Genomic DNA, 269,266 nt, shown 5'->3' on the forward strand with positions numbered 1-269,266 from the left:
CACTGGTGAAGCTTAACAGGTTAATTTTATGTACAGTCACAAAAATCAGTACACATATTGGTCTCATCGAGCCGGACAATTTTCTAATTTACAGTAATTAGCTCTGTGCAACAGGAAGTCAGATATTTTGGTTTGAATGTGGATTTCTTTGCAAAATCAGCCTCTGAATTTTTACCCACTCCTCTTAAGTGGTTTATTTTATTCCCACCAAACTTTTTCAACACGATGAAAATACATTAAAGATGCTAAATTGTAAACAGATAATATCTCAAACGGTTTTTCTATGGCGAGGGATTAAAGTAATGTCAAAAAAGGAAACACTAAAAACCTCCTATCTTCTAAAAATGTAATTATACACCATTTATTTCTATATAAAATTATACAAATATCAGAACTAAACCCATTTTATTCTTTTTTTTTTTTCAATTTAATAATTGTTTATTTATTTTGTTACATATATATAATGTATATATATATATTTTGTTACATTTACAGCAGCGATGAGGGCCCAAGCCGGTGACACCGCCACCCCGGTGGCTTTAGTGTAACTAAAGGCACCAGGGTGGCGGTGCCACCGGCTTGGGCCCGCAATCGCTGCTCGCAGCTATATTATTACAAATTATATCTGCACAAAATGACGCAAATTCATGCACAAGTGAACTTGAACTAAGTTACGTGCCATTCATTCAGAACTACTCATGTTGTGGACGCGCTCTTCCTGGAGCAACGCGACACAGCAACTAAACCCAAATAATTCACAATGTTTTATTACAATATTGTTCTCTTTATAATGTTATGTAGTCGTGCACTGCCGTTTGAGCTGCGCGCGCTGAAGCTGACGCTTTACTACAGAGTTAATTCTTAACCAAATGCATCCTATATGAGATAAATCAGATATAGATAGGCATACACAAAATAAACAGTATTACAACTTACATTTGCACAAAACAAAAGGCTGCGAATGCACACGCAAACTTATAGTCATGATGAAGGTGTAAAATGGTCCCAAACATAACTCCAGCGCGCTCGATTTACATGTTTCGCGGTTGAGCAGCACGCACGCGCATGAAGACCTGCTTAATCGACGATCGATAACTTGTATCGATTAAATGTATTATCGACAATTAATCGATCGTCGATTAATCGTTGACATCCCTAGAACAGATGTTTTCAGAGGTGGACAAAGTACACAACTTCCTTACTTGAGTGAAAGTACAGATACTACTGGTCAAATATTACTCTGTTACGAGTAAATGTGGTAAAGACCGATTTTTACTTAAGCAAAAATACAGAAGTACTTGTTTTTAAAAGTACTTAAGTATCAAAAGTAAATGTCAATGCATTGTTTTATTATTGTTGCATTGTTGTGTGTAATACTTACAATAACTTATGCCTCTGAATCTATGCCTGCCTACCCTCATATCAATATCATGTATTTCTAGAACACAGTTCCAGTAGTGGGATTGAATGTGAGATTGAATAAGTGCACTCAATAATGTCCACAATGGTTTCGGACACCCAAATGGCTGTTCCCTCAAATAGTGCCAGATTTAAAGTTTTTGGGCTTTTAGTATGAATATGTTAGCCTTACTGTTCTCTATAAGCTAGTGTAGTAGTAGTAGCCTTTATTGTCACATAGTCACAAGTACCAGTGAAATTAGCCATCAACCTGTCCATACAACCATACATACAATATGACAAGGGGGTAGACAGAACAGGAAGACAGAGGATTGAGGAAAAAAAATACAGCATAACATGAGGAGAGGTGAGGAGAAAAAAAAGGCAACCCCCAGACTATGCTCCTGTAAGGAGTACAGTTTGGGAACAGTAAAAAACACCTCAGCAACATTTGCACATAATCAGTACACAACATGAACACACAAGACTTGCAACAGGGGAGGGGAGTGGGGAATGGAGGTAACCCAGCACAGGCAAGCAGCCATCCGGTTCCTGCAGCCATTCTCGGCGCTGGTCACAGACCCGCCTGTCAGACTGGTGGTACAAAGCGTCGAAGGCGAGGGATGGGGGAGGGGGGGTGATTGCATATCTGTATATGTGTAAGAGTTCGTGTATGTGTAGGCCTGGAGAGTCGCTACGCCTGGCATCCTAATCTAGGTGCCTCAGTCCGCAGGATGTCTTAGCGATACACAGCAGTTGCCATGGAGTCAACCTTGATCAGGTCCCAGACAGAGTCAACAATCAGCAGGTGTCAGTGGGGAGTGGGGGAAGGAACGCAAGAGCGTCTCGCTGCAGTGCTCTTCTGGAGGAGTTGTTGTTGCAGCAGTGGCCTCGGCCAAGGCCAGTGCTGGTAGAGGGGGGCCGAAAGCAGATAAGATTGTGGTTGTTTGGTCTTGGGACGAGTAGCCGCATTCCAATTTACACAGCTCCTGGTCCATCTTGGTCTCCGAAACGATCCATTTTCCTTTGCAAAGCTGTGAGCTTCTCCATGATGTTATCCATATAGTGGTTCATAGTCACAGTCTGAGTGCTGACAGCTCTGCCCACTGCTTCAATCATGACGGGCAGCCTTGTGAGGCTTTGGACAGCTGTCACCGTCTTCTTTATTCCTCGATAAACCAGGGCAATGCCTAATCCAAACAGCAGAAAACCTGTTATCATGGTTCCGAATAGGTAGATATCTTCAATGTCCTCCACGGAAAGAGCCGCCAGACACACGACCCGCCACTTCCCCCACGCGTCCATCGTGTAGCCAGCTGCGAACGTTCCGGCAGGTCAGTCAGGTTCCCCCGAACCCAAGCTTCTCGTCGAGAAGATGGTGTCAATTGCGTTGAGAGACCAGTTGATCAAATCCATAATTTCTTAGTTTGGAGAGCAGTGCGGAGAGAGTCTCTCAAAGTACATACAAGACAGTAGACGAGACGAGAGCAGCAAGCAGGGGAGATAAGGGATAGGAGGGGAAGAAAATGCGAGCACCTTCGTTGAGAGCCAAAGAGAAGTGTGCACCAAAACAATGACAAAATTCGCATTTAGAAGAACAAACCCAACGTTGAAAATGAAAATCATCTTGATGTCGGAATCCAACGCCAGATTGACATTAATCTCCAACGTTGGACAGACGTTGTATTGTGGTTGAAAACAAGGATATATTCCCATTGGTTTGTAAGGTTTTCATGTTTAATGCGAACTTTAGACATAATGATTTTTATACTGTACAAACTGTGTTATCCCCAAACTCTAATGTAACAGTTATGGGTAGGTCATCTACGGACATCTAATGTTACGGACATATTATTATGGTACAGTTCAGCCTATTATTGATTTTTATTTCCACTTCCCTTTTATCCAAAGAGACGGAACTATTTGCACTGTATTTATCAATGGGAAATACATCATGCTAAAATAATTTGTCATAGGCTAGGGAGAACGGGGTAATGTGAGACATCGGGCAGTGTGAGACACCCCCTGTATCTATAGGCAACAGAACACAATTGTGGTCATATGAACATTATGTTTTCAAGCGCCTCTCATTTCCCCTTGGCCATGAAGGAGAGGACCTCATGGTGCTGTAGTAAGCATGTTTTTTTCACAAACATTTTATTTTTGCATGTAAAAGTAAATTTTCTTGCTGTCAACTTAATCAACTGTTGTGCCAAATCAAATTGATTAAGGTAGAAAAACTTATATCATACATGTTGATGAACTACCAATATATAAAACCATGTGATGCTAGCTGAAGATAAGCCTGAATTGCTGAAAGAGATCGTTTTTTTCTGAAATGTGGCGGTGGGGTAAAGTGAGACAAATGCTGTGGGGTACATGAGGCACAAGTTAAGTTTAGTCTTAAACATATTTTAACGTAATATTACATGACATATTTTTATTTTTAATGACATAAACATTGTTGAAAAGCCATCATGCCAAGGCAATACAACAGGAAAACAACCTGGGGCAAAACACCCCTCGAGGAGATGGAGAGTGCAGCCGCTGAGGTCAAGGAAGGAAAGAAGTCTATAAGAGCAGCTGTAAGGGAGATAAATATTGACAAGTCAAGCCTCCTAAGATTCATAAAGAAAAAAGAGGAAGTAAAATCAGTAGCCTGGGGTGCAGTAGCTGAGGCAAAGAGGTGGAGCACCTTCTCCCTCTCACCTTGTCCAAATGGAGCGTTTGTCCCCTCCTTGACAAAACCCCCAAGGTCCGTTTTAGGACCGAGGTCGCTCCGACAGGAGCTCAGCACTCTCCCTGGGAGCCTGCTAGAGAGTAAAGTCAGCATGGGAATCTTGTTCATCTGCAACCTCACGGACACTGTCCGTTTTTGTTTTTGGAGGAGGACCTTCCTCCACCGCTTTTTCTCCAGGGGTGTCTCCCATGGAGCCCATGGAGTTGCTTCGCCGTTTACCCAGACCGACCGTTGGACAAGCATACGTTTTACCTCGGGATCAACCGAGAAGCCCCGGACGGTGAAACGCGATGCGCAGGCTCCCTACACACGGGTCTCGCTCCACTCGGGCCTGGGCTCGAGACGACACGGCCACTTACAGGGCGCGTGAGGAACCATCTGCCGGGGGCAGGGGCGGGAGGCATCTGGATTAACTGGGGCCGTAACTGGGAAGGGTGCTTTCAAAGCGGGGGGAGGCACAGGGCAAAGTTCGGCTCTTAAGGCGTGCCAGGGGAGCCCCAACTACACCCCCCCCAACCGTCCAAGCCTCCCGACGCGCCCGCGGCCACCGCCACCTTTGCGGACATCCGTTTCAGATGGGCCATCTGAGTCTCCCGAGGTCGACGCGGCCCTCGTTTACCGGAGGGAGACGCGTCTCGTGTCGACGCGCAAATTGGGGAGGAGCAAGCTGCCCCTCGACCAGGCAGGGGCCGCCCCCAGGCACGTCCGAACCTACAATCAACCGGGCACCCCGACTTGGCGGCCCGAAGGAGAGGGTGCGCTCCTCTGGGCCCCAGGCAACCCGGAGGCGCCTGTTTTTCATTACCTTGTCCGATAAGAGTGCCGTCTCCCTCCTCTACAACACTCCGAGTGTCTGTGTTTGGACCGTCGTTGCTCCAGCAGGAGCGCCAGCAGGTGTACGGATCTGACTGTGACCGGAGATGACCCACCCTCCCTGGGGCCGGCCCGGGAGATCTGCGAGCATGGAGCTCTTCTTCAAATACAAGATATTTTTGGACATTTTTACGAGGAGGAATATCCTCCAGTGTGTCTTTAACCCCTAGCTCACCCAGGATGGTGCACGTTCACCGGTATGCACGCCCTGGCACCGAGGGACTGGGTGTCCAAACCAGACCCTATTTAATTTCTCTGGGCTGGGTCAGGCTGTTTCCCCACCCGGTCTGACCACCACGATTCTCTAGTCCGTGTTCCTTGTCCGAGTGGAGCATTGTCCCTCCTCCTCAAAGACCCAAAGGTCCGTTTTAGGACCGATTTTGCTCCAGACGGAGCTCCAGCGGTGGCGGACAAATCCGAATCTGGCCCAGGACGGGCCACCCTCCCTGGGCTGACCAGGGGAGGTCTGACTGCATTGAGCTTCCAAATGTATCACAATATTTTGGACATAGTTCTTTTTTTTAATTACCTTCTTATGATGTTATATTAGCCAGACAGACATTTCTGAAAATATTTCTGGCCCAAGAGTACTTGATCTTGAACTTTCTATAGATACTTATAGACTCATAGAAAGAGTCTTTGAGGATATAAAGTTACACTTTGAGGACCCTTTTAACAGAAAAAAGATCAATAGGTCAGATATGGACATCTATATGGCCTCTGAAGCATCAGAAGGAGTCTATAAGTATGTATAGAAAGTTCAAGATTAAGTACTCTTGGGCCAGGTCAAATATCTGTCTGGCTAATATAACATCATAAGAAGTCAATCTGTATGAATATAACTTAATGTTCAAGGATTCTTTGGCCAGAAATATGTTCAGTAGGTCAAAAGGGGACCTCTGTATAGCTGATTTATCATCAGAAGTAGAGTATAAGTTTATATTGTTAAAACCTTTTGATCATCCTTTGACCAGAAATAAGTTCAAAAGGTCAGATATAGATATCTATATGGCTTATGTAGCATTAGAAGGAGTCTGTGAGTATGTATAAAAAGTTCAAGATAAAGTACTCTTGGGCCAGAAATAAGCTCAGCATGTCAAATATCTGTCTGATTAATTTAACATCATAAGAAGTTAATTTGTATATATATAGTAATTTAATGTTAAAGGACTCTTTGGCCAGAAATATGTTCAGTAGGTCAAAAAGGGACCTCTCTATGGTTGATTTAACAGCAGACGGAGTCTATAAATTTACATAGTTTTTAAACCTTTGAGGACCCTTTGACCAGAAACAAGTTCAATAGGTCCGATAAACCCAGACTAAGGGCTTATGAAACATCAGAATGAGTATTTATTGAAAGTTCTGGATCAAGTACTCTTTTCCAGTCTTAGTTGTTGTATACGAAGCGAAAGAAAACATGTTATCTCTTTAATGCACATCGGAATGGCTTAATTCTTGTATGCGTTGCAGTGCAACAAGCGCATAGCATATATGCCATTCATTAATGCACGTTTCATTGTGTGTGCAATGCAATGCAACTACACAAATGTTATCTTTTTAATGCACATCGGAATGAGTTAGTTCTTGAAGGGATTGGACTGCAACAAATGCATAGCTTATTTGTTATTCTCAATGCAAAACGTTTGATCGCGTGTGCAATGCAATGCAAGTTAGATCGTGTATGATATGATACATAGCATATATTTTATTCATCAAGTGTATAATGCAATGCAACAGCAAAAATGTTATTTATGCACATCGGAATGAGTTAGTTCTTGTAGGCATTGCACAAGTGCATATAGCTTATACACTCTAAAAACTGCTGGGTTAAAAAATAACCCAACCTTAACCACACCGCTGGGTCTCTATTGGACAGAACACGCGCTGGGTTGGTTTGACCCAAGTGCTGGGTTTTACCATTTAACCCATATTTCTGGGTCATTCATTTGACCCAACCAGTGGGTGAAATTAACCCTCTTGCTGGGTTAAGTCTTACTCATGTGCTGGGTTATTTCTTGTCTCATTGCCTTAATAAAATTAGAAACAAATATTTGTTATATTATGAATGTAAAATAATTATTATCTCTGTAATACAATAAACCAGAGAGGCCACTGTATGATTTCAATCAACAATGCAGACTGTATCAAAGCAGCTTCACAGTGATACTGTAACGTGAATATAATACAACAAAGTTTGTTTCTAGAAGAAAATTGCGTCATTGTCCACCTTAAGGCAAATTAATAATATTGAATATTAAATGTCCACAACTAAGCAAGCCAAAAGCCAAGGCAACAGTGGCAAGGAACCAAAACTCCATCAATGACAGAATGGAGAAAAAAACCTTGGGAGAACCCAGTCTCAGTCGCTCAGTTCTCCTCTGGCCAACGAGCGAACAGTGTATGATTATGATCCAGGCAGCATTACAGGTCAGAGGTCAGATTGAATAAGAACATTCAGAATATTTATCCAGTTCCATCTGGTTGGAAGTCGGAGTCATCACACCGGTATGGAAACGAGTTTGTTGAGGATCAGTCGTGTCGATGAGGCCTTCACAGGGCTGATGAGGCTGGCCCTTCAGGGATGCGTCATGGATGGGTCCAGGCGCAGGTCCAACTTCTGATCTGCATACGGCCTGGATCCGGCTGACTTCAGTAAACTTTAGAATGAACAGAAAGACAAACATTAGCATACATGCCATCAGGCCCGGAGTGGGTAATCGGGAGAATCGGGAGAATTCCCGGTGGGCCGCTTCACTTTTGGGCCGGTCGAGGAATTTTTTTTTTTTTTTTTTTTTGTCACATTTCAATGTCACGTTAGTTACATGGGCTACACACGTTTCGCATTCTGACACCGCAGCGCGCAGCCTCTGCATGGGTTGTACCATGTGAGGGAGTTCTCCCCTCCCCTCCGATAGAGTTGGTTGGGTTAGTCCGTCTTTTCCAAAACGTTTTCTCAGGTAGGCTACCGCGGCACCACCGGCGCCTACCGAAAGCTGGGCCGGCCCTACCGTAACGGTACACGTCAGGGAGGATGGATGGGAGGAAGAGGCCAGGAGGTATGGAAGCTTTGTTTCCGCCACAGAATAAAACATTTTAAAAGATAATTGCGACTTTTTATCTCACAATTGCGAGTTTACATCTCGCAATTCTGACTTTATTTCTCAGAATTGCGATATATAAAGTCAAAATTGCGTGAAATAAAGTTGCAATTGCGTGTTATAAAGTCAGAATTGCGAGATATAAATTCAGAATTGTATGAAATAAAGTCGCAATTGCTTCTTATAAAGTCAGAACTGCGTGAAATAAAGTAGCAATTGCTTATAAAACCAGAACTGCAAGATATATAGTCAGAATTGTGTGATATAGCCTAAAGTCGCAATTGTGTGTAATAAAGTCAGAATTGCGAGATATAAAGTCAGAATTGTGTGAAATAAAGTCGCAATTGCTTCTTATAAAGTCAGAATTGCAAGATATAAAGTCAGAACTGCGTGAAATAAAGTCGCAATTGCTTCTTATAAAGTCAGAATTGCAAGATATAAAGTCAGAACTGCGTGAAATAAAGTTGCAGTTGCTTATAAAGTCAGTACTGCAAGATATAGAGTCAGAATTGTGATATAAAGTCGCGTTATAAAGTCAGAATTGCGAAATATAATGTCAGAATTGTGTGAAATAAAGTCGCAATTGCTTCTTATAAAGTCTAAGTGAATTATTATTTAACCTTTACATTATTTGTTAACCCATGGTATTAATACAAACTACACAATAGTAAGAGCTGAACTGTTGCTTCATTTATCCAATTTAGAAAAAGTGCTAATTTGGAATTCCACCATGGAAAGAGTGGGCCGGTCTTGGGCCTGAAACTCCCGGGCTGAAAAGTGGCCCCACTCCGGCCCTGCATGCCATTCTTCTTATTAAATAATGAGTACATCAGGTGTTATAGGAAAGTGTCCCTGGTTCCGGCTGACCTATGCAGCCTAATAATCATTTAACTGATTTGAATAATAGAAATGTATAATGTTCTATATGAATGCCAGGTAAAAGAGATGAGTTTTAGTCTAGATTTAAACTGACAGAGTGTGTCTGCTTCCCGGACAATCACTTAGAGTGTTGTAATAAAACTGACATGCAAGCTAAGCTTTTTTTGTGGAAGTATCAATTTATTATTGAATATGCAATTAAAATTATTGCAAACATTACCAAATGACCAAATGTGAAAAACAAACAAAATGTGTATTCAGTATTTGCAAACTGAATTATAGCAATAGTAATAAAAGTATAGTAAGAGTAATTTGGACAAATATGATCAACATTAAGGCATTAAAATAAAACATTATTTTATTAAAAGTAAAATATTACTGTAATGTTGATAGTGTCTTTAACATTAAAACTCACAAACCCACAAAGCTGCTCGTTAATCTCCTGACTGGCAGCGCTGATGATCGCCTCGTTTAGATGTTAACTTACACACAATAAAATGAAAGATGACATGCATGGTGGTAGGGTAGGCTATCATGTAAGTTTACATTTTTTAAGTTTTAAATATTGACGATCATTCGTAAACGGGTATACTTTTCTTCTCAAAACTGGCGCCTGTCCATTTATTTCTCCTGTCCTCAGTCGCTGTTTATAAAGATTGCAAGTCATACATTTACATTCACTAGCTAGCCTACATAAGAGACTCATTTCCCGCTGATTTTACGTGCGAGCCCTGTGAGGGAAACTGCGCATATGGATTTCATACAAAACGCTTTTCTCACTTTTAAATATGCAACGTCCACAATGAATAGGCCTACGATAATTACATGATGAATTTAGAATTTAAACTGCATATTTCAAAAAGGCTGCTGATATAGCTGGTTTAATTTCAACTAAGGATTTAACGATGTGGCATTTGATTTTGTCAAAAATTCTAACCGGCTAGCTGTGGCTAATTAATGTTTCACAGAATAAATACGTTACCCCTCACACTTCCATATCAAAGACTGTATGTTGAACAGTGAAATTAGCTTGCTGCTACCACCACAACTTATTAAAAATATAGGTAAACATTCATATTAACTTACCATAAAACAGCTGCCTGCTCAGAGTGGCGTGCTCCTCGAGTCAGAAGTGAAGAATCCAGAAAGTTCCGCAAAGAATGAAAAAAGTAACCAGTTGCTGGGTCAAAATAACCCAACCAGCGGTTTATTTGTGAATGACCCCCTTACAACTCATTTGACCCAGCATGAGCAACCCAATAATGTGTTTACAGTACCCCAAACAACCCAACTTTTTGACCCAGCACAACCAACCCAACAATTTGTTTACAGAAACAACCCAGCATTTTTTTGAGTGCATGTTATTCTTCAATTGCACAACGTTAGATCGTGTGTGCAATGCAATACAACAACACTCGTGTTATCTTTTTAATGCACAACAGAATGAGTTCTGGCATGCATTGTAATACATTTGATTTGCTTATATGTTATTCTTCAAAGCTTGTGTGAGCAATGCAGTGCCACACTTGTTATTTCTTTGTTGCACAATGGAATGGGGTAGTTATTCTATGCATTGTAATGCAACAACTTATGCAATAATTTCCCTTCAAAACACAAATGAACTATGCATTGCAATGAGTGCAATGCAATGTGAGAAGCCAAGAACAAGGAACACAAGCTTTGCAAAAAAAAAAAAAGGGTCTTTATTTGAACCCAAGAAAAAAAATAACTTTACAAACTCATAAATTTCTTACAACAAAAATAAAATAAACAGACAGAAAATGAGATAAAACAAAAACTCAGTTAAACAAAAAACCAAACAAACAAACTAAAACTACTGACCTGGGGGCTGTTCCATAAACCAAGATTAGAGTATAAGCCAGGCTTATTTCGGTTAGTCAGGCTTATTTTTGGTAGATTCGGTTTCATAAAGCAAACTTAAAATAGTTCAAACTCAGTTACCCTGGCAACTTATGCTGGGAAACTAGCCTGGTCCAGGGCAGGCTAACTGTCAGGCTAAGCCTCAGTTGTTACACAGATCCTCTAACACTGACCAATAGGAACACAATGATATTACCACTGACACTCTCTCATACCATTATTGGACTTTATTAACCACTATTAGTCCAAAAATAAATACACAGTATACAGAAAATCAACTTAAATAAGGCTACAATGATAAATTAGACAATATAGACCTATATATATATATATATATATATATATATATATATATATATATATATATATATATATAATTTTTTTTTTTTTTTTTTTTTTTACTGGCTGAATGTTTTGTGCCCAAGATTTAATTAGAATGTTTTAAAGATTTATGAATACATTTCTCGCTGGTTTTGTAGTATACAAATAGAGTATAAATTTTAACTGGTAAGATGAATCTGAGCTTAGTAATTGGCAGTATATTAGCCTACATTTGATTTACCCCATTACAATAGTTATTACCCCTTTACAGTTATTGCTATCATAAAAATACACACAGGTTTAAAATTCTAAATAAGGCACATCTAATGGCCAAATAACAAATATTTTAGTATATATATAATGTACTTTATTATGTCTTTCAATTCAAACACATTTAACACAATTATACAAATTGACAGTTCCTTTAAAGACATCATATTTTCCCCCAATAAATATTCCTTATTTTTCCTTCTACTTTTTTTCTTTTGTGATAATACCCACCAACACATAGCCTAAAAAACACATGATTAGAACAATAACCAAAAAGTACATAGACACTTTTACATATGATTTAAGGGGGAAAAGACAAAAAACAATAAATAAATAGTAATAAAAATTTACCATTAACATATTTATATCAAACTCTTATAATGTCACATAATTCCTAATAGTTATTCAAGTAATATTATTTGAATATCAAATATTCAATATTAAATAAGTAAATAAATCAACTAACAAATAACTAGAAATAAAAGGGAGGGAGGGTTATATAAAAATGTAGTTAATGTAGGCTAATATATATTCCTTTATTTTATGGAATATTCTTTGATTTTAGAGTTGCACATATCTTTTCAAAATGTATACATTTGCTCTTAATTTAATGTAATCCTCTCCATAATGTACTTTAGAAACTAAATATACTCATTTAAAACTGGGGATTCTTGCTTTCTCCAAAAAAATATTGCATCAAAAGCTGTAATTCTCAGCATTCTAAATAAGTATACATCATCTTTATTAAGTAGCATTGGTCCTATACCCAAAACTATATTTTGTATCTTTATATATTTAGTTTCTTAAAAAAAATCTTCCCTGAATTATAGGCTACTTCACTGAAGTACTTCTGTTCGCTAGAAGTTCACTGCAACTTATCCAACATCCTAAAGATAAATTATTATAATTAGAAGATATTTCTAGTGTTATAAAATATAATTTTCCAAGCAAAATGTATATTTTAGTCAGAATTATTGCGCTCCTATTTGGCGCGCATGCGCGCAGCAGCGCTCATTCAGTATGAAGATTAGCAGCGAAATGGATACATTTGCATGACTTTCGAACATTTACAGATGGAGAATATAACTGTAAAATGTCAGTTTTGAACTAGGGGGGGGGGGGGGGGACATGTCACAAACGCATAAAACAGCACAAAATATACGCTGTTTGATGGTGGATCGATTTGATCCACGATCGACCTCTAGGGCTGCTTAAGAAACGCGTGCACACGCAATTATCTAGACTAGATAAACCTGGATCAAATTAGTGAGATTGCGTGAGCTTCAATTACCTTTTATGGAACCACTTTAGCCCCAACTCATTTGTTAGGCTCATTCAAGTCAGGTTTTGGAGTTTAATACCCGCTTTTCTAAGCGGCTTTTATGGAACAGCCCCCTGCTCAATTGAACAAAACAACAGTTTATAAAGGAAAGGATGGGCCCATTACAAATTAAGAGGGGAAACCATTCAACTTTACATTCAACATTAATATAACCTTAAATAAATCAAAATCAAATCAAACAGAGATATATAGTAAATAAAGATAAGGAAAGCAAAATGTAATCAAATATCATAAATGTACAACTAAATAAATCAATTGATAAAGACATTAACGTTTCTTCCTCCCCCGGGCAATTCCCTGCAAATGGTATGTCCGGGCGGAACCAAATAATACATAAATTCTCTGTTCCTACCCGGACTCTAATCCTCGTCACGCCAGGATGCGGCTGCAGCGGACCAAAAAAGCCCAAGAGGCGAAACCAGAGCCCGTCTACGGAGAGCCTGCCCACTCCCTATTAAGTCCTATTGTACCGAACTTTGGTTGTAGTACCACCAGAGTTCCACTGGGGCGATCGCCATGAGTGCAAAATGAATGGGAGTCTATGGAGCTAGACGGCTAAATTTGTCTCTTTCACCCGATTGCCGTTGAGAAATCTCAGATCTGATTGTAGATTTTGCAAGTTCAACATGGGTTTTAGGTCGAAAGTTGAATGAACGAGTACTTATGTCGTTTTGATTTCTTACAGGTTGAGTTGTTGTTGCCCATAACACGCTAGCATTCTGCTAATGACGTCAGCATTCTGACGTCATTGACATTTTGAAAGACTTTTTAAAGCAAATAAGTGACTCTAAAAAATCTAACACCCAGCAATGTGTAATTTCTTTGCATCTCCTTTCGAATACAACATTCAAATTACTAGACAAAAAATTATATCCTGAGAAAAGTGGATTTTGATGGTATACCGCCATTGACCTCCATTCATTCTGCACTCGTCCTGTGAGCGCCCTCATGTGGAGCCAGAGTGCAACTGCAACCAGTTCAGAAGCCGGAAGTGTAGTGAGAGTGAAACTTCTCGCCATATTAGACATTCTCTGGCAAAACTCAATAGAACGCTCCATAGCAACAGTTGCCCCCATGACGTGACGGCGCGGCCGCCATTATGGACTGAAAACTGAAGGAAAACGCCGAAAAATAATGGGAGTCAATGGCACTGAAAAACTTAACATAACAAAAACTTGACATAACTTAATTTTTTCTGGCCGTCATATCTAAATATGAAAACAATTTAAAATACATTAATGAGGATGACCGACGTTAAATGACAGAAAATATACGTCTATGTGTTGGTTATGCATGGCCTAATTACCCTTAGGAAAATAGTATTTTGGGACAAAATATTACTATAGAAGTACTATAAGACTACTATAGAAATACTATAGCGGCTCTAGGATATTATAGAGGTATTACAGAACATAACAGAACATAACATACTTCTGTGATGTTCTGTAATACCTCTATAATATTTTAAAGCTGCTATAGTATTTATATAGTAGTCTTATCGTACTTCTGTAGTATGTCCCAAATTACTTTAGTATTCCTATAAGATTACTAAAATGTTTTGTCCCAAAATACTATAAGATTCCTATAGTACTTTTTCGTAAGGGTATGTCCCCCACCGAATCGGCTTCATTAGCCTACCACTTACTGATTGCAAAGATACAATTATAAAATTACTGCAAAACTTTAATCTATCAATATTTATGTTCTGTTATGCATTTTCCTTGTTATATGACTAACAGAAATTCATGAAATAATATAGGCTATAGGCAGACACACAGTAATTAGATATAAGTAATAAGATATTTTTTCAAATGTTGATTTTGAAATTAGTGAACATCACCATATAGCCTAATAAAATTATAAATTAACATTTCTAAAGACAGTTAATATTTTACATAGAATATCACAAAAATATTAACAACTTGTTTTTTCAACATCTTCAGTGAAAGTGCACACAGTGAACGTTTTAATGGCAAGAACAAAAACATTCTGTGAATGTCCTATTACAGGCGGAAAGGTACAAAAAAGATGTGCAATCTAGTGCACACATGAACTATAAACACCTACTAAAATGGATTTTGCCATTGACTGGGGCTAACGATTTCAGCAGCTTTCAGTCCATAATGGCGGACGCGCCTCCGCAGCGCCATCTACAGACTGTTACCCATAACACAACAGAGTTTCGCCTCTTGGGCTTCTATATGGGGTGAGATTTCGGTCACAATTCTGCGCGCGCAAGATCACATTTTGAGCGTGCAAAAGGGCATTTCGCACGCGCGTGAACTGAGTTTTGCGAAGAAATGTTCGTCTCGCAGATAAGAAAATATTGCGAGCGAACGAAAATCAATTTTGCATTTAAAATAAGTATTTGGATGTGCGCGGACGTTCTCTTTCGCGTGTGCAAAGTTTAACTTTCTTGCTCCTTTCATACCAGCCGTGAGCGCTCTCTAAGCGCAGACAGCTCGCTTGCTCAACACAACCCAGTGTTACAATATGGCATAATTCCAGCCAATCAGAGATGAGACTGCTAAATTCTGATTGGCTGGCTTGAAAACCATTCACAAGACTCCCTGCATCACCGACTGCGGAAGAGAACTAGTGTAGTTGAGTTTATTATTTATGAAAAATATTCAAAAACTTCACTGTAATTCACTGTATTGTTGGCAAATTCAGTTCACACATCACTGCTGTCCTGATGGTTATACTACAAGACTTACTTTGTATAAATATAGTTTTGCGTATTTTTTACGATTATTATTTATGAAAAATATTCAAAAACTTCACTGTAATTCACTGTATTGTTGGCAAATTCAGTTCACACATCACTGCTGTCCTGATGGTTATACAACAACGCTTATTTTGGGAAAAATATAGATTTTAAATTGTATATACTATTGTAAATGTAGAAGTTTTATGATTTTTATGAAAAATATTCAATAACTTCACTGTAATTTACTGTATTGTTGCCAAATTCAGTTCACACATCACTGCTGTCCTGAAGGTTATACAACAACACTTATTTTGGTAAAATATATATTTTAAATTCAAATTGTATATACAATTGTACTGTAGGCCTAAATGTATAATTTTTTATGATTTTTATGAAAAATATTCAATAACTTTACTGTAATTCACTGTATTGTTGCCAAATTCAGTTCACACATCACTGCTGTCCTGATGGTTATACTACAACACTTATTTTGGAAAAAAAGTTGTATATACAATTGTAAATTTATGATTTTTTTAATGATTTTTATGAAAATATTCAATAACTTTGGACATCAGTGATGTGTGAACTTAATTTGGCAACAATACAGTGAATTAAAGTTATGTTATTGAATATTTTTCATAAAAATCATAATAATTATACATTTACAATTGTATATACAAATTAAAATATATATTTTTCCCTAAAATAAGTGTTGTAGTATAACCATCAGGACAGCAGCGATGTGTGAACTGAATTTGGCAACAATACAGTAAATTAGAATATTTTTCATATCATAAATGTACAATTGTATATAAAACTTAAAATATATTTTCCCCAAAATAAGTGTTGTAGTATAACCATCAGGACAGCAGTGATGTGTGAACTGAATTTGGCAACAATACAGTGAATTACAGTTATGTTATTGAATATTTTTCATAAAAATTATACATTTACAATTGTATATATAATTTAAAATATATATTTTTCCCAAAATAAGTGTTGTAGTATAACCATCAGGACAGCAGTGATGTGTGAACTGAATTTGGCAACAATACAGTGAATTACAGTTATGTTATTGAATATTTTTCATAAAAATCATAAAACTTCTACATTTACAATAGTATATACAATTTAAAATCTATATTTTTCCCAAAATAAGCGTTGTTGTATAACCATCAGGACAGCAGTGATGTGTGAACTGAATTTGCCAACAATACAGTGAATTACAGTGAAGTTTTTGAATATTTTTCATAAATAATAATCGTAAAAAATACGCAAAACTATATTTATACAAAGTAAGTCTTGTAGTATAACCATCAGGACAGCAGTGATGTGTGAACTGAATTTGCCAACAATACAGTGAATTACAGTGAAGTTTTTGAATATTTTTCATAAATAATAAACTCAACTACACTAGTTCTCTTCCGCAGTCGGTGATGCAGGGAGTCTTGTGAATGGTTTTCAAGCCAGCCAATCAGAATTTAGCAGTCTCATCTCTGATTGGCTGGAATTATGCCATATTGTAACACTGGGTTGTGTTGAGCAAGCGAGCTGTCTGCGCTTAGAGAGCGCTCACGGCTGGTATGAAAGGAGCAAGAAAGTTAAACTTTGCACACGCGAAAGAGAACGTCCGCGCACATCCAAATTCTTATTTTAAATGCAAAATTGATTTTCGTTCGCTCGCAATATTTTCTTATCTGCGAGACGAACATTTCTCCGCAAAACTCAGTTCACGCGCGTGCGAAATGCCCTTTTGCACGCTCAAAATGTGATCTTGCGCGCGCAGAATTGTGACCGAAATCTCACCCCATACTTCTATACTCTTAGAGCGGACCATGTCTGAAGTTCATCACGTAAAATTAAACTCAAAATATAAACAAATATAAGTAACATATACAACGTAACTAATTTGCGTGCACTTCAAATCAGTAACAATGTATATAAAATGTGCTGTAAATGTAAACATATGAAAACCTAACAATAAATAATTAATATTGTTTGTTTCGTGTGGTTATTATGATCCATCATTATACTGAAACAAATGAATATGAATGACAAAAAAGTTTAAATAAAGATTATTCCTAAATACATCGTGAGCTTCTATCTCCACTTTTGGTCGAAATTGAGTTTTTGACATAATCTGATCCATTAGGTGTTTATTAATGCCTGTGTGGTGTTATTTTTGTAAAAAAAAAAAAATTTGTTAGTAGTTATTAATAAAATAAAAAGGTTCCATCTCACAAAACATAAACCGAGTTGGGATTATAAGGTTCTATCTCCAGTAGATTCAATATCCAATCAAAACCCTGAATGAACACGGACGGACCAATCAAAACCCACCTCTTAGCTCTGTAGCCTGGACACAGAGCTAAGGCTGGACATTAGCCTGGACATTTGAAGCCGGCGAAAGATGGCATTTCCATCTTTCTATCTTTTTTTATAACGAATCAATCGTTCTTTCTTTCTCTCTATCTATCTATCTATCTATCTATCTATCTATCTATCTATCTATCTATCTATCTATATATCTATCTATCTATCTATCTATCTATATATCTATCTATCTTCAAACTGTTTCTATCTGTCTTCAAACTTTATCTATCTATATATCTATCCTTAATAACTAATCAATCTTTCTTTCTTTTTTACTAATCTCTTTCTTTCTTTCTTTCTTTCTTTCTTTCTTTCTTATCTTTATTTCTAGAACTAATCTATTTTTCTTTCTACTAATCTATATTTCTTTCTTTCTTTCTTTCTTTCTTTCTTTCTAACTAATCCTTCTTTCTTTCTAACTAATCTATCTTTCTTTCTAACTAATCCATCTTTCTTTCTTTCTTTCTTTCTTTCTTTCTAATATATCTTTCTTTCTAACTAATCCATCTTTCTTTATTTCTTTCTTTCTTTCTTTCTTTCTTTCTAACTAATCCATCTTTCTTTCTTTCTTTCTTTCTTTTTTCTTTCTAACCAATCCATCTTTCTTTCTTTCTAACTAATCCATCTTTCTTTCTTTCTTTCTTTCTTTCTAACTAATCCATCTTTCTTTCTTTCTTTCTTTCTTTTTTCTTTCTAACTAATCCATCTTTCTTTCTTTCTAACTAATCCATCTTTCTTTCTTTCTTTCTTTCTTTCTTACTAATCCATCTTTCTATCTTTCTAACTAATCTATCTTTCTTTCTTTCTTTCTAATATATCTTTCTTTCTAACTAATCCATCTTTCTTTCTTTCTTTCTTTCTTTCTTTCTTTCTAACTAATCCATCTTTCTTTCTTTCTTTCTAATCTTTCTTTCTTTCTTTCTTTCTTTCTTTCTAACTAATCCATCTATCTTTCTTTCTTTCTAATCTATCTTTCTTTCTTTCTTTCTAACTAATCTATCTTTCTTTCTAACTAATCCATCTTTCTTTCTTTCTTTCTTACTAATCCATCTTTCTATCTTTCTAACTAATCTATCTTTCTTTCTTTCTTTCTAATATATCTTTCTTTTTAACTAATCCATCTTTCTTTCTTTCTTTCTTTCTTTCTTTCTAACTAATCCATCTTTCTTTCTTTCTAATCTATCTTTCTTTCTTTCTTTCTTTCTTTCTTTCTTTCTTTCTTTCTTTCTTTCTTTCTAACCAGGGGCGGAGCTACGTGGTGGCCAAGGGGGGCCACGGCCACCACTGGTCAAGGCTCGGCCCCCCTGCCGGCCCCCCCAAACTCACGGCCCCACCCCCAGTCTGAGGAGGGGGAAAATAAATTTAATTTAAAGAAAAAAACCCTCCTGAGTTTAAATAAATACTCAGAAATAAATACTCGACCCCCGCCGAGTGAACAGGAGGGCGCGAGGGGCGGATTCGCTTTCTGTACGTAAGAAAGCTCATCTGCCGCCAGAGCCGGGATTCGAACACGGGTCTCTGGCGCTAAAAAGCTTAGATTTCACCACTGAGCCACAGGGGAAGATACATAATTATATCGTTAGAGTGAGTATAGAAGAGAGCGTCATACTTTGTGTCGGCGTTTATTTGTAGGTGTGCATGCTTTGTTTATAACAGACTAAAACACTCTATTTCCACCTTTCGCCGATGAGTGACGCAGATTTGAAAACTCACTCAGCAAACAAACAAAAAGACAATTATGAAAAATAAATTGAATATTGCACTTAAAATGCCATGGTTTACATAAATAAATTATCGCCTAAAAATGACAATTCATATTGTGTCTTTCTGTCATTTGCACTAAAAAATCCCCGTCTCATGTTAAGGTCCCTACCTATGGTCCCTACGCAGAGGAAACACTGAATTTCGATCTCACCGGTGTGAGTAGAACGTGATCAACTGCTAAATTCAAACTGTGCTTTTTTTCCCAACTAACGTGATCATTATAAAGGCGATTCAATGCTTTAGCTAACAAATTTGTGAATATTTTGTATATTTACATCAGTATGTATTGAGTGGTTGTGGTCGTGTGACGACACGTCACCATGGAAACAAAGTGATACGATCTATAACGGTCGCCTTGAAAAGCTTACGCTTGGGAGCAGCTGATTTTTTTTTTAACTTAACTAAGTGTGTGAAAAGGTTAAATATGTAAATGAATGTTAGGTGGATTATTAAATTATGAAAAGTTCAAAACTGCTATTGTGGCTTCAATCTGGCAAGAAAAGTTTGGATCAGGAGGAGAATGTTTCAAATACAAGAACTGAAGAGGATGAGAGTGAACCAAGCACTAGTGCTGCTAACAACACAACAGCGGCAACTTTGAAAGCGCCGGTGAAGGCAGCAGCAGCAAACGCTACAAAACAGTGAGAAATTATGATGAGATTTTATACATTTTTAAAAAAATTACCTGTGTAACAGTGCACACAGTGCAGTGTTGATGTTAAAACTGTGTTGTTACAATGTTTAAAGTGGCTGACAACAATACATATTCTTATTATAAATAAAACTGCCTGTTTTTTTTAGCTGTGCATAACTGTAGCTGAATAGTTAGGCCTACTACGCTACTGTATTTTAATATTGATCATTATGGTGGTACTTGGAGAGCCAAATATTTTCTGAGGTGGTAGTCTACTTGGTGTAAAAAGTTTGAGAACCACTGATCTAAGCACCCATCCCAATAACATGGATTATCAATAAGACATTATTAGTGTCCATAAGGAAGTTCAATCCATTGTTTATGGCCTGACGAGCCGCGGGAAAACCGCTACTCTGAGTGAGTTTTAAAATAGTAGTTTTTGACAATCAAGTGCCACCCCAAATAAAAGACTGGCCCAAGCTGGCCCCCCCAGAAATAATGTCCTGGCTACGCCCCTGTTTCTAACTAATCTATCTTTCTTTCTAACTAATCCATCTTTCTTTCTTTCTCTTTCTTACTAATCATCTTTCTATCTTTCTAACTAATCTATCTTTCTTTCTTTCTTTCTTTCTTTCTAATATATCTTTCTTTCTAACTAATCCATCTTTCTTTCTTTCTTTCTTTCTTTCTTTCTTTCTTTCTAACTAATCCATCTTTCTTTCTTTCTTTCTTTCTAACTAATCCATCTTTCTTTCTTTCTTTCTTTCTTTCTAACTAATCTATCTTTCTTTCTAACTAATCCATCTTTCTTTCTTTCTCTTTCTTACTAATCATCTTTCTAACTAATCTATCTTTCTTTCTTTCTTTCTAATATATCTTTCTTTCTAACTAATCCATCTTTCTTTCTTTCTAATCTATCTTTCTTTCTTTCTTTCTTTCTAACTAATCCATCTTTCTTTCTTTCTCTTTCTTACTAATCATCTTTCTAACTAATCCATCTTTCTTTCTTTCTTTCTTTCTTTCTTTCTTTCTAACTAATCCATCTTTCTTTCTTTCTAACTAATCCATCTTTCTTTCTTTCTAATCTCTTTCTTTCTTTCTTTCTTTCTTTCTTTCTTTCTAACTAATCCATCTTTCTTTCTTTCTTTCTTTCTTTCTTTCTTTCTTTCTTTCTTTCTTTCTTTCTAACTTATCCATCTTTCTTTCTTTCTTTCTTTCTACCTCCATCTTTCTTTCTTTCTCTTTCTTTCTTTCTTTCTTTCTTTCTTTCTAACTAATCTATCTTTCTTTCTAACTAATCTATCTTTATTTCTAACTAATCCATCTTTCTTTCTTTCTTTCTTTCTTTCTTTCTTTCTTTCTTTCTAACTAATCCATCTTTCTTTCTTTCTTTCTTTCTAACTAATCCCTCTTTTTTATCTTTCTAACTAATCTATCTTTCTTTCTAAATAATCCATCTTTCATTTTTTAAAATGTTTCAGAGCACAGAGGAGGTGGGGTAGAAAGGGATGAAAACATAATTTTCATGATGTTACACAATATTTTGTATGTTTTAATCTACTAAATGAACCGTTTTTAATGTATGTAAGATGCTTCCTAAATGTTTTTACAGTACAGAGGAGTGGGGTGTAGTATGTGAAGAAAACATTTTTTGTTTAGCTGTAATTTTTCCATGTCCATGTTCTTTGAAAATAAAAATATATTTTTTTTCTTACAAACTTGCTTGGCTTTGATGTATACTATACTATTATATATTATATTATATACTACAAGCTGTGTGCTTGTATTATAAATATATAAATTGATTAAAATCAATGGTTATATACATTTATTCTTTGAAATGTGGGGTTTTATTTGTAAAAGTGGAGATAGAACCTTATAATTCCAAACAGAATCAGAGCTCTCAGAATTATAAGGTTCTATCTCCATTTGGGCCATCTTAAAAAATCCCATTTCCAAATGTGCCAGGATTTTGATATTCTATCCTCAAAGTACCTGTAGGGTGATGGTCTTGTTGAGCTATAATAGTAGATTATACTACATAACAGTTTTGCCAGCTGGGATGTAAAAACTTTGATGCTCAATATCTCAGAACTACCCTAAACGGAGATAGAACCTTATAATTCTAAGCTCACGACATGTCCTTCGTGTAAATGTGTGCGTGTGCGTGTACGTGTATTGATACAACCATATTACCGCTCTTGTGCGGAGTACTGCGGCCGTCACACAATGCAATGCAAATGCAAACATATTATCTTTTTAATGCACATCGGAATGAGTTAGTTCTTGTAGGCATTGCACTGCAACAGGTGCATAGCTTATATGTTTATATTTTATTCTTCAATGTCAAGTCAAGTCATCTTCATTTAAATAGCGCTTTTAACAATGTAGATTGTTTCAAAGCAGCTTTACAGAGATAAACGTATAATTTAAGGTAAGATTGTTTTGGCTTTATAGCGGTTCTTTAATAAAGTTATTTTCCAGCTAAAGTTAGTTTTGATTGATTCTCTTCCCGTCGCAACGATCATTTGTTCATCTGTAAATTAGGGGCTGCTAAGACGACACCATTCTCTCTACACAAACTTTAAGCGAACCTGTGAGAAACGCTGATGGCGTTCACATGCGCATTAAGAATTGGTTCTATAGTTATGTGCGTTTGAATATATGTACGCAGGTTTGGAATTCCCTACAAACCAAGCCTAAACAAAGTACTGGTGTTTCCTTATAATTTTGATACAGAATTTTATTTTATTTTATCAATTCGGGGTAGATACGCGAATTGAGTTTCCTGACGACGCTTTATCTGTAGAGTGGTAGAGGGATCCTCCATAGGGAGAGACTAGTTGGCACTTCAGCACTGCGTTGTCATCGGTCCAGGCGAAGGTCCTTCATCAGATCTGGATACGGCCTGGATCCGGCAGGCTGCGGGAAAACCTCGGGACAAACAAAGACACTAAAATTAGCGTAGAAGCCATTCTTCTCATGATGTAACGAGTACATCAGGATTTATGGGAAGTGTTCCCGGTTCCAGCTGACCTAATCTATGCAGCCTAACACTGAATTATAGAAGTCAAGTCAAGTCAAGTCATCTTCATTTATATAGCGCTTTTAACAATGTAGATTGTCTCAAAGCAGGTTTACAGAGATAAGCGTATAATTTAAGGCAACAGAGATTGTTTCGGCTGTACAGCAGAGTTAAGTTATTTCCATCTAAAGTTAGTTTTAATTGATTTGCTTCCGTCGCAATGATCATTTGTTATTAAATTAGGGGCCGCTAAGACGACACCATTCTCTCTACACAGACTTTAAATGCGAACCTGTGAGAAACGCTGATGGCGTTCACATGCGCATTTAGAATGGGTTCTATAGTTATGTGCGTTTGAATATACGCAGGTTTGGAATTTTAGAAGTCTATAATGTATTATGTGAATGCTAGGTCAAAGAGATGTATCTTTAATCTAGCTTTGAACTGACAGAGTGTGTCTGCTTCCCGGACAATGGTAGGAAGACTAAATAGTAGAAGGATCTACCGCCAGCAGTCGATTTTGATATTCTAGGTATTATCAACTGGCCGGAATTTTGAGATCGCAATAGACGTGACGGACTATAATGCGTTAAGAGCTCGCTCAAGTACTGCGGAGCTAAACCATTTAGTGCTTTGTAAGTGATCAGCAATATTTTAAAATTGATGCGATGTTTAATAGGGAGCCAGTGCAGTGTTGACAGAACCGGGCTAATATGGTCATACTTCCTGGTTCTGGTAAGAACTCGAGCTGCTGTGTTTTGAACCAGCTGTAGTTTGTTTATTAAGCGTGCAGGGCAACCACCCAGTAGAGCATTACAATAATCTAGCCTTGAGGTCATGAACGCATGAACTAATTGTTCCGCATTTGTCAATGAGAGCATATGGCGTAATTTAGATATATTTTTAAGATGGAAAAATACGGTTTTACAGATACTAGACACGTGACTTTCAAATGAAAGATTGTGCTTTCGTTAGTGCACAACGTTAGTTATTGTATGCATTGTGAAGCAACAGCAACGATTTCCCTTCATTACACAAATGAACACGTTAGTTGTAGTATACAAAGCAATACGAAAGCACATATGTGTTTTCATTGCACAGAGCAATAACAAATGATGTTTTATTAACAAAGTTCGGGAGGAGCACGTTCAGATAAGTAACACAAGTGGAGAGCACTCAGCAATCAATGGTAAGAGGTATATATACATTCAGCAGTCTCACCTCAATCCATTGACAGTTTAGCAGCATCCCCCCACCACCCCTTCTCCACACTTCTAGTCCTAACCACTTACATACGGGGGGAGTACTCTGGGCTCAGGCCCTCTCCCCAGACAGCACTTTAAACTTTACCCCCTCTAATTGTATGTAAGTGTGAACTCATGAAATAAGAGTAGCTATATGAAGTAGCTTATCTCAAAAATGATTTATGACCCTTGGTTTATGGTTTTATGACAGGATATGTCCAAATATGGGAGTTTCATGATGCCATGTGAAATTTGACCCTGTGTGGTTCGTTGTGTTTATGGATGTGTGTTTATGACTGCAATCTGCTTGGTGTGACAAGGAAGTGAATGTTTTTTTCAGGGGTGTTTTTATTATTGGTGGATAATGTCCACAGATTGGTGAAATTATGAACATGAAGCAATCTGTCATGGATTTGTTTTTCAGATTTCACTGCATTGTCCATGTCTGTGGGAGAGAAAAAAAACGGGTGAATGAAATTAAGAAATAGCATTGACAAATTCAAAACATGTCAAATAACAGATATATTAAAATTAGATGACATTTATTTAAGTCTAACTATTTCTAAAGTAAGTTGTGATAAAGTGAGGTATGTAACTTTCAATTCAAAGAACCAAACAATGGATTTTGTGTTCAAGATAATTTTATTCACTGTTTTGTCTCACACATGTCATGTGTCAAATGGAAGGTGCGCATTCCAGTGCGACTCATGTTTGTTGGTCTTAGCCTTTTGTGCCTGTAGATAAGAAAAGGTGAATGTAAATTATACAAATAATGATTTGTTTGTTAATGGTGAATCTCTCTTGTCTTACCTTCTTCCTGGAACTTCCTAATAGGAGGGGCTTGCGAACAGGAAGGCTGACTTATACCTTCCCAAAGGAGGAGGAGTTCAAGTATTGAGAATATTGAATATTATTACATTGAATGCATGTCTTTTAAGATTCTCGTTGGTTTTCATGATGAAAATGGAGCTTGATAAAGAAGACGCTAATATCCATGTGTGAATGTTGATGTTAAATATGATCTCATAAATAAGCTATGTAGATTGTAATTGAGATAGCCTTGCCATTGGTATGTTTGAATTTGAGGGGAGGAGCCTCAACTATAAAGAGTCTAATTGTTTGGACAAGAAGGAGAGAGAACAAAGGGTGACTGTTGGGCCAGTAGCCAACGTGTTTGTTTCTCATGTAAATATTATTTTGTTAAGGTTTTTTTTTCTTTTACTTTTGTTTGTATTTTGTTTGTCCTGTATTGAAACTTTGGTGAATGGAACCTTGTTACACTGTTTGAAGCATGCCCTGACAAGAAAATTAAAGCACCTTGAAGAGATTTCAGAGTTTTACTTTTTTTTGCTGCCTGCGTAGCCACAGCTAAGACCATCCTTACCACATAAGTTTTAACCTTTTAAACACCACATTATATGAGTTAAGAATACAAATGTCTGTCTGATAGTCTCTCAGGAGTGTATAACTGGATCGCGGTTAAGCAAAAACAAATAAACATATAGAAAGAAACACTGAGATAATGTCGAGGTAACACAAAAACAGATACAAAAACTCGATACATTACAATATCATTCTACAAATAGTGGTTTTGCTGTAACACGATAGACTTTTCAGTACATGTTGGCGTTGTGTAACACATATATGGATATAATACCCAGTGTTCGAATTTATTAAATCAAGCAAATTCATGTGAATACTGTTGTATATGAACAAAGAGAAGACGAGAAGACCTTGAGTTCTCTAACATTACATAGAAAACAGATATCCAGGGGAAAGTGTAAAGAAAACACTACACAAGACATTAAAATCACACCCGGCATTACAATAAGAATGCTCCTATTAAGAATGAAACCGTGGTAAACAGTTTAAAAACAGTCTGTTTTAGAAAAATAAGAACAAAATCAAAGAAACGTATAACTCAATCTCCATACTGCTACAACTAATTGCTGTTTTTGTTTTTTGGCCTGGCTTCATAGTCAAAACTTTGTGGTTTATATGTGTACTCACAGTGATGTGACCATACCAGAGCCGGTATCACTGGTAATATCAAACTAATGTGACAGTGACATTCTGTAGATTATCAATTCACAACAATTGAGCTGTGAGCTGATGCTAGTCAATATTTATAATTGCGAAAAATTAAGATATGTTAAACAATTTTGGTATTCTGCTGATGAGGGACAAAGACTGTTTTTCTTAAAGAAACACAAATTGTGAAGACAAACATGACAAGTTGTCTATCTGCGACACCTTGACTAGTGCGTAACTTAATTGATAGGTTTGTTTAAAGTGTAACAGTCGTATATGTGATAGAAAAACCATCAGGCCCCACTTTTCACACTGGGCCTGTTATGTGTCTTGTGAGCGCTTCGTAGACAGACCTAAAAGAATATCGCAGTTTAAAATTTAATTTTTTAAAAAATTTTCTTATGCTATATTTGTTCATTAATTCCATATATGGTCATGTTGAACAGTGCTCAAAGAGCAGTCTTCATCTAAAAACTGTACAAAGAAACAAGATGTAAACGGTGTCATCTGCTTGGGTGGGTAAAAAAATAATTTACAATCATGGTTACAAACTTTTACAATAGATCGGAAGAGAGGTTTTCTGCAATATGTAATCATTACAGCCAAATGTCTCTTTTCTTATACACCATACACACTTTTGTAGGAAATTATGCACTCGTAATTGAGGGCATAAAGCTTATGCTTGGATTTTATCCATAGCCTCTACAAGGGACAGGTGACGTTAGTCCTCCAGTGTGATTGCATTACAATAATGTGGTACAGGCACACTAACAAATCTGACAGAATCTATTTACATATTGTAAATGTTTACTCCAACCAATGGGTGGATCTGGGGTGTCTGTATTGTTGTTGTTTGTTTAATTAATTCTTTTTTCCCTTCTTTTTTCTTTTTCTTTTTTTGCATAAAGAACTATTTCTTTAGCTGATTAGCTCCTGGATGTTAAACACCACGAGGGAAATTATTTGAAATGTAGGTTTGTCAAAAGAAAAAATGATAATTTATCATGGTTTATTTGTATTTTAAAACACTGCTTTTCTTAAAAACATTGTGTCAGTATGGCGTTTATTTAGTCTCAAAACTCGCGCACATAAAATCTAGGCGCATGCACAGGATACGAGGGCAAAGAACAGCATCCGCGCGCAAAATGCATCCTCGCGCCGGCGCGTGTCTGCACCGCGAGCGCTCAGAAAGTATCCGCGCGCGTTTCTGAGCCCTCGCGCGGGCGCATGACTGCACCGCGAGCGCTCAGAAAGCAACCGCGCGCGTTTCTGCTCCGCGCGCACAAATACTGTCTCGCGAGCACGGGGCTGTGACGGGGGCTAAGGAATCAAGTAATAATTTGTTTAAAGATGGCAGATGTAACAATTCTTATAAGTAGTGTAAGCATTGTTTCCAACGTTGATGTGTGCAAATTTGATGAAGATATCGACTTAAACTCTTAAAAGAAAACGTAAACAAATCACCCGTCTCCTTGACAACCTCACGTCTCCCTGACAACCAGCATAGTTGATACCGTAACGTTGCTCTTTTGATAACGAAACCCTGCTATTAAAATAGGCTTTACTTTTTGTCTAACGTTACACGACACGAGCTATAACGTTCCTATACATTGTGCACTTACCGTCAGAAGACGATCAGCCGTGGGTGGGCTTTTGTCACCTTATTTATTTACATATAGTCCAGTCATTTTAAGCCAAAATAGGGGTCAACCTTGAACAAATTGCAACAGAAGCAAACTCAACTGATTTTGTATCCTCAATATGTCCTGAGTAAGGAAAAAAAGTCCCGAAGAATCCCATTAGGGGAAAGTTTCGAATTTTTTTAAAATTAATTCAGGTACAATTACCAAACATATCTCAAGGTCTTTTGAATAAAGGGTGGCAGCCTTTCATTATCAACTGTTGTTGTGGACTGTATACTGGAGAAGTATTTTGTTCTCCATTTGAGTGTGATGTTTTTATGTTCGTAAATAAATAAGGTGACAAAGCCCACCCACGGCTGATCGTCTTCTGACGGTAAGTGCACAATGTATAGGAACGTTATAGCTTGTGTCGTGTAACGTTAGACAAAAAGTAAAGCCTATTTTAGGGCAATTCTTAGACTATGGGCACTTTTATGTCCTTTGATCATATTTTATAAAAAAAACATTTAATTTTGAAAAATTAACACTTTCATAGTTAAATTTACAATGAAAGTACTTTAGGAACGTTTTACCGGTAGTCTACGATGATATTTTCACCTTTTTAAACATCATTATACATGCAAATATTGCTGTTTTGTGCTTTTTTCCACACCCAGACTTCTGACCTTCAATAATGAAAAAGAAGTGTAAAAAAATGAGTTATCTTTTTTTTTTTTATATGACTGATTTGAATAAAGTATCAGTAAAAGAATCAAAACATAATTGAGGTATTTAAGGTCAGACAACTATTAATGTGATTTTATATACAAAATATAGTTGTCCCACAGTATTGCCGTAATTTCCACCACAACGCTGTAATGTCCCTTTAAAAAGTTTTTTTGAAAGATTGTTTGGGTAGTTTCTATGGAGATGAACAATGACATCACAGTACATGTCTGACATGGAGGAGATTTTAAATTTCTTCAGCAACTTGGAGAAGAAAACTCAAGGTAAATGTTGCTTAAAATGAAAATATTTGGTAACACTTTATATTACGACCCGCAAACAACTGCATAAGTAAACCGAAATTACGGTGTACGTTTCTGTAATTATAGTGTACTTCCGTGTAGGTATAAGGGAACAATATGTTAAGTTTTGGGTAATAAAGGGGTAACAAGCAGATATACAACCTGCAAAGAACTTCGTAAGTAAACCGAAATTACGGTGTACGTTTCTGTAATTATAGTGTACCTCCGTGTAGGTATAAGGGAACAATATGTTAAGTTTTGGGTAATAAAGGGGTACAACCAGATATACAAGCAAAGTATTTATAATGTAATTATTTTAAAACTAACAGGTACCTATTCTGTTAATATATTCCAGGCAAAAATTGTACGTCTGTTGTATATAAAAGTTTTTATCACATTTCTGGAAAAATATGTCTTTGTGCAATGTAGTTACAGGGTAATTTTGACATCTGTGGGTTGTAAATTAAACTTTTTGGCAATGCTATTTATTGGCTTTTCTTACTAAACTACTTAACGTTAAGCCAAAAAAAATTGTTTTTGCTATGATTTTAATTTAAAACGTACCATGTAGTACTTAGTACTTACCTTATCACATTGTATTGCAATAACACTTAAATGTCAGGGCAAATATGTGTAATTAAAAGTTTTTTTGTTTAGTTTTTTTAATAAGAGTACCTTTCTCTGTAATTACTGTGCAAATAGTGTTGTTTCGTATTGTTACATAGTAAGTAGTGTTTGTAACCCATTTCAACTGTGTAGTTACAGGGTAAGTGTAACTCCTACGGGCTGTAAATTAAAGTGGCGCTTGTTACCCCCTTGTTCTGTGTATTTACAGGGTAAGTGTAACTCCTGCGGGCTGTAAATTAAAGTGGCGCTTGTTACCCCCTTGTTCTGTGTAGTTACAGGGTAAGTGCAGTAAATATACAATAAAGGATCCAATTTAATTTCTGACTTTTATTTTACAAAATAATGTCAAAACATTTTTTCATCTTAATAAAACATTGTCTTTTATACAGTATACTCAAACAACAAAGTAACACATTATACCCCCCCCCCCCCCCCTTTATTTGCGTCCCTTGCTTTTCTTCTTCTTTCTTTTCTTGCTCTTCTTTTTCTTAACTTCCACAGGGGACTCTGAAGTTGAGGAGTTGATGGAGTCCCATTGGTCTTGCTGCACTGCAAAAATATGAATATACAGTATATACATGCTCTTAGCAAGCTACACCTTCAATTTTACGTTGTCGAACAATCCTCCACTCTAAACATTTTGTGCCACCTGATATTAAGTAGTAACTGTAATTTTGAAGAAAACACATTTGGGTGAAGTTTGAGTCAGATCATGGGGGGGATCAATATCACAACCCCCCCATGATCTGCCTCAAACTTCACCAAAATGTGTTTTCTTCAAAATTACAGTTACTACAGTAATATCAGGTGGCACAAAATGTTTTAGAGTGGAGGATTGTTCGACAACTTAAAATTGAAGGTGTAGCTTGCTATAAGAGCATGTATATATATTCATATTTTTGCAGTGCAGCAAGACCAATGGGACTCCATCAACTCCTCAACTTCAGAGTCCCCTGTGGAAGCTAAGAAAAAGAAGAGCAAGAAAAGAAAGAAGAAGAAAAGCAAGAGAAGCAAATAAAGGGGGGGTATAATGTGTTACTTTGTTGTTTGAGTATACTGTAGAAAAGACAATGTTTTATTAAGATGAAAAAGTGTTTTGAAATGTTTTTGTAAAATAAAAGTCAGAAATTAAATTGGATCCTTTATTGTATATTTACTGCACTTACCCTGTAACTACACAGAACAAAGGGGTAACAAGCGCCACTTTAATTTACAGCCCGCAGGAGTTACACTTACCCTGTAAATACACAGAACAAGGGGGTAACAAGCGCCACTTTAATTTACAGCCCGCAAGAGTTACACTTACCCTGTAAATTCACAGTTGAAACGGGTAACAAACACTACTTACTATGTAACAATACGAAACAACACTATTTGCACAGTAATTACAGAGAAAGGTAGGCTACTCTTATAAAAAAAACTAAAAAAAAACTTTTAATTACACAGTATATTTGCCCTGACATTTAAGTGGCATTGCAATACAATGTGATAAGGTAAGTACTAAGTACTACATGGTACGTTCTAAATTAAAGTCATAGCAGAATTTTTTTTTTTTTGGGCTAAATGTTAAGTAGTTTAGTAAGAAAAGCCAATAAATAGCATTGCCAATGTTTTTCGAAATCAGCTGTTTATAAAATTGTTTCAGATTAAATTTTTATCATACTGTGCTTACATACAGCCATATATATATATATATATATATATATATATATATATATATATATATATAATTTACAACCCACAGATGTCAAAATTACCCTGTAACTACATTGCACAAGAACATATTTTTCCAGAAATGTGATAAAAACTTTTATATACAACAGACGTACAATTTTTGCCTGGAATATATTAACAGAATAGGTACCTGTTAGTTTTAAAATAATTACATTATAAATACTTTGCTTGTATATCTGGTTGTACCCCTTTATTACCCAAAACTTAACATATTGTTCCCTTATACCTACACGGCGGTATAATTACAGAAACGTACACCGTAATTTCGGTTTACTTACGAAGTTCTTTGCAGGTTGTATATCTGCTTGTTACCCCTTTATTACCCAAAACTTAACATATTGTTCCCTTATACCTACACGGAAGTACACTATAATTACAGAAACGTACACCGTAATTTCGGTTTACTTACGCAGTTGTTTGCGGGTCGTAATATAAAGTGTTACCAAATATTTTTATTGTATGTCATTTCCAAACACGGCGTAACAATAAATGAGTTTGTAAATAAATAGATTTTTTAACACAAATAGATGTATTTTGCATGCATGCAATGCTAACTACCAATTCATAGCTAATATGTAATACTAGCTTGGATTTTTTTACAAAATACTGTAGGATTATCATTTCCACCACTGTCATTTCCACCACATTACCGTCATTTCCACCCCATTACCTTCTTGGGTGGAAATGACAAAGGTGAGGTGGAAATGACATTTATGCTTACAAGGTGGAATTCATAGATTGAGTGGCTACATGTGAATATTTTATTTATTGAAATGTACAACGCTAATGTATTTATTCAAATATATATTTGTTTAAATGCCTTTTCATCTATTTTTAAGATGCTGCGGAAGTCAACTGGATGAAGGTCTCACTATTTGTGGTTAAAGTTGTTTACAGTAAGACTGTAACTGTTCATCTGGTTATGGAACCAAACAGACTAATGACTAATGATTTTTTAAATGGGTTTCAAATAAATGTTTTCTGTTTTTCTACATGGATGTCCATTCATTGTCATTTCCACAACACCCAGTCATTTCCACCACCTCATAACTTTTTAAAAAATATGTACAAAATTCTAATCACTCATTAAAAATTTCTGCATAGTTTATGGGATAATGTTCCACTTAATGTAATAACACAAGTAGTTATTTTTCTGAAATGTATCTAACCAATGCAATATTATATTTCAGGTTGTGGTGGATGTAAGCTTTGTGTTTGGGCCTCATGACAATTAATTTACTTAATCCACAAATCTATGGTAATTGCAGTATAAATTGGTAAAACTATGTGTGAAAGTGGTCTTACACTGTTAAGAAATTATGTATATCATAATAATTTTAAATAATAATCAAATATTTGCATGTGATGGAAATGACATTTGTTCAGTGTGGATCGGAAAATATGTCAAAAAACACACCAATTTGTCTTATAATGTAAGTGCGTTCTCTTATGGATCATTAAACTAGACTAGTTATATTTAACTGTTAGACTGTGACAATTTTGATTTGAAAACTTTTTTTTACCTCAAGTTCACAAGGCCAAAAGTGCCCGTAGTTGAAGAACCACCCTTTAATAGCAGGATTTCGTTATCAAAAGAGCAACGTTACGGTATCAACTATGCTGGTTGTCAGGGAGACATGAGGTTGTCATGGAGACGGGTGATTTGTTTACAGTCATGCGCCCGCGCGAGGGCTCAGAAACGCGCGCGGATACTTTCTGAGCGCTCGCGGTGCAGACACGCGCCGGCGCGAGGATGCATTTTGCGCGCGGATGCTGTTCTTTGCCCTCGTATCCTGTGCATGCGCCTAGATTTTATGTGCGCGAGTTTTGAGACTAAATAAACGCCATATGTCAGATGTAATCGGTGGTATTATTCTCTTGTTTCATCGGGTATTAACTCGGGTAATAACTATTTATCCGGTTGATATTTTGTAGAAATAAGAAGAGTACATTTCTAACACAAAAAGAACCAGTTAATGGCTTTGTGTCAGATCACACCAGGTATGAGGATATGATTGGTTTTAACTTTTTATTCTAACATTAAAGCTAGATTATCATTTGAAAAGTGTAATATAAAACATACAGTCTTTGCTTTTGGGGGATATTTGGAAAACTACCTTACATATGCTGTGTTTTCACCGACTGACGTGAGCCGTTGACCATCCTTAATGCCGTCGTTGTGCGGGGAACTGTTTGGAGTATTGCTGCAGCTCCTTCTTAAAACATTGCATCAGACAAATTTATCATATTTTCACTTTGAACCTTTGTAGACATAAGAAATGTAAATTTTATAAAAGAAAAAGTACCCATGAATGACATTGTGTCAGAACACAGCAAATATGAAGAAATGCTTTTAAAATTTTGTTCAAACTTTAAAGCAAGATTATCCTTTGAAAAAGTGTAATACAAATTGTATACAGTATTTGATTTTGGGAGTGAGTGTCTTTTAGCTTAATCTTTGGTTTTAAAGGAAATAAAATATTCTCGGGATCCCCACTGACCCCTGAAGTTATGACTTCTGAAGACCTTAAGACGAGTACAATTAAATATCCACTCAAGACAAACTTTACCTATGCGTCATGGACTACAGAGGCACATGTCGTTTCTGAAAATGTGTGCTGATTTTTGACTGTAAAATTCTAAAACAATGTGTGCTCTTCAAGTGTAAGGTGTCATCTTTTCAGAAAAAAGATGTCTTTCAATAAATTACAGTTATTGGCCATTAGTGTGAGTGTGGTGAGTTTGTAAATAGAATTTAAATAGACCAAAATAAAAGAAACATGAATAAATGTACTTTTTTTATTTAGAAAAAATCTTTAAAAAAAATCACAAACAAAAGAAACTAACACTTTAAATTGGAAAATTTAATTATATTGCATATATACAAGTCTTTTTTGTGACACTGGGTCGCACGGTTTTCATTTAGGATACTTTTTTCACACACACACACACACACACATATATATACAAATACATACATAATGTTACATACGCACGCCCCCACATGCTAAGATACGTGAAAGAGTATTCGGCCATCAAAATCATCCCACATGAATACACACTGCTGGTGTGTGTCGGTGGACAAAATACTGGTTGAATATCTTTGAATAGATAAGATCTAAGACGCCTAAGCACAGTTTTTGCTTTACAATTGTTAAGTTTTGAACAGATGCTGTTATGCAAAATAATACCTCGGGTTAAATTTATGCAGAATCATTTCTGGGTCATTCTATGCAAATGTCCATTTTCTGTCCCTAGCCTTTACAGAAATATCACACTTGAAAAACACATTAGGGTTACAATTTTTTTACATTTAAAAATAAAACAATAGGTTATTTGAACAATTACATCATCTTGAGCCATCTATGTGGCAATATTTGATTTTTGATATTTGAAAGTAGTGGTCCCCTGGAGTTGTGTCACTGGTGTTACTGTTCAACAAAAATCTAATATTTTGAGATAAAAATCATACTGATGACATCACTCGACTTCCTTCTTCCAAATTCATGAATATCTATGAAGAAATGCCCATGGCCTCTTTTCAATTATCAACAGCTTTCTCATTTATCTCATGATTTAATATGAAGCTTTAGTTGAACTCACTGGTATGACCTACTTTACTGTTAGGGAGTTATAAAAAAATAATAAAAAATAAATGATTGACGAGAGAGAGAATATAGGGCACTATATGTCACTTTGAGTGATTTATTGCCCTTAAGCCCCGCCCCCTTTTTGACCGTGGGAAATTCCCACGCTTGCCCCGCCCCTTCTACCCCATACCTCCCACCTCCGGACAGATCACGTGACCGTGGGAATTTCCCCACGGTACCCTTCCCTACAAAACATCCCCACCCCGCCCCACTTCTGAACAGGTCACGTGACCGTGGGAAAATTTTCCCACGATCCACATTAAAACGTTAAAACAACGTATTAAAATTATATCAAGCAAATAGTTCTATTTTCTAATACATTTGAACAAAAGTTGTACATTCACAATTACATAGTGTTTAAAGGTGTATAAAACGTTGTAAAATGTTAAAACATTAATGAAAAAGTTTAAATTGCATTATCTTAAAGCTATCAAAATGTATTAGTATTAAGACATTAAACAAATATTAAAACACATCAAACGCATAAACACACACGTACAATTAAAAACTGACTTACGTTTTTACAATTTCACTTGTTGAAAGAAGAACAAAGTTTTATCCAACTTTGTGTAAAGTAATATCCTGGGAGCTCAATGAAACACGTCCGAACACGGGGGAAAGGAGTCAAGACTGACAATAGCTACCGCTGCACAGGAGCCAGACCTAGGCTCCGCCCCTAGACTCCTCCCACACTAAGACACTCCCACGTCAGGTGGTGAAGAGGCGTGGGAAAAGACGACAAACAGTTCCCACGCTTCACTAAAGACTGACACACACACACACACACACACACACACACACACACACACACACACACACACACACGTTCACACACACACACACACTTACGGAGAAGTAAAAAAGTTAAGAGTTTTTTCCCCATTAAAAAGATACATTTAGTATTTTATATAAAGCATCTTTAAAAAAAGTGTTTCAAACACAATCACAATATTAAAAACTGACTTACGTATTTATATTTCCGTTTTGTTGTTGTTGAAAGGAGAACAAAAGTTTTTTATCCGTCTCCAAAGGCTTAGAGCTTTTAACTCCAAAATCCGAAAAAAGCGAATAGTTCTATTTTCTAACATACATTTAAAGAAAAAGCTGTACTTTCACAATTACATTGTGTTTAAAGGTGTATAAAACATTGTTTAAAGTTTAAATTATATTTTCTTGAAGATATCAAAATGTGTTAGTATTAAAACATCTAAAACAACATTTTATGTTAAAACATAAACCGTGGGAAATTTTCCCAAGATCCACATTAAAACATCTAAAACAACATGTATTAAAATTATACCGAGCAAATAGTTCTATTTTCTAATACATTTGAAGAAAAGTTGTACAATCACAATTACAAGAAAAAGCTGTACTTTCACAATTACATAGGTTTAAAGGTGTATAAAACATTGTTTAAAGTTTAAATTATATTTTCTTAAAGATATCAAAATGTGTTAGTATTAAAACACCTAAAACAACATTTTAAAGATGTTAAAAGTTTAAATTATATTTTCGTAAAGATATCAAAATGTGTTAGTATTAAAACATCTAAAACAACATTTTAAAGATGTTAAAACATTAATGAAAAAAGTTTAAATTATATTTTCTTAAAGATATCAAAATGTGTTAGTATTAAAACATCTAAAACAACATTTTATGTTAAAACATAAATGTTAAAACATTGAAAAAGCAATATTCAGCTCCGGACCGTGGGAATTTCCCATGGTCCCCTTCCCTACAAACATCCCCACCCCATCCCCACTTCTGTATTGTTTAACAGATAACATTATGACAATGTATATTAAAACTTTTTTAAGAAATGTACAATAAAGACAACTTTGTTGAAAGAAGAACAAAAGTTTTTTATCCGTCTCCAAAGGCTTAGAGCTTTTAACTCCAAAATCCGAAAAAACGAATAGTTCTATTTTCTAACATACATTTAAAGAAAAAGCTGTACTTTCACAATTACATTGTGTTTAAAGGTGTATAAAACATTGTTTAAAGTTTAAATTATATTTTCGTAAAGATATCAAAATGTGTTAGCATTAAAACGTCTAAAACAACATTTTAAACATGTTAAACATTAATGAAATAAGTTAAAATTGCATTTTTCTCTAAAAGAGTTATTAAAAATGAGTTAAGATGTTAAAAATCAATAATTTACAGAAAAGTAAGTGCATCCATCCATACAGTATTTGTAAAACTGTTACATAAAACACAAACTAGTTTAAAAAGTGTCTCAAACACATAATATTAAAACCACACCATGTTAAAAATCACAGTATCTAAAAATACTAATCCTTACGTTTTTGTAAATCCGTTTGTTGAAAGAGAGCCAAAAGGTATATCCGATGGTATTTACCACATCAAATGTATATCCAGAAGGTATATCCAAGACCAAAGGTTTATCCAACAACAAGGATATATCCATGACCAGAGGTATATCCAAATATATATCCAAAAGGTATATCCAAGCCCAGAGGTTTATCCAACATTAAGGGTATATCCGGAACCATAGGTTTAGAGATTTTATTTACAAAAGTTACAAAGTCTCGTGAGGAGTTCAGCAAAAAGCGTCCACACGGTTACATCCCAAAAGTTAGACTGACCTCTGTGACATCTGCCCTGTAGCCACAGGTAGACCACTCCCACCCTAGACCCCTCCCACCCCTAGAGACCTCCCACCCCTAGACCCCTCCCACACCTAGACCCCCTCCTACATCAAGATCCCTCCCAAGCCAACTATGTTTTGCTTTAATTAAAAAAGAGTTTTGTTTTCCGCAATCATTTAAAAACTTTTTAAAAACAATGTATGTATAAAGTTAAAATACAACGGTTTAGTATTCGTACGTTTACAACGTTATCTGAAAAAGCTAGAATTAATAGCTAGATTTTAGTTAAAAATACATAGGTGTAGGCTAGTATTTAAAACGCTAGGCATATCAGAAAAATGTAGACAATAATGTCTTCTTACGTATACAGATTTTAAACCCTGTTAAAAACAAAAAAGTCAACGTTAAATAATTTAAAACAAGTTATAGAATGTCTTTCACGAACAACTTTTAAAGATGCCAGAAAAATGGTAAATTATGTTTCAAACGTGAACAACATATCAAACAACAACAGTTAAAAAATAATACATAAAGTGAATAGTTTTAAGCAAAACTTTTTAACATTACAATTCGCTATAAACTTTTGTATAGATCTTAGCTAAAATAGATCTTTCACTGTCTCGCAAAGCATCCTTGCGCTCCGAAAGCACAACACGAATGAGAAATCGGTCTGTGAAGCGAGTCTCCGCCCACCTAAAAACTTTGCCAATGCAAATACACATGTGTAGAGGTATAGCTACAGATTTAAATCTTGGTAAAAAAGGCTTAATCAAAACAACATTTTAAATTTTTGTACATTTAATTTAATTTAGTTATTAATCCGGTATTAGATCTTTCTAGCCTAATATTGTTTGATGTGTTATGCCTAGATAACGAAACATAGTCCATACATGTTGTGTTCGAGAAAAGTAATATTGATGTAATCTTTGTGAGATCATACCCACAAACACAGAACTTTGTGTTGGATGCTCGACTTTACTAAAAGAAAATATTATGGAAGTCATTTTCAAACTGTAATTATACCATATTTTATGTATTAATAGTATGGATCCATTGGGGTTTAATGTTTTAATGTTTGTTTGTTTGTTATTAACTAATACCTTTTTTAACTAAAACACTTCAACATCCTCCACAAATTAAAGAAACATATGAGGTAAGGCTAGTCTCAGACCCCAGATAAACAGATAATGGAATGTTCACAAGTAGGAGTTATTCTCCTACTTCGTATGTGTGTAAATAGTTGCGCTTATGGACTAACTTTAAAAAATCATCTTTATACACGAATCACGTGTGTCCAAACATTTGTGTAAGATTCAAAAGACCAAATCACTAGGGGAGACAACAAACACACCCCATCGTGAAAAGTGACCGTTCAGCACAGTGACCGAACTTAAATGACATATACATTAACGGGCCGGAATGTGACACAGACTCCGCCCACTAACACGCCTCTCAAAGGTGAGAGGTCTGTTGCGATTTAAAGGTGTGCGTAAAAAATGACGCCGATGGTGACATCACGTGGGAATTCCCTCCCTCAGTGTGACAGAGTTTAAAAAGGAACTCAAACACTACTAGAGATACTTCTGATTTTGCATACCAGACAACCTGCAATGGCTACTGCGGCACCGAAAACACCTGAGAGAAGGATTACTGATGCTATGGAGGATTTGACTTTAGCACCACGAAAAAAACGGGAAACCCATGGGCCATGTTTAACGCGATTTCTTCACGAGCCTGCAGATTCTGTGAAATATACTTTTCACTTGTCTGAAGGACGTGCGTGTACATATGATTATGACAAAATCAACAGAGAAGTCAGATTTTTTAACGTGGATAACAATGAGAGATTCACCATGAATTCAACGGATGATCCAGCATTAAAATTCACTGAAAGAGATTGGTTTTTATTCTACTCAAAAGTATGGCCAGATTTACAGGAAGGTAAGGACACGCCCCTTTTTATTGGTGAGTGGGCAGGATTAACAATGGGTACTAGATACCGAATTCTGGCTGACCAGGTAAATAAACATTCGGACGACTATGTTTATATTCTGTGTAGCGACTTTGGAACGTACCCAGAATTCACCTGGCCGATATCTGAAAAAGATCATTTAAAATTATATGATCTGAAATTCATGTTCCAATGGAAGGATCTACCTGTGATGGCTGAGATTTTTTCCAAGATCAATCAGTTTTTCCAGTGGACCAGCGCGTATGAGCGTTACAGCAACATTAAAGTGAAGCTCTTCCATCCCGAGTGGGAGGTCCCGTGTAGGCGGGGCTCCCAGATAACTCCTCCCACGATCTACAAACATTAAGAAACTACTCTCTGGACTAGCCGATTCATTCAAACGTATCGTGACTCAAGGAGGTGACTCTTCTTCATCATCATTCCAACCCCTGGGAGCTACGACGGATACGTACCAAAAGGATTACCGGATGCAGCAAATGGATTACCTATTATGACAAATGGATTACCTCAGAAAAGCGTCGATTGGCTAAATAAATTCTGTACTGAACTTGGATATCACAAACTGGTGTTCCTTACAAGGTATGGAGTTGGAAACACCTGCCACAGTGGCCGAGACCCCAGACACGTCTGTCGATGAGACGGTCGGATGCCATGGAACTCACAGGTCACCGGATTATCAAGTCTATTTTGCGTGTCATTCTAGAAATTTATTTTTTGTGTGGATAATAGACTATATAATTTGTCAATGTAACCTGCTTTTTTTAAAAATACACGTATAAATTTGCCTTTTGTTTGGACAATATATAATATGTCCTTGAGTGTTTTGTAAAATGATTAAAAATGTTTGTAAAATGATTTTATATTTTAGGTGAATGCATCATGGAGAAGAATTTGAAATGTCTGTGAAATTAAATTTTGTTTGTTTGTGATATAATTCATATTATACATGTTTTTAACTTTCTACTTCTTACATTCTAATAAAAGAAAAACATTTTTGTTGTTTGGAAATGTTTTGTAACTTTTATGTAGTGAAAAATGTTTGTGACTTTTATATTGTGAAATAAAAATGTTTCTGACTTTTATATTCTAAAATAAAATAATGTACAACTTTGTAACATGATTGATTCTTATTGATTGAAATCTCATAGCGCCTACATGGCAGAACTAATAAAGATATTTGACTATCCTTCGGATTCTGGTGCTTATAAAGATAGATTAAAACAGACTGTGTTACAGGAATATGGCGTAAGATTATCTGATCTGTCTGTATACATGCATTCTCTAAAGAGAACGTCAATATTAAATATATTCTAACTATTATTGATATTTTTCTTGAAATGTGGCTGTACGAGGTGTTACGAAATAAATCCACGCCTGAAGTAGCTAAGAACTTTTTAATATAGCCTACCTGTAAAGTTACAAACAGATAGGGTTCAGAGTTTTTAATAAACACATATCTTCCTAGTGTTGCACATACATGGCAATATGTCTATCTTTTTCAAAACATAGTCTCAAAATCATAATTATTGTATTTTCGTTGTGTGAATCAGATTTAAGAACGCACAACGACTCAGACTACACTTGTATGGTTTTATTTTACCATAGGAAATCGTCACCCTATAAACCCTATAACATTTTGAACAGAATTTTACATTTTACTTTTGTCGGGTACTTGTGATTTTTTTATGTGAATTGTAACAGAAGACATTTATCTGAGACAATCAGAGCATTTTGTTTTGTTCAATGTAAATAATAATAATAAAAACATATTCAGAGTAGTGATCATCGTCATTTATTAAAGAAGACAGTTGTAATTTCATTGTGTTAAAATACATCAGTCTTATAGCATTTCATTCATTATGTAAAATGTTAAAACACCATTGAAATAAGTTAACACTAGAACTGCCGGAATTCCATAACAACTAGAACGACCATAGACCAATTTTGAGCCTGCATCACACCGACTCCACATGACTGTGACGTATGCCAACAAAGTACCGCGAGAGCTGCACTGCTATGGTTTCAGGGTTGAACCAGAGAATGTCTAATAGGAAGAGAATTGGCACTCTCTGCTTACTTCCGGTTTCTGGACTGGCTGCAGTTCCGTTAGAATTCCACCGGAGGTGATCACGGGCGAGATGCATGCTGGTTAGTAAACAACCATGATGTATTGTTCTCTTTTAAAAGGTTTGATTTTAATAAAACACTGATATTATGTTTTATGTGTATACGTTATGTGGTAATATTCCCAAACTATCTCAGTGCGATCTCTATGGGTTATGCAATGTAATTTTTATAAAAAAAACAAAAAAAAAACTGATAAACATGTATTTGGAATGGAATTAAATAAGTAGGCTACTTTCGGTGTCTTGTTCATTATATTTATTTTCATATAAAAGCAACAGAACTTAAATACCACCCAGTTTATTAGCAACACTGGGGATATTTTGTAGTATATTTATACCGACTTCATCAGTCTCTGAAACCTCTTCACAAAGAATGGTCTTCTCAGTTGCCATAGTTGCAACTCTTGCGTCACCATATAAAGTACACACACACACACACACACACACACACACACACACACAAACGTTGACTTGGTGACAGAATGTCTACAAAGGTGTTATCGCATCACTACCACACACACACATATGCTAACAAAAGATAAGAGGTTGATGATAGATTAAAGGTAGATAGCTAATCGAAAAGTGTAAAATAAGATGTACGCTACCGACATTCTTATTACTACTTCAGTTCATTTTACACTATTCCAAATTATATCTGTATCATTTAGATCGGTCTTTTTAATATAGGGGTGCACGGTTGACAACCTAACGTTGATGTTAGTTAACACGTTTGTTACTTACTTCAGCACATGTTTGGATGACAAAATTTTGTGTACTAGTTGCTATATCAACATCATAGCCTTTAGAAAAATACCAGCATTTTTTTTTTCGGAAGATACCCATAGACACTTTATTAAACCATAGCAAAGGTAAATTTCTTACTTAAGCTAATTTTCATCTCTATTTTTGTGTTTATTTAAAATAAGACAAATCTGAACATGTTTAGACCCCGTTTACACGATGGGAAAACGCAGATATTTCCCTGCGTTTTGGCCTGTCATTTACACGAAAACGCCGTTTTTATCCCAGAAAACGATTATTTCTAAAAACTCCGGCCAAAGTGGAGGTTTCTGAAAACGCCGGTTATGTGTTACTGTGTCAACCGGGAGAAACGGGGTTTTAGGTTCTCAAACGTCACATTATGTGCCAGAAAATGCTTTCGTCATGTGAGCGCCCTATGTTTAGAGTTTGTTTGCCAACTATTTGATCATGGATGCTGTTAAAGTGGTACTCATTTTTACTTTTGTGCAAACGCTTTTGGCCTGTGTGCATTTGCTTCGCTGTCTGTCCACACGAACAAACCTCGCGCCATGTCTGTTGTTTTGAAAGGAACAGGAAGTCACTCGAGCTATTCGTTGTTGTCGATTTTGAGGATTCTGATTGGCTTGCATGGCTTTATCCTTCTCCCTACACTGCCACCCATTGTATTTATGCGGGTTGATGTAAACGACAACTTTTTTGAAAACGATGTTGTGTGCACGATGTTATTTTTGAAAACGGAGGGGGAGAAATATTCGTTTCTCTAAATACCCGGCTATGTGTAAATGTGGCCTTAATCTCCTAGATGTTATTTAACAGTTGAGATAGTTATTTAATGCTTCGGTAACTACCAGAAGACACTAGCAGGGTTTAAATCCCAGTTGTGCAGTCGTTTTTATTAATTTTATTGAGAAAACGTGAGAAGAGGTGAATAAAGACTGAAAGTCAATGTAGCCTACAGGAATTAATAAATATTTAGTGTTTTAACTATGTGGTATAGCAGTGTTTTCATGTGTTTGTAGTCAAAACTCAAAAATGAATTTATATTTAATTATTAAAAATTGTCGTTATTTTATATGAAAACGTTTTTAATTGAATTTTATTTAGAAAATATTTAGTTTGTTTTGTATATTTTTATTAGATCAGATAAGATTTTAAGCTGTCATATGTTATGTTACAACTACCCCCCACATGTTACAATGTGGCATGAAATCTACTAAATAAACTTATGTGTTGGTACAAAGTTATATTTAAAAGTTTAGAGCAGTGAGTTTTTAAGGATTTTAAACACACACACACACACACACACACACACACACACACACTTGGCGGCACTGTGTCTGCATTGGTGTTAGCATTCACATATCTTATTTTTCTCTTTTGACGGATTTGTGTGAATTAGATTATTACAGATCTTAGTAAACGAGATGAGATCAGATCCGTCATACGTATTTCTAGTCATACAATCACCTTTCAGAATCTCTACCACCTACAGAGATAGACGCCCTTTGAAAATGTGGCGGGTAAAAATGTGTTTTAAAATGGCTGTACAGTCTTTAAAATGATGCTGTCTAAATCATTTACGGAACTCTATGCGAACGAGACAGACCGTCGAAACACGAATTGTAAGTTAGCCTGCATTATGTCTGGAAATCAACGCGAAGCAGAAGTTTCATCGGATCAGTGCTATGATGAAGATTTATCACAAATTTTAAACGATCTTTGTAAGTATTTTCAACAAAAGGTTTATTACATTTTTATGGAATGAATTTGTCATCTGTGCCTAATAACGTTATATATCTTTGTTCGGTGACCAGATGACAGCTCATTTCCCGATGGTGTTTTACCCAGTGAATTTTTTCAAGGTGAGTGTTTTATTTTTTCAGTATCATCTTTCATAACTTTTTAAAAAAAGGAAAAAAAAAAAACTTACACTCTTTACAATAATTCAACAGGTAATCCGGAGGTCACAGCGACTCACAGCACTATCAATGCTGTGGAGTTATCTACATTGGTTGATGTTCCCGGTGTACCGGTCTACGAGGACATCAGCCCATCTTCCACACCTGAACAGTATGTCTGCGAACAATCAGATCAGGAACCAACGTGCAGCTACGGGCCGATAACTCCCACAGAGCGTCTAAATTTCCGTGTATCTGGTAGAGGTGTGAAACGACTACGAGATGTTTACGGAGAATATGATTCGATTAATGGTAGCCAATTACACTATCCTGACGATGGTATGCTATATTTAGACTATTTATTTTTGTCTTATCATAATATTTTTATTCTTTGGATTTTTAAATAATAAATGTTATTTTCCAGAACAAAACATTCCTGTACAGCGTACATCCGTGCCTGATTACCATGAGGTGATCGAGAGTGCTTACAATAGACCATGTTTGGATTCACATTGCCAGTATTCCACCCCCAGTGTGAACTCATCGGAATATACCGGTAAGTCACTATACACTTTATTGTATTTTATGTATTAAACAATTCGTATAATAAATGATCTGTATGTTTGATCCTAGAACAAAATTATGCCGAAAGAGAATTGGAAATATTCCTGGATTCCCAAGCAGCCGTGTTGTGTCAAGTCAACGATTCTGTGTCAGAATCGTCAAACTCCGATGAGGATAACTCTGTACGGAACAGCCCCCCGTTATTCGGCGAACGAGATCTTCACAGACTGAGTTATGATACATTACGTAGTGTCAATAGAAATGTTTTGGGTATTTTAGCTAGCGTAACACAGCCATTAACCTACCAACAGATGGAGGAGATTACATCAGAGTCGCAGAGAGACATCGTAACGATTCTTTATAGATTGTTAGATCAGCAAAATCAACACACGAATGAGTTAAGGAACACTGCTGAATTTTTTGGGATCTGCCATGGGCAATTATTGGACGAAAACAGACAAACACGCAATGAATTGTTAACCGTTCGTCAGGAGATTGAACAGGTGAGAAACGATCAACAAATGTTAACAATTGCATTGTCATTAATTTCTGAACGACTAAACGTTGTTCAACGAGTGTTGAGAGAATTATACGATCCTTTTATGAGAAGGTAAAATTTGATTGTTATTTTTAAAACAAACTCATTTGATTGATGTTATTTCCCTATTATTTTTGTACATGTTACGTGTACGTGTAACTGTATTTCTACTACATTTTACTGTGTGTAGACATTATTGGTAGACAAATATTAGACCACTTGTGACGATGTACATTTTAAATAAAACAACCCGAACATGTATTCTAAAAGACTATACCCTTTTAGTGGAAAAAGTATCATTAAAATGTTATTTACATTCGCTAACAACTGTTCAGTTATTTTCACTTCTACGAGCTTGCTGGGTTTTTACGTGTTCCTAACTGTTGCCACTTATCTCCCATCATGGGAACATATACAGTCATTACATTACAGCAATATGTTTAAGGCCCAGCATATGTTCTGTTTATTGATCGGTATATCATGTGTGCTAACTGTGTATGTTACATACCATTTGTTCTTCTGCCGGATTATTGTTAATAAACTTTGTGTTGAAATATATTTGTCTACCTTCCAGTTTGTCAGTTATAACAAAAAGAAAAGTTGGTTCTTTTAAGAATTCCTGGTAACATTTATTATAAGGTGACAAATTTATACGTTACTACATTTACTTAATAGTAATAACAGTAAATTACGTTACAAGTAACTAACCATAAGTCAAACCCTAACCGTAACTATATAACAGTTACAATTAATATTAAGCAATACAAGATTATATTGCTTTAGGCATAACACATCAAACAATATTAGGCTAGAAAGATCTAATACCGGATTAATAACTAAATTAAATTAAATGTACAAAAATTTAAAATGTTGTTTTGATTAAGCCTTTTTTACCAAGATTTAAATCTGTAGCTATACCTCTACACATGTGTATTTGCATTGGCAAAGTTTTTAGGTGGGCGGAGACTCGCTTCACAGACCGATTTCTCATTCGTGTTGTGCTTTCGGAGCGCAAGGATGCTTTGCGAGACAGTGAAAGATCTATTTTAGCTAAGATCTATACAAAAGTTTATAGCGAATTGTAATGTTAAAAAGTTTTGCTTAAAACTATTCACTTTATGTATTATTTTTTAACTGTTGTTGTTTGATATGTTGTTCACGTTTGAAACATAATTTACCATTTTTCTGGCATCTTTAAAAGTTGTTCGTGAAAGACATTCTATAACTTGTTTTAAATTATTTAACGTTGACTTTTTTGTTTTTAACAGGGTTTAAAATCTGTATACGTAAGAAGACATTATTGTCTACATTTTTCTGATAGGCCTAGCGTTTTAAATACTAGCCTACACCTATGTATTTTTAACTAAAATCTAGCTATTAATTCTAGCTTTTTCAGATAACGTTGTAAACGTACGAATACTAAACCGTTGTATTTTAACTTTATACATACATTGTTTTTAAAAAGTTTTTAAATGATTGCGGAAAACAAAACTCTTTTTTAATTAAAGCAAAACATAGTTGGCTTGGGAGGGATCTTGATGTAGGAGGGGGTCTAGGTGTGGGAGGGGTCTAGGGGTGGGAGGTCTCTAGGGGTGGGTGGTCTCTAGGGGTGGGAGGGGTCTAGGGTGGGAGTGGTCTACCTGTGGCTACAGGGCAGATGTCACAGAGGTCAGTCTAACTTTTGGGATGTAACCGTGTGGACGCTTTTTGCTGAACTCCTCACGAGACTTTGTAACTTTTGTAAATAAAATCTCTAAACCTATGGTTCCGGATATACCCTTAATGTTGGATAAACCTCTGGGCTTAAATATACCTTTTGGATATATATTTGGATATACCTCTGGTCATGGATATATCCTTGTTGTTGGATAAACCTTTGGTCTTGGATATACCTTCTGGATATACATTTGATGTGGTAAATACCATCGGATATACCTTTTGGCTCTCTTTCAACAAACGGATTTACAAAAACGTAAGGATTAGTATTTTTAGATACTGTGATTTTTAACATGGTGTGGTTTTAATATTATGTGTTTGAGACACTTTTTAAACTAGTTTGTGTTTTATGTAACAGTTTTACAAATACTGTATGGATGGATGCACTTACTTTTCTGTAAATTATTGATTTTTAACATCTTAACTCATTTTTAATAACTCTTTTAGAGAAAAATGCAATTTTAACTTATTCCATTAATGTTTAACATCTTTAAAATGTTGTTTTAGACGTTTTAATGCTAACACATTTTGATATCTTTACGAAAATATAATTTAAACTTTAAACAATGTTTTATACACCTTTAAACACAATGTAATTGTGAAAGTACAGCTTTTTCTTTAATTGTGTGTTAGAAAATAGAACTATTCGTTTTTTCGGGTTTTGGAGTTAAAAGCTCTAAGCCTTTGGAGACGGATAAAAAACTTTTGTTCTTCTTTCAACAAAGTTGTCTTTATTGTACATTTCTTAAAAAAGTTTTAATATACATTGTCATAATGTTATCTGTTAAACAATACAGAAGTGGGGAGGGGTGGGGATGTTTGTAGGGAAGGGGACCATGGGAAATTCCCACGGTCCGGAGCTGAATATTGCTTTTTCAATGTTTTAACATTTATGTTTTAACATAAAATGTTGTTTTAGATGTTTTAATACTAACACATTTTGATATCTTTAAGAAAATATAATTTAAACTTTTTTCATTAATGTTTTAACATCTTTAAAATGTTGTTTTAGATGTTTTAATACTAACACATTTTGATATCTTTACGAAAATATAATTTAAACTTTTAACATCTTTAAAATGTTGTTTTAGGTGTTTTAATACTAACACATTTTGATATCTTTAAGAAAATATAATTTAAACTTTAAACAATGTTTTATACACCTTTAAACCTATGTAATTGTGAAAGTACAGCTTTTTCTTGTAATTGTGATTGTACAACTTTTCTTCAAATGTATTAGAAAATAGAACTATTTGCTCGGTATAATTTTAATACATGTTGTTTTAGATGTTTTAATGTGGATCTTGGGAAAATTTCCCACGGTTTATGTTTTAACATAAAATGTTGTTTTAGATGTTTTAATACTAACACATTTTGATATCTTCAAGAAAATATAATTTAAACTTTAAACAATGTTTTATACACCTTTAAACACAATGTAATTGTGAAAGTACAGCTTTTTCTTTAAATGTATGTTAGAAAATAGAACTATTCGCTTTTTTCGGATTTTGGAGTTAAAAGCTCTAAGCCTTTGGAGACGGATAAAAAACTTTTGTTCTCCTTTCAACAACAACAAAACGGAAATATAAATACGTAAGTCAGTTTTTAATATTGTGATTGTGTTTGAAACACTTTTTTTAAAGATGCTTTATATAAAATACTAAATGTATCTTTTTAATGGGGAAAAAACTCTTAACTTTTTTACTTCTCCGTAAGTGTGTGTGTGTGTGTGTGAACGTGTGTGTGTGTGTGTGTGTGTGTGTGTGTGTCAGTCTTTAGTGAAGCGTGGGAACTGTTTGTCGTCTTTTCCCACGCCTCTTCACCACCTGACGTGGGAGTGTCTTAGTGTGGGAGGAGTCTAGGGGCGGAGCCTAGGTCTGGCTCCTGTGCAGCGGTAGCTATTGTCAGTCTTGACTCCTTTCCCCCGTGTTCGGACGTGTTTCATTGAGCTCCCAGGATATTACTTTACACAAAGTTGGATAAAACTTTGTTCTTCTTTCAACAAGTGAAATTGTAAAAACGTAAGTCAGTTTTTAATTGTACGTGTGTGTTTATGCGTTTGATGTGTTTTAATATTTGTTTAATGTCTTAATACTAATACATTTTGATAGCTTTAAGATAATGCAATTTAAACTTTTTCATTAATGTTTTAACATTTTACAACGTTTTATACACCTTTAAACACTATGTAATTGTGAATGTACAACTTTTGTTCAAATGTATTAGAAAATAGAACTATTTGCTTGATATAATTTTAATACGTTGTTTTAACGTTTTAATGTGGATCGTGGGAAAATTTTCCCACGGTCACGTGACCTGTTCAGAAGTGGGGCGGGGTGGGGATGTTTTGTAGGGAAGGGTACCGTGGGGAAATTCCCACGGTCACGTGATCTGTCCGGAGGTATGGGGTAGAAGGGGGCGGGGCAAGCGTGGGAATTTCCCACGGTCAAAAAGGGGGCGGGGCTTAAGGGCAATAAATCACTCAAAGTGACATATAGTGCCCTATATTCTCTCTCTGACGAGATGGGGTATTTTTCATGAAAATTGTCACTGGTGTCTCTTTTCTTATGGGGGAACCCCCGTGACACTCGTGACTCCCATTTATAGATAAACTTTATTCAAAGCTCCCATTTAGATTGTTTGCCAATGTAACAATTTAGTCTACTTAATTACGGTTGAAGAATAATGATCTTTGTCATTGGTGATTCATTGTGTCATTGGTGTCACTGTCTTTTTCTGTCACGTTAAATAAAATGTCACATGATAATAATTTTACATCCATTTAATTCTGATGCACTCAAAGTTAAGATAGGATTGCATCATTACTTGATTTTAAAGGGCACCTATTATGCCCCTTTTTAGAAGATGTAATATTGGTCTTGGGTGTCCCCAGAATGCATTTGTGAAGTTTCAGCACAAAATACGCCACAGTTAATTTATTATAACCATTTGAAAATGTCATTTTTGGGGCCTGTTTTAAAAAGAGCTGTTTTGTGTGTACCACTTTAAGTGTAAATGAGCTGCATATCCCCGCCCTGCTGCTGGACCTAGATGATGAAGAGACTCCGGCACAGAATAAACACGAATGAGAATGGACTAAACGTCTCGGAATGGTTATTTGATACATTTCTGTACTTACAAAGTTTTAATCGCGTCCCTTTTGCCATTATGGATGTGCAACACACACACACACACACACACACACACACGAACTGTGATAATGTTCGCGCAATTTTTTGAAACTACACACACACACACACACTACTGTGAAGTACAAACGAATTTTTTTTTTTTTATTTCTTAAGGGGAGGGAGATAGACGTTAATATAGCCTACTGTCTATGGAGATAGAGCAGACCTTAATTTATTTACATTTGTAAAGGCTGCAAAAAAATACCTACGTGACATAAAACTGTCTGACGTTGTTTGAGACATCCTATGACGACGACAATAAATAGCTTTAGACGCATTTGTTGTTGAACTTGCTGACATCGATTGAAATAACTATTTGCTCAAAAATCATAAAATACACTTACTTTTTCTGGAGGTGACGTTGGATTGCGAACTGAAACGATCCACACTCTAGGATTAACTTTGACCCTCGTTCACTAAACAGTCAGTCAGAAAATGAATCTCGTATTTAGGAAGTTTAAGTGGTGCCTTTTCTTCATAAATAAAATCCATCCGCTGCGTTTTCAGTGGCTCTGATGTCAGTGAAGACTAGTATGTCCATTCTTACATCCCACAACACACTTCTTAGGAGACATTACCGGCTGTTGTTGAAAACAATGGAGGATGCAGATCACCGAGGGCGGGGTCTATGCCAAAACCAGATGTCAATCAAATCACGTCGGTGGGGCTTAGCTCATTTCTACGTCACAATGAGGAAAATCTAGAACAGGGTGTTCTGAGACAGTGCTTATGATTTATTGAGATAGTAAAAAAACTACTGGGTGGATTTTTATCATTCTAGGGTGGTTTTGCTCACACACTGCCAACACACATTTATGTTCAAACACCATGTAAAAGTGAATTTTGCATAATAGGTGCCCTTTAACTGTTTTTTCAAATATTTTCATTGTTATAGCAAACACATTGTAGCGCAGATGAACTAACATCATTCAAGCATACTTTTAACAACCCTGATTAAAATAAATAAAACATAATCTCATTATTTGTTGGACTATTATTATTTTCTGTAGCCCTGACTACATGTGATGAAAAAAATAGAAATAATATTTCATAAAAACCTTTAATATTGCCAAAGAAGTAAGGTAACACATGCGTCAAAATGGTAGGCCTACATGCTGTCTTTAAATAAATACACAAAATATAAAAAATCATTAAGCTGTCATTTTTGTGTATTCATAAAGTCAAAGGGTGTTCTATAATGTGTTCTAAGTTTAAATGTTAGAAAAAGAAATCTGATCTTCAAAAGGTGTCAGAATTGAGGTGTCATTTTTGGGTTTCATCTTTCTTTCACACGTTCTCCTAGAACAACAGGCTGGGGGACAGCTCCCCCAGGAAGAGGACGATTTAGCTTATCAGAACAATCACTGGATAATATAAAATGTAACTTCCTGGCTCTTTTGTTTTGATCCCTGACTTTTCCTGAAGACACAGGTATAAACATCTAACTAGAAAAATGCATTTCCGGAGGAACTGCAAAGTGTGCTTGCTCGGGTGCAGTGCACTAACGTTAGGTAGTGGATAGATGCGAGATGCGAGAAAAAATGCGAGTATGTGAGAAAATACATGTAAATTGTATGTATGTATTTTTCACGTTTATTGCGTTATTTGCTTTTTAAAAAAGATAATAAAAACACTTGCTTGTCATATTTATTTACTTTTTACATTTATATGTGAAAATAAAAGAGAACAAAACACTACACAACACATTTTTTTTATTCAAATATAGATATAACGGTATATATAAATAAATAACCAGGCATCTGGTCTTATAAATTATTGTTTTCTAACTCACGTGCACCGTTGCCATGGTGACATTTTTGTTTATTTTTCATTCGCGCTCTATCGCCTTATCGTGTTGGATTGTGGGAAATAGTAGTGTCTCAGCAAGTGTACATGTACACTCGAATTCCGAGAGGATTGTGGGTAAAAGTAGTGAAGAATGGAGGGAATGATGTCGTTCACTCAGAATTCGGACACCACTACAAAATGGCGGACACCCTAAATAGTGCACTATATAGTGGATAGGGAGCGATTTCAGACACAGCTCTTGTCATCATGGAGAGCGCGGTTCACGGTTGCATAGCAACGACAGACGCCACAGGAGAACAAGTGCTTGTGGAAAGGAGACAGCGGCTCGCTCGCGCTTTCCACTTGTTTTTACACATCTAATGTGCGTTCCATTCGACAGGGTCCATATGCAGTGTTCACTGCTCCCCTACTCCATGAGCACGGTATATGAGTTGAAGTGGACTTCACTGACAATACCCGCTCATTTGAAACGCCCTGCAAATGTCATCAAAGAAAGTCAACGACGGAGTCGCGCAGATTATGAAATAACATAAATATATATAGGACTACATTCATATTTTAATTTTTATTATTATATTATATATTTACAATTATATTGCACTATTTTACAACTACCTAAAATAAAATCACTTTACTTCACAAACTAGCTAAGCTGGCTGCATTCACTGAGGTAAATTATAATCATCAAAAATAGTATATGTAATATTCACAACAATAACCGTTAAAATACTGTCATTTGTATAACAATGGCGAAATGTATGAATACTTACACACATACGTAAACTACTCCATCGTTAGTTATGACCGTTCTGACTGGTGATGACGTGGTGCGCGAAATGACAGTTGCGTGATCATCGCTCTCCACTTCCTGTGAAGTGATGTATCGATGTTCCCTTATTCCCTATGCCGTGCGCAGTGCCCTTCGAACTGAACATCTAGTTCGCTCCCTTTGGATTAGAATCTCACTTAAGATGGCGGAATACCCTGTGAAGTCCACTTCGCAGTCCACAACGCACCTCTAGAGCGACGTTGTTGATTGTTTGAGCATGTGACTGCGCGTTTCTCCTTGTTTTCTATTGTTATGCGCAGCATATTTCCCGTGCGCACAAACACAGCCACAGACAATGAATTGTTTGTTTGGTTAGCGAAGAAGAGCATGATGTATTTTGTATAAAGTGTTGTTTTGTTTTTTTGTTATTAACTGCTTTGAGAACTGGAAATGCACAATTCATGCATACAAATCTGTATATATTAATAAATACAGATGATGATTAAATTAGACCAATGCAAAAAACGAAATTCATGCCTGCATTTATTAAGACAAACCTGGTAAAAACGAATGCACTGACTTGGCAGCTCTGTGAAATGTAATACAACAGTGCCACCTACTGTCTAAATGCATTAACATTAAAAGTGTGAGGTGAACTCTTGCATAGACATAGGTAAATGGGTTTGTCTATTAGCCTGAAATAAAAAAAATTTAAAAAAAAATTCAGATCTTGTGCTTCCTCACATTGGAGTCCCGAGTTCATGTATAAAGTTTGGTTTCGATACGTGACAGAGTTCCTGAGATATGGACGACTTCCTGTTTGGTGACTACGCCGCTGATTTCGTTTGGCTGTGACGGGCAAACGCTTCCGAAAATCAAAAATCCTTCTAGTAACTTTTGTGAGGCTTGGTCCAAGGATCATGGACGTCTAGTTTTGTGAAGTTCGGACCAAATTTGTGACCTGTGAAACTTTAGTTTAGCTTTCTGTTCAATCCAGTGTGGCGGACAAACGACATGGACTCGTGATGTCATCTTCGCGAGCAACTTACACCGGTACTGACCGGACGTTTTAAAGTTGGAACGGTGTCTCTGTCTCAAAGGGCCTAGGCGCAGGAGCTGGCCAAATAGCTGGGGGGGGGGGGGGGGGGGTGCCAAATAATGTAAAATTTTGTAATTATTATTATTTTTTTATCTTGTACATCCTCACATTGGAGTATCGAGTTTATGTACAAAGTTTGGTTTCGATACGTGACAGCGTTCCTGAGATATGAACTACTTCCTGTTTTGGCGACTACGCCGCTGATTTCGTTTGGCTGTGACGGGCAAACGCTTCCGAAAATCAAAAATCCTTCTAGTAACTTTTGTGAGGCTTGGTCCAAGGATCATGTACGTCTAGTTTCGTGAAGTTCGGACCAAATTTGTGACCTGTGAAACTTTATTTTCGTTTTCTGTTCAATCCACTATGGCGGACAAACGACATGGACTCGTGATGTCATCTTCGCGAGCAACTTACACCGGTACTGACCGAACGTTTTAAAGTTGGAACGGTGTCTCTGTCTCAAAGGGCCTAGGCGCAGGAGCTGGCCAAAATTTTTCTCCCGGGAATAATAATAATAATAATAACTAGAAAAATGCATTTCCGGAGGAACTGCAAAGTGTGCTTGCTCGGGTGCAGTGCACTAACGTTAGCAGGTAGTGGATAGATGTGAGATGCGAGAAAAAATGTGAGAATGCGAGAAAAAAGATGTCAAACTGTCTTTTATTTTCTAATTTAATTCCTCAATCAGTGCTGGACCGGCATTTTTATGTCTTCCGCTGAGCCCTGGCCGTGGTGTGCGAGTGATAGAGCGCGGCAGCAACGAACCATCAGCTTGCAGCGTAACAACATTGAATGCTCGGCCGAACAGCTGATCATAGCTGTACAGGGCGCCTTATTATTTTCCATCTCCATAAATATATCTAGTAGTAAAGCTAATGCAAGGGCTAGAAATCTATTAATCTTTTGCTGATACTTGCTTAGCTGTGTCTGAAACCGCTCACTCGTTCACTAATCCCTACATAGTGAATGGCAGTTGAGTGCACTAGATCAGCAAAGAATTCGGACGCTGACATAATTATCACGCGCCAGAGAGCTCGGACAATTTGTTATAAACATTACCTACCCATCTTTAATATTTCCTTTTTTTGGCTGTATGAATTGTATGTAACAATTGTATGTATGTATTTTTCACGTTTATTGCGTTATTTGAATAAAAAAAAAAGATAATAAAAACACTTGCTTGTCATATTTATTTACTTTTTACATTTATATGTGAAAATAAAAGAGAACAAAACACTACACAACACATTTGATTTTTCAAATATAGATATAACGGTATATATAAATAAATAACCAGGCGTCTGGTCTTATAAATGATTGTTTTCTAACTCACGTGCACCGTTGCCATGGTGACATTTTTGTTTATTTTTCATTCGCCCTCTATCGCCTTATCGTGTTGGATTGTGGGAAATAGTGTCTCAACAAGTGTACATCGTATGTACACTCGAATTCCGAGAGGATTGTGGATAAAAGTAGTGAAGAATGGAGGGAATGATGTCGTTCACTCAGAATTCGGACACCACTACAAAATGGCCGACACCCTAAATAGTGCACTATATAGTGGATAGGGAGCGATTTCAGACACAGCTCTTGTCATCATGGAGAGCGCAGTTCATGGTTGCATAGCAACGACAGACGCCACAGGAGAACAAGTGCTTGTGGAAAGGAGACAGCGGCTCGCTCGCGCTTTCCACTTGTTTTTACACATCTAATGTGCGTTCCATTCGACAGGGTCCATATGCAGTGTTCACTGCTCCCCTACTCCATGAGCACGGTATATGAGTTGAAGTGGACTTCACTGACAATAACTGCTCATTTGAAACGCCCAGCAAATGTCATCAAAGAAAGTCAACGACGGAGTCGCGCAGATTATGATATAACAAATATATATAGGACTACGTTCATATTTTAATTTTTATTATTATATTATATATTTACAATTATATTGCACTATTTTACAACTACCTAAAATAAAATCCCTTTACTTCACAAACTAGCTAAGCTGGCTGCATTCACTGAGGTAAATTATAATCATCAAAAATAGTATATGTAATATTCACAACAATAACCGTTAAAAATACTGTCATTTGTATAACAATGGCGAAATGTATTACTTGCACACATACATAAACTCCTCCATCGTTAGTTATGACCGTTCTGACTGGTGATGACATGGTGCGCGAAATGACAGTTGGGTGTGTGATCATCGCTCTCCACTTCCTGTGAATTGATGTATCGATGTTCCCTTATTCCCTATGCCGTGCCCTTCGAACTGAACATGTTCGCTCCCTTCGGATTAGACTCTAACTTAAGATGGCGGAATACCCTGTGAAGTCCACTTCGCAGTCCACAACGCACCTCTAGAGCGACGTTGTTGATTGTTTGAGCATGTGACTGTGCGTTTCTCCTTGTTTTCTATTGTTATGCGCAGCATATTTCCCGTGCGCACAAACACAGCCACAGACAATGAATTGTTTGTTTGGTTATCGAAGAAGAGCATGATGTATTTTGTATAAAGTTTTTTTATTTTTTTTTTATTAACTGCTTTGAGGATTGGAAATGCACAATTCATGCATACAAATCTGTATTAATAAATGAAGATGATTAAAATAGACCAATGCAAAAAACGAAATTCATGCCTGCATTTATTAAGACAAACCTGGTAAAAACGAATGCACTGACTTGGCTGCTCTGTGAAATGTAATACAACAGTGCCACCTACTGTCTAAATGCATTAACATTAAAAGGTGAAACTCTTGCATAGACATAGGTAAATGGGTTTGTCTATTAGCCTGAAATAAAAATAAAAAATAAAAAAAATTCAGATCTTGTGCTTCCTCACATTGGAGTCCCGAGTTCATGTATAAAGTTTGGTTTCGATACGTGACAGAGTTCCTGAGATATGGACAACTGCCTGTTTGGCGACTACGCCGCCGATTTCGTTTGGCTGTGACGGGCAAACGCTTCCGAAAATCAAAAATCCTTCTAGTAACTTTTGTGAGGCTTGGTCCAAGGATCATGTACGTCCAGTTTCGTGAAGTTCGGACCAAATTTGTGACCTGTGAAACTTTAGTTTAGCTTTCTGTTCAATCCAATATTGCGGACAAACGACATGGACTCGTGATGTCATCTTCACGAGCAACTTACACCGGTACTGACCGGACGTTTTAAAGTTGGAACGGTGTCTCTGTCTCAAAGGGCCTAGGCGCAGGAGCTGACCAAATAGCTGGGGGGGGGGGTTGCCAAATTATGCAAAATTTTGGATTTTTAAAAAAAAAAAATTATCTTGTACATCCTCACATTGGAGTCTTGAGTTAATGTACAAAGTTTGGTTTCGATACGTGACAGAGTTCCTGAAATATGAACTACTTCCTGTTTTGGCGACTACGCCGCCGTTTTCGTTTGGCTGTGACGGGCAAACGCTTCCGAAAATCAAAAATCCTTCTAGTAACTTTTGTGAGGCTTGGTCCAAGGATCATGTACGTCCAGTTTCGTGAAGTTCGGACTAAATTTGTGACCTGTGAAAATTTAGTTTCGCTTTCTGTTCAATCCAGTGTGGCGGACAAACGATATGGACTCGTGATGTCATCTTCGCGAGCAACTTAATCCGGTACTGACCGTACGTTTTAAAGTTGGAACGGTGTCTCTGTCTCAAAGGGCCTAGGCGCAGGAGCTGGCCAAAATTTTTCTCCCGGGAATAATAAGAAGAAGAAGAAGAAGAAAACTTAAGAAGAACAGTAAGTGTGCTGCTTTCAGCAAGCACACTTAACTAGAAAAATGCATTTCCGGAGGAACTGCAAAGTGTGCTTGCTCGGGTGCAGTGCACTAACGCTAGCAGGTAGTGGATAGATGCGAGATGCGAGATGCGAGAAAAAATGTGAGAATGCGAGAAAAAAGATGTCAAACTGTCTTTTATTTTCGAATTTAATTCCTCAATCAGCGCTGGACCGGCATTTTCTGTCTTCCGCTGAGCCCTGGCCGTAGACAGATCATATGTTTTACCCTGTCAATGCAGTGGTCTGCGTTGCGCTGATCTTATTCACACTATCGAGTGTAGGTGCAGCATTCTAACATTGAGTCATAATGAGCTGTTTGTGAAGAAATTATCCGCTTCCAAATTATGTCATTTTAATCACGAAATTGAAACATTAAAAAACAATTTGCTCTTTATGGTGTGCGCGTGATAGAGCGCGGCAGCAACGAACCATCAGCTTGCAGCGTAACAACATTGAATGCTCGGCCGAAAAGCTGATCATAGCTGCCTTATTATTTTTCATCTCCATAAATATATCTAGTAGTAAAGCTAATGCAAGGGCTAGAAATCTATTAATCTTTTGCTGATACTTCCTTAGCTGTGTCTGAAACCGCTCACTCGTTCACTAATCCCTACATAGTGAATGGCAGTTGAGTGCACTAGATCAGCAAAGAATTTGGACGCTGACATAATTATCACGCGCCAGAGAGCTCGGACAATTTGTTATAAACATTACCTACCCATCTTTAATATTTCCTTTTTTTGGCTGTATGAATTGTATGTAACAATTGTATGTATGTATTTTTCATGTTTATTGCGTTATTTGATTAAAAAAAAGATAATAAAAACACTTGCTTGTCATATTTATTTACTTTTTACATTTATATGTGAAAATAAAAGAGAACAAAACACTACACAACACATTTGTTTATTCAAATATAGATATAACGGTATATATAAATAAATAACCAGGCGTCTGGTCTTATAAATGATTGTTTTCTAACTCGCTTGCACTGTTGCCATGGTGACATTTTTGTTTATTTTTCATTCGCGCTCTATAGCCTTATCGTGTTGGATTGTGGGAAATAGTGTCTCAGCAAGTGTACATCGTATGTACACTCGAATTCAGAGAGGATTGTGGGTAAAAGTAGTGAAGAATGGAGGGAATGATGTCGTTCACTCAGAATTCGGACACCACTACAAAATGGCCGACACCCTAAATAGTGCACTATATAGTGGATAGGGAGCGATTTCAGACACAGCTCTTGTCATCATGGAGAGCGCAGTTCATGCTTGCATAGCAACGACAGACGCCACAGGAGAACAAGCGCTTGTGGAAAGGAGACAGCGGCGCGCTCGCGCTTTCCACTTGTTTTTACACATCTAATGTGCGTTCCATTCGACAGGGTCCATATGCAGTGTTCACTGCTCCCCTACTCCCTAGACTTGTAGTCAAGACCGCCTAAACCGAGACCAAGACACTACCAAGACCAGAGGGTATCGAGACCAAGACAAGACCAAGACCAAGACCAAGACAGACCAAGTCAAGACCAAGACCAAGTCGAGACCAAGACCGAGACCAAGTCGAGACCGGAGGAAAAAAAAAAAAAACAGACTAGTGTTGAAGCTAAGCAATAACTAAGAATTCAAGAACAGCAGCATACTAGGGTTCAGCCGCAGTTTACATTCAATACATATTAGACGGTATTACTTCAACTACACAGGCAGAACTATACAGAGACAGACCATGTCATTTGTGTGACTGTGAGCTCACTGTAAATGTTTTTGCAGACTGGGTGAGATCAACTGTGTAGCAATTGCATGACGGCTGTTACTGCACTATTAGAGGATTGAGACTCCCTTAACTTTTGTGTACTGTTGAGGACTGACATGACTGGTACTGACTGGTTCATCTGACAAAACATCAAACACCTCCAACACCATCTTGCTCCTCCAACAACTGTCTAAAGAATGAGAAATATGTAACCAATTGAAATTATACTTAATGTGTAGATGAAATTGTAACATCAAATTAAAGATACACAGTTATAAACTTGGATTAGGCCTAATGTTTAGTCAACACAACGGAGATATTCAGATGATATTTAAAAGACCATTTATTTAGTCTAACACCACCATCTTAAATACAATACTGTAATCAAACACACACACACACACACACACACACACACACACACACAGATATCAAAGACACAAATTCATCTAAGCAAATGCCTGCCTATCTCTGCCGATTTCGGAGTCTCCAAATTAATCCATTCTGCAACTTTTAAATACATAATAAAATGTTTAAAAACGAAATTATAGGCTTAAGTGCAGGATCCAAAAGTTGGTCGTTTTGTCGCTATGGTTACACACACACACACACACACACACACACACACACACACACACACACACACACACCGTTGGCGGTGCGCTCAAAGTCATCTGTCAGTTGTGCAGTTACCCAAAATCTCCTGAATGAAGTTAAAAGCCATCATGTCACTGATATGTGTTTTTTAAATCAAGTGATCAAAGTGCTCGTTGCCGCTGCGATCAGTGGCGCGGATAAAGTGTTTTCTCGCGCACACGTCGCACTGTCTTCACTCGGACGCGCGCTTCAATCCGTTCCGTTGCGGATAATAATGTTGCATTATCGAACGTTGTGTCGTCGTGGATATTGTAGTATTGTATTGCTAAATCCCCCGACCACTATGTCGGTCTGAGACAGCGAGACCTAGACAAGACCGAGAGGTCCGAGACCAAGACAAGACCAAGACCAAAGACCGTCAAGGCCGTGACAAGACCGAGACCACGTAAAAGTGGTCTCGAGACCAAGACCGGTCTCGAGACATACATCACTACTACTCCCTGAGCACAGTATATCAGTTGAAGTGGACTTCACTGACAATAACCGTTCATTTTAGTCAGGGGGGCAATTCTGAAAAGGGCTTCCGTTAAGACTTTTGCGGACATGTTTTGGTACAAGCTGTCACACTATTTTTTTAGTTAGAAGACACCCATAGGTAAGATATTAGGGTGGTTGTCAAGCTGATTTTTTTTTTTTTTTTGTGACTTCTACAAGCAATTTCAGGCCAATTTTTTGGTTTCCTGCTCAACACGACATGCCAACAGTAAATGTTGAATATCTCCACAACCACAAGGACCATATTCATAAAAATGGTATCAAATGAAAGCCAACACTCATGGGAAGTGTCAGAATGAACATTTATTGTACAGTGTAAGAGACAACAGAACTAGAACATGAAAAAAACAATCTCCGCCTAAAGAGAACCAGTTTTCAAAGTGAATATCAGCTTGGAAACATAACCTAGTATCCCAAAACCTCTATCAATCAGTACCCATATCTATGGGAATGAGTCAAGCCAAGTTTAAAGCTTGTAGGGAGAGACAGTGCAATGCTGCACAAGTTATAATACTTTAATGTCTAAGCGGAAATTTAGAACTGTAGATGATGGTCTATGGTGCTATATGACTTAATTACGTGTATCAGGTTGTAACACAAATTATATTTAATTCACATATCACTATAGTTATTAATTCCATCCCAACAAAACTGCTCTCTCACTTCTTTAGGGTTAGTGGTTAGTAACTAGTTAGTAGTAATAACTATGTAATAGTCGTATGGCAAAGGTATGTTTTTCCTCATCAAAGCAGTGGCTCTCAGGTTGGCAGAGGTTGGCTCTCAGGTTGTCAGTCTCATCCCTTTGAGACTGAATGGATTGAATAAGCAAGGTCAAGCTAAGCGCAATGCAAATAATGGTGTGTGTCTATTATATTGCAAAAATATTGCACAATATTATACTACAATAATCTCTAGAAAGAGCACAAAGACACCACTTCCTGAAAAATCACTTCAATCAAAGGGCTTTATCTTGGCTGTATTTTCCATGTTTGTCTTGACAAATGAAACATTTTTCCCAATCAATATCTCTTCCTATTTTTTTTTTCTTTGGACGCTAGGCTTACAGCTCCCTCTGGATCCATGTTATCTCATCTGAAGGCAAAGAAATTTTTCACTACACTAGTCTGATTGGTTTCTGAGTGGATCACTACAATGTCCTCTGACATAAACTGAGGGCTTTGCTATCTAACAAACGTATTAACACTTTTAGCTATAGAAGACTGTAAAATAGGCTGCTGTGCAGCAAATAAATTAAAAACATAATATTTCCATTACACATCTGCACAAAACTTAATTTACATATTAGTAAGTAAGCTAGTAATTATGAAAGTAAATTAGCCTAGCTATACACTCACCTAAAGGATTATTAGGAACACCTGTTCAATTTCTCATTAATGCAATTATCTAATCAACCAATCACATGGCAGTTGCTTCAATGCATTTAGGGGTGTGGTCCTGGTCAAGAAAATCTCCTGAACTCCAAACTGAATGTCAGAATGGGAAAGAAAGGTGATTTAAGGAATTTTGAGCGTGGCATGGTTGTTGGTGCCAGACGGGCCGGTCTGAGTATTTCACAATCTGCTCAGTTACTGGGATTTTCACGCACAACCATTTCTAGGGTTTACAAAGAATGGTGTGAAAAGGGAAAAACATCCAGTATGCGGCAGTCCTGTGGGCGAAAATGCCTTGTTGATGCTAGAGGTCAGAGGAGAATGGGCCGACTGATTCAAGCTGATAGAAGAGCAACTTTGACTGAAATAACCACTCATTACAACCGAGGTATGCAGCAAAGCATTTGTGAAGCCACAACACGCACAACCTTGAGGCGGATGGGCTACAACAGCAGAAGACCCCACCGGGTACCACTCATCTCCACTACAAATAGGAAAAAGAGGCTACAATTTGCACGAGCTCACCAAAATTGGACAGTTGAAGACTGGAAAAATGTTGCCTGGTCTGATGAGTCTCGATTTCTGTTGAGACATTCAGACGGTAGAGTCAGAATTTGGCGTAAACAGAATGAGAACATGGATCCATCATGCCTTGTTACCACTGTGCAGGCTGGTGGTGGTGGTGTAATGGTGTGGGAGATGTTTTCTTGGCACACTTTAGGCCCCTTAGTGCCAATTGGGCATTGTTTAAATGCCACAGCCTACCTGAGCATTGTTTCTGACCATGTCCATCCCTTTATGACCACCATGTACCCATCCTCTGATGGCTACTTCCAGCAGGATAATGCACCATGTCACAAAGCTCGAATCATTTCAAATTGGTTTCTTGAACATGACAATGAGTTCACTGTACTAAAATGGCCCCCACAGTCACCAGATCTCAACCCAATAGAGCATCTTTGGGATGTGGTGGAACGGGAGCTTCGTGCCCTGGATGTGCATCCCACAAATCTCCATCAACTGCAAGATGCTACCCTATCAATATGGGCCAACATTTCTAAAGAATGCTTTCAGCACCTTGTTGAATCAATGCCACATAGAATTACGGCAGTTCTGAAGGCGAAAGGGGGTCAAACACAGTATTAGTATGGTGTTCCTAATAATCCTTTAGGTGAGTGTATGTCTGCTAAGTATATAGCTAGTTGGAAAACAGTTTAGCTTACCTGTTTCTGGCAACATTTGATGGTAGAATGGTAGAATCTTGAGGTAAATGTTTGTGTAGACAAATAGATCAAGTTAATCTGTTGTGTGATTGTGTGATTCACTCCTTTATAAAGTTTTGTTCACACTGTACTGTTGACACCTGCTGTGATCATCTTCTCTGGATCTGCTGCCTCAATCTGCTGCCAAATCACAGCTGTGCTGACACAACAGTGCCCCTTGTGGTGTGATACTCTTGTGGTATTTATTGATTATTATTTTTTAACGATCATGCTTGCACATAAATTGGATTATATTGCACATTTGCCCAAAATTACAATAGGTAACATGGAAGAAAATAGAAGCACTTTGGGAAAAAAATCAGCTTTTACCACTTTTAAGAATATAGTGTTAAAATGAACAAAAAAAATTTTCTAAGCTGACAACACATGTTGAGGGGCTAAATATTAATACTGGATAGGTTGTATACTTGTTCCAAAAAGTGTCCAACAAAGTTTTAATATCAGTTTTGGCCCCCTGACTATTTGAAACGCCCAGCAAATGTCATCAAAGAAAGTCAACGACGGAGTCGCACAGATTATGATATAACAAATATATATAGGACTACATTCATATTTTAATTTTTATTATTATATTATATATTTACAATTATATTGCACTATTTTACAACTTCCTAAAATAAAATCACTTTACTTCACAAGCTGGCTGCATTCACTGAGGTAAATTATAATCATCAAAAATAGTATATGTAATATTCACAACAATAACCGTTAAAAATACTGTCATTTGTATAACAATGGCGAAATGTATGAATACTTACACACATACGTAAACTACTCCATCGTTAGTTATGACCGTTCTGACTGGTGATGACGAGGTGCGCAAAATGACAGTTGGGTGTGTGATCATCGCTCTCCACTTCCTGTGAAGTGATGTATCGATGTTCCCTTATTCCCTAGGCCGTGCCCTTCGAACTGAACATGTTCGCTCCCTTCGGATTAGACTCTAACTTAAGATGGCGGAATACCCTGTGAAGTCCACTTCGCAGTCCACAACGCACCTCTAGAGCGAGGTTGTTGATTGTTTGAGCATGTGACTGCGCGTTTCTCCTTGTTTTCTATTGTTATGCGCAGCATATTTCCCGTACGCACAAACATAGCCACAGACAATGAATTGTTTGTTCTGTTATCGAAGAAGAGCATGATGTATTTTGTATAAAGTTTTATTTTTATTTTTTATTAACTGCTTTGAGGATTGGAAATGCACAATTCATGCATACAAATCTGTATATATTAATAAATACAGATGATGATTAAAATAGACCAATGCAAAAAACGAAATTCATGCCTGCATTTATTACAGTTTTTTACGATTGTTTACACACTAAAATAAAAATTTCCACACAATTTGCAAAATTCTACTCCAAGGAGCAAAACACCTCCACAGATTTGCACAACATTACACACAATGTCTGCTTCACCCTTTTTGCAAAACATTACACACAGTGATTTGTAAAACTCTACACACATTTTCACACCTTAGACACAGTTAAGGATTGTGAGGTTACTTCCTTGTCATTACAAAGCCCCGGATTGCCAATGACAACACTAATGAACGAATTGGATAAACACAACCACCAGGTGTGGAAGCACACATGTGCTAATTTGAAAACGCAGAATTCAGGTGTGCTATAAAAGGCAGCAGGTGAGTTCACCTGTCTTCAACAAAGATGGAAGGAGCTAGAAGTAAAAGAAGAAGAGTGAGAATGAGAGGGGCAGCTCAAAGAGGAGATGAAGGAGGTAGAGGAGAAGGAGGTAGAGGAAGAGGCCCAGGTAGAGGAAGAGGAGAAGAAGGAGATAGAGGAAGAGGAGAAGAAGGAGATAGAGGAAGAGGAGAAGGAGGTAGAGGAAGAGGCCCAGGTAGAGGAAGAGGAGAAGAAGGAGATAGAGGAAGAGGAGAAGAAGGAGATAGAGGAAGAGGCCTAGGTAGAGGAAGAGGAGAAGGAGGTAGAGGAAGAGGCCTAGGTAGAGGAAGAGGTAGGGAAGGACTTATGCCAGTGAAGACCCTGTGATGTGGATGAAATCTTATGGCCTGATCCAGCCAGATGGAGAGACGGATAGTTACAGTATTCTTGTTGCTTTTACAGTAGTTTTTCTTCAGAGTCAAAGTGTATGTACTTCATGTAGTAATTTTTATTTGTCTACAGATTTTATTTGTTTCATTGATTTCATTGTTGGTTGATTACTGTAACTGATTATGGTAAGAAATACTGTGTAAGTATTGAAATAAATACTTGAAATATTCAGTCTGCAGCATCAGTGTTGTGCAGTGCTTTGTATAGTTTATAGCCTATTTGTGTACATCTTTTTTGTCGATTTTTGTCATCTAAATTATCCCTTACATAACAATGTCTGGCCAAAAATCTAGCACATGCTATTTCCTAAAATTAGTTTTTTTACAAATGTGTTTTATATTTATCACAGCTGTGTGTAACTGGCTGCAATAGTGTCTGATCATTGAGGACTGTTGGTTAAATGAAAACTAATAGCATTTTCACAAATATGTGTATATGTTTTGACTGAAGTGTGTATGTTTTGACTGAAGTGTGTCATTTTGCAAACAATCTAGGAATTATGCAAATTGAGTGTGGTGTTTGGATAATTGTGATTCTGTTTTGAAAAAAAGAACCCGGTTTTCAAAATTGCGTGTAAACAATTGAAAAAAACTGTAAGACAAACCTGGTAAAAACGAATGCAGTCTATACACTGAATTGGCTGCTCTGTGAAATGTAATACAACAGTGCCACCTACTGTCTAAATGCATTAACATTAAAAGGTGAAACTCTTGCATAGACATAGGTAAATGGGTTTGTCTATTAGCCTGAAATAAAAAAATAATAAAAAAAATTCAGATCTTGTGCTTCCTCACATTGGAGTCCCGAGTTCATGTATAAAGTTTGGTTTCGATACGTGACAGAGTTCCTGAGATATGGACGACTTCCTGTTTGGCGACTACGCCGCTGATTTCGTTTGGCTGTGACGGGCAAACGCTTCCGAAAATCAAAAATCCTTCTAGTAACTTTTGTGAGGCTTGGTCCAAGGATCATGTACGTCCAGTTTTGTGAAGTTCGGACCAAATTTGTGACCTGTGAAACTTTAGTTTAGCTTTCTGTTCAATCCAATATTGCGGACAAACGACATGGACTCGTGATGTCATCTTCACGAGCAACTTACACCGGTACTGACCAGACGTTTTAAAGTTGGAACGGTGTCTCTGTCTCAAAGGGCCTAGGCACAGGAGCAGACCAAATAGCTGGGGGGGGTTTTTGCCAAATTATGTAAAATTTTGGATTTTTAAAAAAAAAAAATTATCTTGTACATCCTCACATTGGAGTCTTGAGTTAATGTACAAAGTTTGGTTTCGATACGTGATAGAGTTCCTGAAATATGAACTACTTCCTGTTTTGGCGACTACGCCGCTGATTTCGTTTGGCTGTGACGGGCAAACGCTTCCGAAAATCAAAAATCCTTCTAGTAACTTTTGTGAGGCTTGGTCCAAGGATCATGTACGTCTAGTTTCGTGAAGTTCGGACTAAATTTGTGACCTGTGAAAATTTAGTTTCGCTTTCTGTTCAATCCAGTGTGGCGGACAAACGACATGGACTCGTGAAGTCATCTTCGCGAGCAACTTAAACCGGTACTGACCGTACGTTTTAAAGTTGGAACGGTGTCTCTGTCTCAAAGGGCCTAGGCGCAGGAGCTGGCCAAAATTTTTCTCCCGGGAATAATAATAATAACTAGAAAAATGCATTTCCGGAGGAACTGCAAAGTGTGCTTGCTCGGGTGCAGTGCACTAACGTTAGGTAGTGGATAGATGCGAGATGCGAGAAAAAATGCGAGTATGCGAGAAAATACATGTAAATTGTATGTATGTATTTTTCACGTTTATTGCGTTATTTGCTTTTTAAAAAAGATAATAAAAACACTTGCTTGTCATATTTATTTACTTTTTACATTTATATGTGAAAATAAAAGAGAACAAAACACTACACAACACATTTTTTTTATTCAAATATAGATATAACGGTATATATAAATAAATAACCAGGCATCTGGTCTTATAAATGATTGTATTCTAACTCACGTGCACCGTTGCCATGGTGACATTTTTGTTTATTTTTCATTCGCGCTCTATCGCCTTATCGTGTTGGATTGTGGGAAATAGTAGTGTCTCAGCAAGTGTACATGTACACTCGAATTCAGAGAGGATTGTGGGTAAAAGTAGTGAAGAATGGAGGGAATGATGTCGTTCACTCAGAATTCGGACACCACTACAAAATGGCGGACACCCTAAATAGTGCACTATATAGTGGATAGGGAGCGATTTCAGACACAGCTCTTGTCATCATGGAGAGCGCGGTTCACGGTTGCATAGCAACGACAGACGCCACAGGAGAACAAGCGCTTGTGGAAAGGAGACAGCGGCTCGCTCGCGCTTTCCACTTGTTTTTACACATCTAATGTGCGTTCCATTCGACAGGGTCCATATGCAGTGTTCACTGCTCCCCTACTCCATGAGCACGGTATATGAGTTGAAGTGGACTTCACTGACAATACCCGCTCATTTGAAACGCCCTGCAAATGTCATCAAAGAAAGTCAACGACGGAGTCGCGCAGATTATAAAATAACATAAATATATATAGGACTACATTCATATTTTAATTTTTATTATTATATTATATATTTACAATTATATTGCACTATTTTACAACTACCTAAAATAAAATCACTTTACTTCACAAACTAGCTAAGCTGGCTGCATTCACTGAGGTAAATTATAATCATCAAAAATAGTATATGTAATATTCACAACAATAACCGTTAAAATACTGTCATTTGTATAACAATGGCGAAATGTATGAATACTTACACACATACGTAAACTACTCCATCGTTAGTTATGACCGTTCTGACTGGTGATGACGTGGTGCGCGAAATGACAGTTGCGTGATCATCGCTCTCCACTTCCTGTGAAGTGATGTATCGATGTTCCCTTATTCCCTATGCCGTGCCCTTCGAACTGAACATGTTCGCTCCCTTCGGATTAGACTCTAACTTAAGATGGCGGAATACCCTGTGAAGTCCACTTCGCAGTCCACAACGCACCTCTAGAGCGAAGTTGTTGATTGTTTGAGCATGTGACTGCGCGTTTCTCCTTGTTTTCTATTGTTATGCGCAGCATATTTCCCGTGCGCACAAACACAGCCACAGACAATGAATTGTTTGTTCTGTTAGCGAAGAAGAGCATGATGTATTTTGTATAAAGTGTTGTTTTGTTTTTTTGTTATTAACTGCTTTGAGAACTGGAAATGCACAATTCATGCATACAAATCTGTATATATTAATAAATACAGATGATGATTAAATTAGACCAATGCAAAAAACGAAATTCATGCCTGCATTTATTAAGACAAACCTAGTAAAAACAAATACAGTCTATACACTGACTTGGCAGCTCTGTGAAATGTAATACAACAGTGCCACCTACTGTCTAAATGCATTAACATTAAAAGTGTGAGGAAACTCTTGCATAGACATAGGTAAATGGGTTTGTCTATTAGCCTGAAATAAAAAATTTTTTTTAAAAATTCAGATCTTGTGCATCCTCACATTGGAGTCCCGAGTTCATGTATAAAGTTTGGTTTCGATACGTGACAGAGTTCCTGAGATATGGACGACTTCCTGTTTGGCGACTACGCCGCTGATTTCGTTTGGCTGTGACGGGCAAACGCTTCCGAAAATCAAAAATCCTTCAGTAACTTTTGTGAGGCTTGGTCCAAGGATCATGTACATCCAGTTTCGTGAAGTTCGGACCAAATTTGTGACCTGTGAAACTTTATTTTCGTTTTCTGTTCAATCCACTATGGCGGACAAACGACATGGACTCGTGATGTCATCTTCGCGAGCAACTTACACCGGTACTGACCGAACGTTTTAAAGTTGGAACGGTGTCTCTGTCTCAAAGGGCCTAGGCGCAGGAGCTGGCCAAAATTTTTCTCCCGGGAATAATAATAATAAGAAGAAGAAGAAGAAGAAAACTTAAGAAGAACAATAAGTGTGCGCTTTCAGCAAGCACACTTAATTATACTGATCTTACAGCCTGGTCCCTGTGACGTGTCAGAATGGGCACATTATGGGTCTCCCTTCCTGACAGGAATGCTTCAGATCAGGAGATTTTATGATAGGAGACTGTGGCATCTTTGATTGTAAAACAACAGGTGTCCAGCCTAACTTTTACTGTAAATATTTTCTGTTTCTACATTGCATTGGTGTTTACAGTGTACTTGTTACATCAGATTACTTTCACTGTAGAGCATTATATTGAAATGTAGATATAAGCCTATGAAAGACCAAAGAGCTTTAGATTTAGAACAGCAGTGTTTACATGGTATATCCAAAAATGTACTATGTATGATATGTAAAATGTAAAAAATGTATAATGTAAAATGTATGAAAGAAGTGTTTGTCATTTTATGCAAATGCTTCATTCTGACATGTGTTTATGGCATTTTGAATGCAGTGTTGCATTTTGAAGGAGATGTGAGGCATTTTGCATTTTGTGTGAGCAGTTTTGAGAATTGTGTGTAGAGTTTTGAAAAAAGGAGACTTAGTTTTGAAAACGTGTGTAAGCAATTGGTAAAAACTGTAATTGCTTGATGTTTTCTGAAACAAACTGCAATGCTAATGCATAGCAACTACGCAGAGAGGAAGGGGAGGGCCTGTGCCCCTGCCATGATGGAAACAATCCTCATTTTCAATTTAGCAAACGGAGAGCAAACATCTCTTCTGCTCAGAAATTCAAGGATCTATGATTTTAACCAGAGACAAAAAGACGACCTAATTTTCACAGATGGTAAGTTCACTTCAACACGTTTAAACTTTAAAATACTTGATAATTTAACTACTTATTAAAAAAAATATGAACTATTATTCACTGTTTTATGTTTTATCTATGCAAGTCAGTGTTTTGTGGTGTAATAGATTAAAATATTTATACTTGATAATTTAACATATTGTTTCATATAATCTAAATTGTTTTATTTATGGATGTGACTGTGTAATCTGAAAACAATCTGAAAACAATTCACTCTGACATATTTCTTCTGCGCAGAAAAATTCCACGATCGGCTATTTATACACTCCTGAGAGACTATCAGACAGACATTTGTATTCTTAACTCATATAATGCAGTGTTTAAAAGGTTAAAACTTACTTTAGAAATAGTTGTACTTTGTCTGACCCTGCTGACCCAATGAGCATTTCACTGTCCAATGGTAATGCCTTAACTGCAATCTCTAGTATTGCATTAGTATTGCATTCTTCTCATGGGGATTTAATATTTTTTGACTGTTCAGTCTTTTCAATCTCTTTTTTGGCCTATTTTATCTGTAAAAGAAAACGTGCCTAATAATTCTGCACACCTGAATTAAAGGCGTTTTTCATTTCCAGCCTTCATGAACAATTATATATCACTTATAAATGATTAAATACAAAATTAATAGTAGTTATTACGATTAATGTGTTTTGGAATTGGCAAAATATTCCTGGGAATATAATATGATAAGAAAATCAACGTGCCTAATAATTCTGCACACACTGTAGTCTCAAAGTCTTAATAATTCACAAGATTTAACAAGTTGTTAAATTCGTACTATACTCGTACATATTTGTATACTCATACACAATCCTGCAGCTTTTACTCCTAGTGCTTTCATTGGCTCGGCCTCAATTCCTGTACATATTTATTGCGATATTTGTAAATCAGTTGCGCCCCTTCTTGGAAAGTAGTTGGATGTCCCACACACTGTCAGAAAGTTTACATTAATTGTATTGTATTCATTAAAATTATTACTATTTTTTTTTGTCTGTTTATGTTCCAATGAGACATGATGTCAGTTACACTGCTGATAACTGTCCCGTTTGCATCATTTTCATATGATTATTGCTTGCTATTAAAGACACACGCAATTATTATATCACACGTATGTGTGTTGAAAGTATATGAAGGTGTCCATAATTCTCTATAACCTACAAAATTGCTGTATTTACAGGATAACCAGCATTTGAAATGCTGGACACTCATCCTGACTGGGCACCATCTTTGCTTCTGGGCCACAATGAAGTGAAAGTGATGAACAAAGAGAGGTTTGCACGTCAGTTAAGAAGACACCTCAAACATCAGGTAACTAGCGAGAGGCCAGGAGAGGAAGGGGAGGAGAAAGAACAAGAAGAAAGCATGGAGGAGGTGGCACAAGACGCAGAGGAAGATGTGGGATGTGGTCGCACAAGACGCAGAGGAAGATGTGGAGGAGGTAGCACAAGATGCAGAGGACAAAGCACAAAATCTTGATAACCAGAGTGCAGAGAAATGTGTGAACTGCAAATCTATGCACGCTGAACTTAACCGTCTGCTCGAGGAAAACAGGCATCTGAAGCAAGAACTCGATAAGTGCAAAATGACAGAGCAATTTTTGAAGAATGATCATGGCAAGGTAAAATATTACACTGGACTTCCAACATATGCCATTTTTTTTCAGGTTTTGCTGTGCCATATAATGCCATTTCTGCCTCAGGGAAAAAGAAAGCTGACACCTTTTCAAATGATCCTTCTCACATTGATGCGTCTGAGATTGGATCTGCCGATCCAGCACATCAGCCATCTATTTGGTGTGCACCAAGTAACTGTTAGTGCTGCATTTCACGACACATTAAATGTACTCTACTCACGGTTGTCTCCACTGCGCATTGGCCAGACAGAGAGAGTTTGTGCATCGGTATGCCACACCAGTTTGCGGAGACATTTGGAAATCGTGTTGCTGCCATTGTGGACTGCTTTGAAATTTTTATAGAAAGATCATCCAATCTTCAGGCAAGAGCACAAACATTTTCAAATTACAAACACAGGCATACACTGAAATACCTCATCGGCATTACTCCACAAGGTGTAATTTCTTTCATCTCCAAAGGGTGGGGTGGGCAGACAAGTGACAAACGAATAACAGAGGACAGTGGTTTTCTAGACAAACTACTTCCAGGTGACATGGTACTGGCAGATCGAGGTTTTGACATAAAGGAGAGTGTGGGACTGATGTGTGCTGAAGTGAAAATACCAGCATCAATTGGATGGGTCGTCATCAATTGGATGCAAAAGATGTGTAGGAAACAAGATCCATTGCACATCTCAGAATACACATGGAAAAAGTTATTGGTCAAGTTCGGAACAAATACAAAATATTGTCTTCTAAAATTCCCATAAATATGGTTCTGCCATGTGAGGGTGAGACTGTGGTTTTCTTGGACAAAGTTGTCACAGTCTGCTGTGCTCTTACAAACATGTGTCCAAGTGTTGTGCAGTGATTGCTAAATCAACTGGTTTGTAAAAACGTTTGTTAAAAGTTGTACAAAGCAAGAGGTGTTGTGTATTGTATATTCCTTGATGACTTGTAGGATAGTTGATGAATGATGTTGAATTTGTGGTTCATGTTAGCAGATGATAAAGCCAGGCCACATTGCAGGAATCAAATAAATTATATTTATTTTGTTTTCAATGAACAATTTGCTTTGATATTCTTTACATCTTTTTTAGGGGTGTAACGATATTCGAACCGAACCGAAAAACCGCGATACACCACCAACGATACGAATCGCGATACTCTCATGGCGTACCGAACACGCCCGCCCCGCCCCCATTGGACCTCATGTCTTATGTGTACACACCGAATACAGCGTTGTTGCCTAACCACCATTAACCACATTTAATCGCAATAAGCTCAGTGTTTTGTTACTTTCGATAATAAGCAAGGTGTAATCTTTCAGATTCTGTCTATTTGATCACGAAATTCAAACATTAAATGTCGTTTTGGCGCTTTTTGATGTGGCGTGACAGATCACCATACTAGGCTCCTCATTTAAAGCGGCAGCGCGGAGCGCGAGTAAACGCGAGCATCTCTTCCTCAGTTACATAATAAACATGAATGGACACCTGAAGGTATGTTGAAAGATACAGTATACTTACTGAAAGGCATCATAACTCGTGTAATCGCTAAGTCAGTGTTTCAACAGCGGAAATACGTCAATAAAACACTTAGTTTTTCACATAGCTTTATTTACCTCAGGCAAGTCATTCAGTGTCCACAGCTTGTTGGTTTGCTAAGGAAATGAACCCTTTCACTAAATAAATGCACTATATTAGCCTATATATTATATTTTACTTAACCTGTTACAGCCGCGGCGCTACCATTGGGCCCGGGTGGGCCTGGGCCCACCCATTTTAGGTCCGGGCCCACCCATTTTCTACTATGGTTTTGTACGTTTCTTCATTCGGATCTATTTGCGATCCATTCCATTCTAAACAAACAACGCAGTTTAGCCTACATGCGTCGTCCTTGTTTAATTATATATTAAGATAATAATTAATAAATGCACGCATAATTATCAGTGGACTTGATAAATGTTGCAGATATGTTTTACTATGCATGCACAAACAAATGCCTTTTAACTTATGTGTGCAAAATTCAGAATAAAATTAATGTGCAGCAATTTGTACAAATAGAGAGTCTGTAGGCCTACTATATGTGTTGTAGCCATCAAGCTCATTTAGTTTCATATTTGTTAAAATATTATAATGTTATTTTTTCATCCAAGTTGATTATGAAAAGTGAACCGCAGGAGTAAGATAGGATACGCAATATCGAGAGACATGGAGCGGGTCAGACATGATTTTGACCACTTAATTAAGTTAGAAAGCCCCTTTTTTAAGTGAATTTCGTTTTGTATAAATTGTATCTTAATTTTAATATTTTTTTATCAACCAATTGCCTGTATTTAATGAAGCAAATAGGAGACAATATAAGAGGCGCGCCCGCGCGGTCACTTGCATTGCTCGTGAACAGAAGCGCATCTCATCCTAACTTAACGAAACTCAGCATATGCCTCACAGACATGAAATCTATCTTAAAGCTTGAAATGTCTTTTTAACAATTTAAAACGAAAAGAAAAAGTCTAGGCCTACTCTCTGATTATGCAATCCATGATGTGCATTTCTCCCTGTAGGCGCGTTCACGGAGTTGACGATCGACAACTTCATCTTTACAGCTGTTGCTGCTGTTAATAAACTAAAAATAATAGGCCTATAATTTTATTAAACAATAAATTAAATGAAATTGTAATATTTTTTTTTAAAAGCCTGTTTACGTTTTTCTTTTCTTTTTTACCTGTGCTAATTAGCATTAAATTCAGGTAGGCTATGAGTCGCTGTCCTCAGTGCCGCAGAAAAGCGCTGAAACGGAGATGAAGGGAAACCCTTTTTTTTTTTTTTTTTTTGGCTTATTTTAACTGGCCCATCCAGTTTTCTGGAGGCCCACCTACAATCAAAATCCTGGCGCCGCTAGTGACCTGTTAATGACATCTTGATTATTTAATGTATGTTTAAAATATCTGTCATGAAAATGACAGCAACTGTGTAAATGATTATATTTCAATAATAAATTAGAGTAAAAACATATGTTAATGTAAAAACTGCCTTATGTACAGTTTACATGTTTTCATACAATTTGTTACTTGAGTGTTGATTATTATTATTATATCTAAAAATAAATAGCAACTGAATTTAGGCTAAAAGTCTAGGCTCTGTTGTTAAGCTTTAATGTTATAGTAATGTGAAAGTAAGGTCTCCTATATAGTTTACAGCATTAGCAGATCATTTTTTTTATCCTTGTGAAACGTTTACTTGTAATTTAATTAATTTAAAGACAAGGACACAATTTGTTAATTAAAGCACTGGTTTTTTAAAAAAAACAAAAACAATTTTAGCTTTCTAAACCCCCCACCCCACCTAAATGAACCGAACCGAACCGAACCGAACCGAGACGTCAAAACCGTGGGACGTACCGAACCGTCAGTTTTGTGTATCGTTACACCCCTAATCTTTTTACATGCCTTTTTAAAATGTTTGTGACTAAAGTTTTTATATAACTGCTTAATAAATACATTAAGTGACTTATCTGTTTCTGTACTGATTGTACTGAAAGATACATCAATCTATTTTGAAATAAACTACCAAATACCCTCATTTTTACATGTCAACATTAACTGATGACAAAAAGGCACAGTGGTATTTAACAAGTTACTCCATCTTGTGACATTATAAAGTAATGTACAACAACTATTTTTTTTCTTGCACAACCTATGAAAACTTAACATATGCTGAAAATAGATGTCACGGAATGGTAAACGAGAGTCGAGGATACAAATGCAGAGTTAGTTTATTAGTGACATGCAGGTACGGTACAAACACAAAAAACTCAGGAACTCCAGGAAACAAGAAACACGGACAACGAACCAGCACAAGACTACAAACAAAGGAGGGTAACGAGACAAACAGGTGGGACAAATTAACCAATAATCAGATAACAAGATGGGAGGGGCTAGACAATAGACACGAGCACATGGCCCAAAATAACAAAACACCCATGTGCATAACAAGACAGGACAGGCATGTGACATTACCCCCTCCCTACGGAGCGGCTACCAGACGCTCCATAAGACCAGGGCGGGACGGGAGGGACAGACCAGGGCGGGCTGGGAGAGACAGACCAGGGCGGGACGGGAGGGACAGACCAGGGCGGGACTGGAGGGACAGACCAGGGCGGGACTGGAGGGACAGACCAGGGCGGGACGGGAGGGACAAGGGGAATGGACAGTTCAGAAGGCCAGGGAGACACACAACATTCGGGAGTCCAGGGCAGAGCAGACAGTCCATCGGGCGGCCAGGGCGGAGACGACAGTCCATCGGGCGGCCAGGGCGGAGACGACCCCTCGGGCGGCCAAGGAACAGGCACCGGCTCAGGAACAGACACCACTGGCTCAGACACCACCGGCTCGGGAACAGACACCACCGGTTCGGGAACAGATACCACCGGCCCGGGAACAGACACCACCGGCTCAGACACCACCAGCTCGGGAACAGGCACCGGCTCAGGAACAGACACCACCGGCTCAGACACCACCGGCTCAGACACCACCGGCTCAGACACCACCGGCTCAGACACCACCGGCTCGGGAACAGATACCACCAGCTCAGGAACTGGCACCACTGTAACGCAAAGGAGATGGTCAGATCACCAGCTCTCTCTCTATATGTTTAAATTACTGAAATTACCCTGTGGTAACACCCCCGTCAGCCTGGGACTTAATTAACTTACTGGAATCATCATTCACAAACACCTCTATTGTCTCAAGATTCTTCCTTGCAGGACGCGCAGACCCAACGGCGCCAACAAATGGCGTAAATCATTGACTGCCTATCTGAAAGCCAAGATCTCTTACTGCTGAATCAACAAGAACCTCAGGTTTATGGCTCGGCGAACATCCGTTGACCAATAAGAGCAATCTCGAGAGAACCCCCCAGGGCTTTTCTCGGACATTGATTTACATTTAGACAATAATCTAACACGTCAGAAAACAACCAGACTGTCATGAACTGCTCCGAGACAAGAAGGTAGATCCAAATGCAGCTTTATTGGCTGGGGCAATCCAGAGGCGTAATCCAAAGTACAGGCTAGGGTCATACACAGGCAGGTAGTCAAAACAAAGAAACAAACAAAACAAACAAAACAGGCAGGGACCAGAGGCAAGAGAGTAATCCAGGGACCAGAGGCAAGATATCAAAAACCAAGAAACAAGAAAACCAGGGAAACGCTCAGAAATGCAGTGTAACACTTAACAAGACTTTGCGGTGAATGAATGAATGAACATGGTATAAATAGACAGACTAACAGGATGAGACACAGGTGAATGCAATCAGTGAATGAGGTACAGGTGAATGTGATCAGTGATAAGTGATGAGTCCGGGCAGTGAGTATGGGAAATGTAGTTTGTGAGTGAAACATGATAGTCTGGTGTGGAGTGCCCTCTAGAGGCTTTCAAGGGCACTCCTGCTGGTTATCATTACATAGCCCCTCCCCAAAGAGCGGCTTCCAGACGCTCCAAAACTGTCCAGGTGGGAGGTGGCCCGGAGGCGGATCCGGGGGCGGGATGGAGGGCCAGGTCCGTGGAGCGGAAGAGGACCTTGAGACTGCAGTAATACAGGAGGCCAGGATGGAGCAGGTAGTGCAGGCGACCAGGGCGGAGCAGGCAACCAGGGCGGATCAGGCTGTGCAGGCGACCAGGGCGGATCAGGCTGTGCAGGCGACCAGGGCGGAGCAGGCTGTGCAGGCGACCAGGGCGGAGCAGGCTGTGCAGGCGACCAGGGCGGAGCAGGCTGTGCAGGCGATCCTTCAGGCGGCCAAGGCGGAGATGACCCTTCAGGCGGCCAGGGCGGAGACGACCCTTCAGGCGGCCAGGGCACAGGAACAGACACCGGCTCAGGAACAGGAACAGACACCGGCTCAGGAACAGGAACAGACACCGGCTCAGCGGAGACCATCTTGTCCGGAGACACTGGTTCGGCGGTGGCCATCTTGTCCGAAGACACAGGCGTGGTTTCGGCCATCTTGTCCGAAGACACAGGCGTGGAGTCGGCCATCTTGTCCGAAGACACAGGCGTGGAGTCGGTCATCATGTCCAAAGACACAGGCGTGGAGTCGGCAATCTTGTCCGAAGACACAGGCTTGGAGTCGGCCATCTTGTCCGAAGACACAGGCGTGGAGTCGGCCATCTTGTCCGAAGACACAGGCGTGGAGTCGGCCATCTTGTCCGAAGACACAGGCGTGGAGTCGGCCATCTTGTCCGAAGACACAGGCGTGGAGTCGGCCATCTTGTCCGAAGACACAGGCGTGGGTTCGGCCATCTTGTCCGAAGACACAGGCGTAGAAAGAGGAAGAGGAACAGATTCAGGCTCAGTATCAGGATCAGTTTCAGGCTCAGGAACAGATTCAGTCTCGGCGGGACGAGACTCCTGACGGGCAGACGTGACGTGAACAGTCTCTGGATCGGCAGACGTGACGTGAACAGTCTCTGGATCGGCAGACGTGACGTGAACAGTCTCTGGATCGGCAGACGTGACGTGAACAGTCTCTGGATCGGCAGACATGACGTGAACAGTCTCTGGATCGGCAGACGTGACGTGAACAGTCTCTGGATCGGCAGACGTGACGTGAACAGTCTCTGGATCGGCAGACGTGACGTGAACAGTCTCTGGATCGGCAGACGTGACGTGAAGCGTCTCTGAGCTTGACGGGACCAGCGGCGGCGAGGGCTTTGAGCTGGTTGGGACCAGCGGCGAAGAGGGCTTTGAGCTGGGCGGGACCAGCGGCGAAGAGGGCTTTGAGCTGGGCGGGACCAGCGGCGAAGAGGGCTTTGAGCTGGGCAGGACCAGCGGCGAAGAGGGCTTTGAGCTGGGCAGGACCAGTGGCGAAGAGGGCTTTGTGCTGGACAGCGATGAAGAGGGCTCTGTGCTGGGCAGCGATGAAGAGGGCTCTGTGCTGGACGGGACCAGCGGTGAAGAGGGCTCTGTGCTGGACGGGACCAGCGGTGAAGAGGGCTCTGTGCTGGACGGGACCAGCGGTGAAGAAGGCTCTGTGCTGGACGGGACCAGCGGTGAAGAAGGCTCTGTGCTGGACGGGACCAGCGGTGAAGAAGGCTCTGTGCTGGACGGGACCAGCGGTGAAGAGGGCTCTAGCCTGGCAGGCATGTCGCCTGCTGTCTCAGGCGCGGCGGGCATGACGCTTACTGCCTTGGCTTCGGCAGATCTGGCGTGAAGTGCAGGCTCGGCTGGACTGGCGTGAAGGGCAGACGGTGACATGGCGTGCCACGGAAGGAAGCTCTCCAGACATCTGGAGAGTGCCTCTCTCCAATCCAGACCGGAGAGATCGGGGAGCTCCCTCGGGTCGACCTCCTTAGCCCCCAGCCGGTAACACAACTTAATTGCCTCGTCCCCCAGAGAACAAGAGGCAGCGAGAGGAACAAACCCCCAGGTATACTGGAACAGATCGAGGCTATCCAGGGCCAAGGCTGCGATCTGTCCAGCGAACTCCCGGCTCATGCTGGGAAGATCAGGCGAGATCTGTACTGCTGCATTCCTGGAGGTCATAGCTGCTGGATCTGGGTGTGGCGAAGTCTTCTGTCATGAACTGCTCCGAGACAAGAAGGTAGATCCAAATGCAGCTTTATTGGCTGGGGCAATCCAGAGGCGTAATCCAAAGTACAGGCTAGGGTCATACACAGGCAGGTAGTCAAAACAAAGAAACAAACAAAACAAACAAAACAGGCAGGGACCAGAGGCAAGAGAGTAATCCAGGGACCAGAGGCAAGATATCAAAAACCAAGAAACAAGAAAACCAGGGAAACGCTCAGAAATGCAGTGTAACACTTAACAAGACTTCGCGGTGAATGAATGAATGAACATGGTATAAATAGACAGACTAACAGGATGAGACACAGGTGAATGCAATCAGTGAATGAGGTACAGGTGAATGTGATCAGTGATAAGTGATGAGTCCGGGCAGTGAGTATGGGAAATGTAGTTTGTGAGTGAAACATGATAGTCTGGTGTGGAGTGCCCTCTAGAGGCTTTCAAGGGCACTCCTGCTGGTTATCATTACACAGACTCTGTTCAACCAGATGCGCTAACTGATAATCTCATCAAAACCAGTAAAGCGCACACACATAGCCTCTCACCCCGCGCTCGAGGACAAAAGTTCAACACGCCAGGCAGGAACTCTCGAACTGTGTCAGCACACACACACACACAGAAACACACACAGATCCTACCACGTGTGAATCAAAATCATCTTGTGAAATGTTTAAAATGTATTTTCTTGATGCATGCATGATCCCTTGTCCCAAATATTATGCCTATATAGCTTTATTGATTTGTAATCCATTTGATATGACTATAATCGTGAAAAATCATGTATCTGTGTGTAACTAGGTCATAGAATTGCCATTCGTGGTATCGTTTTGCTCCATAAATCCCAACGGTGTGGAATCTTTAACACAAAATATCAGAGGATGCATTCTTTTATTAATACCAGTGTTATTAATGTTAGGAACGAATTAATCTTTTCAATACTTAGTCGGAAGGGGCGTATCGACCCTCGAAACGTCAGGAGGTGGGCCTGATACGTGTTAAAAACGATTGGCCCACGTACGTGAAGGGGCGTGAGTTCGGCCCCTTCAAAACATCGAGCGTCCCTCCTCTCAGACGCAGTCTGCCAGAGAGAGAAAGAAGACCCCGCCTCCTTCCTTCAAGGAAACCTTCGCTCGCTTTTATTTTCATTTTCTTCCAAGTTTTATTTTCTTAAAACTACTTTACTTCAGTTGATAGTCTTCTTCAACCAACCAACGAAACCAACTTAAAAGCTAAGATCATCTTGCTAAGTTTTCGCTCGCTTCACGTCGCCATAGCAACCAGACGCTGTAGCAACCCGCTCCGGTGACCACGTGATCCAGGCGCTTTGTCTACACCAACTCGACGCACACACACTCAAAAGGCCGAGCTTCAAACAGAGTAACGTAGACCTTAAATTTGCAATCTGAAGTGCTGTTTAAAGTGTCTAAAATTACTGTGCCTATTGGGGTTTTGTTGTGAATGACTGAACTGTTTCTACCTATCTCTAAATTCTTTCACTCACACTTACACACTCTTTCACACACACACCTACACATACACACACACACCCACGTGTTCCTAGACAGAAACACACGACCACGTGCTGCTATAGGCGTGCTCCTACACACACACACACACACACACCTCTCCTTACCACGCTATCATTGTACACACACACAAAGCCATTCTTAAAAATCACTCTTATTCTCTCTTTCTCATCTCTCTCTTTCTCTTATATTCTCCCTTTTCCTTCCTCTGCGTTAACCTTTGATTCTTACGTTTATTTTGTTGTATTCCTTATTGCGATCGTATATTGTTTTTGTTTATGCATATTTACTCCTGTGTGATTTAAGATAGTATCTGTAACCGTTAGCTCGTTTAAATAAACTTTGTTAAATCATTTGAATTAAGTTTGCCTGTTTTGTTTCAATTCTGAGTCCCTGAGTAGTGCAGATCTTTACCTCTTAAGCTCTACGGTCGATTTTACCATTGAAAGAAATCTCAAATTGTCTAAAACACGAAGATAATTATTTTCTTTGTGGCCACAGGAAAGTGTTATCTATCGGTGTTAAAGACGCTAGATTTCTGTTCAGAAATTGTACATTCTGTGTGCTGGACGTACAGTTTGTACAATAAATGAACATTCTTCAACTTCTACCTTCTATTGAACATAGTCTACCCGTCTATATCAATGAGTACTACAAGTAATTGTGTAATCACTGATATAAGCCGAGGTTTTTGACCTACTCCCTATTTGGGAATCATTTAATTCATGTAAGCAACATATGCATATTCACATTAACGCTAATTTGAGCTAATTAATTCCCTAACATAAGTCATTGTTGTTACACCACCGACTCAGGCACTGGAACTGGCACCACCGACTCAGGCACTGGAACTGGCACCACCGACTCAGGCACTGGAACTGGCACCACCGACTCAGGCACTGGAACTGGCACCACCGACTCAGGCACTGGAACTGGCACCACCGACTCAGGCACTGGAACTGGCACCACCGACTCAGGCACTGGAACTGGCACCACCGACTCAGGCACTGGAACTGGCACCACCGACTCAGGCACTGGAACTGGCACCACCGGAACTGGCACCACCGGCTCAGGCACTGGAACTGGCACCACCGGCTCAGGCTCAGGAACAGACGCCACCGGCTCAGGCTCAGGAACAGGCGCCACCGGCTCAGGCTCAGGAACAGACGCCACCGGCTCGGGAACAGACACAGGCTCGACGGCGGCCATCTTGTCAGGGGACACAGGCTCGGCAGGCGTGACGTGAACAGGCTTGGCGGCGGCCATCTTGTCCGAAGACACAGGCTCGGCAGGCGTGACGTGAACAGGCTCGGCGGCGGCCATCTTGTCAGGGGACACAGGCTCGGCAGGCGTGACGTGAACAGGCTCGGCGGCGGCCTTCTTGTCCGAAGACACAGGCTCGGCAGGCGTGACGTGAACAGGCTCGGCGGCGGCCATCTTGTCCGAAGACACAGGCTCGGCAGGCGTGACGTGAACAAGCTCGGCGGCGGCCATCTTGTCCGAAGACACAGGCTCGGCAGGCGTGACGTGAACAGGCTCGGCGGCGGCCATCTTGTCCGAAGACACAGGCTCGGCAGGCATGACGTGAACAGGCTCGGACTGGGCAGACGCGACGTGAACAGTCTCTGTCTGGGCAGACGCGACGTGAACAGTCTCTGTCTGGGCAGACGCGACGTGAACAGTCTCTGTCTGGGCAGACGCGACGTGAACAGTCTCTGTCTGGGCAGACGCGACGTGAACAGTCTCTGTCTGGGCAGACGCGACGTGAACAGTCTCTGTCTGGGCAGACGTGACGTGAACAGTCTCTGTCTGGGCAGACGTGACGTGAACAGTCTCTGTCTGGGCAGACGTGACGTGGACAGTCTCTGGATCGGCAGATGTGACGTGAACAGTTCTGGGAAACTCTAGGATCTTGTATAGTTTTTCGAAGTAATCCAACAGAGTCTCAGCTGCTCTGTCTATCTCAGACTGCACAGGGACCTCCGAGACTGGGACCACTGGAACTGGGACCACCGGAACTGGGACCACCGGAACTGGCATGGAGGTAGTCTTCCTTCTCCTCCGTTTCGGGACCACCGGAACTGGGACCACTGGACTCGGGACCACCGGAACTGGGACCACCGAACTCGGGACCACCGGAACTGGGACCACCGGAACAGGCACGGAGGAAGTCTTCCTACCTCTCCTCCGTTTCGGGACCAGCGACGAAGGCTTTCCCTTCCACTGACTGCCATCTGCCGTGATACTCTCCTCCTCCAAAGTCCTTTGAGCGCATCTGGAAAAGTATTCCAGCAAGGAAATAGAGACTCCTTCTCCCTCTCCCTGAGGAAAAATTTCACTCCGCTGTATCCACATACTTGGCTGGTTCGTTCTGTCACGGAATGGTAAACGAGAGACGAGGATACAAATGCAGAGTTAGTTTATTAGTGACATGCAGGTACGGTACAAACACAAAAAACTCAGGAACTCCAGGAAACAAGAAACACGGACAACGAACCAGCACAAGACTACAAACACAAGGAGGCTAAATAGGGGAACAAACAAAGGAGGGTAACGAGACAAACAGGTGGGACAAATTAACCAATAATCAGATAACAACATGGGAGGGGCTAGACAATAGACATGAGCACATGGCCCAAAATAACAAAACACCCATGTGCATAACAAGACAGGACAGGCATGTGACAATAGAAAGCTAACATTAACTATGAGAGCTGCTACTCAGATCAAATAGCTAGAACATTATGTACAATGGTAATAAACGTAGCCTAGGCTGCTTACACCAAACTTACCAACACCAAAACTTAACAGCAACTATTCGGAATTGTAGCAATTTATGCCAAAAATCAATGGAAAGCTGACAACCTGCACACTTCTTACCTCATATCTGGATCAGTTTTCACAAATATCACACACAACCTTTACAATATTTTTTAAGAAATTTACCAGAAAATAAACAAATTGTTATGTCTTCCCCTTAATCTAGGGATAAATAGGGAACGACGAACAAAAAAAATTGGAGAGACTTTGAGGATCTCCAACTCTCCAGTCCCAGATTCACAGGAAAAACAAACAAATCTCAATTTCAAATGGCGTGTCTGCCTTTTATTTGTATAACTTCAGCAGGAGTTATAAAATAATAATATAAAGTAAAGAAACACATTACAAATAAATCCAAACAAAAATGTTACCTCGGGAGGAGGGCCCAAGTCAAAAGAAAACAAAAACAATGCCGCTATCTAAAAAGGGGATAACATTAACTTACCTATACAAAACAGAAATCAAAACAAAACAACATATCTTCCCTCACTCCCTAACTAATCAATAAACAGGAGAAAAGTTAAGGGTATCCTCCGCCCTACATTACCCATAAACTCTTAACTGATCATAAATTGCATAAGTCAAAGAATCACGTTATCTCACACATTGTGACCACACACCAAAGAGCGCAACCCGCTCGTCTGGGCTTGGAGAGCGGAACAACCTCAAACGCCGTGCTGTCTCTCTCTTTCCTCAGCACTCTCTGCTGTTTTATTTTAGACTCCTCAGGACACGCACCAATCAGTGCGCGGGCAGCACTCACAGGTAAACGAGCACAGGTGGTAGCTAGAGATGCACCGATTGATCGGCTGGTGACCGGAATTGGCCGATTTTCACGTGATCGGCCGTGACCGGCGACCGGCCGGTCAGTCTGACAAATGCCGATTTTATGCCGGTCAAATGCACTCGGGCGCCGCATGATTAACATCGCGCAACATCAGCATCACACGTGCACACGGAACACACATGTAGAAAACCTCGTGAATTATGTCCGTTCAGACCGCAAGCGCGTATTTTTTTCCGGCGTGCATGTTAATCAATGAGTGCATTCACAACGGGAGCAGGAGCAGAGCGTGAGCGTCAAGCAGGAGCGTCGCGAGCAGTGAATCGCGTGTTTCGGCGCCGAGTCTATTTGCTGCACTGCTCACGCTCAATTAAAGGGAAAGCACACTTTTGATGGACAAAATAGCCTAAATAGGGTTTCACAAAAAAGTGCCCAAAATGCACAGAATTTGCGTGTTTTAACAAGAACTGGAGTAGGCTATGTCAGAAAAGAAAACGAAGACTAATATTTATAGAAAATGTACCCATTTAAACTTTATTTTATTATTCAGTTTGTAAGTAGGGTGACCACCCGTCCCGCGTAGCGCGTGCGCGTACAGCGTTTGAAGCCCAATTCATGCGTCCCGCAAATTGAGACCGTGTCACGCATAATCAATGCTTGCTCATCCGTAAAACCCCAAGTTGACCTCTAGGTTGAAAAATCCTCGAGCCCCAGGCAGCCAAACGAACATTACTTGACAGTTCAGCACGCTACTGCTGCCACACCCTCCCCTCAGTTGAACTGCTGACTAGGTTGTTGTCATGAAAGCGCACCCACGCGCATAACAGACACACTGGGAAGGAACTTTTAGATGCGCGTGCGCTTTCAATTCCAACTCGAAAAATGGAGAAAGAGAGACAGTCTGAGGCACCGCCATCAATTAAAAAGAGAAGGTGTGCGTACAATAAAGTCTGGGAAAACGAATATTTGTGGCTGAAATGTGTTGAGGGGGATAGCGAGAGGGCGTTTTGCGACCTTTGCAAAACGTCCTTCTCAATCGGACATGGAGGGGAATACGATGTCAAACGACACAGACTCACGGAGACTCACAAGAAACGTGTCCAACAGAAAGAGACATCCAAATCTATGGATGCTTTCCTCCGACCTAAAAACGACTTTCTAGCTGACAAAGTGACTGCTGCAGAGGTGACGAGTGTGTATCACACAGTCCAACACGCTACATCATATCGAGCAGGAGATTGTGGCACAAAGCTAGCCCCAACGATTTATCCGGACTCGGACATTGCCAAGAGGATGGCCTGTGGTCGGACGAAGGCAGAAGCCATTGTCACAGATGTGCTTGCCCCTGCCTCCGTCGAAGATTGCTTGAAAGTCCTCAGAAGACCACTGAATGAGCAACGAGAGGCAACAACCAAAGGTAAAGTTAAAGTTATGTTCATGCCATGGATGTAACATTGTTGTGTATTAAACAACCGCTATAAAGCCAGAACAATCTCTGTTACAGTAAATTATACGCTTATCTCTGTAAAGCTGCTTTGAAACAATCTAAATTGTTAAAAGCGCTATATAAATGAAGATGACTTGACTTGACTTGTGTGTTAGCTATTTGTCTAACGTTAGTTAGCTAATCATCTTCTTCTACTACTGGTATGTTAAAAGTCAACTTTTCCTTCAGTTCACTGAAATTGCATCAGTAGCTAACGTTAGCTAACATAATGCTGCTCATCCGTGCCTTCGTGAAACCAGGCTCTGTGTATCCTTACATGATTGTGAGCAACATTTCACTATTCGATATCTCTTAAACTAAACAAACAAAAGCAACTATAATTTTTGAAAATGTATAAATATTTCTATAGATAATATTTATATAAAATCAATAATGATCAAAACAGTAAAGCAGTATCTTGTATTTTTTATAATAATCTGTTTTTAGAGAATCTCTTTTAAGTTCATCCCATCTGTGTGTGTGTCTCCACAGCCCACACGCCATTCTTCTCAGTGGCTTCAGATGCCTCCAATCATGGGACCACCAAGCTCTTCCCACTGTCAGTGCGTTACTGGACGCCAGACTTGGGAGTACAGACGAAGGTCCTTGATTTCTATGATGATAGTGATGAAACATCTGCTGCGATCCACAACCAGATAGTCACCAAGCTGGAGGAAAATGGACTGGGACTAGACATGATATCTGCGTATTCAGCTGACAATGCTAGTCTGAATTACGGGAGATACAACTCTCCAGAAACTGAAAGAGAACAACAATTGCATTTTGAAGGCAAACTGTGTGGCCCACATCATTCACAACAGTGCAAAATACGCAGGAGATCGGCTAAATATCGACATCGAAAATGTCGTCAACAAGACCTTTAGCCACTTCTCCTCATCTGCCAAACGCATTGAGGAACTTAAGTCAATTTACACCTTTGTGGAGATAGAGTACCAGTCCCTGCTTAGACATGTGCCCACAAGATGGCTGAGCTTGTGGCCTGCAGTGAAGAGGCTTCACGACTGCTGGGCTCCTATCAAGACCTACTTTCTCTCATTGGGAGAGGACCAGTGCCCAAAGTCACTATGGCGGCTGTTCAAGGATGACCAGGATGGTGAGGGCAACCCCCTTGATCTACAGGTAATTAATTTTAATTGCACTCAACTTTTTTTTTTCATCTAAATATTATTACATAAAACAGGGATTAGAAAAATGATGATAATGCAAACAGTGCCAGCACACAGGATCATTGACTCTCCTTACTTCTTTTAGGTTTACCTGTCCTTCCTCAGCAATGCGCTGAAGATTTTCCACGACACTGTGCTGGTGCTGGAGCGAGAAGATGGGACTATCTGTGAGCTCTACGATATGATGTTCACCCTAAAAACCAAGCTACAGCAACGACAGAGTGATGGTTTCTTTGGGGCCCAGACGGGTGTCCTCCTCCAGCAGTTTCCAGACAGACAGGCAGCTGTGCTCAGAGAGGACATGTGCAACTTCTACCAGTCCTCTCTCACCTACCTGGAGCAGCGCTATGACTTCTCAGACTCCAACTACCAGAAGAAAGTGGCTAGCCTGGCACTAAAGAAGAGCCCATTCAACTTCTCTGATCTCTGTGAAGCTGTAGAGGTCCTGCAGCTAAGCAAGAAGTTGGACATGGATGCGCTATATGATGAGTATTGTGTCGTTCTCCCACACCAACAGGCCATCGTGCAGTCTGGAGCTCCAGTCGTGGAGAAGTGGGCCACCTTACTCAAACACACACACACCAAACATGACAGCATTAGCTTCTTTCCTCTTGAGTGTACCAATCACCAATGCTTCAGTGGAGAGGGTCTTTTCACTGATGACAGGATGCTGGACGGACACAAGGAACAGATGTTCGGTAAACCTCATCAAGTCAGAAGTCCAGGTGAAGAGCAACTTCACATTCAGTTGCAAGGACTTCTACACTTATGTAGTGAAAGAGAAGGTTCTCCTCAATGCTGTACGCTCCAACAAGAAATACAAGTTCAAGAAGAAACCTGAAGGTAAGAAACCTAGTTAAGACCCCATTTGTCTAAGATGAAGTTTGATTGATTGTAAACATTGGTGGACTGTCTACAGGGGTGCAAATGTGTTACTTTTAGGAAACAGTAGACTTTTAGGTCAAAATATGTCATTGTTTTGCATAGGATTGTATCTTGGCACCTTTTTGTATAGTTGTCACCTTGTGATGGTGATGGGTTTGCACTCCTCTGTCTATACTGGAAAACCATTTGGAAGCTTATCATAAAAATGAATGTTGCTTTAATTCTGTCTCTTATCTTTCTTCCTTATTTGATTCAGATGCTGGTGAAAAGGTTTGAGTCCTAAAGGTGTCCCCAGAACACTGAATAGTTATTTTTTTCCTGCACCTGCCTTTACTAACACATGCAAGTTCACCATCCTTCCTCCACCTTCTCGTTCCATGAACCTCTGGAGTTGTGAGTTAAGACTTTTTTTTAAAAAAACTGTTCCTGTGGTGTTGAGCAACTACAATTCCTGTTGATCCTATAATTTTATATTATAATTGATTTAAAGTGAATAAATTGTAATGAAAAATAAATCAAATTAAATAGCTAAAGTAAATCGTAAGTGGAAGTGCATCTGTCAATTCATTGAATGTTCAAAATATAATGAATCTTTATTTAGAAAAAAAATACACATTGGTTGGCCTATTCATGAGCATACATCAGCAATTACACATGTTTAGGGGAATAGGGCATTATTATTATACCATGTAAGGTCAAGGTGGTATGTGCTAGAAATGGGTAAACCACTATCAGTGAGTCTGCCCGTCGGGTGGGGGCACCGCCGCGCCAGGCAGTGTCCCACATTGTCCCTCAGAAACATACCCCTTGTCCCCCCTTGGGCTTATTAGCAGGTGGTCACCCTATTTGTAAGTGATTGCAATAGGCCTGTGTGTGTGTGTGTGCTTGCCTTTGAGAAATATCTTTATACTGCAAGGCTATATTTATTTTATTTTTTATTTATATATTATTTTATTGCCATTCCCTGTTTTCATAAAGATGTTTAGTTTGCTAAATACATATATAAAAAAATTATTGGATATTGAATGTGAAAAGGAAATGGTTCTTCCATAACACTGCACTTTAGATGTGTGTGAACTATGCAAATTGTAAAATGTTCTATTACAGAAAAGATATAAAATAAATATTTGTGTGTGCTGTAAAGTGGTTAGAAAAAATGAAATCGGAATCGGCTAAAATCGGTATCGGCAGGTCAAACTTAATGAAAAATCGGAAATCGGAATCGGCCCAGAAAATTGTAATCGGTGCATCTCTAGTGGTAGCCATTAATCCTATTAATCAGACACACAATAAGAGAGAGAGAGAGAGAGAGAGAGAGAGAGAGAGAGAGAGAGAGAGAGAGAGAGAGAGAGAGAGACTTTTAACCCCTTTTTTATTTATAGCAATTAAGGGTTTTAAAACAACTTACAAAAATGGATACATTTCCAAAACAATTTTACAAAAACACCAACATTTTACCAATTAAAAACTAAACTTCCGTTCTCACTCACTGTCACCAGTGCCTCTCTCACACCCCATCTCCATTCAAACAAAGCAACATTATCAGTATATTTGTAATATGTATACTCAATGGTCACTCGAGATTCTATTAAAGACCTGAACATAGCAACCATATCAACCTCTGTTCCTGTATTTTTACACTGGTGGGATTTCAGAATGGCTAACTTAACTTGGCCAATTAAAAAATTGGCAAGAACACATTGTTGTTGCCATACCCTTCTATGTTTATATCCCAGTATAAACAAGGTATTGCTGTATGAAAAACCTAATTTTGTAATCAACTTTTCTAGTATTACAAATACAGGACCAAGTCTTGGACATTCAAAAAACATATGAAAAACAGTATCATGAGCATTACAGAAGGGACATAATAAAACAATCTTATTAAATTTTGAAACCAAGCTATTTGAGGCTATAGCACAATGAAGTACTCTCCACTGGAGATCTCCACATCGCTTCGAAATAGGAGGTTTATACAATAATCTCCATGCTGGATGTACTTCTTCACAAATAGACATCTTATCCCTCCATTTAGTATCAGTTTTTCCTTGCAAATGCCCAACATGCACAGATTTGACACAAATATAATAAAGACTTTTCTTTGCCACATCATGAAATAACAAATCCCCATATCCCTTCAACAATGTATTCTGGTTTATATTACCCCCAACTCTCCCATCTTTAGGGGTCACCTTCAGCTCAGGGAAGTTCTGAGGTGTAAAACCATTAATGACCATTAAGGACATTAATGCAGGGGGAAAAGCATCCCTAATGCACTTGATTATCCTATCCATATTTCTCAGAGATTTAATTTTAACCTGTGCAGCAAGTGATAACACAGTTCGCCACTGACATTGTGTCAAATCAATTAAATCCATAACTTTACTGACCCCAGCATTTAAAAACTGTGGAACAAAACAAGACAAATTAGATGGTAGTTTTATAAGGGGATTAAAAAACAAGGGTTCTGAAACCCCATAGTGCACATCTTCTGTTCTTGTAAAGTTTAAATATTTCCACGATTTAATTACTGACATGTAAAAGTTAGGAAAGAAACAACGTGCCTTTTCCTCAAAGGGCTTTTCCATTAAAAACAACTGTTTATCAAGGCCTATCCCACCTAAATCTGTTAATATAGACAACCCAAATGAAACCCATCATAAAGGAGCAGAACAATACATAATCCTCTGTAATGTTTGTAATCTCATTCCTAATATTTTTGACTCTATATGTATTAGTCCTTGACCTCCCTCAGCCACAGGAAGGTAAAGTATACCAGGAATAAGCCAATGGTGACCGTTCCAAAAAAAAAATCCACAAAAGCTTTTTTTTTCGAGAGAGAGAGAGAGAGAGAGAGAGAGAGAGAGAGACACATATGCACTGGCAAATAACACTCTTGGTATACAATAAACAAATGAATACGTCCTTGGACGTAACAAAATACAAAAGCACCTGAAAATCATCAGAATAAATAAAGGCACAAGTAAATATTTAAATGTTTAGATGCCTTTGGTCTGAAACGAGAAACTTTAAACTGGGTATGTAGGAGCCATATTTATAATTTTGTGCAATACCAAGTTAGAGATTTAAAAATTAAAAATGATGAGGTTAAAAATGATATTCTATTGTGACCGGTGCAAAGGGGCAATTTCCTTCCCCAACCTACCACCCTGAGGAGCAAACCACACCCACCAATAAAGTTCAGAGGCTTGTCAAGTGAATTTAAAACAAAGAATTTATTAAAGTCTCAATAGTTAAAATGTCTCTTGAAGCAGGGCAACCGTCTTCTGCTACGGTATGTCTCTGGAAGCAGCACAACTGCCTTCCTCCACGACGTGCCTCTAAGGCTGGCTTTTAGTCCAAAGTTCCTCCACGCTCCCCCACTTAGAGGATGCTGCCACCCAGCTGGATTAGTTCCTCCCTCAGCAGATAACTGGCAGTACCGTGCCACCGGCCTGCTCCCTGATCCTCAGCTGGCTGTTCGGTCCACCACGGCCTCGTCAACGAAGCCTGGGGGAAATCCACAGCAAACGTAGAATACTCTTTGAAACAGAAGAAAACACCGCAACACACCAAGGTTCAAGTGAGGTCACACCACAATCTTCACACCAATAATCAGCAGGCGGTCAACTCAGAACAGTGACAGACAGGCGGCGCCGGCAGCACTGAGATGGATTATCCCGTTATTTCCATGCCAGGGAGACGATGAACTGGGTGGTAGGTTTACAGTTGCATGGCTGGAGCGGAGAGCTGGGATCCTTAAGCTGCAATGCAGACTGATGATAACGAGACACAGTATAGAATAGTACAGTAAGGCTGGTGGGTCGTTGGCTACAGCACTAGCAGGACAGCAGTATGCACATCCAGTATGGGAGTCGATAGAACAGTATAATGAGGCTGATAAGACGTTGGCTACAGCAATAGCAAGACAGCAGTATGCACATCCAGTATGGGAGTCGATAGAACAGTATAATGAGGCTAATAAGACGTTGGCTACAGCAATAGCAAGACAGCAGTATGCACATCCAATATGGAAGTCGGTAGAATAGTACAGTGAGGCTGGTGGATCGTTAGCTACGACACTAGCAAGACAGCAGTAATGCACATCCAGTATGGAAGTCGATAGAATAGTACAGTGAGGCTGGGGGATCGTTGGCTACAGCACTAGCAAGACAGCAGTATGCACATCCAGTATCTAAGTCGATAGAACAGTATAAGGCTGGTAAGTCATCGGCTACAGCACTAGCAAGACCGCAGTATGCACATCCAGTATGGAAGTCGATAGAATAGTACAGTGAGGCGGGGGGATCGTTGACTACGGCACTAGCAAGACAGCAGTATGCACATCCAGTATGGAAGTCGATAGAACAGTATAATAAGGCTGATAAGTCATTGGCTACGGCACTAGCAAGACAACAGTATGCACATCCAGTATGGAAGTCGATAGAACAGTATAATAAGGCTGGTAAGTCGTTGGCTACAACACTAGCAAGACAGCAGTGTGCACATCCAGTATGGAAGTTGATAGAATAGTACAGTGGCTGGGGGATCGTTGGCTACAGCACTAGCAAGACAGCAATATGCACATCCAGTATGGAAGTCGATAGAACAGTATAATAAGGCTGATAAGTCGTTGACTACAGCACTAGCAAGACAGCAGTATGCACATCCAGTATGGAAGTTGATAGAATAGTACAGTGGGGCTGGTGGATCGTTGGCTATAACACAAACGGTCAGTCCAAACTGGACGTATAGTCATTAACGAAACTTTGCTCACAATAACGAGGAGGGAGAAACGGAGGACAAGCAAGCCTATACTGGCAGCATATTTTCAGCGTCCTACAACTCAATCCAATCGCTTTATGTAGGAATGTTTACTTAACTTATCGTAGCCCAGCCGATCTCTCTCTTGCCTCGTCAGATTCGATAATCCACAGCCCCAGGCAGTCCGGCTTCCAAGTCACTCGTGCTCGTTGTCCTCTCTTTATTACGAACTCCACCGTTGCGTCTCCAGCGTGTCCAGCCAGCACTACCCCTTGGTCGAAAATCCAGAGCTCGCCGTAAATCCGTCTCACCCCACACTCCCTTTCGTAAAGACTAAGTCACAAGCTTAACAACACATTGTCGAGTCTTGTTAGCCAATCACCAAACCCCACTTTCCTCCTGTACACCTGTCCATAGTCAGTGATCACGTGCCAATCCCGGCTTTGTTTTGATCCGTCTTTTAATGCCTCCTCCTCATGGGAAACAAACCTCGGAAATTTTAGTTCCGCCCCACAACATGTGGTCACCTGGTGACATCCTCCCCCACTTAAATGTTCTCGTCCCGAGGACCGTGTTTAGGTGGCCCAGCTACCGTACCTCTCTGGAGGTCTCCCTTGGTTGACTCGCCGGGCCTGCCTGGGTTCAGGCTCAAGGTCAGGGTTATTCCCTCCTTCTGCTGGCCCCATGGTAACTGGAGCCCAAGCCCATGCCATCAGTGGTTCTGGTGCGGATGCCGGCTGTCCTTGTGTCCTGAGGGTTACTTCAGGGTAGTTGGGGCATGGCCATAACAAATTACGATGTAATACTCGGTCTTGTCCCAATCTCCCCTCAGGTCTCACCTTATAGACTGGCAGGTCTGGCCTAGAGCGGCTCACCACCACATATGGCGTTTGCTCCCAGTGATCGCTGAGCTTTCCTTTCCCTTGTCGACGGTTGTCTAAGACCAACACTCGCTCCCCAGGCAGCAAAGGTGCATCTCGGGCCATCCGATCATACTGATGTTTGTTCCGCGCTGCTGCAGCCCCTAAATGTTCAGAAACTTTGTGATAAGCATACTCAAGTTTTTGATTATGTTGACTCACCCATTCAGTCAGACTCCGGACTCCTTCAGACCCGGCTGTGCCCAGGAGTAGATCAATGGGAAGGCGCACATGCCGTCCAAACATCAAGTAGGCGGGGCGTAACTGGTGGAACTATGGACGCTGTTGTTATATGCCTGAATCAACGAGGGGAGGTACTCTACCCACCTACTCTGCTGGTCCACTTCCAAAGTCCCCAACAAGCTCAGCAAGGTCTGATTGAATCTTTCACACCCCCCATTCCCCTGGGGGTGGTATGGTGTGGTATGTGTTTTTATGCACCCATAGACTTGACACAACTCCCGGATCACAGCTGACTCAAAATTTGGCCCCTGGTCAGAATGCAACACTTCAGGGCAACCAAATGACTGGATCACATTGTTCCAGAGTGCCCTCGCAGTGGTCAGGGCAGTCTGATCCACCGTAGGAATGTCCCATGCATACTTAGTAAAGAGGTCTGTTACAACCAAGATGTTCTGATACCTGTCCGTTGGTCATCCCAGTGTCAGAAAGTCTGTAGCTAGGATGTGGAGAGGAGCTTTGGGCACCACTGGGACCAAGGGGGCCCTATCATTGGGTCTGGTTTTTCAGAGGATACAGCGAGCACATCTCTGGATAAATTGATGCACCGAGGCCTCCATCCGTGGCCAATAGAATGAACGGCGAAGCAAGGACAGAGTCCGCTCTTGGCCCTGATGGCCCATCTGCGAATGGTAGGCTTCTAGCAAGGACTGAATCTGGGTCTGGGTCATATGTTCATGAACACTGAGACCTACCACTCCTTCTCGCAGGCTCAAGCGCGTCCACTGCCCCAATAATTTCCTCACCATCTGTGTCTGACCTCTTCTTTCCGGTGCTGCCGGCAGCACCCTCTTCTCGAGGTACCGACAGACAGTGGCCAAGACCTGATCTTCTTTCTGACGGTCCTGCCAACGGCCCGGGTTCCAGCCCCAAATGGTAGGGACAGGGCCTTCAGCTGTTCCGGGAGCCTCCACAATCCCAACCAGCAACCCACCTTCCTCTGGAACTGTATAGGCTGTAATACTGGAAGAGTCTTCGCCTACAGAAGGGAGTCTAGAGAGTACATCTGCATTAACATGTTGCCTACCGGGTCGATATTTGATGTCATAATCAAAGTTGGCCAGCTGAGCTGCCCATCTCTGTTCCACCGCCCCCAGTTTAGCAGTGCGCAAGTGAACCAGGGGATTATTGTCAGTCACTACAGTCACCTTTGCCCCCCACAAATAGTCTTTAAACTTCTCAGTCAGCGCCCACTTCAGAGCCAAAAGCTCAAGCTTAAAAGAGCTGTAATTCGAGTCGTTACGCTCAGCTGGATGCAGGCTCCGACTAGCATAGGCAATCACCCGCTCTGCTCCTCCTTGGTGTTGAGCCAGCACTGCCCCCAGTCCACAATTGCTAGCATCAGTGTAGACGATGAAGGGTTTTGTGAAGTCTGCATATGCTAAGATAGGTGCCTGAAGTAGCTCCTGTTTGAGCCTCTGGAATGCCATAGTGCACTCGGGGCTCCACACTATGCGGGGCGACCCTCGACCCCTAGGACGACCAGTGCCCACTAGCAGTTCGTTAAGAGGTTTTGCAATTTTGAAGTCTTTAATAAAGTGCCTGTAATACCCCGCAAACCCCAAGAAGGACCACACCTGTCGGACAGTGGTTGGTGGCTGCCACTCCTGCACAGCTGCGACCTTCTCTGGGTCGGGGGACACACCCTCACAGCTCACACAGTGGCCAAGGTACTTGACCTCTTTCCGAAAGAGTTGACACTTCTCTGGCCGCAACTTCAGCCCATACTGTTCCATGGCACGGAATACCTCCTCTAAATGAGTCAGGTGGGTGGTAAAATCTGCAGAGAAGACGATAACATCATCCAAGTACACAAGGGTAGACTCAGCTAGCTGGCCCCCCAAACATCACTGCATAAGCCTCTGGAAGGTGGCCGGGGCGTTACACAAACCAAAAGGCATTCTATCCCATTCGAAGAGGCCAAAAGGGGTTGTAAATGCGGTCTTCTCTCGATCACCTTCCTCCACTTGCACTTGCCAGTAGCCGCTGGCAAGATCCAAGGTGGAATACCATGCTGCCAGGGTCAGGCTAGTAACAGAGTCCTCTATTCTAGGGAGCGGAAAAGCATCCTTCCTAGTCACACTGTTTAGCTTTCTGTAGTCTACGCAGAATCTCCATGCCCCAGTTTTTTTCTGCACTAAGACAATGGGAGCCGACCAGGGACTACTGCTCTCACGAATAATGCCCCCCTCCAACATACCTTGCAACAAGGTGCGGATCTCCTGATATCGCGTAGGAGGTACAGGCCGGTAACGTTCACGGACAGGGGCTGCGTCGCCAGTGGGGATCTGTAGTCCTCTTCATGAGCAGAGAAGATATGTTGCCACTGGGTCAAAAACTGCTGCAGCTTTACTTTCTGTTCCACCTCCAACGCTTCCCCCTGCAAGGATTCACAGCACAGATGTTCAGGTACGTCAACCGCCCGCCCATCTACCCTTAGTCCGGCCTGTAGGACCCCAACCTCAACCACCCCAGGACTCACTAAGGTGCAGTGGATGTCTCTACCTTCCCTCACCTGTTCGGCCCCTACAGTGGTAACCTGGGCAAGCCCTTGATGTCGATGGATAGTCACCGGGTATGGCTGCACGTTTCGCACCCTCACTGGGACACGGCCCCGGTGCGCTATGGCCAGGGTGCGGGCTACCTCAATATTTGGACTCCCACCATGCGGCTCCACGACCACCCAGCTGTCCAGTCCATACGTCCGGGCTGGTAATCTGGCCCAAATCAGTGCCTCACTGCAACCAGGGATGGTGATGGCATAACGGCATGCTGCCCGAGCGGTGTCTACACGTTCGTTGTGGGCCATGGCAGTCGAGATCCGACGGCAGTCAGCTAAGACCGGCTCCCAGTCCTTATCTTCCAGAGTTCTTGTGTAACGGGTCCCAGTGGGGCAGCTAGCTGAGAACAAATTCCTCCAAAACACTGAGAGAACATTCATACCCAACAAAGCTCGATGAGCTCCCAAGCAGTGGTCTTTGACAATGACAATTCCTTTTTCAGGCACCTGAATGCCTCGTATCTGTAGGTCAGTAACTAAATAGCCCACATACAGTATGTCAAGCCCATTTACCCCCCGTAAGGTCAGCCAAGGGATCTCACCCCCCTGTACCTGTGGTTGGTCGAACAGTTCCTTACAAAGGCTTTCAGAAAACAGGGTAACTTGTGATCCGGTATCAACCAAACACCGGACCGTTTGATTGTTTACACGGATCTCTACTGTAGGGCATTGCCCAACTAGGGCACTCTTCGGGTAAAACAAGGGATTGTCTAATGGCTCCCCGGACACTTGCCCCACAGTGGCCGGGCGATCTAAAAATCCACTTGGGAAGCGCGTCGAGAGGTGCAATGGCGGCTGATATGTCCCGCAAGTCCACAGCGATTACAAATGAATTGGCCCTGTCCGTCCCACTGGAACCTGGAATTAGATGGTCGGCCCGGCTGCGGTCTACCCCTCCAGGCTCCATCGGAGTGGGACCTCTCACGAGGCAAAGGAGGACCAAGGTGACGGGTATCTCGAAGTTCTGCCAGGAGGGTTCTTGACAGCTCGCTCATCTGCTCCTTTACGTCCTTCATAATTTCCTCCCGTAGCTCTCTCTTCCACTCAGCCACTGGAACTGGGTTTAGGGCCGTGGAACTCGCAGCCATGCAGTCAGCGACCGGCCCACCAGTTTCCAGCTGGTCTATCTCCAGTGCCAAAGCCTCCTTCCGCACGGCTTCAAAAGTCAAAGTTGGACCCCGCCGTAACTGTAGCTTCAGGGTCTGTCGGATGGGGCCGTCTCGCAACCCCATAATAAACTGATCACGTGCCAAGTGGTCGTCCTCCGCCAAACCTGAATCGTCACGGCTCCTCAGCCGAGTAAACAGCTCCCTGACCTGTAGCGAGAAAGAACGGAATGACTGTTTAGGCAACTGTCGGCAATTAAAGAATTGTGCCCTCAAGACTGCCACTGGTGTGTTATCGCCATACAACTCTTGAAGGAGGCCAAAAATCTTCCCAGCCGTGTTACGCTCACCTACAGCGACTGCTAGCACCTCTCTCTTCGCTTCTCCCTCTAGGGATCCCAGCGTGAATTGAACTTCTTGTTGTTCACTCAGTCCCTGTAGGCCCGCAAGATACTTGGTCTGCGACATCCACTCTCCAAACGCCAACTCCGAGCCCCGACCCCCAAACCTAGGTGCCCACGGGGCGCCCATGAAGACAGGCATCGCTGCAGGTCGGCGCGCCTCTTCATCCACCATACTGGAGGGGTGGTTGCTCCACTCAGGGCAGTGATCCTGCCGACTACGCCAAATGTGACCGGTGCAAAGGGGCAATTTCCCTCCCCAACCTACCACCCCACGGAGCAAACTACACCCACCAATAAAGTTCAGAGGCTTGTCAAGTGAATTTAAAACAAAGAATTTATTAAAGTCTCAATAGTTAAAATGTCTCTTGAAGCAGGGCAACCGTCTTCTGCTACGGTATGTCTCTGGAAGCAGCACAACTGCCTTCCTCCACGACGTGCCTCTAAGGCTGGCTTTTAGTCCAAAGTTCCTCCACGCTCCCCCACTTAGAGGATGCTGCCACCCAGCTGGATTAGTTCCTCCCTCAGCAGATAACTGGCAGTACCGTGCCACCGGCCTGCTCCCTGATCCTCAGCTGGCTGTTCGGTCCACCATGGCCCCGTCAACGAAGCCTGGGGGAAATCCACAGCAAACGTAGAATACTCTTTGAAACAGAAGAAAACACCGCAACACACCAAGGTTCAAGTGAGGTCACACCACAATCTTCACACCAATAATCAGCAGGCGGTCAACTCAGAACAGTGACAGACAGGCGGTGCCGGCAGCACTGAGATGGATTATCCCGTTATTTCCATGCCAGGGAGACGATGAACTGGGTGGTAGGTTTACAGTTGCATGGTTGGAGCGGAGAGCTGGGATCCTTAAGCTGCAATGCAGACTGATGATAGCGAGACACAGTATAGAATAGTACAGTAAGGCTGGTGGGTCGTTGGCTACAGCACTAGCAGGACAGCAGTATGCACATCCAGTATGGGAGTCGATAGAACAGTATAATGAGGCTGATAAGACGTTGGCTACAGCAATAGCAAGACAGCAGTATGCACATCCAGTATGGGAGTCGATAGAACAGTATAATGAGGCTGATAAGACGTTGGCTACAGCACTAGCAGGACAGCAGTATGCACATCCAGTATGGAAGTCGATAGAATAGTACAGTGAGGCTGGGGGATCATTGGCTACAGCAATAGCAAGACAGAAGTATGCACATCCAGTATGGGAGTCGATAGAACAGTATAATGAGGCTGATAAGACGTTGGCTACAGCAATAGCAAGACAGCAGTATGCACATCCAATATGGAAGTCGGTAAAATAGTACAGTGAGGCTGGTGGATCGTTAGCTACGACACTAGCAAGACAGCAGTAATGCACATCCAGTATGGAAGTCGATAGAATAGTACAGTGAGGCTGGGGGATCGTTGGCTACAGCACTAGCAAGACAGCAGTATGCACATCCAGTATGGAAGTTGATAGAACAGTATAATAAGGCTGGTAAGTCGTTGGCTACAGCACTAGCAAGACAGCAGTATGCACATCCAGTATGGAAGTCGATAGAATAATACAGTGAGGCTGGGGAGTCATTGGCTACAGCACTAGCAAGACAACCGTATGCACATCCAGTATGGAAGTCGATAGAATAGTACAGTGAGGCTGGTGAGTCATTGGCTACAGCACTAGCAAGACAACCGTATGCACATCCAATATGGAAGTTGATAGAATAGTACAGTGAGGCTGGGGGATCGTTGGCTACAGCACTAGCAAGACAGCAGTATGTACATCCAGTATGGAAGTCGATAGAACAGTATAATAAGGCTGGTAAGTCGTTGGCTACAGCACTAGCAGGACAGCAGTATGCACATCCAGTATGGAAGTCGATAGAATAGTACAGTGAGGCTGGGGGATCGTTGACTACGGCACTAGCAAGACAGCAGTGTGCACATCCAGTATGGAAGTTGATAGAATAGTACAGTGGCTGGGGGATCGTTGGCTACGGCACTAGCAAGACAGCAGTATGCACATCCAGTATGGAAGTCGATAGAACAGTATAATAAGGCTGGTAAGTCATTGGCTACAGCACCAGTAAGACAGCAGTATGCACATCCAGTATGGAAGTCGATAGAATAGTACAGTGAGGCTGGTGAGTCATTGGCTACAGCACTAGCAAGACAACCGTATGCACATTCAGTATGGAAGTCGATAGAACAGTATAATAAGGCTGGTAAGTCGTTGGCTACAGCACTAGCAAGACAGCAGTATGCACATCCAGTATGGAAGTCGATAGAATAGTACAGTGAGGCTGGGGGATCGTTGACTACGGCACTAGCAAGACAGCAGTGTGCACATCCAGTATGGAAGTTGATAGAATAGTACAGTGGCTGGGGGATCGTTGGCTACGGCACTAGCAAGACAGCAGTATGCACATCCAGTATGGAAGTCGATAGAACAGTATAATAAGGCTGGTAAGTCGTTGGCTACAACACTAGCAAGACAGCAGTGTGCACATCCAGTATGGAAGTTGATAGAATAGTGCAGTGGCTGGGGGATCGTTGGCTACGGCACTACACTGCAAAAAATGCTTTCTTAGTATTTTTGTCTTGTTTCCAGTCCAAATATCTACAAATTCTAAAATAAAGAAGCATTTACTAGAGAAGTAAAATGACTCTTGCTTGCAAACGGTCAGTCCAAACTGGACGTATAGTCATTAACAAAACTTTGCTCACAATAACGAGGAGGGAGAAACGGAGGACAAGCAAGCCTATACTGGCAGCATATTTTCAGCGTCCTACAACTCAATCCAATCGCTTTATGTAGGAATGTTTACTTAACTTATCGTAGCCCAGCCGATCTCTCTCTTGCCTCGTCAGATTCGATAATCCACAGCCCCAGGCAGTCCGGCTTCCAAGTCACTCATGCTCGTTGTCCTCTCTTTATTACGAACTCCACCGTTGCGTCTCTAGCGTGTCCAGCCAGCACTACCCCTTGGTCGAAAATCCAGAGCTCGCCGTAAATCCGTCTCACCCCACACTCCCTTTCGTAAAGACTGTAAGTCACAAGCTTAAAAACACATTGTCGAGTCTTGTTAGCCAATCACTAAACCCCACTTTCCTCCTGTACACCTGTCCATAGTCAGCGATCACGTGCCAATCCCGGCTTTGTTTTGATCCGTCTTTTAATGCCTCCTCCTCATGGGAAACAAACCTCGGAAATTTTAGTTCCGCCCCACAACATGTGGTCACCTGGTGACACTATTGGTATCACAACTGATAAATAACGAGGGCTACTTATTTACATATACTGAATTCTTAAAGACATTTGGAATTCCAATATCTCCACAAGAATATAGCATTGTTTTTGATGCAATTCCAGTAGGTTTTTTGAGACTTTTGGGAGGCAGTAATGAACATCATAAGCAATCCCTGTTTAAAAAACAGGTATTGTTAAATGGCGTTTTTCTATTAAAGACAGTAAATGTAATAATACATTTTTTAGATGCCTGATTCATTGCCCTGCAACACCTCAAAATAAATACTTTTGGAATGAACATTTTGAAAACTTGAATTGGAGATTGATTTGGACTTATAATAACAAATATTGTTATATATTGTAATAATAAAGTTTATGAAATATATATAAAGGTATAAGAATGACCTTTCTGAATCTTGTGTATTTTGTAAAAAGGATACTGAAACTATTTAGCATCTTTTCTTTGAATGTATGTATGTGAATTTTTTTGGATTGATGTGGAATATTTATTTAATGTGCTAAGTGGAATCAAAATTCATATAGAGAAAAGGGATGTTTTTTTTATTATTATGACAAAAAAGATATAGACAAGAATCACGTTTTTATGTTAAATCTCATTATATTACTTGGTAAGTTTTATATACACAAATGTAAATGGTCTGAAAGGATTCCTAACATTCACCATTTTAAGGCTGACATGAAGATTTACTTTGAAACACTGCAAGGACTCTCAAACCGCAAAGCAACCAAAACTATGGTAATTTATAAAAAAAATTAAATTCCTCTTCTTTATTCTAATTATACATGTATACCTCCTCTCCGACATGTTTTATTTGATTTTTTTCTCTTTTCTTACTTTCCTTAAAATGGGAACTGACTGTTTAGCCTCTTTGATATAAATGTTACCTGTAATGTTCCTTGTATTTTATGATGCTATGGACTCATTTGGAACCTTATATGTGAAATATGTGTATGTTGTATTATACAACATAATTCTGGAAATAATAATAAAAAAAAAATGTGTATTAGAATTCTTGGCATACAGGTTAGAGTGTGGAGAGCAACAGTTTTCTTCAATCCCATGTTATGGTATTGATGCTCACAGCCAGGGATGTCGTTAGGCCTATTTTAGGGGGCTGAAGCTACCCCCAAATGTTCCTAAGCCCCCCTAAATGATAATAAAAACAACAATAACAATTCGATTTATCAATAACCGTATCCTCATTCATATTTAGACGCAACAAATATATCCAGCTACAAAAAATAGCCGATAAGTCGGAAGTTGGACAGAAGTAGGCTACAAAGAGTACAGAGCTGCCAACTCTCACGCATTCACCGTGACACACGCAATTGACACTTTTCACACGCTCTCACGCCACACATCCATTTTCTCACGCACAGAAAAATCGCGAAGCAAAGAGGACACGGAGACCGACAGACTAGACAGAGCAGGCTACTAATGATATAAAAAATCTCAACTCTCAGATTCTGTCGCTTTTATTACGAAATTCAAACAATATACCGTTTTGGCGTTTGTAAATGTTACGTGACAAATCCCTAGCGCACGTGAACCGATCATCTCTACTAGCTAATAGTAAAAAAACACGAACACTGTTGAAAGATACAGTAGTAGGCTACAACTTACCGAAATGTATATTCCTCATACATAATATCGATCAATCAGTGTTTTTTTTTTTGTTTTGTTTTTTTTTATCAGCGTGAAGAGGTCAATAACATAGCTGGAGAACAATTATGTCACATTTACCTCAGGAAAGCCCTTTAATGAACATAATATAGGCTAGCACGTAGTTGGCAAGGAAAAAAAGAGCTATAGAGAGTAGCTAAATATGTGTTCTATATTACATATTTATTATATTTTTACTTATATCATTAAATAAAGTTGTTGTTATTATAATAAAAAAAATGCATTATATTTAATTTGAGTTATTTTTAACCTTAAATAATACTACCAGCTGATAGGGCTGTCTGTATGTTTACAGCATTAGGTGAGTTGTTTTTTTTTTCTTGAGAAAAACATCTTGAGTACCTAATATTTATCCAAATGAGTCAATATTAAATCAAATTACAATAACTGAATTGAATTGAAATAATAAAAAAGCGTAGTTTACCAGAAATTGTACCATGCACCATAAAATTTACATATAATTTTACACTTATGCTATACTAAAGCCTGAAATGGGCACTTTTTGTGACAGCAACCCTATCATTTTTGATCAAAGATGTGGCTTAACTTCAGAATTTGAACTGTATTCTTATGATTGCTCTGAACATTTCTGACCTTGTTCAACAAACATTAAATTACTTATTCATAAACTTAAAAAAATAATTAATAAAAACACAGGCGACCAGGGCGGAGCAGACAGCCCCTCTGGCGGCCAGGGCGGAGACGACAGTCCCTCTGGCGACCAGGGCGGAGCAGACAGTCCATCGGGCGGCCAGGGCGGAGACGACCCCTCGGGCGGCCAGGGCGGAGACGACCCCTCGGGCGGCCATGGCGGAGACGACCCATCGGGCGGCCATGGCGGAGACGACCCTTCGGGTGGCTATGGCACCGGAACAGACACCGGCTCAGGAACTGGAACAGACGACACTGGCTCAGGAACTGGAACAGATGACACCGGCTCAGGAACTGGAACAGACGACACCGGCTCAGGAACTGCAACAGACGACACCGGCTCAGAAACAGACACCACCGGCTCAGGAACAGGAACAGACACCACCGGCTCAGGAACAGACACCACCGGCTCAGGAACAGGAACAGACACCACCGGCTCAGGAACAGACACCACCGGCTCCACCGGCTCAGGAACAGACACCACCGGCTCAGGAACAGACACCACCGGCTCAGGAACAGACACCACCGGCTCCACCGGCTCAGGAACAGACACCACCGGCTCAGGAACAGACACCACTGGCTCAGGAACAGACACCGGCTCGGCGGTGACCATCTTGTCCGAAGTCACAGGTTCGGCGGCGGCCATCCTGTCCGAAGACACAGGCTCGGCAGACGTGACGTGAACAGGCTCGGGGCGGCCATCTTGTCCAAAGACACAGGCTCGGCAGGCGTGACGTGAACAGGCTCGGCGGCGGCCATCTTGTCCGAAGACACAGGCTCGGCAGACGTGACGTGAACAGGCTCAGCTGCGGCCATCTTGTCCGAAGACCCAGGCTCGGCAGACATGATGTAAACCGTCTCGGCGGCCATCTTGTCCGAAGACACAGGCTTGGCAGACGTGACGTGAACAGGTTCGGCGGCGGCCATCTTGTCCAAAGACACAGGCTCGGCAGGCGTGACGTGAACAGGCTCGGCGGCGGCCATCTTGTCCGAAGACACAGGCTCGGCAGATGTGACGTGAACAGTCTCTGTAGCGGCCATCTTGTCCGAAGACACAAGCTCGGCAGACGTGACGTGAACAGGCTCAGCGGCGGCCATCTTGTCCGAAGACACAGGCTCGGCAGACGTGATGTACACCGTCTCGGCCATTTTGTCCGAAGACACAGGCTCGGCAGACATGCCGTGAACAATCTTGGGACTTTCTAGGATCTTAAATAGCGTAGCAAAATAATTCAACAGGCTTTCAGCCGCTATGGCAACAGCAGGCTGCTCGGGCACGGCCTCCGGGATGACAGCGGGCTGCACAGGGATGACCTCTGGTTCCTTGGGGAGGCTGGAGGTCTTCCTCCTCCTCCGCCTCCGGAACACCGGACTCGAGACCACCGAACCCGGGACCACCGGAACTGGGACCACCGGAACAGGGACCACCGGAACAGCGACCACCGGAACAGGGACCACCGGAACTGGGACCACCGGAACTGGGACCACCGGAACAGTCACGGAGGAGGTCTTCCTTCTCCTCCTCTGTTTCTGATGGCAATGTGCAGGTTCTGAGCTGGGCGGAATCAGCGGCGGATGGGGCTCTGGGCTGGACCTCACCAACCCAGAGTCGAAGAGGGGCCAGAGTGGAGAGTGGTGTCGGAATTCCTCCCGACCACCTCCTCTATTGCAGCCTCCACGAGTCCCACGAAATATGACTAGGCGGGTTCCCTCAAAAAAAATCTTTCTCTCCCGCTCGGCGGCTGGGGAAGAAACATCGGAAGACATACCGCTGGTAGTGATGTTACGTCTGACTCCGAAGCTTGCTTCAAACTCGAACGGTCCTTCGGAGCTTGTATCATTACGTCACTAGTCACGTGAAAATGACTTCTGAAGCAAACACACTGGTTCACTCCTGTAGTGAACCACCTGACTGCTTTGACTGCCCAATCCAGTGTTGACAAGTTTGAAACCTGGCGGCTGTATTTCTTATAAAAGTGAAGGTAAAAAAACCTATAGAAACCATTACAGAAATTCTATTGGATTTAATGGTTTTCATGGGAATTTTATTGGTTGTAATGGGAATTATAGTGGTCTCTGTGGGTCTACTGATATGTGTTGGGTTGTATTGGTGGGGGCATTAAATCCTAATGGAATATGTCCCTAACACACTACAAAAAAGAATTATGTAGTCGTTTAAATGGTAAAAGCCAATGGTTCCTATTTTAATATAAACCATTAGAATTTCTGTGATGGTTTCCAACTTTTTTTTAAGCTGGTCTGATCTTCTGTCCTTGTCTAAAGAAATAATTACACACACACATCATGCTTAATGTTTTATTATCAAGGTGAACACATGAAATTCTTCAGTATCTGTAAAATTCACCTACATAAATGAGTTCTCTTTCATCATCTCGTGTTCGAGATCCACCTATGGGAAGGGCATCCGTACCTGACCTCTGCAGAAGCATACAATTGCACCAAATCTGGCTAGACAGACAGAAGCGTGCAGCCAATGCCAGGTGAGGCCACACCCCCTCACCTACAGGCATATAACATCTGGGCGCGCTGCTATTCCTCAGTTGATATTCGCTTCTCGCGATCTCTGCATCTCACAGCTCGGTTGATTTACACTGCTCACCTCGTGTCTTCAGGAGGACATATCGGCCAGATCAGCCTCCGCCGGACGTGTCAGTTGTTTTATTTCAACTGCTGCTGCTTTGCATTCGGAGCCGCCCACGCTCTCGCTATTTTCACTGTTTCTCCTCACGGCTGCCCGCCACGGATTTCTCTGATTTCTTCGCTGGTATGTCACTGTCCAAGCCTGCAGCCTCTCCAGGGGATAGCCTTCCACGGGCCTGCCCGGCCGCGTGTGGTGCCCTTATCGCAGCTAAAGATCTTCATCAGCTTTGCGTTGTCTGTTTGGGTTCTAAGCACGCTCGAGAAGCCCTGGAGAACCCGGAGAATTGCAATTTCTGCCTCATGCTGCCTAGGAAGCTGCTTAAACGCCGTTTTAAGGTGGCAGTGACACAGTGCTCCGAGCTCAGCCCTTTTGACTTGGACGGGGGACACGGTGATGACGACGCGCTACTGGGGGCCTCCCGGGGCGCGACGTCTCTCGTCTGGGCTGACCAGCCCAATCCCGCCTTCCCCGAAGAGGACATCTTCGGGGACAACCTCGCTCTCGCCCTCGAACCGGCCGGTTCTGGCGAAGAGGAGGATGCGGCCATTCTTGGGGTTTCAGAGGACGAGGAGGCCATCCCGCCCTCTGGTGTTCCCCAGGCTACCGCCCACGCGGCTTTGCCTCAAGCCATCCTCCTGGAAGTGTGTGAGCGAGCGGCCGCTCGTCTCAACATTTAATGGCCGGCGCCTCAGAGCACCACCGACCAGGAGAGGGATATATATGATGGGAAAGTGCTGGGACCCCCTCCCGGCCCGAGGAAACAACTCTTCCTCATCCTCCCTGCATGTGCTAAGCACATGAGAAATTATTGGAGCGACCCGCTCGACTTCCGACACGGTCTCACGGGACTCGAGGTTAAGGACATGGCAGCACACGGTATGGGCGAACCTCCCGCCGTTGAGCCTTCCATCGCCAGGCACCTTAACCCCGCTCAGGGCGGGCTGCTCGCTCCCCCTAAGCCGATCTTGCCTAACAAGATGGACCATTTTGCTGCCTCCGTTCACCAGGCAGCTTATAAGTCCTCAGCCATGGCTGTCAGGGCCCTTAATGTTTCTTCGCTTCTCTCCGCCTACCAGGCGGAGATCCTCGAGGAATTAGGGCAACAGTTGGAAAAGGGAAATCCTTCTGAGACCCTCTGGAAGGAGATCCTTACGGTGAACGACCTCGTCCTCCGTAACGCTCGGCAGGCTTGTGGGCGCTCCATGGCGCTTTCCGTGGTGGGAGAGCGCGCGCTCTGGCTGAACCTGTCGGGACTCCCTGACAGCGAGAAGCGGCGCATCGCACTGATGCAACAACGGTGTGACGACAAGAAGAAGGAGGATGAGGCTTTCAAGCTTTGCCTTCCCAGGAAGGCGGCTCCACGCCAGGCGCCCCCTGTGTGTTTGCCTAACCCACCGGCCACAGGACGGCAGTTTCATCAGGGCAAGGAAAAGCCCTGCAACAAACCACCGCCACGGCAACATAACCCAGCTACAAACAAGCACTGGGGTAAGCCCGCTCCCGCCGCGGCCGCGGCCGGGAGACCTGCGAATCCCAACCCCACCGACTCGAAACGCGAGCCCTTCGGACTCCCCTCCTTTTCTAGGACCCCGGTCCAAAAGACTCAGAGGGTCCCGCGGATGGGTCAGCTCACCGCCTGTCGAGACTGCCCAGCTCGTGTGTTCAAGAAATGTGTGTTTTCCCCCCACGTTCAGGGGGCCCTTGGTGAGGGAAAGTTTAAGCTCAGTGATACCAAACTGGCCACATTCTGTTCCCCTCACTCTCTCAATAAAGGCTTCGGCCCCAGTGTTTGCCCAACACAAAACACACAAAAAAATCCGAATCGAATGAATTCGTTTCGGAGAGAAAACCTCTCTCCGCAGAGAGAGGAAATCCCTCCGAACCCCTGCATGTCGCCTCCAGTGTGCCCACTAGATGGCGCCATTGCATCACAAATAAACCTGTTGGTCTCACACAGCTCCGCTCTGGCCCGAGCGGGAGCACTCGCGAGTCACGAAGCGGCTTGGCGAACCGTTTCGGCTCCCGAGTGGGTGATGCGTACAGTAATGCAGGGTTACAGATTGCAATTCGCAGTAAAACCCATTCTACACGGAAGAGAATGCCTCACACATTCTGAAAGGGGAGATTTCATCTCTCCTGAACAAGGGAGCGATTCAGGTGGTACCCCCCAATCTGATGAACCAGGGTTTTTATTCCCGTTATTTTCTGGTCCTGAAAAAAGGCGGCTCTCTCTGCCCTATCTTGGACCTTCGAGTGTTGAACAAACATTTGAGGAAATACAATTTCAGAATGTTGACGCAAGGTGCACTCGCCCGTGCCATAAAACAGAACGACTGGTTCACATCAGTCGATCTGAAAGATGCCTTCTTTCACGTAAGCATCAATCCTCCGCACAGGAAGTTTCTTCGTTTCGCCTACCAGGGCATATGTTACGAATTCACAGTTCTTCCGTTTGGACTCAGTTTGAGTCCCCGGTTTTTCTGTCTGTGCGCGGAGGCGGGCTTAGCACCCCTGAGAATATCAGGTCTGAGAATCCTGACTTACATAGACGATTGGCTCATCATAGCCGAATCAAAGGAGAAGGTGTTGCAGGACACCGGCCGTGTGCTCGCGCTCATCTCGTCACTCGGGTTCCAAGTGAATGTGAGCAAGAGCAATTTCACGCCCAGTCAGAATGTCATTTTTCTGGGCTTGGAGTTGAACTCGGTCTCCATGCGAGCGCGTCTCTCTCAAGAGCGCGTTCGCTCTCTGATGAACTGTCTGTCGCAGTTCAGAGAAGGGGCGAAAGTACAATATCGTACGTGTCTCAGGTTGCAAGGTCTCATGGCTTCATCCACCCAGGTTGTGCCGTTGGGACTCCTGAGTTAGAAATGGGTTTTGTCACTACATTTCAGCCCGATTCGCGACCTTTGCCGCTCGGTAACAGTGACACGCGCCTGCTCGGCAGCCTTGCGCCACTGGGAGAGCTTTTACGCACGGGGAACCCCTCTGGGGGCGGTTACGATGCGGAAAGTTGTGACGACAGATGCGTCCTTAACAGGCTGGGGTGCCACCCAGGAGGGCAGAACGGTGAACGGTCTGTGGCCAAACAGACTACGTTCGGTGCACATAAACTATTTAGAGCTTTTAACCATTTGGAAAGCTCTGAATCTTTTTCTGCCCCGCCTGCAGGGACATCACGTTCTAGTACGGTGCGACAATACCACAGCTGTGGCTTATATCAACCATCAGGGCGGCATGCGCTCATTGAAACTTCACACCCTAGCTTACAAGCTTTTAGTGTGGAGCAGACGGGTTTTCCTGTCGTTACGCGCAACTCATGTTCCGGGCATTCTGAACAGAGGCGCGGATCTGCTATCAAGGGGAAACCCAATCTACGGGGATTGGCGTCTTCACCCGCAGATAGTGGAAATGCTATGGATGAGATTCGGACGTGCGAGCATAGATCTATTCGCCTCGCGCGAAAACTACCATTGTCCTATGTTCTTCTCTCTAGGGGACATGGACGCGCCCCTCGGGGTAGACGCACTGGCCCACCCATGGCCCAGAGTGCTCCTGTATGCTTTTCCTCCCCTGTGCCTAATAATTCCTACATTGGCCAGGGTGAGAGAGCGGGGCCTGTCTCTCATTCTGATAGCATCCAGGTGGCCCAAAGCACCATGGCTGGCGGAGATAATTCCTCTGTTATACGCCGAGCCGTGGTGCCTTCCCGCTCGCACGGACCTATTGTCCCAAGCCAACGGGGAGATTTACCACCCCCACCCGGACAGGGTGGCTCTATGGGCCTGGCCCGTGAGAGGACGAACCTGAACGCACTTGGGCTTTCGCAGCGTGTGGTCGCCACTATTCAGAATGCCAGGGCCGTTTCTACGCGGTCCTTATATGGCTGTAAGTGGCAAGTGTTCGAAGGGTGGTGCGATGGGCGCGGTCTCACATCTTATCAGTGCTCAGTTCCTGATATTTTGTGTTTCCTTCAAGACCTCATGGAAAAAGGGAGGTCTTTTTCCACCATTAAGGTCTACTTGGCTGCGATTTCAGCCTGTCATGTGGGTTTTGAGGACTCTACTGTTGGGCAGCACCCTCTAATCCGCAGATTTATGAAGGGTGCCCGCTCTTTGCTAGTCATCAGGAGAACTGTTCCGGAGTGGGACCTCTCCATGGTGCTGGAAGCGCTGTCTCAACATCCTTTTGAGCCTCTGGGGAGTATTTCCCTTAAGCTACTGTCCTTCAAGACAGCTTTGCTCTTGGCCTTGGCATCTGCTAAACGTGTCAGTGAGCTACATGCACTCTCGGTTCACCCCTCGTGCACTAAGTTCTCCCTCAGTGGAGATAAGGTTTCCCTTAAGCCTAACCCGGCCTTCATGCCGAAGTGCTTCCCTGCGTTCACTTCAGAGGTGTTGGAGCTGTCCGCTTTTCACCCTCCACCTTTTACCTCTCTAGAGGATCAGAGGCTGAATGCTCTGTGTCCAGTCCGTGCTTTACAGGCATATATGACCAGGACCAGCGCTTTCCGGAAGAGCGACCAGCTCTTTGTTTCATGGGCCCCCCTGCACAGAGGGAGTCCCATATCGAAGCAGCGCCTCTCACATTGGGTTGTGGACGCTATAACTATGGCTTATGAAGCAAAGGGAGTGCAGCCCCCAAGGGGCATCAGAGCTCATTCCACAAGGGGCTTAGCCGCCTCTTGGGCTTTGTTTAGGGGAGTGTCACTGCAGGACATTTGCTCCGCTACCAGTTGGGCTTCTCCTCATACCTTTGTGCGTTACTACCGGCTGGATGTCACCAGAACTTCGGTAGCACATTCGGTTTTAGGAGTGGGGTCTTCTTAGCTCCTCCCTGTAACCCTGTTGGGTAAGACCAATAAGAATGAATGGGCCGGCTGGTCATGTTCATTCCTGTCACCAAACATTTACTTCCCTTCTTGGGTATAGTTTATGTGTCTTGGTGGGTTGGGGTTACTATCATGTATGTGTCTCATGCATGTTTCATGTCCTGCTTGTCCACAGAACAGTTAGGTGTGGCGTCACCTTTGCAGGTTCATGATTAATGGACGTGTCAGGCACCGCCTCCCCGAGGTGACCGTCCTTCTCTGGCTTTCGGAACCTCACTGTGAGTGTATTGGGCAATTGGGGAGCTGTCCATGTCTCTCCCATAGGTGGATCTCGAACACGAGATGATGAAAGAGAACAATAGGTTAGTATCGTAACCCCGGTTCTCTGAAACATCGAGTGGAGAGATCCACCAGCTTTGCCCCGCTTGCCGCACGAGAAGCGAATATACTTACTGAGGAATAGCAGCGCGCCCAGATGTTATATGCCTGTAGGTGAGGGGGTGTGGCCTCACCTGGCATTGGCTGCGCGCTTCTGTCTGTCTAGCCAGACTTGGTGCAATTGGATGCTTCTGCAGAGGTCAGGTACGGATGCCCTTCCCATAGGTGGATCTCTGCACTCGATGTTTCAGAGAACCGGGGTTACGATAGTAACCTATTGTTTCACAGCACTAGCTGTTTCAGCTTTAATCGCCTCGGTAAAAACACATAATAAACGGGGCGTTACTTGCATTTTATGGTTGTCAGCTTTGTTGCATTACATTTACTTCACCAGGAGATGGTGCTGCAATTTCAATCTGAATGAAGCTTCGAGTAATGAACCATTTTCGACACAATTGTATCAGAAAGCAATAATGCTTCGAAACGCTTCATTTGGCCATCACTAACCGCTGGATCTTTGTAGACGGAGTCCTTCTGTCATGATCCACACACACAGGAAAGGTAAGATCCAATAGCAGTTCTTTATTAATTAAAGGGTAATCCAATCTCATAAACAGTCCAGGCAGGGGTGAAAACCAAAGTAGCAATCCAGCAAGAACAATACAAACAGACAAGAACAGAACTCTGAAGTGGCATGATACATACAACAAGGACTCCGTGACACATACTAAAACAGACAGGGTTATATACACAGGGAAATGACAATGCTAATGGGGAATTGGCTGAGTGCAATAATTAGTGACAAGGGACAGCTGAGTGCAATGAAGAGACAAGGATCGTGGGGAATGTAGTTCAAAATGTGACAGACACCATGGGGAAGGAGGACATCTAGTGGACACCTGGAGAACACAACCTGACACCGCGACAGTTATCCTCATTAACAAACTTTAGACTTAGAATTATCCAAACAAAATGTCCATTATCTCTTTCTTGTGCCACCCCAAATGCATGTGACTTTTTGATTGAGTGATTGTGAAGAGGCAAAAAAAACAATGCAAGAAGTGCTCAAAATATGAAGTGCAGGCATTGTTCAGAGTAGCATAATATAAGCCCGATAAGCGAGGATTTAAAGGAAAAAGGAGATTTTTTTTTAAGAGGTTAAGTGCTCACGAAAGAGATGGGTTTTCAGCTGTCTTTTGAATGTTGCCAGGGATTCTGTGTTCCGGATGAGGGCGGGAGAGCATTCCACCAGCATGGAACCGTGAATGAGAATGTTCTGGAAAGTGATTTTGTAGCTCTCTGTGATGGAACCACGAGACGTCGCTTGTTGACCAATCGTAGGCTTCTGGTGGGGATGTAGACTCGTAGGAGTGAGTGAAAGTAGGAGGGAGCTGAGCCTGTGATAGATCTGTAAGCAAGCGTCAATGCCTTGAACTTGATGCGAGCAGCGAGAGGTAGCCAGTGCAGAGAGATAAGAGGAGTGACGTGAGCCCTCCTGGGCTCGTTGAAGACAAGACGAGCTGCAGCATTCTGAATCATTTGTAGAGGTTTATTTGCACATAATGGCCCTCATTTATCATTCTTGCGTCGAAACGGGCGTATATATTGGCGTAAGATTATGCTTACACTCCTCTCATCGCCTGATTTATGAAGCTGTGCGTACCTTTGAAATACAGGTGTACGCAATACCTGCCCTTGATAAATGCCGCGGCTGAAAACGATCGTCATTAGAATAACACGCCCCTATATATTCAAGTCTCCGCTCCCCCCACGCCCTCATTTTACGCCATGGACACACGGAAGACGGCAAAGAAGAGAAACTTCTTTGAGAAAGAGAAAGCGAAACCAGGGAAGTGGAAAGAAACAAAATTGATTTCTAGATTTTTATTATTAATGACGCTTATTGTTATTTAGAAGAAGAATGTCGTTATTATTATTTGTATTATTATTATTATTATTTAAAAGAAGAAGAATGTCATTTTTATTATTTTGTCAGTCTGAATTATTTTTTTGGTCATTGAAAGCCTTTCATTACTAAACCCAGCACATCTGCCGGGCCTAACCCTGGCCTAACCATCGTTTCAAAGAATAGTACAACGGCGAGCGCGTCGAGTATAAACGCCTCGTCCGTTTGGGGAGGTGCGCGCCCAGGCGAAAGTATAAACAAGGCTTGAAACGTCAGGTAAAGCGCACAGGCTCGCAACTTAAGGAATACATATGCCTACAAATCAAATGCTTTGGTAAAATCACACAAATTAAACATTGAAGTCCATGTTGCACAAAAATAAACACTGAAGTTTATAATTACTATGTTGTTGTTTTTTTACAGTGGGTCATAATATATCATATCTTTTAGTTTGTCAGTGCGTTTTGTGGTGTTAGGAATTGTTTTTCTGCGCATTCCCGCACTCAAAACGTGCGTACACCACCTCCTGAGCTGGCGTAGGATTTGAGCGTGCCGTACGCCAACGTCCATATTGATAAATCTCAAAGTCACCGTGGTTTTGGTTGTACGCCAGGTGTACGCTGGAAATTTGGTGTACGCACTTTTGATAAATGAGGGCCAATGGAAGTCCAGCCAGAAGAGCATTGCACTAGTCAAGCCTAGAGATGACCAGGGCCTGGGTGGGAAGTTGTGTTGCATGCTCAGTTAGGAACAGTGTTGGGTAAGTTACTCAAAAAAAGTAATCCACTACAAATTACTAATTACTGCTCTAAAATTGTAATTTGATTACATTACTGATTACTGCATGTAAAAAGTAATCAGATTACTAATTACTTTACTTTCAAGTTACTTTGAAAACCTATTAAATCTACAAGAAAACACAACAAAGTGAAACTCAGTTCTTTCAGTAATTTAATATTGACTGAAAAATATTACAGAAATATGAAAACAGCAACTTGACTTAAAGATCCAATTCATTTCTATAACTTAACATTCTTAACATAAATTTGCCTAACAATGAAAACTGTAGTCTTTTTAAATGTGTCTACAGTATGTCTTAACTACAACATTCCTTGCTGTGTGCAACATGCACTGTATGTGTGTGCTAGCTTGTACTAACTGTGTTTGTGTGCATTAAAGACAGGAACAAATACTTTAAATTGATAACACTTGAAAACAGTATTTATAAAATAATTAAAAAAATTGCATATTTGAATGCTGAAATGTTGTTGTTTTTCAACTACAAAGTGAAAGTTTAGTCTACACTACAGGGTACTAATATGCAATTATGCATGCAGCAAGTTTCTTTCTTGAAACTGTTACTTGTGACATATTTGCAAATCTCAGAGCATAACTTTTCTGTTATGGTTTTTGCTAAGTCTTACTTTTGTCATTAGGTTTAAATTAGATTTGTTGACGCATGTCCATTAAGTAAAAAAATGGGTTTGCTATAGGCTACACATTAGCCAAAAAAGACTTAAAAATGTAGGGAACAAGTAAAAACAGTCATCAAAAAGCACATTATGAGCAATATGAAAACAGCAACTTGACTTAAAGAGATCCAATTAATTTCTATAACTTAACATTCTTAACATAAACTTGCCTAACAATGAAAACTGTAGACTTTTTAAATGTGTCTACAGTATGTCTTAACTACAACATTCCTTGCTGTGTGCAACATGCACTGTATGTGTGTGCTAGCTTGTTCTAACTGTGTTTGTGTGCATTAAAGACAGGAACAAATACTTTAAATTGATAACACTTGAAAACAGTATTTGTAAAAAAAAAAACAGAAAAAAAACCCATTGCATACTTGAATGCTGAAATGTAGTTGTTTTTCAACTACAAAGTGAAAATTTCTTCTACACTACAGGGTACTAATTCATTTATTTTACTTGTCAGTAAAATAGCGGTTGTATCTCATCAAAAGAAGTTTCTCAAATCGCTTGCTAGAAAGTCTGTTTCTCTTTGGGGTCAGCACAAGACTCCCTAAACTGAAAAGTCTTTCAACAGGAGCACTCGATGGTGTTGCAGTGTTGTACTTGAGTGAGATGACTTTAATGTTTGGGAATTTGTTGAGAATGTCCAGCTCTAATCCTGAAGACTTCAAATACTCCATGACTTGTGTCTCTGAAGAATAACACACATCCTCATCTTCAAACACAAAAAAATCATTGTCATTGGAGTTAGAAGTTTTCTGCTCCACAGGATTTGCAATGTGGCCATCAGAGTGCTGAGCTTGACATTCCGCAGTCAGCAGTGACTTCACATGGTTTCTTCTCTCCTCATCTTTAATCCACCGTATCTTGAACCGGGGTAAAGTGGCAGCCGCCAAAAGAGCATTTTTACTGTCCAAGACAGAACTGAATCGCACTTGTATGGCCTGTAAGAAAAAGTATATGTATTTACAATTACATTTCATTTAATTCCTTCTTTATAGCCTACTGTTTCAACATCTGAATTAAATTTATACAAGTCAAGTCAAATATTTAATGACTAAACACATTAGGTTACACCAGGGTGCGATTTGCCCCTCCCAATAATTGGTCACACAATGATGCCAGAAATATGTTATTCTTTGCTTTTTATAATAAGCTGCGCATGGTTAACATTTATCATGCAAGTAATCTTTATAAATAAAAAAAATACCCCAAACTTTATGGATAAAAACATACCAAATATACACTGTCATATATTATTTATAAGCATCATGTTTAATCTGTGCTGTTTTGGGCGGAGACAGAACGCGGAGGTTTAACGTGTCATCGAAAGAAAGATTATGATCACGCAATATCATCTGACAGCGAGCCATACATTTCAGAATTTAGAGAGGGGCATTTTTCTACAAAAATCACACCCTGTGTGACACTAACAAAAGTATCATTAAGATTTAGAATTAGTAAAAAACTATAACTTAAATGTACAGCATCCACTTTTTAGAGTAGGCTATAGACTTACCTTTACAATCGCATCTGGCAGACCAGATGTCATCGCAGAAAGCCCACTCTGAAGTGCCAAGGTTTTGGACATGAGAACTTCTAGTGTTGGTAAGATGGTGCCATAATAGCAGTGATCTTCACCTTGTAAGATATCCAAGGCAGTGGCGAGGGGCTTCAGTATTGCGCAATATTCCTTAAGGAAATGATACTCCTTTTCTGTGATGCATTTAATCCCCATTTGGTTGCAAAGGGTGTTTAAATCTGTAAGTGCGATCTGAGATATTCGTGATAGTGCATCATGGAATGAATTCCATCTCGTTGCGGTGGGGACAACAAGTTTTCTTTTTATAACATCTTCAACCAGCTCAGAGGCCACTGTTGAGCGGCTGGCTTTAGTCCACAAACCTGAGCATTTGCCGATGACACTTCTGTATATAGTTTTGGATTCACTTTTGGTTGTTAGCCATTTTTCTACATCATTACGCGACACCAAATTAAGCGTGTGGGAAGCACAGCTCAGGTGAGGGGGAAGAGTAAACTCAGAGGAGAGAGCCTGGCCGACATCTGTGAATGTCACTTCATCATCATCCAATTCGTCTTCAGAATCAGATTCTGTATCCTCAGCAGGCTTATACATTCTGAAAGCTTTAAGGAAATTTGACCCATTGTCCGTTACAGTCGCTGTGATTTTAAACGACAGTCCAAATGCTGAATGCACTTGCTCTATTTCACTTGCAATCACATCGTATGTGTGCCTTCCTTTTATTCTTTTACAGGCTAAGGCAGCTTTTTCACGGCTGAAATTCACAGGATTGATCCAATGGGCTGTCATTCCAAGGAAGCTTTTATTATTACAAGTCCATATGTCTGAGGTTGTGGAGACATATTCCGAACGCTCAAATGTTTTTTTAAGTTCATACTCCATATCCGCATAGCATTTATCTAGATACCTTGCAAATGTCTTTCGGTCCTGCAAGGGTACAGACCTGTCCGTCACGGGTATCATCGTAAGCAAGTCTCTAAATGACTGCGATTCCACAGTCGACAAGGGCAGCATTTCCTCCACCACATACGCTGCTACAGCTCTCTTCGCCTGTCCAGAAGTTACCTTCCCTCCCGATCTTGAACAAAAATCCAGTCTGGCTTGTTTAGAAGAGGTTGCACCGCTCTCGTCTCGGGCGTGGGTAACGTTAACGTTATCCTCCTTGGCGACGAGTTTTGTCGTAGAATGCACTCTGTTCAAGTGCTTCAACAAATTGCTTGTCGAGTTAATAGCGGTAGAAAGTTCTTTAGAAATTGCGCACAGTTTGCATTTAACGGTTATATTTTTGTTTTTACGATCACAAAACTCAAAATAATGTTTATATTTCCACTTGAAGAAACAACCACCACACTTGTCGTCTCCGTCCATTTTAACAGCACGAGTTCTCCGGTAATTCATTAAAGCGCATGCTCAATAACTGACGCAGCCGCCCCAAAACGTGATTAGAAATGCATTTTAATTTATTTTCTTTAATATGTTTTTCTTACCAATACATTTGTAACGCAAGTAACTTAATTTTATTGACATCAGTAACTGTAATCAAATTACATTTATTTTAAATGTAATGAGTTACATTACTGCGTTGTCACGAAAAGTAATTAGAATACAGTAACGCGTTACAAAGTAACGCGTTATACCCAACTCTGGTTAGGAAAGGCCTGACCTTCCTGATGTTGTGCAGTACAAACCTGCATGATGAAGCTGTCTTTGAAATGTGGTCTGTGAAGAATGATTGTTCTGTTTTATAGTTCAGTTTAGGGCATAAGCTTTTCTAAAGCACGTCTTATAATACGTTTATTATGGTTCTATTTTAAGAATATATTAATTGTTTTTATGTGGCTCATTTTAGGGCATAACCACTAAAATGTTATAAAGCATTAGCCATAATTTTCTTTTATAAATAGTCATATTTCTTTTTTATAAATATATTAGTGGCTCAGTTTGGGGCGTAAAGTGTTCAGTGCAGTACAAAGTACTTTGCAAAGAGGCAGTTTGTATGTTCATGGGATGGATCTTTTAAAGTTTCAGTAAATTAAATTAAATTACATTAGAAACTTTGTTCTTTTTGTTTTGCAAATGATTTCTCAAAAATACATTTTTGGAATGAGGAAAATACTGTCAGTAAACTGGATGAATGTTAATAAATATTTCTAAAGCTGAACTCCTTTCGAACTCAATTTGAATCAAAACTCCTGCCATGAAAGCCTTTCTTTTTGCAGTTTTAAAGGTCCCGTTGCGTGCGATTCCATGTTTCAAACTTTAGTTAGTGTGTAATGTTGCTGTTAGAGCATAAATAATATCTGTAAAATTATAAAGCTCAAAGTTCAATGCCAAGCGAGATATTTTATTTAACAGAAGTTGACTACAAAAAACGGCTCGATTGGACTACATCCCTCTACTTCCTTCTTTAATGATGTCACCAGAACCGTTTCTTGACTAACCTCCGCCCACAGGAATGCTCCCTCAACTCTACTGGCTACTTGCACACTTCTTATAACTTAGGCTACTGTGTTTACTCAGCTCTTACGGTGATTTTCTGAAGTAAAACTGACGCTTCATCTTTTGTGTGATGTACAATAAACTTTATTAAACTCATCAGTACATGTTTGATCATCATTCAGACAGCAGACTTGTAGGCTATTAATAAATAATGGATACATAGCCTACAAGCAGATGACAAATACGTTATAATAACCGTAATTTAACTACTAAACCATACCTGTTTCATCTCTATACAGCACTCTGACTCTGTAGGCATTATTGTCCGACTCGAAATGAAAGCCGTTACTGAGAGTTTCTGATATTATCATCATTCCGTGAGATGAATTTTTCCTGAGAGACTGTGCGCGAGCTCATGAAGCTCCGCCCCCAGGGTCGTCCAGCAGCAGCTCATTTGCATTTAATGGGCACACACTAAAACAGCTCGTTTTTCTGAGCCCCAAAAAATGTCAATTTAAACATGCTGTAAAAAATGATCTGTTGGGTATTTTGAGCTCAAACTTCACATACACACTCTGGGGACATCAGAGACTTATTTTACATCTTGTGAAAAGGGGCATAAAACGGGACCTTTAATTTCTTGCAATTTCCCTTTCGTCCTGATGCTCTACATTGTATCTTGTGTTATTAATCTTTTTAAAATCCAAAATGCCTTTCTCTAATTGCCACTGTGCATCCTTCAGACCACCATGGTACATCTTTTAATTCTTTCTTTCCATTGTCATTAAAGAAATCTATATTGCTACAAAAAAATTATTCCTTATAGTATTTTATTATATACTTCAACACTTCCTTCCAAATTTATATTATTGACTTTTTCTTTACACAACATATAAAATCACATTTTGCACACCAATTAACGTATTATTATTTTTTTTTTTTTATTTGACACAAGTTATGTTATATACCATATAGACCATAAACTAGTATTATTATGAGAACCCGAAACAGCAAACAGGACTTGCCGTCATCTTGGAAGTGACGTCAAATGACGCGCCTCGCTGTGGTCGGGTTTGATCTGGAGTTGATCGACCGACCTGTGCCGAGTTCGCATGTTGGATGTCCGAATTCTAGCGGCGTTCCAGGCGTTATTCGTAAGTAGGATATGGGAAACATCCAGATTCCCAGTTGTCTGTAACATTAGCTGCATCGCTCTACCTACGTCATCGTCACGTCTCTGGTGTTGCGTGGGCTAGCTTAGCTTTAGCAGCGTTAGCTGTAACTTATAACGGTGACGGCGGAGAGTGAGGATTTCTGAAACACGAACGGAGATCGACATTCATGAGAGGCGTTTATTAATAGTGAGGTGAGTGAATGTTTTCTTATGTAAAATGAGTGCGCGTTGTGTTGATCGCTTATGGCGTGAATTATGAATGTGTGAATGCGATTGAGTGAACGACAGATAAACACATCAGCAGGGAGAAACAGACAGATCATATCCTCGATGCTCTTTAGTCCTGCTGTAATCTTCTATATGTTTATATGTTTATATATATATATATATATATATATATATATATATATATATATATATATATATATATTCTCATGGCATCTGCCTCTTAACACACACACACACACACACACACATATATATATATATATGTATATATATATATATATATATACAGTCGTGGTCAAAATTGATGGCACCCCTGATAAATATGATCAAAAATGGCTGTAAAAAATAAATCTGCATTGTTTATCCTTTTGATCTTTCATTCAAAAAATTCACAAAAATCTAACCTTTCATTGAAGTAAAAGAATTGAAAGTGGGGGTAAATCACATTATAAAATAAATGTTTTTCTCCAAAACACGCTGGCCATAATTGTTGGCACCCTGTTATTAAACACTTTTTGCAACCTCCTTTTGCCAAGATAACAGATCTGAGTCTTCTCCTATAATGCCTGATGAGTTTGGAGAACACCTGACAAGAGATCAGAGACCATTCCTCCATACAGAATCTCTCCAGATCCTTCAGATTCACAAGTTCATGTTGGTGCTTCTTCTCTTCAGTTCACTCCACTCATCAGGTCAGGGAACTGGGACGGTCATGGCAGAAGCTTCATTTTGTGCTCAGTTACCCATTTTTGTGTTGATTTTGATGTTTGTTTTGGACCGTTGTCCTGATGGAAGATCCAACCATGCACGGCCCATTATAAGATTTCTAGCAGAGGCCGTCAGGTTTAGATTTTTTATCTGTTGATATTTGCTAGAATCCATAATACCATGTATCTGAACAAGATGTCCAGGACCTCCAGCAAATAAATAGGCCCACAACATATAAGATCCAGCAGTGTATTTAACCGTAGGCATGGGGCACTCTTCATCCCTGTGTGCACCAAACACATCTGCTGAGTTTGCTGCCAAAAAGCCCTTTTTTTGTTTTATCTGACCACAGAATCCGGTCCCTTTTGAAGTTCCAGTCGTGTCTGACAACTGAATATGCTGGAGTTTGTTTTTGGAGGAGCAAGGAGGATTTTTCTTGAAACCCTCCCAAACAACATGTGGGGATGTAGGGGTTGTTTGATAAATTTTTTTAGGCTTTCTGACCCCCAAGACTCAACTAATCTCTGCAATTCTCCATCTATGATCCTTGAAGAGTCTTTGGCCACTCAAACTTTCCTCCTCACTGTCCATTAAGACAATATAGACACACGTCCTCTTCCTGGCAGATTCGTAACATCTTTAGTTGATTATAACTTCTTAATTATTAATCTTAATTATTGCCCTGATGGTCAAAATGGGGATTTTCAATTCTTTAGATATTTTCTTACAGCCACTTTCTATTTTGTGAAGCTCAACAATCTTTTGCTGCACATCAGAACTATATTCTTTGGTTTTACTCATTGAGATGGATGATTAAGGGAATTTGGCCTTTGTGTTTCCTCATATTTAAACTCCTGTGAAACGAAGTCATAGCTAGACAATTTCATGTTCCTAGTCACCCTGGTGTGCTTAAAAAGGTAAATATTAATGGGAATATACTTCAGAGATATTTTTCTCATAAAAAATTCTAGGGGTGCCAACAATTATGGCCAGCGTGTTTTGGAGAAAAACATTTATTTTATAATGTGATTTACCCCCAATTTCAATTCTTTTACTTCAATGAAAGGTTAGATTTTTGTGAATTTTTTGAATGAAAGATCAAAAGGATAAACGATGCAGATTTATTTTTTATAGCCATTTTTGATCATATTTATCAGGGGTGCCATCAATTTTGACCACGACTGTATGATATTGATATTGTCTTTGATATTGTCCTCATGCTGTTTTATCAAATATGCATTATATGTATGATCTTTAAAAGTGCATTATATATATATTTCTGTCATTGTTACTAGTGGTCGACCGATATATCGCCGAGGCCGATATATCGGCCGATATTTGGAATTTTTTAGATATCGGCATCGGCCGATAAATCTTTCCGTTTGGCCGATATATTTCAAAACAGTTTGTGACTGTGCATTAGCGCTTTTTTCCACTGACGCGAACAGAGCGAGCGTGAATGAACTGAATACACTCGCTCTGCTCCGCCCAGCACCGTAAGACAAGCCACTCAGAAGTGAAGCAGACATCTGACAGACACAGTAAATGACCATTCGCATTCGCTTTCTAACCTGACGCTACATTGTGTTACACACAAAAACACTCCGGCGTGCAGCAGAGTCTATTCAAACAGTACCGTGATATGTCAGATCCGCAGCCCAGCGGTAGCTCCAGTGGGGGTCACAGATGTGATATAAACAAATTCAAACAAAACTGAAAAACATTTTACCTCACAAACAGTCAAAAATCCTGTGACTGGCTGTTCCTCAGATACGCGCGTTGTTCTCGGGTTACATTTAAACTAGACGCTGTTTTCCAACGGACTCGCGTGCACGGAAAAGCTGGGTCGCGTGCATTACAGATCAGTTGGTCGCGTGAGGTGGATGAGAGGAGAACACTATGTAATAATATTACGTCTGAAAATAAATCCTTGAAAATGTTATTCACTATCTACTGTATTTATTTATCCATGATTGGCGTAATATCGTGTGTAGTATACATTTTCATATGTTCATGTATGTCATGCAAATACATGTGACGGCTTGCAACGTTTTAAAGAAACAAACAAGCAAAACTAAACACATAAATCATTATTATTTAAATATACTTGAAGTAAAACAACCTTAAAAAAAGGTTGAACTATTTAAACTATTTTAAAGTAAATAGTGTAAATAAACTATGTGAGATTTATATTTTGTATTGTACATAAAATGTATGTAATTTCACATACTATTGTCATTAATTTATGAATATTGTTTAGATTGGTTCATTAATGATAAATGTTATTTGTAACCTGCAGTAAGCAGCAGTAATTATTTATGTGACTGAAAAAATGACTGTAAATATTAAAGCAGACAAGAAGTTGCACTAAAACTTTATTTATTGAAGAGTTACCTTACCTTTTTGTTTACATTTTAATTTCTTAGTAAATATTTTTTATTGCAAAAAGAATTTTGCATAAATAGTATGTACAATAAATGTTCATTTAGTTTCACCAATATTCTTTATGTCTCTCATTTACTGTATTCACATGTATTATATCGGCCTCATATCGGCCAATCGGCCAGATTGCTTTCTCAATATCGGCATCGGCATCGGCCATTAAAAATCCCATATCGGTCGACCACTAATTGTTACCATTATAAGAGCATTTTTTTCTAATCATCTTTTGTCAATTTCTTAACTTAAAATAGAATATTTGTTTTTAAATGTAAATTTTAACAATAAATTCAGTTACAATAAGGCCTATTCATAAGACAATAAGACAATCAATCAGACTGTTACCAATCAAATGAAATCAGCGTCAATAAATCCATCTTTGCACTGCAGAAGAGCCACAGAAGCGCCACCTGAAGTGGTATTTACACTCTTAACTTGTGAGTCATTCATTGAATCGTTCAAAACGCAGATTCATTCAAGAATCACCATTGCTTGGGAGATGTGCAACAGTTCAGGGGCCTCATTTATAAAACTGTGCATAGGAACCTTACTAAAAGTGTACGTACGCACAAAAGCCAAAAATGGCGTACGCAAAAAAATATTCAGACTTATAAAACCGTGCGTACGCCAGTACCTGCGCAGAATTCACTTTATAAATCCCAGTCAGCGGAAGATTGTGCGTACATGCGTCTCCACCCGAAATAACCATATATGGAGCTTACAACGCCTAGTTTTACTATGCAGATCCTCATCTACATATCATTTGCATATGATTATTCATCCACGTGATAACTTAAACGTTATCACGTGGATGAATAATCATATGCAAATGATATAATATAAACGGTACAAGAAACATTACATTAATACAAATCAAGTAGTTGCCTATCCTTACCTTGTTTTTGAATAGCCTACATAAATCAAATAGTGTAAGATACATTTCAGAGAAAGTCTTTTCCACTTGTCGAATTGTATTTTTAATTGATTTATATTTTTAATGAAAACAGATAGGCCTTGGGCATTATTTTTCACGAAACTATTTTCTCAGACAATCTGGTATTATCATGATAAGCAATTATCTCTGTGGTTAAAACATTAAAACACAGCACGCCACAGGAAAAGTGTTCAAAAACAAGCGCATCCACAACAAATATTTCTATTGATTGAATATAAAAAAATGTTGTAACTTTTCAGTATGATTTCATGTTTAAGTGTTTAACTCTATAATTTGAATAGCATTTTTAATCTAAATGTTTATATCAGAAGTAAAACATAGTTTAAATCATTATTTTATTTATTTAAACTGCGTCAGTTTCACTAAACGGCCCAACGCGCTCGCTGGCGCGGATATTTGCTTCAAGTGACAGGCTTGGTGAGTGAAATTATATTTGTATTATCTTTCTGTATTATGTTTAATTTTAATTCTAAATTCTAAAAGTGACCAAAAAGACATTTAACTCCAACTCACCATCGGTGTCGCCAAACTGCTCCGTCTCCAAAATGTGCGTACGCATGGGTCAGAGTTTGCGTGTAGGTGCGCATATTTTCACGTCAAGTTTTTCTTTATAAATCCCACCTTTTGCGCAGGAACTGGCGTACGCATGTTTTCAGCCCCGTTTTGTGCGTACGCAAGCTTTATAAATGAGGCCCCTGGTGTGACTTTTTTAAAACTATTTTTACAAAATAGAGCATATATCAACTTGTTCATTGGATTTCAAGATCAGAATCATATTTGCAATAGGGATCGACCGATATGGATTTTTTAGTGCCGATACCGATTTTTTTTCATCAGCCTTAGCCGATGACCGATACGGGCTGCTGATTTTCTTGGGCCGATATTTGGAGCCGATACTGCTTTTGCTCACTCAGTTTACATCATAAAAATGACACAATGATGATAACAAATGTTACAAGTCTCAATTTAAAAAAGGAACATTTATTGAACTTAAAAAAAACAATATTTGACATATTAAAAACATGTGAGGTAGAACAAGTAAAAAAAAAAAAGTTCTGTGCTGAAAATACTGAAAATAAATATTTAAGCGTAATTCAAATTCTGAAAATAAATATTGGATTAATTTATTTCTAGCCCTTTACGATACATATATTTATGGAGATGAGAAATAAAAACCCGCCCTGTCCAGCTATGATCAGCTGTGCGGCCAAGCTTTCGATGTTGTCATGGAAAGGTCAGTTGTAGGGCTGCACGATTAATCGAAAAAAAAATCACGATCTCGATTCAAACATAAATGCGATCTCCACTGATGGGCAGTAACGCGTTAGAAGTAACGCGTTACTGTAATCCGATTACTTTTTTCAAGTAACGAGTAAAGTAAGGGATTACAATTGCAAAAGCAGTAATTAGATTACTGTTACTTTCCTGTAAGCAGGCTGCGTTACTGCGTTACACTGCGAGACTGTCTCGCGACATGAGCCGTGACTCATGAGTGACAAATGACATGAGCGCCGCGAAGTCAGTGGTAAACACTATGGAAAGCGTTCGCGTTCAAAAGTCTTTACACGAAACGCGTGAATTTTGACGCGTCAACACGCACCGTTTGTCCGTGTTCAGACGTCATGTTTATTCATGAATGATGTCGTAATGGTAAACTTGTATGAACGTGCAAACACGTTATATTTGTTCATGAGGGATAATGCATTGGTACGTTGTGAGTGATGTCAGTCTTATGTCATGATTTGTCATGCCTTTTTAAGTTGTTCGTTTAACGTTATTTCCCAAGGTAGAAAAGACAACAGCTCTTAGAATAGGTCTTTTATTTTAGCAAACTGCCAAAAAACCTTTTCAGCATGTGTGCAGCTGAACCAAGAAAAGCTTAAGATTGCATGGAGCTGATAAGCATGAATGGCAGAAGAAAAAGACTGCAATTAAAAAACAAAACAAGAGAAAATTATTTTAATGCAAGCAATAAAAAACTGCACACATCAGCTGTGGAATAAAAGAAAAGAAATGCATGATCAACTAGATTAAGGCAAACTCCTGTCTTAATGTAAACCCCATCCACCACCCCCAAAGGTTTCACAAAGTTATTCTTGCCACTGTAACTTATGGCTTCCTAAAGACAGGTTTATGGGTAAATAAATTAATAATAATTAAAAAAATATACCAGGGCTCAACATTTAAGCCTTTGTATTTGTCCTTCGGTCGGTCATGAGTAAAAACATTTGTTAGAACAGGACATTTTTTGTGTGTGTGTTGTAAATATAATTTATTCCGAATCAGTATTCTCATCAGTTCAGTCAGCTTTAACATATATAAATCGGCATATTTATGATATTTTAACCTTTATAAAGGGCATTTTTCCCTAATCGTTTGCTTCATCTTTCATTTAAAATTCTTAAATTTGATCAATAAATTACAATAGAATAATAACATGCTAAAGGTCTGTTACCAATCAAATAAACTGCATTAAATAATGTAATGAGATTATTTTAAATATTTTTTGAATATACAAATAAGAAATATTATTTGTGCATAGAAATAATATTTAGAAACCGCCAGTAGGAGGTGGCAGGTGACCATATTAATGAGTGAGTCATTGATGCAATGTGCATAAAGTTAAAATACTGAAACTAATAAAACAAGTTTTAAAAAAGAATGTTACATTTGATTAAATTTTAGATAATGGAATATGCAGAAAGAATAGAATTAAGCAGAAAGGTCTATGGCTTTATAGCTTATTCATTTCGTGCATCATGTTTTTGAAAAGTAACTAGTAAAGTAACTAGTAAAGTAACTAATTACTTTTGAAAATAAGTAATCAGTAAAGTAACTGGATTACTTTCTTGGAGAAGTAATCAGTAATCAGTAACTAATTACTTTTTCCAAGTAACTTGACCAACACTGGCGATCTCATTTCTTAATGATGGCGATTCACTTCCGTGTATTTCCCTGCATTTAGATCTCTGCAGAAAAAGCAGCCAATTACAATTCCCTTGTTGTACAGCCTACCGAAGTTAATGAAAAGTGTATGCTAATAATAATATTCAAGTTGTACCGGCAAAAGTGCGTGTTCAGTGCTGTTCGCGAGTGTCACGAGTCACCACAGCAATCAACTAACCGCTTACGTTTCTGTGGTAATCTAATAGTTACAGCTCCTGCACTGGGATATAAGCAGCTGCAGCTTGTTTAAGGTAATGGCGAAAACCATTTTATAACAGCAGCGGAAATGTAAAAGTAGGCTATATAAACTTTAATATATCCTTTTATTGAAAAGGGTGCTTTGCTGTCCTTTTACTTACACTTTTGCGCAGAGACAATTCCGCACAGATTTCAGTTGATGATTCTGTTTAAAGTTATTAATAACAAATCATGAATGAAAGAGCAGAATGTGCTTTATATCGAAAATAAATATTAAAAGCGCGATAAGTCGCGAAAGAGAACTGAATTATACTGACAGGATGCTGTGCGCGCTCCGAGCGCAACACGGACAAGCAGTCTTTGTCTCCGGTTGCGCGCCTAAACGGCCAAATAAACACAGAAATATTTCAAAATGCCAAGTCGAGTATCCCCGTAAACACAGTAGATGTAAGTACTATGTACATTCTGTGCCAATTGGAGCAAAAAGCACAAGTTCTATTTAGTTATTTTTATTTAGGCTATTATTGTATATGTTAATGTTCTCTTATGTTCAACAACATAAAGCTTTAAAATTATTCACTTTAAGGTGTCTAAAATAAAGAAAAGAGACTATTTTTTTTTACTCCTGCACTTTATTATACTGAATGTCCTTTGTTTTTTTTTTTTTGTTTTTTTTTTTTGTACTTGAGTGCAATACATTTTGGTTGAAAAAATGAGAATCGTGTAAGAGAATCGTGATCTCAATTCCCATGGAGAAAAATGTGTTTCACATTTTAGCAAGAATCGTGCAGCCCAGTTGTTTTTTGTCACATGACCTGCGTGCGCTTGCGGCATTCTGAAAAGTTTAGATGTTTTCATCTCACCACAGCATAGGAGCGCCTGGACAAACGAGCGCGCTGCATTTATGAGCAAACGTCCAAACCTCCGCCAGGTGGTCGCTGAATAAAACTCCCACAAATATCACGGAACAATGTCAGCATTATTTAATCCTATAACCAGTGTTCGTAACAGCTGCCGTATGCATATGGCTAGCCTCACAACTTAGCTATTTGCAGCTCCCTAAATACAATGACAAGCAGTTTTATAGATGAGGCATTCGGCATTTGTGTTTTCCATCTGGACCCACAAACTTGCTTAGTTGCACGCACATATAGAGCAACGTGTTTCCACTTTCAAAGTGTATGGCAATATTTCAGCTAAGACAAACAGTTAAAAGATGCTTTGAAAGTTTAAAACTTGCCGTTGTCTTGAAGAGGCTTCCAGCACTGTGTGGGAGGGGCAGTGCATGGGCTGCACGTGAACTGCAGCGTCTCCAGCAACAGAGCCTCCTGCGGACGCCTGTCTGTAAATAATGCCAGGAAAAAACTATCGGCGAACGCAGCCGATGCCGATACACGTCAAACCCGCAAATATCGGCCCGATTTATCGGCCGACCGCTATAACGGTCGATCACTAATTTACAATCATGCCAATGATTGACAAGACGATAGCGGAAGATTTGGTTTTAAAGCGAAATGTAAAAGTACCTATTTAAGCGAGTTTATCATTGCACTAGGGATGTCATGATACCAGAAATCTAGTACCAATACCACCAAAAGTACTCAATACCAAAGTCAATACCATGGTTAAAAAAAAACAATAAAAAAGCAACAAAACAATAATGTTTAAACATTACCTCATAAAAACACAAAGTATTTGTGTTTTTATGATGTGTTGCAGTAGTCAATAATAAAACAAGAATGAATAAACACATTAGAAGCAGTAGCATAAATAAATACAATAGAATAAAGATACAAATTAAACAATGCAGTAGGCTATATTTTTTCAGGTAATTCTAACAGTAGTATTCAAGTAAAAATACCACAGAAATTGATTAGCCTAATCAAATAGAAAACAACCATAGTCTTATCAGGGCTGGGCGATATATCGCATGAGATTGTTATGCGCATCTCGTCAGTAAAGCCGGTTCCTTGATTAGTAGTAAATCGCCATCACCTGCTTTCAGATGGAGCGGCATTTACAACACAGTGCCATAGTTAACTGACAAGCTGAGCCATATCGCATTAATTATAGAGGACGTATCGCACAGCTAGTTCGTTCCAATGAACTGCCGTAGCCAAGGCGACATCTAGTGTATATATCTATGCACCAGTCTGCGCACACGTCACACAGCAGGAAGCGCGCGCACCCTCAGCGATGGGGAATTGTTTTAATTTGGACTCTGTGCATGCTCTTTGAGATAGTGACCATAGACCTGCATTATATGACTGGCAGACAAGAACGGTTTGACCTAAAAATATCAAAATTGAAACTACTGCGGAAAAAAAGACCTACATCTTGGGTGCCCTTGAGGTAAGCTAAAACATACCAAAATTTAATTTCAAAGTGAACTATACCTTAAAGGCTGTGGTTGTGGATTGTGGGATAAATACTCCAGCTTCGAGATCTGACCACTGGGTTGCAGTGATATTAATTTCTTAATTTATGTCAGGAGTGCAAAATAATCAAACTGTATAAACACGAAAATAATTTCTCTCTCGTTTGCTCCGGTGTATTTGTGTTCACATACATGCACTACACAGCGTCCGTTAGGGCTTTCAGTCCAACGGTGCACATATTTGGAGAAATATTGATTTATTCTTACGTTTGCAAAATATTTTGTCATACATTTCTACATTCCATTTATATTTATTTCTCGCTGAAGTATGCGATCTGAAAGGGCTAGTTCACCCAAAAATGAAAATTCTGTCAGTAATCACATTCCCTCATGTTGTTCAACCCCGTACGACTTTCGTTCATCTTCAGAACACTAATTAAGATATCTTTGATTAAATCTGAGAGCTGGCTCACTCCTCCATAGGCTTCTTTATTGAAACTTGTCGGCCCAGAAAGTTGGTAAAGACAATGTTTAAAATAATCCAAGTGACTACAGTGGCTCAACCATAAGTTTATCAAGCAACAAGAATACTTTTTATGCGCAAAAATAAAAATAAAATAACGACTTTAGTCAACTCTTGATGTTCTTCTGTTTGGGCCTCTGACGTGAGTTCACGTAGTGTAACAGCGCAGCCAGCATCACACACGACCAGTCGGCCAATAGTGAGCCTACGTTCTGACGTACAACCCAGAAGCGCTGTTACACTACGTCAACTCACTCAGAGGCCCATTTTATTTTAATGTGCTTTTTAAAATGCTTTAAAATATAAATGTAACAAAGTTCAAAACGTAGGGATGAAGGGCGAACCAGTGAACGGTAAACGGAAGTTTTAAAATAAATAAAACGAAAGTAAACGGCACACTCTAAAAAACACTGGGTTAAAAACAACCCAATTTGGGTTGTTTTTAAACCAAAGGGCTGGGTAAATATAGGATGGATCACATGTTGGGTTAATTTTACCCAGCATAATGGGTTGATTCATTTGTACTTTTGTACTAGCGTTTTTTCTCTTTATTTTTTTATTTTTTTTATTTTTTTTCTCATACAGTAAATAATGTTTACGGATTCACTTGAATCCTCTAAACTAAACCTCCACACTAAAACTCCACACAACCACTGGTTTGTTTGATAATTCGTAGACCAGAGCAAGAGAGCGAAAGCAGTTTGCCATCAAAGCGCGGCTTTTGGAAGTCACCAAAGAAGTGTGTTTTTGGTTGCCAGGGCAAGACAACCCTGCACAGATTCCCAAAGAACCCAGCGTTAAAGGAGAACTCCGGTCAATTTTAACATTGAGCTCATTTTTTTGTACATTTGGAGTAGGGATGGGCATTCGATTAAATTTTCTTAGTCGATCGTCGGGAGAATTAACGATCGACTATCGATTAATCATTAATATTTTTATATTGAAATTCATTATTTCTTTAACTTTTTATAAATTAAAAATGCAATGAAAATACAAAAATACAGTTTGATTGTCCTCGATGAGATCTTTATTACAAGAAGATCAACTTGTGGCAGTGAAACTGGACGTTCGGTAGCCTAGACTTGAAGATATGCCCTGCGGTGCTCTAAAACAGCGGAACCTGCAGCTGCGAGCCGGCGTTCTACCCATGGCCACTTCATCCGTTTTCTGTGATCGGATAGCTATCCGATCGTGAAAAGACCAAATGTAAATGCCCTCCGAAACGCATTCGAGACGGATTTAAACCCGATCGCTCAAACCACTTCAGGAGGAGATCTGAGACGCATTCCAGACGAAACTGGACAAGTGTAAATGCATCTGGTTGTTGAAACCACATGTGTAAATTTGACTTATCCCAAAAATGCTAAGAAATAAACGTGTGAGAGCGTGTTATAGGCTATATGTCATGTTATAGCCAGATATGACGACGCTACTTCAACACGCATCACCACAGATGAGCATCTATTCATCAAGCCAACGTGCAAACTATCGCAAATCAAAGTGAAAGTCATTCATCAACACACAATCATCTTCATTAAAGAACCGAAATGATCTTACCAGGGCTGTTGCCGCAATATCTTGTTGCGGTCTTTGATTTAGAAATTTTCGCTGATGATGATCAATAAAAATGCAGCTCATATCAGTTGCTTTCGGTGACGTGCAACAATTTAAATATGCATGTAGCGCGGGAATTCAAGATCGGACTTATATCCGTTTTGCTTTTGCAAAATCACATTTATGTGACCAGGTGTAAATGGAATCGTTTTGATAAATCAGATAGCTATCCGATCTGAGAAAACGCATGAAGTTCCCATAGAACTTCTGCACCAGTCTACTGATTTCTGTTGAGAAAGATAAGCATGTTGACATGATCTGAGATCAGATGCGACCGCAACCTGGTGACAGCCAGTCCAGCCGCCGAAAACACCCGCTCTGAGGGGACTGACGTTGCCGGGATGCACAGGTACCTCCGCGCTAAAATTAATTCCATTGCTTCAAGACTCACACTACGCAACGCAACCTGCATTAGTTTAATCGATAACAAATAAACGTGATCGACGAAATTCTTAACGATCAATTATCGATCGTCGATTAATTATGCCCATCCCTAATTTGGAGTGCTGTCAATACAGAGAACAACTACAAAAATCGGTGTTGCCTACACAGAGTTATTCTATTTTTAAAATTTGCACCCTGTTGACTTCAATAGGGCAAGTACTAAACCTGCTTTTAGGCTCTTAACATCCTTGATGTGTCATTACAAGTGCACAGAAAATGTGAGTGATTCCTTCAGAGTGAACACGAGTGAATCTGACTGCAGTAGATGTAAAAGATATGTATAAAAATGATGTTATTTAAGCCAGCGCAAATACCTGTTTACATCCTGTTTTTCGGTTGAAGTCCAAAGTAGTCGATCGCCGAGTTCACGCGCATAGGTTTAGTTACCTATGATCACGCGCGTGAACTCGGCAATCGACTACTTTGGACTTCAACCGAAAAACAGGATGTAAACAGGTATTTGCGCTGGCTTAAATAACATCATTTTTATACATATCTTTTACATCTACTGCAGTCAGATTCACTCGTGTTCACTCAGAAGGAATCACTCACATTTTCTGTGCACTTGTAATGACACATCAAGGATGTTAAGAGCCTAAAAGCAGGTTTAGTACTTGCCCCATTGAAGTCAACAGGGTGCAAATTTTAAAAATAGAATAACTCGGTGTAGGCAACACCGATTTTTGTAGTTGTTCTCTGTATTGACAGCACTCCAAATGTACAATAAAATGAGCTCAATGTTAAAATTGACCGGAGTTCTCCTTTAAGGGACCAGTGGATGGAGTTTGTTTTTTCAGAGCATCATCAACAGAGTTGTGTAAGACTGTTTGTTCCCTGCATTTCGATGATGATTGTTTTATAAACAAAGCCCAGATCGACGGATTTGCAGATCGTCTAATGCTTAAGGATCGAGCAGTCACAATGATAAAGGTTCGCGGTCGGTCGTGCGTTGGAACCGCGTGGTGAGTAGGGTTGGGTATCGTTTCATTTTTAGCGATTCCGATTCCGATTCTGCTTATCGAATCCGGTTCTTATCGATTCTTGTTTCCGATTCCAATATTTTTTGGAGGGAGAAAAAAAAGGGCAAATACTTGAAGAAAAAATATTTCTACCTTTTATTCTTGCCAATTTTAAGCAATAACCAATAAAATGGCTAAAGTGAAAGGAGTCTCTTCATATAAAGGTGTTGATTAGCCTACATTATTACTCCAGCAGTGTGGCAAAAAATCGACTGTTTTTTTTTTCTTTCATTTAATTATTTATTGAGTTAGACTTGAGAGATTCGGTCAAAAACGGCGAATCATTCATTCACTAAACAAGTATTTATGAGACACTGAATTAATAGTGTTTGAATTAATTATTCAAACTATTTAAAAAAAAAATTGACTAAACATGTTATTCTGAGTAGTTGTCTGATGTATGTAATCGTGATCTCCATTTTAAACAAAACAAAAATGATTTTAAGCCACATAGATTCCTGAATTAGGGACCGTTCACATATGGAAAAGCACGGCCGCGCCGCTTTCTCCTTCTTTCCACAAGCGCTTGCGCTCCTGTGGCGTCTGTCGTTGCTATGCAACCCAACCATTCACTAGCTACTAGATATATTTATGGAGATGAGAAATAAAAACCCGCCCTGTTCAGATATGATCAGCTGTTCAGCCGAGCGTTTGATGTTACAGAAAGGTCGGTTGGTTTTTGTCACTTGACCTGCGCACCGCTTGCGCCATTCTGAAAAGTTGAGATTTTCATCTCGATGAGGCATAGGTGCGCGCGCCTGCAAAAACGAGTGCCACGCACCGTATGCTCGTCGCGCCCATGGCCCATGACGCTTCTATTATGAACGTGCTTGCCGGGCGCCTACATTTGAAATAACGGATAGTCAGGAATCGATAAGAGGAATCGAAATGCGTGCGTCTTATCGAATACCCGGTTTTTGGGAATTTGTTACCGGTTCTAAAATGGAAGCGGTTCTCGATACCCAACCCTAGTGGTGAGTAAAACTGCTTCAAATGTCTCTGTGTGTTGTTGTTAGCTTGGCGCATTAGCACAGCTTTAGGTTCGCCCACAAGGCCCGCCTCCAGCCGCTCGTTTTTTTCCGGAAAGACTCGGTACAGCCTATCTTTCTTTTATAAATATAATAAAACTAAAGACTTTTTGGAGATATGAAGGATGCAATACTACTCTATAGGTACTCAAGATTAACGAGCATTTCACCCCCCCTTTAAGCATTTCCCAACCCAAGCCGTCAAACCTACATCATCAGAGAAGGAACGCCATTCTAGACCGGAAGTAACTTTTCAGACTTTGATTAAAGATTACGACGGCAAACAATTTTTTTCTGTGTATTAACTTGCACGGATAAATTTTTCACCACAATCCAATCCAATCCAATCCAATCCAATTTTATTTATATAGCACAATTTAAATAAACACATGGTTTCCAAAGTGCTGCACACAAAGATACAAATACAATAATAATAAATAACAAACTGAAGCATAATAATACAATGGACTCAATAGATAAAGTAACAAAATTTAAAATTAAACAACAAATAAATATAAAATCCTTAAGATAAAATAAATCAATGAAGTCAACTTCCTACTAGGTGTTAAAAGCCAAAGAAAAGAGGTGGGTCTTTAGGTGGGATTTAAAAACAGACAGAGAGGAGGCCTGTCTGATGTGCTGAGGCAGACTGTTCCACAGTTTTGGAGCTGCAACTGCGAAGGCACGATCCCCTCTGAGCTTCCGCTTTGTTTTAGGCTCTCTCAGGAGCAGCTGATCTGCTGACCTGAGAGACCGGGAAGGAGTATAACATTGTACAAGCTCAGAGAGGTATAGCGGGGCAAGACCATTGCAGGATTTAAAAACAAAAAGAAGAATTTTGAAGTTAATTCTAAAATGAATGGGCAACCAGTGGAGTGAGGCTAAAATGGGGGTAATGTGCTCATGTTTTCTTGTGCCAGTTAAAAGTCGAGCTGCAGCGTTCTGTACCATCTGTAGCCGAGAGATGGTCGACGCACTGACCCCCACATACAGTGCGTTACAGTAATCCAGCCGAGTGGTTATGAAAGCGTGGACTACTGTTTCAAAATGCTGTCTGGAAAGAATTGGTCTTATTTTGGCCAGCTGCCTCAGGTGAAAGAAACTTGATTTCACGACAGACCTGATCTGGCTCTCAAGTTTAAAATCGGGGTCCATCTTCACCCCCAGGTTTGTAATTGTGGGTTTCATGTACTGTGTTAGGGGACCAAGATCTGGCAGGGGGGTTCCAGTGGATCCATTAAAAACCATCACCTCTGTTTTATCATGATTAAAATTTAAAAAGTTAAAAGACATCCAGGCCTTGATGTCATCCAGACATTTCAGTAATGCAGTAACAGAGCTGGTGTCATTTTTCTTAAGAGGTACATAAATTTGGCTGTCGTCCGCATAACAGTGGAATAGAATCCCATGCTTCCTAATTATGGAGCCAAGCGGGAGTAGGTAAAGAGAGAAGAGGAGAGGGCCAAGCACTGAGCCCTGTGGGACCCCACATGAGAGGGGAGCAGAGGATGACACAAAACGTTCTATCGGCCAGGTACGACCTGAACCAATCCAATGCCACACCTCTAATACCCACCCACTGGTCCAGGCGAGAAATTAGGATATCGTGGTCCACTGTGTCGAAGGCAGCAGTTAAATCTAAAAGCACGAGAATCACAGAATCACCAGAGTCTGTAGCTAACAAGATATCATTAAAAACTCTTAAAAGTGCTGTTTCAGTGCTATGCAGGGATTTAAAACCAGATTGGAAAATCTCGAGAATATTTTGGTGTTCCAAAAAGGCCATTAATTGACCGTAAACTACTTTCTCAATGATTTTTGAAAAAAAAGGGAGTTTAGAGATGGGTCTGTAATTGGAAAAAACAGCAGGATCTAGCCCTTGTTTTTTAATCAGTGGCTGCACCACTGCATGTTTAAAATTCAAAGGGACCACACCTGAGAACAGACTACTGTTAATGACTGAGGTAACATAAGGACCTACAGTAGGGAAGATCTCCTTAAAAAATCGCGCAGGGACAGCATCATTTGGAGAACCTGAGGGCTTCATATGACCAACAATCTCCTGTACGAACGACAGCGTCACAGGCTCAAACTGGTTAAAAATAGCAGAGCAGGTGACAGAGATTGAAGGGTCATACGCAGAGGGGGAAATTAAAGCCCTAGTAGAACAAACCTTATTGATAAAAAAATGAAGAAAATTTTCACAAACAACAGGGGAGGACTCCATACTGACAGATTGTGGGTCATTCAGGACAGAGTCGATAGTCTTGAACAAGATGCGAGGCTTGTGGCAGTTTGACACGATGATTTCCGACAAATATTTTCTTTTAGCAGCTTTCACAGTAATTTGATAGCGTCGCCAACAGTCCCTAAGCATTTCAAAAAACACCTGCAGTTTGTCCCTCTTCCACCGGCGTTCAGCTCTGCGACACTCACGTCTAATAGCCCGGGTTGCGTCATTCAACCAGGGCTCAGATCTGATTTTTGGCTGCCTGGTTTTTAATGGAGCCACAGTGTCTATTACATGCTTACAGGTGGAGTGAAACCATGAACTGAGCTCCTCAGTAGAGGAGACAGTCTCAGTAAAGACGCAGCTAAGATTGAAGGCAGTGGAGAACTGAGCGGCAGTGGAAGGGTTAATAATACGACAGCGCCGAATAGCAGCAGCAGATCTAACTGTAGTATTACAGGCAAGAGCAACCTCGAACAAAACGGCCATATGATCAGAGAAAGTTGCATCACATATCTCAAGATTAAGAACAGGCAGACCATAAGATAAAACAAGATCAAGTGTGTGTCCGCGTTCTTGTGTAGGTCCGGACACAGACTGTACAAGATTAAAAGAATCAATAAGGTTTAAAAAATCCGTTGCCATTGGCTTATCAGGACAACATACATGAACATTAAAATCACTGACAATAAGGACACGGTCATATTTAGGCATAATTTCAGCCAAAAAAACAGAAAACTCATTTATGAAGTCCTTGTTGTACTTCGGAGGTCGATAGACCACGGCACACAGTACGATGTGAGGGTGACCCAGCACAAATAAAGTGAGTTCAAAGCTGGTAAAAGAGGATGACGGAGATTGCAGCTTACACTTATAAGAACTCTTAAAAAGAGTGGCTGTACCTCCTCCTCGACCCGACATCCGAGGTGAGTTAAAATAACAGCAATCATGTGGTAATAGTTCAATGAAGGCGCTGGACTCACCAACAGTCATCCACGTCTCAGTCACAAAGAGAAAATCCAATTCTCTGGAAGTGAAGAGATCCTTTAGAATAAAAGTCTTGTTCGCTAGTGATCTAGCGTTCACCAGACCGAGTCTGGCAGGAACCGGTGGATCTGCGGTATCAGCTGTCCGGGGCGTCCGACATATAGGCCGCAGATTGCAGTGATTCACCCCGCGCCAGCGGGGGTCGAGGAGAGCAGGGACCGCGGGCCTGAAACCCATCATCCGGGCCAACGACAGGTATCAGCCAGGGGTCGTCAGGTTCCAGTAAGCGCCGGGAAATAAGGCCGCCACGCACGCCTCCAAACTCGGTCCAAGGAGCAGAAGAAAGGTCCACCACAGAAGCCTTCAGCCTCACCAGCCGACCGCTACGTCTACCCCGACGACGGGTGCACTTACGCCGAGGAAGTGGGTGCGGGAGGCGGCATAGGTGAGCAGGGATTCCCGCCAGGAACGGGGGTAAATTCCCACGTCCAGAATGATCCGACTTTACTAAAACTTCGGCGTAAAGTCGTGGATCCAGCAGTGTTTGGCGATTGTACACCAGCAGAGAGTTGACATTCAGAGCAACAAGTGATACATACAGCACAAACACACAGAGCGCAAGCAGAGACAGACGGCAGGCCACACACACTGGCGCCATCTTAGTCTAGATTCAAAAAACTCAATGAGAGTTTTCTCAACACAAGACTAGTAATATGCGCTAACAAAGTAAATAGGGTCAATTTTGATTTCAGTTGGACTTTAATTTAGATTTATACATCATCTGAAAGCTGAATAAATAAACTTTCCATTGATGTATGGTTTGTTATGATAGGACAATATTTGGTCGAGATCAACTATTTGGAAATCTGGAATCTGAGGGTGCAAAAAAATCTTAACATTGAGAAAATCTCCTTTAAAGTCCCTATAAAGTCAAAATTAAGTATGTGTTCTGAGTTTGTCACACCACAGAAAAATGTGTTATTAGCCACCCAGCCAAATTTGAATAATAAAAAAAGCCGGCAAGTACATAAAATAAGCGATCAAAATCTTGAAAAAATGGGCAGTAGTCTCTGCTCTCAAACGCTGGGGGCGTGTCCGCTGGCTGCGCTGAAACCACGCCCACTCAACTGTCACCGCTACAGCCGGAATGGATGCTCCTAGCAGCTTAATTGGTTTTACAAAGCCATACATGTTTTTAATTGTAAATATTTTTGATAATTGTAATTATCGCGGATGTATCGCCTGCGACAATAATTAATGCGATATGGCTCAGCTTGTCAGTTAACTACGGCTCTGTGAAGTAAATGCCGATATATCGCCCAGCCCTAGTACTGACAGTAACTCACGAGCGGCAAACTGATGTGAATGTGCTGTATTTATATTGTTAGGGGCGGGGCCAGCCTCAGGGGCTCCAGTGCGTCAAGTAGGGGCGTGTCCAAGAGCTCAGCGGCTCCAGTGCGTCATCAAGTAGGGGTGGGGCCAGGAGCTCAGGGGCTCCAGTGTGCCCCGCCCAAAAAATCCGGAACACAGCAATGGTGAAAAACTGTTTAACGGTCTAACTCCACAATTCAGTACTTCACAGTTCATAGTCTTTGTAATATGTTTTAGCAATACATTTCTAACATTTATAATGTGTTTAGTTTTTTTTTAGAATTGCCTTTACAGGGACTTTAAAGTTTTCATTTTATGTTGGCGATTGTGCTGCATTCACTCACAAAAAGAAATGTTTTATATATTTACAGTAGGACATTAACAACATTTTTTCATGGAACATGATCTTTACTTAAGATCCTAATGATTTTTTGGCATTTTGGCAAAAGAACATCGATCATTTTGCATACTATGTATTGTTGCCACAAATATACGTGTGACTCGTGACTGGTTTTGTGATCCAGGGTCACAATTGTTATGCAAGGCATCAGGGATTTCCATCATGCGAAAAGACAGACGCTAATGAAGGTGACTCACATCGCGATGCCCCTGTATGTTGCTTTGCATAAAATTAAACAATATACAGAACAATATCTAACTTTTATAGATCAAATAAAATGTACACAAACCTGTATTTTACCAAAGACATGCAACAATTTGACAGAGCTGCACTGCTCTCTCCTGAAGAGGTCGCCAAAAGCCCGCGATAAATAACTCAACCACTGGGATGTTACGTTTGACCCAGGATCTGGGTTACACAAAAACTACCCAAACACTGAAAAAAATAACCCAAAAAAATCTACCCAAAAGCTCAACCCAGGATTTGGGTAGAAAAATAACCCAAGATTTTTTTTTTTTTGAAAATAAAAGTCATTTATCTGTGCATGTCAGAAATCAATAGGCACAGTAGGACAAATCGCCAAAACTATTTCTAAATGTCAAATAATGTTCATTGTCTATTATTTTATTTGCACCTTTTATGTCTTTCAAAAAACGCTTGTCGCTAACTAGCCACCAGGGTGGTTCCCTCAGGAACGCTTTCCCGGTAGGAACTCTGAAGTGATGTAAGACATGCTTGTTGTTGTGGCTTTTATTTTGACGGCGCTGAGAACGCCAGCCTGAGCTCACAGCGCTCGCATTCTTTAGTTTAGTTTCTCGTTCATTAGTTTACGATCTGATCTGTCTAACACGTTATTTGATAGAACTGCAGAACAAAGAAAGTAGACAGTATATGGAAATCGGATAAATTCAGGAGAGATGTCACTCCTGTAACATTTGATTTTTGAAAACAAAAATTTAAATAAAATGGATATTTACATTCACTTAAAGGGTACATAACATGCACAGTTTCACCTAATCTCATGTTAATCTTGAGTACCTATAGAGTAGTAGTGCATCCTTAATATATCCAAAAAGTGTTTAGTTTTATTATATTTATAATAGAAAAATACAGCTTTCCGATTCTCTCCGGAAAAAGCCGAAGTCCTGGAGGCGGAGCTATAGAGTCCAGCGGTAGTGCTTGATTTCCAGCAAAAGACATAAATCTGATCCAGTTGTACTTACATGAATGGGGTCTTTTATCACTGGGACCGCTCCACGTTTTAATAGCAAACGATTTGCAAATCCAGCGTCGACCTGAGCCTTGTTAATAAAACATTCGTCACTGAAATGACCAGAACACACAACCGCACTTGGTACACTCCGTTGCTGCCCCGGAAAAACAAACGGCATCCACTGTTCCTGTAACACTGTGTTCTTTAGAAAGCTGGACACGGTAAGCTATCCCTCACATCCAAAAACACACTTTTTTGGAGACATTCTTGAACAAATCCTATGCAGCGCTGCCGATGATTTCCTGTTGAAGCGCGTTGATGTGCGCGGTCTCGAAAGTAAAGTGACGCACATTCATTGCGTTTTACCGTGATGAGAGTTCCGTGTCTTTATTAAACTCAACACAAAATTATTTATCTGTCATCCACCCTCGATTAATTGGAATAGAATGTTTTTATTACTTATCCGCGCACTTCGCGCAGCAGCAGCACTATAGGGTTTGAGAATGGACACATGCGGTAACCGCAACAGAACCGTCACGGTGGAAAAAGTGTATCTGACCATGACTGTCTGTCCGAGTTTTGTCGAGAGCCGGAGGCGGCACGGAAATTGACGGAGGCGGCCGCCTCATAATTCTCTATGCAGGAAAAACCCTGCCATCTGAAGGTTTTTTGTCAGTGCTGAGACAAATCAGGGTATAACATCCCTAGCTGTGAATAGTGTAGGATATTTGTAATTTGTAGTGATTACAATTTAGCTCAAAGGAATTATTAATTAATTTATAGGGAATTCAAAAGAGTCACTTATTACAACCGAGCAAATGACTCGTTCGCGGTTCATTTGAACTGGCTGTAATTATCAACTCTGCAAAGGATATAAATATCTGAACTATAGTGAAACACTATATAGTTAGCAAGGTAACTTAGATCAGAAGTTTAAGACATTAAATTTGTAAGCACAATAACACAAGTAATATTTCTCTTTAAAATACAAACAAGACTTTATTGATTATTCTAACACATACAACTAATATCTAACACAGACACACACATTCATACGCGTTGCAGAAAGAAAGAGTAAGGAAAGATTAAGTTTTAAGAGTGAGTTTAAGAGTGAGATGATGTAATCCCAAGTTTCTATGCACTTATAAAACACAACCTGAATGAACCATCAATCATTAGTTTAACCCTTTTAGCATTTCCTAGGTTATTAAATCAGTATCAAATACACCAGTTCAGTTTAAGAGTCTGGAGGCAGTACTTGCTTGTCTTTGCTTTTGGGGATTCCCTTTTTGTTGCGTGTAAAGGGTTTTCCCGGTCCGTTCGATGGCTGGTCTCCGCGTGCCTGATGTCTGGGTCACGTGGTCAGTCACGTGGCGTGCTGGCGGAATGAAAGTCTTTGTTTGAAGCTGGCTTTGCAGAAGAAACGTGGCTCGAAATCTTGTCGCAAAACTTAACTTAGAACCGAGACTCACAACGGAAAAGAAAGGAAACTAAGAAAAGAAAGGAAATTGAGAAGAGTAGATGATGGCTTGAATGAAGCTGTTTAACCCATGTTCTTCAGATCTTGATTTGGGTTATTTCGTCTGCGCGTTTTACATGGTTACTTGTCTGTCTTAGATCTTCATCTCCCGCTGCATTTTTGGTTCTGCACTAAAACTCTAAACTTTGTTCTGGTGTTATGATTTTAAACTCAAATGTCCGCCCAGCCTCCTGGATCAGTTCTAACCAATTAGACACTGTCTTTATTTAGGAGGTGGCGTTCTCTTCACTTCTTATCATAAATCAAGCTTATCTGTGCTCTCCTTACTCTCTAAGCTCTAGCAAAGAGTACAGAGGCCACAGCTAAGACATTATTACTATTATAAGAATCCGAAACATTTTCCACAGATTTCAATCAAGCCATCCTTTGAATTAAGAACATACGATCATATTGATATGAAACACAACACATTTTCATTCAAACATCTAACAATTATAACAATTACATGAATTGTATGGCATCTAAGCATGTCAGATACACCCATCTATTGTAGGAACAATATAGAATCATGTCGTTGCATGATGCTTGATCTATAAGTCCATTGAAAATTGTTCTTGAATGATTTTATGTATGTTATAGGTAAAATCTCAGTTCTGTGGTTTGAAACGATTTTACACCCTGAGGTCTATCAGAGGTCCTTAAGGAGGAGGGGTCTGGAATGTTGTGGGCTCGAGCAGCTCCTTATGTTATCTTGATCGGGCTGAATTGTGCTATCTCTGAGCCAATCATTCTTTTCCAAGCTATCTCACATTGACCAGTTCTTCCTTTAGTTGGGCTCATCTTCTTTGAAGCTTGCATGGCCATAAAGTTCTTAGCTGGGGGTTTTCGTTGGTCAGCGGAGACTGGCTGGCTGGAGCCTTCTTTTATGGCTCTGGGGTTGGTGATTTGGTGTCTGGAATGTTCAGTTCTGTGAGAAATTATGTTTGAACAATTCACCTGGAAGATTCATTTGTGTTTGTTTCGCACTCAATCCTACAATAGTAAAACTGAAATGTAAAATGATTTACTCCAGTTTTAGTGCCCAGGATTTAGCATGTTTTTCACAGTGAGTTGTGTGTGAAATGTTCATGTCTTTGATGGCGTTACAGTAAAGGTGTTTGTGTGTTGTTGTTTCAGCTCTGTGTCATGTCTGTGAAGAACCCCTCAGACCTGCTCAATGAAAACACGTACATCCCACCTTCACTGACCCTTGACGTCTGCTTATCTTATGAAAGAAAGTTGGGCCTGAAAGATACTCCAGGTTCAACCTCTTTCTCTCCAAAGAGTCGACATAACTACGCCAGCACAACCTCCATCCAGCTCCTCAAAGGCATTATGGGAGGACTAGAGAACGATGATGCGTCCATTCAGCACCAGGAAGATGAATGGAGCAGAAATCAGGAAAATGAACATAGTCTTCCAGTCTCTGAGAGCAACACCAAGTGGATGAAGGAAGATCAGAACCAAATATGCAAGTTAGCAGAGCAGCAGCAGCAAGACCAGAATCTCAACCTGGTTGAAAACAAGAATGAATCCACAGATAGAAACCCAAACCAGAACTCACAGCGGCGAAATGAAGAGAAGAACAAGACCCTGAAAGCGCTGTGCTCTGACCTGCAAGACTGGGCGGCTGATGAACCTCTTCTCATTTACTCTTCTGCCGCCATGATGGAAAACAATCAGGAACACCAACAGCAGACGAGAGACAAGGAAGCTGAAAGAGAGGAAGAGGATGTCTTGAATCCCAGTGTATGCGTGAACACTGACGCTGAGCTGCAGAAGAGAGCCGGCGAGGGTGGCGGCAGGAACGCTGGTCTGCTGTTGAGCCGGACCGGCGTGACCAGTGACGAGGACTCCAGCTGCATGTCTCTGTCCCAGGGCAGCACTGCGAGCAGCACCCCCGACGGAGAGCCAGGTACAGCACACACACCAGCAGATGATCCCAGAGAAACACCCTACACCAGTGGTTCCCAACCTTTTTTTGTCTGAGACCCCCTTTTTCCCAAGAAAATATTTCAGGGCCCCCTTCACATTTAATGATGATATCACTAGGGGTGTGACGGTTAGTATATAACTGTGAGACCGATGGTTATAGTTCAGTGGTCTTCACTATATTTTTCATGCGAGCCGCACTGATAGGACAAAGTCAGTAGGAGAGCCATTTTACCGCAAAGTATAAAAAGTTACATCCAGTCATAAATACCATGTCTGCCTATCAATCTGTCACCCCTGAACAATACAATATGCAATGCAATAAATACAAAAGGGTGAAAAAAAACATTATGATTTATCAGTCAAATTTGTAACTGAGACAAGATGATTTCCTTTAGTGAAAAAACCAAAAAAAAACAAAAAGGGGTTTCCAGAAAATATTCATCCCAGAATGACCTTAAGTTATTTTTTTCTACATTAGCCCATCTTGTAGGCCTATCTAACCAACCAAGAGCACATGCAGCGTTAAGAGATGGAAAGACCGCCATATAACTGGCATCTCTGCAGAGACTGGATATTTACATGCACAACTTTTGTTTCAGTCGGACTGAATTCATTCCGATTGATGAATCTGAATGTATTGTAGTTTACATGAACGCTAAACATCGTGATGTGATACATGATCGGGTTGATGTGCGTGTTTATAAGTAAAAAGATTCAAATCGGAATATGAACATATGAACCGTTGTGCCGTGCTGTTTGTATTTATCACGCAGTAAAAATGCCCAAAACCAGTCACCTGTATGATAATCTGAAACAAGGACTGGTGAGCCGTTGTCCTGCTTCACTTCACAGATGCTGAGTGAAAGGAGAATTATAGAATGACAGGACACTCATTTATGTGACACTTTATTTATCAGGAGAACAGCTTGTTCGGCGCGTCATATACGTCGTCCTTTCAGTTTCGGTTTTCAGTCGATCAAGTTTTTTCACGTTCTCTCGATAAACCATCCCTTTCAATCCGATCGAAATTATTTGTAATAGAGCTGACACTTTTAGTTTTTAAAGGGTTATGTTAAAGCCCTACTTGTTATTAATGGTTTTATGAAATATCTCTAGTGAATGCATTATCATATCAACGTATTATATTTACCGCCATGCGAGCCACAAATTAAAGCTTGGCGAGCCGCATGAGGCTCGCGAGCCGCGCAATGAGTAACACTGTTATAGTTGAACACCGTCATTAGAACTCTATAACCGCCAAAACCGTGTTATTAAAATATTTTTTACAAACATTTTTTTATCATAGAGAATGTTTAAATACTAGCCTAATTAAAAACAATTGTTAACAGTCTGTGTTATTAATGCTCTACGTCGTTTCCAACTGTATTTAATTCTTTGCCAAGTACCCCCTGACCAACCGCCAATCATTTGAGATAGAAATAAAAGCTATGACTATGATATATTGATGTGCCATCATTATGAGATTTATTAAACAGATTAAAAACATTTGCAATAATAAACATTAGCAATAAACATTTGCAATAATAAATTAATTGTAAATCGTCAGACCAGATTAAAAACATTTGCAATAAACATTAGCAATAAACATTTGCAATAATAAATTAATTGTAAATCGTCAGACATGATTTTTACCACTTCATTAATTTTTGCTTTGTATAAAGCCTTTCTTTAAAACGAATTTCATTTTGTAGAAATTGTATCTTAATTTTAATAAATGTTTCATCATGTATTTAATAAATAAAAAGCAAATATCAGACAATATAATAACCGTGACATGGAGGCGCCGGTGCGCCGCGTTCACTTGCATAACTAGAGCGCATCTCATCGTAAATGAATGAAACTCACCGTAGGCCTATGCCTCATACATTAGCTTAAATATCTTTGCTGCATCCTTTCTAGAACAGACAAGGGCTTTCTTGCGGCTCGCATCAGCAGAGCATTGCATCGTCCATAGACAATCAGCGGATGGCGGGCGGGTGCGGCTTTGAAATTTGGTCAAAAAACGTTGGTGAGTTTTGTGATGCGGTTGCGGATGAAATAATACCCCATCCGCGTATCTCTATCGATAACAACATTGAACACTACACAAATGTGATTTTTTTAATTTTTTTTATTTAGGCGATCAAGTAGCTAATCAGTGTCTGCTCGTTTAATCAAACTAAGTTGTCCTATAACAGACGAACGTCGCAACCCCCCCCGACGACGGTTATGTTAGGAGCCGTCACATTTGACTCACGTAATAACCGTCATCACCAATTCTGAAACCGGCACACCCCTAGATATCACTCTTGTAAGCTTGCAGCAAGAATGACAAAAAAATTAGTTTTCAAACAAACGGTATGTTTATTACTATCTACCTTATTCTGCTCTAAACAATGGGCGCTGCCATAACGACGACTCCGGTTCCATACTTCCGGTTCGTAGCGCTTGACCTGTACTAGTAGCGAGAGAAGTTCAGTTTTAACGCTAACCACTCTAACTGTTTACTTTATTGAATGCATCTGATACGGAATCGGACATGGGCATTCTCTCCTTCTTATCTTATGCTCGAAACACTCAGTTTCTAAAAAGTTTGAAATCTTCTTTGAATTGTTAAAACAAATAACAACAGCACATGAGGAGCTTGAACTCATTCTCTCGCTGCTAGTACAGGTCAAGCGCTATGAACGGAAGTAGGCAACCGGAGTCGTCGTCATGGCAGCGCGCATTGTTTAGACTGAGCAGAATAAGGTGGATAAACAGATATATTTATGCAAAAATAATAGTCTATATTAAAAATACAATAACAAAAACATCAGTAGGCCATTTGTAATTATTTATTTACTCCTAAGTAGCCTATAAATTGGCCCTATTTTAAATGAAATAACAAAAATATCAGTATTCACATAGGAAAAAAAAGAATGAATAGGCTATTTCAAAATGAATGCTGTCTGGGACCTCAATACTTGAATGTTATAATATACTGCATGTTATTTTTGAGGCTTGAGATATCAGTGTGAGGATTGCTGCTGGCAGTGAGTAATAATTTGGTCAATACGTGGAAAGATCTTTGACAGGGCAAGATGCATATCATCCTCAAGGGTCAGCCTGGCCCTGTATTTGGTTTTAAGGGCTGTCATGGTTGAAAACCCAGCTTCACAAAGGTAGGTGGTGCTGAAGGGAACCTGTGACAGACTGGGTGTTCTTCTGCAGTTTCAGACCAGAATGACTCCAATGGGACCTCACTGAAACCTCAGGCTGGCATCAGAGGATATTTCTATAAGCTCTTCCAGAAGTCTTGATGTCAGAGTAGCTGGAAGCTTTGCTTCAATGTTCTCAGTGAAGGGGTTTCTGACACACAGAGACTTGCTCCTCAGTTAGAGCTGGGAAATAACTATAAGATTTCTCCAGGACCTTTGATGGCAAGGTGCAAACATAAACACTGTGGTGCAGCATGAACGAGTTGAGGTTTTCAAAAGGAAACTACACATGTGGAAAACCCATGTCTCCTCCGGAATCAGTGACATGTTCGAGCACACCCATGCATTTATTGCAGACAGATATTTGAAGACACTCAACGTCAAATAACAGTGCTCTGTTAAGCCTGTTCATTTCACCGAATATGTCTGAAAGGTAGCTGAGTTGAGCGAGCCATTTGTCATCGCCCAAAAATTAATTTCTTCACCGCTTTATTACCACGAAGTCGCGCAGAAAGCTGATCCCGCACGTCTTCTGACATTGTTGCGATGCGACGTTTGACTGTATTATTTGATAATGGTTTGTTAATATGAGTATTGTTATGAAATATCATTATAATAATTTGTTGCTATAGCCTATCTGAACATTATACTTTTAATGCTAATCTTTTAGAGATGAACTGATTGATCAGCTGGTGACCGGAATTGGCCGATTTTCACATGATTTTCAGTCTGACATATGCCAATTTTATGCCAGTCAAATGCACTAGGGCGCCGCATCATTAACATCGCGCAACATCAGCATCACACGTGCACACAGAACGCACATGTAGGAAACCTTGTGAATTACGGCCGTTTGAGACCGCAAGCGCGAGCACCGCGAATTGTTTTTGGCGTGCATGTTCAATGAGTGCATTCACACCGCGAGCAGGGAGCAGCGCGTGAGCGTCAAGCAGGTGCGTCACGTGAGCAGCAGTGAAGCGGAGGGTTTCGGCGCAGAGTCTATTTTTGCTGCGCGTCTCATGCTCAAAGTGAAAGCACACTTTTGATGGACAAAATAAATATGATTTCACACTAAAAGTACCTAAAATGCACATAATTTGCATGTATAGTGTGTTTTAACAAGAACTAGAGTAGGCTATGTCAGAAATCAGAAAGACTCAAAGATATTTATAGAAAATGTAGCCATTTAAACTTGTTTTTATTAATCAGTTTGGGTAAAAATGGTGTTTTATAAAAAAAATATATAGAGAAAATAAACATTTGTGTGTGCTGTAAAGTTTGTAAGGGTGATTAGGGGATTTAAAGTCTTCTAATTTCGTTCATGCCTCAGTGTTTCTCCTGCTTTCCTCCTCAGTCTTGTTGGGAATGTTGAGGCTGTTTCATCCGATTTAATACTAATTAAATAATCAAGTGATTTGTGTTTTGTAACAGAAAGGTTTCTGTCAAACTGAAACGCTTCCCACTGGTTGTCGCAACGCTGTTTAATATAGTGTCCGGGACCGGGAGTAAACGCAACTCCATGCTGGGCCGTGTTAAAACAACTAGTGAAACAACTGAAAACAGCGCTATTTGTTACTGTACTGGCCGAGAAACCGCTTCAGATGATTCAGTGACTAAGCAGTCCGAATGAATCCGAATAGTTTTAGACCGTTATGCAAGCGCGTTTAGAATCGAACCAAAAGAATGATTCATTCACGAATGATTGGTAGCCTATCGCTGGTTCAGTCGACATAAATTCGGGACACATATAATAACTGCTGAAATATTCGCACGTAAAACGTTTCTCAGGTAAAACGGAGCAAGTATCAAACTGAATTAGCCGCACCGCCAGGAAAAGAGGAGGAGGGAGGTTGGTGCCGTCGGGCCGCATGGAGATGATTGGCGGGCCGCCAATTGAATAGCCCTGCCCTACACCATAGTGGGATCCAGCTCCGCTGATCAGATAAAAGACATCCGCTCAAACCACAGGTAGTTCCAGACATTTAACATTTGTAGTGTATACGCTTATCTGACACATCCCAATAACCCTGGGTTTAAAATATTTGCCATTAATGAGGGGCTTTAAAATGACATATTTGGAAAGCTTCAAACTACTGTTCGCATTTGTGTATTATGCACATTCAAATCGACCCAACCGTTAATTCCTCTGGTTGTGCTATAGGATGATGCAAAATGATATATAAAATTTTGTTTTGTATTTTATCTAAAAATGAAAATAAAACTGAAGAAATAAAGTGTAGTCAGCTTAAACTATGTGTTGTTCACTAAACCTCAAACAACACACCAAACAGATTTTTGGGAATCAAGCGTTTGGTTGGTCAGATAACGAGTTTTGCACAGTTGTTGCTATGCTATGCTGCCTGTGACTTACAGTGGTTTTAATGATGGTGATAAAGAATATCTAGCTCTCAACTGTAGGGTTGGGGACCAAAACCCGGTACCGATATGAAACCGGTATTTAACCGGACCAAATCACAATGCAGATTTCGGTGCCTCATTTCGGTGCCACATGCCTCAGCTGTCTGTTGAAATATTTGCCCTCGGGTTCTCCGAAACGAATGCAAGCATCATCACAGCATGTGATTGCTAGTTAACCCTCTGAAGCGTACGATCGTTAACACCGCTGTGATTAGAACGTTCAGATCGAGTGATCATCAACTTCTAAATTCAAATCTGCATTTGCGCGTTGGCCGGTGCGTTAGCTCAGCGCTGTTATATAGCCTATCACAACTATTCTGGGTTTTCAACCACATAAGGTTTATTTTAGGTTTCAGACATTCAAATACACAATTATTAGCAAAACACCATTTATAGTTTGTAAAATACACACTGATGGCTATGGAAGCGGCAATAACAATCCTTTCAATCATAAATTGATGACGTGTTTAGATACACATTGTGTAGGTAACTATAAAATTTACTCTGTTCTTCTCACACTTCACTGGCCACTTACTTTCATATATTTCTGGAGAAGTGTTGTAAATCTGACAGTTACAATTCACTGAACTGCGGTGCCGGTGCGTACTATGGCGCCCATTGTGCTTTATAGATCAACTAACATGAATCATGATCATTATAAAGGTTTCTTAAATGACAAACCACATTCACTTACATGTATTTGAGAATAAAAATATAAGCCAAAGACTGACTGACATGTAACGCAACCAATCACAGTTCGTTGTCATGTTTAGTGTGAAAATGTGAAGTCTACGTCCCTACAATAAGCGGCGTTGTAACGGGGTTTAGATGTTATGGGAAGAAGGAGGCGGGAACCGGCGAACATTCAACATTTTTAATAAATAAATAAACAAATACAAAATAAAAGTAAAAGCCAGCAGCCCCTCACGGACGACTGCTGGCAACACAGAACATCAAATAAAACACAGGCCTGTCCTCTCTCGCTCTTCACTGTCGTCGCTCCTCCTTTATGCTTCCGCTCCTCCGTGAGAGATGCGAGACCGGTGCGTCGCGCACGTGTCGCTCATTATCAATCGCGCCACCGGCCTCGCGCCGTCCTCCCACGGCCCTCGACCTCGTCGTGCTCGCCACATACCCCCATCGCCCCTCGCAGGCCGGGGGGCACCCATGCGACTGCGCCTACTCCCCCCCCCCCCCCCCGGGGGGGGACCGATCACAGCGGCTGCGGTACCTGGGCTGGGGGTATGGACAGACGAGGTGAGGGAAAAGGAGACGGAAGCACGAGGAGCGACAGAGACGAGAGAGGGGAGAGAGGAAAAAAAAAAAAAAAAAAAATTCTTGATCCGGTTCCCGGACACACTGCCGCTCGGTCCTCAACCAGCTGAGAGTCACTCGCGGTGCCATGCGATGGTACTGGACATCCGTTGGGGGGCGGCTCGACGCTCCTCCGCCTCCTGGCGGACGGCGATGGCTCCTCCTGTCGAGGGCAGCCGGCAGCGAGCCTCCCGTCCCCTGCTCCGCCCCCATCATGGCCGACGGCAACAGGCTCCGGCCCACGGCGAACGGGAGCGCAGCCATCCCTCCTCGACCCAGGAGGACGGCAGCGAGCTCTCCGTCCCACCTGATCTTCTTTCGATCCAGCACCATCGCCTCGGGCAGCAATCGGCGGCCGTCGCTCCCTCGTGCTGCCCGACCTCCTCAGCACCGCGATTCCTCCCAGCAGCGAGGGCTCTCCGACAGCGTGTCCCTCCTTCTTCCCGGGTTTCGGCACCAATGTAACGGGGTTTAGATGTTATGGGAAGAAGGAGGCGGGAACCGGCGAACATTCAACATTTTTAATAAATAAATAAACAAATACAAAATAAAAGTAAAAGCCAGCAGCCCCTCACGGACGACTGCTGGCAACACAGAACATCAAATAAAACACAGGCCTGTTCCTCTCTCGCTCTTCACTGTCGTCGCTCCTCCTTTATGCTTCCGCTCCTCCGTGAGAGATGCGAGACCGGTGCGTCGCGCACGTGTCGCTCATTATCAATCGCGCCACCGGCCTCGCGCCGTCCTCCCACGGCCCTCGACCTCGTCGTGCTCGCCACAGGCGTACATCTAATAAATTAATAATTCAAGAACGTTGTGCAAGTTTACTGCAACAATAGAGCCGCGAACTTCACATACTTTTGAAAATCCAGCCTTCAGCTGATCCTGATGAGTGCTCATTGTCTCAGTTGTAAACATGACGGCGTTCTTCTTACTTGAGGGGTTTCGCATTACGGCATTTAAGGGGATGCGTTCTAGAATAACGCTCACCTTGTGCAGGACATGCAGTGAGTCGGGAAAGGTGTCGTATTTGGCCAGAGAAGGCAAAAAATGTGAAAAGAATTGCAGAAATTTAAAGCTGGTTTGTAGCATACCAAGAGTACAGACTACTTTGCTGTTATTAGAATACTATTATTAGTGTAGTGTTAAATTATTGTAGTTGGGTTAGGTGGCTTAGTTTTTATTTGTGAATTTATGATGTAAATTTGTTGTTTTGTATTTAGACTACTTTTATATATATACTTTACAATTTTAATATATTAAATTAAGACTTTTTTATTTAAGTTTTTTTAAATATCATTCACCATTGTTTTGAAGCTCTTTTTTTAAAAGTATCGGTTCAGGCACCGTTTAGGCACCGGTACCATTTTCAAAGTATCGATTCGGCACTGGTATCGCAAAAAAAAGGAAAAAAAAGCTACCCAACCCTACTCAACTGTTTGTTATAGGAACTGTTGCGATCAGTTAAGTTTCATTCAATGTTTTCCCCTTTTACCTGATAACCAATAATATCATGGCGAACATATAAATACTCAAGATTTCACGGATTATAGGATAACAATGGACTAAAATAACAATGAGCATTCTGCTCAAAACATCATATCTACTACAGCAGGCTCATGTTGTGTCTGTATACAGCTGTGCCTCTGTACAGCTGTGCCTCTGTATAGGAAAAAAATACTTCTAATTAACTGTTTAGTCCATAGCGACCATACTGTTTTTTTGTGAGTAAGCTATTGAGAACTATTGAAATCCATATTTGCAAGGCGTTTTACTGCCAGGTGTAAACAGCCATCTGCCTCACCTGACAACTTTTGATCAGATCACTTGAAATGTTAATACCAGGTGTAAACAGGCCCAAAGAAACGTTTCTTTGTTGTAGAGTCCTATTGGGATGGCAGTGCGTTTGAGACAGACACGGACCTGCCCGCTGGCTGGATGCGAGTGCAGGACACATCAGGCACCTACTACTGGCACATACCCACAGGCACCACACAGTGGGAGCCGCCCGGGCCCCTGGAGGAGAGACCCGCTAGCGCCTCGCCTGCGCTCACACCCGCTGACGGGCCACAGGTGCACACACTTATTAATATCACATCAGTATAAGGACTGTTGTAACCCATGTGAATGCTTATGCCTTTAAACATGAACACATTTGTAATTAGATTACATGGAACGGTGTTTCACAACCAAACACATTGAGTGTTGAAGAACTCTGGCAGGTAGGTTCATAATGGTGTTACAGACGTACAAACACCTTATTCTGTTTTTTTAAGTCCATATAATGCTATTTTTATTGCTCAGAAGGAGGATATAGCTTCTGATGAAAGTCTGAAGGAGTTTGAGGGAGCGACTCTACGCTACGCCTCCATCAATCTCAGGTACAAGATCAATCAAACATCACACTGAGCATGACACAGTATCACGGCACAAAAACATTTATATGGCGATGCATTTATGCATTTCTTAGACGCTTATCTAAAGCCACTCACGTTAAGACTCCTGAAGGGGTGCCCAATCCTGTTCCTGGAGGAAGTTCAGCTTCAACCCCTGATCAAGCGCAGCTGAACCAGCAGATTCATATCTTCAGGAACACTTGATATACAGAGATGTTTGCAGGAGCAGGGCTGGTCCTGAACTCAGCAGGATTGGGCTCTAGTGTTTGAGCTACTGGAGTATTGACCCATCTCTGTGTGTCATCATCTTGTTGTGTGCAGTTTTTCTCAGTCTGAGGAGGAAGAGGAACAGTCTTATGTCAGCAGTACCGAGGGGGCGAAGGTAAACACACTGATGACTGAACACATACACATCATCTAGATGTTGGTGTTCTTCATGCTTGTGTGTGTGTGTGTTTGCAGTGTTTTGCTGTGCGATCTCTGGGCTGGGTGGAGATATCAGAGGAGGAAATGGCTCCTGGCAGGAGTAGTGTTGCCGTTAATAACTGCATCCGACAGCTGTCCTACCAGAAACACAATCTCGACGACACGGCTGGCATCTGGGGCGAGGTGGGTGCATATGTCTGGAAATTGTTAAAATTTGAATGGATGAATGATTAAAACAGACATTGGCTATGTTTGGTAGAACTTAGACATGTGACTATCAAATTTTCATATCACAGTAATTGCTGATGCTTTTGTCATGTATTGAATTAAGCTACAAAACTTAAGTGTTGTCTTCCTATGTTTATTAACGTTTTGTTCTTAGGGATGGGACGGTATGAAAATTTCATATCACGATTATAGTGACCAAAATTATCATGATTATCAATATTATCATGTGGTTTTTTTCGGACCCTGCGTCCATTACAATGGATATCACGTCAACCCCTTTTTTTTTTTTTTTTTTTTTTTTTTTTTTTTTTTACTTCTGGAGCTTTTCACCTAGTTTAAAGCCTGCAGTCCATGAGATTGGACGTAATCAAATGGCAGTAAAGCTCTGCATTTAGTAATTATAAAAAAAAACCACTACATTGAAGAGAAGCATGGCAGCACTTCACTCCAAACACAGAAGCAAGCAACATTTTCTATGGTTTTATTTCAATTTTTTGATATGTTTGCCAGTATTTCATAGTTTGTATGTAAAATAGAAAGATTGAACTTATTAAAGTTAAAAATCGATTGTAGAATTGCAAGTTTTAAATCAGGATTTTTTCAAATGTGCTGTCCATTAGAATGTACAGTGGATTCAAAAGCCTATTACTGAAATCACATTCCAGTAACTGAAGTCCAGTAATGCTGATTGAAATTTCTTATATAAAAAATCTATATCACAGTACCGATACATTTTTAAAAACTTTTTCACATGCAGAATATATAGTTCTTGAAGTGCTTGAACATATAGTTGATGGAAATATCTCAGATGTTGACATTATGTGGAGTGATGAGGAAGATGGAGATGTAAGAAAAATATCCGTATTTAAAACTTTATAAAGTAAAATGACTAGCTTCCGGCCAAACGAACATACGGATTTGACTTAAATCTAAAGCGTAACTTGAATATGAATATTTTTCTTACACAAACGCATCGCTTCGCTTCAGAAGGCCTTTATTTACCCCCCAAAGCCACATGGAGCACTTTTATCATGGATAGATGCACTTTTATGGACTTTCAAAGCAGAAACAGCTATTCACTGCCACTATAAAGCCTGGAAGCCAGGACATTTTTTAATATAACTCTGATTGTATTCGTCTGAAAGAAGAATGTCATATACACCTAGGATGGCTTGAGGGTGAGTAAATCATGGGCTAATTTTAATTTTTGGGTACCTTTATAGGTATAGTACACCAAAAAATTATATTTGTCATCACTTACTCATCCTCATGTTGTTCCAAATCTGTATGAGTTTCTTTATTCTGCTGTACACAAAAGAAGATATTTTAAAGAATGTCGGTAACTAGACAGGTGACAGTAGCCATTGACTTTCATAGTATTTTTTCCTAGTATAGCCTATATTTTCCTAATAACTACATATTATATTATATTATTATAATATAATATTATCATTATTAGTAATTATTTTGAATATTATAATAATATTTAGCAGTGTATATAGATCAATATCAATATGTATCAATATAGATATTACAGTACAATACCGTATAATTAACTAGAAAAATGCATTTCCGGGGGAACTGCAAAGTGTGCTTGCTCGGGTGAGGTTCACTAACGTGAGTAGTGGATAAAAAACAAACAAACTAGGTACTAGTTACTAGGTAGTGGATAAGGGTGCGTTGAAGTTTGCTTGATGTGAGAATTTCAACAATAGTACTTTTTTCAAGATTGTGCAAAAAGGTGAAAAGTTATGTGCATTAAGAGACATGTCTGCAATGTAGACTAGTGCCAATGGCATTGTTTATGTGGCTTGGTTGTTGGTTTTAAAATAATTGGTTATGAATATACAGCAGAGAGTGGGAGTGTTTTGGGTGATGAAATAGTATTGAAGAGAAGTTGACAGTCTTCATTTACTGTATCCAATAAGCCAATACAAAACTCACCCAGCTGTTCTGTGGTTGAGTGTTCCCTTTGATTAGGAACAAATTTACTATCTCAAATTAAGGTCTACCGTAATTAGCGATGCTTTGATTGCTGCTGTAAAGATGGTTGTCTGACAACCATGCCGCGGGTCCTTAAAAAGTCTTAATGTCTTAAATAAAGTTTTCCTAATAAAAGGCCTTAAAAAGTCTTAAATTGCCTTAAATTCAGATTCAATAGGTCTTAAATATTTCTGGTCACGTTACCGCTAAAATTTCTCCAGTCTGACGGACCTAATGTCCGTCAACCAGTTAAGCATCGAATCGCGAGAATGATTCAGATTTTATTACATAAACAGTAGGGGTGTAACGATACGCGTATTCGTATTGAACCGTTCGGTGTTCGGTACGCATTTTCAAACCGAACGGTTCGTTGGACCATTTTCCTGCCGACCAAATTTCGTTATTTCAAATGTAGGCGCGTTGTGCGTGGCAAGCGCGCTCATAAAGTCAAGAGATGCTGGCGCAACCACAACATTGCCCAACATCAAATGGCAAACGTAATGCAAGCGGAACGAAACTGCTCGTTATTGTGTGGTTGAAGGACCGTTTATCAGTTTGGACCAGTGCAGCGCGAGCCGATCGTGATCATGCGACACTGTTACTACACAGCGCTAAGAGATCCAGTAAAGAAATCATTTGAATTCGCCACTTAAGTAATAACATCACTGCAGATCTAGTGAGAAACATTCACATTTCTCCGTTATTAACGGATCAAGCAGCGCGTGGAAACCAGGAAGAAACATTGTGCCGTGAATGAACTGCCAGTGTCCACAGATCAGCAACATTCACCATGGATTTACTGTAGTAACACTAACTGCAACCATGGAAGTTTGGCAGGAATAGTAGGCTATAATGCCTTCAAGTAACATTATGTCGGTTTTATTTTGACATTATGAATACAATTGCTGCCCTCAAATGTTAATCTGAACTAAAATAAACCTTTGTTTATAACTACTACAATATTACATTTCATTTTTTCCAAGGAGCTGTTTGGTTTTATATGCTCCTCTAGAATTGCTCAAAGTAAAAAAAAAAAATCAAAGTAAAAAACAATATTTATGATGTTAGTTTTAATAAAAAAAAAGAATAAAAAAAATTAAATCAAGGAAATTTCTCTGGCATTTCTTTCTTTTTGCTGTATCAAAAACGTACCGTACCGTACCGAACCGTGACACAACTGTATCGTATCGAACCGAACCGTGAATTTTGTGAACCGTTACACCCCTAATAAACAGCTATTGATAATGATAATGTAGGCTTTTTTTGGTAACGCTGTTGAGGCTCGCACTGCTTGTCTCTGTGATAGATTTTATAGGAAGAAATCAAAACAAATGAGCATAACGGCAAACACAAAAAAAACTCCCAGAAGAAACATACTGAGGTAAAAATTCAAAATGTTGAGTTTTTTATTTCTAACATGTGATATAGTTAAGTAACATAACATGACGGGAGCAATTTTGCTGAATATTCTCACGATTGCAAATGTTACATTGATTTTAGTTCAATAAACAAGTAGTGAATATTAAATTATTTCAATCACTTAGGTTAAATATTACATATACGCATGTAATATAATGTGTATTTCCATCACAGGTTTGGTCTTAAATTTCATTCAAAGTGGCATTAAAAAGGTCTTAAAAAGTCTTAAATTTAACTTGTTTATATCTGTAGACACCCTGTGTCATCACCTACACAGAAACGCTGATTTTTATAGCCTACCGTCAGTCCTCATATTGTAATTAAATGAAGAACGCTATCAGTTTCACTATTAGCTTACTCTAGCGATGCAATCGCAACAACATGGATAACGCTGTTTGGCCTTGCTTAACTTTATATGACATATGCGCCATATGCTGCCATTTCAGGGCTTGAATTTCGGTGCGGGAATGTGGGGATTGCGCATAATTTAAACCATTCCCGCAAGGTTAGCTTTTATAGTGCGAGAAATTCCCGCACAAATATATTCGCTTCATCTCAGAACATGATTAAAAAATAAATTCACAGATGCGAGAAAAAAAGATGGCAAACTGTCTTTTATTTTCGAATTTAATTCCTCAATCAGCGCTGGACCGGCATTTTCTGTCTTCCGCTGAGCCCTGGCCGTAGACAGATCATATGTTTCACGCTGTCAATGCAGTGGTCTGCGTTGCGCTGATCTTATTCATACTATTGAGTGTAGGTGCAGCATTCTAACATTAGCCCCGTTTACAAGCACACTTTTTAGCTATTCTGATTGAGATCGTTCTGATTGACGGATTCCGGTTGACTGTTTACATGGGATGTTATCTAAACCGATCAGGTGTGTACATGTGCTGACACTTCCAATCGAAATCATTTTGTGACATGCGCACACAGCTTGTCTGCCGGATCTGGAAGCTCATTATTTCCCACGTTTTCAATCCTGTCAAGATGGTGCATCACTTAATCGTCGCGTTAGTTGTACGTTAGGCATTAACCGCATTTCCAATGTCGGGCCAGTGCGAGCCAGGGCTTTAAATGGGCCGTGCCAGGCTAATAGCCTCGGGCCAGTAACGTTCGCACCGTGCCCAAAATCTGCTGCGTTTCCACTCTCGGGCCAAAAGCTCCACAGCGCTTCACTAAAACACGCCCGTAACACGCCTCTCTGGAACAACGTCACACTAACCCATCATTTCACCAATAAAATGGAAGTTTTATCAGAAAGAAATCACTGGAAACAGCGTGATCGCAAAACAAGAGCGACCGTTTGCTGGCATTTTTGTTGTTTAATTGAATATTTAAAACCCAAGAATAGATGTTTTACCACAGGTTTACAATAAAAAGCGATACATTGATCATAATGAATTAATTTGTGTCAAAATTGCACATTAGTCACACAGAAATAAAGTGGTTTACCGTTTATGACGTTTGTGAACGTTCACAAAAGAAAGAGGACACACAATTATTCAGTCGCGTCTGTTTCTGTTTGGTAGCCTAGAGGACATTTAGAAAGAATGATAATTTCTACAAATATGCCACCAGAAATTTGACCTGAGGAGCTTTAGCACTCTCTCCCAGAAGGATAACTTACAGTTATATTTAAAAGGGGATAGTCCAGTATAAAGAGATAAAATAAAGGATTAAGATAACTTATGATTTGTCCGATTTCTTCAAGCGTTCATATTTACCATGTTTACTATGGTAATGGTTAGCGCGCATAGTTTTTTGCATCGGGTATAAATATTCCTACCTTATACGGTGATCAGAATCCACAACAGATCACAAACAGAAGGCGTAATGTTAGCTGACAGAATTATCTGGCGCAAAACCAGGCATGCGCAGAAAGACGTACACTCAAAGTAATCGGATCAGCTCGTTTACATGGTGTAATCTTCCGTTTGATCGGTTCATGAAAAGGTTTATTCCACCCCCTTCAATCCGACTGAAATTTCAATCGGTTTGAGCATTTTTATTCCGATTGAGGTGTTGACATGGAGCATTTTCATTCTGATTGGACTTTGTCGTGGGTTTTTTCCCTAAACCTAACTATCTGGGGCGTCTGCACTCGACACCTGCCTTAATATCCGGGGCGTCTACACTCGACACCTGCCTTAATATCCGGGGCGTCTACACTCGACACCTGCCTTAATATCCGGGGCGTCTACACTTCGACACCTGCCTTAATATCCCTGGCGTCTACACTCGACACCAATACCTTAAACTCTAGCTTTTGCATCTTCAGTCGACAACTGGCCGAGTTTCTAACTAACTTGCTTCCCTAAACTAGCTTCCTGCGCAGGAATAAATTGACAAACAGACCTGCAATTGTCCTTTAAATGCTTTAATCACGGCCGGGAGATCTTCCCGAGCAGTTCTCAGGGAATCTCTCCCAAGAAGCAAGGCCGGAGGATCTCAGACAAATTCCATTGAGAATCCCACCGAAAAACACATATACAACAGTTTTTATAGCAAAGAGGTATGACTTAAATTTCATACTGCATTACATAATTTCCCCACTATTTGATTGGTTCTTCATATGCAAACCCCTCTGTTACTAGGTAAAGAAAACTCTAATCTTGTGATTACTTATCACAAGGTTCTAACGATGACTTAATTCGTTAATCATAAGATTCTAACAGACTGTCTAGTTTTACTTCCCATAACTATGTTATTTTTACCCATAGACACTGACTCAAAGTCACAAGTTTTTCCCCAAAGAGTTTTGACACATTAAAAGCATATGAATGTTATTCCTGCAAGAAAAACAAATGTTAGTTGATTAATTAAAGTTGATTAATTAAAATTTCATTGACAACTTTTAAACTGGTTATAATCGGAATACAATGCTACATGTAAACGGGGCTACTGAGTCATAATGAGCTGTTTGTGAAGAAATTATCCGCTTCCAAATTATGTCATTTTAATCACGAAATTGAAACATTAAAAAACAATTTGCTCTTTATGGTGTGCGAGTGATAGAGCGCGGCAGCAACAAACCAACTGATCAGCTCGCAGCGTAACAACATTGAATGCTTGGCCGAACAGCTGCCTGATCATAGCTGTACAGGGCGCCTTATTATTTTTCATCTCCATAAATATATCTAGTAGTAAAGCTAATGCAAGGGCTAGAAATCTATTAATCTTTTGCTGATACTTCCTTGTCATCATGGAGATTGGAGTTCATGGTTGCATAGCAACGACAGACGCCACGGGACAGCAAGTGCTTGTGGAAAGGAGAGAGCGGCGCGCTCGCGCTTTCCACTTGTTTTTACACATCTAGAGAGACGTTGTTGATTGTTTGAGCATGTGACTGCACGTTTCTCCTTGTTTTCTATTGTTATGCGCAGCATATTTCCCGCGCGCACAAACACAGCCACAGACAATGAATTTTGTTCGGTTAGCGAAGAAGACCGAATGTATGATGCATAGGCTACTAATCATTAGATCCCCCCCATGTGACCCATGTAAGCGGTGGAATTCCCTCCCAGTTTAAAAAACGAAATTCATGCCTGCATTTATTAAGACAAACCTAGTAAAAAACTAATGCAGTCTATACACTGACTTGGCAGCTCTGTGAAATGTAATACAACAGTGCCACCTACTGTCTAAATGCATTAACATTAAAAGTGTGAGGTGAAACTCTTGCATAAGTAAATGGGTTTGTCAATTAGCCTGAAATAAAAAAAAAAGTAAAAAATTCAGATCTTGTACATCCTCACATTGTAGTCTCGAGTTAATGTACAAAGTTTGGTTTCGATACGTGACAGCGTTCCTGAAATATGAACTACTTCCTGTTTTGGTGACTATGCCGCCGATTTCGTTTGGCTGTGACGGGCAAACGCTTCCGAAAATCAAAAATCCTTCTAGTAACTTTTGTGAGGCTTGGTCCAAGGATCATGTACGTCCAGTTTCGTGAAGTTCGGACCAAATTTGTGACCTGTGAAACTTTAGTTTCGCTTTCTGTTCAATCCACTATGGTGGACGAACGACATGGACTCGTGATGTCATCTTCGCGAGCAACTTACACCGGTACTGACCGGACGTTTTAAAGTTGGAACGGTGTCTCTGTCTCAAAGGGCCTAGGCGCAGGAGCTGGCCAAAATTTTTCTCCCGGGAATAATAATAATAATAATAATAAGAAAACTTAAGAAGAACAATAAGTGTTCTTAACTGTCATCGCCAGTGGCCCATGCATATTGACTGTCACTAAAAATCAGTGGTAAAACGTGAGGAAATGCTAGATTTTTTTTTATAGCTGGCAAAGTTAAAGTCTAATGAAATACACGGTAGTGTTGTCACGATACCAAAAGTATTGTTTCAAAACCGATACCAAGTCAAGAATTGCAATTTCGATACTTTTCCGATACTTTTCCTGAAAAGGGAGAAACACTCTCAAATATCATTGCTGTGCTTTATTTTATAACCGGGACAACATTCTAATCATATAACACACTAATAAATGAACATATGAACAGCAGATATAATAAACATTTGAACAAACTATGAAATATCAAACTATAAAAAATAAATTAGAGCAATGACATTTCAAGGTAAAAAAATAATACATTTAGCAGCATTATCTCAGTTATCATAAGAAACATAAGAGTTACCGTTAATAACTTTATCTTGATACTGAACTTTGAATAAAAATATGAACAGCGATTATGTTAAACAATGTTTAATATTGGTAACATATGATAAGCCTCATTGGTGATATATCTGTCATAGGTGGAGATAGTTGTGGAAGGCCTATACTTCATGTTAAACATTAATATATAGCAGCAAAGACAACGTCGGCAGTGTTGACGGCAAAATAGGCTACAGAATATTTCGTTCTGTATTGAGAGGTGCAGTATTTGAAAATCGATAATATTTTTTTTAAATTACATTTATATCTGCATTTATGTCAAAACCTAGAGACTTTCACACATCAAAATGTCATTTATTAATATGTATTCGTGTCAAAATGACATAGAAACATCTTTTCCTATTCTATTTTGCCTGGAAACGCTTCCAACACGCTTGCGTGTCGCATGAAAAATAGGCGTCGGTTCTATTTCTAGCATGCATGCGTTTTCCGCGCGGCTCGGGCGCGCGTGTCACGCAGTGTGCTAGCTCTAACCTGTTAACATGGGAGCCAAAATAAAAACGGACACACCACGCAGCCAGTGTGTCGCCGGCCTTACAAATCTGGAACGCGGTCATTCTTAGAAGTATCGATACTAATAAATTTAGGAATCGTGACGTTTTTAATTTCCGAGAATCGCGATACTTTTGAAGTATCGGTGCACTGTGCAACACTAATACACGGACACCTTATTTTTGTCCTTTCAAAAGTAACTGAATGCCCTGCTACATATATTAGCCTACAGTAATTATAACTGTATTTAAAACGTATAAATGTACATTTATATGTATAATTATGTCATTATAAAATATATATTTGTTTATATACACACTATAAATGCATATATTTGAAAATAAATTTTCCGCTTAAAAAAAAAACAAAAACAAAAAAACGTTCCGTACATAGCCTAGATCTACGCGCCCCCTAAACCCAGATAATAAAGATGGACAGTGACATATAAATTTGCCCAAATTAAGCATACGTTACATACAATTGAGGTATTATCGAAATATCTAAATTTGAATAACGAGTGATTATTTAACAAAAGGCATGTAAAACAATCAGGGTTACATTTTAAACACACACACACACCTCTGAAGCGATAGAAAAGTCCCCGGGACCGCATCATTCGCAAGACGCAAACCTGCATTAGTGTACAAGGCCGAAGTCCACCATTCTCCCGTTGAATGGTTGCTACACACACATAGTTTAGATGTGTCCGTGGTTGATGGCCAACCAACCGCCCGCAGTCAGTCCAGCCCTGGCAGCATCGCGGGGAAAGATGCACTGGAACTTTTGCACCACGAAAACAAACGCCCGTCCCATCATTGCCTCTCTCATCTACTACGCGATATCACAGTTTGACATGTTTGTCATTGGAAAGATCCATGTGGTGTCATGAATAATTAAGAGCAAGTGTCTTCTCATTGGATAAGAAAACTCAGTCACATGAATAATTATGAGACACCGATGAGTCATCAAAGTACTATAGTGCTCTGGACACGAAGAAGATTTTAAACCCGGAAGATGAAAATAGCAGTAAAAAATTAAATTTAACCATTTTCCCCTTACTATTAAATCTAACAGATGCTAACATTGTCTTCAATGGTGTTCAACACGCATACCTCTTTTAAAATCTCAGAAAATGTAGTTTAGGGTTTCATGACCCTTTAATTTTATGTTGGCACATTTTTGTGAAGTACACCTGTTTTGACCTGACGTCTATTGAAAAACAAAAAAAATTACAATTAAAGCCAAACATTTAAAAAAATTTTTTTTTATTTGGTCTCATTTATAGAAGCCCCATGAGCTGGGAAAATGTACTTTTATATTTTTCAGAAACTTTAACATAATTCAGGTCTATCAAAGCATCTACATTACAAAGACATAGATTATCAGGAGGTGTTAATTTGCCTAATTTTGAATGGTATTCCTGGAGCTTTGTTTTGCGCTCTCTTGCTACATGGTTGAATCCAGATATTCTGGTGTCATGGCGTCCCATTGAAGAACGTCTAATACATCCACATTGTCTGTCTAGCCTGGTATATTCCAATATACCCCATAGTATAGTTAAACGCAATTTTGGACCAATAATTTCTTATCTTTTGATGGTATGGCGTAAAGTCCACCGATTTGCTAAAATCCCAAACACTTTCTTTGCTCAGTCCCCTATCTTCAACAATTATTTACTCTTAATAGAGAAGAAACCAATTATCTTCCCCCAGTGGAGCAATAGAGGGGTCTGTGTCCTTAAGGATATCATAGGGGAACAGGGTCTTCGTGCATTCCATGATTTAGAGAGAGCTTATAATTTATCAGGCACTTTTTATTTTTATTTACAATTACGTGCAGCAATGCGCGCTCAGGGTGTTCCTTGGGGTATTGAGTTGGGGAATCATCCCCTTCATGTAATCTTTGATATTAAAGGTAAAATTAGTGGCATTGTTTCAGAGATATACAAGTTTATAACTAAAGCTTCATATAAGCCCTTATCATTTTTCAGACTCTGGAAGACAGATATTAACATCTCCCAGGATCCAGATTGGTGTGTGGTTTGGTCAAACATATCTCTATCATCTAGAAACCCTGATCATCAAATGATACATTACAGATTGATCCATAGGTTTTACTTAACTCCGCGAAGATTACAGCAAATGAAACTCAGAGATAACCCATATTGTGATTTTTGTCCAGATAATATAATTGCTACTTTTTATCATATGGTGTGGCAGTGTCCATCGATTAAGTTTCCCTCAGGACTTTTGTAAAAGCCAAAATATGACCACACCTCAGATTTGGTCCTCTTAAAAGGCTGAAAAATCTCCCGAGCACGGTCACTGCCTTCCGCCATTTCTTCTCGAATAATAAACAACAACAACATTGCGCCTGCGTCTGCGTCACACTGTTGCTGGCTGGACAGGATTTACAGTGAGTTATTAAAATCGCGATGATCAAACACGGTTTTAATGATAATTAAATTTTAAACGATAATACTAACCGTCAGTACATTTTATAGTGAAACCGGTAATCGTCCCATCCCTTTTCTTATTAAGCCGGGTTCACACTATGCAATTTTGGCCGTCTGAGACAAATTTTGCAAATCCTAAAAGATTCCTCTGATCATAGGCTAAAATCTGAAGTCTTTGATCGTTAGTTTGACGTGTTCACGACAGCCGATTAATGACCGCTGCGATAAATATTAGCTCCATGTTGTACATGCACTTCATTCAGTTTTGTTATTATTATCTAGAATATTGTATTGCTTTTTATGATCTTTATAATATGAAGGAAGAATTCAGGACGTGCTTGATACTCTCAATTATGATATATTTATTTGATATACGCAATGACCAATATCCTGCGCTGTGTTCTATGATGTTATGTGGATTTCTGTGTGGATATCATAATAATGGAGAAAGGATGGATGGGTGGTAATGGAAAAGGGTTGAGAGGTGTGGGTGTGGGTGTGCGTGTGTGTTCCCTTCTTAATTTTTTTTTTTTTTTTTTTCTTTCTCTCGTTGTTGTTATTAATTGTTCAATACCTTGAGCGAATCTTGTTAAGGGTTGGAGGGTGGGCTTGGGATGGGTAGGATATGGAGAGGGAAAGAGAAACAGAGATACAGACAACAGAATAAGCAATACTTTAATTGTGCTCTGTTTTATTTTCAGTGATGATGTAATCAGCCTAAGGTTTTCTCTTTATCTCGTGAAGGTGTTTCCTCTCCATTGTGTGAATAATGATTGTAAGAAAATAAATAAATAATTGATCAAAAAAAAACATAATTCAGGTCTGAGATGAAAGTGTTCAAAAAGAACTGATGCTCACACTAAAACCAGTTCAATATTTGAAAATCAACAAACAACAAATAAAACGAGCAGCTCTATGCACTTTTTTAAGCAAGATTATATTCTGTGGCATTTCCTTCCTTATAAAGACCGTCATCAATAGCAACGCATTATAACACAGCGCACATCCATGTATCGCAATGGACGCGCTCTCTCGTTTTATTCAAATACAACTTGCCGTCTTGCGTCTCCGTTTTTGGACGATTGTTTTGTACGCTGTACAAAATGGATTTATAAACAGTTAAGATTTAAAACAATTAATCTCAATTCAATATGTCCCCAAAATTATGTGGTAAAAAAAATCGGTGTAATAAGTGTACAATGATATACATTATTATCCCTTAAATGTCCCTCTTAATAGTCTTGTTTGAACTTGTTCGTTCGTCTTTGGCTCAAAGCCACTTGCTGCGAACTTTTCTTTGCGGAAGCTTCACGTTTATTTCAAGAGAGTGAGATAAAACATTTCAACTCAAAAAAACATTTTGTGCCCAATTATTTCCCAGACGTAGTTTTGGTATTGAGGTCAAAGTTAACTTGCCCTGCGTTCGCTATGAACAGATTTGAAGTTTCGCCCATATTGTAGTGACCATCCTCGATTAAGTTTCCCTCAGGACTTTTGTAAAAGCCAAAATATGACCACACCTCAGATTTGGTCCTCTTAAAAGGCTGAAAAATCTCCCGAGCATGGTCACTGCCTTCCGCCATTTCTTCTCGAATAATAAACAACAACAACATTGCGCCTGCGTCTGCGTCACACTGTTGCTGGCTGGACAGGATTTACAGTGAGTTATTAAAATCGCGATGATCAAACACGGTTTTAATGATAATTAAATTTTAAACGATAATACTAACCGTCAGTACATTTTATAGTGAAACCGGTAATCGTCCCATCCCTTTTCTTATTAAGCCGGGTTCACACTATGCAATTTTGGCCGTCTGAGACAAATTTTGCAAATCCTAAAAGATTCCTCTGATCATAGGCTAAAATCTGAAGTCTTTGATCGTTAGTTTGACGTGTTCACGACAGCCGATTAATGACCGCTGCGATAAAATTTGACCTCAGACGAAATTCTGGCAGTGTCAGAAGATTTGACTCTCAGTCCTGCAGTGTGACTTCTCCCACAACGACTATCAAATTGTCTTCGTTTTTCAAGAAAAGCCATGACCAATTAACGTTAGAGATTTCTTTGTAGTAGGGCTAGGCGATATGTAAAACATTTTTTTATCGATAATCGCCTTAAAAATATTGCGATATCAGATTATATCGTCTACCCAAGCCCCGCCCCCAACATGCCCCGCTGGAGACATCACTGCCGACATACACCGCTAACACAAGTCATGTTGAGTTTGGCTGCACTTTATCTAATGATAGCCTGCGATTTAGTTAGTTTAATTTAATGTTTGAAACGTTAAAGGTTTTACTTTGGTCAGTTTGAGCTTAAACAAGCATAAAACATTAGCTTTGCTGTTATGTTAGTGTTGCTAATAATTTAAATCACATCTGTGTTTGAAACGAGTTTCATTTTGCGAGGAGAAATGTTAAATACAACTGAACAGAACACAATTTGGTGATTGTAAGAATGGTGAATGCATGTTGATGTTATAGCAAGGAGTCTTGCCTATTTGTTTTTCTTAAAGCTACACTGTGTGATTTTTACCCCCATCTAGCGGTGAAATTGTATATGACTACCCAATGAATTTTAGTTTCTGTTCCTCTCAATTCCGAGGGCGTTTTTACTCCTACGGTGGCCGTATTATTCCAAGATTAACATGGCTTCCAGTTATCACTTCGTCCATGACAATAATAACAATACGTCTAAAATGAATAAAACTACAGGACAGATGTCAGGAGGTAAACGTCACCCTTGGAATCGGCTATCCCAGCATAATCAGATTAGGCTAACGTTACAATGTGTACAAAGTAAAAGCAATTAAAAATAACTAAAACGTTCAGTGTCCTTTTTTATATATAGCTTAAAAAATTGCGCCTTTAAAACTATTCATCACCTGTGATCCGTCGCAGCACAGATTTATGTTACAAGGTAAACAATACTTTTTCACCATTGACGCGAGGATGAAGTTATACTAGAGGTCGTTCTGGCGTTATGCACAACCATGCTATGGTTAGACAAGCAACTATAAAACTTCGAATTTACACAAATGAATTACAATAGGCTGAATTACCTGTCGAGAAGAAAGCAGGCAACCTCGGCGTCCGTTTTAAAATCTTTTCTCCTCATGAGCTCTTTCCATCTTGGAAAAGTTACTCCAATATTGACTATGGTCTTGCTGATTTGTCTGTCGCGTTGACGTTTTAATTCTCTCTTTCAAATGTGAGTACGCACACACACACACACACACACACACACACACACCACACTATCTTTCAAATCTGCCGGCACTCGCGAGCTCGCGAGTAATCTCCCCCTCGCATTCGTCACGGTGTCACTGAGTGAAAAACGCAAAAGGCGAAGCTTGAATTTACAGGTATGTCCCTCTTTGGCTAATGTAGTTTCAAGATGGAGGGGCAACATGGCGACCGGCATTCGAACCCCTTACCCGTATGTATTTTCAATGGCAGATTATAAACTTAAGAGAATACTTTATTACTTGAAAGAAGTAAATATACATTAATGAGCACATATATTTTTGAAAGAACTAAGTGTTTTTTGCTAAGAATCAACTAAAAAAGTTACACAGTGTAGCTTTAAGGTCCGATGTTTCTTTCTTTTTTTGGGCAATATCGCCTGATTTAATGATGTTTAATTTCCTAATTATAATGTGTAGCGCTGTTTTTAAACTTGTATTCAACTATAATATATTTGTTATTTGTCTAAAATTAGGAATTAAAAACGAATTGTTTCATTCTGCATGAGCAAAAACATTTTGTTTTTTCCCTCCTTTTTGGTTTTAGAGTTCCAAGGTCACTTTAAGCCGCTTACGAAATAAAAAAAATTACTGCTTTACTATTCATTTTGAAACAGAAGTCATTAAATTATATTTGGGTATTTTTGTTTTGTTTTGTTTATTTTTTTTAAATCTAAAGCCAAGTATATTGCTCCCAATATAGCCTACTGTAACGGAGCTGCCAACATTGTAAACTCCGAACACGTGCATGAGATATTCAAAGCAACACAATTTCTTCATCCGTTTGCAATTTAACGAAATTTTAATTTTAATATTTCAAAAAACATGTTTGTGCATTTTGATTAGGCCTATTTATTATGTGCAATATTTAAATTAATATTCAGAAACGGGTAAAGTTACTTATACCATTTGTTTTTCTGATTAAATTTTGTTAGCCTGCAAACCAAAATAAAAAAGGCCTAGGCTACTTTATTTTATATATATTTCAAAATTGGATGTATCTCTGCTATTCTGAATTAACAGGATAGTTATTTTTTCGTCTGCAGAACAAATATGTATAAAAACGAATAGCATACGAATAAAAAAAATTCATATTCATATTCATATAAAGATCAAGAAATCCAGATTTAACAAAATTACGACAGTAAGGATAAATTATGTTTGACAGGGAACGCATCTCAAGGTCGCATACACAGACTCATGTTGCTGTTGGAGAGGTCAGCACCGAACAACAGGCAAATAAAATCTTAAGCTAATTAGTTATTTTCTTGTTTTCTGGGGGGGAAACAATCCAACCATCTCCATTGACTTTGCATTGCGAGAGGCTGCCTCCTTGTCATTTATGACTTAGAACAAAAAACAAAACTATGTCTAAAAGCTGCTATGTGACAAGGCGTACAGCAAACAATCTAAATAACCCAGAAATAAATTTTTATAAGCTGTCGACCTCAAAAAACGGTTGTTTCAGGACATAAAAGTGGATGAATTGAGACAGAGTGCAACTAGTTCTTGAACTACACTGGAACGAAATTATTTATGGACAAAAAATAGAGCCAGATATATAGGGAAGTTGGGGTCCAGTTGATAACGATAACTAAAATAAGTTAGCAAGCTAGTGTGAGTTATGCATTAGCAAGCAACTGTAGCTTGGCACTTGCAAACCTAACAATTACTGCAACTAAGGCAATTAGTAAGAATTAATGAAAATATTAATATGGGTAATTATGTACCCTATTATATTATTAACGTATATAATATATACGTTATTCTTAGTAACTTAACCCTACTACTATAGCTAAGGCACTCGCAAACATAACCGTTACTGCATAGCTTTCTGCTTTATCCACATTCTAAAAGTTGCACACTGTCAAAATGCTACAGATTAGCTTACATAAATATAATATATAAAACATTTGGATATTTGACTTACCCGTGACAAAATGTTTACTGCACACGTAGACATACTGTGTGTCAGGATCCTACAATTTACCCATTCTTCCTGCCTATGCTTCTCGTCTTATTCCCTGTATCCACTTTTGTCTCCTTAAAGGCTGGCTTTTACAGTTCGGAAGCTTATAAAAATTTATTTCTGGCTTTTTTAGCTTGTTTGCTGTATACCTTGTCACACAGCAGCTTTTAGGCATTTTTCTGTCTTTTGTTATAAGTCATAAATGACAAGGAGGCACCCTCTCACAATGCAAAGTCAATGGAGACGGTTGGATTGTTTTCCCCCCGGTGGGCGTGGTCTTCAGATTATGACGCGTTGTGCTCTGCCTCTATATTATAGTAATATTAAAGGGATACTTCACCGTTTTTTCATATTAAACTATGTTATTCCCTTAACTAAGACGAGTTGATACATACCTTTCTCGTCTCAGTGCGTGCACTCAATCGCTCTGGCACGCGTCGACACTTTTATAGCACTTAGCTTAGCCCAGTTCATTCATTAGGATCCAGACAGAGATGAAGCTAGAAGCGACCAAACACCTCCACATTTTCCCCATTTAAATACAGTTACACGAGTAGTTACACCAAGTATGGTGACACAAAATAAAACGTGGCGCTTTTCTAAGCGGGTAAAAAGGATAACTATAATGTATGGTGGAATAGCACTTAGGAGCACTTCGACTCGGCGCAGTAAAAAGTCACGCCTGAAAAATCCTCTCCCCCTCTCCCTCTCACTTCTGTCATTAGAACCAACGTGACTTTTTACTGCACTGAGTCGAAGTGCTCCCAAGTGCTATTCCGCCATACAATGATGTGCGCTGTGTTATAATAATGCGTTGCTATTGACGATGGACATATAATTTAAAGCTGCAGAAATAACTTTTGCATGTGTACATTGTAGCCAGAGTTTCTTCTCTGTGTTTGTCTATGACGAGTCACGCAGGTACTGGGCTACTCCACAGTGGGTGACCCAAACCAGTGTAAAATAGTCCCAATATAAACACTTATTTTAGGTGTACCGTAGTGATTCAGGATAAGACAAAAACACGGTTTGGAAAATGGATTTATGATGCAATCACTCAATATATACATTGTGTAGATTTTAAACACAAAAGAGTTACATACTGCAGCTTTAATAGAGAATTTAGGAATAAAGTCTGGCTTGGGCTTAATTGGTACTTTGGCACCATTTAAGCCTGCATGTGTTCCAAATAAGCCCACATCATCTTTGATTCACAAAATATAAAAATTAATTGATTTTAAAGTAGTAAAACATCAATATATTAATTCAGTGACAGGGAAGTATTAAAAAAAAATCCTTTTGCTAATGTTTGATTAGAACCCTGTGTGTAATGGGTAGGTGTTAGTGGCCAGTGGTCTGGAGCCTTAACTCGGCTTGGCTCCCGAATTATGCCCGGTTATACATAAAGGACTTTAGGACAAAACGAGCTCTATCTCATTTGAATGAATGTGTGTATTTTGTAGGCCTATCTAAATATAGTTGTAAATTAAGGTAGCACTTTCAGAAAATTGATCAAAGTTTGCAATTAGAGGGATTCCACATTGAAACACATACGGTGGGCTTAAATGGTTCCACAGTGAGTAATGATTAAAAAAGACAATGTTTTTCTTTAAAAATGTAAGATATGTTTACAAATACATGCATGGAGCTTAAATATACTGTGGACTATGTATCATAGTAATTTTCATTCTGCCCACATTGAGAAATGTTAAGTTTTTTTCATTCAAGGTTAGCTTGTGTTGGCTATAGTTCGCATGTGTTTTGTGGCACTGTAACCATTTAAGCCCATCTTAAAAAAGGTTAATTTATGAAAATAGTCTTCTCTACAAAACAATTTATGATGTATTTATTTGTAAATGAATGTAAAATGAATCATAAAACATTTATTGTTTGCAGTACCATTATAAACCACCATTATAATAATTATTTTAATTATTATTTTTGTGTATTATAATTTATAATACACAAAACTAACAAGGCACTTTTAAGTTAATAATAATAAAAAAAATACTTACCAAAATGTGTTTTAATCCATTAGTCTCGCTGTAGTGTTATTTTTTTCGTTTTTTTTTTCAGTAGCTTCCTGGATGCTGTAGATAGTTCCATAGATATCATATAATAAAGGATTATATATGGATATATGGATATATATGGATAGTTCTACAAGACGGGCTTTGGTTCTACTAGCGATTTGATTGGAGACCAACAGCCAATCACAATTGACCTTTAATTTTCCGATTGGTTGATTTTGTGGCACACTTGTAACGCTGTTGCGAGTTGAGCGAGCGTGTGTCAAGAGTTGACCGCGCACAGAATTAAGAGGTTGAGAGAGAGAGAGAGGGACTTGACAGGAGCGCAGAGAATAAGTTTGTGAGAGAGCACCTGAGTAAACTGCGTGAGAGGGGTTATTAATGCACGTTAATATGGATAATAGCAAACAAGCATTTATTGAGCACGGAATCGTTTTTTCCTTTGCTCAAACACATTTTTTTTTTTGCGATTGTTAATTTCTGTTCAAAATATAATGTAATGTGCTTGCAAAATATAGTTCTCTGTGCTCAAAACTTACAATTACTCGCTCAGGAATGAGGCACATATATAACGCCATAGACAAGCACACATTATATGCAATGCAATGCAATATAATCCATGTGTGTCGTCGTCATCGTCATGTAGAGCGCAGTTCATGGTTGCATAGCAACGACAGATGCCACGGGAGCGCTAGCTCTTGTGGAAAAAAGGAGAAAGTGATGCGACCGCGCTTTCCACACGTTTTTAGATGCGATATGTGAACGGCCCCTTACTCACCGTCAAGCCATCCTAGGTGTATATGACATTATTTTTTTAGACGAATACAATCAGAGTTATATTAAAAATATTCCTAGCTTTATAATGGCAGTGAATGGCTGTCCATAAAAGTGCATCCATCCATCATAAAAGTGCATCTATCCATCATAAAAGTGCATCTATCCATGATAAAAGTGCATCTATCCATGATAAAAGTGTCCACAGGCTCTGGGGGGGTTAATAAAGGCCTTCTGAAGCGATGTGTTTGTGTAAGAAAAATATCCATGTTTAAAGGGGTCATAAAATGGTACATGCACTTTTACAAGTTGATTGTACTGAAATGTGTGTTGGCAGTGCCTGTACACAACCATCATATAATGATAAAAATCCATCCAGTGTTTTTTTTAATCTCCTTATATGTTTTCCCCTGTCTCAAATCGAGCCGTCTGACCGTGTGACGCCCCTCCCACGATTGTTAATTGACAGCAGTGTTTCAACACAGACCCGCTCTGAGCGAGCTGTCATCATAGTCCGTGCGGACATTGTTGATACGCTGGAGCAGAATGGCGTCTTAAGCGATTGTGGTGTTCTGTTCTTGGGTGTTATAACGAACACAGCAGTCATATTGATGTTCCTAAATCCGAACCGCTGAAGACACAGTGGCTGAGTTTTGTTTTCGAAGGTAATATTCCCCACGATCAACGTCAATGCTTTCATGTTTGCCCGAATCATTTCTCACCAGACTGCTTTATAAACGAGAAGATTGAAAAAGGTATTAGCTTCTGTCTGAGTATGTGTTGTTTATGTGCCTAATGACTGTCATAGTCTCACAGACTGGTTATTTTTTAAACAATCAGTAAAATTTTAGTGCTTCAGCCCTGACAGTTGTACCTAACACTGCATAGATAACGTTACGCATCATGGTCAAGCCTACGTTTACCGAAAAAAAGTCAATCTGTCAATGAACTAACGTATACATCAGTAAACACATAGCATTTGTATCTCACAACTCTACTCTGCCAGTACACACAAAGATAATCAAAGTGACATTACGTTAACCAGCCATTCAGAAACGTCCTGTTCGAGCCTTAATTGTCGAAATTCTTCGGGGCCGTCATCTTGTTCCGGGTCCAACTCTGGTTCAAATTGATACGGTTGCACAGTGTCCTCAGAGACTCCCGCTGCCATTCTTTCTCCAAAATATACCCTCAACTGTTGTCAAGGCAACACTCCACGTGTGTTGTCAAAACGCCCCACAGAACAGAGGGGCGGGGTGAGCAAAGCTCATTATCAATTAAAGACACATGCACTTAAATGGCGTGCTGAAAACAGAGCTGTTTTTGGCCAGGTAAAATTAGTGTTTTCTTACAATACTAATGAGAATTTTTAATTAAAGTATATTACAAACTTTCCATTTAGACCCTATAGAATCATATTAACTTGTACAAAAATGGCATTATATGACCCCTTTAACCCTCTGGGGTCTGAGGTGTTTTCTGGGCCCTGGAGGTGTTCTGACATGCTCTGACATTTGTGCTTATTTCTGTTACTTGTGACATTTTCATGGCTAAAGTCTGATTACACTGCACAGCACAAACTCTGCTACAATAATATATCAGCAGCATGTATGTAAAAGTTTGTAGTTTTGAAATAATGACGTTTATGCGTGGTTTGTGAAAAAAAAAAAAATGTCACTGAAATAAGGCCATAAAACCCATACTGATTATTTCTACACAAGACTTTTGAAAATTGTATCACGTAGCCTAGACTATTTGCTTCAAAACTATGTGAAATCATCCTGCATACTCAGTCAGATAAGACATTATATCGATTTTAAATTTGTAAGACATGTTTTGTGTGAGAAAGCTTTATGCAAGGAGGTGTGAACACATCATGAATATTGATGGATTTCACACCTGAGAAAGACGAAGACTCTCCCATAATGGCCCTATCAGGTGCTAACAGGCCCTATCATTCTGAGCAACCTTGCACAAAGAATGAGGAGATTTAAAAAAGAATGGTTTTTTGATTGTTTGGATTTATTTACAACATAACATAATCCAGAGATACACAACAAAGGACAAAAAAGTACATTATTTAACACATTATCTAAAGACAGAGACTTGAACAGTCACATACCTTTGTGCCATTCATGAAACGGTACATAGTGGTTTAAAATCATTGCGATTTAAAATGTACAAAATACACACACACACACATATATAAATAATGAACACCAGGTTTGTTGTTCCTTGTAGGCATATATATGCAGTGCTGCATAAAATAATAATAACAATAGCCTAGATGGCAGGTGGCCTATACATCGTTAAAAAGGAACATATCAGTAACACTACACTAGAGAAAAATATATAGATTATCATGTTACTTCAATTGTTTCCAATCGTTAAATTAGATTGGAGTAAAAACATGAAGCTTAATGCACAGCGCAACTAACTCAAACTCACAGCGCATGCAGTGAACATTTACTGAAGCAATCGAGCCGCTCCAAACTATGAAACATTATTGTTACCATCTACGTGTGAGCAGATATCCACAAACAAAGTATTTAACAGTAAACACGGGTCTAAACATTATAATAATCACCATATTAGAGTAAACACTCATACTTTATAACTTTATATTTCGACTATTAACGAAAAACATCCTCGTGTTGTACATGTATATACATTTAGCATTGAAAGGTTGCCTCTAGTTCACATTTCAACATGTTTCTGTCTATATATAGATAGCCTACATATACATGTACGACATAGGCTTCACGTTTTTAGTCCAATCTCAATTCTTAACGTACATTTTAGTCTGGAACCAGTTTAACTAGTAGCTACAATGTAAAGTTTATACAACAATAACATACTTACTATTAGGAGTGGAAATGTCTTAGCTTAATCTTCTCATCTTCAAATCGCGTTCTTCTAATTCTTCTGAGGTAAATCCGAGGTAAATCCAAGGTAAACAGCACAGCACAAACACAGTCTCGACGAAAAGCAGAGAAGTACGTTACTGTAGTCTCTGATTCTTTGTTTTGAGGTAATGAGGGCGTTTACAGGCCCGCGTGGACTATTTGCATGTCAATCGCTCGTGGGCACGGGCACATTAGAGGTAATTAGCTCGGACTGGATAAACTGTACATGTCGTTGCTTTCATACGGATTACTTAAACAGAGAACATTTGTTTTTGATATGATTTACATCATTTAAAAATAGAAACAAGCTTTGTAAAGACATGCTTCATGTCACAGTCAGTGACAAGCATTCGCTGAGTTACAGAGCATTTTCTGACGCGTTTCAGAATGATCTTCACATTGAGAGAGATGGGAGAACGCGCATCGTTTATTTTCTTTACGAAAAACACATTTTGTTTTTATTATTAGTGTACACACATAAAAGAAGACATTTAACAGTTTTGAATGATGTATAACACTTGCCTGCAAGGCTCAAAATTGCGACCATTTTGGTCGCATATGCTCCTGAAATTTAATCTGTGCGACCTAAAAATATATTTGGGAGCATTTGTGCGAGTGCAAATAATGGTTGTGGTGCGACCTGTTTTCATTTCTCTAAAAAACGTTTGCAAATTACTTCACAGTGTGTACCTTATGTGCGCTGATACGCGATGGCCGGACCGTCATTCTATCCAACGTTATCTAACCAATCCAGGGGTTTTCCTGCATTGATTTTTTTTTGGCGGCCGCCAAAGCCTTATTTGATCGTTGAGTGAATGACTGCTGCGCTTGACGAGAGAAAGCCCCGGCCGCGCGCGCGCACTCTCACGTCTTCAAACAAAACGAGCGCTGTATTGCTCTTTCTCCCTCGCGCTGCCGTGCATATTAATCAAAATCATTTGACACGATAAAAAAAGGGCGGAAGACCGAAGTTTCACGTGGAGCATTCAGAGATTTTTTTTTCTCCTGAATTACCGTTGAGTGTGAATTGTGCTAAAAAATAAACTCCCTGGATAATCACACAACGCCTGCCGTATGCTACTCGTCCACTAATGACACGTCCGATTCGCGAACTAATGACTCATTTGAACCGATTCACTTTGATGAATGGTTAAAACAACTGATCTGTCCAACACACTCACGAGACGCCTGAATCGGTGTACAACAAATCGGTAACACTACAGTAATGTTCCATTTATTAAATTCTAGTTAACACAGTTAACATGTACTATTAATAAACTGCACTTTGTTAATTTGTTAACCATTGTTAATGTTAATTTCAACATTTGGGCTACTAATAGCCTACATTATTGAAATATTTTTTTTTTATTTGTTAACAGAATGCACTGTGAAGTAACATTAACGAACAATGAACAGGTATATTTTTATTAACTAAGATTAACAAAGATTAATACAGCATATTAATAGCAATAGAGTGCCAAGTGCCAAGCAAAAAATGCAGGGACATGTGTGTGGCAAACAAATCAGGTTCATCAGGTTAGATTTATTAATGCTTTTAATCGGCAGGATACATCAAATATAACCATACTGTCTATGGATATAACACCGCATACACCATCGCCAAAGAAGAGCTTGCCTTCACTAAATTTGTCAAATGACAAATCATGTGCCAATATCATCGGGGTGAGATGATATAGAGCCAGAAGACCAAATTTCAAATCTTGGCCACAGGATGAAATAAAATCTGTTAATATATAATTTGTAGTTGTGTAGTTGTGTTTTGGTGGGTGCTCCTAAATTTTTGCTGGTGCTCCTAACTTTTTGATGTTGGGAGCACCAGTGCTACCAAGTAAAAAAGTTAATTTCGAGCCCTGGCCTGTATGACAAAAATCGACGGAGTTATTTAAGTCTCTTTTACACTGATAAGAAAAAAGCTATATAGCCGACCCCAAGGGGTTAAAACTTTATAAAGTAAAATAACTAGCTTCTGGCCAAACGAACATATGTATTTGACTTAAGTGTAAAGCTCAACTTATGTGAGTAATGTGACATACTGCTAATATTTACGCTACTTCTGATGTCACAAGTTGCGTAAGTTGTGCTTTAGACGCTAGTAGGCTGCGTTTCGCCGGAAGCTAGAATTTTACTAGAAATTTACACAAACACATCGCTTTACTTTAGAAGGCCTTTATTAACCCCCCAGAGCCGTGTGGAGTTTATGATGGACAGATGCACTTTCATGGACTTTGAAACAGAAACGGCCATTCACTGTCATTATAAAGCTCGAAGCGTCAGGGTGTTTATTAATATAATTAGGGGCCAAGCACCGAAGGTGCGGAGGCACCTATTGTATCTGTTCCCGTTCTTATTATTAGGGGCCAAGCACAGAATGTCCGTAGGCACCTATTGTATCTGTTGGCGTACCAAAAATAATTCTTCTTTTTCTTCCGACTGGGCTTCTATGGCAGCCCATAGAACCGCTTGCGGGAAAGTTGTGCAATTTCGCACACTGATAGAGGACAGACTGAACAGTCACCATAGCAAATTTGGAGTCTCCAACTCATTCCCTCTAGCGCCACCAGCTGTCCAAATTTGCACTCTTGTTTATGCTAATAACTTTTGAACCACAAGGGCTAGAAAAAAAACATTTTGAATTTTCAGAAAAACCTACTTTTTCGAACTCCTCCTAGGCCGTTGTTTTTCACGAAAATTGAACCAGATCATCTCCAGACCATGCCGACAAAAAGTTATGGAATTCAAGTTGATTCGCTTAACAGTTTTCGATAAACCCACAAACAAATTTTACATAGCGCTTGCGAAAACAGAGGTAAGGCTGTATCTCCGCAACGCTTTATCGGATTCAGACCAAACTTACATATCATCACAAGCATGACCTAAGGCTACATGCTGCGTTTCGGCGCAGCGCCACCTACTGGTCCGGAGATATGAAAAATGCCTATTTTTGCTTATAACTTCTGAACAGTTTGTCCAAAAGTCATAAAAGTGGTCTCGTTAGATTCAGGGCGTCATGCTGAGTCAAATGATATCCAATTTTCCCAGATCAGCCATTTTGGCTGTCGGCCATTTTGAATTATGTGCTAAAATGCTGTATTTTATGAACGCATGAACGGATCGTTAGGAAACTCAGTATGGGTCATCAGCACGATGCCCTGAAGGAGCGTGATAAGTTTCAAAACAGCGCCACCTTGTGGTGAATTTTTTTTTTCAAATGCTTATAACTTTGGGTGTGGTCGACTTATTTTCACGAAACTCATCTCATTAGACTCTTGAATCGTTGCCGAGTCCTACGATACCAAACATGCTAGGTTTTGCCTTACGTTTTGTGTAGCGTTGTGATTTAGCGCTTAAAAAACATTTGGCTATATCTTTGAAACCGCTAGTCCGATCGAGACGAAGCCACCGTCAGAAGTTTGGAAACATAGGTCGATAGCAATAATCCAATGCCCAAATGCGAAAATATTGATGTTTAGGGGTAGTAAATTCCAATCAAAGTCATGTGTCAGTCATTTTTTATGTGTTTTTTCATATAAATGTCTATAACTCCGAAGTAAATTGAGAAATTTGCACGAAAATTGAACCAGATCATCTTCAGGCAGTGCTGACCAAAAGTTATGGAATTCAAATTGATTCGTCAAACCGTTTTCGATTAACGCTCGAACAAATTTTACGTAGCGCCTGCAAAAACAGATGTAAGGCTGTATCTCCGCAACGCTTTATCGTATTCAGACCAAACTTGGTACATGTCATCACAAGCATGACCTGAGGCTACATGCTGCGTTTCGGCGCAGTGCCACCTACTGGTCCGGATATATGAAAAATGGCTATTTTTGCTTATAACTTCTGAACAGTTTGTCCAAAAATCATAAATTTGGTCTTGTTAGATTCAGGGCAACATGCCGAGTCGACTGATATCCAATTTTACCATATTGGCCATTTTGACTGTCGGCCATTTTGAATTTTGTGCTAAAATGCTGTATTTTAAGAATGTATGAACGGATTGTTACGAATCTTGGTATGGGTCATCAGCACGATGTCCTGAAGGAGCGTGAGAAGTTTTGAAACAGCGCCACCTAGTGGTGAATTTTTTTTTTTTCAAATGCTTATAACTTTGGGTGTGGTCGACTTATTTTCACGCGACTCATCTAATTAGACTCCTGAAACTTTGCCGAGTCCTACGATACCAAACATGCTAGGTTTCGCCTTACGGTTTGTGTAGCGTTGTGATTTAGCGCCTAAAAAACATTTGGCTATATCTTCGAAACCGCTTGTCCGATCAAGACGAAACCACCGTCAGAAGTTTGGAAACATAGGTCGATAGCTATACGCTAGTGGTTCTCAATGGGGGCGTTCAGAGAACAACGGGTGGCGTTTGAAGCAAGATTTTTGAAAGGGGGGCGTTCAGGTGTAAATGGGGGGCGTTCACGAGTTTAAATATATAACGCAAATTTTTGTTCATTTACTTTTATAAATTTTAAGCATTTAGTCATTTATTTGTAATAAACACTTTAAGTGGGCAATTTAAAAAGTGTTAGAACTATGTATATGTTAAAATATGTTGTAAAACATATGCGCAGAGTGTGATATCATATTGTGTGTGCGCGTGAAAGAATACGTCAGCAGCGCAAAAAAAAAAAAAAACATTCGTCCGCAGCTGCTCTACTCCTGACTGCAAGTCCACCGTCAGTGTTGTAGGTAGGCACTAGGCAGGTTTTTTGTGTTCATTTTTATTGCATTACGACTGAAAGCAGTATCAATAATGTCAAAAATATGATGTGCAGTCAAGTTCGGTTGTATGCTGTTTAAATGAGTGTTCTCACCGATACGCTTGTTGTGATTCGCGGAGTTTTGATGAGTTGTATTTTGACGACTTGCCTAACATTCTAAAATCTTCCAGTTTAATGCGACATGTAGCCTAAGCTATGTATCTTTCTTTTGCAACGACTATTATTTTTCCAGTCATAGACCAGCGCTCAAGCACTGACTAGAATCCAGCGCTGACAAGAATCAGCATTCACGCGCTCAAATGTGTTTCGCGCTGACAGCAATCTGGTGTTGCCTAGAATCACGCGCTGACTAGAATCATGCAGCGGACGAATGGAAAGTTGACAAGCCATTAAAAAGTATTGACTTAAGAAACACTTATATTTTTTCAAATATTTTCAATAAATAATGTTCCCATTCACTCCGGCGACGAATTTTAAAATTAATTAAACTAAATTCTATTTATAAGGTAAAACTTTTACATTTTTAGGCATTAACTAATTCCAATCCCTAATGCCAAAATGTTTTCTTTGTTCACCAAGTAATTTACTGGTCAGGCATTATTGTTAACTCGCAAGACAGTAAGGAGAAAATGACAATTTGATGGATAATTTAAATATATTCTGCAATCACATTTTGGTAATTTATTAATTCCGCCATCACATCTGAGCGCGAAACGCTGCTTGGGTAGTTTCAAGATATAAAAATAATTAATAATACAATAATAATTTAATTGTTCATAGGCTATGTGTTTATTCTTGTTAGAAGATTTTTTTTTTATTGATTATGAACACAAATTAATCATGACAAACCAAATTAATTGTATACCAAGGTATTTTAGGCCTACAATTCTAACATAATTTTTCATGAAAAATCATGATTGTATTTATTTATTTTTCGAAAGTAAAGTTAATGTAAGCAGCTTCTTGCAATACTCTGCTAAATGCGTAATAAATCCTAAGTGCAAACGTTACCGCTTTGTAAGATATTTGTAATTTGTAGTGATTACAATTTAGCTCAAAGGAATTATTAATGAATTTATAGGGAATTCGAAAGAGTCACTTATTACAACCGAGCAAATGACTCGTTCGCGGTTCATTTGAACTGGCTGTAACTATCAACTCTGCAACGGATATAAATATCCGAACTATAGTGTGAAACACTATAGTTAGCAAGGTAATTAGATCAGAAGTTTAAGACATTAAATTTTTGTAAGCACATAACACAAGTAATATTTCTCTTTAAAATACAAACAAGACTTTGATTATTCTAACACATACAACTAATATCTAACACAGACACACACATTCATACGCGTTGCAGAAAGAAAAGAGTAAGGAAAGATTAAGTTTTAAGAGTGAGTTTAAGAGTGAGATGATGTAATCCCAAGTTTCTATGCACTTATAAGACACAACCTGAATGAACCATCAATCATTAGTTTAACCCTTTTATCGTTTCCTAGGTTATTAAATCTGTATCAAATACACCAGTTCAGCTTAAGAGTCTGGAGGCAGTACTTGCTTGTCTTTGCTTTTGGGGATTCCCTTTTGTTGCGTGTAAGGGGTTTTCCCGGTCCGTTCGTTGGCTGGTCTCCTCGTGCCTGATGTCTGGGGCGGCCAATCACGTGTTGTGCTGGCGGATGAATTGAAAGTCTTTGTCTGAAGCTGGTTTTGTCGAATCGTGGAACGAAACTTTGCCGCAAAACTTAACTTAGAACCGAGACTCACAACGGAAAAGAAAGGAAACTAAGAAAAGAAAGGAAATTGAGAGGAGAGTATGATGATGGCTTGAATGAAGTTGTTTAACCCATGTTCTTCAGATCTTGATTTGGGTTCTTTCGTCTGCGCGTTTTACATGGTTACTTGTCTGTCTTAGATCTTCATCTCCCGCTGCATTTTTGGTTCTGCGTTAAAAAACCTAAACTTTGTTCTGGTGTTATGATTTTAAACTCAAATGTCCGCCCAGCCTCCTGGATCAGTTCTAACCAATTAGACACTGTCTTTATTTAGGAGGTGGCGTTCTCTTCACTTCTTATCATAAATCAAGCTTATCTGTGCTCTCCTTACTCTCTAAGCTCTAGCAAAGAGTACAGAGGCCACAGCTAAGACATTATTACTATTATAAGAATACAAAACATTTTATACAGATTTCAATCAAGCCATCTTTTGAATCATGAGCATACGATCATATTGATATGAAACACAACACACTTTCATTCAAACATCTAACAGTTATAACAATTACATGAATTATATGGGATCTAAGCATATTAGACACACATTTATTATAGACACAAAATCGAATCATTGTAGTTGCATGATGTTTGATTTATAAGTCCGTTGAAAATTGTTCTTGAATGATTTTATGTATAGTTAGGTAAAATCTCAGTTCTCTGGTTTGAAAAGAAGAGAATTGTTTTGTTCGTTCAGAGGTCCTTAAGGAGGAGGGGGTCTGGAATGTTGTGGGCTCGAGTTGTCATCTCTGAACCAATCATTCTTTTCCAAGCTATCTCACATTGACAAGTTCTTCCTTTAGCTGGGCTCATAAAAGTTCTTAGTTGGGGTTTTTCGTTGGTTAGCGTAGACTAGCTGGAGCCTGATTTTATGGCCCTGGATTGGTGATTTGGGTTCTGGAATGTTGAGTTCTGTATGGAGTTATGTTTGAACAAATCACCTGGAAGATTCATTTGTGTTTGATTCGCACCCAATCCTACATATCCCCTCTTCGTTCGGCGATGTGTTGAGATGAAGACATCGGTGAACGCTGGAGAAACACGGGTAGAAGAAGCAGACACATACACAGCAAACAACAAGACAACACCTCCATGACTGGTCACTGTACTGGTGCAGGGCCCTAGATTACTTAAGTATTAAAAGTTCAAGTTCATTTTCGCAATATAGTCTATTATATTGAATAGAGTTTAAATTTTGGGATTGTTATTCCAATTTGTTTCGGTACGGTGATTCTTTGATCAAATTCTGTGATTACAATTGTTTTGCTTGTTATCTTCTCATCTACGTTTTTCTAGGTTAAGACGTTTTACCTTTTATTTTCTGGTGACATAATTTGTGGTAACAATTATGTGACCAATCATGCATGGAGCTCTCTGGCTCACATTCGTTTTAAGGCGGCTTACAAGTATCAGGCGTGGTGTGTCAATCCTACTACCATGACCTTGATCCTTAAGGGGGTAGACATGCATTTTACCTAATAAAAGAAGGAAAGTTAAGGAAGAGGTAAAACAAAACAAAGCAGTTGTATGGCTTATGACTACTGTTGCGCAGCTAAGGTGTCAGGTATCACAGTGTAATGAGAGGTGTTCTACTTGTTGGATGGATAGCTACCATGTTTTCTATGATAAGTGTAGCTAAGTCGTTAAGCTAGTTTCTACTTGTGGGGAGAACATGTTTGTTGAATGTTTTCCATGGTAGATGTGGTTAACCTCTACGTGTTAGTGAGCATGTTAGTGGCGTAGTGCATGTATGTATGTATGTATGTATGCATGTATGCGTGTATGTATGTGTGTATGGTCAGATCTGACTCAGTCTGTTTTGCTCCCCCCTTTTCTTGAAGGCTTGCCCACGTGCTTCTTGGCTTAGCTTTGATGAGCTTAGATGAAGATTGGCTTGTTGCTAGGGCTGCTCGATTATGGGAAAAATCATAATCACGATTATTTTGGTCAATATTGAAATCACGATTATGTAACACGATTATTTCACATGACTGGGAACGTGTTGCATTTATTAAAAAAGACACGGTAACACTTTACAATAATGTTAATTAGTTAACATTAGTTAATGTATTAACTAACATGAACTAACAATGAGAAAAACATTTGTTACAGTATTTATTAATCTTTTTTAATGCTAGTTAATAAAAATACAGCTGTTCATTGTTTGTTCATGTTAGTTTACAGTGCATTAACTAATGTTAACAAATACAACCTTTCATTTTAATAACGTATTAGTAAATGGTGAAATTAATATTAACTAAGATGCTGTAGAATTATTGTTCATTATTAGTTAATCTTAACAAAGGTAAGTTAGTTATAATGCTAATTAATGAACCTTATTGTAAAGTGTTACCAAAGACACCTTTCAACAATTCTTAAAAATGGAAATGGGAACATTCATTGTACTTTTTGAACTATTAAAATAAATAATGTAACAGATAATACTTCAATGAGTATTTTAATAATTCCCGCAGGTCTACCACTTATAATGCGGGAAATTCCCCACAAACATTGATTCACTTTAGCATGTAGATTGTATGAGTATCTTAAATGAATCCACACAGATTATAAAATCAAATCAATAATTTTAAAACTTTCTCCAAGACGCAATTTCACAAACCGCGTGAGTGTTCAGCGGTGATGCGTCTCTCTCTCTCTGTCTCTCAAAATGCGCTGGACAAAGCAAGCGTTGAAACTACACATTCGCGTTTATGAGTCGGGACATGATGGAACTGTCACTTGTACAATCGGGCCAGCATTGCATCGTAACTAAAGTTTATCATTTTCACTTCTTTTTAAGTCTTATCAGTTTAAACATTCAAGCTGAGAGAGTTTATGGCATCGGGAAGGGCGGATGTGCGCGTGCGCGCGTCATTCAGAACACAAGACAAAATAAGAGCGTTCCTTCAAAACAGAAAATGGCAAAATAATCGTTTTTACTCGATTATACTATTTTGGTGATCGTTGGGAGCAAAAATCGAAATTGAAATTGAAATTCAATTAATTGCACAGCCCTACTTGTTGCATTTTTGCCTTAGAAAACGGATCTTCTATGATCTGCTGGGGGTCAGTCTAGTAAGGCAGGAAGTTCTCTGGCAGACATTGGGAGGCAGTTTGGCATGGATGCGTGAAGCTGTGGTGCAAAACTTTGTCTCCGTTGTTGCATTCCTCTTCTGATGCCTTCTGGTTGTGACAGACTTTCTGACCTTCTGTGCTTACTGTGGTTACTGTAGCACACACGTGGTTCTTGAGTTTGGAGCTTGTGTGATGGTTTCTTTGTGAGTGATGGGAAGCCAGTGTGGTGTTTTCTGGTACCTCTGGGTGTTTGTCAGTGGTTGGCTGTGAGAGACCCCTCTGTTCTGTGTTGTTGTAGAACAGGTGGTCGTCATCTTCATTATGAAGGTGTACCAGATGATCATTGGTCTTCCGTTCCATCGCTAGTCATAGCGAATTTGACTAATCTTGTTGGTCATTCGTGTTCAGCTTGTTTTCTATGAACACTTTCATTTGCCTCATTAGTTGCTCCATGTCTTCTGAGGGTAAACTGTCTTGTTCTTGGGCACACTCAGTGTTGTGTTTGACTGAGTGGTGCCGAGGTGAGTTTCGTCGTTGATTACTCACATTGAATGCTTTTGGATGCGTTGGATGACAGCCTTTGGACGTCCAGTTAGGATTCCAGTTGTTTCCTTCTTGTGGGTTCATTGAGAAGCGTGGCTGGTCCCATGGCTTTTCCATGCGGTTGGTGTGGTAGCTGTCATTGGCCTGGGGGTCACGTTCTCTGTGCACCTTGCGAAGGACTGTGGTGTTGTCCTGCCACTGGGTGTCTTCCAGTGCATAGCTTGTGTCTTGGCTGAAGGAGTTTGACACTGTGGATGTTTTCAAACCTTTCTTTGAGGACATCTTTTGTTTGATGTAGGCTTTGTGCGTCAGGTCACGTAGCTGTTGAATTGTCATTGTGTCTGGGCTGGCCATGAGATAAAGATGATGACTCAATCCGGGGTGCAGGTTTCTCAGGAAGAGGGTTTTGAAATTCACATCCTCTTCATGTTCAGGTGAGTTATGTGCACCAAAGAAGGCTTGTCGAAAACGGTGGTAGTAGGCTTGGGGAGTCTCGTGTCGACCTTGTTTGGTTTCCAAGGCGATTAACACACCGTGTTCCGACTCTGGGCCTGTGAATTCCTTAATCAGTGTCTCACATAGCAGCTGGTAGTTTGACTTGACATGAGCAGGTTGTCGGTCTAGGAAGCTTCTTACCTCTGGACTGCATGTGGATCGGAGGAGGTAGAACCTGTCTCTGTCAGTCACATGTGGTCTCACCTCTAGGTGGAAGTTGATATCTCGGATGTAGGCTTCAATGTCTTGGCCCTCCGTGGAGTTCGGGTTGAACTGAGTGATATTCTTAACCAGCTTGTTGAGATCTTTAAAGGTCATCGCCTGTGCAGCTTTGGAGTCTGCCTGGATGAGCTCTCGTTGTTTGTTGGCAGTGAACAGTTCTGTGGTGAAGGCTGGTGATGTTTTGGGTTGCGGCCATTCACCTTTTCTGTTGTATGGCAGTTCTTGGATGGAGGACTCTGTTCTGCTCAGCAGTGGTGATGCTGAGAGAGGTCTCTCCCTTCTTGGCTCTGGTTTCTGTTGGAAAATGTGCTGGAGTTCATCTCTGACCGCGTAGAGCTCGTCGTTGGCGTCATCTCGCTGTTGGGTCAGATGATCAATGTCAGCACTGCACCTTTCCAGGTGGTCTTTCAGAGCATTAATTTTAGAGTTCTTGTCTTTAATGTCAGCTTTAGCTTTTTCTAGCTGATGTTCAGCAGCCTGGAGTTGGTTTACCAGGTGCATCTGGACAGTCTTTAATTCTTGTTTGTCACGTTCAGTGACTGCAAGGGCTTCTTGGAGCTTGTCAACTTGCTTCTTTGTTTCTTGCTCCACTACATCAGGCATGAGTTTGTCTTGAGCTTTCGTTTTGAGCTGGTCTGTGCAGCGTTGAGTGTGCATCAGCTCTCTCAGGAACTCAGTGGTCTGACGCTTGAAGTCGTCCTGGACTTTCACTTCCAGCTTGTCCATGCGGCTCTGGGCACGTGTCAGCTCCTCCTGAAGGTGGGTGATGTGCTTGTCGCTTAGTGTCAGCTGGGCTGTGAAGGCATTGCTTAGGGAACAGATAATCTTGGTTAGTTCCACGTGGTTGTGGTTTTGGCTTGAATCATTTGTCAGGAATCTTCTCAGCGTTATGATTATTATTAAAAATAATAACAGTTCAATTGTCTTTGGTGTGAGGCAGTCTGTGATGCCTCTGAGCCAGGCGTCCACGTCATCAGTGGGGTTTGTCGTCCACGGCATGTTGGCACGCTGGGGTGAAGAGACTGACACAGATCTGTGTGGGGTGTGAGCCTACAGTATGTGGTTGAACAGCTAAGTGTCGTTTCAGTGACTGTACAACAATAGTGAAGTGTTGTAATGTCTAAGTGTTGGTCTCAGTGTAGACAGGTAGGTTAGTGATGTGGAAACTTCGTCACTCAACTGAGTGAGGGAAAAAGAGAGAAAAAGGTTAAAACAAATCTCAATTGAAGATTTTTTTTTTTCAATGGGAGAAATATTTCTATAAATATTTTCTATCAATGAAAAGCTGATTTTAACTCGTGATGTGAGGACTTTGTCACTCAACTGAGTAAGGGAAAAAGAGAGAGAGGTTAAAAACAATTTCAATAAAAAAAAAAGAAAGAAAATTCTTAACTAGGAGAAATATTATTTTTCTCGTAAATGTTTCCTATCAAAGAGAATCTGTTTCCAGAAAGGTAAACAATATAATTGTTTATGTTTTCCAACGAAAAAGTTTGACAGGATTGACACACCTTCAGTTTGGACCACTTACAGCTTTGCTGGGATGCTTTGAAGGCGACGGTTGCTCAACACTTGTCTCTGTTAATTGATCTTGGATAAGATGTCAAATTGTAAATTGCGTTTACAGATGCAGGGAGAGTATGGAGAACAGAGAGGGTTTGATTGAAAATCAAATACCTAATGACTGTTTTCTTTGGGAAGATTATCTTTCTTTCTTTAGACTCGATTGATGGTTCTCCCAGGTCTGTTCCCTACAAACGTGAAGAATCGGAAGGAATAAAGCAGGACAGAACAGGAAAGATGTAAGAAGGAAAGGAGGGAAGGAGATTGGATCCACAAGTGGCTCTGGAGCCTTTGTGTCGAACTACGATTATAGAATTGATAGTTGATAAACAACTAAACACCCAAAAATAAAACTTTGTAAGAGAGGATTATCTCTGATTTATTTGACACTTGTAGTGAGGTACCAATGTCTCCTATTGAGGCTCAGGTGTGTTACTCCCAAGCTAGAATAAAAAAGGAAAAAAAAAAAAAAATAATAAAGATGAAAGAAAGTAATAATGATACTGGACAAAATAAGAAAAAGGGAAATTAAATAAAGAGGTAAATGAGTAAATCAAATAGAATGGTTAAGTTTATAACCGTAACAAAAAGAAAGGAGGAACGGAGGATACAATGCAATAACAACAAATGAGCAAGTATGAGACTAACAATGTTTTGTAATAGGGAAAATGTTGGTGTAATAAGTTCTTAACTTTTACAGTTCAAGACTCATTCACCTGAAGTGATTGGATCTACAAGAGAAATTTAGAAATTATGACAATTATGAAATTAGATTTCTTAAAAATAAATCTAGGAATCATTACAAATTACCTGTTTAGAAAAATAGAATTTCCATTTTAATTTAATATTTCCTTTTTTTCTTTAAATCAAATTAGAATTTGACAATTAATAATCATAAACTAGTATTTTCTTTTTCAAGTAAAATGCAGGTAAACGGAATTAATAATTGCGACCCGAAATTTTCCTTTTCACGGAAAATATGGGTAATTAAAAATATGAGACAGGTAAAGTAAGAAAGAAGAAAAGACCAACAGGTGTAAAAATCAAGGTGTTTAAATGGTTAAATCACTTCAACGTTGTTCAAACAGACACTGTATTTAACCACTGTTGTTAATACTAATGACAACGTAAATAATGCTTAAGGCTTTAGCATATAGGCCTCAATGTAAACAACTGCTAAGGTTAGCTTAGCCACCATGGAGTTTGTTTACACTGTGGCGTTGGTCAGAGTTCCCCCGGAAGCGTTGGTTAAGACCGTGAAATGTCGGCGCATTTCAAACTGTACAAATGGGACACCACTCGTAGCTGTTTTTACGACGTGGGGCTTCACTCAGTTTTTTTTAAGAGTGATTAACTTTAAAGGACAGCTTTGTGCTGTAATAGATGGAACAATAGCGATCTCGGCGGATCGACGTCTCTGTGCAATGTTATCTGAGCACACAAAAACAACAGGGTTTTTAACTGTTGGTTAAGTTTCACCGTCAAGCTTTACTTGAACACAACTTAAAATAACTCCTATTTAATTACACTCGGACATACGCAGTGTTTATACGAGAATTAATTGAACAGACACAGATAAGCTTATAGTTTATCATGGGGATTGTAGTGGGACACGCACTGACAACCTGGGAAAAACTAAATGAGGAGAATATTCGTTCTTGCAGTCAGTGGAACTCGCACTGAATCATGTAAATAAGGACTTTATGAGGAACACGCTCATTCGTCCTTTACAGGGTTATTTTAATTACTGCAGTTTAATTTCGTTAAGCTCTCTGGCTGATACACACACACGTATAGCTTTGAAAGACGCTGGAACACGCAGACGTCAGTAAGCTATAATTATTTCAGAAATCGGGGAACCCGCCCAATTCTTACCTTATGTTGTGTGAGATTTTATATCTTGGGTTATTTTACAGCAGTTAAAATAAAATAACAAATAAAAAGAATAAAATAGGGAGGCAGACAAGACTAGAGTAACAGCTCGAGCAGCAGGCAGCAGCATTCAAACAGAGCGCGCGCATACGTCATACACACAGACTCTCAGAAGTTCGGATCTATCCTCCGCATACTATGCATACTATGAAAAGATAATTACTTCGTATATGCTTACAATTTAGGTTAAACTTCCCGCATTCGTCTCCACCAATATGTAAGATATTTGTAATTTGTAGTGATTACAATTTAGCTCAAAGGAATTATTAATGAATTTATAGGGAATTCGAAAGAGTCACTTATTACAACCGAGCAAATGACTCGTTCGCGGTTCATTTGAACTGGCTGTAACTATCAACTCTGCAACGGATATAAATATCCGAACTATAGTGTGAAACACTATAGTTAGCAAGGTAATTAGATCAGAAGTTTAAGACATTAAATTTTTGTAAGCACATAACACAAGTAATATTTCTCTTTAAAATACAAACAAGACTTTGATTATTCTAACACATACAACTAATATCTAACACAGACACACACATTCATACGCGTTGCAGAAAGAAAAGAGTAAGGAAAGATTAAGTTTTAAGAGTGAGTTTAAGAGTGAGATGATGTAATCCCAAGTTTCTATGCACTTATAAGACACAACCTGAATGAACCATCAATCATTAGTTTAACCCTTTTATCGTTTCCTAGGTTATTAAATCTGTATCAAATACACCAGTTCAGCTTAAGAGTCTGGAGGCAGTACTTGCTTGTCTTTGCTTTTGGGGATTCCCTTTTGTTGCGTGTAAGGGGTTTTCCCGGTCCGTTCGTTTGCTGGTCTCCTCGTGCCTGATGTCTGGGGCGGCCAATCACGTGTTGTGCTGGCGGATGAATTGAAAGTCTTTGTCTGAAGCTGGTTTTGTCGAATCGTGGAACGAAACTTTGCCGCAAAACTTAACTTAGAACCGAGACTTCTTCTTCAGATCTTGATTTGGGTTCTTTCGTCTGCGCGTTTTACATGGTTACTTGTCTGTCTTAGATCTTCATCTCCCGCTGCATTTTTGGTTCTGCGTTAAAAAACCTAAACTTTGTTCTGGTGTTATGATTTTAAACTCAAATGTCCGCCCAGCCTCCTGGATCAGTTCTAACCAATTAGACACTGTCTTTATTTAGGAGGTGGCGTTCTCTTCACTTCTTATCATAAATCAAGCTTATCTGTGCTCTCCTTACTCTCTAAGCTCTAGCAAAGAGTACAGAGGCCACAGCTAAGACATTATTACTATTATAAGAATACAAAACATTTTATACAGATTTCAATCAAGCCATCTTTTGAATCATGAGCATACGATCATATTGATATGAAACACAACACACTTTCATTCAAACATCTAACAGTTATAACAATTACATGAATTATATGGGATCTAAGCATATTAGACACACATTTATTATAGACACAAAATCGAATCATTGTAGTTGCATGATGTTTGATTTATAAGTCCGTTGAAAATTGTTCTTGAATGATTTTATGTATAGTTAGGTAAAATCTCAGTTCTCTGGTTTGAAAAGAAGAGAATTGTTTTGTTCGTTCAGAGGTCCTTAAGGAGGAGGGGGTCTGGAATGTTGTGGGCTCGAGTTGTCATCTCTGAACCAATCATTCTTTTCCAAGCTATCTCACATTGACAAGTTCTTCCTTTAGCTGGGCTCATAAAAGTTCTTAGTTGGGGTTTTTCGTTGGTTAGCGTAGACTAGCTGGAGCCTGATTTTATGGCCCTGGATTGGTGATTTGGGTTCTGGAATGTTGAGTTCTGTATGGAGTTATGTTTGAACAAATCACCTGGAAGATTCATTTGTGTTTGATTCGCACCCAATCCTACAGCTTTAATGACCATCCTTTATTTTTCAGTGCATTTGTTTTACAATATATGGCTATTACTGTCATGGGATTAATATTATAACTATTATTATGTAGTAGTGTAATGTAGACAGACACAACTAAAAGAGGATTGAATTTTTCTTTGTTTAATTTGCACACTGAATATGGGTTGGAGCTTTTAATTTTGAACTCTCAAAGTGCACCAGATTGATGAATTTAACATTAAAATGCACAAAATTTTCTTACGGGGGGCATGCCCCTCAACCCCCCTAGAAGGCCCGAGGTCCACCTACCACAGATTTACCAAACATCCTGTGAGAAACACTGGGATTGCTATGCCAATGTATCTTATAGCTTGTTTTTTTGGATTAATCACTTTGGAGTATAGTTCAATTGTATTAATAATTTTGCACTTATTTCATGTTAAACTCTGACTTATTCCTACTCGCTTAGTTTGGGTGTGGGGGGCGTTCAGGGACCTGGATATTGGATAGGGGGCACTGGCCCAAAAAAGGTTGAGAACCACTGCTATACGCCAATGCCCAAATGCGAAAATATTGATAGTAAGGGGTAGTAAAATCCAATCAAAGTCATGTGTCAGTCATTTTTTACGTGTTTTTTCATATAAATGTCTATAACTCCGAAGCAAAATGAGATATTTTAACTAAAATTGACACACATATGTATGGGCTCACTCTGAGGACACATAAAAAAAATGGTGGGACTGAGCCTCTTGGTGGCGCTATAATAGAACAAAACATGAAATTCCCATTGACTTTAATACAGTTTTCTGAAATAAAATGCTATACTTAACAAATGCATTGGTGTAATATTACGAAACTCAGAATGTGCCATCAGCACCATCCCCTGAAGGTACTCAAAATATTTCAAGATAGTGCCACCTAGTGGTCAAAAGTTACAACAAAATTTCCCAAAAGGCTAATAACTTTTGAATAAATCTAGCTATTGAAATGCCACTGGTCTTAATAGATTCCCTGGGTCAAGCCGAGAACATAGATACCAAGTTTTCCTTATTTGGCCGAACTTCCTGTCCGCCATCTTGATTTTCAGTCAAAACCTACTTTTTCTAACTCCTCCTAGACCGTTTGTCCGATTTTCACCAAAATCGAATCGTATCATTTCCAGACCGTGCCGACTAAAAGATGTGGATTTCGTGTCGATTGACGAAACCGTTTTCGTATAGCGCAGCAGCAAAGTTGAGGCATGATGCTAAAAGCACTATTCAGGCTTTATCTTTGCAATACCTTGACATATTGACACCAAACTTTGTATGTGTCATTGTCACTTCACTCTGACCATATCACATCAGTTTTGTAACTGCGCCACCTATTGGTCAAAAGTGATAATCCATTAAATCATATTTTTATTTACTGTTTATATGATTTTTCAGGCATTTTGCCTAAAATCCTCTTTAATGTCTTTAATTGCTCATTGTTGCAGTTGGTCTGACACTTTAAGCAATGTTGGCATGTCTTGTCATCTGATTGTGCTTGGCCCCGGTAATTGCTGCTTGCAGCTATATTTCTGATTGTATTCGTCAGAAAGAAGAAAGTCATATACACCTAGGACGACTCGAGGCTGAGTAAATCATGGGCAAATTTCATTTTTGGTTGAACTATCCCTTTAATTGCCACATCTCTGACAATTATTTGCAGTTTTTTACAATGCAATCAAAGACAAGAAATGAAAGAGAAATGTTAAGTTGAGTACACTGTTTACTCTGTGTTAAAGTATATCACGCTGTGTGCTCTGTCTGTGTACTGCATATGCAGTTGGGCATCCAGGATTTGAGTATATTGTATATTTTGTGTGCTGTGAGTAGGGGAAGGAAATGCTGCTGGTGCTGGAGAACGAGACACTGAATCTGATTGAGTCTCATGGACGAACACTGCTCCATTCTCAGCCAATCGTCAGCATCCGTGTGTGGGGAGTGGGACGCGATGATGGCAGGTGAGTCTGGAAGCAACTTCTGTAACAGCAATGCTCTAACTGATGCTTATTTTTTATAATTAAGATGATGCTGAATTACTTTGTAATTGTGTTTTCATTTTGTCTGTCCTGCTGCATCCCGGATCCCAGGGAGAGGTAGTGTGTTGCTGTATATTGTATTGTATTGTATTGTATTGTATTGTATTGTATTGTATTGTTTGCTTGGTGTGCTAGCTATTACAGTATCAAGCATAATGCATCCAAAAATTTAACTTTTGTAATTTTTCTCACCCACATATCGATTCAACTTTCATCTGTGTAACACAATAAGACAATTCTGGAACAATTTTTATGCTGCTCTTTTACAGTTAACTACTGTTCAAACATTGATGCCACAGCTGTTAAGCTTATAAAAACAAAGGAAAAGTGTTATTCTGGGTCATGCTAAGTCACTTGGCTGCAACTACAGTGCATGCAGAATTATTAGGCACGTTGATTTTCTGATCATATTTTATTCCCAGGTACATTTTGCCAATTCCAAACCATATTAATCTTAATAACTACTATTAATTTTCTATTTAATCATTTATAAGTGATATATAATTGTTCATGAAGGCTGGAAATGAGAAACACCTTTAATTCAGGTGTGCAGAATTATTTGGCACGTTTACTTTTACAGATAAAATAAGCCAAAAAAGAGATTTAACTAAGACTGAAAAGTCAAAAATTATTAAATGCCCATGAGAAGGATACAATACTAATGCAATACTAGAGATTGCAGTTAAGGCATGACCATTGGACAGTGAAATGTTCATTGGGTCAGCAGGGTCAGACAAAAACAGGTGGAGAAGAAAAGACACGTTAACTGCAAAATAATTAGGTGATTAGGAGTCCCGGTTGTTCCCTTAGTACAATGCCTGTTGCTGGACCTGGTGAGGTGATGTCTTATTGCGGCTGCACTCCGGTTGACTGGAGGCACAGAATGGTGAACCACAGTAGCATCCTGGTACAGAAAAGAGAGAGAGGGAGAGAGAGGTAGTAGGTCAGCGAGGGTTGTCCTTGGTTGGACAGGACAGTCTTTTCGCTTTGAGGACTGCAACTGAGTTTAGTTTGTATTGGCCCCTCCCTGCCTTTCCCTGCCAGCAGCCACATGTCTTTTAATTTGATTACGGTGGACCCATTTGAAAACTGTCTCTTTCTGTCCCCGGCTTAGTTGGATTCGGTGTGCAACCAGGGAGAGTTTGTCTACAATCTCATGAGGTCCCATCCAGTGGGGCAGAAATTTATTTGACCATATCCTGGATACGGCTCCTCTGTCGGTGTGTTGTCTGTCGTGCTGGCAGCCAGAGGTGCAGCGGTTTCATCAGTCTCGCAGGTAGGCTGGTTGGAGACTGTGTATACCACAAGGTCTTCTGTCAGCTCCGTTCTGCATATCTGGTCTTTGGCCACTGGCATGACATAAGTGATGGAGATGATTTTTGTGAACACTTGTATGTGCTCCTTTCTGGTATCATTGAAGCTGGAATGGCCCAATGATTGGTAAGGTGAGTTCAAAGTCATGAAAGTCATGACTCACTAGACATCCCAGCTGGTAGTTCTTGGGAATTGTGATTGTCCGCTGCCATGCAGTTGTTGAAGAGGATATAGACTACACGGGATGACACTTCAGTAAGGGGTGTGAGTCCAAGTTCCACGCATTCAGGTGAAGGTTGGAAGAAGCCTAGCATGTGGTTTAGGGTTTGACCACATTGCATGTTTAGCCGAACAGCGCCCCCTTTTGTGTAAGCTGGTACCACAGTTTCCTGTTCGATTAGGGTGCAGACCTCTGGAATGGTCTGGCCTGACAGGAGGTTCTCAGTGTTGACCTGCAGACCAGATATAAAGCTGTAAAGTCAATGGTGCCCACACCACTTCATTAATAATGTCCACGTGAGCCTTGAGGCGAATCAAGATGTCTGCTCCAATGTAGACATCAAGGGACGGGTCTGGAAGGACCAGGAAGTAATGGGTCAGACACCTGTAGTTCCATTTCAAGTTCAAAGCGCAGATACCCTTGGCCGTCACCATGGTTGATGGGCATGTGTTCAAAGGAAAATGGGTGTGCTTGCTGGCAAAAGGAAGGTTCCGGTGTGTCTTCAATGAGAGCATTGAATAGTGAGAGACTGATGAAGCAAACTGAGAAGCGAAGACCAGGAGACTTGGTTCTTTCTTAAGCAGGATTCTTTATTGAGAACACGAGCTGTCGTAGCTGCAGTCATCAAGTCTGACTAGGGCAGTTGACATTGTAGTTTATATACATTTCAAGGGGGAGGGATTTACTGAGAGGACATAGAGGTGGAGAATATGTAATAGGGGTGCACGATATATCGACGCGATATCGTTATCGATAATTATCGTTATCGCGATATATCACGTTGCCCAATATTATATCGAAAGTCTTGCGATAATTATGCAATATTTTGTTTATGATGCATCCTGTACACGACGCTTGGACAGGGTTAACTTTTCATGCTACAGATTTCCCACAGTGGTCAGAAAGAACAGGGGAGGACACTTCGTTTCTCTCAGTATAACTCTAGAGTCGCTACTCGCTCCAAAGCTAATTGCCGTCACTCTCTCACTTCTTCCTCGCTCTACCACACAGTCCCCCCACATACACACTTGCCGGCTCGACGTACACACCAGTGCACAAGTATAAACATCAGGCCACCTGGCCACTTCATGCGTTTTCTCAGATCGGATAGCTGTCTGATTTATCAAAACGATTCCATTTACACCTGGTCACTTAAATGTGTTTTTTCAAAACGGATATAAATCCGATCTTCAATTCCCGCGCTATATGCAGATTTAGTAGTTTACATGCAACCAGTAAAACTTGTCCTGTTCTGTAGACGGTTATTATTTATTCATGTAGTACCAGTCCAGTATGACTGTCAGTTGAAATAAACCTTGTGTTGTTAGAAAACTTGTTTTATTTGTTATGAATCTATTTTGATGCGTTTTCCCCTAACTTTTGTAACCAAAAAGTGCTAGTCGGTGGAGGAATCATACACCACTGATTTATTGCAAAGAGTTTCGGGAGGGATGGTGTCCTGCGGAGACACCCTTCTAAGTCCTTTTCCTCTTTTCCTGCTGATGGAGTAATGTCCACTTGGGATTCTGTCCTCATTTCGACCACAAAGCTGCAAAGTTCGTGAGGAATTTCACCCAAGGGAGTCGAGGCTGGAGCATAATTTCCCATGCACCAAGGAAAAGTCATTGGCAAGAGTAGATCTGTCAGGATGGGAGTAGCTGAAGTTAGGTTGCAGGATGGTAACCCAGGAATGCAACACGGAGAAGCTGGGGGAGTTGTGATGTTGACATGTATTCTTGTTGGATATGGGGTGTGCCACCCATGGGATTCCTGTTCCTAATGAAGGCGGGTGTGGCATGCAAACATTCTTTTCAGCAAACAAGGCATTTTTTGACATATTCATCAGCTCTAAGAATGTTGTTTGAGGAGTCTACACTTTGTGCGATGTCCATGACGTAATGACAATCTTGATCATGTTGATGGATGACTGAAGGTTCCGTATGTGAGTCTCTGCGTTGTGTATTTTTTTCTTTTTCTTTTGTGATATTTGGCTCGGCAGTGGGTCTAGTTGTTTTCTAGAGGTGGTGGCTTCATACACAGGTGAGGAGGTCGGTGCATATGGGTCTCGGGACAGCCATCAAGTGGTATCTGCACAGAGGAAGAAAGAAAACAAAAGACGACAGAGCAATATTTGTTCAAACACTAGGGTTGTATCCTTTTCCGAGTCTGCTATTGTTGTTCCTTCTTTCCCTATTTCTTAATTCCTGCCACACCTAAAGAACAGTGAGGTAAGGATGGACTAGTGGATGGGGAAAGCCTATAAGGGAGTCTTCACCGCAGGGTTGGCCCCCGAAGCCTGTTGCATTCGGTTCTTCCCTGGGCTCCTCACTGGTCTGTGTGTCCTATTCTGTCCCTGTAGGTGATTTGCAAACTACTGTGCAACATCTCCATCTTCCTCTGAAAACATCAGTCACAGCAGACATCATAACCCATAGAGGATGGATAAGTGCATGGCTTGTGCTGTAGCATAACATTTAAGGCTGTGAGTCTACTTAACCAGTGTCCCCCAAAGGAAGGCTGAGACAGTTACTTTCCTTTGGTTCTATTAAAAAAAAAAGTAGGTTACTGGGGTAATTAAGCACTCACAGCCCAAATGGTTAACACCTCAACAAGCTGCCCCATGAGTTTAATGACGAGGGGAGGGGCTGCTTCAGAATAGCAAGCAGATTGAGTAGAAGTAGAGCTGGGCGATTTTTTTTCCCCTAAAAAAATATGCGATTTTTTTAATTAAAAACTCGATTTACGATTCGATTCGATTCCCCCCCCCCCATTTAAAACAAAATAACTGTGAACTGTAAATATATTTTAAAAATATATATTTATTGTATTTAATTAAAGTGCATCAACATAAACAAAATTTTGTTTGTCTGTTTAGATAGTCACTGTCAGATTACACTATTTTGACTCCTAAAAATCTTGTCATGTCGTGGACAAGAAACATGTTAGACTACACATTGTTTTACGACCAGTCATCGCGAGCCGTCTCACACACTCATTCACTCGCACATATAGGCTACACAAGCTCACTCACATAGCCTACACAGTACACACACACTCACACTGTGGATTAGCAAACAGGCCCGGTGGTGGTTTAGATGGACTACCCTTTCCTGAGGTCCTAGAGCAATGAGAGTTCGATTAAAACACTCAAAAAAAATTGAAAAAAAATTCAGGACACTTTAGACTTCAGATACACCCTTCAGAGCGTGATAGACACCACCCTAAAACTATTGTGGTTTATAGAGACATTTCTCTTTTTGAAGAATATGTGACTTATAAGGACCAAAACAAACATTATTGGGACTGTAAAGGGACAATGACGTCACTTGCTCATTAACATAAATACACATTAACCTGACACCACCAAGCATTAATGGGACTTGAATTATTATTTTATTGCACAACTCTAACATCACCAGTGTTAGTTGGTGACACTGACTAACAGCCAGATAACACCCTGTAAGAGCTAAACAATAGATTGTCACACAACACCAATGCCATGACAATGAGAATTGAGCAAAAAAGGTCAAATAAGTTATTCTTACCCAACTTCAAAAGACCCATGGTTGCTCATAACAAAAAAAAAAAAAAAAAAAAAAAAAAGCTGTTTTACAGTTTGCTTTTGTGACGGCCTCTATTTAAAACATTAAAGGAACTTTGGACTTTTGGGACTTTAGCTTATTCGTCGTATCCCCCAGAGTTAGATAAGTCCACACACACCCTTCTCATCTCCGTGCGTGCCGTAACTCTGTCTAACGCACCCACCGCTAGCCTAGCTTAGCACAAACACTGGAGGTAAACGGCTCCAGCTAGCATACTGCTCCCAATAAGAGACAGAATAACGCCAACATTTTCTTATTTACATGTTGTGATGTGTATAGTCACAGCGTGTACAAATAACAAGGTCACATGAGACAGACATCTTCTAACCATACACATACTGGGAACTATATTCTCAGAAAGCGAAGCACTGCTACTTCTGCGGAGGGATTTGCTCGCAGGACCTGAGAAGCCCCGTGGTGAGGGGCAGAGAGTTCGCTCAGAGGGTTGCGCTAATCACTCCAGCCAGCAGTGCTTCGTCTTCTATATAGTAAGAGAATATATATATTCCTATATATAGTAATGAGAATATAGTTCCCAGTGTGTATACGGTTAGAAGATGGCTGTGTATCATGTGACCTTGTTATTCATACACACTGTAACTATACAAATCACAACATGTAAATAGGAGAATGTTGGCGTTATTTTGTCACTTACTGGGAGCAGTATGCTAGCTGGAGCCGTTTACCTCCAGTCTTTGTGCTAAGCTAGGCTAGCGGTGGGTGCGTCAGACAGAGTTACGGCATGCACAGAGATGAGAAGGGTGTGTGTGGACTTGTCTAACTCTGGGGGATACGGCGAATAAGCTAAAGTCCCAAAAGGTCGGCGTGTTCCTTTAACACAAACATAGAAACACCACCACAATTGTCAGTGTATTTAAATCTTTTCTTTTCTGACTGCCTCTTTGCAGCTATTCCTCTATTTCGAACAAAGTCCCTTATATTTTGCACTGTTCTTTGTGCCAACACGGGGTCTTCCACCAGTTTGCAGTGACTGCATTCAGTTTTGGTGGCCAGTTTTCCCCTGCTTATGACCTTTTGAAGTGTCGCATTACTGCGGCGACCTCAGCCTTAGACCACACTTTCTTTGCCACTCTTCTGGATCCATGTTCCTCATCAGCATAATTCCCTGGAAGATAGGCAAACAAAAAAAGAATACATCACAAACAAAATGTGTTGTCCAGTTGAAGCCATCAAAACATGAGTTCAGTTAATGCCACAGTTGACAAGAAATTGCAGTTTACTTTTCTTAATTCACTCTGGGTATCAGTTGGTGTCTCACTCGATGTGATTTCACCAACTTTTACTAGCCCACATTAGAGTGTGGACAATATGGAGTGTATTATTAGAATGTCTTTACTGTTCATCTATTTATGTGGCCAAACCTTTTGCTATTTGAATTAATTGCAGTAAGTAATACTACAATTAGTAACATGTCTTAAGTAATTTTGGCATTGTACTTCAACACACCGTATTTTAATTGAAACCAAGACTATGGGGTTTAAGGTCTGATTCTCAGTTTAAATCTGATTTCATAAGGTTAGCTAAATAGTGTTGGAACTTGGTCTGAAAGTTTAGTCTTGATATTGAAACTGTACGTAACAATCAGCTTAATACTACTTTTAACCTCTTAATCTTCCAGATTTTGTGGCTTGTTGTGACTCAGTCATTCAGACCAATTCATTTTTAGTCTTTTAACCAACTTGCTAAAAAGAGAATTAATAGAACGTACTCATGGGCAATCAAGAGAACATGTGAAGAGAAGGAGGTAACTTTACTTTTATCTCAAATTCAGTATACATTTCCTGATAATAAAGTAAGTGTATATGCTCCCTTGCAGACAAGATGTTTTGTACAAATGCAGTACAGTTAAATTTAGGGCTATTCATTTATATCTCTTTCTTTAAGATTACTCTTGCATTTTGATAGTTGAATACATCACAAAGACGTGCATAATAATCCTTCTGTTAAAGGGATACTTCACCGTTTTTTCATATTAAACTATGTTATTCCCTTAACTAAGACGAGTTGATACATACCTCTCTTGTCTCAGTGCGTGCACTCAATCGCTCTGGCGCGCGGTGTCACTTTGATAGCACTTAGCTTAGCCCAGTTCATTCATTAGGGACCAAACAGAAATGAAGCTAGAAGCGACCAAACACCTCCACATTTTCCCTATTTAAATACAGTTACACGAGTAGTTACACGACCAAGTATGGTGACAAAATAAAACATGGCACTTTTCTAAGCGGGTAAAAAGGATAACTATAATGTATGGCGGAATAGCACTTGGGACTCAAGAGCACTTCGACTTGGCGCAGTAAAAAGTCACGCTTGAAAAATCCTCTCCCTCTCACTTCTGTCAGTAGAACCAACGTGACTTTTTACACCTAGTCGAAGTGCTCCCAGTGCTATTCCGCCATACACTATAGTTATCCTTTTTACCCGCTTAGAAAAGCGCCACGTTTTATTTTGTGTCACCATACTTGGTCGTGTAACTGTATTTAAATAGGGAAAATGTGGAGGTGTTTGGTCGCTTCTAGCTTCATTTCTGTTTGGTGCCTAATGAATGAACTGGGCTAAGCTAAGTGCTATCAAACTGTCGCTGCGCACCAGAGCGTTTGAGTGCGCGCACTGAGACGAGAGAGGTATGCATCAACTCGTCTTAGTTAAGGGAATAACAGTTTAATATGAAAAAATGGTGAAGTATCCCTTTAAGGGAGTTGGGCAAAATAAGAATTTCATTGTAGGGTATAAACCACTGTGTTTCTTCTGTGCATAGACAATAAACCTCTTGAATCTGAATCTTACCTTCAGAGGGAGGTACACTCTCACTTAATGTGGACGACACAAATGACACTGATCCTGTTGAAAACAATTTAACAAGTTACTTTTGTCACAGGAAAAAATACATTTTATCAGCAGTGACTATGAATTGAGTTAACATACCAAAGTCTCCCATGTCATGGTCTTGCTCTGTGGTTGTAGAGTCAATATCCATAGGCTCCACTGTTCCAAACTCTGATGCGGTGAGATCTGTGTTGCTGTCATCAGATTCGCTCCCACTGTCTTCAGCATCACTTAACGCAATCTCATCTGGAAAATGGCATTAGTAAAACTCAGAGGTGTAAAGAGTACTTGAAAACCATACTTGAGTAAAAAGACAGATACCTTGCAGCATAAATTACTCTATTACAAGTCACCAATACGAGTAAAAGTGATTAACAATACTTTAGTATTTTACTTCTACTAAATATAGGCTCAAAGATGCACTAGTCCTTGACACCTGAGACATGCAGGTGAAAATAAGAAACAATTGATTTGTAAAATGAGAAGTCATGTTTATTTTCTAAAATCTAAAAACTGACCACCTCAATAGTCTAATAAATCAGGGTCGACACAACAGCCTCTTAAAGGGATTGTTCACCCAAAAATGAAAATTCTGTCTTCATGTAGTCAACCTCAAGTTGTTCCAAACCTGTATACATTTCTTTGTTCTGCTGTACACAAAGATAGATATTTTTTATATTTTGTAACCAAGCAGATCTTGCCAGCCATTGACTAGTACAGCAGAACAAAGACAAGTTTGGAACAACTTGAGGGTGAGTAAATTATGACAATTTTCATTTTTGGGTGAACTATCTATTTAAGCGTCTACAAACTCTCAAGTCTCAGTGCACAAAAAGGCCACACGCAAACCAATATCCTTCAAAAAGGCCAATGTCATTAATGTGGATAAAAAAAAATTATGTTAAGTAAAATTAAATAGTCAAAGTCTACTTGCACTGGATGTGCTGGTTTTGGACTCATCACTGGCTGCAGTCCTGACTTCATCTAAATCAAACGTCTGCGATTTAGCACCTACTAATGCACTCACATTCACGTAAAGTAGACTTGTTGACAAGTTTGGGTGAGTAAGGGCAAAACGCACAAGATATAGTTCAGTCAATGCCACTTAGATGGAAATATCACTTCTTTATAGCAAAAACAAACTGCTGCAGAAAAAGTTAGGTGCCATGCAAAATGTAATTTGTAATTGCATTACTCGTCACAAATGTATTGAAGTAAAAAGTACATTTACTTCTTCAAAAATGTAGTCAAGTAGAGTAAAAGTAGCTAATATCTTTGATACTCAGTACAACTACAAGGTAGCCAAAAATATACTCAAGTACAGTAACTAATTACATTTACTCAAATAGTTTACAGCTCTGGTAAAACTCTCATAAATAGCTGGACATAAAAATCTGTGGTTGAAATAGCCACATCAAATAAGGAAAAGATAGTAATTGGTTTTGTACTTGCCACTTTTTGCAAAGTAACTATTTTTACTTGAGTAGTTTTGAGCTATTATACCTGCGTTTATGTTTAATGTGGTCCATGAGCACATAAGATAAATGATTACACAATCTGATATTAGGTTAATATTTAAAGTAATTTGACTGCACCTACACAAACATAATTTTGAATCACTGTCCAGCCATACTGTAGACTTAAGTTTATATTTCTGAATAGTAGTCCTCGACTCATACTTGGACATGAAAGGTGATTTTTTTTTTCTTGGAAAGGGATGCTGACTACGCCAAGTCTAGATGTTTATAAATTAACATTCAAAGGAAAAAACAAAAACTCAGATAATATCTACAAGGGCTAATGTCTGTACAAACCTTCAATTTCAATCTCATCCAGTGACTTCCCCTGGATGCTGGAAAGGTTTCCTTTCTCCATTGACAAAAGGAGTTTGGAAATCTTAGCCAGTTGTTTTGTGGGAACTGGTAATCTGCATAAGCCTTAGGAGACTGCTGCGCCTGAATTGGTGAGAAAGCAAATTATTTGACATGGTGATTGAATCTTACAGACCAGTAGTTCTCAATTCCAGTCCTTGTGACCCACTGCTCTGCACATTTTGTATGTCTCCCTTATTTAACACACCTGAACCAGATCATCAGCTCATTAGGAGAGACTCCATGAACTGAACTGAGTGTGTCAGATAAGAGAGACATACAAAATGTGCAGAGCAGTGGGTCACGAGGACTGGAATTGAGAACCACTGTTATAGACAGTTCAAGTTCAACACTCACTTAGTAGATACTCACCTGTGCTGTGCTGTTAAAGTCATCTCTTTTAATTTGCTTGAGGCAGGATTTATGCCAGACCCCTGAACAAACTGGAACACATTTGAGTAAAATAATGTTAACACTGCAGGTCTATTTAAGTGGTTAGAGCACAACACATTACACTCTACAGGGTGGGCCATTTATATGGATACACCGTAATAACATGGGAATGGTTGGTGATATTAAAGTCCTGTTTGTGGCACATTAGTATATGTGATGGTCACCACCCATCTTGAGGAGTTTGCCCCATCACATATACTAATGTGCTACAAACAGGACTTTAATGTCACCAACCATTCCCATGTTATTACGGTGTATCCATATAAATGGCCCACCCTGTATATTAATTCAGTAAATATCTAACCTGTGCATCGATAGCCAAGCCACTTGAAGGAAGATACGGGTCCCACACAACGAACACACTTGTCCAAGGAGGATACTGTTGCGCACACAAGGCGGTGTTTTTGACACTGTTGGCGAAAAATTTAATTGTAGTATTTATTTATGCCACATAGTTTGGACAAAGTGCCCATTTTTGACCCAAATACAGGATTAAGGAGTTTTTTTTTTTTTCACCCACTTAACATTGTAGAATTGAGTCAAAAAAAATTGTGTGTGTTTAGGAGGCAAACTTAGGAAAAGTAGCCAAGTCTTGAACCGCTCAGATCAAGGGAAGTATTTTTTAAAAATAAATTAAAATTATTTTGCCCACATTTGTCCAGATTACGGTTTTAGGGTTAAAGCATATCCTATATGAAGATATACCTTCTTCATATTTTTAAATTGTAGATGGGGAATTTGTGGTTAGCCTCAGTGCCAGGAGCTGACTTCTTGTAGCCCAGTATAACTAATAGGGTGCCTATCCATTACATGTAACCAAACATCTTAGAATTCACATTAAACCAACATACAGATCCAATGCAGGCAGTCCAAGTGTTCTTAAAAACCAAATTGATGCCTCTGGGGACGGGACCCTCTAAACTGTATGGACCTCCCAAGTCATGTTTGGGTGGGGTTCAGTGTTTGATACACATACACTCAGATATTATACTGACTGAAGCTTGAAAAAGCACGTTTAGACAATGTCCTTCCATTCCATTGTCCACATAAAGCATGTTCTACTCAGGCGACTGTCCACATAAAGCATGTTCTACTCAGGCGACTACACACACACACATACACATATATTGAAATACGTTGGCAGATTTAACATTTTGACACAAATAAGTTGTACATGAGATTTAATTTACCTCTCCAACCTTGGTGAGGGGGCTGAGCTCTGGACTAGTGTGATTCGGGTGGCTGACGGCTGTATGGGTGCACTTGCTCTCAGTGGTCAGCTGTAGAAGATGAAACAGAGACAAAGGACAATAAAGAGAAAGTCCTGGGAACCTGATACTAGAGAGGACATTTGACATCTGAATAAAAAGCAGGGTGTAGCTAGTTAATAAGGCTTTAACTAGCTACACCCTGCTCATTAAGCCATGCGGTAGCCACAGCTCAACTTAACCTAGCTAGCTTTCATTTTAAAAACAAAACTACCAAATTTGACCTGCTGGCAATGTTACTTCTGTCCTCATCTCTACCTGATGTCCTCCAACTCTTTAGCCTGAGGCTTAATGAGCAGGACATGTTGATAGCCACTCAAGCTAGCTCAGCTAACATTGTGGTAAATATATAGCATTTTACAGTAATTGTAAGTTACAAGTTACAATTTCTTGCAAATAGGAAACACTTCATGCAAAAATGCAACTATATTTATAAATATAATTATTACCTGTATGTATTTAATCCAGTAAGTCCAACGACGTCGAGCTGACACTTCCGAGGTGTGGTCCATTAGGTATTTAATTAGCGACAGCTGGGCCATGCGCTGTGGGCGGAGCTTCCCGTTGACTTCCGTTTGTTACCGCCCACGTGCGCAAACCAGCCAATCACAAGACGGCCAGCCAAAATGCACCGTGTGTATCAGAAATGTGTATGAAACTGCAATATATAACCCAGCTGTGGGGTCGCTGTTCTATACACTGGGATACACTCAAAATCAGGTCAAGTGGTAAATAAGGACTTTCAAAGAAAAAGAGAATTTATGTTGTTCAGACACTAACAAATGCAGTTACACTCTTTGATTTATGAGGACCTTGGCATAGTCCCTGTATTACCCTTAGGTCCGTGGAGCCCAGGTGAAATGTCCGGCGTGTTGTCCGTGTAAACCACATATCCCAACACACACACTCACTCACTCTTGCGCACACACACAGTCACACTCACTCGCGAACACACACTCTCACTCACTCTCCCTCACTCACTGACACTTACTCACTCGTGCGCCGTCGTCGTCGTGGAGGGCCGTTAAAAAATTAAACATGCTAGTCTTTTTGTCGTGAAGCATCGAGGGCTGCGCCGCAGGGAGTGTTCTACGGAAACCTTGAAGGAAGATTTGGCGAATGCAAAATGTATGTATTGTACGCTATATAGAAGAGGGGGAGAAAAAAAAAAAATCAATTTTTTGAAAATATGAATCGATTTGACCTACCAACTCGATTTTTAAATCAAATAGATTTTTTTCCCAGCCCTAAGTAGAAGCTAACATTGTTAGATGTTGAAGTCTGAAGTTCTTTTTGTTTTTCCTACACTCTTTTCTCCAATGTCCATGCTTACCATAGTAATAACAACTGCCCTCTCTCTTAGGACATTTGCATTTCTATTGATTCTCTGTGTTGACCTTAAAGGATGCTGCTGCAATTTTTACTCTTGCCTTGACATCGGAGTCTCTTTCCCGAGTAGCTAACCTCTCCAAGTTGTTTTGCAGGGTTCTATTGGACCATGTCTAGGCAATGCCTTTTTATGTTCTGACAAAAGACCAACAAATCATGTGCGAACTAATGGACCATTATCATCTAGCACCTTCTCTGGAGTGTCAGCTATCCCACTGTATGCTGCAGCTGACTGACAAAAAATTTAAGCGCACGAGGCAAATTCGCGTCCGCCGCGCTAAATGCCTCATTCGCGCGGCAGGACCTCCAGAACATTAAAAGTTGCATTTTCAGTTGAATTTGGGGAAACCACTTGAAACATTTGTTGTGTTGAGCTATTTCAATTACTTATTTGTTTGATTTGTTCATTGCAAACAACTGAAAGTCTGTAAATTTTTGCAGTGAGTGGCTCCCTCAAAGTAGGGCGTGTTGGTACAGCGTTTCCCTTGTGTCAGCCACTGACGCAGCTTTGAAGTAAACCTATGAAAGGGAACGTTTTTTTGGTTGGTAAATAATCTTGGTTTCCTGTGTAGGGAATAAGATGCTGCGTAGCCAGCCATGCTCAGTCTCTGATTGATTTCTTTACTAGGAAATCTATCTATGAAAGCATGACCACATTTTTAAAGGCATCATTAAAGCAACACCTTAGTAGAGAAGGCTGGTACTGTTGGGCATGATTCTATGCTTCAGACAGCCGTCAAACCAGAGCATGTTCCTATAGTGTTAGCTACTGATGCAGCGTCTCATTCCTACATGTATTTCTGTGCACATGTATTTCAAGTTTATGGGTGCGTGGATGAGTTGAAATGATTATGAATACATGCAGCTGTTTAGTTTTGTTTCTTGTCTCTTATTGCAGGGACTTTGCATATGTGGCTCGAGACAAGTTGACTCATGTGCTCAAGTGTCATGTATTTCGGTGTGACACCCCTGCAAAAAACATCGCCACAAGCATGCATGACATCTGCTCTAAGGTAAGGACATCTGAGCTGCTGGCTGAAAATATTCATATTCTTGTTCTTGTTTAAACATTGAAGACGTTGTGTGCTGCAGTATGCAAAATATCCTAGATTTATTGAAATAACAGCGATTCAGGTATTTCAGGGAATAATAATTGGAGTGGTTACTCAGAAAACTTCTTGAGAGTGAGGTGACTAATAGAATAGTATGCGATGTAGATGATAACCTAACTTTTGTTGGGTACGAGGATAAAGGTTATAAAAGTTTAACAAAAGATGTGAATATCCCTTGCATGTATTGAGAGTCTTGAGTAAATAGATCCAGTAAGTGCCACTCAAGCATCATTTTGGTCAAACCTCCACTGAATCTGAGGGTAGATTTTTAAGATTGATATTTTTTGTACATAGAAGTATGTTCCATCACTATTTGAGTATATTCTTGTACAGCAGGTAGTGTTTTTTTCTGTGCTGTAGAACATTTTGAACTCTTTAAAAATTGATTATGCTTATGTTGTAGTTACAAAAAAGTTATGAAAGACCTAAACTTGGTCATTGCTCAGTGAGGGATTGACTATTAGCTTACGTGAGAATGTAAGAAAAACTTGAGTTAAACTTAAATACCCAATACCCATGTGAATTAAAAATAACTCTTTATAGAAAACAGGTGATCACCTTAATTAGACACATCAGGTTTTCAAAATAATCTTCGTTACTTTGAATTTTCTTCCTGTGTAAAACGAGGCATTTCAACTCTTCCCCCAGGTAATTATAGGTGTGGCAATTGCACCCAGTTTGCCTTTACACACAAATGCAATTATTTTAGTCATCCGCACACTGGTCGCAATATTCTGATATGCAGTACTATTACCTGTTCTTCTACTCATGTGATTTATCTTATTCGGTGCCCTTGTGGTCTTGCATATGTTGATAAAACTTCTAGACCATTGCATACATGGTCATGAACATACATGAACATCGTAGTAATATTAGGACCGGAGATATGCGTACTCATGTAGCGTCTCATTCTATAGCTGTGATCTTTGTTTGGAACTATTTTCGCTGCTAAAACAGAACAAAAATAGTCATGCGTCTAAAATGCTAGTGACTTAATTTGAACTGTTTATTGATATGAAATCAGTGTCTCTTTTTTCAATCGTGATTTGTGACTCTGGTCGTGTGATGTTTCTTAACTGTAAAATATATTTAAAATCGTATAATATTTTCAAAATGTGAGAGACCACAAACGAGGACAAAAATCCTAGATTTAACAGTTTTGTTTCTATAGTGTGTGGCGTGCTGCAATGTAGCAGACACACACCACACACAAACAGATTTTCAACCAATGTCCCAACTGTGAACACAGGAAACCTCGCAAATTCTCTCGAGACTTCAGAATAAACATGGCGGACAAAGAAATTGCTATGATAGTGTTTGGAATGCTTTTGCCAGAACATTTACGGAAAAAAAAAGCCTGAATATATTTTGGTGTGGCCCCAGCATAAGGGGATCACCTGCTTTCTAATAAGAGTTGTTTTTATTCCACATGGGTATTGTACCTGATGGTCAATGTTGTGCGATCAATACAATTACTTGGATCTGCTATTTTCAGTATACAGATTTCACACTGCTTTTTCCATTATTTTACATGTAAGAAATACTACAAAATTGAATAATCAATAGTCTTTGCTTTATGAATTAAATATACATTGATTCTTATTAAAGACACAAAAGTTATTTAGTTGGGCACTGAGTGATTTCTCTTTGTTATTTGATTAAGATTAATGACACAGACAGCAGCAGGTTTATTAGGCAGATGTCACCGAATACACAGACCAAATAGATTGACACAGGTCTGGTTTTCGCCCAACTGATACGCTCATTTAAGACAAAACCGACTTCATGAGAATACTCCACATGATAGGGATTTTGACGTGTGTATTTGACCATTCAAATACAGTTCGGGTTCGCATGCTGTCTGAGAGAAATGACTTTGTGTGTGTCAGTCATAGCGCATTAAGATCTTTTTTCATGACATGTTGCACATAACCTTTTTTTAACATCATATACACGATATAGCAATTTCAGCCATTAATACCCTCTCTACACAAGTGTCACTACTTATATTTGCATTTATAGTGTGTGGCTTACGCTTTGAGATCAATTTGGAGATCAAGACCGCAACGCGCAAGCATCACACTCGTGACTAGTAATGCAGTAATATCCATGTGCTGTTTGTTAATAGTTTGCTTTATTTGTTTATCTTTTTCTCCAGATCATGGCCCAGAGGAAGTCTTCCGGCAGACTAAACACTGATCCCTCCAGACTTAGGGACATCCCTTTCCAGGGTAACGTATGACAGATTTGCTGAATTTAGCTTTTGTTTTGTGGATGATCTCCAGTGCGGATTTAAATGTTATACAGTATGTAACGCTGTTGAAAGTGTTGGGTTTGACTACATTTTTTTTTTTTTTTTTTAAATGTTTACATCACCTCTTTAACCCTCTGGGGTCTGAGCTGTTTTCTGGGCCCTGGAGGTGTTTGACATGCTCTGACATTTGTGGTTATTTCTGTTACTTGTGACATTTTCATGGCTAAAGTCTAATTACACTGTATTCAGCACAAACTCTGCTACAATAATATATCAGCAGCATGTATGTAAAAGTTTGTAGTTTTGAGATAATGACATTTATGCGTGGTTTGTGAAAATACAAAAAAAAAATCTCACTGAAATAAGGCCATGAAACCCATACTGATTATTTCTTCACAAGACTTTTGAAAATTGTATGACGTAGCCTAGAATATTTGCTCTAAAACTATGTGAAAATCACCCTGACTGCTCATTCAGAGAAGACAATATATTGATTTAAAATTTTTACGACGTGTTTTGTGTGAGAAAGCTTTATGCGGAGGTCATTAATATGTTTATAATATGTTAATAAGCTTTTCACACCTGAGAAAGACAGCCCTATTAGACAGGGCTGCCCTAACGGCCCTATTAGGAGCTATCAGGCCCTGTCATTCTGAGCAACTTTTCACAAAAAATTAGGAGATTTAAAAAAGAATGGCTTTTAGATTTTGTATTTATTTACAACACAACATAATCCAAAGATACACAACAAATGACAAAAAAACACTTATTGAAAACAATGATCCAAAGACAGAGACCTTTCTGCCATTCCTAAAAACATTGTACATACCTTTCATTTCCAAGGTGTTTAATTTTCACTTTACCATGTTCATGTACAGAGACTTGTGTGAATGTTGAAGTCAGCAGGACTCAGTGGCATCTGGGCCCTGAAAAAAAATAAAAAAAGTGAACATACTAATATCAAGAGAAAGGCCTGCACGATTTTTGGGAATAAATTTTAGATTTTACTGGTTAAAATTGCTTTTTAAAATTCACAGAATACACACACACACACACACACACACACACAAATGTTTCCAACAATATATAATATAATGAACACCAGGTTTGTTGTGCCTTGTAGGCATAGGCTATGCGCAGTGCTGCATAAAATAATAACCATAACCTATAACAGCCTATAAATCTTCCAAAAGATTTCAGTAACAACTAAGCTAGAGAAAAATATATTGATTATCATGTTACTTCAAATGTTTCCATTCGTTATGATGATATGAAATTAGATAATAGTAAAAACATGAAGCTGTTTGGTGCATTTTGCTTTTCAGACGCGATCGCGATCCAAAATATGATACATTCAAACGCGATCGCGCTCAAATATAAAACATTATGGTTACCATATAGCCTACATATCTACGTTTGAGCAGATATCCACAAACACAGTAACAGTAAACATGGGTCTAAATATTATAATATTCACCATATATCTAGCAACAGTTCAACTGCAATGTGAAATTTATGCAACAATAACAAACTAATATGTAAGAATTTCTTACCTTACATCTTTCTTGTCTTCAAATCGCGTTCTTCTGATGTAAATCCAATGTAAGCTCACAGCGCGTCTTTCAAACTGAGGTAATGAGCGCGTTCGCGTTCCATGTGGAAATTTGCATGTGAATCTCTTTTGCGCGAGTGGGCGTGGTCAAATTAAAAATAATTAGGAAGCGTTTGAGAAACTGGACATCTTGTTGGTTTTATACAAATTACTTAAACAGAGAATATTTGTTTTCAGTTTGAATCCGATCATTTAAAAGTACACACTTAAATGTTTATAAAGGTATATGGCTCATAAATGTGTGACAAGTATTCACTGAGTTTGGTTTCAGTTTATAGACATGCTCAAGAAAAAAAAGTTCACCGCGACGGAGAGGCAGAACGCACACCCTGTTTATTTTCTTTATTTTACAAAAGCACAATGTTTTGATTTGATTGTAAGTGGACACATACAAAAGTAGAAATATCACAGATTCTTTTTTTATATTTCTTTTTTCTGTATGACCATAAATGACGGAGAAATTTAAGTTTACAGTGCTACAATGTGAAGAAAATCCAGCAAAACGCGCCGGCGCGTTTGTCGACCTCAGAGGGTTAAACGAGTATTGTAATAATGGATAATGGAATTATACTGTTATGACTGATTCTGATCTTTTCTCCTCTAGAGTTCCCAGCTCCCAAGAATGAGTTGGCCCAACACTTCCAGGTTTGGTATTTGGGTCGTGTGCCGGTGACAAAGCCAGTTGGTAGGATGCCATCTGCTTATTAACGCTTTACTCTCATGCTATTATATACAAAATGCACGCTTTACCTGTTTTGTTCTGCACCAAAACTGATTCTTGTCACATGTTTTTATGTGGCTATGTCATTAGAGCTGTCGCGGTGAAGGAAAATTCCCTTGCAGTAATTTTGAGTGGCTCAATAGCGTGATATGTGGTATTATCCCCATTTATTCATTGGTTTATTTATTAATTATTTATTGCTACATAAGTAAGTGTTATGCTGTGGTCAGCATGCACAAAAACGAGGACATATTCAATAACCCATGTAACCGAAACTAAAGTCAAGTCAAGTCATCTTCATTTATATAGCGCTTTTAACAATGTAGATTGTTTCAAAGCAGCTTTACAGAGATAAGCGTATAATTTAAGGTAACAGAGATTGTTTTGGCTTTATAGCAGAGTTAAGTTATTTTCCATCTAAAGTTAGTTTTGATTGATTTGCTTCCGTCGCAACGATCATTTGTTATTAAATTAGGGGCCGCTAAGACGACACCATTCCCTCTACACAGACTTTAAACGCGAACCTGTGAGAAACACTGATGGCGTTCACATGCGCATTTAGAATGGGTTCTATAGTTATGTGCGTTTGAATATACGCAGGTTTGGAATTCCCTACAAGCCAAGCCTAAACAAAGTACTGGTGTTTCCTTATAAATTTTGATAAAGAATTTTATTTTATTTTGTTGCTTTGGGGTAGGAACGCGAAACGAATTTTCCCGACAACGCCTTATCTGTATAGTGGTAGAGGGATCCTCCATAGGGAGAGACTAGTTGGCACTTCAGCACTGCGTTGTCATCGGGTCCAGGCGAAGGTCCTTCATCAGATCTGGATACGGCCTGGATCCGGCTGGCTGCGGGAAAACCTCGGGATAAACAAAGACACTAAAATTAGCGTAGATGCCATTCTTCTTATGATGTAACGAGTACATCAGGATTTATGGGAAGTGTTCCCGGTTCCGGCTGACCTAATCTATGCAGCCTAACATTAAATTATAGAAGTCTATAATGTATTATGTGAATGCTAGGTCAAAGAGATGTGTCTTTAATCTGGCTTTGAACTGACAGAGTGTGTCTGCTTCCCGGACAATGGTAGGAAGACTGTTCCAGAGTTTTGGTGCTAAATAAGAAAAGGATCTACCGCCAGCAGTCGATTTAGATATTCTCGGTATTAGTAACTGGCCGGAATTTTGAGATTGCAATAGACGTGACGGACTATAATGCGTTAAGAGCTCGCTCAAGTACTGCGGAGCTAAACCATTTAGTGCTTTGTAAGTAATCAGCAATATTTAAAAATTTATGCGATGTTTAATAGGGAGCAATGCAGTTTTGACAGAACTGGGCTAATATGGTCATACTTCCTGGTTCTGGTAAGAACTCGAGCTGCTGCATTTTGAACCAGCTGTAGTTTGTTTATTAAGCGTGCAGGGCAACCACCCAGTAGAGCATTACAATAATCTAGCCTTGAGGTCATGAACGCATGAACTAATTGTTCCGCATTTGTCAATGAGAGCATACGGCGTAATTTAGATATATTTTTAAGATGGAAAAATGCAGTTTTACAGATACTAGACACGTGACTTTCAAATGAAAGATTGGTATCAAAGAGCACACCCAGGTTCCTAACCGACGACGAAGACTTAACATAGCAGCCATCGAGTGTTAGACAGTATTCTAGGTTATTACGTGAGGACGTTTTTTGTCCAATAATTAGAAACTCTGTTTTTTCAGAATTTAGAAGTAGGAAATTACGAGTCATCCAATTTTTTATATCCGCTATGCATTCCGTTAATTTTTTGAATTGATAAGTTTCGTTAGGTTTTGAAGAAATATACAACTGAGTATCGTCGGCATAACAGTGGAAGCTAATTCCATGTTTCCTAATGATATCTCCTAATGGTATCATGTACAGAGTGAACAGCAGCGGTCCTAGTACTGAGCCTTGTGGTACACCATACTGAACTTGTGATCGATGAGACATCTCATCATTTACTGCTACAAACTGATAACGGTCAGATAAGTATGATTTAAACCATGCTAGTGCATTTCCCGTAATGCCAACATAATGTTCTAATCTATTTAAAAGAACGTTGTGGTCAATGGTGTCAAATGCAGCACTAAGATCGAGTAACACTAATAGCGAGATACAACCATGATCGGATGATAAGAGAAAATCATTTGTGGCTCTAACGAGAGCTGTCTCGGTACTATGGTACAGTCTAAATCCTGACTGGAAATCCTCGCAGATATCATTTCTTTCTAAAAAGGAACACAGTTGTGAGGATACTGCCTTTTCTAATATCTTTGACAGAAAAGGTAGATTCGAGATCGGCCTGTAATTGACTAGTTCTGTAGGATCAAGTTGCGTTTTTTTAACAAGCGGTTTAATCATAGCCAGCTTAAAGTTTTTTGGTACGTATCCTAGAGACAAAGATGAATTAATGATATTAAGAAGAGGATCTATGACCTCTGGAAGCATCTCTTTCAGTAGCTTAGTTGGTATAGGGTCTAACATACATGTTGTCGATTTAGATGATTTAATGAGTTTAGTAAATTCTTCCTCTCCTATAGCAACGAATGAATCAAATTTTTCCTCAGGGAGACTACAATGCACTGCCTGATGCGATACTGTAGTAGACGGTTGCATAGTTATAATTTTGTCCCTGATATTATCAATCTTATAAGTGAAGAAGTTCATAAAATCATTACTGCTGTGTTGCTTGGAAACTTCTGGGCTTGAAGCTTTATTTTTCGTTAGTTTAGCCACCGTTTCAAATAAATACCTAGGATTATGTTTATTTTCTTCTAATAGGGTTGAAAAATAAGCAGATCTAGCAGCTTTTAAAGCCTCTCTGTAAGTAATTGAGCTCTCCTTCCATGAAATGCGAAATACCTCTAGTTTTGTTTTCTTCCAGTTGCGCTCCATTTTTCTGGCTGCTCTCTTAAGGGCCTGAGTGTGCTCGTTGTACCACGGCGTTAGACTATTTTCTTTAATCTTCTTTAAGCGCAACGGAGCAACTGTGTCTAAAGTGCTGGAAAAGAGAGAGTTAAACGTTTCTGTTGTAATATCCAGTTCTTCTAAGCTATCCGGGATGCTGAGATGATGAAACTGATCAGGAAGATTATTAATAAAGCAATCTTTAGTAGCAGAAGTGATAGGTCTCACATATTTGAAACACGGAGTCGGCTTTGCAGCCTTGGCTAAATGCAAATTACACGAGACTAGATAATGATCTGAGATGTCATCGCTCTGCTGCAGAATTTCAACGGCATCAACATCTATTCCGTGTGATAATATTAGATCTAGAGTATGATTACGACGATGAGTAGGTCCTGACACGTGTTGTCTAACTCCAATTGAATTTACAATGTCTTTAAATGCCAATCCCAATGCATCTTTTTCATTATCGATGTGTATATTAAAATCACCAACAATTAGTACTTTATCTGCAGTCAATATTAATTCTGATAAAAAGTCCGCAAATTCTTTGATAAAGTCTGTATGGTGCCCTGGTTGCCTGTATACAGTAGCCAACACAAATCTCAAACGTGATTTATCGTTTACACTATATATTTTTACATTAAGCACCAATGCTTCAAAAGAATTATATTTAAAACTTGATTTCTTAGTGGTTTTGAAACTATTACTATAAATTACAGCAACACCACCCCCTTTGCGTTTCAGACGAGGCTCATGTTTATAACAGTAATCTTGCGGGGTTGATTCATTTAAAGTAATGTAATCGTTTGGTTTTAGCCAGGTTTCTGTCAAACACAGCACATCTAGGTTATTATCTGAAATCATATCATTAACAATGAGTGCTTTTGAAGTAAGCGATTGAATATTCAGCAACCCAAGCTTTAGCATTTGCTCATGTATTATAGCTGTTTTTTATTTGTTGAACATCAATTACATTTTTAACCTTAGATGGGTTTAAACGTTTTTTTGGATTTCCAAATTCGGGGAACAGACACAGTCTCTATATGATGATAGCTAGGTGAAAGAGGCTCTATGTGATGGGATTTATCTGACCTTGGTGACGCGAGGCCGCTAGCAGACGGTCGGTTTAGCCAGTCTGTCTGCTTCCTGACCTGAGCCCCAGATTGTCATGTTTGAGCTCTAAGACTATGAGCCATATTACTAGAGAGAAGAGCAGCACCATCCCAGGAGGGATGAATACCATCTCTTTTCAACAGGTCAGGTTTGCCCCAAAAACTTTTCCAATTGTCTATGAATTCTATATTATTAAGCGGACACCACTTAGACAGCCAACCGTTAAGCGAACACAATCTACTAACTATTTCATCACTCCTGCGAACAGGAAGGGGGCCAGAGCAAATTACAGTCCTTGACATCGTACTTGCAAGTTCACACACCTCTTTAATATTAATTTTGGTGATCTCCGACTGGCGGAGTCGAACATCATTAGTGCCGACATGAATAATGATCTTAGAGAATTTACGATTAGCATTAGCCAGCACTTTTAAATTTGCTTTGAAGTCAGGCGCTCTGGCTCCCGGCAAACATGTGACTATGGTGGCTGGTGTCTCTATTTTCACGTTCCGTGTAATAGAATCGCCAATAACTAGGGCACAATCATTCTCAGTGGGTGTTTCACTGAGCGGGGCAAATCGATTTGTTATGGTAATCGGAACGGAAGAGTGGTCTTTAGATCCGCGACTAGAGTGATCCCTCACTGTCACCCATTTGCCCGGCTGCACAGGCTCTACTTCAGCCGGAACCGCGCCATGTAAAGAGTTCACTATGCTATGCGCATCCAAAACATCTAAAGCACTAGCACTCTTACTATCCTCAATTAAAGTTTGGATGCGTGTTTCTAATTCTGAAATCTTCTCTGTCAATCTAACTGTCTCCTTACATTTATCACATATAAATCCTATATTGCCGACAGAGAAGGCTATGCTAAACATGTGACATGAAGTGCAGGTGACAATAACAGGACAAGACATTACTCACCGTGTTTGTTGAGTGATTCTTACTCACCTGAGCTTTTTATGAACTCAAAGGTGCGGACGCGCGAGAGAAAAATAAATAAATAAAAATAGCTGAGCGCACGGGTGGCGCGTTAACAGGCTAGCGAATTACTAGCGTTTTGTGCTAGTAGTACTAATAACAGAAGCTAGCGATGTCAGGTTAATCTGAGATGTTGGGTATAATGTAGTAGTATAAACAACTAGAAATGGTAGTAAATGATGGTTCAAAACAAAGAAATACAAGGCTAAGACGGAGCTTACAGCACCGAAGCAAACAAACACACTCACAGCAGGCAGCGAGGCAGACAGGAGCAATCGATCAGCGATCAACTAAACTAAACTAAACTGTGTTGAAACAGGAAGTGAAGTTAACAGAAGAGAATGTCAAAATAAGGGTACACATAACAGAACATAAACCTGACAATAAGCTTGTTAGACTATTGTTATATGTATAACAGTTAGATCAAATCTCCCTTGAGGAGAGGCTTTTCACTGCTCGTCTCTGCGGATAGACACTGTCCCTCAGCACAGTTTCATTGTTGCACCACTAGGTGGCTGCAAGGGACTCTCTTTGAGTAAGTCACTAAGTTCATTTAACAAACACGTTCAAAAACGCTGATGCATTCAGAGATCGATGTAATGAAACAAGGTGTTAATTATTTTAACTTTTATTTTAACTTTTAATAAAGCAGCATCGAACAGCAATTACACTTAATCATTCTTCTTTAGACCATTGACTTGTCACCGTTGGAACAAGCCTAATATTGAAGTTGTTCGCCATAGAAAAGCACCTCTTCAGCGGACCGAATCACATGCGATTTGTGAATGCGCCTCTCCACTGCTGTGTGTTCTGGTGTTCTCAACCAACAAGAATTTGAGCTCTTGTCTTGAGGCGCTGTCAAAAGCTGTTATATATTTGTGCTTTTATATATTGTTCATCCAAAGCATTATTATTATTCTCTCTTACTGTTATATGAAATAATGACACTACAAAGTGAAACTTTTGCAGGTGTTTTTCATTGCACATTTTTTTTTTTTTTAAAAATCTTTCCGTTTTTTTCTGGGCAGCAGATTTTTTTAAGGTTTAAAAGGGACGAAAAAAAGTTTGAGAAGCACTGGCCTAACCTATGATTAAATAAAAGCTTTTTTATATATATTTACTTAAATTCTCGAGTGCCTTGGCTTGATACGTTTTTAAGAATGGCAGAGCCTTATGAAAAAAGAAAACGCGAATATCGCGGTTGGCTTGTCAGTATCACGGTATTTCAATATTGCGGTTATTGCGACAGCCATATGTGTCATCACCTCTGAGCACTCAAAATAACATCTATTTATTGTCATGTTCAAATCAAATGTAGCTTCCTGAAATCTAAGTGGAGTTGTGTTGGTATGTGTCTCCTGAAGGCATGGAGGTTATCAATGTAGCGCTGGAGACGGCCCTCAACAACAAAGACAAGGAGGATTGGACAGCGGTGAACGTGAACGTGGCGTCCGCTACACTCACCATTATAACTTCTGAGGTAAAGTTTGTGTCTGTTGACAATCTTCCAGTACTTCAGTATCATACAGTTTTGGTCAGAATTATTGGCACCTCTGGTAAATATGATCAAAGATGATTGTAAAAGTAAATCTGCATTGTTTATCCTTTTGATTTTTCATTCAAAGAAATCGCAAAAATCTAACCTTTCTAAGTAAAAGAATTGAAACTGGGGGGTAAATCACATTATGAAATACATGCTTTATGAAATTAATGCTTTTTTCGAAAACACATTGGCCACAATTATTGGCACCCTTTTATTAAATACTTTTTGCAACCTCTTTTGCTAAGATAACAGCTCTGAGTTTTCTCCTATAATGCCCAGTGAGTTTGGAGAACATATGACAAGAGATCAGAGACCATTCCTCCACACATAATCAATCCAGATCCTTCATTCCTCCACACATAATCAATCCAGATCTTTCATTCCTCCACACATAATCTCTCCAAATCCTTCATTCCTCCACACATAATCTCTCCAGATCCTTCATTCCTCCTCACATAATCTCTCCAAACCCTTCATTCCTCCTCACAGAATCTCTCCAGATCCTTCATTCCTCCACACATAATCTCTCCAGATCCTTCATTCCTCCACATATCTCTCCAGATCCTTCAATCCTCCACACATAATCTCTCCAAATCCTTAAATCCTCCACATATAATCTCTCCAGATCCTTCATTCCTCCACATATAATCTCTCCAGATCCTTCATTCTAATCTCTCCAGATCCTTCATTCCTCCTCACAGAATCTCTCCAGATCCTTCATTCCTCCACACATGATTTCTCCAGATCCTTCATTCCTCCACACATAATCTCTCCAGATCCTTCATTCCTCCACACGATTTCTCCAGATCCTTCATTTCTCCTCACAGAATCTCTCCAGATCCTTCATTCCTCCACACATAATCTCTCCAGATCCTTCATTCCTCCACACATGATTTTTCCAGATCCTTCATTCCTCCACACAGAATCTCTCCAGATCCTTCAATCCTCCACACATAATCTCTCCAAATCCTTCAATCCTCCACATATAATCTCTCCAGATCCTTCATTCCTCCACATATAATCTCTCCAGATCCTTCATTCTAATCTCTCCAGATCCTTCATTCCTCCTCACAGAATCTCTCCAGATCCTTCATTCCTCCACACATGATTTCTCCAGATCCTTCATTCCTCCACACATAATCTCTCCAGATCCTTCATTCCTCCACACGATTTCTCCAGATCCTTCATTCCTCCACACATGATTTCTCCAGATCCTTCATTCCTCCACACATAATCTCTCCAGATCCTTCATTCCTCCACACGATTTCTCCAGATCCTTCATTTCTCCTCACAGAATCTCTCCAGATCCTTCATTCCTCCACACATAATCTCTCCAGATCCTTCATTCCTCCACACATGATTTTTCCAGATCCTTCATTCCTCCACACAGAATCTCTCCAGATCCTTCAATCCTCCACACATAATCTCTCCAAATCCTTCAATCCTCCACATATAATCTCTCCAGATCCTTCATTCCTCCACATATAATCTCTCCAGATCCTTCATTCTAATCTCTCCAGATCCTTCATTCCTCCTCACAGAATCTCTCCAGATCCTTCATTCCTCCACACATGATTTCTCCAGATCCTTCATTCCTCCACACATAATCTCTCCAGATCCTTCATTCCTCCACACATGATTTCTCCAGATCCTTCATTCCTCCACACAGAATCTCTCCAGATCCTTCATTCCTCCACACATGATTTCTCCAGATCCTTCATTCCTCCACACATAATCTCTCCAGATCCTTCATTTCTCCTCACAGAATCTCTCCAGATCCTTCATTCCTCCACACATAATCTCTCCAGATCCTTCATTCCTCCTCACAGAATCTCTCCAGATCCTTCATTCCTCCACACATGATTTCTCCAGATCCTTCATTCCTCCACACATAATCTCTCCAGATCCTTCATTCCTCCACACATGATTTCTCCAGATCCTTCATTCCTCCTCACAGAATCTCTCCAGATCCTTCATTCCTCCACACATGATTTTTCCAGATCCTTCATTCCTCCACACAGAATCTCTCCAGATCCTTCAATCCTCCACACATAATCTCTCCAAATCCTTCAATCCTCCACATATAATCTCTCCAGATCCTTCATTCCTCCACATATAATCTCTCCAGATCCTTCATTCTAATCTCTCCAGATCCTTCATTCCTCCTCACAGAATCTCTCCAGATCCTTCATTCCTCCACACATGATTTCTCCAGATCCTTCATTCCTCCACACATAATCTCTCCAGATCCTTCATTCCTCCACACATGATTTCTCCAGATCCTTCATTCCTCCACACAGAATCTCTCCAGATCCTTCATTCCTCCACACATAATCTCTCCAGATCCTTCATTCCTCCTCACAGAATCTCTCCAGATCCTTCATTCCTCCACACATAATCTCTCCAGATCCTTCATTCCTCCACACATAATCTCTCCAGATCCTTCATTCCTCCACACATGATTTCTCCAGATCCTTCATTCCTCCTCACAGAATCTCTCCAGATCCTTCATTCCTCCACACATAATCTCTCCAGATCCTTCATTCCTCCACACATGATTTCTCCAGATCCTTCATTCCTCCATACAGAATCTCTCCAGATCCTTCATTCCTCCACATATAATCTCTCCAGATCCTTCATTCCTCCATACAGAATCTCTCCAGATCCTTCATTCCTCCATACAGAATCTCTCCAGATCATTCATTCCTCCTCACAGAATCTCTCCAGATCCTTCATTCCTCCATACAGAATCTCTCCAGATCCTTCATTCCTCCATACAGAATCTCTCCAGATCCTTCATTCCTCCACATATAATCTCTCCAGATCATTCATTCCTCCTCACAGAATCTCTCCAGATCCTTCATTCCTCCACACAGAATCTCTTAGCACCCAGCTGGTGCTACTTCTCTTCAGTTCAGCCCACTCTTTTTCTATAGAGTTCAGGTTAGGAACTGGGACGGTCATGACAAAAATAGACCCACAACATTAAAGATCCAGCAGTATTTATAGATAGATGATTAAGGGAATTTTAATTTTGTGCATTTTTATTTTGTTTTCATATTTACACTCCTGTGAAACAAAAAGTCATAGCTAGACAATTTCATGTTCCTAGTCACCCTGGTGTGCTAAATAATGTAAATATTAATGGTAATATACTTCAGAGTTTTTTTTTTTAATATATATATATATATATTTTTAATTTCTAGGGGTGCCAATAATTGTGGCTGATGTGTTTTGGAGAAAAACATTTATTTCATAATGTGATTTCCTCCCCACTTCTAATTCTTTTACTTAAATGAAAGGTTAGATTTTTGTGATTTAAAAAAAAAAATATATATATATATTATTGAAAGATCCAAAGGATAAATAATGCAGAATTATTTTTACAGCCATAAATCAATCATATTTACCAGGGGTGCCAATAATTCTGACTTCAACTGTACTGTGACGGTCACAAATACGTAATGCTGTATTGTAACAATCTGCTTAGATGAGTCACTTCACTGATATTACACCTCTCAATGTCACCAACACAGTCCGAGGAAGTTCTTTCCGAGTGTCGTGTGCGTTTCCTGTCGTTCATGGGAGTCGGGAAGGATGTGCACACGTTTGCATTCATCATGGCAGAGGGACCTGGAGACTTCATCTGTCACATGTTCTGGTGTGATCCTAACGCAGCCAGTCTAAGTGAGGCCGTACAGGCTGCCTGCATGGTAAGCTTATGTCTAGTTAATCATCTACAGCACAAATTCAACACAGAATTTGATCAAAATAAAAAGAGTACATGTAAAGAGATACAGATAGTTCATGGTGTAGCACACAATGCAGGGCTAAAACGGTCCAAAAAATATTAATTTGCAAGTGATATTTTTGCTAAAATCGCCACAATATAAATTTACAAGTTATGATTAAAAATTGTGTGCCTTTTTACCTGCATGTTCTGTGATGCTTCATAACAGTCATAAATTAGTTGATATGATTTTTGCTGTATATTCCAAGTCTTCTGATGTCATGTTCTTGGTTTGGGGAATGAACCCAAAATTCAAGTTGTTAATCCCTCCATTGCAGCTCTCATAATTTAATTCATATGTGATTTTTCAATGAACCTGTGGTGTTTGGAATCACTGGAATTACACACTTCAGTTTTAACAGTATTAGATCATTTTGATAAATTAGATCATTCGGGACCAAAAGTATTGGCATAATCTATTGACACTTTTTTTTGTGTGTGTGCAAAGTTTGCTGCTTCAGTATTTGTAGATTATTTGTAGCAGTATACTGGAAATTAATGATAAGAATTTCATCAGTTTTAAAGGATTTTATTTGCAAAAACGTTCAGTGTATGCAGAGCCAATATTTACAGTGTTAACCCTTCTTCATAACCAATCCTGATCGATGGTGATCTATTCTTGCATTATTAGTGCTATTAGTTCTTCTGATCACAGGTTCTCTGTTTAAATGTAATTATATCTGAGCCACTTCATCATCACTCTTGCCTTGTGACGTGTCCCATCGTGGTGGAAAATGCACGGATCATCACCAAATTGCTTCAGGATCATTGGAGCAGTTGCTCTTGGAGGATGTTTTGATACCATTCTTTATTTCTTGAATAGTTTTTGGACAGAATTGTGGGAGAGCCACTTCCTTGGAGGAAAAACAATCCCACACATGGATGGTCTCTGGATGCTCCACTAATGGCATGACACAGGACTCATGGTAGCTGTGGCGAGCAGGACGAGGCCGAGGGCGTGATTGCTGATGAGCAGCCCCTCACGGACGACTGCTGTCACATAACAAAACATAACATAAAGCCACGTCTCCGTCCTTCACCGTCGTCGCTCCTCCTTTTATGCTTCCGCTCCTCCGTGAGAGATACGAGACCGGTGCGTCGTGCAGGTGTCGCTCATCAGCAATCACGCCACCGGCCTCGCTCCATTCTCCGACGGAACTCTGCCTAGTCCTCCTCGCCACTGTATTTCTTCTCTGGACAAACGATTTTGTCCCAAACAGTCGGAATGGACTGTTAATCAGAGAAAATATCCAATCCTTGTACTTCTGCAGGCCATTTAATGCATAGTGATGATGACTGCACACCTTTCTGTGGAGGGAACCACTGCGAAGACAATGATTGGAAGTACTTCTTCCCTCCTTTTATATCAATCAGTTTTCTCTTCTAATCGATTCAGAATGATCGAGTGATTTCTGAATGATACTACTCATGTGCTGGTAATATGATTAGTGAAATGATGTTAGATGGTAGTGTAAGCGAATACCTTATTCTGAACTGCATGGAAAATGAAGAATGCCGTTTACGGAGCCCTAGCATAGTTGCATACTGCGGTAGTCGGTTACATTACATTACTTCCCCCCCCCCCACTGTCGTTTTTTTTTATTATTTTTTTTATAGAAATAAAAACCGTTTAGTTCAGTTGGGCAACAGACACTTCAATTATAAACTGAAAGCATCTGCTCTGCTCCATGCATCATTGACAAATATCTTATCTAGTAAAAAATCATACACATGCGTGATCACGAATTCAAACATGAAAGTGAAAAGTGAGCACACATTCAAAAGCTATTTCCCGCATGTTTATAACGGCTTCCTGATGCCCGCACATTATATACAATATAAATACCCAACTATATAATTGCAAGAGAACACAAAAGCATTGAAATATATTTTTTTTCCATCACCATGTCCTTTAAGGGTCTCCATAGAATGCGCTGGGTATTGGTGTTCACCTTCAGCTAGCTGGTCTTTTATGTCAGGGCCAAAACATGGTGAAATTTGCATTTTTGTGATAAAGTTCCCTCTTTTTTTTCTTTTCTTTTTTTGCCAATGAAGCATTTTGAAATTATTTAAAATGCATCTGATCACTCTGAACAATAATCTACAAATAATGTGATAATAAATAACACCACAAATACTGAAGTGGCAAACACAAAATAAGCAGGAAACACAACATTTATGTCACTGCCAATACTTTTGGCCACAGCTGTACAGAGTGTGTATAATCTAATAACTAGTTTAAGTTGAAATAGGTTGCTGTTCTTCTAAAATGTTCTAAATGATATCTTCCATGATTTCCAGCTGAGGTATCAGAAGTGTTTGGACGCTCGGCCTCCCAGCAGTGGCTCTTGTCTGCCTGGTCCTCCTGCTGATTCTGTGGCCCGCCGGGTCGGCTCCAGCGTGAAGAAGGGTGTGCAGAGTCTGCTGGGTAGCTTCAAAAGATCGGGGTCTCAGACACCCTGAGAAGGGGAACAGTCCCTCAGCAGTGCTCACTGCACATTTTTCCTTGGGTGTTTCGTTGTGTTTTTATGGGCCTAAAAGTAGAGGGTTGTTCATGCCACTTCATGTTCTCATGCAGTTAGTGTGCAATATGAGCGAGAGGCACACAAGTTACAGTCATGGTCAAAATTGATGGCACCCCTGATAAATATGATAAAAAATGGCTGTAAAAAATAAATCTGCATTATTTATCCTTTTGATCTTTCCTTCAAAAAATTCGCAAAAATCTAACCTTTCATTGAAGTAAAAGAATTGAAATTGGGGGGTAAATCACATTATGAAATAAATGTTTTTCTCCAAAACACGCTGGCCATAATTGTTGGCACCCCTAGATTTTTTTATGAGAAAAATATCTCTGAAGTATATTCCCATTAATATTTACCTTTTTAAGCACACCAGGGTGACTAGGAACATGAAATTGTCTAGCTATGACTTCTTGTTTCACAGGAGTTTAAATATGAGGAAACACAAAGGCCAAATTCCCTGAATCATCCATCTCAATGAGTAAAACCAAAGAATATAGTTCTGATGTGCAGCAAAAGATTGTTGAGCTTCACAAAATAGAAAGTGGCTGTAAGAAAATATCTAAAGAATTGAAAATCCCCATTTTGACCATCAGGGCAATAATTAAGATTAATAATTAAGAAGTTATAATCAACTAAAGATGTTACGAATCTGCCAGGAAGAGGACGTGTGTCTATATTGTCTTAATGGACAGTGAGGAGGAAAGTTTGAGTGGCCAAAGACTCTTCAAGGATCACAGATGGAGAATTGCAGAGATTAGTTGAGTCTTGGGGGTCAGAAAGCCTAAAAAAAAATTATCAAACAACCCCTACATCCCCACATATTGTTTGGGATGGTTTCAAGAAAAATCCTCCTTGCTCCTCCAAAAACAAACTCCAGCATATTCAGTTGTCAGACACGACTGGAACTTCAAAAGGGACCGGATTCTGTGGTCAGATAAAACAAAAAAAGGGCTTTTTGGCAGCAAACTCAGCAGATGTGTTTGGTGCACACAGGGATGAAGAGTGCCCCATGCCTACGGTTAAATACACTGCTGGATCTTATATGTTGTGGGCCTATTTATTTGCTGGAGGTCCTGGACATCTTGTTCAGATACATGGTATTATGGATTCTAGCAAATATCAACAGATAAAAAATCTAAACCTGACGGCCTCTGCTAGAAATCTTATAATGGGCCGTGCATGGTTGGATCTTCCATCAGGACAACGGTCCAAAACAAACATCAAAATCAACACAAAAATGGGTAACTGAGCACAAAATGAAGCTTCTGCCATGACCGTCCCAGTTCCCTGACCTGATGAGTGGAGTGAACTGAAGAGAAGAAGCACCAACATGAACTTGTGAATCTGAAGGATCTGGAGAGATTCTGTATGGAGGAATGGTCTCTGATCTCTTGTCAGTTATTCTCCAAACTCATCAGGCATTATAGGTGAAGACTCAGATCTGTTATCTTGGCAAAAGGAGGTTGCAGAAAGTATTTAATAACAGGGTGCCAACAATTATGGCCAGCGTGTTTTGGAGAAAAACATTTATTTTATAATGTGATTTACCCCCACTTTCAGTTCTTTTACTTCAATGAAAGGTTAGATTTTTGTGAATTTTTTGAATGAAAGATCAAAAGGATAAACAATGCAGATTTATTTTTTACAGCCATTTTTTATTATATTTATCAGGGGTGCCATCAATTTTGACCATGACTGTATATTCATAGATATTGCATTATCACACACTACATTTTCATTTGCTTTTTCCACATTTGTTTACATTAGCGGATGTACTGTAAAAGTGATTTAGCAGCACAGGGTATGAATGTGACTTACCAAGATTGGATTTTCAATGTAGTGGATGTTATGTGGTCTACTCAACCTAAAGACACTAAACATTACGCATGCTTTCACAAAACACTAAAATGAGCTTATACACTATGCAATGTGCTTATTTATTATTTGTTGTTCTTCCTGTGGCTCTGTGTTGTGAAACATCTTGTGCTAGGTTTTTTTTTTTTTTCTTCTTCTTCTTTTTTTTCTCCTAAAGAATTGATTCTTTCCCAACCTCAACACAGGGACAGAACCACGACTGAATCAGTAGCAAACCCAGACCTCGTCGTTCACCCTTAAAATGGCAATTTTTGACGTTCTAAACCTGTATGCCTTTCTTTCTTCTGTGGAAAATACGATTTTTTTTTTTTAGATGTCAGTGTTGAAACATTTGACGTCATATCTTTCACTTTATGGAAAAAAAGGTGCAGTTTCACATTTTATTTGACTTGCCTCGCTGACTGCAAGTTACAAAGCCTTTTTATTTCCATAATTTCTTTGCTGATATAGATTTTTGTAACAAATGAACTCAGTTAAATTATATTACACACTACTTTATATTTACCCACTCTGTTGGTTTGTGAATTTGACTACTTTATTATGTGTAATGAAATAGCATTAACATATCCTAGTCTTCCAAAGTGGATTTGCTCATTAGAAAGCCTGCTTTTTTTAATTATCTTGTAGTTTTATGTAATGTTTATTGTCTATGTGTTTGTTGTGTTGGATGGCTTCACCTGGATCAAATGATCAAAACTGCTCAGTCCAAACATAAGCGCAGTGTGTTTGACAGAGTGTGTGACATACACTGCTTCTCTAGAGGTGCTCTCTGCATTGTCCCGGTCCAGTTTCTACCGTCACTGAAATTGTTCCTTCTCACAATTTCAAAAAAGTGTATATTGGAAGTCTGATTATCTGCACAATTTACATGTTGTGTATTGAAAACAATCTTTGGAAATATATCTTGAATGTTTTGCAACCATAGTGGTCCTGCTAAATATAAATATTATTTCTTTCAAATACACATTTGTAACATATTGCAATGTCTTAAACTTTTAAGAATGTGTAAGAATTCATTCATATCATGTTGTGTTAATTGTAGTTCATGTACATACTGACTTTAAAGGGGGGGTGAAATGCTCATTTTCACTCAATCTCCTGTTAATCTTGAGTACCTATAGAGTAGTATTGCATCCTTCATATCTCCAAAAAGTCTTTAGTTTTATTATATTTATAAAAGAAAGATAGGCTGTACCGAGTCTTTCCGGAAAAAAACGAGCGCCTGGAGGCGGGCCGTGTGGGCGAAGCTGAAGCTGTGCTAACGCGCCGAGCTAACAACACACAGAGACATGTGAAGCAGTTTCTTACTCACCGACTGTGACCGCGAACCTTTATCATTGTGACTGCTCCATCCTTAAGCATTAGACGATCTGCAAATCCGTCGATCTGGGCTTTGTTTATAAAACAATCATCGTCGAAATGCAGGGAACAAACAGTCTTGCACAAAAACAAACAGTCTCTGAAAAAACAAACTCCATCCACGGGTCCCTTAGCGCTGGGTTCTTTAGGAATCTGTGCAGGGTTGTCTTGCCCTGGCAACCAAAAACCCACTTCTTTGGTGACATTGACTTCCAAAAGCCGAGCACAGCGCTTAGATGAGGTAACGTACTGCTTTCACTCTCTTCTCTCTCTGTCTGGTCTACGAGTGCGCGCGCGCCCGCGGAGAAGTGCCCTTAGGACCCATATAAAGAAATTCCGCCTCAGCTGACGTCACGAAGACCCATACTCGAAAAAAACTTTCCGAAACTTGTGACAAACCGGAAGGACAATTTTTGGCACAGAAATACTCCTTCAAACGTACAATTTAGTTTTTGAAACTTTGTCCATGTTTAGCATGGGAATCCAACTCTTTAACAGTGTAAAAAACTCAGTATGCATGAAATAGCATTTCACCCCCCCCCCCCCCCCCCCCCCTTTAATACACTAATAGTCCCAGACAGCTCCGTTTTTCATCTGTTTTCAGGCTCATTTTCATGTCCAGTTACACCTGTTGTTAAAGATAAATGTTTGAATGCACTTGAGTGTTCAATCTGATTTGTGTATCTGAATGCTTCATCTTGGCCCTTTTTACTCTAACATTTTGTGTGTAAGTCTAGATGATGTAATCTTGATGCTTAAAATGCACTGCTTTTGTTAACGCTCTTGAAAAGACTTTATTGTAGAATAAGTGTACATTCTCAGCATATATTCTGCGTTACATTGAGAACTGGTAACAAAGAAAATGTCATTCTTTCCACTTAAATATCATGAAGGGTAGTTTGTGTGCCAAAGCACAGCTATAAAATCACAAGTTGTTTCTTATAAAACAAGGAAATGTTACTTTATGCATAAATCTTCACTGATTGGTAACATGGTAGAAATGCCTCAAGTACATTTTGCTTTTCAAATCAAGGCAAGTTTTAGCTATGATACTCAGAAAATTGAAGGATCAGTCCTGTAAACGCTTGCTTGCGAGACATTTGTGTAGAATCCTGTAAACACTAATGTAGAATGTTTTAACCATTACATTTTTAGGGAGAGTTGACAACTGATTTCTTAATGTAAATGTAATGTTATATAGATGCATATGTGACTGGATGAAATAAAAAACTGAAAATACATTTAACGCTTATCTGCACAGTTTAATTAAAATACTAAGGCAGTTGTTAAAGCCAGGGGTGTAAATCACTTAGGATTTTTGAGGAGGGGGAGGGGGGAATGATTGTTTCATGTGAAAAAAACTAACCCCAAATAAAATAACTATTATTATTTATAATAAAACTTTACTTCTGCTTTCTCTGTATTAATTACTGCAATGTCATTGTGTCCGATTATACTTTTGAATTATTGAAGCAATAGATTATAGAAACATACTTACAAACGCATTTATTGTTGCTATTCCAGAATATTAATATTAGGCCTATGAGTCCTGCATCGGTTCAGTCTTCCACGTATTTTGTAGCTTTTAGAAACAAACTGTTGCTGTTCACTCTGTACATGCTTACATGCATGCTTACTACACCACCACTGGTCACTATATGATAAAAGTGTGAAAATTAATCTTAAGAAGAAGTTTATATTAGTTCAAGTTTGCTCTGTGTGCATGTATTGTTCTGTTCCAGTGATGTTCTGTGACTAAACCTTGAAGGGAAAAGATATTACCTATGGGGTCAAAGCCTGTTCCCCAATGGTCTCTGCCGAAGCCTTTACGAGAGGCATATATACATAAATTATTTTAGTAGATTATTCTGAAATTTGATCTATAGCCTATCTGTATATTTAGAATTGATTATAATTCGTTGTGGTTAATTATATATAGAGATACAAATATACGGGCTATGTATTCCCTTTTTTGGCGATTTAAAATGTGTAGGTAATAATCGATCATAACCAGTATGATTAATTAATTAAATATATATCCCCCTCATTTGAGCTGATTCGCTACACTCATGATTACTGTATGAGATTTTTATAGACAACTATGCCTAGGGTCTTGAAGTTCTATCACACCACATGTAGCCACTTACTTGGCTTCTACCCTTGCCCGCCGATATCGGAAGGTAAAGACACCAGTTTTCCCTTATGCAAAATGCATAGCGATATTGTAAAATAAAATATTAAATGTTCATACCATATATATTGATAGTCCACGTATATATACAAATATACTGTATATTTAATTAGTGTTGTATGTGGTTTTCTAATAGTGAAGGTACTTCACAATCCTTATCAACAATTGTCAAAGTTGTAGGCGTTTCCCTCATTGTCATTTATGTTTGAAGGCCAAAATAGCCCTGCAATGCCAGTTGCATAACCTGGAGGCCATGAAAACGGTAATGGACATCTCAGACAATCAACTGGAGAGGTGGATCTTTGATGTCAATGAGTGGGCAGAAGGTAGGATATACTGTTTTATACTGTTTGATATGGTGCTTGATGTATCACTTCTGACTAAGCTTGGCTGCAATTCCAAAGAGGCTCATTGTAATCGTAGTCAAAGAGCACATACTCTGATTGCTGATGACGTGTGGACAATAAAAAAAAATATCCCCATGGGGACAATAAAGAACCTAACTATACTCAAACTTAGCTACAAGTATATTTTTTCATGGAATCAAGAAGCATATTTCTTATCTCTTCATTTCTTCCTCTCAGCAACAACATCCCCAAATGATGCTGATGTTGCCAGCCGAATAGAGGAGCTGGTGGCAAGTGTTAAGAGGAGATCTCTGCATCCGTCACTATCCTTATAAAGACGCTAAGGACGTGCCCGAATCCGCCGAAAGATCAGGGAGGAAAAAAAATCTTAAATTCTGTAGTGGAGAAGTATAACACCTTGGTTCCTAATGCAGAACAACTGACATTGGACACCATTCTATCTGACGAGATTGTTTGGCCATGGCAGCTTACACACGGTGGTATGCACCCGTGCAGACACCCTGAAGCAGATGTCATCCCAGCTTTCTAATGTGACATCAGGTATGTATTTGTTATACTTGGCATACATTACAATGTTTCTAATTAATAAAGGCTCAATGTGTTTTAACATGTAAGGTGAGACGTGGGGCCTGCTTCAAGATGGTATCCGAGGTCTACAGAGCTTGAGTGACTCTGAGCAAGACTAAACATGGCCAGAGTCCTTTTTTATGCTGTTGTGTGCTGGGGAGGCAGCATTAAGAAGAGGGCCGCTGGGACAGGTTGGTAAGGAAAGCTGGCTCTGTGTTTGGCATGGAGCTGAGGTTAATCATTTAACAAACTGAGGATAAATTGCAGTAGCAGTCTTCTGTCATGCGCAACAACGAGGAGGTCATTTGTCCCCAGGGCAAATCAGCAACTCAATGTCACAGAAAAGGTTAGGGGAGAAATGGACTTTTCAGCATGAGTCTCACCCTGCACCAACCATCACATCACTTTGAAATGGATAGTGGATACTAGACAATAGACACTGTCTTACAGGCTACATTAGCCCCTCTACACAATCTGGGCTGTGGTCCCAACATTTACCCCTGTTGGCTTGTATAATCTTTTTTATAAATATATTTAAGTTTCTGTTGTGCTATTTATTTGATCTTCTTTGTATTGTTTTTGTTAAGCAATACTATTATGCTCACACTCTTTTTTTTTTCATAGTCTTATTAAACATGCACAGCTTTGCACTGATTAAATCCCTGCAATGTTTACTTTTGCACTACCACCACTGCAAATCACTCCATCGCTGCCCATCGTGTATCACAGGGTCAGTCCCTACCAGGCCTTTGTAATCACTTGACATGCTCGTCACTTTTTGCATGTGTGATTTTTGTTGTGTCTGAGCTATGTGTGTTGTTTTTTGTGGTTGTATTGGCTTTTGGCTTGCTTAGTTTGGCTTGCTAATCTGCCTTAAGGTGGACGAGGACGTAATTTTCTTCTAGAAAGAAACTGTGTTGTATTAATTTCCTGTTATCACTGTGAAGCTGCTTTGATACAATCTGTATTGTAAAAAGTGCTAATAAATGTCTAAAATGTAGTGTGTCGTCTTAAGTACAGTGTTTATACTAGGGGGAAGAAGACATTTCATCATGACAGTTTCCTCCATCTCCTAGATACATGGATACACAGATAACATTTATTCATGAGATCATATGGTTTATATGTATTTCTTTTAATGTTATTATTTCTGTCTTATTGCCAGGGAAGCTGGATTGCTTTGTTTATTGATATTTTTAAAACTATAATGCTACATCTATCAACGATTATTTAGATGTTATCATGGTATTCATTACATTATTTTAATAATGTCATTTCAGTATTATTATTGGTGAAACATTACAGTATGCTGTAAGACAGAACACTACAATGTGGGCTGAGCGGGTCACATATGAATCCCATATCCCTCAATGCAGGTCAGGGGGTCTTTAACGCCAGTATAGCTTCAATGTACATATTTAATCAGTGGTTTTGTCACCAGCAACAACACTTTGCTCAGTTTTGAACTGTTCGAGTGTAGTTGAAGCCCATTCACAGCAGACAGCAGTCCTCGAACAAGTCCACCCACCCAGCCCGGAAGAACTATAAGTAACACTAGCTTTGTCTGTGTTCTGTGGGGTGTCTCTAGTGGAAGTTGTAGTTTTAAAATATATTGGTATATTTCTCATAAGTAGAAGTTGGCAGTGTAGAATTTTGGATATACCCTGTTTTTTGGGGGGATGGGGAACACACTGGTCTCATCAGGTTTTAAAAATTGAATTGTTAAATTGGTCAAAATAGCTTATTACCATATTTGACAGTGCTTACAGTGGTTAAACATTGGAGACCATATCTGCATGACAGCTAAGGTCCAGAGCTTTCTATAACAACTGGTCCTATGTGTGTAGCACATGCTGTTGCTAAATGACAAGCCTGTACAAACATGTACTGGGTTCAAGGTTCAGAGCAGAGGTCAATAATTCAAATCAGAAGTAATGTATCCTCTTCAGACTGACATATGTTACTGCTGAGGTTGAGACCTTTCCAATGATGTGCTTGCTATAGTCCTACGACAACGTTTACATTTTTACATATCATGAAGCCCATTTTGTTGGCAATAGCCTCCTTTATTGTCCCCAGAGGGATATTTGCCTTGAGTTCAAATACTTCTATATAATATATACTTATATAATCACTTGACATGCTCTTCACTTTTTGCATTTGTGATTTTTGTTATGTGTCTGAGCTATGTGTGTTGTTTTTGTGGTTGTATTGGCTTTTGGCTTGCTTAGTTTGGCTTGCTAATCTGCCTTAAGGTGGACGAGGACGTAATTTTCTTCTAGAAAGAAACTTTGTTGTATTATTTTCATGTTATCACTGTGAAGCTGCTTTGATACAATCTGTTTTGTAAAAAGTGCTATATAAATAAAGGTGACTTGACTTGACTGCCACTACATGCAACTTTCCGCTATCTTACTTTTCCCATCAAATACAGCACAAAGTCATGACACTTAATTATTCAGTGCAGTCAATGATGGACAGACAAAATCATAAAATGTAACAATAGTGAATTTAATTATTGACAAATATATACAAAACAAATAGTACACCAGTATTAGTAATAGTATTAGTAACAGTATTAGTAATAGTACAGGTCATCAGGCGAATTTGCTGGCCGGCTGCCAGGTGTCCTCCCAGACTTTGAAGATATGTCAACTGAAGCTGAAAAATAAAGGTTTACCCTTTTTCTGTTGGATAATTTCTTTTGGTTTATTTTAAATGGCATTTGTCAAAGAGCAGTCATTTTGTTCCAAGTGAAAACTACTGGACTCAGTCGCTTGGACACAGTCATCCCTACAGTCAACCCTTTGAAGTTCTGCATCGGGTTAACCACATCAGAAACGATGTGGTTAAAGGCCTCTATGTTGGTCGCAGAGGGGGTCAGCAAAGACGCAATGGCACCACAAAGGCATCTGCGTCACATCTACATGGAACTATGAATTGGGCTTAAGACCCCATCAGAGCTGAAGTGGACTAGAAAGTGATCTGCATCATCTTTAAGTGAACTCATAATGTGAACACAAAGAGACAAGAGTTGTTTTTGGTTCATTTGACCTCACAGGCCATTTTAATTGGACTACATTTGGTTCATAATGGGAGGTTTCACTTTATAAAAATAACTGCTGTTTGGCAAACACCTTTTAAAATAATCCAAATAAGCAAAATAAAATTAGCAAATGTATAGGGCAAACAGGTTAGAATGCATTTGCTTCAGATGTCATATGACCAAACTTGAGCCAGATGACTACTTGAAGGCTCGTGTGCACATGTTCTCATGTGGTCTCAGTTCAGTTTACTTTAAAAGGGATCCGAGTATGCTTAGATAGTTCCTTGTGCCCAAAACAATTATCAGTCCCACTTTCACTTCAAAGTTCACTTTGAAGGCTGAAAGGGACCAGATTTTAAAACACTAATATTGTGTGTGGTTATGGATTAAATGACATCAGCCATCACTTACCAGGAAGAGCAAGGTAGCCAGCACACTTTGACCTCTGCTGCCTTCCCCTGCAGAAACACACACACACACACACACACACACACACACACACACACACACACACACACACACACACACACACACACACTCAGTTCAGTGATGTTACTGTAATGATTTTACCATTCAAATAATGTTTGTACTTAGCTCTATATACTGGTGTTCTTACTTGGAACATCATTTAGTTAACAAGAGTACTTATGTATTTTTTGCAAGCTCAATAAAAAAATAATAATCTGTTGTCGCATTCCATTTGCATTGTTGTTTTTGTTTTTGATTTACAGTATGTCCCTTATGAAAAAGAAGTTAATTCAAGTTTTCTATTAGTGTACTTATTTTAAACAAACAATAAGAAAGTATACTTTTATTCAAAATTGTATATAATTATAAATACACTTTATGTACTTCGTAGAAATACACTTAATGACACTTAAGTGTACTTGACTTATACTGAGTGAAAAGTCCAATTATATTTGTCCTGTACTTGTACTCATACTTTTAAGTATATCTCGATAAAAAGATAAATTAATTATTCAAAGTATACTTGGCTTGTAGTTTGTTAACTGTTTTGATCGAGTAGCCTAATAAATAAACTTTTTTTTTTACATAGTTTTCATATATACAGTCTTATGAAAGTTATGAAAATATTGTTTAGAATATTGACATAAAACATATGTTTCTAATTCTGCATATCTGAAATTTTGTGTTGGCTAGTCCACTGGCATCGGTACATCGGAATTTACTTTAATTCTACTTTACTCTTTCCCCACCATTGACAGAATTTTCCAGCTATCCATGTTTTGACTGTTATACGGTAGGATGCGCTATGACACCTCTTCTAATACAGAAACTCCGGATCAAAACACAGGAGAAGAAGCTGAACCAAGTGATAGTAGATTACTCACTCAAATGTAAAATAACGTGATCATCAAACATTAAACAGCTTGTAAATCAAAACTGCTTAATGTTACCAAATGAAATTAAGCGTGAAGCATGAAGAGAAAACGACTGTGAAGCTTTGGGGGTGTTGGACTCGATCTACTCCATTTGTGTTTTCCTGTTTTGATCACCATTCTGAATCTGATCAAGGCGCAGTCTTTGACAAAAATGTGATTTTCTCAAATTCTTTGTTTACAATGTTGCCTTTATGAAACTTACCGACATTCAAGTGTTGATAAAAAAGAAAGCATGAAGCTAATAAAATGTTTTTAAAATTAAAGTACAGTTAAATGTATTTCTCAAGTATAAAACATAATATCTACATTTGAACATAGTAGTATACTGCAAGTGCAAAATAATATATAAATAGTATAATGTTATCTTCACTTAAAGAAAACTTACAAGTATACTTGCAGTATAAACTACTAAACTAGTAGTTTACTGAGAGTACACTTCAGTGCGTACTTTCATAAACTAAAAAATGTACTGCTGGTATTAAAATAGTAAACTACTAGTATACTTATAAGTTCACTTGTAGTAAAGATGCATTAAAAATAAGAAACCTAGTTGTGTACTTAACATAACTTAAACGTATACTTTTATATACTAAAAGTGGGCCAATTTAGTCCCAAGCAGTATTGAAATAGTACACTTACAAATCTACTACAAGTACACACTGATATTAGTATACTTACTACATAAAGTATACTTACAAATATAATTGAACATTACATAAGTATACTTCATAAAATTAACTTGAAGTATACTTCTTTTTCGTAGCACTTGTGAGAGGGTTGATAACTACTGCTAAGTGTTACTGTTTTGTCACATGTGGATTGAAAGATGAGACAGACATGAGTCAAGAGATAATCAGACAGCCTAATGAAAAATGTGGTTCTACATCTTACCCCATTCATCCATCTTTCCAATATCTTATCATATGGATACATTGTCATTTAAGGTTGCAAATGCAGTCGACAGACAAAGGCAAAAAAAAGTTTGGTTAACTTAAAATGGGTCTGAGTTTGCTTGAGGTGTTCATATATGAGTCACTGTTCTTAGTTCACTTTGAGGGCTGAAAGAGACCAAGTGTGAATACACCCTGAGTTTGGTCCAATTAAAGGGGGCTACATGCAAAAACACCTTTACACCCAACACATGGCTGCTGATATACACATGGGGTGCAAAGAATAGAAACAAATATACACATAACACTTAACAAATATAAGAATGTCTACTTGCTTTTTGTTTTCTTCTTTTTGGCCAGGGTAGCGGGTGGGGCTTGTGTGGCTCCTGTACCTGTGGCTTAGGGGTGCAAGGGGAAAAGATTAAGAATTATATATTCAGTATCTTGGGGAAGGGGCTTAATTAATAGAAGGGGGTGAAATTCACATTGGTTAACTTATTTTATATTAATACAATGATTACAAAACCATGGGGCCTATTTACAGATGGGGTGCAAGGCAAGATTACTTACTTTGTCTTTTCTTTAGTTGAGGTTGAATGGATGGTGGGGCTCATCTGCCTTGGCCTGGGGTGGATAGTGGGGCTTAAGGTGCAAGGGAAAAAGGTTAAGAATTTTATATTCAGTATCTTGGAGGAGTGGCTTAATTAATTAAAAGAGGTGAAATTCCCCATGTGAAACTTGATTTATATTGTGCACTGATTGCAAAAAAACATAGGACAAATTTACAGATGTGGTGCAATGCAAGATTACTTTGTCTTTTCCTGGGTGGTAGAGGCTCCACATGCTGCTGAGCCTGAGAGTCGATCGTAAACAGTTCAAGTGTAATAATTTGCTGGTCTTGTGGGATTAGCTGGTCTATGGGCAGGGGCTGGTCTAGGGGCAGGGGCTGGGGCTGGTCTTGCTGGGGCTGGTCTAGGGGCAGGGGCTGGTCTAGGGGCAGGGGCTGGTCTAGGGGCAGGGGCTTGTCTTGCTGGGGCTGGTCTAGGGGCAGGGGCTGGGGCTGGTCTAGGGGCAGGGGCTGGTCTATGGGCTGGGGCTGGTCTTGGGGCAGGGGCTGGTCTAGGGGCAGGGGCTGGGGCTGGTCTAGGGGCAGGGGCTGGTCTATGGGCTGGGGCTGGTCTTGGGGCAGGGGCTGGTCTAGGGGCAGGGGCTGGTCTATGGGCTGGGGCTGGTCTTGGGGCAGGGGCTGGTCTTGCTGGGGCTGGTCTAGGGGCAGGGGCTGGTCTTGCTGGGGCTGGTCTAGGGGCAAGGGCTGGTCTTGCTGGGGCTGGTCTAGGGGCAGGGGCTGGTCTAGGGGCAGGGGCTGGTCTAGGGGCAGGGGCTGGTCTTGCTGGGGCTGGTCTAGGGGCAGGGGCTGGTCTTTGTGGGGCTGGTCTATGGGCAGAGGCTGGTCTTGCTGGGGCTGGTCTAGGGGCAGGGGCTGGTCTTTGTGGGGCTGGTCTATGGGCAGAGGCTGGTCTATGGGCAGAGGCTGGTCTATGGGCAGAGGCTGGTCTTGCTGGGGCTGGTCTAGGGGCAGAGGCTGGTCTATGGGCAGAGGCTGGTCTTGCTGGGGCTGGTCTAGGGGCAGGGGCTGGTCTAGGTGGAGGGGCTGGTCTAGGGGCAGGGGCTGGTCTTGCTGGGGCTGGTCTAGGTGGAGGGGCTGGTCTTGCTGGCGCTGGGGCACATCTGTTGTGAAGTTAGCAAAAATATAAATTCAGTACACATTGTCAAAGAAATCAACGACAAACACTAATTAACTATACATAAAACTTATCTTACCATTCAGTTTGATTATGAAGTCATATGCCCTCTTCATGCTGGTTAAGAAACGCGTGTTGTTTTGCGTTGGTGGCAGATGCGTGGTTACATCTGCCATCAACTTGCCTGTGCCCTTGTGCCTCTGGCTGATAAATAATATGGGCATATAGCCCAAGGCAGAAAGTTTTTGGACCTGAAATGAGACAAAGTAATTAACACATTTCCAATATGTTTTTATTGCTACATTACTACATATATGGCAGTCCATCTACTATTTAAAGACCTAATCTGGCAAAAAATATTTGTTAATGCTTTCAACAAGTATTAAGTATGTGATGATTAAAGACATATTGTAAAATTAATACATAGAAATATTCATTCATGAGTATTTCTTAAATTGCAACTGTCAGTGCTCCATTTTGTTTGAAAATAATTAATCAGATGTTGTTACAGTAATGAAGATGGCGTCTACTCCACACTGACTTTGAATCAGAAACAGAGGGCAGTTTACTTGGTGTATAAACTAGGTAGTATTTGATTCATAGTTCATCCGTATCCCTAGTCCCTGCCATCAGTTACACAAGTATTTTAAAGATAAGTGTAGTCTAGAATATTTCCTACTTATGTACATACACCAATGTATTTTCAAGATTTTTTTTCACAACAGAAGTACACCTGCATAAAATGAAATTATCTTTACATATTGTGTATGGGGAGCTTTTGCATGTGATGTACATTTATCACTTGAGCGTCATGTGTGCTGCAAAAGCAATTTAATAGGGATGTACAGTATGGTGTGGTTTTTAAAGCGATTGTCTAAAATTTCATACTGACAAGATGTGCCAACTTCCAACATCCTGGCACGAATGTGAATCCTGGTACACAGCACACAGCATGGCTGCTATGTCTTCTGTCCATCAACAAACATGGTACCTAATACTGTATGTACTTTGGGCTTAATATTGATGATGACCACTCAATTAATGAAGCATAAGCATTTTTACTTACAGCTATTTGGGCAGAGGCCACCACCCGAGATGCATTTTTGTTTTTGATGACCCTCTGGCCCCAGTCATCATTAATTTTTGCAGTTTTTAATAACCGCTTGCTTGGCAGTGTGGCAAAACAAGCACTGCAGGTTTTGCGGTTGGCCTGCTGACAGACCTGGCAGCTTGGGCAAGGCCTGAATTTTGGCTTTGTCATTCTGAAATGTACACACATACAAAAAATATAAATATTAAATATCATACAGGGATCCAAACACACATAACTACAAGAAAGGCAGAGCTAGTCAATCTATTAGCATGTGTCATACAGCAGTAGGCTATGCTTAACGTATCACTTTTCTAACATTATCAAAGGTAATACTAGATCTGGATGTTTGCAAGCTGGCAAATTATTTAGGTGCAGAAAAGGTGTGAAACAAAGTCGCCAAGCGAGCTATTTACTTTCCTGTAGTCATAAACCATCTTTGAATACTGACATTCCTCACAAAACTTAAGTTTGATTTACTTAGACTTCATGCCAACAGCAATTTTTATCTTATAGGTTGGCCTATAATGTGTTTCATTTGGTGCAATAACCAGGTATTATGCCAGTCTCTATACATTAAATTGGTAAATCATGTACTTAAAACAACACCAACAAATGAATCTATATTCTCTGATCCCGACCTTTACACTTTCAGTTGATTACAGTGAGTGAAGAAGAGGCAGCAACCCAGGTCCTCCGTCCCTCTAAAAAGCTACCACCACTCAGATGGTAGGGGAGAGAGAGAGGGAGAGAGGGATGGAGAGAGAGTGAGAGAGAGAGAGAGAGAGAGAGAGAGAGAGAGAGAGAGAGAGATAACAAGACAATAAACAATACAAATAAGACAATAAACAAGATAAATGTGGCTCTTAAAAGTGCCTTTTTTTCGATGTAATGAGGTGCTGTTTTTTTTTTTTTTTTTAAAGGACAGGGATTAAGGAACCTGCAGAGAAAGAGAAGAACAAATCAAAAAAGAATAGATCACCAAACTACATATTACAATATGAATAACTACTAGACTAAGAAGTTGAGTCAATGCTGCTCTTGTTCATTCATGCAATCAAAATATCATAAAGTCATTGTGTGAGCTAGGGTTCATGATATTTTGAACACATCCTTGTTCTGCCTTAATTTTATATTATATATATATCCCCAATAACCATTCCCCCAATAATCCCTCAATAATCATTTACACGTCAAAAATAAAATTATGAGTTTATTTCCACACAAAAACACATGTTGTGTATATGTATAGCCTATATATACTGTATATATATATATATATATATATTGTTTTATGGTGTTCAATTTAATTTCCCTTCTGGTTCTTAAATATCTGCACCTTCTACCTTATTTTAATTATTCTCAGGTTAAGGTAAAGTAAGTCAAATTCGTACTAAACAATAAGTATTCAAATGTCCATACTCACAATCCAGTCGAAAGACTTCTCCGTGGTTTTGTTCAGCTCAACTCTTTCATAAAGCAGAGACTTATAGCAAGTTGGTTCTTTTTATATCAATTATAAGTGTTTTATTTTTCCTATAACAGTTGTTCTACGCACAATCAAAATTCAATATAAAGTTCAAAAGTTGTCAGTTCACAAGCTTCGTCAGCAGGTGGCAGGCTTGGATCATCAAACAAGGGAGAGGCCGTCTTTCTTCACAGCGTCTGCCCCTCATATGTCTTACTGTACTTTTTATAATTCATTCCATCACACCCCTTCATTACATATTCAATTACATATGGACAATTTCTCCAATCCCAGATCTGGACCAATTGTCAACTCCTTCATTCCTTTCACAATTTTCTTATAAGACACCTTTCTTTGCCTGGCTCTCTTCATGCGAGCTCGGATCCTCTTCCGTCTTCTCCTCTTGGTCTAGAATATGACAACCAGGTAATACTTTTTCATTTTACTGAATATACTTTCTAATACATGTTATTTCTTCTTATCTAACCTATTTCTTTCTATAGTGCATGCTTATAACACAGGATATACTTCAGTCATTTCAGTATTGTATTATTTCAATAAACATTTTTCTCTCATAATGGTTTACAGTGTCTTTTCTCTAACCAATCAGATTAGCAAATAAAACAATTTCAAATTAAACATGGCTCAGTGTTTTTACTATAAACCAATTAAACAATTTCCAATAAAACATGTCTCAGTGTTTTTACTATAAACCAATTAAACAATTTCCAATTGAACATGTCTCAGTGTTTTTACTATAAACCAATTAAACAATTTCCAATTGAACATGTCTCAGTGTTTTTACTATAAACCAATTAAACAATTTCCAATTGAACATGTCTCAGTGTTTTTACTATAAACCAATTAAACAATTTCCAATAAAACATGGCTCAGTGTTTTTACTATAAAAACAAAGTCAAGAGTTTCTTATAAAAACTCTTCCTCCTGTTTTCCTTTACAAGGTTTCTTATAAGAACCTCTACATAACGATTTCTCTTATAAGGAATCGCATTACATTGTTTATAAGCCTGCTTTCAGGTCATAACAGAATAAATTGTATGTTTTACACAACAATATGAAGAGTTCAGATGCAAAAGCCTCTAAGTGCCATCTGAAATTTTCTCCTAGAATGATCATTTTTATAAAGCTTGTATATTTAAGTCCAGTAATTTCACTTAAATGGCAATTAATAGGTAATTTGCATTGCATTTAAGTGAAATTATTAAACTTAAATATACGAGCTTGATAAAAATGACCATTCTAGAAGAAAATTTCAGATGGCACTTACTAGGCTTTTGCATCTGAACTCATATTATATGTAATATTAATAAAATTACGAGTTTATATAAAAAAAAAAAAACACGTTGTAGGCCTATATGTAGGCCTATATATATAGCCTATATCCTACAACATTTTTTTTATAAACTCGAAATTTTATTAATTTTGGACGTGTAAATGCTTATTTATTTCTCTTGCTTATGAGACTGTTGTAAGCGACTTACCGTGGTGGAATCGCGCTGGGCAATGGTTTCTGCGATGGTCGCACACAGTGACGTGTTGCACAAAATTGCGCCAAAATATCAATCATAATTAAAAAGTACAGTCTTAATATTTTTTAATAATATTTTTAATATAATTTTAAAGGGGTCAGCATAAATGTCTAAGTGAAGGAAACACAGGTATATGTAGCCATTACATTTAAACACACCACTTCCCAGAATGCATCCATCTCTTTGCCAAAGGATATGTCCATATTAAGCAATATAAACATTTCTGCAGTAGGCTATTTAATTTATTAGGGCCCAAGCCCTGAAAGGGCGAAGGCCCTATTGTTTTCGTTAGGATTATTATTATTATTATTATTATTAGGGCCCAAGCCCTGAAAGGGCGAAGGCCCTATTGTTCCCTTTCGAAAGCTACAATCGATGCTGCGCTGCTCAGCGCATTGGGAACGTCTTTTGTCGTGACCAGCTGTGAATATTGTGTGTAACACGTCGATAGAATTGACCCGGAGGTAATATAGCCTCGGTCGATGACGTCATCGGCGCGCACCCGCAACACGAGGCTATAAATAGATGAGCCACAGGTGCATCGTCAGGTCTTTTGTCTTCAGACCATTCTGTGCATGTGTGCGTTGAAAACACTCTCTCTACTCTCATCTGTTCTCAGATCTTTTGTTAGGAGTTAGTTTTTGTCAGGCAGTGTGCAGAAATTTCTCATTCTCAAATCTTTTTCTCTCACGTTACAACAAAGAGTTTAAAAAGTAAAAAAAGAAAGAGAAATGAGCCAACAAATCAGTAAGCGTTGTGTTCCTCCATGCTCCCGTCCCATGTCTGAGCTGGATACACACGATTACTGTTTTGTTTGTTTGGGGGAAGAGCACGCGGTTCTGGCTATAGAGAAAGGCGGGTGCGAGCATTGTGACCAGCTCACAGTTAAGATGCTTCGCTCCCGTCTGAACTATTTCCAGTCCGCACCCGCATTACCATCGTGGGGCTCTCGTATGGATCTGCATGACGAGCAAGAGACGGGTCCGTCCCTTTCGCTTGCTGCGTCACCAGATCCTAACATCCCTTCTCGTGATCTCGAAGCGCGCTCCGGTGCTTCTTCGGTTCACGAGGGGGATGAGATATCTCTTGGTTCTTCAGATCACGAGCAGCCAGCCTCTGAGCATTCCTCGCGCGAAAAGAAATCTGTCGAGGAATTGCTAGAGGTGGTTACTCGCGCGGTGGCCAGGTTACAGCTTGACTGGCCACGCGAACAAGAGACCCCCAAACGTAGTAAGCTAGAGGATAGGTTTCTGTCCGGTGGCAGGGGGGAGAGACCACAACATCAGTCTCTTCCCTTTTTCGAGGACCTCCATGATGAGCTGTCTAAGTCATGGAGTAAACCGTATACTTCTCGTGTCTTTGTGCCTTCGACGTCGACTTTTTCGACTATCGTGGGTGCGAAGTCGCGGGGGTATGCGGAGATGCCTCGGGTTGAAGAGACGCTCGCGAGCTATCTCTCGCCCGAAGCCGCATCTTCCATAAAGAAACCTACCCTCCCCAATAAACCGTGTCGCATAACATCTTCACTTGTGGGTAAAGCTTACCAAGCTGCAGGTCAGGCTGGTGCTGCGCTGCACACTATGGCAGTGTTACAGGCATACCAGGCTGACCTATTGAAGGATTTGAGTGTGGGCAGTACCATCGACGAGGAAGCGTTCTTTGAGCTTCGTCGAGCCACAGACCTGTCTCTCCGTGCGACCAAGCAAACGGCCCGTGCCATCGGCCGTTCAATGAGTGCTTTAGTCAGCACGGAGAGGCACCTGTGGCTGAATCTGACAGGTATTAAAGAGAAAGATCGTTTGTTTCTGTTAGATTCCCCTGTTTCTCCCTCTGGTTTGTTTGGCGACTCTGTTAACACCGTAGTGACCAGATTTAAAGAGGTGAAGAAACACGAAGAAGCTTTCGTTCAGTTCCTTCCTCGCCGCACTCAAGGGGAGGGGCCGTCTGCCACCCAGCCTCGCCCCGGTCCTTCAAAAGCCAGGGAGGTAAAGAAGCAGAGTGTGGCGAGTCGTGCTCCCCCTCAGAGAGACTGGAGACAGACTCGCCAGACTCAGCAGCCTCCCAAGCCAGACCTCAGGACTATTATTAACAAGAAGCGTAAGTCCTGATGTTCTGGCGCCCAATCTAGTGGGGGTAGTCCCCCGCGGGATGGGGCGCGCTCAAGACCTATTCGTCCCTTCCCGCTACCCTCACAAAACCACTCCATCCCCGCCACCTCTCGTGCCTCGGGGGGCAGCGGTTTCCAGCGAAATATTAGATGTTCCGTCGTTTCCGGCCGTCATTCTGGACACGGAACATCTAATATCCCCTCAAAAGGAAGTATTAAAATTAATACCACTCTCGGAAAGTCTGGCAGCGTGGAAACTTCTGCCGGGCGTTTCTGCGTGGGTATTAAGCACAGTACAGTTAGGATACAGAATCCAATTTATTCGTCGTCCTCCGCGTTTCAACGGCGTGATTTTCACTACCGTGAAACCGGAGCAGATGCATGTACTGTCGCAAGAGCTGCAAACTCTTCTGATCAAAGAGGCCATAGAACGTGTTCCTCTTCCAGAGAGGGAGTCAGGTTATTACAGCAGATACTTCCTAGTACCCAAAAAGGATGGGGGGTTGCGTCCAATCTTAGATCTTCGAGGCTTAAACCGCACAGTCAAAGCACTCAAGTTCAAGATGTTAACCGTCAAGACGGTCGTGTCGCAAATACAACATCACGATTGGTTCGTCACGATCGATCTGAAGGACGCATATTTTCACATAGAAATATTGCCACAACACAGGAAATTCCTGAGGTTCGCTTTCGGGGGCGAAGCGTACCAATTTCGGGTTCTTCCGTTCGGTCTAGCACTGTCACCCCGCACATACACAAAGTGCATGGATGCAGCACTGGCTCCATTACGACTCCAGGGCATTCGCATTTTGAATTACATAGACGATTGGTTAATACTAGCACAATCACGAGAGATGGCGCTCCAACACAGAGACATCGTGTTAGCTCATCTGGTTTCTCTAGGGCTGAAACTAAACACAAAGAAAAGTGTTCTTTCTCCTGCTCAGAGAACGATTTATCTCGGGATCGTTTGGGATTCGATTACGATGCGGGCACAAATGTCTCCCGCTCGAATCGAGACCATTCGGCAGACCATGACCAAAGTCAAGCTAGGCCAAGTGCATACTGTTCGTCAGTATCAAAGAATGTTAGGTCTCATGGCATCAGCCTCCACGGTGATTCCTCTGGGGCTGTTGCACATGAGACCGTTTCAGTTGTGGCTAAAAGCCAGAGGATTTCATCCAAGAGCCAATCCTCTAAGGCAAATAAAAGTGACGCGCCGCGGGCTTCGTACACTATCTCTGTGGCTCAGACCCCGGTTCCTCGCCTTGGGTCCCACTCTAGGGGCGCCGTGTCGTCGCAAACTACTAACGACGGACGCCTCCCTGATAGGCTGGGGAGCGGTCTTGGATGGCCGTCCAGCTCAAGGGGAATGGGAGGGTCATCAGCTCGATTGGCACATCAATTGCCTCGAGCTGATGGCTATATTTCTGGCTCTGAAATATTTTCTCCATCATTTGAGGGGCTGTCATGTCCTAGTGCGGGTGGACAACACAGCAGCAGTCTCGTATATAAATCACCAGGGAGGTCTGCGCTCACGCAATCTGAACAGAATAGCGAGGCAGATTTTTCTCTGGGCCCAGGGCAAGTTCCTGTCACTCAGGGCAGTATACATCCCAGGGCATTTGAATGTGGGAGCAGATCTATTGTCCAGACAGACACTACCGACGGGGGAGTGGAAGCTCCACCCAGAAGTAGTGAAACAGATTTGGACCAAATTTTACGAAGCGGAGGTGGACCTCTTCGCCTCACAACAGACAGTGCAATGTCCCCTCTACTTCTCTCTGAGTCACCCGGCTCCTCTGGGTCTGGATGCGATGGCGCACACATGGCCCAAGATGCGCCTGTATGCGTTTCCTCCAGTTTCTCTGCTCCCGGGAGTTCTAGCCAGAGTTCGCCAACAAGGGTCTTGCCTCTTGCTGATAGCGCCACGTTGGCCGAACAGAGTGTGGTTCTCGGAGATAATAGCTCTCCTCGACGGCTCGCCGTGGGCGATTCCGGAGAGGAGGGACCTTCTGTCTCAGGCGGAGGGCACGATATTCCATCCCAGGCCCGACCTGTGGAATCTTCATGTTTGGCCCCTGATGGGAACCAATTAAGAGACACTGGACTTTCGCCGGATGTTATTGAGACCATTCTGAGTGCTAGGGCTTCCTCTACTAGAAGAAGTTATGCTATTAAATGGGGTGTTTTTGAAAGGTGGTGCGTTGAACACAATGTAGATCCAGTTAACTGCCAGATTGCTTCAGTGCTGGACTTCATGCAAGAGAAATTATCAACAGGCACATGTCCTGCCACTCTTAAGGTTTACGTGGCCGCTCTTTCGGCTTGCCACGCCTTAGTTGACGGGGCGCCACTTGGGAGACACCCTCTGCTCTCACGCTTCCTTCGGGGAGCCAGGCGACTGAGGCCTCCAGTAAGAACCAAGATCCCTTCATGGGACTTAGCTATAGTTCTTGAGGGTCTGGTTGACACCCCCTTTGAACCAATAGAATCAGCGTCTGATAAACTTCTGACTCTAAAAATGGTTTTTCTGATGGCAATAACTTCCTTGAAAAGAATTGGGGATATGCAGGCTCTTTCTATCTCTCCATCCTGCTTAGACTTTGCCCCAGGTTTGGTGAAAGTGATTTTGCATCCACATCCTGATTACCTGCCTAAGGTTCCATTTTCGGCTGTACATCCTGTCACTCTTGAGGCTTTCTGCTCCCCGCCGTTCACAACGCCGGAGCAGGAAAGATCTCACAGGCTGTGTCCAGTCCGTGCTCTTCAGGCTTACGTCCACCGCACTAGCCAGTGGCGTAAGTCGGAGCAACTGTTCGTCTGTTATGGGGGCAGCAACAGAGGAGGAGCTGCTACCAAGCAGACTATGTCTCATTGGGTCAGGGATGCTATCGCTCTTGCTTATGAGGCGCGCGGCCAAGCTTCGCCTATAGGCCTTAGGGCTCACTCCACCAGGGGGGTTGCCTCTTCTAGTGCTTTGGCAAGGGGGGCCCCTTTGCAACAGGTTTGTGATGCGGCAGGTTGGTCCTCTCCGCACACATTCATAAGATTTTATAGTTTGGATGTTCATGCCACTCCGGGCTCTCATGTCCTTGAGTCAACATCGCAAGCTAATGTCTAGGCCTTCTTACGTTCTTGTGAAACACACCTGCACAACCGTGGGAGTCCAGACATGTTCAAGCACGGCGGCGTGGGTATTCTCGTTCCCAATGCGCTGAGCAGCGCAGCATCGATTGTAGCTTTCGAAAGGGAACGTCTCCGGTTACTTAACTGTAACCTTGTTCCCTGAGAAAGCGGAACGAGATGCTGCGCTGCTTTGCCGTGCTGAAGATGTCCCAGGACTGCTCTTCAGACAAAATATCCTGACGATGCACCTGTGGCTCATCTATTTATAGCCTCGTGTTGCGGGTGCGCGCCGATGACGTCATCGACCGAGGCTATATTACCTCCGGGTCAATTCTATCGACGTGTTACACACAATATTCACAGCTGGTCACGACTAAAGACGTTCCCAATGCGCTGAGCAGCGCAGCATCTCGTTCCGCTTTCTCAGGGAACAAGGTTACAGTTAAGTAACCGGAGACGTTTCCGGTAGGATTATTAGGGCCCAAGCCCTGAAAGGATGAAGGCCCTATTGTTTTCGGTAGGATTATTATTATTATTATTATTATTATTATTATTATTATTTTGTCAACATTTCGGGCACTTTTGGGGCCCTTAACATGCTCGAAAACTCTTGAAATTTTGCACATCAGGGCCGGGCTGAAGCTGGTACCCGGGCGTGGCAGGGGGCCTCGACAGCGCCCCCTGGAACGGGATCCGAACACTTGTCCATAAATCAGACACGCTTGCATGTAATAATATGAAACTCGGTACACATATAGATCTCATCGGGCCGAACAACTTTCATGCTCTAAGTTTTACGCCAGACCAACAGGAAGTCGGCTATTATGGGTTGTTTGGAAACGCATGCTGTGGAATTTGATGTACTCCTCCTAGGAAAGTCAAGACATTGAGGATGCTAAATTGCGGACGGATTTTTGATATCTCGAACGGTTTGGCCGTGGCAAGGAAACGAATTTATGGCGAATAAGGGACACAGGAAGTGTATTATAACTTCAGCATACATTATCTGATCTTGATGAAACTTCGTTGTAAGAGGCCGAACACAAGGATGTGACTATTGTGAGTCAAAGTTATAGCGCCACCAACTGGCAACAGGAAGTGTGTCACTTTCAAAATGCTTTGAAATCACCCTCTTATTTTTACCTGATTTGCTTAAAACTTTATGTGTATAATGTAGACACACGGCAAATGTAGACCTGTGAAAGGATTATTGATATCTTAGATACTGTTGCCGTGGCAACGCATCAAACTTTAATATTCTTTTCGGATGCTTTTGAGACTCTTCCCAGGCTTGAAAATGCATGAAACTCGACAGACACATCACATTTATTATCCAGTAGACATGTGCAAAGTTTCAGAAACGGGTGTGGTGGAATGGCTCAGTAGCGCCACCTTTAGTCAAAAATGGGGGCTTAGTTTTTCCTAGAATCACAAAACTTGGTAGGTGTATTGTTCTCATCAAGCCGGACAACTTTATAATTTACAGTCATAACCTCAGACCAACAGGAAGTCAGATATTTTGGTTTGAATGTGGATTTTCTGGAGAATTTTCTCTCTCTCTCTCTCTGTCTCTGTGTGTGTGTGTGATTTGTCTATTCCATTTAATCTTTGTTTTTCAAGGTTTCAGGGGCTTTTGGGGCCCTTAACATGCTCAAAAACTCTTGAAACTTTTCACACAGGTCAGAGCCCACGGTCATCAGGGCCGGGCTGAAGCTCGTACCCGGGCGTGGCAGGGGGGCTCAACAGCGCCCCCTTGAACAAAGTCTGAAAACTTGGTCCATATATCAAACACGCTTGCAAGTAACAATATGAAACTCGGTACACATATAGATCTCATCGGGCCGAACAACTTCTGCACTCTAAGTTATTAGCTCCGCCCAACAGGAAGTCGGCTATTATGGGTTGTTTGAAAAACGCATGCTGTGGAATTTGATGTACTCATCCTAGAGAATTCATCCAATCGCCTCCAAACTCGGTCAGCATGAAGTCAAGACATTGAGGATGATAAATTCCGGACGGATTTTTGATATCTTGAACGGTTTGGCCGTGGCGAGGAAACAATGGTGAGAAAAGAGAAACACGAAGTAATATAACTTCTGCATACGTTAACTGATCTTGATGAAACTTCAGCAGTGTGTTCGTGGTAAGAGGCCGATCAGATGGATGTAACTATTGTGAGTCAAAGTTATAGCGCCACCAACTGGCATATATATATATATATATATATATAGCTGCGAGCAGCGATGGAGGGCCCAAGCCGGTGACACCGCCACCCCGGTGGCTTTTGTGTAACTAAAGGCACCAGGGTGGCGGTGCCACCGGCTTGGGCCCGCAATCGCTGCTCGCAGCTATATTTAGGGCCCAAGCCCTGAAAGGGCGGAGGCCCTATTGTTTTCGTAAGGTTTTTTTTTTTTTTTCATTTTTTTTTTTTTTGCCTTTTTGCCACTTTTGGGGCCTTTAACATGCTCAAAAACTCTTGAAACTTTGCACACAGGTCAGAACCCGCGGCCATCAGGGCCGGACTGAAGCTGGTACCTGGGAGTGGCAGGGGGGCTCGACAGCGCCCCCTGGAATGGGGTCCGAAATCTTGGTCCATATATCAAACACGCTTGCATGTAATAATATGAAACTCAGTACACATATAGATCTCATCGGGCCGAACAACTTTCGTGCTCTAAGTTTTACAAAAGCCCAACAGGAAGTCGGTTATTATACGTTGTTTGGAAAACGCATACAATGGAATGTGAAATACTCCTAGGGAATTCATCCGATCGCCGCCAAACTCGGTGTGAATGAAGTCAAGACATTGAGGATGAATTTATGGTGAATAATGGGACACAGGAAGTGTATTATAACTTCTGCATACATTGACTGATCTTGATAAAACTTCAGCAGTGTGTTTGTGGTCAGAGGCCGATCACATTGATGTGACTATTGTGAGTCAAAGTTATAGCGCCACCTACTGGCAGCAAGAAGTGTGTCACTTTCAAAATGCTTTGAAATCACCCTCTTATTTTTACCCGATTTGCTTCAAACTTTATCTGTATAATGTAGACACACAGCAGATGTAGACCTGTGAAAGGATTATTGATATCTTAGATACTGTTGCCGTGGCAACGCATCAAACTTTAATTTTCTTTTTGGATGCTTTTGAGACTTTTAAGATGCTTGAAATTGGATGAAACTCGACAGACACATAACATTTATTAGCCAGTAGACATGTGCAAAGTTTCAGAAACGGGCGTGGTGAGGGGCTCAGTAGCGCCACCTTTAGTCAAAAATGGGGGCTTAGTTTTACATAGAGTCTTAAAACTTGGTATGTATATTGTTCTCATCAAACCGGACAACTTTCTAATTTACATTTATTAACTACGACCAACAGGAAGTCAGATATTTTGGTTTGAATGTGGATTTTCTCCCTCTCTCTCTCTGCCTCTGCGTCTCTGTGTGTGTGTGGGGTTGGGGGGGGGGGTGTCTTTTGAGTTTAAATTTTGTTTTTCAAGGTTTCAGGGGCTTTTGGGGCCCTTAACGTGTTCGAAAACTCTTGAAACTTTGCACACAGGTCAGAACCCACGGCCATGAGGGCCGGGCTGAAGCTGGTACCCGGGCGTGGCAGGGGGGCTCAGCAGCGCCCCCTTGAACGGGGTCTGAAAACTTGGTCCATAGACCAAACATGCTTGCATGAATTAATATGAAACTCAGTACACATATAGATCTCATCGGGCCGAACAACTTTTCCCCGGTCAAGTTTTACGCCAGCCCAACAGGAAGTCGGCTATTATGGGTTGTTTGGAAAACGCATGCTGTGGAATGTGAAATACTCCTCCTAGAGAATTCATCCAATCCCCACCAAACTCGGGGTTCATGAAGTCAAGACATTGAGGATGCTAAATTGCGGACGGATTTTTGATATCTCGAACGGTTTGGCTGTAGCGAGGAAACAAATTTATGGCGAGAAAAGAGAAACACAAAGTGGTATAACTTCTGCATACATTAACTCATCCTGATGAAACTTCAGCAGTGTGTTCATGGTAAGAGGCCGATCATATGGATGTAACTATTGTGAGTCAAAGCTATAACGCCACCAACTGGTAGCAGGAAGTGTGTCACTTTCAAAATGTTTTTGACAAAAGTGGGGGGGTTAGTTTTACCCACAATTACAAAAATCAGTACGTATATTGGTCTCATCGAGCCGGACAACTTTCTAATTTACAGTCATTAGCTCTGACCAACAGGAAGTCAGATATTTTGGTTTGAATGTGAATTTATTTGAAAATTCAGCCTCTGCATTTTTACCCACTCCTGCTACTTGGCTTATTTTATTCACACCAAACTTTTTCAAAATGATGAAAATACATTAAAGATGCTAAATTGTGAACGGATATTGAATATCTCAAACGGTTTTGATATGGCGAGGGATTAAAGTAATGTAAAAAAAGAATCAGAAAACATCTCATATCTTCAAAAAATGTAATTATACACCATTTATTTTTATATAAAATTAAACAAATATCAGAACTAAACCCAGTTTTGGGTTTATTCAGTTTTTTCAATTCAAGAATTATGTACAAGTTTAAAATCAGCCACAATGCGCTATTTAGTAAAAAAAAAAAAAGTCATACATAGGGCTATACTGCCCTCTTGTGTTCAAAATCAGGTAGGCCCATTATATTTTGTATTTATATATAAATATATTAGCGATGTGACTGAGAATTTTTTCCCACTGGTTATCGATGTGTGACAACGCGGCGGGGGCTTTTAAATCACTAACTTAAAGGGATACTCGACTTTAAATTAAAAATTCTGTCATCATATACTCACCCTCATGTTGTTTCAATCCTTTATGAATTTCTTTCTTCTGCTGAACAGAAAGGAAGATATTTAGAAGAATGTCAGTAACCAGACAGTTTCTGGTCTCATTGACTTCCATAGTATACATTATTTCCTAATTCCTACTATGGAAGTCAATGGGATCAGAAACTATTCATTTTAAAGTGGAGTATACCTTTAAAAGCGAAAGTGAAATACGGACGTCCAGTAGGAATGAACTAAAAAACATTCACTCTGTTCTGCTCGTTCCTCGCTGTAGACGCGTTATTGCCCGTGCAGCCGTAAGCATTTTAGTTTCATTTAAAAAATAGCGCCATTTCAGTGGTGGGATTGCTTGAATGTTTTTTTTACAAAAGCACAATGTTGTGTTTTAATGTGAGTGTACATAAATATAAGTAAACACACTGCAGTTTAAATGATGTCCTGTATGAACAAAACGACAGAGTAGCCTATGTGTTTATGTTTCCACTGTTCGAACGCGCCCACGCCTCACACACACACACACACACACACACACACACACACACACACACACACACACACACACACACACACACTGTGCATTCCAGCATTGCAATATTGACATCGCAGCCAATTCAGCCAGTTAATGTGTCTACTACTATACATGTACCTATTTAAACGTACATGCGAGAAACGAGAGAATGTTTGGGAGAGGATGCGCGAAGGAATGTTTATTCTTTTTGTACAGTGTCTTTTTGTGTTGTCTCTGTAAAGCTATGGAATGGACAGAGTCCAAAACAAATTTCCCTTCGGGGACAATAAAGTATATCTCTCTCTCTCTCTCATTATAGCCGTAATAAAATATAATAATAAATATAAATAGTCAACCTATTTGCAGCAAATGATTGTAGATTTCAGATCAATATATTTGTTTTCCTTACAATTTTAATTAACACTAACTTTATTCTCATCTGAATTATGAATAATTCATTCCTGTATAAAATAATACTACCATTAAAAAAATACATTTGATTGTCTTTTTTAATCAATGGAGAATGTGTGACTTAAAAATAAACAGATTAGTGCTCGTTTTGAGGACAAGAAATGAAAACCAATGCAATATGATGAATGTCCAAAAGATGGCACCGACAGACTGCCTTTAAATGGGGTTGGATTTTTTTTTTTTTTTTTAAACTGTGTGTGTGTGTGTGTGTGTGTGTGTGTGTGTGTGTGTGTGTGTGTGAGAGAGAGAGAGAGAGAGAGAGAGAGAGAGAGAGAGAGAGAGAGAGAGATTTTGGTTGGGTGGCAGTTGTAGGTTACAGTTTGACAAGAGTTTATAGTTTGACAAAGCACAATGTTGTTTTATTGCGAGTGTACACAAATATAAATGACGGAGTATGTTTTTATGTCTCCATTGTTTGACTAAGCCACAGACACACACACACACACACACACACACACACACACAACAACAACAACAACAACAACATATTGTGCATTCCAGCATTGCAATCTTGACATCGCAGCCTGTTCATTATAGCCTTAATAAAATATAATAAAATAGTCACCCTAACAAATAAAAATTACACTTACAATTTTTTTAAAGTGACAAGACAGAGAATATTACTTGTCTGATGTATATATATATATATATATATAAATATAGCTGCGAGCAGCGATGGAGGGCCTAAGCCGGTGACACCGCCACCCCGGTGGCTTTAGTGTAACTAAAGGCACCAGGGTGGCGGTGCCACCGGCTTGGGCCCGCAATCGCTGCTCGCAGCTATATTTAGGGCCCAAGCCCTGAAAGGGCGAAGGCCCTATTGTTTTCGTTAGGATTATTATTATTAGGGCCCAAGCCCTGAAAGGGCGAAGGCCCTATTGTTTTCGGTAGGATTATTGTTTATTATTATTAGGGCCCAAGCCCTGAAAGGGCGAAGGCCCTATTGTTTTCGTAAGGATTATTTATTATTAGGGCCCAAGCCCTGAAAGGGCGAAGGCCCTATTGTTTTCGTTAGGATTATTAGGGCCCAAGCCCTGAAAGGGCGAAGGCCCTATTGTTTTCGGTAGGATTATTTATTATTATTAGGGCCCAAGCCCTGAAAGGGCGAAGGCCCTATTGTTTTCGTTAGGATTATTATTATTAGGGCCCAAGCCCTGAAAGGGCGAAGGCCCTATTGTTTTCGGTAGGATTATTGTTTATTATTATTATTAGGGCCCAAGCCCTGAAAGGGCGAAGGCCCTATTGTTTTCGTAAGGATTATTAGGGCCCAAGCCCTGAAAGGGCGAAGGCCCTATTGTTTTCGTTAGGATTATTAGGGCCCAAGCCCTGAAAGGGCGAAGGCCCTATTGTTTTCGGTAGGATTATTTATTATTATTAGGGCCCAAGCCCTGAAAGGGCGAAGGCCCTATTGTTTTCGGTAGGATTATTGTTTATTATTAGGGCCCAAGCCCTGAAAGGGCGAAGGCCCTATTGTTTCCGGTAGGATTATTAGGGCCCAAGCCCTGAAAGGGCGAAGGCCCTATTGTTTTCGGTAGGATTATTATTATTATTAGGGCCCAAGCCCTGAAAGGGCGCAGAGCCCTATTGTTTTCATTAGGATTATTATTATTATTAGGGCCCAAGCCCTGAAAGGGCGCAGAGCCCTATTGTTTTCATTAGGATTATTATTATTATTAGGGCCCAAGCCCTGAAAGGGCGAAGGCCCTATTGTTTCCGGTAGGATTATTAGGGCCCAAGCCCTGAAAGGGCGCAGAGCCCTATTGTTTTCGTAAGGATTATTAGGGCCCAAGCCCTGAAAGGGCGAAGGCCCTATTGTTTTCGTTAGGATTATTATTATTATTAGGGCCCAAGCCCTGAAAGGGCGAAGGCCCTATTGTTTTCGTTAGGATTATTAGGGCCCAAGCCCTGAAAGGGCGAAGGCCCTATTGTTTTCGGTAGGATTATTATTATTATTATTATTATTAGGGCCCAAGCCCTGAAAGGGCGAAGGCCCTATTGTTTTCGGTAGGATTATTAGGGCCCAAGCCCTGAAAGGGCGAAGGCCCTATTGTTTCCGGTAGGATTATTAGGGCCCAAGCCCTGAAAGGGCGAAGGCCCTATTGTTTTCGTAAGGATTATTTTTTTTTTTTTTCTTCATTATTTTTTTTTTTGCCTTTTTGCCACTTTTGGGGCCCTTAACATGCTCAAAAACTCTTGAAACTTTGCACACAGGTCAGAACCCGCGGCCATCAGGGCCGGGCTGAAGCTGGTACCGGGGCGTGGCAGGGGGGCTCGACAGCGCCCCCTGGAATGGGGTCCGAAATCTTGGTCCATATATCAAACACGCTTGCATGTAATAATATGAAACTCAGTACACATATAGATCTCATCGGGCCGCACAACTTTCGTGCTCTAAGTTTTACAAAAGCCCAACAGGAAGTCGGTTATTATACGTTGTTTGGAAAACGCATACAATGGAATGTGAAATACTCCTCCTAGGGAATTCATCCGATCGCCGCCAAACTCGGTGTGAATGAAGTCAAGACATTGAGGATGAATTCTTGCGAACAGATTTTTGATATCTCGAACGGTTTGGCCGTGGCGAGGAAACGAATTTATGGCGAATAATGGGACACAGGAAGTGTATTAAAACTTCTGCATACATTATCTGATCTTGCTGAAACTTCAGCAGTGTATTCGTTGTAAGAGGCCGATCACATGGATGTGACCTTTGTGAGTCAAAGTTATAGCGCCACCAACTGGCAACAGGAAGTGTGTCACTTTCAAAATGCTTTGAAATCACTTTCTTATTTTTACCCGATTTGCTTAAAACTTTATGTGTATAATGTAGACACACGGCAGATGTAGACCTGTGAAAGGATTATTGATATCTTAGATACTGTTGCCGTGGCAACGCATCAAACTTTAATATTCTTTTCGGATGCTTTTGAGACTCTTCACATGCTTGAAAATGCATGAAACTCGACAGACACATCACATTTATTATCCAGTAGACATGTGCAAAGTTTCAGAAACGGGCGTGGTGGAATGGCTCAGTAGCGCCACCTTTAGTCAAAAATGGGGGCTTAGTTTTTCCTAGAATCACAAAACTTGGTAGGTGTATTGTTCTCATCAAGCAGGACACCTTTCTAATTTACAGTCATAACCTCAGACCCACAGGAAGTCAGATATTTTGGTTTGAATGTGGATTTTCTGGAGAATTTTCTCTCTCTCTCTGTGTGTCTGTGTGTGTGTGTGTGGGGGGGGGGGGATTTGTGTATTCCATTTAATCTTTGTTTTTCAAGGTTTCAGGGGCTTTTGGGGCCCTTAACATGCTCGAAAACTCTTGAAACTTTGCACACAGGTCAGAACCCACGGCCATCAGGGCCGGGCTGAAGCTGGTACCCGGGCGTGGCAGGGGGGCTCGACAGCGCCCCCTGGAATGGGGTCCGAAATCTTGGTCCATATATCAAACACGCTTGCATGTAATAATATGAAACTCAGTACACATATAGATCTCATCGGGCCGAACAACTTTCGTGCTCTAAGTTTTACAAAAGCCCAACAGGAAGTCAGTTATTATACGTTGTTTGGAAAACGCATGCAATGGAATGTGAAATACTCCTCCTAGGGAATTCATCCAATCGCCTCCAAACTCGGTCAGCATGAAGTCAAGACATTGAGGATGAAAAATTGCCAGGGGATTTTTGATATCTCGAATGGTTTGGCCGTGGCGAGATAACTAATTTATGGCGAATAATGGAAACAGGAAGTGTGTTATAACTTCTGCATACATTAACTGATCTTGATGAAACTTCAGCAGTGTGTTCATTGTAAGAGGCCGATCACATTGATGTGACTATTGTGAGTCAGAGTTATAGCGCCACCAACTGGCAGCAGGAAGTGTGTCACTTTCAAAATGCTTTGAAATCACCGTCTTATTTTTACCCGATTTGCTTCAAACTTTATGTGTATAATTTAAACACATGGCAGATGTAGACCTGTGAAAGGATTATTGATATCTTAGATACTGTTGCCGTGGCAACGCATCAAACTTTAATATTCTTTTCGGATGCTTTTGAGACTCTTAGCATACTTGAAATTGGATGAAACTCAACAGATACATCACACTTATTAGCCAGTAGACATGTGAAAAGTTTCAGAAACGGGTGTGGCAGGGGGGCTCAACGGCGCCCCCTTGAACGGGGTCTGAAAACTTGGTACATATATCAAACACGCTTGCATGAATTAATATGAAATTCGGTACACATATAGATCTCATCGGGCCAAACAACTTTTCCCTGGTCAAGTTTTACGCCAGCCCAACAGGAAGTCGGCTATTATGGGTTGTTTGGAGAACGCTTGCTGTGGAATGTGAAATACTCCTCCTAGAAAATTCATCCCATCCCCACCAAACTCGGTGTGCATGAAGTCAAGACTTTGAGGATGCTAAATTGCGGACGGATTTTTGATATCTCGAACGGTTTGGCCGTGGCGAGGAAACGAATTTATGGCGAGAAAAGAGAGACACGAAGTGTTATAACTTCTGCACACATTAACTGATCTTGATGAAACTTCAGTAGTGTGTTCGTGGTAAGAGGCCGGTCAGATGGATGCAACTATTGTGAGTCAAAGTTATAGCGCCACCAACTGGCAACAAGAACTGTGTCACTTTCAAAATGCTTTTGGCAAAATGGGGGGTTACTTTTACCCACAGTTACAAAAATCAGTACATATATTGGTCTCATCGAGCCGGACAAGTTTCTATTTTACAGTAATTAGCTCTGACCAACAGGAAGTCAGATATTTTGGTTTGAATGTGGATTTATTTGCAAAATCGGCCTCTGAATTTTATATATATATATATTTTAAAGTGACAAGACAGAGAATATTACTTGTCCGATATATATATATATATATATATATTACATTTATATATATATATATATATATATATATATATATAAATATAGCTGCGAGCAGCGATGGAGGGCCCAAGCCGGTGACACCGCCACCCCGGTGCCTTTAGTGCAACTAAATGCACCAGGGTGGCGGTGCCACCGGCTTGGGCCCGCAATCGCTGCTCGCAGCTATATTTATTATTATTATTATTATTATTATTATTATTTTGTCAACCTTTCGGGCACTTTTGGGGCCCTTAACATGCTCGAAAACTCTTGAAATTTTGCACACACGTCAGAACCCGCGGCCATCAGGGCCGGACTGAAGCTGGTACCCGGGCGTGGCAGGGGGGCTCGACAGCGCCCCCTGGAACGGGATCCAAACACATGTCCATAAATCAAACACGCTTGCATGTAATAATATGAAACTCGGTACACATATAGATCTCATCGGGCCGAACAACTTTCGTGCTCTAAGTTTTACGCCAGCCAAACAGGAAGTTGGCTATTTAGCGTTGTTTGGAAACGCATGCTGTGGAATTTAATGTACTCCTCCTAGGGAATTCATCGATTCGCCTCCAAACTCGGTGTGCATGAAGTCAAGACATTGAGGATGCTAAATTGCGGACGGATTTTTGATATCTCGAACGGTTTGGCCGTGGCGAGGAAACAAATTTATGGCGAAAAAATGAAACAGGAAGTGTGTTATAACTTCTGCATACATTAACTGATCTTGATGAAACTTCAGCAGTGTGTTCGTTGTAAGAGGCCGATCACATGGATGTGACTATTGTGAGTCAAAGTTATAGCGCCACCAACAGGCAGCAGGAAGTACATCACTTTCAAAATGCTTTGAAATCAGTGTCTTATTTTTACCCGATTTGCTTCAAACTTTATGTGTACAATGTAGACACACGGCAGATGTAAACCTGTGAAAGGATTATTGATATCTTAGATACTGTTGCCGTGGCAACACATCAAACTTTAATATTCCTTTTTGATGCTTTTGAGACTCTTAACATACTTGAAATTGCATGAAACTCAACAGACACATCACATTTATTAGCCCGTAGACATGTGCAAAGTTTCAGAAACGGGCGTGGTGGAATGGCTCAGTAGCGCCACCTTTAGTCAAAAATGGGGGCTTAGTTTTTCCTAGAATCACAAAACTTGGTATGTGTATTGTTCTCATCAAGACGGACAACTTTCTAATTTACATGAACCATCTCCGACCAACAGGAAGAGAGATATTTTGGTTTGAATGTGGATTTTCTGAAGAATTTTCTCTCCCTCTCTCTGTGTCTGTGTGTGTGTGAGGGGAGGGGGGGATTTGACTATTGCTTTTATATTGTTAATCAAGGTTTCAGGGGCTTTTGGGGTCCTTAACGTGCTCAAAAACTCTTGAAACTTTGCACACAGGTCAGAACCCACGGCCATCAGGGCCGGGCTGAAGCTGGTACCCGGGCGTGGCTGGGGGGCTCAACAGCGCCCCCTTGAACGGGGTTCTAAAACTTGATCCATATATCAAACACGCTCGCATGAATTAATATGAAACTCGGTACACATATAGATCTCATCGGGCCGAACAACTTTACCCCGGTCAAGTTTTACGCCAGCCCAACAGGAAGTCGGCTATTATGGGTTGTTTGGAAAACGCTTGCTGTGGAATGTGAAATACTCCTCCTAGAAAATTCACCGTGTCCCCTTCAAACTCGGTGTGCATGTAGTCAAGACATTGAGGATGCTAAATTGCGGACGGATTTTTGATATCTCGAACGGTTTGGCTGTGGCGAGGAATCGAATTTATGGCGAGAAAAGAGAAACACGGAAGTGGAATAACTTCTGCATACATTAACTGATCTTGATGAAACTTCAGCAGTGTGTTCGTGGTAAGAGGCCGATCAGATGGATGTAGCTATTGTGAGTCAAAGTTATAGCGCCACCAACTGGCAGCAGGAAGTGTGTCACTTTCAACATGCTTTTGACAAAAGTGGGGGGTTAGTTTTAACTACAGTAAAGAAAAAACAGTTTGTATATTGTTCTCATCAAGCCGGACAACTTTCTAATTTACATTCAATAGCTCTGGCCATCAGGAAGTCAGATATTTTGGTCTGAATGTGAATTTTTTTGCAAAATCAGCCTCTGAATTTTTAGCCACTCCTCTTAAACTATTTATTTTATTCGTACCAAACTTTTTCAACATGATGAAACTACATTAAATATGTTAAATTGTGAATGGATAATAAATATCTCAAACGGTTTTGCTATGGCGAGGGATTAAAGTAATGTCCAAAAAGGAAACACTAAAAATCTTCTAAAAATGTAATTATATACCATTTATTTCTATATAAAAGAATACAAATATCACAACTAAACCCATTTTATTCTGTTTTTGCAATTCAAGAAGAATGAAAAAGTTAAAACAGGCTATTTAGTGCTATTTGGTTCAACAAAAAAGCAAACATAGGGCTATACTGCCCTCTTGTGTCCAAAAGGACATCAAAATAGTATATAAAACTTTTTACCAGGTAGGCCAATATTGTATTTAAATATACATTTATTAGGTATGTGTCTGAGGATATTTTCCCACCGGTTAATCGACGTGTGACACGAGTGGGTGCTTTTAAATCGCTAATATAATAGTGAAAGAAAAATAATGATAATGTTGCACACACAAATCACACACATGTGGGAAAGAATGATGCTTTTAAACAACACTAAACCGCCATTAGGTGTCGCCAGGCATCCATCTTAATAAGCGAGTCATTGATTCATTCGTTCAAACGATTCGTTCGAATGAGTCGATCATGATTAAGACAGATGTTTATGGATTGATCATTCAATCTTTGAGTCAACCGATTCGTTAAAAATGCTGAATCGTTCAGTTATGAGAAAACATGTGATGCGTGATGGTTCTGCCGTGATCTTTGTTTAACTATTTTCGCTGCTGAAACAGAACAAAAACAGTCAACATTGCATCTAAAATGTAAGTGACTTAATTGTAACTGTTTATTAACCTGTTGTATGAAATCTAGGGGTGGGAGAAAAAATGTATTCTTAGATGCATCGCGATGCGGACGTGGACGATCCTGAATCGATTCACAAATGTCAAAAAATCGATTCTCTAAAAAAATATTTTTCTAATAACGTAATATTGACGGAAGGCAAAAGGCGGAACTCTAAGCGGACGTGCGTGCAGTCTGTGGCGCGCACATAACAGAGAAGTTTCTTCTGCTCACCAAGGCTGCATTTATTTGATTAAAAATACAAACAAAAACAGTAATATTGTAAAATATTATTCTAATTTAAAACAGCTGCTTTCTATTTTAATATATTTTAAACTGTTATTTATTCCTGTGATCAAAGCTGAGTTTTCAGCATCATTACTCCAGTCGTCACTGTCACATGATCCTTCAGAAATTATTCTAATATGATGATTGATACTCAAGAAACATTCATTATTATTTTAAATGTCGAAAACAGTTGTGTACAGTCTTTGATGAATAGAAAGTTCAAAAGAACAGCATTTATCTGAAATCTAAAGCTTTTGTAACGTTAAACACTACCGCTCAAAAGTTTTGGGTTAGTAATAATTAAAATTTTATTTTTTGGGGAAATAAATAAAATAAATCAGTACTTTTATTTATGAAGGATGAGTTAAACTGATCAACAGTTACAGTAAAGACATTTATAATGTTAAAAATATATATATATTTGAAATATATGCTGTTCTTTTGAACTTTACATTCATCAAAGCATTTTGAAAAAAAAAAATCTGTACACAACTGTTTTCAACATTGAAAATAATAATGAATATTTATTGAGCATCAATCATCATATTAGTATGATTTCTGAAGGATCATGTGACACTGAAGACTGGAGTAATGATGCTGAAAACTCAACTTTGATCACAGAAATGAATTACTATGTAAAATATTTAAAAATTGAAAACAGCTGTTTTAAATTGGAATAATATTTCACAATATTACTGTTTTTGTTTGTATTTTTAATCAATAAATGCAGCCTTGGTGAGCAGAAGAGACTTCTCCTAAAAACATTAAAAATCTTACTGACCCCAAACTTTTGAACAATAATATATATATATATATATATATATATATATATATATATATATATATATATATATATATATATATATATATATATATATATATAGCTGCGAGCAGCGATGGAGGGCCAAAGCCGGCGGTACCGCCACCCCGGTGCCTTTAGGTAACTAAAGGCACCGGGGTTGCGGTGCCACCGGCTTGGGCCCGTAATCGCTGCTCGCAGCTATATTTTATTATTATTATTATTATTATTATTATTTTTCTGTCAACCTTTCGGGCACTTTTGAGACCCTTAACATGCTCGAAAACTCTTGAAACTTTGCACACGGGTCAGAACCCGCGGCCATCAGGGCCGGGCTGAAGCTGGTACCCGGGCGTGGCAGGGGGGCTCGACAGCGCCCCCTTGAACGGGGTCCGAAAACTTGGTCCATAAATCAGACACGCTTGCATGTAATAATATGAAACTCGGTACACATATAGATCTCATCGGGCCGAACAACTTTCGTACTTTTACTTTTTACGCCAGCCCAACAGGAAGTCAGCTATTATGGGTTGTTTTGAAACGCATGCTGTGGAATTTAATGTACTCCTCCTAGAGAATTCATCCAATCGCCTCCAAACTCGGTCAGCATGAAGTCAAGACATTGAGGATGCTAAATTGCGGACGGATTTTTGATATCTCGAACGGTTTGGCCGTGGCAAGGAAACGAATTTATGGCGAATAAGGGACACAGGAAGTGTGTTATAACTTCAGCATACATTATCTGATCTTGATGAAACTTCAGCAGTGTGTCTGTTGTAAGAGGCCGAACACAAGGATGTGACTATTGTGAGTCAAAGTTATAGCGCCACCAACTGGCAGCAGGAAGTGTGTCACTTTCAAAATGCTTTGAAATCACTCTCTTATTTTTACCTGATTTGCTTCAAACTTTATGTGTATGATGTAGACACACGGCAGATGTAGACCTGTGAAAGGATTATTGATATCTTAGATACTGTTGCCATGGCAACGCATCAAACTTTAATATTCTTTTTTGATGCTTTTGAGACTCTTAACATACTTGAAATTGCATGAAACTCGACAGACACATCACACTTATTATCCAGTAGACATGGGCAAAGTTTCAGAAACGGGCGTGGTGAGGGGCTCAGTAGCGCCACCTTTAGTCAAAAATGGGGGCTTAGTTTTACCTAGAATCACAAAACTTGGTATGTATATTGTTCTTATCGAGCCGGACAACTTTCTAATTTACACTTATTAGCTCAAAGCAACAGAAAGTCAGATATTTTGGTTTGAATGTGATTTTTTTTGAGAATTTTCTCTCTCTCTCTGTCTCTGAGTGTGTGAGGGGTGGGGGTGATTTGTCAGTTGAGTGAGATTTTCTTTTTCATTTTTATTTCAAGGTTTCTGGGGCTTTTGGGTCCCTAAACATGCTCGAAAACTCTTGAAACTTTGCACACAGGTCAGAACCCGCGGCCATCATGGCGGGGCTGAATCTGGTAGCCGGGCGTGGCAGGGGGGCTCAACAGCGCCCCCTTGAACGGGGTTCTAAAACTTGGTCCATATATCAAACACGCTTGCATGAATTAATTTGAAACTCGGTACACATATAGATCTCATCGGGCCGAACAACTTTCGTGCTCTAAGTTTTACGCCAGCCCAACAGGAAGTCGGCTATTTAGGGTTGTTTTGAAACGCTTGCTGTGGAATTTAATGTACTCCTCCTAGGAAATACATCGATTCGCCTCCAAACTCGGTCAGCGTGAAGTCAAGACATTAAGGATGCTAAATTGCGGACGGATTTTTGATATCTCGAACGGTTTGGCTGTGGCGAGGAAACGAATTAATGGCGAGAAAAGAGAAACACGAAGTGTTATAACTAATGCATACATTAACTGATCTTGATGAAACTTCAGCAGTTTGTTCATGGTAAGAGGCCGATCAGATGGATGTAACTATTGTGTGTCAAAGTTAAAGCGCCACCAACTGGCAGCAGGAAATGTGTCACTTTCAAAATGCTTTTGACAAAAGTGAGGGGGGGTCGTTTTACCTACAGTAGCACAACTCAGTACGTATGTTGATCTCATCGACCCGGACAACTTTCTAATTTAAAGTCATTAGCTCCGACCATCAGGAAGTCAGATATTTTGGTTTGAATGTGGATTTTTTGCAAAATCAGCCTCCAAAAGGCACTAAAAGCCTCAAATCTTCTAAAAATGTAATTTTATACCATTTATTTCTATATAAAAGTATACAAATATCACAACTAAACCCATTTTATTCTGATTTTAAAAAGAATTTTATTCTAATTTTATTCTAAATTTTAAAACAGTAAAGTAAAAAAAAAATTCAAGTCATACATAGGGCTATACTGCCCTCTTGTGTCCAAAAGGACATCAAAATAATATATAAAACTTTTTACCAGCTAGGCCAATAATGTATTTAAATATACATTTATTAGGTATGTGTCTGAGGATTTTCCCACCGGTTAATCGACGTGTGTGACACGAGCGGGTGCTTTTAAATCGCTAATATAAAAGTGAAAGAAAAATACGGACGTCCGCACGGACATTTATAATGGTGCACACACAAATCACACACACGTTGGAAAGAATTATGCTTTTAAACAACACTAAACCGCCATTAGATGTCGCCAAGTGACCGTCTTAATGAGCGAGTCATTGATTCATTCGTTCAAACGATTCGTAATCCATAAACATATACAGATCCATAAACATGGATCCATAAACATCCAATCCATAAACATAAACAGATGTTTATGGATTGATCATTCAATCTTTGAGTCAACCAATTCGTTCAAAATGCTGAATCATTCAGTTATGAGAAAACACGTTCCTGTGAGATGCGTTCTTCTGTGATCTTTGTTTAACTATTTTCGCTGCTGAAACAGAACAAAAACAGTCAATATTGTATCTAAAATGTAAATGACTTCATTTTAACTGTTAATATCCTGTTGTATGAAATCAATGTCACAGTTTCAATTGTGATTGTATTCAGGAAAAGTTAGGTACGGAGAGCGAGCGATTTCAACGAAATCAGAACTAAACCCATTTTATTCTTTTATTATTATTATTATTCAATTTAAGAATTATGTTTGAGTTTAAAAAAAGCCAGAATGTTTTAGTCCAAAAAATAAATAAATCATGCCATGGATTGCTTGAAATTAATTTTTTTTATTATATTTATTTTTTAGTTTTGGCTTTGTTTATAGTTTATTTTTTATTTTTTATTCTTGTTCCGTTCTGAATATCATTACATTTAAAGGATTTGTTGTGGAATATTTTGAGTGTATCATAAAATCAGAATATTCTCTCGATTTAGTGATCCCCTACTTATTATTTTATTTTATTTTTTTCTTTGTTCTAATCAGGTCAGGCAAGTAAAATTATCTGTGTCTTGTCCCTTAAATTTATTTATATATATTATTGTATGTGTGTGTGTGTGTATATATATATATATATATGTATATATATATATATATATATATATATATATATATATATATATATATATATATATATATATATATATATATATATATGTATGTATGTATGTGTGTGTGTGTGTGTGTGTATATATATATATAAATATAAATATAGCTGCGAGCAGCGATGGAGGGCCAAAGCCGGCGGTACCGCCACCCTGGCACCAGGATTGCGGTGCCACCGGCTTGGGCCCGTAATCGCTGCTCGCAGCTATATTTATTATTATTATTATTATTTTGTCAACCTTTCGGGCACTTTTGGGGCCCTTAACATGCTCGAAAACTCTTGAAACTTTGCACACAGGTCAGAACCCGCGGCCATCAGGGCCGGGCTGAGGCTGGTACCCGGGCGTGGCAGGGGGGCTCGACAGCGCCCCCTGGAACGGGATCCGAACACGTGTCCATAAATCAAACACGCTTGCATGTAATAATATGAAACTCGGTACACATATAGATCTCATCGGGCCGCACAACTTTCGTGCTCTAAGTTTTACGCCAGCCCAACAGGAAGTCGGCTATTTAGGGTTGTTTGGAAACGCATGCTGTGGAATTTAATGTACTCCTACTAGAGAATTCATCCAATCTCCTCCAAACTCGGTCAGCATGAAGTCAAGACATTGAGGATGCTAAATTGCGCGCGGATTTTTGATATCTCGAACGGTTTGGCCGTGGCGAGGAAACGAATTTATGGCGAAAAAATGAAACAGGAAGTGTGTTATAACTTCTGCATACATTAACTGATCTTGATGAAACTTCAGCAGTGTGTTCGTTGTAAGAGGCCGATCGCACAGATGTGACTATTGTGAGTCAAAGTTATAGCGCCACCAACAGGCAGCAGGAAGTACATCACTATTAAAAGGCTTTGAAATCACTGTCTTATTTTTACCAGATTTGCTTCAAACTTTATGTGTACAATGTAGACACACGGCAGATGTAAACCTGTGAAAGGATTATTGATATCTTAGATACTGTTGCCGTGGCAACGCATCAAACTTTAATATTATTTTTTTATGCTTTTGAGACTCTTAACATACTTGAAATTGCATGAAACTCGACAGACACATCACATTTATTAGCCCGTAGACATGTGCAAAGTTTCAGAAACGGGCGTGGTGAGGGGCTCAGTAGCGCCACCTTTAGTCATAAGTGGGGGGGTTAGTTTTATCAACAGCAACAAAACTTGGTATGTGTATTGTTCTCATCATGACGGACAACTTTCTAATTTACATGATCTATCTCCGACCAACAGGAAGAGAGATATTTTGGTTTGAATGTGGATTTTCTGAAGAATTTTCTCTCCCTCTCTCTGTGTGTGTGAGGGGAGGGGGGATTTGACTATTGCTTTTATATTGTTAATCAAGGTTTCAGGGGCTTTTGGGGTCCTTAACATGCTCAAAAACTCTTGAAACTTTGCACACAAGTCAGAACCCCCTGCCATCAGGGACGGGCTGAAGCTGGTACCCGGGCGTGGCAGGGGGGCTCAACAGCGCACCCTTGAAAGGGGTCCCAAAACTTGGTCCATAGATCAAACACGCTTGCATGAATTAATATGAAACTCGGTACACATATAGATCTCATCGGGCCGAACAACTTTCCCCCGGTCAAGTTTTACGCCAGCCCCACAGGAAGTCGGCTATTATGTGTTTTTTGGAAAATGCTTGCTGTGGAATGCGAAGTACTCCTCCTAGATAATTCATCCAATCCCCACCAAACTCGGTGTGCATGAAGTCAAGACATTGAGGATTCTAAATTGCCGACGGATTTTTGATATCTCGAACGGTTTGGCCGTGGCGAGGAAACGAAATTATGGCGAGAAAAGAGAAACACGAAGTGGTATAACTTCTGCATACATTAACTGATCTTCATGAAACTTCACCAGTGTGTTCGTGGTAAGAGGCCGATCAGATGGATGTAACTATTGTGAGCCAAAGTTA

The 269,266-nt window shown here is 39.9% G+C and overlaps 2 protein-coding genes and 1 long non-coding RNA gene across 4 annotated transcripts; 1 reads left to right on the forward strand and 2 right to left on the reverse strand.

The window, feature by feature from the left end:
- Window positions 1–120,282: 120,282 nt before the first annotated feature.
- Window positions 120,283–230,954, forward strand: apbb1 (amyloid beta (A4) precursor protein-binding, family B, member 1 (Fe65)). 2 transcript variants are annotated; one of them, XM_079860639.1, is made up of 14 exons: window positions 120,283–120,603; window positions 143,748–144,525; window positions 153,360–153,550; window positions 153,643–153,699; window positions 153,782–153,858; window positions 154,195–154,255; window positions 154,336–154,482; window positions 194,539–194,666; window positions 208,607–208,721; window positions 210,979–211,051; window positions 213,291–213,371; window positions 219,804–219,919; window positions 223,519–223,695; window positions 226,074–230,954. In XM_079860639.1, exons 2-14 carry the CDS (start codon window positions 143,757–143,759, stop codon window positions 226,233–226,235), a joined length of 2,154 nt encoding a protein of 717 aa, XP_079716765.1. In that variant the 5' UTR covers window positions 120,283–120,603; window positions 143,748–143,756; the 3' UTR covers window positions 226,236–230,954. The 2 variants fall into 2 exon arrangements, with proteins under 2 accessions (XP_079716765.1, XP_079716766.1); XM_079860640.1 differs by lacking the exon at window positions 153,643–153,699.
- Window positions 204,970–206,336, reverse strand: LOC307152213. The gene is made up of 3 exons (XR_013819976.1): window positions 206,242–206,336; window positions 205,356–205,461; window positions 204,970–205,041 (listed from the first exon to the last, which is right to left on the reverse strand). It is a non-coding gene; the product is annotated as an uncharacterized lncRNA (long non-coding RNA).
- Window positions 230,955–238,331: 7,377 nt separating the features above from the next.
- On the reverse strand, window positions 238,332–239,941 carry LOC307153131 (uncharacterized protein). The gene is made up of 4 exons (XM_079862304.1): window positions 239,818–239,941; window positions 238,807–239,724; window positions 238,567–238,638; window positions 238,332–238,394 (listed from the first exon to the last, which is right to left on the reverse strand). The coding sequence occupies exons 1-3, from the start codon at window positions 239,912–239,914 to the stop codon at window positions 238,607–238,609; spliced, it is 1,047 nt and encodes a 348-aa protein (XP_079718430.1). The 5' UTR covers window positions 239,915–239,941; the 3' UTR covers window positions 238,332–238,394; window positions 238,567–238,606.
- Window positions 239,942–269,266: the final 29,325 nt, after the last annotated feature.

This window comes from Squalius cephalus (genome assembly GCF_949319135.1).
Source record: "Squalius cephalus genome assembly, chromosome: 24".
Classification (NCBI taxonomy): Eukaryota; Metazoa; Chordata; class Actinopteri; order Cypriniformes; family Leuciscidae; genus Squalius; species Squalius cephalus.

Coding starts and splice junctions, on each gene's coding strand:
- apbb1 (XM_079860639.1), top strand. CDS start 143,757: ATGTCTGTGAAGAACCCCTCAGACCTGCTCAATGAAAACACGTACATC. Junction 154,256..154,335: donor GCAGTACCGAGGGGGCGAAG/GTAAACACACTG, acceptor GTGTGTTTGCAG/TGTTTTGCTGTGCGATCTCT. Junction 213,372..219,803: donor GCCGGTGACAAAGCCAGTTG/GTAGGATGCCAT, acceptor TGTCTCCTGAAG/GCATGGAGGTTATCAATGTA.
- LOC307153131 (XM_079862304.1), bottom strand. CDS start 239,914: ATGGCAGATGTAACCACGCATCTGCCACCAACGCAAAACAACACGCGT. Junction 239,725..239,817: donor CTTCATAATCAAACTGAATG/GTAAGATAAGTT, acceptor ACTTCACAACAG/ATGTGCCCCAGCGCCAGCAA. Junction 238,639..238,806: donor ACCACCCAGGAAAAGACAAA/GTAATCTTGCAT, acceptor TTGCACCTTAAG/CCCCACTATCCACCCCAGGC.